Source organism: Rousettus aegyptiacus, unplaced genomic scaffold (assembly GCF_014176215.1).
Source record: "Rousettus aegyptiacus isolate mRouAeg1 unplaced genomic scaffold, mRouAeg1.p scaffold_m13_p_4, whole genome shotgun sequence".
NCBI classification, from domain to species: Eukaryota; Metazoa; Chordata; class Mammalia; order Chiroptera; family Pteropodidae; genus Rousettus; species Rousettus aegyptiacus.
The window spans coordinates 71,426,608-71,682,011 of record NW_023416307.1 but is presented as its reverse complement, the minus strand read 5'-3'; the positions used below and the strand labels follow the sequence as shown (position 1 = coordinate 71,682,011).

General features: G+C 36.9%; 4 protein-coding genes, 2 non-coding genes and 4 pseudogenes across 11 annotated transcripts; 4 read left to right on the top strand and 6 right to left on the bottom strand.

The window, feature by feature from the left end:
* The first annotated feature begins 17,899 nt into the window (after nucleotides 1-17,899).
* LOC107505665 (ferritin, heavy subunit) lies at nucleotides 17,900-21,393 on the top strand. The gene is made up of 4 exons (XM_016135934.2): nucleotides 17,900-18,017; nucleotides 18,694-18,837; nucleotides 19,782-19,907; nucleotides 21,115-21,393. Exons 1-4 carry the CDS (start codon nucleotides 17,916-17,918, stop codon nucleotides 21,265-21,267), a joined length of 525 nt encoding a protein of 174 aa, XP_015991420.1. The 5' UTR covers nucleotides 17,900-17,915; the 3' UTR covers nucleotides 21,268-21,393.
* A 21,631-nt stretch (nucleotides 21,394-43,024) lies between these two features.
* Nucleotides 43,025-110,266, bottom strand: LOC107505649 (translation initiation factor IF-2-like). Its single transcript, XM_036219661.1, is given in 7 exon segments — nucleotides 43,025-43,690; nucleotides 68,217-68,332; nucleotides 87,809-88,735; nucleotides 109,636-110,001; nucleotides 110,003-110,121; nucleotides 110,124-110,191; nucleotides 110,193-110,266. Coding segments are annotated over 7 exon segments (1,692 nt in total). The 3' UTR covers nucleotides 43,025-43,668.
* On the top strand, nucleotides 56,100-56,206 carry LOC118602314. Its single transcript, XR_004950662.1, has one exon. It is a non-coding gene; the product is annotated as a U6 spliceosomal RNA (small nuclear RNA).
* LOC118602342 lies at nucleotides 68,204-68,333 on the top strand. Its single transcript, XR_004950684.1, has one exon. It is a non-coding gene; the product is annotated as a small nucleolar RNA SNORA65 (small nucleolar RNA).
* On the top strand, nucleotides 87,686-154,631 carry ST3GAL6 (ST3 beta-galactoside alpha-2,3-sialyltransferase 6). 4 transcript variants are annotated; one of them, XM_036219936.1, is made up of 11 exons: nucleotides 87,686-87,902; nucleotides 108,899-109,059; nucleotides 124,537-124,636; nucleotides 126,844-126,921; nucleotides 130,021-130,124; nucleotides 131,808-131,871; nucleotides 144,713-144,808; nucleotides 147,718-147,904; nucleotides 148,013-148,150; nucleotides 151,302-151,454; nucleotides 152,783-154,631. In XM_036219936.1, the coding sequence occupies exons 3-11, from the start codon at nucleotides 124,548-124,550 to the stop codon at nucleotides 152,867-152,869; spliced, it is 996 nt and encodes a 331-aa protein (XP_036075829.1). In that variant the 5' UTR covers nucleotides 87,686-87,902; nucleotides 108,899-109,059; nucleotides 124,537-124,547; the 3' UTR covers nucleotides 152,870-154,631. The 4 variants fall into 4 exon arrangements, with proteins under 4 accessions (XP_036075829.1, XP_015991313.2, XP_036075830.1 ...); XM_016135827.2 differs by lacking the exon at nucleotides 87,686-87,902 and adding an exon at nucleotides 88,282-88,389; XM_036219937.1 differs by lacking the exons at nucleotides 87,686-87,902; nucleotides 126,844-126,921 and adding an exon at nucleotides 88,282-88,389.
* On the bottom strand, nucleotides 100,354-100,474 carry LOC118602194 (annotated as a pseudogene).
* On the bottom strand, nucleotides 154,423-231,175 carry DCBLD2 (discoidin, CUB and LCCL domain containing 2). Of its 3 annotated transcripts, none has more exons than XM_016135790.2 (16): nucleotides 230,597-231,175; nucleotides 216,684-216,911; nucleotides 194,089-194,226; nucleotides 182,623-182,695; nucleotides 180,352-180,424; nucleotides 179,916-180,049; nucleotides 178,194-178,234; nucleotides 177,150-177,365; nucleotides 176,257-176,381; nucleotides 171,693-171,843; nucleotides 170,585-170,671; nucleotides 170,318-170,443; nucleotides 167,330-167,423; nucleotides 164,212-164,261; nucleotides 158,930-159,067; nucleotides 154,423-158,211 (listed from the first exon to the last, which is right to left on the bottom strand). In XM_016135790.2, the coding sequence occupies exons 1-16, from the start codon at nucleotides 230,802-230,804 to the stop codon at nucleotides 157,742-157,744; spliced, it is 2,352 nt and encodes a 783-aa protein (XP_015991276.1). In that variant the 5' UTR covers nucleotides 230,805-231,175; the 3' UTR covers nucleotides 154,423-157,741. The 3 variants fall into 3 exon arrangements, with proteins under 3 accessions (XP_015991276.1, XP_015991284.1, XP_015991301.1); XM_016135798.2 differs by having other exon boundaries at nucleotides 182,623-182,674; XM_016135815.2 differs by lacking the exons at nucleotides 216,684-216,911; nucleotides 230,597-231,175 and adding an exon at nucleotides 209,182-209,200.
* Nucleotides 171,101-171,219, bottom strand: LOC118601796 (annotated as a pseudogene).
* Nucleotides 216,927-224,932, bottom strand: LOC107505585 (annotated as a pseudogene).
* Nucleotides 231,176-253,581: 22,406 nt separating the features above from the next.
* The window catches only part of LOC107505629, a 2,000-nt pseudogene continuing 177 nt past the window's right edge, over nucleotides 253,582-255,404 (bottom strand).

Here is a 255,404-nt window from a genome sequence, read left to right as displayed (position 1 = left end):
TTTATCCATCGATAACTGCATCTGGCAGCTCTTACACAGGAACACATGTTGGTTGAGTGGGCAGGCTTAACTCTTTAGCAGGTTGTATGAAATGTAAAAGCCTGGATTGAGAAGTGAATAAACTACTTTTGTAGGGAGCTTTTAGCCATAGCTTACTGGGAAGCTGATTTGGGAAAGAAAAGAAAAGAATTCTCTCTCTCGAAGGGTTGTTTGCTTCTTGTAGATGCTTGTGGTGGGGTTTGACTGGGCCTACTGGTGAAAAATGAACCTCAATAATGAAACCTCTCTGTCCCATTTTTCTTTAAGAACCCCCTTTGTTATTGCTCTGATTCTGCGAATACGCATAAGGTCAGTAAAAAATAAGCAGACATAGGCTATTTTGAATATTTTTTCAGTCAAATAGGCTAGTCTTGAGTCAATTTGTACTAGTTCAGGTTGCCTTCTCTTCCCATCCTTAGACTCTGTCTATGCAAAGGACCTCTCTCATTTCCTCCTCTAACTAGCAGCAGCCTCCCTACCCTCATTTTATAATGCTATACTTAGAAAAAGCCTTAACAGCCTGGATAATATGAGTTTAAATCACACTTCTGCGAGTTCAAATTGTTTTCAAAAAAGATGCTTGTATTTAAGCCTGATTTGTCAGTGCGAAATAAAAGACATCCCCTAGTCAAGCGATTTCAAGCATCAGAAAGTGAACAGGGACAAAATATAAGTTTATGATAAGTTGTAAAACATAAGGTAGGGATTCTCATCCTTTTCTGAACACAGTTTACTGCACTACTTTGTATTCAATGTGACCCAACTAGCCAAAAAGAATCTGACTAGCCTTATACAAACTCAGGAGGTATACGTATATTAACTATCATTTCAGAAACTTCACACACTTCTCAGAATCAATATGACCTTTCCACCTCCTCTCTTCCCCCAAACCCCGTTGAACATAACTGACTTTAGGCCTGCTAATAGTATATTAGTCTGTCCTTTTCTAGAGAGAATTAGAAGGGATTCTAACATTCCTCTGACAGTTTTACTACCTTCTAAATACACCCATAATTCTCACTAGCTTTACTAAATTGTACTATTTTCACCAATTCCCAAATTTGAAGAGCCATACTTAAGAAATGTATTGTCACAGTGACTCAGTTCTTTTACTTTTGGCTAAATAAAGAAACTCAGGCTAATTATGAACTAAGTATTGCCAAACAGGTATGTTTGCTTTGGCACACTAATTATATTTTTGTTCTAGAATTTGTATTTTAAACTTTTAGGTCTTTAGAGGCAAATATTTACATAGATTATTAAAATAGTTTGTTTTTAAAACTACGTAGATTAAATATCCAATTCAATTTAGTGTTGCTAACTTGGTTGTTCTTTAACCGAAGTAATTTTAAAATTAGTTTTTCATAGAGATGTAAGTACTACCTAAAAATTCTAGAAAACTTCTATGAAAGAGAGAGTCATAGTAACTGCCCCTTTAGTCCTTTACCTTCTCAGCCTTTAGCCTGTCAATAATTCTTCCCTGTAGTAATATGCATGTGATATCTGGAGTTGTCACAGCAACTACTTTGTGACCAAGATTATGAAAGTCCCATTAAAAACTTTGTGGAGCAGTTAGATAGAAGGAGTCCTTATGACATCCAGATGTACCAGCCTTTGGTTCTTGTTATATGGGAGAAAAACAAATTAAGGTACAGTTCATCAGGATTTATTTTACTTGCAATTTAAGTCCTTTGAACACTCTAATTATTCCTTCTTAGTTCAGATACTCACTGGAACAATGGCCAGGGGTAAGGGATGGAATCATGTTAGAACATGGAGATCTCCTACTATAATGAGTGTTGGGGAGAATGGATAGTACTGTGGGATGTCATTTCTAGAAAAAGGGTGAGCAAACAACATCTTAGAGGCCTACTATGGAGAGAAATTTTTAAAGATGATTCCAGAGTATTGAGCCTGTGAATCTGAGAATAACACAAATATGAAATTCAGAAAGAAGTATTAGCAAGTATAAGGGAGACGGAAGGTAATCAATTTGATCCAGACAGTTATTAAAAGAGTTGTTTTCACCAATTTAACCAAAGTTCTCCTGTTTTCCACTAACCTGGATAGAGGAGCTTCCTGGCCATGTACCCTTTCACTATGGAGTGCTCTCAACATCCATTCTAGGAGGCTTAAGAATGTCATGAGTCAACTGAAAAGGGTAGGGGGAGAGTCATTTGGGAAAATGTTGGGAATAAAGTTTTGGGATACATGCAGGTGTCCCTTCTGATAGGCAATCAAAGAACCATGGGCATCGGGCTAGTGTTGAGTAGTCCTCATCAGACAAAAATAAGACATTTAACACTGCTCCTGGGTACCTGCCTCCATGATGATTTCATGGTGCTTGCAACCAGTGGTATTTGCAAAAGAGATGCAAAGCTGCTCATGTCATGTCATGGAGAATTCATCTATCTGGTGGACTTTTTTGGAAAATATACATTTTAACCTTTTAACTAAAACATCTTTAAGAATTTTGAAGTCAAGAATTGTTTCCTTTGTTCTCCGTACCGACCTAGAGTGGCTTTTCCTCCCATAACGAACTGTTTAGCTAGGACCGAGACCTGCTTCTAAAAGTGAAGAGTTAGAATGAATGGAAAGGGAGAGAAAAACATATTTGAAATACTCTCTTACAGCAGACACATTGAACTTGAGATGCCTGGGGGCTGTATAAATTGAAATATGGGTATAGAGAGGGGTGAGGGCTGAAAGGGTAGATTTGTAAGATACTAACAGCTGGAATGATGAAAAGTTTACAGAAGAACTTTTGGAACAAAGAGATAAAAGGCTCAAAGTCAGAAGAAAGGGCACTGGAGACATTTAGAGGCAAGAGAAACAAGAAGTCTTTGGACTTTAGGTGCTATATCACAGGAGCATCGAAGAAGAGGGCACCAAGGAAGAGAGTGTGTGGTCAGTGGACAGAGAGCTGTACTCTCTGATAACAGAACCTAAGTGCTAACTACCAGACACTTATTAGGAAACCACTGGCTGCCTTTGAGAAAAGAGCTTCAGAAAACCGGATGAGGTAGCAGCTAAATTGAAAGAATATGTAGAACAATAGTAGCTCAGTGTGGGCGGTCATAAGGTAGATGTTTTTCGAGGTGGAAGACTTGAGCATGTTTTTGTTTGTTTGTTTGTTGTTGTTGTTTCTGAAAGGAGCAAGACAACAGGGAGAAACTAAAAAGGCAAGAGTATGCACCACCAGAAGACCCATAGGCAGACCCAAGGTTTGTTTCTTTACTCCTCTTCCCAAATTGAAATATTCAGTCTCCCTTTAGAGAGCACAAATATCAAGGTAATGGGAATGAGTATTGGGGCAAAGGATTAAATATGGTCCTAATGTGTGTATGTACCTTTAAGGAACTTGGCTTTCCTGCTCCAAATCTTTGTCCCCACCTTTACTCTCATCCTAACCAGCACCCAGGCCGCCTTAATGTTCTAGCCTCAATTGTAATCACAAGGTTATGAGAACTTTATGGAGTAACTAATCTTGGTGAAACTGAGTCCTAGATCTTTCTTTCTATAGACATTTATTTAGCATTTCCTATATACTGTGTTCAAAACAACCCCATAATAGATGGAACCACTATTATTACCCTCACATGATGGATCAGGAAACTAAAGCTTAGGTTTAGGTGTAGACCAAGTATAACCTTTGTCTCTAATATTCTTTCAACATTAGTCCACTGTTCTTCATCTGACCCAGAATCAATGAAACCAATATTTTCTAAACACTTACACCTTACTAGGAACTTCAGGGTACACAAAGGAGTTACCACCCTTCTCCCATCTTCCTAGAAATAGAGATTCCATTTGAGCTACCAGATAATCTCTTCAAATGAAATATACAGGCAGTCCCCATTTGTGTGGTACTTAGGGACCATAAAAATGACCACGTAAACTGAAGTAGGACAAATCAATCTTAATAATCGATGTGAAGAAATTATGATTGTTCTGTAAAAATTCTATCATTTCATTAACTAGCATTCTTGAAATACCTAGTACTTATTTTCTTGCCTATTTTCTATGAATAACTGGATGCTTAGAGAAACACATTAAAAATGTCCAAATATATGAAGTGGTTTGTGGCAGAGACAGCTAGTAATCAACTAAAAATCCATTTTCACTTTTTCCCTTTAATTATGGTACTCTAGGTTTTAGCATGGCATATTATCGTCTCACTAAAGACTACATTCCCGTCCTCTCTTGGCCAGCAGAATATGAGCAAAACTGCTGTATGCCACTTCTGAGTTTATCCTGAAACATAATGGGTGTGCTCTTTCCTGGACTTTTCTGCACTGGCCAAGATACAAATATAACAGCAGGAAGTGAAGCAGCCACTTTGAACCCAGAAATAAATCTGTGTTGCGGGTAGATATTAGAATGCTACTGTATGGACTACTATCTCTGGACAGTTATATCAGAGAAAATACACTTCAGTCTTGTTTTATCTGCTGCATTTTGTGGTCTTTTGGTTACAGATACTTTACTCTAACCTAAGAAATACATGGATGGGTTCTATTTGGGAATGAACAATAGCTTAACATAGTAATACAGGGATTTATACGCATCACACTAAATAATTAATGGCTTCTCCTCCATTGCAACTTAATTTAAAGAAGACAAGAGAAAAATAGAAGGCACAGAGTCTAATTTCCTTCTGAGGTAATAAATTGGACTGGACCTACTGAAGACAATTGGTGATGTAATGAAACCACCACAGATAGGACAAGTAAAGTCTGCCTCCTGCACAGAGGGATCTGATGTTTCCCATTTAGCAGTTACTGTACACTAGGATATGAGCCTCCATTCCTAACAATCGGACTTGTTGGGATGGAGACTTCTAATATCTAAATTGAATTTTCAGGCGTAAAGAAAGAGATAGTTACCTGGCAACATTTATATAATGATTTTTGTGACGGAAATACAGTTAAAGTAGTATTAATCATTTAAGTCAATGGCATGGAAATAATTCATCCCAATACAGCCCTTAAAAATTGTACAGCTTGAAATTTGACCCCTTTGGCAGGAACAGATGTAAAAGATCTGATTCATCACCAACAAATGTGCAACACTCACGTGTATACACCAGAGGGCACTCACTGTCTATTTTCTATTTTAACACAATTTGCAATAATGGTTTTCAAACCAGTGTGTAGAAGAATCACATTGGGATCTCGTTTAAAATGTATACCCTTAGACTGCAGGCGCTCATGAGACTAAATTTTTAATGAGAGGCAAATGGGAGCATGGGTAAGAGGATGGCTTGTGGAGACTGACTGACAGGGTTTGAAACCTGGCTTTGCCATTTGTGAACTTGGACTATTATTTAACCTCTCTGTTTCTCAGTTTCTTCATCCAACAAATTAAGTTAGAAATAGCAACTGCCTCTTATGGTTGTTGTAATGATTAAATGAGTTAACTTAGAACACACTAGTGCCAAGCAATAAATATTCACTCTTTCTTACAAGTATTATTTATAATAAAGACATTCATTGATTTTCTTGCAGAGTCTTAAGAAACACAGGACTATTTTTTAAAGAAAAAAGAAGGTACTCTCACAGGACTCTACCCAGCCAGGCTAAGATTTCAGGTCCTGACCCTCAGCTAGAGTGAGTGATAATGGAATGGAGGAACCAAAAATGCAGAGTGGAGAATAGAATATGCTGAGGTGGGTCTTTGTATGTTCTGCCAAAGAGCTTGTACTTTATTCAGTGGAACTCCATTGACACACTAAAGCAGAAGATGGCATGATCAAATTTACACTTGAGATAAGTCACTCTGTAAGAAGAGTGGGGAATGGAATATAAGCAGATGCATAGGGGAGCTTAGGTAGACACAGTGCCACTCTTTTTCCATCCTAAGGAACAGTCTCCAGAAAACATTAAAAGTATTCACCTTTGTGCCTCTGATAGTAACAATTTGAATCTTTAATCCTTCCTTCTTAGGAGTTCAAAAGAGTCAAATTTGTAATTTTTACACACCATATAGTATACAGTACCCAGCAGGCAACTTCCCTAAGTTTTAAGACAAGAAGTCCTGTAAGGAGGACTTTTGTGAGCGATGTAATCACCACAGACAAACTGGACTGCTCTTGACAGCACCAGAAGCTGAAAAGGGGGCACATTCTGCATCTCTTCTGGCAATCCATAGATGTTGGGGTAGATTTTCAGGAACCATGGCAACTTTGAGCGTCTGATCAAAGAGATATTGAAATAAACTTTAGTTCTGCTTTATTATATCCCCAGCCAGACTAGGAGGAGCTGTCACAGGATGGGGAGAGGAGAGAAAAAGAGGAGGAGGGCTAAGGTTATAATCCTCCTCCTTGGCTCTGCCTAGAATTTGCCAGCACTATTCTGCTACCATTAAATTAGCAGGGTCTTGTTACCAGAGGGTAAGTGGCGGGGGAAGAGGTGTAAGGTAGACACAGTAAAGGGGGTCAAATATAGGGGGCAGGTGAAGTGAGTAAAGGGAATCAAATACATGGTAGCTGAAGGAAACTGGACTTTGGGTGGTAAACACACAAGAGAATATACAGATGTAAAATTATAATGTACACTTGAAAATTATATAATTGTATTAACCAATGTTACCCCAATAAACTTAATTTTTGTAAAAAAAAAAAAAAAAAAATTAGCAGGATTAACAATGCCAGGGAGTTTTTTCTCTAGTACCCAAGGAGTGACTGTAGATGATTTCATGAAAAAAGGGTTTATCCCTGGAGGCCTCTTTACCAGAATCAGTTCATTTGGCCAAGCCTTTTATATCACCCACATGTCTAGGCTCTAAGTCTCTTAGAAATATATCCACTTCTAAGTCTCTGAACACATGCAAATGTAAACAGATAAAACGGCTCTTCCCTCTGTTAGAGTTGTTAAGATTGCAGACTCAAATTTGCTTTAGTATCAGATTTCTTTCAAGGAAATCCTGTGAAGAAGTTCAATGACTATGTGAACAGAGAGCAGAGCTGCTTCCACTGAAGGAGGTTTCCGGCTGAGCAATGTCTCTCCTATTTTTCAGACTTCTGATACCTTATCACATGAATTAATTCTATGAACCCCTAAGACCTAGAGGAACAAAGTCTGAAAGTGATGATTAAACCAATTCTTCCATTTTACAGAGGACAAAAATGAGTTCCAGAGAGTTAATAATTACTTGAGTAGAGTGTGAAAGCAATGGGGGTCACATAAAATTGAAAGGTTACTATTCAAAATAGAGTTTGGAAAGGATTTTCTTAGTGGTTTCTTTGGTGTTGGATCAATGAGTCAAGAAGAACAAGACAAATTACAATGCCTGAGGAGTGAGAAGGAGGTTTGACTTAAATCCAGAAGGGTTTCCAATGAAAATGGATGCAAACGCTGATGTTTCTGGCCTGGAATCCCTTCAAAATAGCAAGCTGCTTGTCTGTCTAGAGAAAATCAAAGCTAGCTTTTAATTATAGTCCTGCATCAAGGTGGACACCTTCAGCCCTACCAGCCATTAGTCATCATCATCCTTGGCATTATCAAACATCCATTAAAGGTCTTTACTAGTTAAACACAGAGGCACTTTTCCCTCCAGATACCATTTGTACAGATCAATAGTTTAGACAGACAATAACATGGCAATTTTCTGATCATTGATGGGACAAACATTACCCAGTTTCAACTTTTCTTACTTCCTTTTCTGTGTTCAAAATCAAACTCAAAACTTACCTGGTCCCAGAAATGTTTGTCCACCTGATTCAGTTCACTATTGTGCTTAGCAACTTCTATTCTTAACTGACCTTGCTGAAGATTTGCTACTCGCCTATAAAGTACAGCTAACAAGAAGGGTATTTCAGAGTTTTTGTATAACTAAAAGGAAATAAGATGTTAACTCAGTGCCTGATACATAGCAATTATTTGAAAACTATTAGTTTCTTCTCTGGCATGGATCTCTGATAGACCAAGGTCAAATACACAAAAATTTGAAAGAGGTTTAATTTCTTTTAGGTATCTTTTCATCATTTCTTTTAGAATTTCTGAGCTCTGTTATATTCTGTTTCTTCACTTCCTCTTTCCCTTTCTTTTTATTCTGGAATAACTCTGATCAGCTTCTTTAATGTGGAAGTTAATGAATAAACTTAAGAATAAAAGTGGAAAATAAATTGGATACACATTCAATATCACAGGTTATCTTTACTTAAAAAATTTTAAGAATTGCTTTCCCTTATACATTCACAGAAAAGGTGTTTGTTTTTCATGCCTTTTTCATCTCTAGATGGTTAAATAACTTTAATCTTTAGATGATAAATTCTGTAATACTGGCTAAGGGCAAGCATCTCTGCAGATAACCATCTTCTTACTATTATTATTGCTCCTGATGTCACTTTTTAATCTCGAATCTCTTATTTGAATTTAGGCTATAAAAATGAAGATAACAAAAATAAAGAAAAATAAAAATTTATTTTAAAATTTCATTATCAATCCTGATTTCTTAGAGTAAAGGGGGATGAAAGAAACCAAAGACCTGAAGAATGTTTGAAAATACTTCTCGTCTCCACCAGGTATGTTTAAGATTGTATTCCTATCATTGACAGTCAACATTTTAACCCTTGTCAGTGAACCTCACAAATTACAGAAACCCACCATCATAACCCTTCTCCCAACACCCGTGTCTAATCTCTGCCTGACTCTCTCTCTGAAAGGCATGTTGATATTGGCTATTAGTCTAGCAGTCACGTTTCCAGCCAATAAGTTATTAAACTAAAACCAAATACATGTTCCTCTAAGAAACAGACAGCTTTCACACTAAATACAGAACAGTCCAGGGGCTCTAACAGGTCAGGGATGCTGACCAAGAAATGTATTATCCAGGCTACAGATAATTATTAGTGGTGGTAGTGCTGGTGGTGATAATGCTGATGATGGGTGTGTATGTGTATGTATTTGAAAGGAATGTAGAAAAGTTCATGCAATGGTCTGTTCTTATTTTGAGAAAAATGATTACAGAATAATTTCATACAATAAAGACACTAAACTCTTCTGAGAGATCACACTTTTCTTTCTGTTGGAAGATGGCTAGATTGTTTTGTGGTTGGCAAAGAGAATATTAAAAAGTACTACTCAAACCTGTAACCTTTCTATCCCAAGAGCTGCAGAGCAGGTGAGCACATTGGAGGAGGAGGCACGAGTAGCCTGAGCAGGTGGTAGGGAGTCCCCGAGAGCAGAAAGGAGAACAGAGAGTTTGGAGAAAGATGGTAGAATAAGAGATCTCCCCAAATCTCTCCCCTTGAAACAACAATAAGCTGAACATCTAAAACACAATGAAAAAACATCCAAACTGCACACTAGTACATCTGAGCATGAGATCTTCACATAAGAGCTACCACTAGTAAGACTCCCGGGTGTCAGGCAGCTTACTGGGAGTAATAAAGAATCTGCCTCTCACAGCTGCCAGAGCTCCCTGTAGGAGGAGGGTGAGGGGAGATTGTGCAGCAAGTTCCCTAAATAGCTCTGCCTGGGAGGGCTGTGAGCTCCATGTGGCCAGCTGCAGGACCCAGTTATCAGAGCAGGAAGAAGAGAAGCAAGAAGGCAGAGAAACAATAGTTAATTTTTACCAGCCGCAGTTGCAAAACCAAGGCTACGTGGCAGCCTCCAACTCTCAACCCAGAAGGCCCCTCGCCCTATATCCTCTGAGACTGAATTCCATGAAGCATGGAATTCAGGAGAATCTGGGCAAACGCTTTTGAAACTGTCACTAAAAAAAAAAAAAAAGAAGAAAAAGAAAATACGAAAAGAAATGTCACTAATCCTGACAGGGACTGAGACTGAGAGCAGTGAGCGTGATTAGACATCTATAAGAAGTCAAAGTGTCACTATTTGCTAGTGACATGATTTTCCATATAGAAAACTCTAAAGACACCACAAGAACAATACTAGAAAGAATGAGCAAGTACAGTAAAGTTTCTGGATACAAAATCAACGTTCGAAACCCATAGCGTTCCTATACTCTAATAACGAAGTGTCAGGAAAAGAAGTGGAAAAAATAATTCCTTTTGCAATTGCAACTAAAATAAAATACCAAGGAATAAATTTAACGAAACATGTGAGGAACCTATATAATGAAAACTACAAGACCCCATTAAAAGAAATCAAAGAAGATACAAAGAAATGGAAAGATATTTCATGTTCTTGGATTGGAAGAATCAAAATGGTTAAAATGACCATATTACCTAAAGCATTATACAGATTTAATGCAATTCACATCAAAATCTCACTGAAAGTTTTTTAAAAAAATAAAACAAACAAACAAAATAATCAGATTTGATGGAAGCACAAAAGACTCCAAATTGCCAAAGCCATCCTGAGAAAAAAGAATGAGGCTAGAGGCATCACTCTGCCCAACTTCAAATTATATTACGAAGTGGCAATAATCAAAACAGCAAGGTATTGGCAGCAAAACAGGCATTGGACCAGTGGGACAGAATCAAGAGTCCAGAAGTAAATCCATATTTACATGGAAAAATAATTTTTGACAAAAAAGCCAAAAGCATACAGTGGAGAAAGGAAAGCCTTTTCAATAAATGGTGCTGGGAATACTGGAAAGTCACCTACAAAAGAATGAAACTAGACTGTTGTCTATCATCACACACCAAAATTAACTCGAAATGGATTAAGGACCTGAATATAAGACCTGAAACAACAAAATGCATAGAAGAAAACATGGGAACGAAACTCAAGGACCTTGGACTTAAAGAGGATTTTATGAATTTGACCTCAAAGGCAAGGGAAGTAAAAGCAAAAATAAATGAATGGGACTACATCACACTAAAAAGCTTCTGTTCAGCAAAAGAAATCGTCAACAAGGTAAAGAGACAATCATTGAATGGGAAGATATATTTGCAAGCAACGTCTCCAATAAGTATCTAATATCCAAAATACACAAAGAACTCATATGACTCAATAACAACAACAAAAAAAAACCCCAAACAATTCAATATAAAAATGGGCAGAGGAGCTGAACAGACACGTCTCCCAAGAAGACTGAAAAATGACAAACAAATATATGAAAAGGTGCTCAACATCGCTATTAGGGAAATGCAAATCAAAACCACAATGAGATACAATTTCACACTTGTTAGAATAGCTATAATCAACAGAACGAGTAATAACAAGTGCTAGAGAGGACCCTTGTACACTGCTGGTGGGACTGCAAATTGGTACAGCTACTATGGAAAACAGTATGGAGTTTCCTCAAAAATCTAAGAATTGACCTACCCTATGATCCAGCAATCCCTCTACTGGGTATTTACCTCAAAGTCTTGAAAACCCATATCCAAAAAGATTTTTGCACACTGATGTTCACAGCAGCATTATTCACAGTGGCCAAGACATGGAAGCAACCATGTCCTATGATAGATAATTGACTAAAGAAGTGGTGATACATATATACAATGGAATATTATTCAGCCATAAGAAGAGATGAAATACTGCCATTTGCGACAGCATGGGTGGACCTCGAGATAATCATGCAAAGAGAAATAAGCCAGACAGAAAAAGCTGAAAATCACATGATATCACATATGTGGGATATAAACCTAAAAGCAACAAATCAACAGAATCAACAGAGACTCATGGTCATGGACAATAGATTAGTGGTTACCAGAGTGTAGGGGGAAGGAGGTAGGTGGAAAGTAGATGGGGTAAAAGGAGTCAAATATGTGGTTTGTCATAGATGGCCTTTATTATGTTAAGTTACCTCCCTTCTATACTGATTTTGTTAAGTGTTTTGATCATAAATAGGTGTTGTATCTTGTCAAAGGCTTTTCGTGCATCCATTGATATGATCATATGATTCTTATTTTTTAATTTGTTTATGTGGTATATCGCACTAATTGATTTGTGTATGTCAAATCATCCCTGTGCCCCTGGGATGAAGCCCACTTGATTGTGGTGTATAATCTTTTTAATATGTTGCTGTATTCGGTTCGCTAGTATCTTATTGAGGATTTTAGCATCTGTGTTCATGAGAGATATTGGTCCGTAGTTTTCTTTTTTCGTGTTATCTTTACCAGGTTTTGGTATCAAGGTTATATAATGGTCCCTAGCCTGTTGCAAATAAAGTGTTTTTCTTTAGGTTTCCCCTCGGGAGACATTACAAGGCACTGAAGGTGTCACATAGTTTGGGAGCCATAAAACACTTGCTAAGACTGCTTGGAGCTACAAAGCAGCTGCTGAGACTGTGTTATCAATGGTTCAAGGAAGCAAATGGTTGAGTTAAACATTACTGACCCTGGAGGGGAGGTTTGCCTCCTAAAGAAATCCTTTTAAGATAATGGGATGTTTTACAACCCAGATAACAAAAATGTTATATGATCTTGTGTGAATGTTAGCATTTGAATGATATACTTTGTGCTTTGCTATTGTATCCAAAAACATATATAAAGGCTGAGCTAAATAAAGACGGGGCTGCAGCAGTGACTGTATGCCCTCCTGAAAGTTCTTTCCTGTCTTTTTCTTTTTTCTTAGGCTTCAACCCCCTCTTTCAGGTGCTGTTAGACTTTAGTCGGCTGGCTCCAGCAGTTTCCAGTAGGTACCGTCTAAGCTTCTTGGATCTCTGCTTATATAAAGTGTTAATAATGTTTTTTTCCCCCTTACAGTTCTTTAATCATGTGTGCTACCCTGTCTCAGTTCCTGTTAGTGTTAGTGACAGTTTCGGCAGCATTTGCTCAGATTCCCCTGGGGCTCTGCGGAGTTCTGTCTTGGAGGGTATGTGGGGAGGGGCCCTCTGGGTTGGGGATTGGAGGCTGCAGCTCAGCCTCAGTTTTGCAACTGAGACTGGAAAAAACTCAACTGCTGTTTCTCTGCTGTCCCTGTTTCTGTGCCTTCTGCACTGGTGATTGGACACTGCCACCAGCCACATGGAGCTCACAGTACTCTCAGGGAGGGCTGTTCAAGGAACTTGCCAATCCTTCTCCCTTCCCCCTCCTCCTACAGGCAGCTCCAGCAGCTGCAAGAGGCACCTTCTTTGTTTCTCCTAGTCCACCACCCAATACCCAGAGTTCTGACCTGTGGTAACGCTTATGCTCAGATCCCACACTCACATGTGCTGGTGTGCAGTTTGGATGTTTTTGTTGAGTTTTAGGTGTTCAGCTTATTGTTGTTTCAAGGGGAGAGATCTGGGAACGTCTCTCACGCCACCATGTTTAATCCCCAGAATCTGTTTATGGGTTTTAGATTTACTGAAGAGAAATATAGGATTTTATATTTGCCTTGATTATATTTCATCATATTAGCTTCAGACAATTTGATCTAATCTGTTGAGTTCTATTGGCCCTTTTCTGTCATTTTGCATGCTAACTATTCCTTCTAGATTTGTGACATTTGTATATTTGATTAAAGTATAAAATATTTTTATCCAAATTGTTGCCTCAAGAAAGATAAGAGGAAAAATAATATATGGTGAAGTATAATGCCTTGTACATGTCACCAGTACCTTGCGGTAAGTTGTTTCCAATCCTATTAATGGCCACCTTTGATTTTCACACTCCAATTGGCGTAACTCATAATCATCTAGTGCAAATTTCTGTATATTTCCACCAAGAATCAGAAATCTTTAGTTGTATTTTGATATTCCTCTGCAATATTCTTTAAATGGTACCAATACTCCTTCTAAAGTCATGTCCAGAAGTCATTATTTCAACCAAAGAATAAAGTTCACCTAGATCTGAACATGAACCCTGATTTAAATTATCTAGGTACCCCTTTATCCCTTACTACTCTACTTGGACTTCCCCAACACTTCCTACTTTCCTACTGCTCTATTTATATTTATCTATTAATATTTGAGATTTTATCTATTTACATATGTTTCTAATTGTTATACCACTTTAATTATTCTGCTTTCTCTCTGTGCTTGGCTAGCATTGTACTTTTCGTCCCATTAATGAGTCTCTCTCTTCCTACCTTGTTCTTTTTGGTCGAAAACCTCTCTCTCCTAACCCCCATCATATATTTCTCCCCTCAAAAACTCTTTTTGTTGGTGTTAGCTTTAAAAAAATATGTATATTCATAACCCCAAACACACATGAAAGTTTATATTTCCTGATAATTTATTTTACATTTTTATTCTCCTCACGTATTTGTCTTTCATCTTTTTTTGTGTTTGCCCTTTAAATGTTTGAACATTTACTCATTCTTTTATAGTGAATGGATATCTATTAACAACCTGCTATGCTAAATAATGTTCTATGCTAAATAATGGCAGTACCAAGTCATGACACAACAACTGCTTTCAAGGAGCTTATTAACTAGTGGAGAAGACAGACAGATAAGCAAGCATTTACAAAGGTTTGGAAAGAACTACAATAACCAAATAGCACAAACGTCGGGTTGTTGAACCCAGAGTATAAAAGTCAGAAAACATGTTCTGGAAGATATAATATCTGTACCAAGTCTGGAAGTAGAGGCTGCAGGAATATGTATGTAGGGATATGGATCTCTGTAGATGCCATTCCTCTTTTGCTCACCATATTAGCTGTTAAGGCCTACCATTTTGCTATTTTGATAAATTACTTCATTTACTCTTTCATCTGTGAAAATTTTTAAGGAACAACTTACTATCTGGTACTGTGTTAAATGCTTTCTTTCCTTTTAAAGATTAATGACATGGAATTCCCTCCTTTCTCCCTCCCCATGATTTTTGGAAACATTTTAAACTCTGCTCTTCCAAAGTGCAAAGTACTCATCTGGCTCTGCGCATTGTGTCTTCCTTGACAATCAACAACTTTAAACTTCGGTTCCTATTTTTTTTTTTCAAATTGTTTAGTCGATATAATTTGTTGAGTTTTCTATGCATAAAGCACTGTATTAAATGCTCCCGGAGATACAAAAGTGACTAAGATTTAGGCCTTTTCCTCATGAAGCTTATAAACTAATACGGGAAAATGTGAACAATAAAAAAATAAAAAATGCTCTACTAAAGATATTTGATTTTTAAGGATAAGAATTCCTTAGTTAAAATTAAATCCAGAGAGAGACCTTTGTTGTTTTCCATAATCATTGGAGAGATGAGAAGGTGAAATAACATTATAAGGACAGAAAGTTTGGATTAGATTTTAAAAAATTAAAAGGAGTTGTATAATTAAGGGGAAAGAAAGAAAGGAAAGGAAGGAAGGAAGGAGAAAGAAGAAAGAAAGAAAAGAAAGGAAAGAAAAAAAGAAGGAAAGAACAAAAGAAAGAAAAGAAAGAAAGAAAAGAAAGAAAGAGAGAAAGAAAGAAAGAAAGAAAGAAAGAAAGAAAGAAAGAAAGAAAGAAAGAGAAAGAAAGAAAAAGAAAGAAAAAGAAAGGAAGAAAGAAAAGAAAAGAAAGAAAGAGTTGTCTTTGTATTTCTAGCACCTTCCAGGGGAGAGTGAGCATGAACTAGTCTGAGCATATCGCATAATTCAAAAGTCGATTCATCAGATGATAGTAATATTATGAATCAAATTAGATTTAAATATGTATGATGAAACTACAGTGTTACCCACGGGCTCTCACTTTCTACATTATATAATTCTGTAATTTTGGAATATTTTATTATGATCAGACTTTACATTTGTAATTAGAAAAAAAACAATGTGTTCATAAATAGTATGTGGAGTTTCCACTTGCTACTTCTCCAGAAAGTATCTGTTAGGCATCTTTTTCAAAATGAGAAATATATATATGAGTATATATGTATACGAGAAATATATATGTGAGTTCCGTTGGCTCTTGGTCTGTCATTTTGTATTATAATTTTGCAGAAATTTTTAAATTTTGCAAAATATGGTAAATAGAAAAAAAAATCACCTATAAAGCTACCATACTAACATAACTGCTACTGACGTTGCTGGTGTGTTTCTGTCCTCTCTTTTTTTCTGTATTTTGGTAAGGTTGTTTTTAAGTGATTAGGTAGCAATTGATATTCTTTAATAATGTTTACCTCCCTCCCCCTCCCAAAAAAGAACATATTCTTCGTATGTATCCAGTTCTGTGTTTTGGCTCAGATGGAATTATAGAATCATGGAACGTTTATATAAAAAGATCTTATTTTTTCTTAAGATCATAAGATGATTTATCCAGAAATCTCCAAACTCTCATAATATGTCCTGGTAAGTAAAATCTTTATTTGTCAGATTTACTATTTTTAGATGGAGTCAGATTAACAGTAATAATCTAGAATTTGTTGGTACCTGTTCCCACCTGCTCACATAGGACTGCAATTTCCTAGAAAGCTCCCCCAAATTCTTTTGGGAGTTTAGGTAATATTTTATACACACTATGACCCAAACCAGTTAACTGTCTAGTCAACTACCATTTTTTTCTCTTCCCCTGCTCTAACCTTCAAAGGCTAGGCATTGCCGAGCTCTCTGGTGCTGCTGCTTCCCCTAGGCTGCAGCTGTGGAGACCCCGGTGACTTGCCAAAGCCTGCAGTGTGCGGAAAAGCAACATAGAATGCCTTGCTTCTCTCTCCTGTTAGAGGGTCCCCAGCAGTGTCATTTGTGTCCCAAGCCTTATGGAAGTTTTATTACAATAGATTTTTAGGACTGTACTTAAATCCTTAATACTCAAAATTTGGTCTCGGGACCAGCAACATATGGCAGAATTGTTAGAAATGCAGAATCTTAGGCCCCTGAATAGGAATCTGCATTTTAACAAGAGGCCCAGGTGATTTACATACAAATTACACTTCACGCACCTTCCTGGGAGGAAGGCATAAATTTAGTTAAGGACAAGGGCAGGGTTGGGTCAGGAAACAAAAGTGACAAATAATAGGACTTTTAAAAATGATCCTTTCCTTTTGGTGACCTTGTCTTTGTGACTGGGCCAAACTTGGAATTCTTGGCTTCTCCCCTTAGGATGAGCTTTCCTCCAGGAAACCATATCGCTCCTCACCGCCTCCTAGAGCTAGACTTCTGGTGACCTGCCACTTCCAGTTCAATTCAGCCAGACATGGGTTAGGCTCAAACTAAGCATCACCAGACTATGGGAAATCACACCGCTGCACATGTAAACTATATTTTTTATTTAGTAAATGTTGATTCTGCACCTATTATTTACAAACACTCCATTAGGAGCTGTGGGACTACCAAGATAAGTAAAACAATCTCTATGCTCAAAGGGGGGCAAATAAGGAAGGTGTGTGTTGAGGAAGGTACATACTTTTGGGAGACTGTTTGAGGAAGAAGCCAAAAAATTCCCCAACAGAGAAATCTTACTGCAGTTTGGAGAAACTGTTATTACGTCTTAATACTACAACCTATGTGTGCCTGTTCTCCAGGTGGAGCACCCTTCCATTTTTGTTTCTCTATATCCTTACCCACCTTCCAAGAATAATTTCAAATGACAATTTATCAATGAAACCTGCCTTAATCCCCTCAGCTAAATATACTTTGACATTTCAGAACTTTCATTGTATCCTGCCTGAAGATCAGTTACATGTTTTGTGGCCTTCTGGGGTGGGAAATTTGTTCCTAATAAGCAAAAAAAAAAAAAAAAAAAGTGTTTTAACAGGACCTAGCATCATGTGCCATAAACAGTTTTTGAAGAAAGAAGTAAGTTAAAGCTAATGCATCTACTTTGTTAATGCTTCCCTATTTAGGAAGTAACTCAGCTTTTTCAAATTATAGTCAGAGAAAACAGGAAGGAGAGTACTCAACGTTGGCTGGAATAGATAGGATTAACCTTTTTTTTCACCTTCTTCTCTGGTCAGATTGGTTCTTCCATGCAGGAACAATGTTCTCATTAGTAGTTTAATAGCTGTTAATCTCAGCTGGATGGAATTTCAAGTTTTCAGCTGGATAGAAGTGGGCTGGCTATTTGCCTACTGGTATTTAAGAAGTCCCTTAGCTTGCTGGGTAACACTTTTTATGCCTGGTTTTCCGTAAAGCTGAGATGGCATCCCAGGTCCGGGACCTCATCTCTGAAGAGTGTAGAGTTGCTATTAATCAAGTAGCATCTTATGAGCTTCATGTCAGTGATGCTTATTTATCCATGGTTAGTATGGATTCTTGGGTCGCAGTGAGGGAGGTTTCAGCTCTGATATGGGTGATGATATATCTTCTGTCTCCTTAGTAATGATGGTTATGGCCTTGTTTGTGGCTTGATACTAGATAAAACAACTTTTTAGTGGCCAGGATTTTGTTATTCTATGGCCTAATGATCCAGAGCTGTGATTGCAAACAATGAATGGGATACAATCAGGAGAATCAGTCTTTTCCAGTGAGTTCCCAATACTCTCTGGCATCAGACACTGGTGGTAGACTGAATACATAGTTTTTCACCTTCGTGCTATTTTAGAGTTAATATAGATGTGTGAGGATTGGTGAAATAGGTTAATTAATTTATGCCAGGTTTCTGCCAGGTGTCTACACAATGACTAGGTATAAGTGCTAGTATGTATGTTTCACAAATTTGAACCTTAAAGAGGCCATCACAGGCAAAAATTAGGCACCGGCATATTAGAATCTGGGTGGTTTCTCTTTGAGGTAGCCTGGATTTAGGAAGACAGTTGGGGCCTTGTGGAATTCAAAGGAGAAACCAAGGACCACAGACTGAACAAAGAAGGTCTTTTAGACAACCGCAGAGACAACAAAGTGAGTTTGTGTGAGATTTTCAGTCCTAAGAATCATGTCTCACCTCTAGTTTCTCCCCATTCTTATCCCTATCCCAGTCCTGTTATTACAACGAAGACACCGGAGCACCTCTTTTTGCTTCATTCTTCGAAGACCAAGCCGAGGTGAAGAGGGAACATGCAAAGCAGTTCCTAAGATATTTAAGAAAACGTGAGGGTAAAATCTGCCTTCCGGTGATTAAGGTGATTGTGTAACTTTGTCCTGATCTCTCTGGGGCCTTTGCTGAGTCTGGAGAATTAAATTATTAGTTGTTAACTTGTTAGATTGCTCATGTTCCTACATGGGATTATAGCAACACTGAGAGCAAGCATGTGTGTTCTTTGTAGCTTCTTCATGTCATTTTGAGTAAATTGTAACCACAAAATGTTTAGATTTTCTCAAGGAGCCACACATAGTGTGGTCTCTGGACTAGCAGCATCAGCATCACCTGGGAACTCAGAAATGCAAATCAATGGACCCCACCCAGACAAACTGAATCAGATTCTCTAAAGGTGGGGTCCAAAGAGCTATAGTTTAACAAGCTCTCCAGATGATCTTAATGCTCTGTATAGTTTGAGAAGCACTACTGTAATGACCTCTTCCTAGAGTGGTTAGCATACTGAATCAGATCTTTAAGTCAGATGCATGTTCAGATATTCAAGATGACTGTCTTTCCAATGCAGTGAAATTTTTTTCACTGGGACAGACACTTGAAAGAAATTATCTAAACCTTAGTTGAACATATTACATCTAGAAACATCCCTACATATCTGAGTTCTTTTAACTCCAGCTTTATAAAGAGAACTAGTAAATGTCTGGTGGTAACAGAATTAAATCACCATCATGAAACTGCAAAGCTAATGGAATAGTGCACATAACTGTGCTAGTGGCACTCATGCTTTGTAGCACATTAAAAATGGGAGCTTTTAAAAATCCTAATGCTGAGGTTGCACTCCATACCAATTAAGTCAGAATGTCTGCAGTTGAAACTCAGGCATTCAGTATTTAAGATGCTCTGTGGATTCCATTGTGCTACAAAGTTTGGAAACCTATTGGGCTATACCAAGTCATGATCCTACCCAGGAAATAGACTGTAACAAAGCTGTGCCTGAGGTAGGAAAGTAACTCTCCTGCTCCTCTCCAACAGAGGCCTGATCTAGATAACTGGGGAACTGGCATACAAGCTCTAGAGTCTGCTCTGGAGTTGGAGAACAAGTTAACCAAGCTCCTGCAAGACCTGAAGACCTTGGCTTCTGCAAACGGTGAAACTGATGTAAGTAATTTATTAGTTCTGACCGCAGAGTCATCTTTCACTTCTGGATTATGACTTGCTTCGGGGAAATGGGTCCAACAAGTGGATCATCTAACATGTGCTTGTTTTCCTCCAAGAAAAGAGTATGTTAGAAGTGGGAAAAGTAGGTGCCCTGGTAAGGAATACAATATACCTTTTGAGCCATGCTTCTCTTGTTCAGGCCCATTTCCATGTCTGGAAGTGTACTGTTGCTTTACTTTCCCCTCCAATAAAGCTATTCTTCTGCTGTGGTGTAAAAGGGGGAGAGGGGGAGAGGGGGAAACGCAAAATGGGAAAGACTTCCCAGGAATAATGTATTTTGGGTAATTAAACAAAATGTTTCTTGCTGGCTTGTAAATCTCCTAAACCAGAAGTTCTTAAATTTTAATGGGTACCAGAATCACGTGGAGGTCTTACTAAAACTACTGGACCTCACCCCTAGAGTTTCTGATTCAATTGGTTTCATGTGGTGTCTGAGAATTTGCACCTCTAAGTTTTTAGGTTATGGTCCTTGCTGGCTAGTGGCCACACTTCAAGCAAGAACCATTGTCTTAGAAAAAGTAATGTTAATGGCGACCTATTAACCTAAAGACTTCTGATATCTTCCTGTTTAATGGTGAACACTCTACCTTGTAGTAGGAACTTCTTTCTCACCAACCCCCGAGCATCTCAGGAAAAACAAAGCGAGGAAATGCCCTTGTACTAAAAGTCATTAACCCTAGATGCATACTGGACTCACTTAGGAGCTCTGAAGAGGTGCCAATACCTAAGCCTTACGCTAGACCACTTAAATTTAAATCTTTGGGAATGGGGTCTGGGCACTTACTTGAAACCTCCATGTGATTCAAAAAATGGGATGGAAAACCACTGTGGTAGTAGCTTAAATTAGTCTGTGCTTTTGATGAGATGCCTTAATACTCATACTCATTGAAAGTGGATATCTGTGTTCACCTGGAGATCTTGATTGTCTTAGCTCAGTGCTTGCTCTTTGAACTCCAGCTTTCAGATGAACTGCCTAGTCCTTAAAATGCGGATTCTGATTTAGTAGGTCTGGAGTGGAACTTAAGATTCTGCATTTCTAATGACCTCCCGGGACTATTGGTCCATGGGCTAGCACTTGAATAGCAAGATCTTAGATTGCCTCCTGTTGCAGACAAGGGTCACAGTGAGTCCTGTTTTATTTCTGCAGCTCTTACGCTTCATGGGAAAATACCTGGATAAACAGAAGAGGAACATAGGCTATCTGGAACAACAGCTTCAATACCATAAGAAATTAGAACAGCAGGCCCAGGAAGAAGATGTATTTAAAAAGCCTGCCACCAGGTCAGATAAAGAGACTTAACACCTGAAGGCAATATAGCAAGTCTTCCCATTGTAGCAGGTCCCAGAAGTCAGCTACATAAAAATCTTTATCTTCATTTGACAGAAGCCTGCTTTCCTCATCTAGTATCCTAATCCTCATTGTTATGCATACAAATAAATCTGTTTTTGCATTATAATGATGTGTAAAGACATTGTTATTGGAACACAAAGGGTTAATTTTATCAATGTGAGTTTGGTGAAAGCTTCCTGAGGGACAGTGGGTATATTAGACTTTAGGAAAAAAAAGAAAGAAAAGAAAGCCTTCCCTCAGTGTCCCAACAACACTCAGAGTCAGGATTTGGAAATTTCAACCAGTCCGAGTGGATATAGTAGAAATTCAGTAGTAAAACCTTAGATCTCACTAATGCTTTCTTCCCCTACAACTTATGTGCTACATATTTTAAGTTTACAAGATAGTAGGACTTTTCTTCTAGTTAACGTAAAGCTTAACTTGAAAACAAGGGCTTTTAGCCTAAAAAAAGTGACCTTCACCTGAAAGATGTATAGTGGACAGGCAGGTATAACCCAGCTGCCCTTCCATAGCCTGAGGTAGTCATGGGGAGAAGGAGGGCCCACAGGCAATTAAGTCACTGCGGATAAATGTATGGCTGCCCCTACCCCTCACTGTGGGTGAGCAAGCAACTACGGGGTTAATTGCTTTCAGAAGCAAGCATCAAGCACACAAGCTTGGGTGGCTACCACCTTCCACCTGGGAAGAAAGGGGGTTCTGTAGAGTTTTGTCCTGGGTCCAAAGCTCACTAGCTCCTTGGACTTGAGCAAGTTTTTTCCTCATTCATTGACCCAGTTTAGTCATCTGTAAAGTGGGGTTAACAGTAATTAGTTCATTAAGATAAGATTGAGGAAATATGTAAAGTACCTAAAACAACTACTGCTCAAATTATGTATTGTTTATATAATAGTGCCACCTCTTAAACTTGAGGAAAGCCAATACATAACAGAATTAACAATAAGAAAATAGATAACTGAAATTGAGAGAATTTTAAAACATTTAACCTTAGAAGTATCCTTTTTGAAATGAGAATAGTAGTCATAGATCTAATAAGTCATCTTGGAAAAAATTCAAGCTAACATATGGGTTGAATATTCAAATAGACACAGCTAATCAAACAAGTGATCTTGAGGTAAACTAAGAAATTCTCAGCCAAAAGAATAGAAAATGTTATTTTAAATGTTAAGACACGGATTTCCAATGAAAGATCTAATTAGAGCTCTAGGAGAAAAAAGAAATTGGGAGAAAAATCCATTGTAATAAAACTTTAGAGTCAAAGATGAAAAAGCTCACCATAAACATTACAAAGCATGAAAACTGCCATATTAATAACAGCTTTCTCAATATTAGATGCAAAGAGAAAATGAAAAACATCTTCAAAACACAACAGAAAAAACTAAGAGGGCAGAACAGGCCTATTCAGACATATACATATTAAGCTCACAGAAGCTTTTTAACCCAAAGAAGACCTTTGCCGTGAACAATATCATTATTTTAATAGCAAAAATATAAGGGCAGGGCTTCTACATGCAGGTCCAATGTAGCCTACCTGATGTTAACTAACCTCGTTACTTCAATAATTCTAGTGGGAAAGGGCATACCCCCAGGCAATAGTCAACCACATACTGGACTTCTTTACTTATCTCTTTACACCTTTTTTACAACTCACCCTTCTTGAGAATCACTGCCATGGTGAGCTTGTCACTGCTGGAGAATTACTAGTTCACAAAGCATTCTTGAATAAATTTCTACTTTCATAATTTTTACTAGTTTATATTTAATTTTATACTTATAAATGAATATGATAGACATTCACATTAAAATCAGGAGTAAGACAAGATTACTTTATCCTCAATACTACTTCATGCTTTTCTAGAAGTTCTCAAGCAGCGTTTCTCTGACTTGGCATTATTAACATTTTTGAGCTAGATGACTCTTTGCTGTAGGGAGCTGGCCGATGTGTTGTAAGAGCTCTAACAGATTCCCTGGGGACTTCCTACTAGGTAGTACCTCCTCCATTTGTGACAATCAAAACTATTTCTAGACATTGCCAAATGTCTCTTGAGAGGCAAAATCACCCTGCTTGAGAACCACTATTCTAGACAATACACTAGAAAAGCTAAAGGAAAAGATATATCTGTTTGAAAAAGCTTGTTGAATGTGATATGATTATAACTAGAACTAAAAAACTATCATAACTTACAAAAAAGTTTAATAATGTTGCTGGATACAAGATATCTACAAATGAAACTTTCCTATAAACACAAGCAACATTTTAAAAAAGATATTTATAATATCCACAAATATGTAAAAAATATCTAGGAATAATTCCAACAAAACTAGCTTGGAACCTATGTGCAATAAAACAAAAATGCTTCTTGAAAAAGATGAAAGTTTTAAATAATGTAAAAAGGAGAAAGACTAAATATGAAAATTATGACACCTCCCAAATCAATATGTAGAACTAAAACAATTTTAGTTATAATCCCAACAGGATTTTGAGGGCTTGGGCAATTTAGTACTAAAGAATAAGTTTCAATCATGAGGGAAAACATGGGAACTGAAGGGAACCAAAATTTTGCCACCCTGAAGCTGCATCTTGGGATGTTAACTTTAAGCTGTTTATTAAGAAACAACACTCAGAGAGAATCTTTGAGCCTCCCTCCCCCTTTTCTGGCCCAAGAGATTCAGACAGAGGAACCTGAAATTTAGGAAGGAAGCTCGAGCTTAATCGATTAGGAATTTTCACTAGATATCCCTAAGAAGGGCCTGGTTGGGACCCCTGTAGTAGAGGCCTCACAGCGTCCCTGGCTTCATTTTTCCTTGCCCTATAGCTTGACATTAGATTGTCCCCAGTGGCTTGACCCAGAGCTTGGAATGTCCTCTGCAGTAGAAAGTTGCCCTGAAACTCATGATTAATGCCCTTATGCTTACTGATCACAATCTTTATGGTCTAGCATTCTTTCCAGACTACTCCCATCTTTGTTCCTAGGTTGCTAACGCCACCTGAGGACCACGTTGCTGGAGGGAGGTCGCCATGAAGCTGGGCAGACTGCCCCGTAACCATCACGTAGCCCCTGAAATAATATCCAGATTTTCCCTTAAATACCCCAAGCCAGACTGAGAAAGAAAGGCAGTTTTTAAAGGTTTTAATCCATTGCCTTCTCAAATCATTGGTGCCCTGACAATAAACACTTATCCTAAATAGCCTGACTGCTGTGTTGGTCTATTGACTGAGTGTCACAGGCAGCATGAAGCCCGGGTTTGGTTGCCCTCCAGTTTCACCTGTAGTATCCCATTGTTTCTGAGATGCCTGGCAAGAATTTTCCTGCTATGTATGTTCTGCTCTTCCTCAGCTACCTGTAAATTGCCTATTCTTACTTCTAAAATCTAATACCTTTCCCCCACCTCTTCTCTTTTGCCCAAAATGTCTTATATACCCAATAGTGCCTCACTGTCTTCAAAACTTTCGTACTTATGTAAATTCCCATGATCATGTATTAAAATTTTGATTTTCTTTTGTTTATCTTTAATTTGATTATTAGGCCAGCTAGAAGAACTTAGAAGGTGGGAGGAAATGTATTAATTTTTTTAGCCCCACAGAACATACATAAAATTTAACACCATTAGTAATTGGGAAATACAAACCCAGACCACAATGGGATACCACTCACTACACATTTATTGGAATAGCTACAATTAAAATACTTGTCAATGCCATATGATGACACAGTGGTGAAACAACTAAACCTCTCACACATTGTTGGTGAGAATATAAAGTGGCCAATTCAAAAAAAAAGTACGATATTTTCTTATAAAACTAAGCCTATACCAACTTCGTGAATTTCGGGAGGACACAATTCAGCACATAACAGAATGGTTATATTGTTGACCAAAATTGGGTGGAGAAAAGAGGAGGAAGTTACTGATATAGGCATGAGAAGAGGCATGAGAACTAAACGTTAAACCAAGTTGTATTCAGAGCCTGCTTCCTGCTGCTAGACATGGAAGGCCAGACAAAGGAGAACCTACAGGAAGAGCCCTGCTGAGATGACGAACAACTTTCCCATGCTTATCACTCCGCATACCCATCCCCTCAAAGGAAAACAGTTTTAAATTGAATTCCTTGGACGGTCGGGTCTCTCTCATTCTCTGTCTCTGAAACAACACCTATGTCTGTGGAGCGTTATTCCTTCTCTAATAAACTTTCCTTTTCTTTCTTACTCTGGCGCGTGCTTGAATTCTTTCCTTCCTTCAGGCAAGGTCTCTTTCTCTTGGTGTGGGACTTGAGTCTCCACTTGGGAGGATTTGCCCCATGCTGCATCATTACAAACTAATTCACTTGACGCTCATTATAGGAATAAAAAGACATTGTCTGAAGAAAGAGTGTTTTGAGGGTGTTATATAAAAGTCTAATTATAAACTGAGTCATCAGAATAAAATTATGGTCATAATTTTTTAAATAGCCTCCATAGTGAAAGTTCATATAAATATAATGTTCATATTTACATTCTAGTTTGCAACCCTTATGTTAGCCCTTGTTTTAGTCCTAGTTCTGTTGTTAAATATATTCAGCAAATCAATATATTCATTCAAGTTCTGCTGAAGTTTTCCTTATTATCTTTGAGTTGATTGAATTTTTCTCTCTGGGAGATGCTTCAGTAAGATCTGATGTGGATGGTATTCTGAGTCCCTAAATATCCAGAAATTCTTACCTGTAGCTTTGACACTTGAAGGACAGCTTGAATGAATTTAAAATACTTGGCTCAAACTGATGCAGGATGGGGAGACCCCTCCCCGCTTACCCGAGTGGAGACTCAAGCCCTATGCTCACCAAGAGATGGTACTGGGCTCCACCCAGGAAAGAATTTAAGAGTGATCCAGAGTTAGAGACAAAGGAAAAGTTTGTTATAGAAGGAATAATGCTCCACAAACAGAGATGTGGTCTCCTCTCAGAGTCAGGGAATGAGACCCTGAGTGTTTGAGGAGTTGGGCTTTATATCAGTTTCTTAGTTTCTATGAAAATTATTGATAGTAGGGTGTGAAGACTGGACTGAATGGTTGAGTTTATTTTTAACTTGTGTAGAGTGCAGCTTAAAGTCTTTATTTTCCTATTTTCCTTTCATGGTGTACGTATGCAGTATTAAAGTTATGGGTAAATAGTCTTAAGTTATTTCAGCAGGAATCTTCCTGTTTTCTACAAGTTCCCCATGTCTAGTAGCAAGTAACAGGCTCTGAATACAGCCTGGCTTAATATTTAGTTAATTAATGTAATTTTCATGCCTCTTCCCTATATGAAAACTTTCTTTCCTTAAGTATCTGACAGATATCCTTCCATTTCTATTGACTCTAGCTTTGCCAACTTGGCTTTCTCTCCCTTAAAAATGATACGATGTTTTTGCCTAGAAGCCCAAAGTTTGCTGCTAGTGTTAGTAAGATACGTCTGGTGTAGGTAGGATATGTATCACTAGGATATATCTTGGTATTGATCATTCTAGGACAATTTTATCACATTTGGATGACTTTTAATATGTAATTCAAGTCTTATTTCAGAACACCTTTTTAATGCTTGCTTTACTCCATTCTTTAGATTTTCTCCAATTATAAAAATTCCAGTTATTCATATTTTGGATCATTTTGGTCTATCTTTTTTTTTATCTTTTACGTTCTTCCTCTTTTAAAAATATTTTTGCCTATTCCTCTTTCTTTTTCTTTACTTTTCCTGTGTGTACTTTCTATGTCCTGCTGTGCTTTCTATAGTGTCTACTTCTCTTTATGCTTCTTGTAACTTAGTCTTTATTTACCAAATAAATTTATTTACTATTTAATTTTTATTATAAAATAATCATCTGTTCCTTCTATTTCCTTCCTAAATTTTACTAGTCACCATTTCACAGCCTCCTATTGACTGACCACCACCTTCCCTTTGTTGGCCATGTCTTCCCTAAGTTTCCGTATTTATTTTTTTATTGTTTTCCTTGCTGGCTGCAATTACATCATCTTTTTATCCCCCTTTATTTATGCTGGAATGTTGTATTGCAGTTTTCCTCTCCTTTGGAGCGATATATATGTATGTGTGTGTATATATATATATATATATATATATATATAGAGAGAGAGAGAGAGAGAGAGAGAGAGCAAGAATTCTTAGTCTATAAGGAGGTTTTGTATATATTTTCAGTTCATTCTTACACTTTTGTTTTCCTAGAGTAGCTTTCTTTGGATGTTGTAATCAATTACTTTGCTGAGTTGGATTTTTCTTAATTAGAAAGAGGATCTTTAAAGCGAGTGAAGGAGTAGGTTTCCCAGTTTCTCAATTGCTATAAGAAATGCCATTTCTGGTACCAAACCACACTTAAATGTTAGATCTTAACTTGGTTCGCAAAAGTCCCTATCATCGATTTCAAACTTTTATGATATCTTTACCACCTCTGATAAAGAAGCCAGCTTCACCAAGGGATCCTGCTCCTAATTTTCACTTTCTAATTCCCCTCTCTTTTAGAAATGCTATTATCTTAAACCCGCCATCTCTGTGTGACTTCTCACAGGAACACATTCTAAACCTTCTGTCTCCCAACTCTCCATTTGCACCCGCCCTCTTTGAACACAGCAGTTCTCACTGATAAGGGGGCTCCATCATTTTGCAAGTAAATATTTATTGCTGATTTCTGATATCTGCTACTTCTAGGACTCTTCCACACATCCTGTTTTATCAGAAACACTTGCAGACCTGTTGTGACTTCCTGAACTAAAACTGCCTACTTCAGACATCAAAAACAGTTATCATCTGGGAGCACACAAAAGAAAAGATGAGAGGAGAGAGAATTCACTACTAATAGATATCATAAGGCACACGAACACTAAAATGTTCACTTCCTAAATGGAGTAATACCTCTTTAGCACAAAACCTATGTCCTTTGTCTGCTAAAGAGGGTTCAGAAAAAGAACTGGGATGGAGGAATGCCCTCCTAGAACCACATAAATGCAAAAAGACAGGCTTCATAAAGAATAATAAGGACAACCTAAATTGGAGGAATAAAGTTGATTTTGTGACTACGGAAAAGAGAGATACTGAGTTAGGTAAAATCAAAATCACTTAGCCCGGGTTGCTATCATTCTCCCCTTCTCACCTACAGGAAACTCTTGCAAATAGATGACCCCAAAATCCCCTACTCAAGCAGTAATGGGAAACACATAAAAAGAAGGAGGGTGGAGAAAGAGAAGAACTGCTATAACATTTATATAGATGCTATTGGAGAAAAAGAGGTGAAATAAAACACAATCTATTAACATATGAGAAATAATTAAAATGGAACAGTTGAAAACTGTGAATATTTTAATTTTAGCTATTCTAGTGGGTGTGTAATTTTAATTTGCATTTCCCTGATGACCGTGAAAAGCAAACGTTTAAAACTATTAGAAAAGAATATCAGAGAATAACTTCACTTTCTGTCTTAAGCATCTGCTGGAGCAGAACTGAGCTTGATCAAGGGGAATATCACAAATGCAATCTGTTAGAAGGGTAACTTACAGATGCTGAAGATCCTTCAATATGCAGCCTGTTACCATTTGAGATATGACTACTGAGGTCACTGCATGGAGGTTTGCTGGTGTTTGCAGGTATTATTGTTACCATTATCATTGTATTTACCTTAATCATGAAAAATACAAGAGCAATTATTTGGAATTTGCAAATAATGTCTCTGTGCTACTGTTTAATTCCTAGCAATGTGATATTACCAGCAGAAAACATTTGTGCCGGGGTAGTGGGGACACAACATTAGAAAGCTTCTGATCTGGACTTGGATTGATAATTCAGTTCAATAGACTGGGAAGGAAGAATAGAGCATTTTGGATTAGCCATTGGTGTAGGGTCAGATCGAGAACTGCCTTTTATGGCATGTTAATGTGCTTGGACTTACTTCTTCAGAGCATGGGGAAGCAATAAGGAGTTTGGACACAGACATGACTTAATAATATTTGGAGTTTGAAACAATCACCCTAGTAGCAGCACAGCAGCTGATGCCGGTGTTCTTATTCTAAAGCTGCCAACTGTGTATTTCATGTGGTGTTTTTGAGAACTGGAATTCCCTGTGTCAGATAAGGGAGATATAAATGTAGGATCAATAAGGTTAAGTAAAAATCCTATAGATATTTGTGAATATTAGACTGAGCTCATGGAATATTTATCTTTTTAAAGAAGTCCTAGCTGTTCATTGAAAAGACCTGGAAACAAGTAGTAAAAAGCAGCCCGCCCGCCCCCCACCCCGCCTAACACACATACCACCCTTATTTTGGTCTCTGAATACCATTTGTCACTAAAAGGAATAAGAGCTCCTCTGAGACATGGCTGATTATTGTTCTGACCTAGAAAACATATAAAATAATCCTGAAACAATGTTATCATATTAGAAAGCAAGACTATCCAAAAGAACTCAGAACCAACTTAAGGAGGCTTCTTTTGGGTCAGGATAGCCACTTTGATGAGAAAAATAACTGTAATGAATTAAAACATACCAAATATGCTTGCATTTATGAGTGAAATGTTAAATAATGACAATAAAACTTATTAATAATACATAATTATTAAATAATTATAATATGATAATTATAATAAATGATACTTTATAAAAACAGTGGTCACCTTTGAAGGATGACCAGTAGTAGGGAGCTAATTCATAACTCTGAAAACTGGTGAAAGAAAGAATCAAGGATTTAATCTGTCTTTCCTATATGAACTACCTTAGAATAATTAAATAATTAATAAGTTAGTTTCTACGAAAGAACAGTGAAATTTACTATTCTGTCAATCATTAAAAATAATTAGACAATGATCACCAGTGGCTGCCATTAACGAGATGAAAACCAATTAGGCATTTTGTGCCTCCTGACAAAACTACACACTACTACTTACGAATTTTGACGAGGGTAAAAAGGTTAACCTACATCATATCAAGCATAAAAGCAGTGTGGCCTTTGTTTGATCCTGAATAAAACAAATTAAAAAAATTTTTTTAAAGAATAAACATTAGGAGACAACCAGTGAAATCTGAACACTGATTGAATATTTGACAATATTAAGAAATCATTATCATTTTTTAGGTGTGATCATTATATTATGATTATGTATAAAATAATAATCATTACCTTTTAGAGATACAGACTAAAATATTTATAAATGAAATGATAAAATTAAAAGAGAAGGAAGAGAATGGGGTAAAAATGGAAAAAATATTGGTTATTGTTGAAACTTGGTGATGGGGTCTTTGGGAGTTTATTACATTCTTCTGTATACTTTTTAATAATAACTTTAAAAAAATTTTGCTTTTAAAGGGTGATTTTATTTTTCTAATATCTAGATCAGGACAGGGGAGTTTACTATAACCTCCAAATACCGAGACTGGCACCCTACATTTTTTTTACCAGATTTCCACCTTCCCCTCACAGCAGTCATTGTAATAGTCATCATGGTAGCATTCACCCCATCGTGCTTACAGAGAACTAGTCATTGGTCCTCTTCAAGTTGCTACAGTGATCGTGGGACCCAAAGATGTCTGGTTTCTTGTTTCCTTTAAGTAAAGCACAGGACAGATTACCACTGGGCCACAAGGCTATTTAAAGGTGTTGTTTTTTTTTTTTTTCTGCCCAGTTTTTCTAAAGGACAGATGAGTTTCTAAAGAAGGTCTGAAAAACAGCCAAAGTCAGATGCCACCGATGTCTCCAACTTCTATATCAAAATGAAACATCTGTATCAAGACGACTTTCTCTGTAGCCCACGCAGCTGCCATCATTATTTGGCTCTAACCAGCTTTATCTTGTGCCTAAATATCAGTGCATGACAGACTTAATGAAGATTTTGGGATAATGAGTGGGACTTACAGAAAAGCACAGAAAAGGAAACAATTTAAAATAGAATAATAACTATCTCACTGTCTCAAAGCTTCTCAGCCACACTATCATCTCTAGCAGTTCCTCTTCAGGGCCAATCAGGGTACTGTGAGTCCATGCCTCTCTGTTCCAGGATTTTCTCAATATCTCAGTATTTGAACATGCATCATTGACTTAGGAAGAAACTAAAAAGTGTTATTTCTTTAACATGCAAAGTACTAAACTCTTCTCTGTCTGAACCTGACCCAAAGGGCCAAAATCTGTTCATGTATTTTTCTAAACAGATGTGCAGCTGTTTCTATGATAGGAAGTCTGCTTTTCTCCTAACAAAATTAGACTGATGCTTATTTCCCAGTATAACAAGCATTTAAAATAACATTTTTTTCTTACATAATATTTCTGTTAAAATTGGAGTAGGTACTCTGACTTGCATTACACGTTGCTGTAATAATATAAAACCATGCCAGCTATGCATGTAGAAAGAGAACAGCTAGGTGCAAGCAAACATAACCGCGGTAAATAAATCCAAATATTAAGTAGCTTTTTACTATCTACTTTGTATTTTGTGTGTGTATGTGTTTTCTTTGAGTGTGCCTAAATAAAATTTTATTGGAATATAGCTGTATTTATTTACCTATTGTCTATGGCTGCTTTTACACTACGGCAACAGAGTACTCATGACTGAGACCATATGTGGCATTTTTATCACTTCACGCTGCTGCTACACACTACAAATCACAGTAACACATTTTTACTGAGCATTTCAAGTGCCATGCAGATCATCATACTGGAACATTTTATTATTTATTACCAGGCTGTACCCGTTAAATCAAAACAATCAAACAAAAAGCTGGACCTAGAATATTTTATTTTTAAGACACAATAGAGTGGTTTATTTTGTTATCAAATTAGATGGCAAATCATTATGTTTATTATACATGAACCTGTATCTGTGCTATAAGAATACAATATATGTTGACATTACCAGACCAAGAACTCATCATAATATTACCAAATCACAAAAAAAATTCAGAAAATTTACAAAAATTAAAAGCTATATCTCATCATAGTAAAATTTATTCACAAAAAAAAAAGAAAAGAAAAAAAGAAATGAAGGAAATGAGGCTGCAACCAAAGTACATGTTCAAGTGGCTCATTTGCTAGCTATGCAAGAAATTTAATGTTGATTGATTACAGCAGCTGAAAAAAATGTATCTAGAAAAAATAAACCTGTTTAAGACCATTAGCCTTTGGGTAAGAACAGCTGCTTAAAGTGCTGAGACCACTGGGAACAACATCCATAGACAATTTAAATTATTTAGTGAAAGTAAATTATTTTGAGTGGTTTTCCTTGGCTCTTAATAAATTGACAGGTTTCAGGATACTGTTCATTTGTTCCTGTTCATTCAAGGAGTCAATGTTTGAAGTGACTGGAGAATTGGCCTCTCTGAATAGGCTGCATGAAACAGGTGAGAATATATTTTGAAGAGTTGAGAAAACATTAATTTGATACATCTGAAGGGAAATCAGCTCTGCTATGTTACAACTTATGGAAGTAGAAACAGGTTTAGTTTGATGTACACTTATGAAAATGTATATCTGGAAAGGTATTTCTCTCTCCTTCATATCTAAAGGAGAGCTTTGCTGGATACATTATTCTTGGCTGGTAGTTCCTTTCATTTACTAGTTTGAATATTTGATTCCACTCCTTTCTGGCTTGTAAGATCTGCGCTGAAAAGTCCAATGATAATCTAATGGGTTTTTCTTTATATGTTGCCGTCTTCTTTTCCCTGGCTGCCCTGAGAATTCTGTCTTTGTCATTGATTTTTGATAATTATAATGCGACCTGTCTTGGTGAAGGCCTTTTGGGGTTGATATAATTGGGTATTTTATTGACTTCTAGAATTCCAAGCTCCAGCTCACTCCTTAGATTTGGAAATTGTCAACAATTATTGTCTGAAAATGCTTTCTAATCCCTGCTCCTTTTCTTCACCTTCGATAATGCCCATTATTCTTATGTTTCCTCTCCTACATTTACAGTGTGTGTGTGTTTTTTTTTATCTTCAGAAGGTCTATTCAGTTCTTTTTGAGGGTTTTAATCTCCTTGCTCTGCTCATCTAGTTGTTTTGTTCAATTCTTGAAATTGTTGATATGACTCATTTTGCAACTTATTGAGTTTTTTCAGAAGTACTATCCTGAATTCTCTGTCATTGAAGTCCCATATTTCTATGTCTGTAAGCTTATTTTCTGGAGATTTTTCTCTTTCTTTCTGAGATGTCCTGTCACCTTGGTTGTTCATGGTGTTTAATAGACTATTCCTCTGCCTGGACATTAATCGAAGTGTTTTCTGCCTTTTTCCCAGAAAGGTTTATTATATAAAGTTCTCTCTTTAGTCTGTTGCAAAGGAGGTGTTTTTCTTTTGGTTTTCAGTAGGTGGCTTCTAAGCCTCTTGGATTCCTGTGGTAGTTCTTATGCGCAGATCCCATGCTCAGAAGTGCTGATGTGCAGTTTGGGTGTTTTTTGTTGAGTTTTGGTTGTTCAGCTTATTGTTACTTCAAGGGGAGAGATTTGGGGATGTCTCTCACTTTGCCATGTTTCTGAAGTCACTCTCTACTTTGTGTTTTAAGATGCTTATTGACTTAAAACTGTCAATAAGGGGAAAAAATGATCTTCTGTCTTGTGTCTGCTTTTTACTCTTTGTTATGGTAAGTTGACCAACTGCAAAGCTAAAAGTATAAGCATACAGGGAAAAGCAACTTAAATATGCTACTTACTAATAAGCATGAAATGATGCTGGAAATGTGGCACATTTTAAAAGTCATTTTGATGTGATGAGGTAATAACAACAACAATCAACACTTCCTAAGTGCATATAAGGTACACTTCTAAGCACTTCGCATCAATGTACTTGTTTTACCTTTACTTATCCTAAATGCTTTCTACATTTAATTTAAGAAACAACTCTTTGATGAACATACTATTATTTGTTCCAACTACAGTGAGAAAATTGAGAGGTCAAGTAACACACACAAAGCAGTCTGGCTCCAGAATTCCCACTCTTAACCACTACACAATAGCTGCTTCTCAGTGGTAACAAATCTGTTATAAGGATCTCAGCAATTCGAATCCTGATTCTATCTGTGCATTTGTTTCCTTCTTTTCCTCTTTACAGTATCTCTACCTTGTTAGCTCATCATCGACTGAGTCCTCTCAACCTGATACATCCTTCACTTAAGTAACCAGCAAAAACTGACCGCTGGCTTTGGATCCCAATCCCGAAGTACTCTGACAAAGACTTCAATTAGTCTAAGAAGTCAGGGGACCCTTGCCCCTGGGGACAAATAGCTATGGCTATGGGAGGAAGGCAAGATCACACAATGTAGATGTGGCTGTAAGGGTTCATGCATAAAATGTAAGGGTTTTTGTATAAAATGGCATTTTCTTTATTTTGCATACTTTAATTTCAGAACAAAACAAAACAAAACAAAAAAACCCCACAACACACAACATTCTAACCCAATGTCAAATGTGGGAAGGGAAGGCTTGGATTGGCAGAAAACCCAAAACACATCTACTATTAGAATAGTATACATGTTCATTGCATTGATATTCTTTACGTATATAAGTCTGTTTGGAGTAAGGTTATAAGAATATTTGTAGGCAAACATACTCTTTGGACCTACTCTTCCAGAGCAAAACTTGGTTGTATTCTTTCGTGACCAAAAGAAGAATTCATATAGACTTAAGCTAGTGATCTGTACTACAACAAATAATTACAAACTGGGTGGTTCAAAACAACAGAAATTTATTATCTCACAGGTATATAGGCCAAAGGTCTAAAATCAAGGGGTTGGCAGGGTTGTTTCCTTCTGGAGGCTCTGAGAGAAAAAGAATTTTATGACTCTAGGTCAACCGTTACTGGAGGGTGGGGATCCTCTCCTGGCACGTTGTCCAGGTTCTTGATGTCTCGAACAAATAATTAAGCAAGACACAGAAAAGAAAAGAAAAGTTTTATTAGAAAGGAAAATACACTTCCAGATATTTCTCGAACAAATAATTAAGCAAGACACAGAAAAGAAAAGAAAAGTTTTATTAGAAAGGAAAATACACTTCCAGGTATTTCTCGAACAAATAATTAAGCAAGACACAGAAAAGAAAAGAAAAGTTTTATTAGAAAGGAAAATACACTTCCAGGTGTGGAAATGGGCCTGAGCAAGAGAAGCATGCCTCAAAAGGCCTGGTAACCAAGCCTTTGGGGTTTTTATTCCTGTTTGCTGTTGGTGGGTGGTTCCTTTTCTTAGAGGGGTGGGCTTCCTTGATTAATAACTCAGATTGACAGAACTCAGTGACTCATCATTTTGCTTTCTGAGCATGTTTGGTCCCAGAATTCAGTCTGTAATAATGATATTAATGAACTTATGGGCATATGCGCCATATTATAACAATGGTATAATGAGGCTCAGATGAGTCGAAGGTCATTGGGTCTTCAATGTGCAGGTGTGAGTGACTGGCTTAAACTAGTACCTGATTCTATGCCTACTTGTTGCTTTGTGAGAGTTAAAAAATGCCTTCTGGCTTGCTTAATTGTGGGTGGATTAGGGCAGACCCTTCTAGGATGGGATGATCTCGATGTGTTTGCAGGCAGACCCTAACCCTCCTAACTTTCCTGTCTAACTCTTTTCTAAGAGCCATGAACCCTCTCATTAGTATGGATGTTGAGGGATGGGAGGCCTTTTCTTCTATATCTGCTTCCTGCTGAGAATGGCCTTAGTCCTTGCCTACAGCGGTTTCATGGAACTCTTTCCCTTTCTGCCTCAGTCAGGGTGGGGTCTTGGGCTTCCAGCTGAAGTGTCACCTCTGTCCCTAGACAAGGAAAAGAAGATATAAACTCGTTATTTAAATCATATATCTATTAATTTCTATTATTGATTTGCCTATTAAATGAGTAAAGGAAAACAGGCTTGGTTAATATGTTTCTTAAAGAATAAAAAAGACCTTTGGCCTAAAGTTCCCTCCCCTCTCAGACTCTAAGGGCCCCACCTGGCTTGACACCATTTCGGCTAACGATGAGTCAATGACCCTTATCCATAGCCAGAGGATTTGAGTCACCAGTTTTGGCCAATTATCAGGATTTGTGGGAGAGGGCCTTTTTTCCAAAGACAGAAGGGAAGAAAACTTAACTGGATTTACTAAAAAGATTAACTCTGCAAGAGATGTCTCATTTCATTTCCTGCCAAAAGATTAAGAATTTTACAAGTGATGCAACGTAGCTTCTGGTGGTTACCAGCAGCTCTTGGCGTTTGTCCTTGGCTTGTTGAAGCGTCAATTCATCTTCACACTCTGGTCTCCCTCTGTTGCTCCTCTTCAAACTCATAGTTTTCATTGGATTTAAGGCCTACCTAATCAAGTATGATTTCATCTCAATTCTAAGCATTTCACAAATAAGAACTTATTTAATAGTAGTTATGAATTGGTATTGTTTTTCTTCTGGGTTTTTCTCCCATGTGTGAAAAGCTGACAGTTTTTCTCTCAGCAGCTGGTGCAACACTTTGTGTTGTCAATGTAAGAAACATCTAGACCCAGAGAGGATATTTACAAGAGTTTACTTGAGCCAAAGTGATAACATGCTGGAAAGCAAGATCTCAAATGCTCCAAAGAATGACAGTATTGCAATTCCTTTTATACTTTTGGGATTAAGGAGGAAATGAATGTAAGGAAGATTACATGAACATGGGAGATTATGAAATAGTTAATGAGATTTCGTGCTCCCTTGAGGGTAGTTACACCTCTGAGGGGTCTGAAAAAGAGTACCACTTTGGCATTTCAAAGGTATGTTAACTTAGATGCACAAGAACAATGGACAGGGCTTGCTTAAGGCAAAAACAAATCTTTTTATCGGCCTGGGGCATGACTACCCACCATGACCTGCCCAGTTGGGAATTTATGATGGGTTCACTCTGTGAGGTTACTTTTGATCAGATTTATTGCAGAACCGCTTTTTTTTTTTTTTTTTTTTTTTTGTCCACAGTGCCCTGCGCATAGTGACCTTAATAAAGCCTCAGCTGCAGCTAGCTGCCTGATGCTGACAGTTCGTGTCTTCTCTCTCTTAAAAGTAAAACATCACCTCCTGGAGAGAGCTAAATATGAGATTCAGGAAACTGACAGATAAGATTTAAGACTCCTTGTGCAAGTGTCTGTTTAGAAAATGAGCAACAAGAGTGCTCCCTATGTAAAGAAAGGAAGGGATAATAATAAAGACAGATAAGCAGCCATAGCAGAAAGCAGAACTTGCTGGGCCATGTCATGCAGTGTTCAGGGATATTCCCTGTGCTTCAGTGACAGGAAGGAGATATGCAAACCATGTGCCCTACCAGGTTTTTCTAGATTGTCGCCTTTTTCTCTTCTCCACTTAGACCCAGAGAGACAGAAAACTCTTCATCGAGAGTTGGGCTGCATATTTTTTAATATTTGTTTTTTGTTTTGTTCTAAAGAACCATGAGGATCTATAATAGACTGAGCTGAGAGCCAAATAAGAGACAAATAAGAATCCAGCAAATGAATTTTATTTCCTTTTAGTGGAGTGACCAGTATGAGAGTTTATGTAAGATTTGGAGCTACCAATTTAGAACTGAATTTTATCAGCCCCCAGGGTGATATTTCTTCGGTATGCTTATGTCTTCACAAAGTGTAGTTAAGTTGAAGTCTCTATCCTGTAGGTACTCCAAAAAATCTTATGGTGCTTTGTGGTCTTTTAGAAAGATTAACTGCTAACAGACAACAAAAGTAATTGTCACAGAACAGTAAAAGAATAAAAATGATACATGTGGTAGAATTAAAGTACTTACACATGTAAAGAATATTGGCCACAATAGGAAGAACTGAAAGCTGAACTAAATTATGATTCCTTTGTTGTGGTGTGATCAAATCTAAGACCCACGGAGCCAATTGAGATGAATTATGAGCCTTTATTAGCCTTTATTAGCCAGCCAGCGACTGACTCTCCACCACGCAGGGTCAGAGAATCAGACCTGAGCTTCTAGAGGAGACAGCTTATAAAGCCTAAAACCACATCAAACAAGCAAGCAGGTTTACAGAAGCAGAAGTTGGCCATTAGCATATCTTTGCACAAGACCTCTTCTAGAAGCACACCCTGGTTAACATTAAACAAACAGATTACAGAAGCGGAAGTTGACCATTTGAAAAATTTCCACCCTTTACACCTTCTGTTCCAAAAATGTGGAAGTGGAGAACTGCAATAGCACAATCCAGGCAGGACTACTAATGATCTATACCCTTCAAGAATAAAAGTTTGGGTCACTACCCTGCCAGGTAAAGAATCATGACCAGCTGAGGTGCTTGCTGAGGGCAAAGGGAATACAGAATGGGTAGTGGAAGAAGGTAGTTATAAATACCAGCTACAACCTCATGACCAGTCAGAAACAAAGACTATAATGGTCACGAGTATTTACTCATTAGTAAGCAATATTAATGAAGCATTTCCTCCTTATTATTTTATTATGAATACATTTGTGTTCATATATGTGTATATGCATATCTTAGTTTTCTTTCTTCTCTTATTCCCTTATCATATAACATAAGATGTATTGACTTTATATTATAGTCTATTTTTATTGATATGTAAAATAATATTAATTTTACATAATACTATTTAAGTTATAGGACATCAAGGAAAAGAGTAAACATCACACATATACTATACCTCCTCTTCTTGAGAAGGGATTAGTATATTTTTGGTTATGTGCTGGATAATTATATCATATTAGGTAAGATTATAATTATGTTATTATCTTTATTTTGAGATTAAGTATGATTTAAAGAGATGGATATGGGTGCCAAGTTAATAAGGGATGTATTTGTGATGGTTAATTTTATGTATCAACTCGACTGGGTCATGTAAAGCCCAGGTATTTAGCAAACCTTTTTCTGTGTGTGTGTGTGAGTGTGTTTCTGAATTAGATTAGCATTGAATTGGTGTACTCAGTAGAGCAGATTGCCTTCCCCAATGTGGGTTGGCATTGTCCAGTCCACTGAAGGTCCGAAAAACACAAAAGGCAGAGGAAGGGATAATTTTCCCCTCCTGCTTGACCAGATGAGCTGGATGTTGGTTTCCTCCTGCCCTCAGACGGATTTACACTGTTGGTCCCCTGAAATTAAGACCCCTAGACTTGGACTGGACTATACCACTGGCTCTCCAGGGTTTCCAGCTTGCAAATGGCAAATTATGGGATTTCTCAACCTCCGTAATCAAGTAAGCCAATTTCTCATAATAAATCTCTTTACATATATTGTTTCCCTAGAGAATCCTGACTGATACAAAGTATTCCTTTCTTCCTTTCTCTTACTTGCTGTTCCATATAAACACCTCATGTAATACCTGGTTATATAAATTGGCATAATTGTCGGGAGCCATTTTGAGGCACTGAAGAAGTCATGTAGCTGATAGCCATGAAGCAGCTGCTGAGACTGATTAAACAAAGGTTCTAGGAAGCAGGGTGTGGAGTTAAACGTTACTGACCCTGGAGGGGAGGTTTGCCTCCTAAAGAAATCCTTTTAAGATAGTGGAATGTTTTACAGCCCAGAAAAGAATGTTTCGTACTCTGAGGGAAGGATATATAGGAACTTATGTAAATGGCAGCATTCCTATGGTAATGTACATTGCGCTTTGCCATTGTACTCTGTACTTTGCTATTGTACTCTGTGCTTCGCTATCTTACTCTGCTATTGTATCCAAAAACTTATATAAAGGCTGTGCTAAATAAACTCGGGGCTGCAGCAATGACTATATGCCCTCCCGAAGCGCTTTCCTGTCTTCTTTTTTCTTAGGCTTCACCCCCCTCTTTCAGGTACTGATCGACTTTAGCCGGCTGGCTCCGGCACATAATGCATCAATTTGAGATTGAAATGAAGTTAGTCTAAACCTAAATTTTTACTTATCTTTTGAACTGAAACAGCAGCAACAACAAAAACCCCAAATAGCTAAATTTTTCAAATACTACCAAAGCAAGGGAAGTTACATCAAAATGAACACATGCATACCACACTGGCGGCATTTAAAATATATTTCATCTTTTTGGAAATAACTTTGGTATCGTATTTATAAAGTACTTTCAATTATTTTACTTGTCTTTAGAAGCCAAGTTAATTAACCAGACATTTACTATTGAGGCTTGGTTTTTGTTCCGAGGTCCTAAGATGTTATTAGTTGGTAGATAATTTATTTCACCATTTTATATAAATAGAGCAGTTTAGTTTTGAACATTATCAGATCTAAGCCTGATAGATATTTAGTAAATTTTACTTGTGAATTTTTCAACTTCTAATTTTACATAAATATGTGGTACCAAAGTTATTTTAAATTTCCAAAATGGTTTCAAGAAAAAGATAAATCTTAATGTACCTCTACAGTACTTAACTAAATTAGAAATACAACAGAAATAAAGTGCAAGATTTCAAGATTATATGTTTGTGGGGTTTTTTTCTTCTTCTTCATGAAGTGCCCTATCTGCCTACTCCTGACTGTATTCAGACCCTTGCCAGTGATCTGCAGTTCTGGCTGGGAATGGGAAAAAGAAGCAGAAATTGAGAGCTGGCCCTTCTAAAATTTCTTTGCCTCTCAGCAGCATATTTTCTTAAAAGGTACTTATATACTAGCTTCCTTCAAACATTTGAACTTGTTGTTAATGAAACCGTACCGAGCCTGGGTTGGGTGAAAGACGCCACAATAAGATAGAAAAGGACCACGTGGAACGAAAGTCCTGGTGAGAAGCTCAGCTCTGTCAGTGACTTCAGCAAGTCCTGCTACCTCTCTAGGATCAGAGATTTACCTATGAAATGAGGAGGGAATCTGGCTTATCAGTTCTGAACTCTCTTTCTGCTGTGCCACACATGGTAGATGATCATCTCATGAACAAAAAACACCCACTGAAAAAATTCCCAACATTTTCAGAGATATATAGCATAGAGCAAGTAGATTTATTTTTTTAAATGTTTCAAGATAATATGAGGGGCTATAATATAATACACAGAAGGCCAGATCATGGATCAGCTAATGAATTTTATTTCCCTTTAAAAGAGTAGTGTAATGATTAATATAGACCTGTTTGTTTTTACATGGCATTCCTAAATACATTTAAAAGCTTGTGAATAAAGAAAGTTACCACTTATTTCACAAGGAAAAATAGAACTAAATTCTTAAATTTTTATTTTTGAGATAAAATTTGATATTTTAAAGTCCTCTACTCCAAGGTAAATTAGACCGAATAAATTTATGCCTGTCTAAAAGGGTAATAGAGTGAACATCATGTATTTACTCTCTGGAGCAGTGTTTCCTGGAACAATCATTTGGAAAAAGTTGTGTGGTGATGTGAATCTGAGATTCGGAGCTGGAAACTGGGGTTTGGTCCCAATTCTGCTGCTCACTGTGTGACCTGATGCAAATTACCTGACTTCTGTAGTTTCAGCTTATGTAATCACTCTTAATCAGCTGTACTTCTAGGAAATATAGTGAATACAAGAGACCTGGTAACTTCCTAATCATAGATAAATGCAGTTGGTTGATAAATGCTATTAGGGCCTTTTCTTACTGGTTTGCATCTGGAGGACAGATGCTTATTCTTACTATAGGTAAAACCAGCCTTCATGTCCATCTGAGCTCTCTTCCTACTGACTGGAATCATAGGAATTTACTCAGAACTGAAATTTTAATTTCATTTCATTCTCATGAAATTAAGCACTTACTGTGTACTTTGAAATTTTCAATAAGACATTGTTTTAGCTTTCATTGCCACAATTTACTCTGTACTCTTAATTTAAACTCAGTGCCTAATGCAAAAGTCATATTAATTTCCCTTTCCCTTTTATCTTTCTCTTCCTCCTCCTCCTCCTTCTTGTTCTTCTAGCTAATTCTTGTTTAAATACATAAGATGACGATTACAGCCAAATAGCAAACATTGATGGGCATTTGTAGCAACATTCAATACAATTTGTTAGCTCATTTAGGAAATGGGATACTTTAAAAGTCTTCAGTACTGTCTTAATTGCTTGGAGAAGCTATAAACATCTTTATAACAAGGAAAGAGGGAACTGTACCACACACAGCCCCCCCCCCCGCCAAAAAAAAAAGTTAGGAAGAAAACTAATGAAAATAGTTCATTATTTTATTATTTTTAAATACTAGAAAAGTTATAAAAATGAGTTTAATTTTTGCTTAACTGAGTTAGATATTTATCTTTAAAATATTCACTTGCAGAAAACTGAAGGGGAGAAATAGGAATACTAGTCGAACTTTTCTAAAATTTTAGAGTACACCATATTAACCATGTCAAATCAAGGAAGAGGCTAGAAAAATCAGCAAGATATGTATGAACTCCAAGTTCGATAGCATTCAAATTGATGTACTCTTTCTAATAACATCTAACGAGAATGCTAAGAGTCATAGCTTTTGACCTAGTAATTCCACTATTGAGAATTTATCTTAATGAATACAAGCTGTGTGTACATACCTTTGTAAACTAGTGACATCTGTAACAGCAAAACCCTGGAAATAACTCAGTTGTGCAACAGCTACACAATGGCTGATTGAACGATAACAAATTATATGAAAGAATTTGTGCAACTATTAACAACAAAAATACCTGACTGGAAAAAAGGGAATTTGTCTTAAGTACAAATAACCATAAAGTAATTTTGGCTAGATGGTCAATGCATGCATATATGTAACTGCAGAAATTATGTATAAATATAAATAACTTCAATACAAACATATACTTTTATTTTTAACAGTTTAATGAGATATAATTTACATAACATAAGACACTTGTTGGAAATGTACAGTTCAGTGGTTTTAAGTATATTTATAGAGTACTTATTTGTTTTTGTAACTGCTAAAACTTTTCCTTCCCTCCCAACCCCCGCAAGATGAGACATACAATCGATAGATCTGATTGCCTGGAACAAGGAAAGAGAAGTCACATTTTAATTTAAGAACTATTGGAAAACCGTTGCTGCTACACCCATGCAATGAATGTAAATTCTGCCTAATATCCAAATAAATGTCCAGGAAATCCAGAAAGATTTTTTTTAAATCCAGAGGCAGGGGCAGGCGGACTGCAGCAGCTGCTTCTGTGTGGTGTTAGGGTCCCAAGTTGGGCTGGGCAGCTGGAGTGGCGATGCGACAGCCACCGTGTCCACTCAGTATCCACAAGCCCACGCGCCCCTCCCGCGACAAGGAGAACTTCGTGTTCCGGCCTCGAATCATCAAGAGGGAGGAGAACGAGGTCCGCATGGTGGTCTGGCAGGTGGAGGACAGTGACTTCCAAGGGGTGTGGTGCTGACTTAGGTGGTTCACTGGATTGACGACCAAAAGCGGCTGGTGCTCATAACCGACCGGGGGCTGCTCATCTGCAAACAGGACTTCATCAGCCTCCAGTGCTGGATCGCCTTAAATGAGGTGGACAGCATCTCCTACAGAGAATTCCAGTTTTCCCTGAAATCACACAACAAGCGAGAAGGTTTAGGGATTCACATTCAATGGGACACGCATAAACGAATGGAATCCCTGGTCTGCCCACAAGCTCTAGGCCAAGTTCATCCAGCACCTGATGGCCAGTACTAATGAGTAGACCGTCTCTATGTGCCAACTGGAAAGCTTCAAAGCACTACTAATACAAGCTGTCAAAAAAAAGCCCAAAAGAGAGTTCTTTGACAAGACAAGCCAACGGCGTGCTGGTCTTAGCGCAACCCCTCTTCATTAAGACCTACATGGGTTGATGTTCTTCATTAACCATGAGGCTAAATCGGGCTATTCCGCGACCAGAGGCAAGATAGGTTTCCAGATGCTGCACTTGGAGAACCTCTGGACAAAGACAGGTGGACGTGGGGACTCAGACAGCAGGGTTGGAGTTGTTTACCTTAAGAGGTCTGAGAGTGAATAGAATAGTCAAACGAATTATATACTTCAGTTAAATATGGACAGCTGGTAATATGAGCTACAGACAAAAAACAAAATAAATCTAGGTGTCTCTGTGCGGGCTGCTACTCCATTTTTGGAACTTACGTCTTTGTGTTTCTCCTAGAGTGTCTCCATCTGGCTTCTCGGTTCTTCCCACCCTGCCCCCTAGCATGTTAATAAACATTGTGTGATTCCACTAGGGCATTCCTGCCTGTGTGGGCTGGTACATCCCAGCTGTGTGGGTTGGTACTCCCACGGAAGTATGTCATACCCAGTGCCTATAATCGCAATTAAGTTTACAGTTGGTGTCCAATTTTATATCTGCGACTTTAAATCATTTTTTAAAAGCTAAATGCAAAAGAAGCCAGTGGACTGGTGAACTAAGCAGAAGACAGTCTACCTTCTCAGCTTCTGAATAAACAGTTGCTTTTGTGTAAGTAAGTGATCAAAGTCACACTTTTTCTAAAATTAACCTATATTAATACTTATGGCTTCTTTCTTAGGCCCAAAAAGGTCTGCAGAAAATCATTTTAGGACAATTCATTAATTCGAGAAAGTTATTGTAATAGTTCTTTGCACACAGTTTTGACAACTAAATTTGTATCATCATATTCATATTTAAAAAGGAAATTGCTTTGTTTGGTTTTAAAGAATACAAAAAAAAAAAGATTAAAAAAAATCCAAATCCATTGCTGACAGTAAGAACCTCTTTATTTCCCAGCTCATATAAGGTTTTAAATCTGTACCAGCTGGTCCTAAAAAGTTTAAATCCACCATATCTAATCCTAAAAAGTTTAAATCCACCATATCTTATTCTTAAGAATAAATGTGGAATAATGGTAAACACAAAGCATTTAAGTTTAGACTTGGATTTGAATTCCTGTTGTTCTGCTATTTATTAACTACTCTGAGGCTCACTTGCCCCAATTAGTTCACCTGTAAAGTGTGGCTGATGGCACGTACTTTCAAGGCGGTAACCGACATAATGAAAGTAAAGCACTTAGCATGGTAGCTGGAATGTTGGTGAGGTTCATTTACTGGTATAGTTACTGTAATTAATAATCCTATCATATTAGCATAGACCCAAATATGTACAAGCCTTGCTTCTCAGACCACACCAGCTCTGAGAAAACCAATTAAGGGCATGAGTTACTCCTAAGGAATTATTACAGTGCCCCACTCATTTTCTAGGACCATTTTTGCACTACCACTCAGATCTTGCGTGATTTCAGAACTGAGGGGAGTCCCACCACTTCCCCTTTCTGCATGTGCATGAATGCACATCCATGGACCTGTCCTGCAACTAAGGCCCCACCACTAATCTTCCTCCAGTGTTGAAGACCTGCCCTACCACAGTACCATCATGAGCACATGGTTCTGCTTTTCCTCAACCATACTTTCTGGGAAATTCCAAAGGATATTCTTGTTCCTTGGGGAAATACCCACCCACACTAGCCTATGACTATAGGATCAAGTTAAACTTCTACTGCCTTAGCAGGAGTCCCATGAACCTGCTTGGTGGTAATTCCCATACTCATATCCATACCCATACATACTTATTTTAAATATATCCCAAACATTTTTGAGATGTTCCCAGAGTGCTGCCCAAAGTATTTTGGTTATAAATCTCTCCTGACAGTATTCTTGTGTGTGTGTGTGTGTGTGTGTGTGTGTGTGTGTGTGTGTGTCTTAGATATGGACTAAAACACATTTTTCCTTTTCTTAAGAGGGATGGCAAGGTTTTGGATATTGAGAGCCTGAGCTTCACTTTTTCCAGGAAAGAAGTTAAAGGCTTTGTTTTCTAAACCCTAGAATGGAGTTTAGTAGTGAGTTATTGGAAAAGGTCAGGGTTTAAAGAGAGTGGAGTGGCCTGGACTTCAGGGAAGAAAGTGATGGAAAAGAGCTCCTAAGTGAGGAGGCTGCCCGGTTCTCACTCAGGGAATACCCACACAGTCATGCACCAGTCTGTCTGTTCCTGACTGTGTTACAGAACAGAATGAGTTTGTTCGGCCGGCGCGAACAGAGCCAAGCACTAAACACCCAAAATTGCAGTGGAGAAAAAGTTGGCTATTTCATAAAAAGCTATTGCTCAAAATCCAAAACTCCCTGATCCAAGGTTTGGGGGCCAGTTTTTAAAGGTATAGGGGGAACAGAACCACGGTTTAATTTATGCTCTTAGGTTTTAAATTCACCAGTAAAGAGTGAATCTGGGAAAACCCAGGCACCCTACCCTCACCCTCAATAAAGCAGAACCCCAGGTTCATGCTCTCCCTCTCTATTGGCAACTTTTTGTGTGGCAATGGGCATGCTGTGTACCCTCCACGACTTGTGAGTAATAAACCTTGTCTTTCCCAAGTTCCCTGATGGTTCTCGCTGAGGTGTGTCTTGCAGTCATTAAGTACCTTAAGGGCTGGTTCAGCCACAACATTGGCTTTAGGGTGAGCAATGTCTGTCGAGGCTTGCCACAAGTAGTACTGGCCCGGGTGAGTTTCTCCAGGATACTCAGCAATAGTGTCACTATTATCAGGCTAAGACAGACCCAAAACATTCAGATGTCTTTTTCCTCTAGTTTGTATTAATGTTTTCTCTTTGTCTTTGGTTTTTAAAAATTTTCTATAATACACCTATAAGTTATTTTCTCTATGTTTAAATAACATAGGGTTTATGGATTCCTGAATTTGTGGCCTCATGGTTTGAAGAATTTGATCATTTTGATCTTCATATTTTGCCTCTGCTTCAACTTTCTCTTTTTTTTTTTGGTAGGATTTCAAGTACATATGTATTAACTATTTTTACCATTTCTCAGATACCTCTCTTATGCTTCTTTTTATAAATCTGCTTCTATTAACTTTTTAATTTTAGTTATATTTTTTCAATTCTATGATTATCATTGGAAAAATTTTCCAATTATATGCTGAGATTTTTCTATTTTTTCATCTGATTTCTGGAACCTAAAGCCCATGTGTAATAATTTTAATGTTTGGATTTCCAGTGAGGGTATTTCTATCAGCCACTTTTATTTTTGTTTTTGGTCCTGTGGACTCATCTTCTGGCATGCCTAGTAATTTTTGATTGGCAGCTAGACAATATATATAATAAATTGTGGAGCTATGTTAAGACTCTAGATAATAGTATCTTCCAGAAAGAATTCATTTGTGTTTGACAGTTAGGTGAGAGAAAGGTTAATTTTAATTCGATCAGAGATTTAGTTGGTTCGATGACAGTCTTTGTTATTTTTGAGAACATGTCTCACCCTGCTCGAGTTATAAGTTAACACTGGAGTGTTTGCCTGGGCCTCTCCTTCCTGATTGGCACTGTAAGACTGCTGAGAACTCTACTCAGCTTCTCAGCCTCTTGGCTTCTACTTGCAAACAGACAAATGCCCAAAGGGAGAAAATAGAGCCAAATTCGGCTCATTTCTCTATATTTTCATCCTGTTTTAGCTTACATTCCCTAGAAAAGAAATTCTGAGGTAAAAGTTAAATGCTAACTACTTACTGTAGGTATAACCTGAGATAATAAAAGTAAAGGAAAAAGGAGGAGAGGGGGGCATAAAAGAAGGAGACACAAAAACAAGTTAGTGTATTACTGAAGATGACTACCGCTTCATGAAGAGACATAGCTCACTGTGTAGAAACGCCCTGTCTTGGAATAGTCTATTAGAGGAAGGAAGGGAGAGGAATTTATACAATGGTTCCCTCTTGAGTTAAATTTTATTGGTCAAAATTTACTTTGTAATACATTAATCTCTATATTTTTCCATATTTTGCAACTGGCCTCTTCAGACCCACTGGGTTAGCAACATCCTACACCCTGCAGCATGTTACTTCATCCACCTCCGGAACTGGCAGAAATCAGATCCTTGACATGTACGGTGGGGCCTGGTGCCATAGCTGCAGCAGCTCATACTACATCAGGTACAACTGAGTTCATGCTGGAGAATAGCACTCATCTTGGGGGAAGCTGAGGCAGCCCACCAAATTTATTGATGAAACAGTGGTGAGCTCATGTCCATGGTAAGTTTGAGGATTTGGGAGACCTATAGAACCTAGAAGATTTAAGGAGTTTTCTAAATTTGTCCACTATACCTTTTCAAGAATCTTGGTGGCCTTACTGTTCCCTAATGTCTTCAAACTGATGGTTTTATATATTGTCCAGCGTTTCTAATTCTCAAGGGAAAGTTTGATCTACAACAAACCATTCTACATTGTTGGGAAAGAAAAAAAAGCACCGCTATCTTTTAAAGTTTTTATTACAGTAATGTAAAATGTTAACCCCATGTACCACATAGCTAAAAACTATTTGACATTAGTTCACAGTAAAATTAGTGGGACACCAAGGTGTCAGGTTCTCACCTACAAATATAAATCACCCCTCACCATTCTACTAACATCACAGATAAGTTTACTTATTATTTTCAATGTCTAGTTCCCCTTGATTTCCTCAGATTAATCACTGACTTCATTACTGATTTAATGGAATTTTTCATCCTGAGTAAAGCACTTATCATGGGTAGGGCCATATAAGAAGGGCACAAAATTTCCAATTGCATCACACCCAAAAGAGAGTTTTTACAACTGGTTTGTTACATGTCTACTATGTGTTTAATCCTGATTGCTGCCAAAACTCAACTCAGACTGATTATTATCTCTCTATCCATTTCCCGCTATAAATCTACCTCTGGTCTCACCTACATTATAGAATCCAACTCTGCAACATACTCTAAAAATTTCAGAATCTTCTCACCTGTGTTCCAAAACATTACTTACCTGTGTGAACCTTGAAGTTTTTAGCCTCTTCCAAGTTAGGCCAAAGATATTAGTTCCTAATGAGATCACCTTAAAATTTTTACCATTTTATCTGCTCTGTGTTTTTATGTCATATGAAACAGGAAGTGTCAATATAAGGAGCTCTATTAGAAGCTCTAAATAAGGATATTCCCTTCTACTTGCTACCTTCTCAGAGCACCTGAGATAACTCTCTTAATAAAGATCACCCTTTGGAGAATATTAACAGATTAATGCTTAATAAGATAGTTCCTGGAAATTCCAAGATGTTTCTCTAGCTTCCTCCAAAATAACAATAAGTTTACCGCAGAGATTTTAAGATAGTCACCTTCCTCTTAATCTGTCTTTTGTCCCCCCTCCCCCCACAGGTCATCATCCTCACCATTGTAATTTAAATGTGTGGCCAGTGGGAAATGATGACCATTCCAAAGGGAAGAGGACCATTCTTCAGTAAAAGGAATACACATGGCTGTAGTTTCCTGCTAGAACCTAATCTACAGCCATCTCAACATCAAAAATATTTTATCGCAAAATTGTGTATTGGGTAAAATACATGTATATGCAGTATGATCTTAATTATATTATATGTATGTCTATAAAACATATATGCACATATGAAGGTATACTAAAATATTAACTGATTATATCATAATCATGGAATTATGAGTGCAAGCTAATTTCTATGCACTTATTTGTATTTACATAATTTTATTTAACGAGCATGTCATTTTTTTCCAAATAAAACTCAAAAAAAAAAAACTGTTTCATCAGGTTTTGTGCTTTACTAGGTACTTAAGTGAGTTAATAAGCATGAAAGGTATAGAACAGGACCTGGCACAGTCTGTTTTTTCAAAAAAAAAAGTTATTATATTTACTGCACAGAAAATTAAATTTATGTTTTTGTGAATTGCAAATTTAAAATAACTGTATTTAAAAGCTTGCATCTGAAAGAATATAAGGATCGGCAAAGTAACCAAGTTATCTACTGAGGATGCCTGCCTTCTTTTTTTTAAATAATGTGTAATTGAAACAGAGAAAAAGAAAACTCATGCTAACTATTAGTCAGAGGAATAAGAGAGATTTGAAATCTCTCTTGAGCTGTGAATGCTGCCCCTGGTTGGCTAAGGTTATAATCTGTACAGAAAAGAATGAAAAAAATATCTGGGGAAGAAAAGGATGAGCAAAGGAGGAGTAGAAGAGGGAAAATAAAGCAGAAATGTAAAGGAGAGAAAAAAGTTGGGAGGGGGACATAAAGATAAAGTGAAAGTGACAATTGGAAGAGTGGCAGCTCCAAGGACCAATTAATGTTACTTATATGTGTTGGGCATTTGGGTAAATGTTTTTACAATAATTGTCTTATTTAATTTTTAGAACCCTCTGAAATTGGTATTTTATTGTCCTTATTTAACAGACAAGAAAAATAAAGTTCTCAGAAATTAAGTTCCTAAGGTCACATGTTGCTTCTCTTTAATGAGATATGTCCTGGAAAGCCCAGTTCTTTGAGCCTCAGATTGGCCTGATTTGTTTTCTTGAGGGTATGATGTCAGATCTTTCTAAATCATATAATAAATAAACAGAATATCTGTCTCTTGTGCAATGTCCTCTATATACTCATTATCATTTATCATCCCAAGAAGTGAGCTGGTTCAATAAGACTCCGAATAACATAATAAAGAAATGCCGGGGTCCAAAATTAATGGCATGTCCACATTTGCCAAATTAAAAATTATATCATTAACTTCAGATATTATATTTGCAAATTTATTACGTGTAAAATTTTACTGAAGTATAAAAATAAAATCACAGAGCACTTTTTGAAAAGCATAAAATTCAATAAAATGTTCGGCCTCAAGATCTTACTATTGTTAGCATAAATACCCAACATCTGTGTTACCCCTCAGTTAATAATAAAAAATTTCCCAGAAAAAGCTAAACAGGAAAAGTGGCTGCTGTGAAGTTTTATACTTTCCTCAATGTTTGGTTAAAATAGTGCTGGGACCACTGGCCGTCAACGGTATGTGTTACAGTTCCTGCTCCAGCTATGCAACCTGATGAGCTCCAGCTTCTAACTTCTCTGGGTCTTAGTTTTCAGATCCAAAAAATGAGGATTTGGGCATTATGTTTGCAAATATCTTATGACTGTATAGCTTATAAAAAATGAGGTAGGAGGAGCTCTTGTGATAGGAATTAGCTCATTAAGAACTTTAAAATAAATGATATTTTAAGGTTTCCAATACTTTGCTAGAAAAAATTTCACGTGTTAATTATGATTGTTGACTTTTACTTGGTGCCATAAATGACAAGATACACATTAATGATAGGTGATTACACCAAGCAAAAGAAAACAAAATAGCCATCCATTAATGCTAAATTAGTGAATGTTATTCATCTTTATTTTGTTGTAATATTTTTGTGTAAGATATGCCACAGACAATAGTTTAGTCAAAGGTGAGATAATCAGAAGATAGTTACATGCATTTTACTGATTCTCATGGTAGCAATCACTGTGGTGACACATACTTAAAATATTTTTGGAAGGCCAGAAAGGTGTGGCGGAAGAGAGGAAATAATTCCTCAGTAGCTCTTGGAAACCATCCTTCAATTAAGGTCAAATCACAGCAATAACTTACTATGTTAAGATTCAATTCCTTACTATTTGAAATAGTTTTTCCCAATTTAAAGATTTGAAAATTTTCAAAAGTGGAAAACTTGAGGAAAAAATTCAATTAAAATTAACTTTATTTTTCAAATCAGTTAGTATGCATTCAACTTCCAGAAACAGAATACACTAATGAAAGTGGCTTAAAAAATAAGGGTTCATTCCTTTATGTCCAAGAAGTCTGGAGGAAATGTTTCCAGATTTGTTTGAGCAGTTCAACAATTTCATCAGGTGCCAGGACTCTCCATCACCATCCTTAGTGCATGGGCTCCATACCCTCACGCTTGCAAGATGGCTCCCCCTGTTCCTAGCACCACATGTATGTTTCTTCCCACATGTCACTTCTTGTTAGAAAACTCTTTCCCAGATTTCTTATTTTCTACTGGCCAGAACTGAATACCCTTCTTGTGTCCCAGCTGAAAGGCATCTTCCAAAGCAGCACCTGCCACTTCTAGCCTGTGTCATAGAAGCCAAGCCCTACCAACAAGGAAAAGGGGTTTTGCAACCAATACACTCACTTCTACATGTTGGTCTATGTACTTCCTAATATTTCTTTCTTACAAGGTTTTATCTTCATTTTTGAATCATACTGCATAGGTACTTTTGTGACTTGCCTTTATACTTAATATTTTGCCATAAGCATTTCTTCCATTGAAATAGTCTTTGAAATTTTTATTTTAAATGATGACATAATATTTCATGTAAGTCAGATGGGTACTAGATATACTGGGGTGATCACTTTTTAGGTTATGTAAATGTCTAATCACCATGTCATATACCTGAAACTAATATATTGCATAACTGTATTTGAAAAATAAAAAATTATTTAAAAACTATTCCATGCAAAAAAAAAAAAACCACATCAAGTATACTTGTAATAAGCAGCATTCTTTTCACTTACTGAGTATGAAACTATATGCCAAAGGCTTTAGACAAGTATCTCTTAACCTTAGAACAATGCTGCAAGCTATTATCATTCTGATTATACAAATGAAGAAACTGAAACTCAGAGATGTTAAAACTTACTTGATATTCCTGCTGGTAAATTGCAGAACAGGATATTTGAGCCCATGCCATTCTGATTCTCAAACCAGCAAACAAAATGATATTTATTCAACATTGTTGGGGAGGAAAAAGAAATTTGAATCCAAATGAATGGGCCAACTCATAAATATAAATGAGCTAAGTTTATTATTGAGCAAAACCAACCAACCAAAACAAAACAAAAACCTGAATTCATACAGGTAGTCAGCAAATGGCTGCACAGCTATAACAGACATTCAGCTCTATTTATATGGAACTGAAGCCATAATTCATAACCTTACTTTTATCAAACCTTTACCAGTTATTCATTTTGCGTCAGTAGTTACATTGAGCTTACACTGACATCTGTTTTTCATAACTCTTGATCATAATTCTTGTTGTAGGTGGTTGCGTTAATCCTCGTTCTTCACAATTCTTTATCAGTACTTCCTACAGTTGCCCCGACCATGTATATAGCATATACAATGAGTCATATTATTCAACATTCCTCAGTAAGTTTAGCAAAAATAAAAAGCTTTCAATTTAGCATATAGCAAAATAAATTCCAGTAGCCAATAGAACTTCTGTGAACCATATGTATGTGTGTATGTTTATGTGTAGTACTTTCTACGATAGTCTTGGTCCATAGCCTCAGCCTCAAATAAGTGACAGTCTTTTTGTTCTGAATACATTAAGAAGGCCATACACTATCTACAGGTGTCAGCAGTTAAATGCAATGCACGAATAAAAAGAAAAATTAAGAGAAGGAGGAAAGCAAAGAAAGAAGAAAGAAACGCATACACGGGGCAAGAGAAGGGAAAAGTGGGCAGTGCTGTAATTATTGTCAGTTCTGCTGTGACAGAATAAATTTTAGAGCAAACTAAAAAACAGCACAGGGCACATGTTTTCAGCCAGTCAATAAGACTAGCAAAGACTGAGCCCAATTCAACTGCTGCCATTGATTGCATCATGTAGTTTACCTTCTCTGAAGACACAGCCTCCTTCTGTCTTCCTTCTGGAAACTTGGGCCCTGGATTACAACAAACTCCTTGTTTCAGTTTCACTTTGGGCCTTCTCTAACTTATTTTCCTACCCTCTTCCAGGACCTGCTTTAGAGCTTTGCCAAATACCACCTCCTTTCCTCAGCAATTGCTTCCCCTCCCCGCCATGCCATTCCTCCCAATGATGTGGGTGGTTCCAAGAGAAAAGTGACATAAACAGGTTTCCTCTGGACTCCACACAGCCAGGCCAAATGGGAAACGATGATGGCAGTTTTCACCGTAAGGCCAGACATTTATTGAAAAGTGCTGACATCTGGGAAACCAGTCCCTTAGAGAGCAAGGGACACTCACAGAGCCTCCCAACCACCCTGGTCTGCCTTCTGCCCTAGTTATCAGGGTTACTCTAGGGTCGGTGAACCAGAAAGTTCTCCTCAATCTGTTTGGCCAGACTAAGATAATTGGTTAGATTAGGTTTTGTGGTGGTTCTTTGCCCCACCCTGATACAGACCTCTGGGAGGGAGAAGGAAATTAATAAATTTGCTTTAATTTGACCTTTGTGACTAACATAAAAGAAGTGTCATTTTTACCTTTTATTTATTCTAGATTACCAATATCCTCACTTGGCACCTTGTTAATAATCCAATGTTATAAGTTTGGGATCTATTTGAGATAGGAGAAAGATGATGAGTAAATAAAGATGTGAAAAAATAAATCTTACTGGAATACACACACACACACAAACACACACACACGCGCACACACACACACACACACACACACACACACTTTGCAATTTTGGATAAATACAGATCTGGCTCCCACATGTCCTAACAGAATGACTTAGGACAATTTAGTTAACTTCTTCCAGCATTTCTCAATTTCTTTATCACTGAAATGAGGGTGATGATATATACCTCAGAGGAATGTTAAGAATTATGAGAAAAAATGTTTATCAGGCATAAGTCATAGTTATTGAATAGAAATATCAATTCCCTTTCCTCTTTCTGTAATCCATCAACCCAAAAGAATATAGATTTTTAAAAAAGTGTTTGAATCAATTAACAAATACATTTAAATATGAAAACATTATCATGACCCTCAAAGAGTTTATCATTTAGTTGGGGATATAACTCTAAATCACAAGGAAAAATAAGAGAACAATACAAGTTCACAATTTAAGTAATCGATTATATAATGTGTGATTCTGGTTATTGAATTATAATTGTTAAAAAATAAATAAAAATGGACTAGAGGTTTCTGTCAGGTAGGCCTTCTCTTTTCTAGACTCTTCTAGTATTCTGCAGAGTAAGAAATAAGTCTGGGTTGACTTAATTACATAAAAATATTAATTTACATAAAAATATTAATTTATATTTTTCTACATAAAAATAGACTAATATACTTGATGACATTTTTAGGGATGTTCTAAACACAGGCCTACTAATCCTCTGAATAATAAACACTAGCCCAAACTTTCAAAAACAAACCAAAAAAAGAATCCTCTTAAGAGTTCATGTTAGAATTAACCTCTCCTTTCAACTTTCTTATAAATCCCTAAAATTTTGCTCCCACTTTATGCCTATCATGGTGATTATAAAAGTATACAGGCAAAACTACCCCAAATAATCATTCAGTAAAACAATCCATCAAAAATTTATGAAATAAGTAAGAATTTCCAAACTCTCTCTTACTTCCTCAGCAAAGAAACAGATTACCAAATACCAAGAAAAATAAAAACATGCAAATTCCCCTTTGGAACTCCTCCTGGGATCAAATCTCTATGGGGAAAAAATACAAAACTTTCATATTTATCTCTTACCTTTAAAGCAGTTAATAAAAAACTTTCAAATTTTTAAAGTATTTACATATGACTCATGAGTTATGTTCCTTCTTTACTAATACAAATCCAGGATGTTATGATGTTATTTACCATCTCTGTAGAAACTATTCTTCCAATAGTTTCACTAACCAATTATTTGGAATATACTAAGGAATTATCATGCTTTTCCTCCTAAGAATCAGGCAATGTAATAGGTTTGGCAGAAAGACAAAATGTATCAACTGAATAAAAACCAAATGAGTTCAGTCAAAATTAGAGGAGAATAAGAAAACATACATATACTCTGCCTACTGTGTGGCAAGCACTGCTCAAAACAGTTTATAATGAACTCATTTAATCCTCACAACAGTCCTATGGGATAGGTATAAATGTCCCCATTTTGTAGATAAGAAAAGTTGGGTAAGAGAGATGAAGTCACTTACCTATGGTCACAGAGCTAATAAAACAGGATCCAAACAAATTAAATGAGTGTTCCCAAACCAAAATTTCATGAGCACTAGTGAATTTTGAGCAAACGTTATAGAATCTTTAGCTAGTATAATTAAATAATAGAGTATTCTGTTAAGCCAGAAACTCCTTTAAATGTCAGTACATTGCTGTAAATCTCTCTTTAAAATAAATTAGTCTAGTGCTCATGCTCACTTAGACAGCACATCTACTAAAATTGGACTGATACAGAGAAGATTAGCATTGGCCCAGAGCAAGGGTGACATGCAAATTCGTGAAGCGTTCCATATTTTTGTCTATGTACTCAAGCAATAAAGCAATTGTTTAACTAGAACTTACTCTTCTTATAAATGTTATATGTATCTTCAAAATCACTGTTCAAGGACTAAAGATATAGAACACATTTGGCTAAATTCTTTACTGGGAATTTGGTTTCATAAATAAATCCTAACTATTAGCTTTATTTGTGATTGGCCTCTTTCTCCTCAAGCTTGAAGGAAACAACAACAAAAAATCAGATTAATCAAGATTTTCAAAGTGAATAATACATCTTGCATATAAATTCTCTCTCTCTCTCTCTCTCTCTCTCTCTCTCTCTCTCTCTCTCTCTCTCTCTCTCTCTCTCATCTACTTGCCCACCTACCTACCTGAGAGACTTAGAAGTAGGTCTACACTCTACCTAAGCCTGAACTGGAAATAAGGCAGACTTGACGAAACATTCAGACTTCTCTTTTCAAAGAGATGATAAACAGAAGTCCCTAGCCAGCAAATTGTGTATGAGTGATTTAATTAAAGTGATGTGGTTTCTCCCAGAATGTTATGGGTAGCCCTGGCAATGAGAAATTATCTAGAACACTGGTGCAAACACTCTCCAGAGGGGTCTACCAGACAACCCATTTGGATGCAAGTAGACAATACTAGGACATAATTCTCTTATGAGAATGAGTATATGTATGTGTATGTAATTTTAGTTTAAAATAAAATATAAAAAATAAAAATTCATGTTGACACTTGTCCCTGTGATTGTCTACCAATCATTTGTCACATATGGTATGAAAGAGGGCCTAAGAGGTGAGTGGAAAGTATACAATGTTGAGGGGTTGACAGTGGCACCCTTTCTCAATGGTTTGCTATATATTTCAGACCATACGTGCCTAGTGAATTTACATATTCTAGTTCTGATTTCAACTTAACTAACCCTCACAAAATGAATGGGTAACTAAAAACCAATTGAAGATGGCAACTAATTGAAGATGTTAATTATGCATGCACAAGTAATAAGAAAACTGCAGAACTGACATTCCTATTCCTAGTATAAGCTCTTGTCAGACACATTACAAACTATCAAGAATATTATTGAATTATCAATTTATGTGCATTATCATTATGATGTATGGTTAATATACAAAATAAAATAGACTACTATTTTTATATTTCATTTTCATTTCACTTTATTGATAGGTTGCATAAGTGTCCACAAATTGTATCTCTGTGTGCATATACTTTTACAATTTGACTTTGCAGTTATTCCCATGAAGAGGTAAAGCACATTCTTCTATCCCTTGAATCTGGACTTGACCATGTAGGCAAGGTTAATAGAAATAATTACACAGAGACTTGAAAGGTTATTGTACTTTGGGGCTTGCTCCTTTGCAGCCACTGCCATGTAAATAAGCCTGTTAACCGACTGGATGATATGTGGCCAGCTAACTGCCAGATATGTGATGAGGCCACTGATTCCTAGGTGACCAGGAAAATATAAGACCATCTGAGACCAACAGAAGAAACTTGCAGACAAGTTATTCAAAATGCCAACCCTCAGGATCAGAAGCTGTTAAATAAATGATTGTCCTTTTAAGCAACTAAGTTTTGGAGTGGTTGGTTACAGAGTAAAAACTAACTGATACAGAAATTAGTGCCTAGAAGTAGGGTGCTTTTGTAATAAAAACCTAAAACATGTGGCCTTGGGTCTCTGAATTGGGCAGAGAACCCAATTCAGAACTCAGTAACAAAACATTAAGAACCCAGTAGCAAAAACTTAAAAAGTATAAGCAAAATATTAGAGGTCACTGGGGGGAGGGGGGTGAAGAAATTGCTATTGCAGGCCAGAAAAATTGAAACATGTATCATGTGGCTGAAAACAATTGGCAAGTTGGTTGCCCACAGTAATTTGGATTAAAAATTTGTATATTTCTAATGAATTTATGGATCTTGCAAGATGATTTCCTGACAAAATATTGAAAGTGTGAATTGGTTTCATTTAGTTGCTTAAGAAGAAAGAAAAGAGCTGAAGAAAGAATTTAGAGGACATATACAGACAATAAAACTGCTGCTCATCACTAATACCTTTAGCCAGTAAAAATCTTTCAAGTGAAAGAAGACCGAGGTTAAATATCATATCAAGGTATGGCTATTAAAATTTTATTAAGGCATTTGAAAGAATTAAGATGTATCTAGTAAACTTTCTCAAAAGGAAGAAGGTCTAAGAACTTCAAAGATGTTATCCCACAACAGCCTGATCATTCTGTCTCAAAAGAATTGTGGGTGTAGACTCAAGTTATATCCACAAGAAAACTGAGGCAGGATAGTTAGCATAGGGACATTTCCTCTCCCCTCCAGGGTGCGGCTCTGGAATTTCTCCTTTGTCCTTTAATCAGTCCTCTCCCTGTTTTTGATTTCCAGTGTGAGACTCTCATGAGAAACAAGCCAAGACCAGGAAACAGGATGGGTGGCCTTGGGACATCCCCTCTCCCAGGATAAGGCTCTGGAGTCCTTTGTTCCTTTTCGGCTTATCATAATATCATTACATCATTGCCTGCATTGCAAGTACCACATCTCTGCCCCACCACCTCCAACCTCCACCCCCAACCACCCCTCAAGAAAACAAAAGCCCATAATCCAGCTCTGGGCGACTTGCTTTCTAAGTTTACAGTACTTTTCTCTTTTACTCAAAAAACAAACAAAAATCCCGGCTTTCCTACTTGCTGTTTGTAGTGTTTTTGAATTCTTTCTTGGGACATAAGAAAAACCTGTCACCAGGGCTCCAGGTCGGGATCCTTCTTTGATCTCCCGCCCCATCAAACTCTCTGGCATCAAAACCACAAAGTTTTAAAGAGTTGTGAAATCACCACATACTTGGATCAAGCAAATTGAGATTGCTCAAATTACAAAATCACCTCTGGAACCCTTACCTTTTACCTGTAGGAAGCAATCAGAGAAAACTATTTAGCTGTAAATATGGGTCCCTCCTGTGGAATGTGGAAAAGGTACAACCTCAGAAGATAGAGCCAAGAGCTCAGAAAGTGGAGCTAAGAGCCTTGGAGAACAATGGAGCAAGGAGATAAAACTAGACCTAATCAAGAAATAGATCCTACCCCCAGAATGAGGAGACGGGCCACAGATTTCCAAATGGATTTTAGAATTGTTACAGACCAGTATCTGCTATGTATTTCACATTCTTCCCCTTTCTGATGGCAGCATCTACTGTAATGATCCTGTCCCTGCCTCATCGTTGTGTTTTTTGGATGTATTGGGAGAAGATAATTAGTGTTTTTCAGTTCATAGGTCTCTAGAACAAGAGCCCAGCTGAGGAGCTTCAACTGATTTTTTTAAAAAAATCTTTCTAACAGCCTTTGTTTTCGAAAAATAACTGATCTGATTTAGATCACAAGATCCCACAGTCATAACCAGGTGAGATTTTGGGTGTCTTTCATGTGGAAGTGTGACTACAGGGGTGATGTAAAATCCCGAGTCGCCCCAGCGGCATGGGGGAGGAGGAGGATGGTGGCGTCTGTTGTCCTTCGGTTCTTTCCTGCCAGTGCAGCAAAGAATTACAGGTTGCCGAGATGAAAAAGTAAGATTTATTTAAAGTACATTTTAGAAGGAGTTGGCAGTACTTAGGAAGGCTGCAGCCCTGTGGAATTTGGGAGGTGAAGAGATAAGATAGAGCATGACCCAAGGGAGGAGGAGCAGGTTTTCAGTAAGGTCATTTTGATCAACACCTGGCTGCTAGATAACCTTTTGCCTACTGCACATGTGCTTACCCAGAATTCAGTCTGTTATAATTAGATTTATAAACACTTCCAGGCATAAACATGGTATTATAATGACAATATAATGAGCATTAAATCTGTGCAGGCATCTGTGGCCAGATTAAAGAAACTATAGATTATGACCCTCCTTTCCTTTGTTTCTGGGGATGCAGGAGGAACTCTCTAATTACCAATAGTATATTCTTTGGGCGTTCTCTAGGCTTGGCCCCTATTTCTTTGTTCCCCCTGTTGCTCATGTCTGACTAGCTACCTAACAGAAGGAATGGTAATTATTTTGTCCAAAGGATAGACTGTACTAGACTGCAAAAATGGCTATAATGCTTTGTAGTTCCTTCCACAAAGAGATGTCTATTTCTCCATCCATTGAATTTAGACTCGTCTTATGACTGATTTCGTTGCGAGATTCTCAAACGGAGAGACAGGACACCGAGGCAATAAGCAGAAAGCAGCTTTTTTTTATTGATGCCGGCACCGGCTCAGTGGATTCTTATCCAAAGCCTGAGCCCCGATTGTAACATGGCAGGCAGTTTTAAACCATCTTGTACTTCTGCATTCCCACACAGCTATAGATATTCCAGATAAGGAAGGAGAACATAAGGAGAACATTGGTTGACTGACAAACTATAAGGAAACCGACTTAATCGAAGAGGGTTTTTGGACTGCCACGCTAGCCGGAGAGTCTTGGGAAAAGGGGGTGCAGTCAGGAACTAACTTGTTCGAGCAGGAAATGGTCAGGTAGGGTCAAGTTGCCACAATTTCACTGTTAACATACAACAGAAGTGAAGTTGTACCAATTGCAAGCCTAATCTACCTTTGCCTTCTCTGATCACATCAACCATCACCATGTGAATATACATGGGCTACTTGCTGCATGATAAGAGGTGTGTGGCCCAGTAACACTTGTCATTAGAGCCGACAGCCAACTAACATAGAAGCAGTATTATTTTAAGCACGTAAAATGGAGGCAAGGAAAGTTGTCATGTAGCAGTAGATAAGTACTGTATCTCATCCTTTTTCCTTTTGTCTTCAATTCTCTCTCTCCATAAGTCAAATGTTCATATAGTGGTGGGTATGTTTTGGGCATCGTAGTCTGTTCCAGTAGTCTACTAATGTCTACACCAATTCAATGCTGTTACTCAATTTAACTTGATATATAATGGGGCAAGTTGCTGTCTATTATTTCTTCAGGAGAATTTTGGCTGTTCTTGACCTTTTGTTCAACTCTGTAAATTCTGAATGAGTTTATCAAATATAATAGGGAAAAAATGCCCTGTTGGGATTTTTTAATTGAAATTTTATTAAATCTATAGATACATTTGTAAGAATTGGCATATTTTTGATGCTGACTCCTCCTGTCCATAAATATTTCTCCATTTATTTAAGTGTTTTTCGGTCTTTTCTAATAACTTTTTATAATTTTCTACATAAGTATTTTTTACATTTTTAGACTTATTCATAAGTACGCTATATTTTATTGTTAATATAAATTAAATTTTTAAAAATTTCCCAACTGATTGCATCAAAGTACAAATGACTCTTATTAATTGTAATTACTTGTCTGTTCATATTTGAATATTTTCTATTTAGACAATAATCCAGAAAAAAACAGCTCTCTTCTCTCCCTCTTACATGTGATAGTGAATGCATCTAAAACAACAGCTGCAAACGCAAGAAGAAACAGAGAAAAGAGAAATAAAGCCAAAATGCCAGCTTTTTCCATTATGAGTTTGCAGATCTTCTGAAACAGACTGAGAGGAAAGGAGTAGCTACTTGGATAAGAATTTGTAGTTTTGATATTATATCTGCAGGGAATGGAGGAAAATTATTATTAGACCAGACCAAACTTATTTTCTAAGAGCAACAGTAGGATCTCTGGCACAACAGACCACTTGGTCTCTTAAATGATTCAATCAACAAAAACAATTTAAACTTTATTTTAAAAAGTATAAAATAAATTTAACGTTTCTCTGAGATAACAAGAAAACTGAGGTATTCATTAAAACCAACATCGAAGTAAAGTGAAAAACCTAAGATGTAAGCGAAAGCCAGCATTTGTCAGAGAGTATTTCCAGACCCCTGGTGGCTTGAGTTTCTGTTTTATGGGTACGTAGAGGGTGGTGCTACTAGACTCCCAACCTTGATGGTCCGGTTGCGGGATTCTCGAAGGGAGAGACGAGACACTGAGACCATAAGCAGGAAGCAGTGTTTATTGATGCCGGCACTGGCTCAGCAGATTCTTATCCAAAGGCTGAGCCCCGATTGTAACATGGAGGGCAGTTTTATACCATCATGTACTTCTGCATTCCCACACAGCTATAGATATTCCATATAAGGAAGGAGAACATAGGAGAACATTGATTGGCTGCCAAACTGTAAGAAAACTGGCTTAATCATTTAAGCGGGTTTTTGAACTGCCCTGTCAGCGACAGTCAGCCGAAGAGTCCTGGTAAAGTGTTGGGGTTGTAGTCAGGAACCAATTCGTTTGAGCAGGAAATGATCAGGCAAGTTTAGGCTGCCACAGTTTCTGAACTGTATCTTCTGTCACCAGAACTGGGCAGTCATTATCAAAGGGATAATATATTTCCAGAACATTTTCAAGATAAGACTGTAGAGTAAAATTATGGCTTTGGAGATGATAGAATAACTTCTAATAAATGTTAAGATGAAACACACAAACATACCCAACCTATTCAGGAGTTCAACAAACTCTTACTTATTGAATTAGATTTAATCAAATGAAAAGCATCATCTGCCTCTGGGAAAGGCAGAGCAGGTTTCCTTAATAATGACATTTATAGAAAAAGAAAGAGCTGAGTCACTATGAACCAAAAGCCCAAAAATGACTTCAGTCATTCTACAGAATTCAGAATCACAGAAATAGAAATAGATGCCCTTGTCTGCAATTGGCTCTTTCCTTGTCTTACAGATGCTTCAATCTTTTGCCCTAAGTGGAAGAAGTGATTTTTAAAAGGGAAGTAAATGATTCTGAATTTATGGCATTCAGAATATGAATCATAAAGGTTATTGGGAGGAACATTTTACATGTAGGAAGTGCAACAAACTACTTAAGTTCACAGAGAGAGGGTCCAGTACTCCTATTTTTTTTTCCTAAAGTGATCCTTCCTCCATACATGAGAAGTGTTTTCATCTTCTTTTAACTTAGTGGGCATTTGATATTATACTAGTGACCTCGTAGTTTAATATTTTCTTATAAGAGCTGTGATTTAGAACAATTCTGCTAAAAAATAATTTCTGGTAGGTAGTGTAGTGACTTCAAAACATTTGAAGGAAAAGCAAATATTGGCCAAAAGGGAACTAGGTTTATAGGACACAGTGTTGGGAAGAAAGGAGTTAAAAATTAGGGTGTAACCAGAGAATAGAACATTGGCTTTATCCAGTATTATGAAACAGCGAATTTGTATTCCCCTTTAATGCCCTTACCCTTTACTCCTTGTTAAGTAATCAAGAACTAATACTGAGCACTGACAGCCTTGTAGCCTCCCCTTAGCTGCTCTGAGCAGAACCTTATCTGGATATATCTTCTCTTTTCCATCCTTACATCTATCTCATCAACACTAAACTGTTGTGATTTTTTCATTCCCCTGCTTCTACTTCTAGCTATTTTTATTAGGAAGGTGCTCATAAACTAATACATGTGTGATATTACATGTAAATAATTCTGGGATTTTCCTTCCCTCACAGAAGTGAATGGTGACTCAGCTTTCTTAGTTTCTTTCCTGCAAAATGCATTCGTCCACCCATGGAATGCCTTCTCTGACACTGCCAAATCAATTCCCAGAATTTATGTTGAAAAGTAGCAATAAAGGTAGAACCTGAGAGGAGGGAGGAGAAAGAAAAGAGGTTATTTTCAAAATAGAGATAAGAGGATTTTGGAAATTTAGGGCAAGTCAAAGGTGCTGGAGCAATGTGGGTGTAATTGGGGAAAAGGGAAAAAAGGTGAAACAGTTGTGGCTGATGGTAGTTAAAGAATCAACTTTAATACATTTTTTTTAATGGAACGTAATTCCACTTTTATTAGTAATGGATATTTATTTGGTCTGGGCTTCTACAAATGAGAGTTTATATCCAGACTGGACCATATGGGTAAGAGGTTAAAAGGTTTACCCATTACTTTGAGGTGACCAACTCTGACCAGGATTTTCCCAATTTTAGCACCGAAATTTTCACATCCTGGGTACTTCTTCACTCAAACTGAGATGGTTGGTTACCCTCAATAATTTTTATTGACTAATAATGGCTTTATGTGTTATGTTTTCTGAGGGTATAATAAACTCTCATTTTTCCTGAGATTGGTTGCTGAGGATAAAGAGGAAAGAATAATGGCATTTACTGGAAGAGAAAACAAAGGGAAAAAAGGAGGAAGAAGAAGAGTAAAAGAAAGAATGAAATAAAGTATGTGTGTGTTTATGTGTTTATAAGGAGGAGTTCTTAACTTAAAGCAGTAGTTCGCAACCAGGTACAATTCTATTTGGCAAAGTCTGAAGATAGTTTGTCACAATTGACATTTACTGGCATCTACTAAGCATAGGGCAAAGATGCTACTAAAGATCCTACAATGTACAACAGCCAACCCCAACCATTTTGGTACCAGGGACCAGTGCTCCTCTGAGAATCTTATGCCTGATGATCTGACGTGGAGCTGAGGCGGTGATGCTAGCACTGGCAGGGGGTGGGGTAGGGGGCTGCTAATACAGATGAAGCTTCCCTTGCTGGCTCACCTGCTGCTCACATTCTGCTGTGAGGCCTGGTTCTTAACAGGCCATGGACTGGTACTGGTACTATACCCGGGGGATCCCTGATGTACAGGACAGTCTTCCACAGTACAGAATTATTCAGCCAAAAATGTCAATAGTGATGAGGTTGAGAAATTTTGATCCAAGGAATGCATCGTTAATAAAGGATGAGCACATATCAGAAAAGTGTAGGAGAGTTCGGGTTGCAGTCTTCTCATCTGTTCTTAAATCACATCACAGAGTGACATTGAAAACCTATTTTTTCCCTAAGTTGGGAAAATTGGACAGCCACATGCAAAAGAATAAAAATGGACTACCATATTATATCACACACAAAAACTAACTCAAAATGGATTAAAGACTTGAATGTAAGACCTGAAATCATAAAACTAGAAGAAAACGTAGATAGTAAACTCCTTGCTATAGGTCTTGACAATGATTTTTTGAATCTGACACCCAAAGTGAAAGCAACAAAAGAAAAAAACAAGCAAGTGGGACTGATGCAGGACAGGGCAAATTTCCCTGAGTGGAGGAGAGACCAAGCCCTGCACTGAGAGAAGAGGGTCCTTTGGCGGAGAGTATAGAAAGAATTCAACATACACGCCAAGGTAGAGTCAAAGTGAAAGTTTATTAGAAAAGGGATAACACTCCACAGAGTGTAGTCTCCTCTCAGAGTGAGAGAGCGAGAGGGACTAAGAGAATTGAGAACAGTGAGAGAGACAGAGTAAAGGGTACTGAGAGAAAGACAGTGAGAGGGATTCTCCACCCCCCCCAAACACACACACACACACACACACACACACACACACACACACACACACAGTGATCAGGGAATTCAGTTCGCATGTCATTCTTTAGTTCCTGTGAGTTACAGTTTCAAGACTTTGTTTATCCATTCCCTTTGATATGGACATACAGTGAGGAAGAGGAAGAGGAAGAGGAAGAGTATGTAGCCAGAAAGGCTTGCTAGCAGTTCTCAGCCTTTAATCCATAGGTTCCCCATGGTTTTAGCCATAGGGAATGAATGATTTTACTTGTGTAGGGCAGCCCCTTAAAGACTGTTGTTCCTGTTTCTCTTTCTGCAGGTGTGGGGAAATGGGTTGTTAGCAATCCCAGCAGAAATCTTTCTTTGTTCTGCAGGTGTCCTGGCCTGGGCCGCAGGGCTGATCAGCATATGTCAGTCTCTGAATGTAGCTTCATTGACATTTTAATTCTCTTGCCTCATCCCTGCATTAGGACTATTTATGGAATATTAGTTAAACCATAAAAATATTGACGTCTAGCCGTTTGCAACAACATGGAGTGTATTATGCTAAGTGAAATAAGTCAGAGAACAACAAATACAAGTGATTTCTCTTATATGTGAAACCTAAACAAAACAATACAAAACAGAACAGATTGGTGGTTGTAAGAGGTAGTTAGTAGGAGATGAGAAAAATGAGCAAATTGTTGGGCTTTTTTTTTTTTTTTTTAGTTAAAATAAATTGAATAAAAATTTAAAACAAAAGCAAAACCATTGCCCTGATGCATAGGAATCACAGATATTTGTTCTCTCAAGGGGGCTGGGAGGTGGCAAGCATTTAGAGATTTTAGACTTCTCTCCAAAAACAATTTCAGTGACCTCAGTGTATAGGCAATAATTTTTTGCTTCCTGATTTTTAAAACCAGGAAGTTTAGTGGTGCTTGTTACACATGGCTTTTAGTTACCTTTTACAAAGTATTCTTAAGCTAAAAAATATTATAAAATGTCCAAAAATAAATAAAGAAAAATTGCTTGTCATAGCAGCCTGTATTCTAAGCACAACACTAAGTATGGGGAAGCAAATCACTAAAGGAAAGTCTTCAAAGTCAAAGGCCTTTGCGGTACTCCAAGTTATATAAAGCAACAACTGGAATTCCCACACTTTAACGTGCCCATGAAAAATAGCTCTTGTAGCTTCTAGGACATTGAGCTTAATTCAAGAACTATTTGATAAACATTAATCTTTTTGCTGAAGTTCTAGAGCTTAACTTTTCTAAAGTCACTTTTAAAAAGTAGGCTATTCTAAAGAATATAAAAATTTTCCAGCTAGCCACTCTAACTGAAGTTAAGACTGATGTATTATTTATGATTTTACTATTTACCATATTAGAAAACAATTGGAAAATATTTACACATTTATTTATTAACTTACTTAAAACAACAACAAAAAATAAGCCTATTATATGTTACAATGTAAAGTTTTTTTAAAACTTTGGCTGACTCCAAAGCCCGTGAGCCTCTTAGTCTCGACCCTCACTGGCCCCGGAAGGCAGGGTACAGTGAATGAATGGCTCCTACTTACACGTCAACCTGCTGCCATCCCTCAAATCACAAGTACAAAATCTGAAACTCATTCCCCTTCTCACTCCAAAATTGGTAACTTAATTTGTAACTCTACCAGAACTATAGAAGGAAGATAGAGCTTAAAACAAATCCCTCAAAAGGCATTTCCAACATCTCATATATATTTGTAACTCATCGAAGACTAGAAAAACAGGTGGTTTATAGTACATCTACAAATGACACCGTCCCTGAAAACCATTTTCTGAAACAAGTCTTTAAGTGCCAATCCCAAAATGAGTGACTTTGTTTGGTTGCATGTTGGTTTTCGAATAGTTAATTTAGGATGGGATGAACAATTTTATACAGTCATGTTGCTTAATGATGGAGATACATTCTGAGAAATGCATGGTTAGGTGATTTCATCATTGTGTGAACATCATAGAGTGCACGTACCCAAACCTGCTACGAACCTAAGCTATGTGACATAGCCTAGGCTACAAGCCTGTTCATCACGTAGAACTATACAAAACAGCGTAAGAGTAAATCCAGCACAAGAGAAAAATAATACAATTAAGACACACAGTAAACACCAGATGTAAGAGACTGCTGACAGTGTAACAGACTGTGTGGACTGTAGAAGGGGCTTGAGTCAATTCATTATTTCCCAGTCCTGACCTCCCTCTGCCAAACTAACTTCCCTGTGCTAACCTAAAAATAAAAGAGCCTTTAAAAATGAGCGGGAAACAAGTTTATTTGAGATCAGTTAGAATAGTTATTTGAGAATCATTAATTCACGCTGAAGCCCAAATAATGTTCCGATTAGGAGACAAAGGCAATGGGTATTTATGAGAAAGAAGGCATTCCTATTGGTGCACATAACATAGTGATTCTAAAGAATGTCTTTAATTTTCAGTCCAGTAGTCGTCAGTCCGGTAGTCATGATAACTGCTTTTTTTGTTACCTTTGCAAAATGCATGCTTAGGCTCTTTGAGAAATAAAGTTGCTTAGGCCAGTACAAAGTTTATTTTACACTGTTTTTAACATTCTAAGATTTGAGGTGTAACATGCAAGGTAGTTCCTTTGGCATGGCAGCTCTGGCTCCATTTTAAAGTGGCTCCATTTATATTATTGTTTATAACTAGGTTCTCTGTTTTAAATGTTATTTAAGTTTTACTAGCCACCCACCACTGTACCTGACCAGTTCTTTGCTGGCTGGTGCAGTCCAGTAGTGAGCTAATTTTAAACCCCAGCTCACGAAACAGGGTTGTTCTTCATGTGGATGACTCTGTGCTGAGAGCATGGGAACACCCTGGAAAGAAAAAAAGAAAGAAAAACAAATAAAAAATTATTTAATTAAAAAAAGTTTGTTCTATTCTGGTTGCCATTCAGTGTTGTATAGAGTTCTCTCTTTTTTAAATAAGACTTCCTTTCAATTTGGCCAAGGACTAGATTTGAGGAAGGAAAGACATCAAACAATTTTCATTTAAAAGGAAGTGCAAAAACAAAAGAAAAACAAGGAAGAGGCAAAGCCAGCTGTTTCCTACAAACCCTTGACAATGTTGCAGCTGTTTACTGTCTTTTCACCCAGTGGAAACTGGCCTCTGCTCTTCCTTGACTGCTGCTTTTTTCCTTCTCTTCTCCCAACAGCTATAATCTTGCCACTGTCTTTTTCCCTACACGATAAGGTTCTGAGACACCTCGTCAGTTCTCATTCGTTCTCATCAAAGCTATATTTTCTTACAGTAGCCATAAAAAGATGACACTTTATAAATATTACCTCATTTAATTTAATCCTCATAGTTACCCAGTGAGGAAAACTGTGTTATTACCCACATTTGGTGAGGAAAGTGAGATTTAAGCCGTGTGTCCAAGTAGTCTTTCTGACTCCAAGGCCTATTCTCTAAACGGAGGATTCCAAAATATCTTCCCATTAGCAGAGTACTTATTAAACACACAGATTTCCAGGCAGCCAACTCAGAGATCTTGATTAAATGTGGAGTAGAGCCCAGCAATCTGTTTCTAACAGACACCTCTGATGAAGCCGGGCTTTAAATCTTCACAGTGCTATTCTACGTTTTTTTATACCACTTGACACAGTCTTTTCACAGTTCTCAGTTCTGAGTAGTCGCCCGTTCTTCTGGATTCTTAGAGCTTTCTATTCTCATGGATAGTGTGGCAGGAAACCCACCGTGTTGAAGTTAGCTGGGTTTATGACTATTTCCCTGACTAGCTGGGGAGCTACTTATGTCCAGGATCCTGTTTCTTTTCGACTTTTTCTTCCTGGCATTACCTAACAAAGGCTCGCTGCCCAATGCACGAAGGAGCCAAAACTATGACACTGGCTTTTGAGAAAAAGAAAGAGCCTTTATTATTTTTGGGTCAACCCATGAGGAGACAGGAGATGTTGCTCAAATCTGTCTCTCCAATTTCAAGTTTGGGGGGGCAGTTTTAAGGGGTTAGGGAGGAACGTGATGGTATATGGAAGTGTTGACTGGGCAGGTTTTGGTTGGAGAGTTTTGGAATTTAGACGTTTATGATAAAAAAAAAAATGGCAAGGGCCTTCAGCACCAGATTTTCCTGGACAACGAACCCTTCACTTCTAAAAGGGTTCTGTTATTCAAGTTCCAGCCATGCTTAAGTCCTTTTGTCCTTTAGAGAGGAGGGAGACTTTGGTTCTGCTGCAAATGAAAATCAAAGTTTTTTGTGCATGCTTCAGCTGCACGTCTTATAATTTCGGTCTGTTGTCTCTGAAAAACAACTTGGTATCTTGTTAGAAACAGGATAGGACTATTTTGAGCTGGTTCTGTGGTTACACTGCATTGTTCCTTTCACTCATCTTTACTTAGCCTGGTTCTCCTTATTATTTGGGTCCTAATTTGAAAGGTTCCTCATCCGAGAAACCTTTTCTGATGACCTAATTAAGAAGCCCACCACTCATTCACTGCCACGTCACCGTATTGCCTCATCTACCATGAAGTATAGAGCTTCACACAGAAGGTGCTCAATTAGAATTGGATTATTCAAAGGCAGATTAAGTACATTCTTAGGGCACCAAAAAGACAAGGGCAACAAACATTTTTAAAAGAAGTTGACATATGATTATATTTTTAAACCACATGAGAAGTCATGGGGAAAAAAAAATCAGGATCTTGCTCATCTCTCTTCCACTTATATTATGGCCTTGTATTATTTACATACAGAATTACGTATTGGGAATGGGGTCCATAACATTTTGGGGCTTTGGGTCTCCAAAGGTTTTAATCTGGCACTAGTATATGTTTATCTTCATTTTGTTCTTTACAACATCTTGAAAATAAATTGGCAAGTATTATTCCCCAGTCTATTTTTGATGATGTTTTAAGAAGAAGAAGAAGAAGAAGAAGAAGAAGAAGAAGAAGAAGAAGAAGAAGAAGAAGAAGAAGACGACGACGACGGAGGAGGAGGAGGAGGAGGAGGAGGAGGAGGCAATAGTATCAGATCCCCCAGGCTACAGGCCCATCCCACTTTGTTGCTGCTAATCCCTTCTGTTACCTGAGCTTCTGGCCTACCATTTACAGCTTGCAAGGTCTAATGATTCCCTACTTGGGTTCCATTAATTTGCTATAGCAGCTCACAGAACTCAGAGAAACATTTTGCTTACTATATTACTGATCTATTATAAAGGATATAATTCAGGGACAACGAGATAGAAGAGATGCTTAGGGCAATGTATGGGGACAGGGCTCAAAGTTACCATGCCTTCTCCCCAAATGTCCATGTGTTCACCAACCTGGAAGGTCTCCAAACCCCGTTCTTTTGGATGTTTAGGGAGGTTTCCTCAAGTAGGCATGATTGATTAAACCATTGGAAATAGGTCTGGGGGTGGGACTGAAAATTGCAACCTTCTAATCACAGGTTTGGTTCCTCCCAACAACCAACCTCAATCCAAAATCCAAAATCCACCTCATAACATAACAAAAGACACCTTTGTTGCTGTCATCACTTAGGAAATTCCAAAGATGTTAAGAACTCTGAGCCAGAAATGGAGACCAAGACCAAATATATATATTTTTTTATTATAAATCACATTACGCCAGTCAGCAAGGCCCCAAATGCCAGAGTATCATGAATATAAAATATGTTATATAGTTTAGTTCTGTAAACTCCATAAGGATGATTGAAACATTGCTGCAGACTTCTAGAAACCATCATCTTCTTACTGGAAGAAGGCCTGAGAGGAATGCGAACACTTAGTTTTTTTCCATTGTCTCAAAGTGTAATTAAAGTTTGACTTGACATTCTTCCCTAGACTTGGGGGTGACAGATCAAATTTTCTTGCTCTAACTTCTTTTTAAAGAAAGAATTTTTGTAAATATGTGTCTTTTACGGATACTGTCAACAAACGTTGGCAAAGATGTGGCTCAGAATGGAACTACTATTTTCAGATGTAAATGAAGACATAGGTCCTGTAAAATCTTTAAATTTGAGGAGACAAAAGTAAGTTACTGTTACAAGGAACTGTCCCTTTCTAGTACCTAAATAACTGGGCCAGCAAACTGTTTCAACTCATCCTGATTCAAAATGAGGATGAGATGGAGAAAACAAGAGGAAACAGACAAATGAGAAGTTTAAGGCAATTATAAGGGCACTGAGGATCTGCGGTACAAAAAGAATGTTTAGCAGAAATCAGAGGAACAGTTCTCTCTTCTACATTTGGGAAGAATGTTTGTTAAATCATCTTTTGCTGTAGCCTCCATTAATTTGTTGTTATTGTTACTGTTGTTTTCTATCTCTTCATTGAATTTTTACAGTAGCAAATGAATCAATTTGTCAATATACAGTGAGCTTAGTACAATATTTAGAAAATTTGATATCATAGCTTCTTAGAATTGTAGAAATTTTAGGAATTAGAAAATTAATCTTTTACCCGTGCAGGAATTAATTTTGAAACATAGTTATATAGTTAATACAGGCAACTTATTCCATTACTGGACACTTTGTGGTATTAATTGTGATGACTGGATAAGTACATAGCCCTTTAATGGTATGGTTTGATACAAAAAATAAAATTGAGTCTATAGCCATGCTACCCTGAACAAGCTTGATCCCATGTGATTGTGGAAGCTAAGCAGGGTCGGGCCTGCTTAGGACTTGGATGGGAGACCACCTAGGAAGACCAGGTGCTGTAGGTGTAAAAAATAAAAAAATAAAGGATCGTAAACTGACAAGATCCTTGCTATCTGTGAGGTTAGCCAAGGGTTGCTTTGCCTAAAAAATAAAACAAAATAAGTAAAAATAAAAATAAAATGAAATTGATGCTAAATAGAGAGAAAAAAGAAAAGTGTCTAACAGAATCTCCCAGATGAAAATCAGGTCAGTAGTTTTCATTCAAAATTAATTCTTAAAACCAGCATTTTGATCAGACCATAGAGAATTTATGGATATTTTCTGAAGAACTTGGATTTTCAAAATTATATGCTGCTAGTTGTATGTGAAGAATGCTTTTTGGGATATAAGAAGGAAAAATGTGGCTGACTTTAATATTGAGTGTATTTGAATATATTACATATTAATATAATGTACGGCATACTTTATGATGACTGCAAGGTTGGATAATTTAGCAGCTCATCCCGCTCATCGCAGATTCAGACACTTTCTGTCTTCTTGCTCTGCCTTCCTCAGATGTTGGCTTTGTCCTCAAATGTGTCCTCGAATTTCAAGATGAATGCCACATCTCCAGGCATCTCATCTTCAGATACCAGTGTTTCAAAGCTGGAAAAGGGAAAGAGGGGGCACTCGATTTCCTCATTTATCTTTTTTTGAAGAGATCTGGAAACCATTTCCCAAGACCTTCCTCTCCTATCTCATTGGCAAAAACTGTGTGGCGTGCCCATTCTTAACCGAAGCAGTGACAAAGGCAGTGGTCACCATGGTTGGCTCAAAGCAGTCTTTAGCTACACCTCTGGGGCTGAGGAAAAGACCAGCCTCTCTCAAAGTTTATGGTCCACTGGTTCCCCAAAATCCTTAGGTTTCTATTGACAAAGGTAAAGGGGAAAAATGAATGTGAAACAGATCAACCCATGAAGAAGGCAGTGTGTTTTGACAGGCAGTGGTGCACAGATAAAGGTTTATATTTCCTCAAAAGAATTTAACAAAATCCTTATTATTTACAAGTTCTTTCAAATGTTGAGATGAATGTCGTTTTTGTCATTTCAACTTGGGTTTGGATATTTTTCTGGGTAGAAATAAAAGAAGTCTAATAAGTGTGTGTGTGTGTGTGTGTGTGTGTGTGTGTGTGTGTGTGTGTGTCAAATACCCAAGCATAGTATTTAAATACAGCTCTCATGTGACTCCTAAGCCTTTTCATCTCCCAGAGAAATCCTCCCAGTCCCCTAAGCCATTTCCCATGGTTTCCAAGTCTTTTACTCTGTCTTCTCACTAGACATCCCTCATTCCTCCTCAACTAAGTACGAGAAACTCGATTTTTAAGACCTAGCTCTGAAAAGCCTTTCCAAACTCCCTATGGCCATTATGTATTGCATGCTCTGTTTGCAAACCCCCTCACTCTCCTCAATACCAACATTTATTGAATTTGATGTCCCAGTCAGTGTGCCAAAGCCTTTAACGAAAAGTCTCATTTAACCTTCACAAGAATGCTAGGGAGCAGTTATAATTTTATCTCAATTTCATAAGTGAGAAAATTGAGGCACAGCGAGATTAAGCAATTTGCTTAGGTCACACTGCATATAAACGGTAAGGCCAGGATTCAAAACCAGATGATTACTCTAGAATATATAGATGTCAAATTATAATGTACACCTGAAAATTATATAATTGTATTAGCGAATATCACCCCCAATAAACTTAATTTAAAAAAAAGACACCCCAAAACAAAAACAAAAACAGATAATTATGCCCCAGAGTCCTGGCTCATAAGCACTGCCCTCTACAGCCTCGTGTGCTCTTCTCTGCACCTTCAGAGTTCTCCCTGCCTTGTGCTTGGCACACAGTGAACACTTCACAGATATTTAAGTGAATTAATAATTTGTAACCATTCTCTTCTCTGTAACACTACTTATCAATTTTCTCCTAAAAAAAATGTGATGCCCAGTATTGAAAACACTCCTCCAACTGTTTTTTGATTGGAACAAAATAAATGGTATATGTGATTAGCTAGATCATGCGCCCCCCCCCCACAAAGATGTCTACATCCTAATCCCCAGAAACTGTGAATATGTTATTTTACATGACAAAAGAAACTTTGCTGATATGATGAAGTTAAAGATCTTGAAATGGGAAGATTATCCCGATTTTTCTGTGTGAGCCCAATGTAATCACAAAGTCCTTATAAGAGAGAGGAAGGAGGGTCAGTGTCAGAAAAGGACAAGTGATGAGGGAAGCAGGTGTCACAATCAGAGAGAGAGATTTGAAGATGCTATAATGCTGGTCTTGAAGGGAGGAAAGGACATGAGTCAAGGAATGCAAGTGGCCTCTATAAGCTGGAAAAGGGAAAGGAACTAGTTCTCCCTTGAAGCTTCCAGAAGGAACGCAGCTTTGCTGAGATCTCAATTTTGGACTTCTGACCTCCAGAATTGAAAGAAAATAAACTTGTGTTGCTGTAAGCTAATAAATTATAATTTTCTGTAACAAAGTAGAGCAGCAAGAGGAAAATAATACATCATAGTTACTTTTCTTGATGTGGCTATTAATAACGGAAACTATCAGTGTAGTCTTGTTGATATTAGGTACATTGAGTTTCCAGACTGCAGGTAGATTAATCTAAAAACATAGATTCTCTCCATTTTCATTTTGGTTTTCTTCTTTAAAGCCTCTTTGTTGGCGATTGTCTCTTCATGTTGTCCAGCCCTTTGGACTGTTACCACCATCCGACAGCCTGTTTGCTCTCATTGATGCTGCCTTAGAATTTTGTCTCCCAAGAGACACATTCATAAGAAATAATAAATTCCCTCACATCCTTGGGATTGCCTTCTCGTCATAAAGTCTAACACTATACTAACTGGGTATGAAAAGAATTTTTTTTAATCTCAATTTCTAAAACATCTATGGGAGAAAAAAAGAGTTATTTCAAGTCAGATTATGAAGAATCTCAACTTTAAAGTATTTTGAATATTGACAGTCAGTGGTAGAAGGAGGTTTCTGATTTCAAGTTAATAGATCATTGCATTTAGGATATGATTTATTATTTTATTTAGTTTTGACTACTTACTTAAAATTTTCATTTTATAAATAACCTATGCCTTGCTATTCCTTCAGTGAAACAGATTTTTTTTTGTTTGTTTTACAGTCCTTTAATAGTAATTTTAACTTTGGAAGTTGGTATATTTAACCATGCTTCTCACGAATTGGCAGCATCAGTAACTTCTGGGAGCCTGTTAGAGATAAAAATTCTCAGGCCATACCTACAGAATTAGAAACCCAAAAATCCCTGTTAGAGCTTGGAGCCTTGTTGGGTGATCTGGGTTGAAGTGCTAGACCCCTAAAGACCTTTTGAGAAAAGATTTACAAATCAGTGGCTCAGAAGCCTTGGGTAGAAATTTCCTGTTGGGAAATTCTGCATAAATACATGCTTTATTTTAGACAAAGATAACACTAGTCAAGAAGAATCCTTAAAAAAAATAATAAACAAGGAAGATTATTTTCTGCATAAAACGAATCATAAATGTCATCTTTACAGATGCTCCTAGGAAGGTGTTTTCTCTAGTTTCCACCACACTCTGCTTATGTCTAACAGTTATAATGCCTGATAAATAGTATTTGTCTACATGTCTGCTAGTCTGCAAGCATCATCAAGGCAGGAATGCTTTCTGATCACCTCTGCAGTCTCTGAACCTAGCCCAATGCATGACACACATTTAATTGCAGTATTTGTAGGCCGAATGCCTATTCCCCCCTATATCACTTCTCAAGACAGGAACTCCCATGTCTGGAATTCTCTGTGTCCCATGCCTCAGATGCCCCTTTGCTAAGCATGTAGTAGTGTGGATGAAAAGGGGCTCTATTGTAAATCTTACAAGTATAGTGACCAAAAGTAACATTACAGGGTGATGCTACCATATATTCCTAACTGGGCAGGTCATAGTGTATAGTCACACTCCAGGTATATAACTCTTTAGTAAAAGTTTTATTTTTGCCTTGAACAAGCCCTGCCCATTGTTTTTGTGCAACTAGGTTAATACACCTTTGAAATGCCTCTTTCTCAGACCCTTCAGAAGTGGAAGAATAACAGCCCTCAAAGAGGTCACATAATCTTATTAGCCATCCTATAATCCGATCCCCATCTTGCTTTTTCCCACCTTCATGTAATCTTCCTTATGTTCTCTCCTTAATTCCAAATGTATAAAAGAGACTGCAAAGCTGTCATTTTGGGAAGCATTTTTCTCAGTCTATTGAGATCTTGCTTCCAGGCCTGTCTTATGTCTGCACTGAATAAATTCTAATAAACATTTATACAAATTTTCTACAGGTTTGGGTGTTCTTACATCAACAGTAGGTTCTCAATAAACTTACAAATAAATGAATGAATGAAATCATGACATAAATATCAAATTCCGTTCCCATTGTTTCCATGATCAATTCACATACTATAAAGTTTTACTGAGAATAGGTAGACATAGGTTGATGTCGAAGGCATTTTTGTTGCACTAAGACTTTGATTGCAAGACTATCTGAGGTTAGAGCATTTAGATTGCACAAGCTCCTTCTGTAGAGATGAAGAAAAGCTAGCCCAGAAAAAGATATACATTTATTTCAGACATTAAACCTGAATTTTGACCAGAATTCATTTTATTATGTCTGAACTGTCAATGCAAGAAATATCGAAATCTGTAGGGAATTTTTATGAGTTTATTTGAGCCAAACTGATGATGTATGCCTGGGAGCAAGATCTCAAATGCTCTTGAGAATAACAGCTACAGCTTCTTTTATATATTTGAAATTAAGCAGGGCATATAAGGAAGATTACATGAGAGTGGCAGAAAGCAAAGTGGGTCTTGGATTACAAGATTCTGTGCTTTCTTAAGGGTGCTTACACCTTTGAAGGGTATCACTTCAGGCATTTCAAAGATGCATTAACCTAGATGGACAAAAACAAAAGAGCTTGCTTAAAAACCTTGCACTAAAGAAGTTATAGACCTGGGACATGACTTCACCCATGACAACCTGCCCAGTTAGGAATTTATGATTTTTTGCAGCACCCCTTTTTTTATCCACAGAACTGAAAAACACAGTTTTAAAATAATGACTAATCATATTACATACTTACATAATAAAATATTAAGAAATGCTGAGAGCTGTATGGTTCTAGAAACAATATGGTGATTTTATATTAAATCTGTCATCATAAATTTGCCATGCAATTTTTTTCTTTAAATACATTTCTGATGACATAAGTGACATCGCTCTCCAATCTTCTATATTCATGGGTGATTTCATGAAAGGATCTCAGCCTTGGTTTTCTAACTGGATATATAGAGAATCAAACCTACGGTAATTTTCTTTTTTGTTTAAAGTGGTTTTGGGAGATAGATTACTAAAAAGAGTCTTTCCTCACAAAAACAAGGTTGCTGAAATTTGTTTAACTATTAAGTAACTATAAACATCTTTATTGCTGTTTTTATCTGATTATTTAATATGTTAATAATTAAGATACAGCTAGGAGAAGGGTAAATTTCGATCTTATTTGCCTAGAAATCTTTCCTTCTTGGAACTCAGATTAGCATCTCCCAAGGTACAGTTGAGGAAAGTTTACTCAATTCCAAAAGCAAATTTTAATTGTTAACCAACATTTATAAAGAGAGAATCTAGGAAGGCCCACAAGATGCTGCAACAGACTGTTTTTACCTGTTAGGCAACTGCTGAATGAATTTTTTTAAGGACGGTAAAAAGAGCATAATTTCTACTAGAGAAAAAGTAGAAGTGGAAAATTTGAAGTTTAGTTTGAAAATTACAAAAAGATTAAAGACATAAATGAATCGTATTTTATCAAAATTCAGAAACCTTTTGAATTAAGTGATACTTGTTCTCTTCAGTTTTTTTCTTTGTATGTCAGAATCAACTGAGGGATTTCCTAGCAAAAGCTTTAGATCCCTCCCTTCCCCTCTGCTAGATGAATGTGTGTGCTGGGGCTTTGGACCTACCCAGGCCTAGGTTTAAATCTGGTTTCTTTCTCTTTTTTAATCTCTACATTATCTTGATAATATTGAACTCCCAGGTTTGTTACCGTTAAATGTGATAATGAATGCAAAGCCTTTCATTATCCTCATTGCTCAACAAATTTTACTTTATTTCTGCTTCATCTGACCTTCCATGTCAGTCCAGAGCTTTTATTCATTTGGGGCTGCTATACCCTGCCTTGTGTTATCATGAGGCAGAACAGGTAGTACAGGGACACTTCCTCCCCCTCTAGGATAGGGCACTGAAAATTTTCCTTTCTTCAGCTCTTCCCTTGTTTTAGCCCCAGTGAGGGTGATAAGCCAAAACTGGTCTTTTCCAGCCTAGACTCTGTCTTTGGCTAATTATAATATCATTTTCATCTCATCTGCATTGCAAATACTGTAGATCCCTCGTGCACCTGACACCATGACTGTTTCAGAAACACCATATGAGGAAGAAAAAGTGGGAACCAAGTTCCCCACCTACTGGGAGATAACAACCAGGCTATGCCAGCACCACGTTTTTCTGAGTTCTGCCTCTGTGAGAACAAAAAGTTCATAACTAGCCATGTTGGTGTGACTCTCACCGGATTCCCCCTCCACGAGTGAGCACTTTTGCTTTGATAACCCTTACGCTTTCCTGCTTGCTGCTTGTCTTGCCTTTACATTCTTTCTTGCAGAATAAAATAAGAATCTGGTTACTGGATCCCCAAGCTCTCCAGCTATTCGTCTTACCCTTGAATTCTTTCTCGTGGAATAAGACAGGAACCTTTCTGGCAACAAGAAGATTACTATTGATAAGAATTTGTCTTAAACTTCTTTATATTTCCCCATATACCCCCTACTATTAATATTTAGCCTTCCTCCATCTCAAGAAGGTACCCAAGCTTTGGTGTTCTGCTGGCTTATGACTTTTCTGTTACAAGGTAAAGCAGAAATTGACCATATCCCTAGAAGACAACTCAACTTATGTTGCTTTTGCTTTCAAAAGCCTAGACTGATGGAGACAGAGAAGGTGGAGTCCACTGCTGTCTTTTGGTTTGGTGGGGTGGGAGGTGGGGAGACAGAGTGTTCTCAGGAAAAAGGGAAAAGAAGTCTAAGTAAAGTTTGGGAGATTTATCCAAGAAGCCAAAGTAAAAGAGTGAGCTGTGGGTCCTTCGGGTATTATCACACAGATAGGCATGAGATGTCTAACGGGGTGACTCAGGAAATCTGGGCCTGGTGTGAGAGGAATAAACACTATGTGAGAGGGGAGCGCAGATGGAATGGAGACGAAGGACTCAACGAGATGATGTTTGAAGACTCTTTCAGGACACCATTATTTATTAGGACATAAGCTCCAGGAGAGCAAGGATTTTTGTCTGTTTTCCTCAACGGGCAAACAGTATTCCTAACAATTTGAACAGTGCCTGGCATGTAACAAGCACTTAATACATATGTGTTCAATGACTGAATGTGGAACGTGTTCGTGATATAAGGGATGGAAGTTCTGCTGAAATGGGAGCAAAAAAGGACAAGTTAAGGATGATTCTGAGATTTCAAAGTAGGAGAAGAACATTATCAGTAAAAAAAAAAAAAAAAAAAAAACGAGTAAGTTAAGACAAAAGGCTGATTATGGTGGAAGACTAAAAATCGAGTTTTGGATTTGTTGACTCTGCTTTTTGTAACGTACTCACACACAGTGGGTGCTGATAAATACGTGTTCAGGAAGCAGTTGGAGGTACAAGCCTGAGAATTAAGATTTCAACAATTTGGCCTTGTCAAAGACACCCACTCATAACTAAACGTGAAAGATGTCTCAGGAACACCGTCACATCTGCCCGAGGGGAGATCCCAGCTATGACACAGCCTTTTGTATTCTTAGAAGAATGGAAGGAAGGAGTGGTGGGATAGGGCCAGGATGATTACATGAGAGCAGATTCTTTTGACAACACCAAGAGGAAACTTGACATTTACCTCCAGCAGAAATGCTGATATTTTCCCATGGAAGCATCCACTTTGCAGGCTCTTGTTTCTGATACTTAGTATGTACGGCTGGGTTAAGGAAGGTCTGTTGCTAGGGGCTTTCACTAAAATTTATCAGAGGAAGGGTTTTTGGAGGGCAACATGTGGGAACTGGGAAAAAGTTGTGAAGTAGCAATTCTGTTATATGGACAGAGCTTTTTTTCTTCTTCTTTTTAAACCCTAGGCTTATTCAGCTAGTGTTTCAGAAATTCCCAATTATGCTGATTGCCAACCTATGTGGTAAGAGAGACTCAATCTTAAATTATCAGGATGGCTGTATCAGTTCTTAAAATGTGCTGAGCCAGGAGCCAAATCAGTCTCCATTCATAACGAGACATGGTATCTGTCTCTATTTAGCTTGTTGTGCCCTTGACTAGACCTGCAGTTCATAATTGCCCAGAGCCAGCCGGAGTAAATCTAATTCTGATTTCAGGTAAAGTCAGCCTATAAAAACACTGCTGAGTGATTCATAAACATATCAACAAAAGACATGACCTTATTTCACCTCCTAGTTGTACGTAATGTCTGAAGATGATCACTAGTTTACTATGTACAGTAAGGCAGCATCTTAAAATGCATTTGTTCAGTTCTGTGTATCTGAAAACAAAAGCATTATTCCTTGATAGTTACCTGCAATGACATCTTATATGAAAAATAAACGTACTGCTATGAAAAAAAAAAAAAAAGACCGAGAATTCAGAAAGTAGTCAGAGCTCGAAATAAAAGGCTCCCAAGTGTCTCTATGGAAGTGATGAGTGAATGTCTGAGAAATTTCAGATCTAGAATAACTGTGTGTGGGGGAGAGAGGAGGACTTAACTGCAAGGGATATGCACATTTTTTAAAGCAATGTACAAAACAATTCATGGATCATCTTGGAGTCAAGTAAATTTTAGGGGCAACTTCCAAATATTCGGTATTAGAGTTTTATTGTTTTCCATATTGTGAGTTAGAATTTTGTCTGAGAGATTTTAGGCAACAGGACTCTTGGCTCTAAAAGACCCAAGAAAATTCAATGGTAGTTAGCTTTTTAAATTATAGCCCATTCCAAAATTTTTATCAGTTACACAAAATTTTGTGAATCCTAAATCTAGGACCTATTTGACTCGGTTAAATTAATTTATAATGTGATAACCACAGAGGCATAAAATTCAATCCTGTCTACTCCCATATCTCTCTCCAAGCAAAAACAAAATTACACATGCTTCTTTCTAGTTCCTTAGGCAGGGATTCAGAAGATTCTCAATTTCATGGAATAATACTAAAATGACAATGAAGATGAAAATGATCGGTATTTACCACCTTTGAAGACTGCAGATGGATGGTCAACATATCACCATGCAGTTAATATACTTGTGATAATTAGCAGTCATGTGTAGAATTTGGAAAAGCTGCTGTCAGCATGGCATTCTGACTACAAAAATAAATTTTAAAAGCACACAAAAAGACACCTAAAAACAAAGATTATAGTAAAACAGATTACTAGTTTAAACCACTGGGAAGCAATTATCAATTTTAATCCATTTTATTTCTACTTCAGCTGTTCACAAGTGGTTTCTGTATTACTGATACTGGTTCTCTTGCATTCACAATGTTCTGTAGTATATTAAACTTTTCCTAGTGAGGAAGAGATATAAAGAATTGAAGTTTTGAATTGCATGCTCTTGGGAAGCTGCTTGACATGTTTCTCTGTGATGACCCTGGTGCCATTACAGTTACTGCTTCTGCTGCTATAATTACCTGAAAAAATGGGATCTATCCCTCAAAGTGAGTTCAGATGTGAAAGAGAGAGCTGAAAAGCGAGGAGAGATGATAACTAGGGGAAGGTTTCAGTAATCTATAGTCTATGAATCCTTGGAGAAAACATTCTGACTTGGGGCAGCTGGAATGGGAACGATGGGAACTGGAAGTGACTGCAGTCCCACTTCAGCTAACAGCTTGTTACCCACGCACAAAAGGCTAATTATGGCTTCCATGGATTCCTATTTAATTTATCATGATTGTGTTTTCTCGAAATGTCACATGGTAGCATATTAGTCATTAACTTTCTAACATCCTTCATCTCCTGAATAGAAAGGTACTGTGTTCTGGGTGTGAAAAACAGGGCTTTGGAGTTTAATCTGGGTTCTAATCCCAGTTTTGACACATAATAATAGTTCTGGACAAATTATGAAATTTCTCTGAGTCTTCTATTCTTCATCTGGAAAATGGGGATAATGAGATTTAGCTCACAGGGTTGCTGTATTTAATAAATAATATAATCTATATAAAATCAGTTAGCATATAGCAGTATAATAAATATGAGCTCACATTCAAGTGTATCTAGTGGCCTCCACTTAATCCTTTTTTCCTCTAGTCTCTTGTTGTCCTTTCGTTTTTCCTCAGGTGTGTTGGCAAAATGCTGGGAGAGGTTCCTAGGTATACACAGTCAGTGGTTCCCGTGGACCTTTGAGAACCAATTTTGTATCTCGGTGTCTCTTGGTTTGACAAGTCATTCTCTTAAATATTCTTTGATGATGTGAGAATGCCCTGTGAGTTTAGAAGTAGATGAGTTCCTTTAATTCTGAGGTCTAGGACAATAGAAACCCAAAACATTGTCTTTATCAAAGTTCTGATGAAAAGGGTGCACAATCACCCCTTATAACATAGCTTTGTTATTACTTCTCAGAAACACCATTGATATCCCATTTCCCAACAAGTAAAATTCAATTTCACATTTCTCTAAGCAACTACATGTGAACATTTCTAAAATGTGAAATGTTTTGAAAAAATGTCCCCTCCATTTACAAATAAATAGGTGCTTGTTGTGCAAACCAAACATTCAGAAATGTATAATTTAGAAAAGAAAGCCCTCCCATGAATGCATCCTCCCGAGGTGGCTAATGTTCACAGCTTGTTTTTATTCCTTCAGATACTTTCAGTGTGTGTGCCAACATAAGCTATATTATAACTATCATTATTATTTCTATTATTTTTTATATTTAACTATTACAGGAACCTACTAGGCAGTCTGTTTTGCAATGTACTATTTAAATTTAGTAGTATCTTGGACATTATTCAAAGATATTAGATATAGGACTTGCTCATAGTTTAATGACTGAACAGAATTCTATAGTATACGTGTATCCTGTAATTCCAACCCCTTTTACTGGATTACATTTAGATTATAAGCAATATCTAAATGGCAATTATTACACACAACATCGTAAAACTGTGCAAGGAAATCTGTAACAGAAGTTTCTATCAGTTGTATTTCTGCATCCAAATATATAAATATTTAAAGTTGTAATATTTTTTTTGCTAAAATATCCTCCAAAAGGGCTGCACCAGTTTGTACTCGACCGATAGCACAGGACAGTACTAGTATATACACGATGAGTTTTAATAATCATAATTTTTACCAATCAGTGCAAATTATACATAACAAAATTTGGTTAGTGAAATCAAGACTGCAAATCCACTAGCATGTAAGCTCCATGGAGGCAGGAATTATCTGTTTCCTTCGCTGCCATATACATGCTTAGAAGTGCCTGGGACATAGTAGGCATCCATATTTGTTTAATTAAGTAATATTTGTTTTATTTTTCTCTTTAGAGAGCTGCTTGTCCATGTAGTTCACCTATTTTTCTATTAAATTCTTTTCTTTATTCTCAAAGAGCTTTTGGTATAATAAAAAAATTAAACATTTGCCATGTGTTGCAAATCCTTTTTACATCTTGTCTTTTTACTTTGTTGTGTGTTTTGCCATTTAGAAACTCTACATTTTTATGAAGTTGAACATATTAACCTTTTTCCTCAAGCTTCTTTCATGCCTATTTTTTTCCCACTGCAAAATAAAAACAAGATTCACATAGGTTTTCTTCTTATTCTTTCAATGTGGCCATAAGGGTTTTATTTTGTTTTGTTTTCACCTGATATTTCTTTTTTTTATTATTACTAAAATTTATTGAGGTGAAATTGATTAATAAAATCAAATAAGTTTCGAGTGTACAATTCAAAAGTATGAAGTTATGGCTCTATTTGAAAGAACTAAACTGCCTTCTACTAAAGTAATAGTTTTTTTCACATTGTAGACAGTCATAGCTTGCTTGCTTTATTTATTTATTTGTTTGTTTGTTTATTAGAGTTATAGCTTTAAGTTGGGGTTTAGACTGCTTCAGCACTGTGGCTTATTCTTTTTGAGATGCTCTTCAACTAATCGCTTATAGGAGATAAAACCTCAAGACAGGTAGAAATGGGCTGGCAGGTTCTTCACCTAGAGTTGGAGAAAGGATTAAGAAAAAGGATTAGTTTGGGCAACCTCAGTCCTGAACCAGATATTGTTTAAAACTGAACAACTCAAGTCTTGAGAAATGTTAAGAAAACTTTTCATTTTTAACTTACACATTAGTGAGATTATTAAAAAAAAAAAAAAGTGGTATTTTGTCACTTCCTGGGCATTTCCAATCCTGGGGTACACCTTCTATGATCTGATGTGACTGTCTTGATGAGAGCACACGCCAGTGAGTAGGTCTCTTCGTGAAGTACAGTCCTACATCAATCATGCCAAGAAAGTCTGTACTTGGGACAAGATATAAGAATTTAAAGGGGGGGCCTGTTTTGGGGGTGAAGAAGAAATACTACTTTCTTTAACCTTACCCTAGATTATGAGTCTACAGGTGCTGAATGGCAGGCACCCCAGGGTAGTCTGGGGAACCTAGTTTTTGCCTGTCCCTGGGTATGCAGAGACCATATCTCATGAAACAATGCCATTTTAATTCAAAGAGATTGCGCCATAATTGAAAAAACAAACCTAGTAAACAGGGTCAGCACTATATGTACACTGCCTAAATATTATGAATTCAGGGGCCTTTAAAAGACCCTGCACGTTCCAAGAGCTCTCTCCTATTTCTAGACTCTTCCTTCATACCTTATTAGAATTAAAAAAAAAAAAAAGTAGAAGTACACAAAGGCTGAGTTAAATATATTTACATTGTAAAAATGATGCAGGACAGGGCAAATTTCCCTGGGTGGGGGAAGATTGTTGTAGCCACCAGCCCCTGAAAGATATACAGACCACCAGAAATCAGTGAGTTGTAGGAAACACATTCTTTATTCAGCCAGCTGGGTCTGCCAGGGGTCCGCAGACCCCAAATTAAGCAGCTCTGAAATATAGAGGTACAGGGTTTTTAAGCCCCAAATCCCATTCTTCATTCTGTCTGAACATAAAAGTCTATTTTTCGTCTATTTACTAACTGTCAACCCACAGGTCAGTTGTGCAGGTGAGGGTACAGAAGCAGAAAGCTTATTGTTAGAATGTTATGTTCCTATAGGTGACAGCCTATGTTCCCATGGGTGATAGCAAAACTGTAATTTTCCAGCCAGCACAAGATCAAGCCCTGCACAGAGAGAAGAAGAGGGTCCCTTGGTGGAGAGTGCATAGAATTCAATGCATATGTCGAAGGTAGAGTCAAAATGAAAGTTTATTTGAAACGGGTAACACTAGACAGAGTATGGTCTCTTCTTAGAGGCAGAGAGTGAGAGGGACTAAGAGAGTGGAGGAAAGTGAGAGAGACAGACTAAAGGGTACCAAGAGAGAGAAAGACAGTGAGAGGGACCCCTGAGTGTTCAGGAAATTCAGTTTGCATGTCATTCTTTAGTTCTTTTGAGTTACATTTCAAGACTTTGTTTACCCATTTCCTTTGATATGGATATACAGTGAGGAAGGGGAAGGGGAAGAGTATGTAGCCTGAAAAGCCTGATGCCAATTCCCAGTTTTTAATTTTTGGTTCCCCGTGATTTTAGCCATAGGGAATGAATGATTTTACTTCTGTAGGGCAGCCCCTTAAAGACTGTTGTTCCTGTGTCTCCTTCCACGGGTGTGGAGAAATGGGTTGTTAGCAATCCCAGCAGAAATCTTTGTTCTGAATGTGTCCTCGTGGACTGGCTGCAGAGTTGATCAGTATATTGCAGTCTCTGAATGTAGTTTGCTTTAACACTTTAATTCTCTTGCCTCTTCCCTATATTAAAAATATTTCCCCCAAATCAATTACCAAAAGCACTAGAGAGAGGGCTAAAAACCTATAAACCCATCACCCTACTTAATTCTTTATCGCCTTTCAAAGGAATTCAAAACTTTTACATAGTTGAAATAATGTGTCCATACAATAATATACCCTGCATTTTAAAAAAGTAAGGTTTCACAAGTCAAAAGCCCCTGCTCCAAATAGCTACATAGTAGCATTATATCCTGGAAAAAATTCTGATTTTAGTCTTAGGTACTTTCATTTGAATCACAGCTCCAATATAGGTGCTTAACTTCCTTATTCTGTTTCTTCATTTTAAAATGAGATTATTCTGGCTTGTGGGATGGATGGATGATTCATGGGAGGCAGCTGACTTACGCTGGGCAATCATCAGTCGTTAATATTCTTACTTTCTAAAATGATGGTTTTTGTGACAAGTACTGGGCCAAGAATTCTTTATCGCATCCTCTATTTCAATCCTCCTAACAACCCCAGACTATAATTGCATTATGACACTTTACATGACAAAAAGAAGTACACTGAGGTTAAGACACTTGCCCAGGGTCACACAGTAGGCTAGTGGATGAGGTTGAATTTGAACTAGATTAGGGTGAACAGTGGCTTTTGGGCCACTACTGAATATGAAGAAGCACAAACATCACATACAGTGGATGGCCTCTCTCAGCAGATCCCAGGAGAGCTAACGAAATGAGGTATTGCACTGGCTTAATTCTGAAGCCCACCAGCAAGAGAAGAATAATAAGGAACCCAGAAGGAACTAAGAGTGCAAAGTAACCTCAAGATAAATTGGTGCAGATGGGCAAATTCCTCAAACATTTTTCACTACCCTGAAGTCTGCAGAGCCACCTTTAAAATAACAAATTTGAATGTGTTACTTACAAGGAAATTTGAAGAAGAGGAAAGGAATAAGGATTTTCTGAATTCTCTCTCTCTTTCTCTCTTTAATTAGTAAAACTGGAAAAATAACAAGTGCTCCCTCTAAGGCTGTTGTTAAAATTAAAACAAATATCAGAAGGTCCGTCACAAAAGAGGGACTTTGTTTCAGTGCATGACACATAGTCCGATTTGAATTACACCCAAGTCTGTGGCTCTTCTCTCTGGATCATTTGATGGCATGTGATTATGATGCTCAATGCCCAAAGGCTGGAGCTTTTAATTGAATGTTGTTAGACAATGAATTATTTCACAAACACTGAACTTTAAAAAGTATTCAGATCTATCCAAGTGTGAGGACATTATTAACATATGTTTTCCTTAAGGAAGAGCTACTTTAAGAAGAAAAGGGGAGGGGGAGCGCGCGTCCCACTTCGTTCTCCCTAAAATAACATTTCCAAAAGATAAAAAGCACTAGCACATTCGTCTTTGAAGGGCAGAATCCAGGAATTCTGGAGCTCTCTGAACACCCCTCCCTTCCTCATAGAGACCAAACCGCCAAGTGTCACAAAAGTCCCCGGGAGCGCCAAGCAAATATATTTACTTCTGCCGCCCGCCAGCCCAGCGGGGAAGGGGAGTACCCGGGCCGCCCCCCACTTTCGCCTGGGCAGTTTTCCAAACAAACCAGGGCGGTATGGGAGTGTCTTCTTGGCTGTGGAACTTGATCCTCCTACCTTGTCCTGAAGCCACCCGCTGCTTTTCCCTGGCCCTGCCTTCATGCTGATTTTCCTGCGAGGGCGCGCGGCTGGCGTCCGCCCAGCCCGAAAGGTAGGGGATAGGCTGGGCTCCTGCCTCGCGGCTCCGGGGACCAGGGAGCCCCGCAGCCTCCCTCTCCGCATAGCACCTTCGTCTGCGAACCTGGGGGCGGCGGCAGCCACCATCTGGCGCCAGCAGCCGAGCAGGAGGCGCTCCCCCACGGCTCGGAGAAGCTCGGCGCAATCGCGGGGATCTGGACTCAGTGCGGCGGAAAGCGCCGGGCTGGAGGGCGCCGTGGACTGAGGGTGGCCGTGCACCCTTCCCGGCTCCCCGGCCAGGTCCGGGGCGGGGGAGCCCGAATCATACCCAAGCCGCCCCTGACCGGTGCCACCTTGCTCCGGTTTCCGCCGGCCGCGGGTGTCGGCTGCCGGATGCTGCAGGCGCCGCGGAAGGGACAGCAGCCGGCTTGGGGCGAGCGGCAGCGGCGGACCGAGCGCAGCTCGGCCGGGGCGGCGGAGCCCCGCACGCTTCTGCGGTCTTCGTCCCTGGGCCTCGGCGGGTAACTCTCCTTGGCTGGCTCGCGGCGGGTGTGCATTGAGGGATGAGGGAGGTCGAGGGTGCGGGGAGACCGAGTTCCCGACCCGGGTCAGGGCGGCCTGGGTCTGCGCTGCGGAGACCCTCGGTTTTGCAGCCTCTGAGACTGTGTCGGAGAGGGGGACACGCTGAATCGACTGCCCCTCTGCGCACTCTCCCAGCCCGGGAGCGTCGCGTGCGTTCTTCCCCGACGCGGGGTTTAGGAGGTGCGGTGCACCGGACAGGTGCCAGCCCGAGAGGGGCGAGGAGCCCGCGGGCAGGCGGAGGGGCGCTGGGAGCCGAGAGGACTTTGCTCTGGGACCCCACTTACTCTAGTCGCAGGGGAGCTTGGGCGCTCGACAGGACAGACCAACAGGGGTAACGGGCTCCTCGCTCACTATTGTTTGTCTGTAAAGGGATCTGGACGCGAGCAGGGGCGAGAGGTCTGCACGGTTCTCGTCTTTGACCGTAGAAACAATTTCCGAGAGACCTTTCTTCCCGCCGCAGTAGAACTAGATCTAACAAAGCAAGGCAGTTGGGGGAAAGGGCGGAGCTGAGAAAGTCACAGTTTGGCCTGCCGTTAGTTTTCAAGATAAAAGAGAAAAATACTTGTCATTTTGAGGCTGCTTCCTTCGGAACTCCCTGGAGGTTTCATTATTCTTGTGTACTGTTATTTTGGGTTAAAAGAAAATTTATAGAAAACGACTTAGGGAAAAAACAAACAAACAAACAAACCTAAAACGCCTCTTTTATGATCTTCAGTAGAAAGGGCGGGGAAAGAGGTTGGGGCTTGCTGTTCCAAGGTAATATTTAAAAACTGGGAGTGGGGATGAGAATCGTGAAGGCTAGCATATCAGAAATCACACAAGCCACAGATTCTTAACTCAAAGTCACATGTGCTTTAGGAAGGAAGTCCCCTGAGTGCTATGATTAAGTAGATAGTTAAGGAAACTCTGAAGCTGGGCCAGATGCTCCTCGTCCTCCTGGGCCCTAGAGCCCCAGGTCCGCACAGCTCTTCAGATCCCCTCTACTAAATTGGACTGGATATTTGACTTTCTGGTGTCAACATTTTCCTCCCTGAGCTGTAGAAATGAAACTATCATTTTATTTACATGGAGATGTTAAATATTTGGAAAGATCTGGTCAGGCTGCCAGGTTATTTTCCGTTCAAAAGCATGCCAAGTTGACATTTGTAAATTGTTTTTGAGATGCTGCCTTTTCCTGTTACCAAGAACTGCTTTTCATACCAAAACCTACAAAAGAGACACTCTTAGATCGATATCTCGTTGTTGTCTCTGAATAAGGCTAAGTACCTTGGAAACCCTTTACAGAGAATAGTTTATGAGGAGAGAACTTTTATAGAGATTCTATATTACCTGGATCTGGCTTCATACACTGTCAGTCTTTAAAGGAGGGGATGGATGAGGTCTTTTTTTTTTTGCCTGATGGGGCTTTCTTTGAACAGTATTTTTACCACACCTGCAAATGTCACAGTCCCAGATTGTACTGTGTCTCCTCATAATGGTGCAATAAAAAAAAATAAGACTGCTATTTTGGCTATGTTTCTCAGTAGATTTGTTGGAAATACTTAATTTGTTCTTATACCCAAATCAATGAAAATCTTTGAGGCCCAGAAGGGAATAGACAGTATTGGCAGAATAATGCCATTAAGAGACATATCACTAAAAAACATCAGTCTGTCTTTTGTGAAAACTGTAATTCTCTCGTTTTCTCATTCTAGGCTTAATGGTGGCCTTTTTCTTCTGGTGGAGATACTTGTGTATTCCATAAAATGTGGAATGTGATGGGAGGGAAGTGAAATAATGCTGTTTCTCATGTTTTTCTGATAAGCATCACCTGCTAACCATGCAGATTACCACTTGGCTTCTATGAAAATGTTGATTTCATCCAGTTTTTGGGGCCAGAGATCTGTTTAGCATGCATTCTAGGTGCTGCTTATCAAAGAGGTGAGGAAAGCATGAAACTCATGCAGCACCCACTGTGCCCCCCAGTGTGGTCATGAATATGCTATTGTATTAAATCTCCCAACAACACTATGAGACAGAAATGTTTAGCCCCATTTTACAGTTAAAAAACCTGAGACTGCCCTGGATTAAGTGACTTAGGATGGATCACATGAAGATCTGCTTCGTTTCTGCCTTAAACCATGCCAGGAAGCCTCCATGGCATACATTGCTCACAAATTCTTCCATTCTTTGTGTGTGTCTTTCTCCTTCACTGTGCACACACTCCAGTTGTATATCCTCTGATCTGGATACACTTTCTAAATTACCCCTTAGGCTGGCCTTGAATAGGTGGTCTGCATAACCCTTTCCTTCTGATAGCTTCAGACTTTTATCAATTAGGCATCTTCTATCTTCTCCACATTTTTGACATGACACTTAGGTGTGCTGTGTCCAGCCAAATTCAGGAGGTTATGTCATCACCAATGCATTGTGTTCCAAAAGTTCTTTTCATTCTGAATACAGTTTCGCTGAAGTTCCTACTCATTCTTCTTGCCTGGAAGAAGTCTTCCCAGGGCTACACTCCCATCCTCATAGACGAAATTAACCTCTCCTGTTTATCTAAACTACAGTGGATGACAGTACACATCACAATTTCCAAGAGAATCCTCATGGGTTAAAAAGAAAAACGTATTTGATTTGAAGTGGGCTTGATGTATGGAATAGAATGTATGCGCTCAATGTTACAGGGTTTCAGCAGGAATTTGTTTTTGTGGTTTCTTATCAGGGTTTCAGAAGTACAGTTCCCTCACCTTGGGAATCAGTAGTGTCTCAGACTTGATCAGGACCTTGGCTGCTATGCTGTTTGGTTAAGAAGGGGTGAGATTCTGGGGGTGAAGTTTTGAGGGTAAAAGAGAATAAAGAGCAGCAGGATCTCAGTCTCTTCCTGATGTCTGTATCTCTTTTTCTTGGAGCGCTTTTGGTCATCTGGTGTGGTGGGGTGGGGGGGCAGTGGGGAGCTTACTTTACTGCCACAACTTTCTGTATCTGGCCAGGGGCTTCTTTCTTCCAGGACCATTGGGAAAGAGGAAGGGGAGAACAGCCAATCTTTAAGAAATTTTCTGGTCATGAACACTGAAGCTGACTGAAAAGGTTCTCCTCTTCCACCAATCTCTCTCTCCTTTATACCTCAGACACAGTGTGCAAATGGCACCATTTTGTTCAGGAGCATGTAATGATGGTCTTTGAACAATGATTTACTTTTTTCTGGCAGAGAAGGGAAAGATCTGTAGGAGATGAGGAGAATAAGGCTTCCAGAGGAGGAGATGGCAAGGAAAGTAGAGACTGTATCAAGGGAAGCAAGGTCAGTCTTGCCTTCTACAGGTTATAGAAGCAGATCTGGAGTTGCTATGGCTGGCTGTGGGTCACAGTCGGGTGACAAGGGAACAGAGAACGGTTTTTCAGTGGATCATTGGTGACATTCTGTGTGGTCATCCATAATGTGAGACTTGAGATTCAACCAATATTTACTGAGTTATCATGTAATAGGAAATGTTCTAGATGCTGAGGGTGGGGATAGGGCATGCAGTGTTGAGCAAAACAAAGACCCTACTCTTACAGAGCTTATTTTTGTGTGTGTGTGGGAAATTGAGTCATTAAACAAGATAGAAATAAATGAAAAAACATCTTTTAGATAGAATGAGTGTTACAACAACAATACAGCTTGGTGTGTGGTAGAGAGAGGATGGTGGGAAGCTACTTTAGAGCAATCAGAAGGGTTCTCTGAGCAGAAATATTTGATCTGAGATGTGAATGGTGAGAAGGAGCCAGCCAAGTGAAGCGCAGAAGGAAGAGTATTCCAGGCAGAGGAAACAGCAACTGCAAAGGCTCCTGAGGCATGGATGAGTTTGGGGTGTTTGGAGAACTAGATGAAAACCGGTGCAAAAGAGGGAGAGAAGAGGAGATAAGTCAGTGAGGGAGGTGGGAGACAGCTTATGTGAAGCCTTCAAGTCAGAAAACAGTTTGAACTGTTTTTTAAAATTTAGTTTTTAAATTTTATTTTATTAATTTCAAGTATATAGTGCATTGGTTAGATATTTATTTAGTTTATAAAACAATCCCTCTAATTGCTCTTTCTCTCCTCTGGCTCTCCAGCTAGCCATTACATTCCTGCTAACTGCATTCCCTATGCTGTGCTCCCCATCTCTGTGACCATCTAGCAACTACTAATTTATACTACTTTGACCCTCAACTATGTTTTAATTGGAAGGGGATGCTATTGGAGGTTTTTAATTAGAGGCTAATTCAGTCTTCACTCAGTGAGCAATGGGCTTTCCTGACACACGCACGTGTGTGCGCGCGCGCACACACACACACACACACACACACACATTTTTCACTCTCAGTTGGTTTTTCTTCTCCCTGTTAGTTGGCTATTACTGATTTCCCCTTCTTTGTCCTAGGCCAGTGCCTGGGAAGATCCACACAGAGAAGCAGGGCTCAAAAGACTCTGCACAGTGTTTCTCCTATTCTTTGAAATAAATTCATATTCTTATGTAGTTTCTCATTTATTCATAAAACTCTCCAGCGCTAGCTCTGATTTCTCAACCTCTCTCCAGACTGAATATCTAGTTGTCTTTAAAAAGTCATTGGCTTAGCCGAATGACTTCTGAAACTAGATACTAAAAATTAATTGTTTAATCAAAAAAAAAATTACAGTTGATATCTTTTGGAAGACAATGATCGTTGCAAGAGATGATGATCTAAATACCTTGCCTTTTCCTGAACTCCTGCTCCCTCTCACCCAGACCCTCTATGAAGTCTGCTATGGAAGGTTTATTCTCTTGTAGAATACAATTTCAGTGGAAATGGATTCGTAATATTTTTCATGGGAGTATACTATGCCTGAGAACTTTCATTTCTATTGCTTTTTGAAGATGATCTTAGCAGTATTAGAGTAGCTCCTAAATTATGAAAGTTTATGTCCGAATTGATATCCTAGCAGCATCCATTTCCCAGAAATGAACAGAAGGTGCCAGCATGTTATCTTTAGATTCCAGGGTAGCTCAGCACCAGTATATTCTCTGGGGAAGCTTGGTACACTCCTTAGAGAACAAATTGTTTTTGTGATTCTTTAACCAGATGCTCATTTATTAATTTACATGCTTAATACCACTAACATACATAACGATTCACTTTCAGCTTTTATACCTTTCTGATTGATCTAGAGGCATAAAATCTGGAACACATTTCTATTTAAGAGGGCAGCAATGATGTTTTCTCTTCTTCACCCCTGTACCTCTTGTTATCTGGTGCAATGTCCAGAACATTATAGATCAAGAAAACACTGGCCAAATGACTCATTCAGTGTCCGTGGATTGACTCACAATCTTAATATATTAGCTCAGTTATAACATCTTTATAACTGCTATGATCATCTTTATAACTATTAGGATTATCAATTGGTCATCTCAAAAACTTTACCCATTGGAGAAAGCATATATTCCATCTCTGTAGATTTGTATATATTAATTAAAACCTTTCTGGTTTTGAAAATTTCTTTTTGAAAATATTATAGTGTACTTATGCTGATAAGTAAGGGACTAGAATGTAGATGTCATCAGATGGATACTCCAAAGTTTGGTTTCATATAAAGTAAACTTTTAGCACATTCATAATTCATAATTTATCAAAATTTGATTTGGGTTAGTCAGGCTTCATTTACATTACTGAGGAAATAAGTGTGACAAGAACGTGAATAACAAAATCATCTCCCTCTTTAATAGTACCACGAACATCTTTACATCCATAATTTTACGCACTTGAGTAGGCAGAGATTTGCTTTGCTGAAGTTCCAATGCTTATTATGGTATTTCTTAGGTTCTAATAGATATCATTTAACCTAGTTTGAAACACAAACAAATGTCTTGAGAGTAAAAAGCCCTCTTTATCAAGATTGCCAGAACTTTGTACAACTCAACGACAACAATAACAACAACAAAATAATCCAATTTAAAAATTGGCAGAAGACCTGGACAGATATTTCCCCCAGAGGAAATACAGATGACCAATAGGCATATGAAAAGATGCGCAAGGTGATTAATTTTAGGGAAATGCAAATTAAGACCACAATGAGAGATATCACTTCACACCTGTCAGAATGGCTATTAATAGATCAAAGAACAAGTGTTGGCAAGAGTGTGGAGAAAAAGGAACTCTCATACACTGTTGGTGGGATAGTAAATTGGTACAGCCACTCTTGAAAATTCTGAAAGTTTCCCAAAATATTAAAAATGGATCTACCTTTTGACATAGCAATTACACTTCTGGGTATTTAGCCAAAGAAAACCAAAACAATAATTCATAAAGGTCTGTGCACCCCTATGTTCATGGCAGCACAATTTACAATAGCCAAAATATGGAAGCAACCTAAATGCCCATCAACAGATGATTGGATAAAGAAGTTATGATATATACAATGGAAAAATATGAACTCTTACCATTTGCAACAACATAGATGGACATAGAGGTTATTATACTGAGTGAAATAAGTCAAAGAAAAATACCATAAAATTTCACTTATATGAGGAATCTAAAGAACAAAAAGAAGAAACTAATCAAAAGCACAAATATAGAGGACAATCTGGTGACAGACAGAGGGAAGGGGAGTTAAGGGGAGCTGGGAGAATGGGTTAAAGAAGTACAAATTAGTGGTTGATAGATGGTCACAGGGATGGGGAATACAGCATAGAGAATGCAGTTAATAGTAATGTAATGGTTAGGAGGAGAGCCAGGGGAGATAAAGAGCAATTAGGGGGATCGTTTTATAAACTGTATAAATGTCTAACCAATGTATTGTATACTTGAAACTAAAAAAAAAAAAAAAAAAAGGAAAGAAAAGAAAGAAAGAAACAGAAAAAAAGAAAAATATCAATAAGTTTGTCTTGAAAAAAAGATTGCCAGAGCTGGGAGGAAGGGGGAAGTGCCTGGCAGAGGGAACTGAGAGGCAGTCATGCAGGAGAGGGGCCCAATTGTCAGCCCTTGGTGAGACTCTTAGTGACAAAGTTTCTCACAAAGGATGATATCTTCAGAGGGCATCTTCTTCGTTAATAGAGATATTCTGTATTCATATTTTAAAAATTATAAATATTTAAAGTTTCTGCCTTTTAAGTTTGTCTTTTCCTGCCTTACAAAGACATGAAGAGTTCCCTCCCCTGCTCCACCACCCGATTTTAGTCCTCAGGTTGGTTATTTGCTCACTGTTTCTGACAGCTTGGTGGAGTTTTCCTCTTAGGAACTATTCTGTTGGAAATATTTAGGCCAGCACCATGAAGGTGCTGCTTCTATTAAAATAATAAAATAACATAATAAAGTATAAAATAAAAATGCTAATATAAAATATGATATAAATAAAATAAAATATAAAATAAAATGAAATAAAATGCTTTTATCCAAATCTGTGTGACCCTTTAGTATGCTTGAGTCCTTCATGCATTAAAGGATGGAGGAGGCAGAAATAAGGGAGTATGTACATTTTCTATGTTCAGCATAGAGCCAAAGAATAAAAAGAGATTGGAGATTTCCTTTTATATTCCCTGACTTCTTTTTAAGAGTAATATACAGTAAATATATAATAGATAATATAATATGTAATAATTAATAGAGACATTATAGAGTTATAAAATTGCACCTAAAAATTGGAAAATGGGTCATACAGTTACCTTTAGATGAGGGGAATGAAATAATAATCCTGGCATTCAACTAGGGTGTGAGTGCATTTTTAACTGCTTTTCAGCAACAGCAATTAATTCGATTTATAATTTTATTCCATTGCTAGACTCTGAAAATGGAAGGAACTCTTGCGAATGGTCTTTGTGAGAGAAAGGACACTGTTGTCAAAACGCTGTGGCTATTTGGAACCGATATTCCAAATATATGTCAAAGTAAATTAGCTGATCCCTCTTGTTTGATCCCAGCTGTGCTAGAAACAAATTAGAAGTAATTGGATTTTTTTCATAAGCAGGATGTTAGGAGATATGGGTACTTTTCTGATCATGAAGTTCCTATAAATGTTTTCCTGCCATTGAAGTTTTTGGAGGACAGATCCAGCCCACCTATAGCAAAAAAATCTTTTTTTGCGGATTAGGTGAGTAGGGCTTTTATGCTTTAACTGTGAAATATTATACTTGTATTCTTGTAAAAATTTTTTTACCTGAGCTCTCCACCTATGACCACCAATATTCTTGTCTCCATGCACTTTTTATAAAAACAGGCCTCAAGTGTGGTTTTAATTAGGGATTATTTTTTTTCCTGCTCAAAAATCTAGAGAATCCCACTGTTTTTTTGAGGTTTTCTGCCATTTCATGTCATTAACTTTCTTTTTACTCTTCCATCTGAAACTGTAGTTACTCCAAGTCATCCATTGTTTGATCTTGGGATGTTCTTTCCACTGCATACGCCTTCATTTAAGCCAGAGTATAACCCGTGTTTGTTTTTCAGCTTCATAGTTTATAACTGCATGACTCTGAACAAGTTGCCTAATTTTTGAGCATCATTTTTCTTTTTTGTACATTTGAAATGATGTCCACATTATAATTATTGTGATAATTAGAAAGTAAACATATAGTTTAGCCAGGCTTCTGTCAAATATCAAACATTTAATCAATGTTACTTGCCATTATGATCATTATAGTTCATTATTATAGCTATTATTTTAACTATATTCTTAAAATGTTAAAATTTAACACTCTGAAAAGTCTTTGTGTTTCACAATATCTGTCTCTAATTTTTTCTCCACTTTCCTCTCAGCGCCTGACTTCACTTTGTACTCGATCTACTCGTGTCGTTGTATTCAATTATTCTGCAGTGAACAGCAACAAATATTTGGACATGTATCATGTACCAGGTGCTGTGCTATTTATAACATGGAGCTCTGTGGGCACAGTGAGGGATGCAGTGTGTGTGTGTGTGTGTGTGTGTGTGTGTGCGCGCGCGCGCGCATGTGCGTGCATGTGTGTGTGTACATGTGCACATGGGCTTTTAGTGGAGCTGGGGATGAAATCTGTTTAACAGTACTAAGAGTTTTTAGAATAAACTAGAGTTAAGAAGAAAAAAAACTACTTTATTCAGATATCCATTTAAAAACAGAACATCCTTTAGTTTGAAGTTTTAAAATAGTTTTATAAATATGATTTATAATATGAGTTATAGTTATGCTTATTCTTGAAACAGCTTTATGTATGCTTTTTCTTAGACACTCTGTCCTCATCCAAATGCAAGGTGGGGGTAGAAAGGGAAGTTCTCTTTGAAGTGGAGAATCTTAACATGATTCTGATTTATGGCGGGGAGCAGGGAGGCTGGAAGGTGAGAGGGGAGGGAGGGAGAGCATCCTAGGCTCCTGGAATAGCAGGCACTGAGGCCTGAAACAGTGTGATTGAGAATTGTGAGAAGTTTGGTGATTTTAGAGCATCACATTCCAAGTCAGGCATTTTAGGAGATGATGCAGCAGACAGTGTAGATGTCCGCTAGATCAGATGCAGACTCAAACATACGGCCTATATATTCACATCTTTCTATAAGACTATGCGCCTTATGGATTGTTGGTCTATATAGACAATTTGTAATAGGCAGATTCTGCACATTGCTTCTGAAGTTGGACTTGGATTTACATATAGCATGGAATACATCTTCTTCCATTTTCTGTTTTCAAAAGAAAATGATCAAAACATTAGTAATGGTAACGTGTAATTGATGTTAGAGTTCTCGTTTTTTTTTAAAAAAACCTAAGTGTTTGAAACAGAGATAATATCATTTTGGACTTCTGAACCATGGGGTTTATATGAAATTTGAGAGTAGAGATATCCAAGGAGAACAGTCAGTAGGTTCACTACAAATTCATGGCTTCTTTCAGTGCTTTCCTAATACTTTTTATAGAATAGAAAGCCAATAGAATGGGAAGCTGTTCATCCAATCACAGCTTCATTTTCTGTAATTATGTGCTTGATAATTTATTTGTAAAATTTTGATAAATATATGATTTTTATTTTTTATTTTTGCATTGCAATTAAGTTTTGGCTTCCTTTCTCCCCTCTCATTTTTAAGGAATCCCTTAGTTTTTAATATACTGGTATATTCAGAGTATATACAATATCTGATGTTAAATGTCTGAATTATAATTCTAGAAAACCTTAGATGTTTTTACTCCTGAAATATGTGTTTTGCTAAGTTTGACTGCTGTCCAGTGTATTTTAACTCTGTCTTTTGGTGTCGATTTCTCTTGGTAGGAAATTAAGCAATTAGACACAAAACAACCTAACCACAAGAACTTAAAATTCCCAGAGAATTAGAAGTGAAAGAAAAAAAAAACACTGGAACTTACTTGAACTCTAATTAGCCTGAAAATGGAATGTGTGGGAGAGGTCTGCAGGGAGGCTGGGAAAACAGAGCAAAGCAAGAAGTGTCTGAGCACGTTTCAGCACTGTTGAGGGGAGAATGTGCCCTTAATATGGGTCTGTGCTTACCAAACAACTTTTTACTTATCACCCGTGGATTTGCCTGTAGAAGTTGCCAATCTGCCATTTTTATAGACTTTTTGGCACTTGTATTTTTCTCACTATAAGTGAATTACTTTGCCATTTCCAGTTACACACCAGCCTGAACCAGCGAGGGTGAGCAGCTAGCACTCGGGTTGTGGCCCCTCCTAGATAACGCCCCTCTCCGAGGGTCTACCTGGGTTGCAAAACCCTCTATTTCTTGGGCAGCTCAAGTTCTCTAATACTTTTTAAAGTAAAGTTTTTATGGAAGTATATCAGACATACAGAGGAGTACACACACTGTATGAGTATGGCCCATACATTTCCTTTCAGTGAATGTATCCGTGTAACCTGCCTCTAGGTTAAGAACTAGAACATTATCTGCCCTCCAGATGAGCACCGCATGCTCTACCTCCAGTCACAATTTCCTTCCTTAAATGTAACCACTCTTCAGATTTTCACCACCATAGGGTAATTTTTCTCTGTGTCTCTTTAACTTGAATTAGCCCCCTGGGTATTCTGAATGGCTCAAGAGCTTCTGAGTCCTGGCTGCGGGTGAAGATTGAGCAGCCCAAGAGTGTTATAGTTTGAATGTGTCCCCTCAAAAGGCATGTTGAAGTCCTAACGCCCAGTACCTCGGAACGTGACCTCGTTAGGAAATGAGATCATTGCAATGCAATTACTTAAGAGGAGGTCATACTGGAGTAGGGCGGGCCCCTAGTCCAGTATAACTGGTGTCCTTGTAAGAAACATCCATGTGAAGACAGACCCAGGGAGAACACCATGCGATGCCAGCGGATTGGAGCGATGCATCTACAAACCAAGAAACACCAAGGAGTGCCAGCAAAACACTAGAAGCTACAGAGAGGCCAGGAAGGGTTCTCAGGTTTCAGAGGGAGCATAGACTTCTAGCCTCCAGAGACAGTGTATTATATATGACAAGTGTATTGTAAAGCAATACATTCTATTGTTCTAAGCGACTCCATTTGTAGCACTTTGTCCTTCCGGCCTTAGAAAATGAATACTGAAGGTCTGTGGTGGGCCTGGTTCCCTGAACCCTCCTCTCTGCATCCCCCAGAGGGCATCTGACCCTTGGTTCTGGAATTGCCCTGGCTACAAGCTGCTCCTGTCTGGCCTGGGTCACAGAGTATCCTCCTTTGCTTGTGGTTGCTCCAGACAGAGGTTTCGTCACTATTCTGTGGCATTTTATTTCTTCACTCTACCCTTTATTAACATTTTGAGACCCATCCAGTTTCGTTTCCTGACATGCCCCTGAGTAAACCTTGCTAATCAGCCCTCTGTGTCTTCCCATCACTGCCGATCTGGCCCTTTGCTGAGGTGTCCTTACCCATCCTCTCAGGCCCAGAAGGGGTCACAACCTCCATTCAGTTTTCCCCAGTTCCTCTGGTCCAGAATCATCTTTAGTAGGAAAATAAATCCAACTTTTTATTTTTATGCCTACAGCACACCTAGTCTTCCAAGGCGGCCTCCCATCCCGGTACTAACTAGGCCCAACCCTGCTTAGCAGCCAAGATCACATGGGATCCAGCTTGTTCGGGCTGGCATTGCTGTAGGCAATTCAACTTATTTTTTAAATGGAATCCGTATTTTCAGGTAGTTTGGCATATTGTAAATAAACATTTAATTTTGCTGTACTTACACACATGTCAAAGGCCAGTTCTCGTTTGAGAAAATAAGAATGTCCTCAGATCAAAAAGCAGCCAAACAATTTGGCTGTAGTTACTAGTAAGGAACTATGCAGAGCATAGTAGGTGGTGGAGTACTTGCTTCAGAGGACTGGTTCTATGCTGCCCTTACGACTTACCTGTTTTTTATTCTGGACTGAGTTTCTGGTGTTACGGGAACCACAAGGATTGTACTGTTGTGAACTCCCCAGGGTTGGTCCACAGACTGGGGCCACTTTCTGTGCTCTTCTTTCATGCTATTCCTTTGGGACCTAGGGACTTGCTGGTGGCTTTTGTCCTAAACGCTCTTAGCACAGATTCTGTTCCTTAACCTCGTATGCCCATAGCACAGTGCGATTGCAGAGTGGATGTGGACTCCTAAATTGCCCCTTCCTTTCAGTTCAGAAGCCTTTTCTCATGAGTAACTATGAGGAAGTGTTCAGGACATTAAAAAAAAAAAATCGCAAACGTGGACAGTTGTCAAATATTAAGTAATTTTAGTTTTTGTCTCTGGTCTATTTGTGGTTCCTTTTCTCTTGCTAAGCCTCTTTCAACATCTCATTCCCGCTGCTTATATTATATATTAATATTTATATTTTTCCTTTTGAGGGAGTAATGCAAAAAAGGTGCATGTTTTAGTTAATCATGTATTTTGTATAATATACATTATATAATTGATAAATAATAAAGAGTACACTTTGAACCTGTAGTTAAGAGGCTGTGTTTGGCACGTTTAATTATCTGTTTAAATGTGTGGCTATATGGACTTTCCTTTAGTACATGTGTGCTCGCTTAGCGCAGACAGCCCTTGCCCCTGAGATCTTGTGCCATGTGACAGATGGATAATAAATACCTGTTGGATGGATGGATGGACAGATGGATAAATGCATGACAGTGCTGCTCCATTTGTTGGCCAGTTATTTCAATGAAATATTGGTAGGGTAAATTTCAGTTGAGTTCACGGATCCCTGAAGCCTGGGAAGGTTTCCCTAAGCCCAGGAGCATTTCTTGGGCTGAAAGTCAGGGATCTAGGAGAAGTGATATCTCCTTGGCTTGCTTATGGAGTGTACAAAAATATTTTACCCGTTGTTTTTGAAACTGGGGCTGGATACGCTGACTCCATTGTGACCTCCAGTGTGCTGGAGTTACTTCTTTCTTCTGAAGCCCAATTATTATTATTATTTTTTAAATTTACCTTCCTGGGGATAGTATATACTTCTTTGGCAATATCCTAGGAGAAGAGACTTTGCTCTCCCTCCAAAGAGAAATGCCCTCTTTAAATTTCCTTTTGCATTTTCTAGACTAGCTTATTTTATAGTGTGAAGAATGCAGCCTTAGTAAACAGTTATCCATATTTTAAAACATCTGCCTTTTGAGGTTTTCTCAGATTCTTTTTTATAGAAAATAATGTTAAAGGTAATAGGAATTTCATAGATGGGTCTTCACATATTTGTAGATTCAACTCTAGTTTATACTTGGTAATAAACCTTTTTATGATATTCTTGAGTTAAAATTTTCCATTAATGAAAATAAAACATTGTTTATAGTCACAATGTTTTTAGGTATAACCATTTCAAAATCAAATGGTTGCATTTTATTGATTTGTTGAATTGTACATTTTATCAAACATTGACTCTGGCACATAGTAGGCACTTTCTAAACTCTTGTTTCTAAAGAAAAATTTGGTTATCTTTTCCTGGGGTTGCACCTTAGATTATTTTCTGGCCAGAACACGAAACGAAGCATTCCAGAGAAACCTTTGGTTTGTTTATCTTATTGCTCAAACACTGTTTTTTGTTTGTTTGTTTGTTTTGTTTTGTTTTGTTGCCCAGTTAGTGTGGTTATCAGGAAGAGAAAGTGGTTGTAAGATTATTTTCTTCAACTACTTTCACTTCAATATGTTTTGTTTACAACGGGATTATTATAGATTTACCTTATCTAGAAATTTTTCTTATTTAAAATACTATTAACTTTACCTTTTCAGAGATAAATAGTATTTTAAATATCTACGTATTCTTATGTGACTTGAATTATTAAAGGTTTGTTTTAGAAAAAAAGAAACCCTGTATTTAAAATGAAATTTCTATTAACCAATGTCACCCCAATAAATTTAATTAAAAAAATGAAATTTCTAAAAACAATGAAATATTATTCAGCCACAAGAAAAGCTGAAATACTGCCATTTGTGGCAATGTGAAAGGATTTTGAGATTATCCTGCTAAGAGAAAAAAGTTGGACAGAAAAAGTTGAGAAACATACGATTTCACTCATATGTGGGATATAAAACTAAAAGTAACAAACATGACAAACAGAGACTCATGGACACAGTGTATTCGTGGTCACCAGAGAGAAGGGGATTGGGGGACGGTAGATAAAGGTTAGGGGGTGGTCAAATATTTGGTGGCAGAAGGAAATTTAACTTTGGGTGGTGAACACACAATGTAACACACATTTAACTTATTGTTGAATTGTATGCTTGAAAACTATTTGATTTTATTAACCATGTTACCTCAATTTTAATAAAATTAAAAAATATGAAATTTCTATTTGAATGTATTTCTAGCAATTTATAAGATTTAGTGGAGTTGAAACTGGTTTTTCTAGATGAGAAAAAATTTGGTTCCAAAATGACAATTAGGAAAGCAATTTTCCTGAAAACAACCTAAACATCTACTAGTAGGGAATAGGTAATTTTGTGCTATATTCGAAAAATGAACTAGATCTTTACGCATTAATGTGGTTGGATCTCAAAACCAAAAGTATAGAGTGAAAGACACAAATTTTAGAATATTACACAGTTATTATTTAAACGTTAAACAACACTGAAAACAATATTGTATACCATATAATATGTATGGATGTGTGTGGGTGTTTGTATAAAAAATAAGTGGACTGGCTATCTATCAATTCATGATAGTAGTTGCCTCTGGGAAAAGAAACAAGGTAAGAAGGCGAACAAAAATGTACATTTAAAAAAATATCCTTGAGAAGATAAGGTTATTTTGGGTTGGAGTTCAGGGGCGGGCATTTGTTATATTAACATTTGGACTTTTGTCAACATTTTTGTAATAAAAAGTCCATGTAATATTTCCTAAGGGAATAAGTTTCAACTAGGAAACTTACATTTATCAAGACTCTGAGAATGAGACTGAAGCTGTTCTAATGCATCTGTAATTTCACGATATCATTCTGTAAAAACTGGAAGTTGGAGGAATAAGTCTTGAGCATGAGGAAAGCCCCAAGTTGACATGGCTCCTGGGAAGCCATATATTAGATCAAGAATAAAGACCCGGTGGCAGACTGCCTCCGCTGAACCCTACCTTAACACCTTCTAGCTTTGAGAACTTGGACAAGTCAACTTCTCTAAGCCTCAGTTTCCTTATTCAGAGACTGAGAGTAACATTGCCTGTCTCAGTACTGTCAGGAGGATTATGAGTCCATGCATGTAGTAGGCATGCAACAAAGAATAGCTATTATTATTTTTGTGATCACTCCTACAATCGGCAGCCTCAATTCTTTTAGTGTACTATCTTCATTCTCACCTCAGAAGCTTTGCAAATGCTATTTCCTCTGCCTGGAATGTTTTCATTTTCACCCTAATTTCATCTGGTTAATTCTTTCTAAAAGAAGTTATTTTAGAATTCTCTCAAATTCTTCAGGGAAACTCCCTGTCCTTCCTCACCTGGGTCAGTTTCTAGTAGAACCACAAGTGTAATTTAAAAGTTACCCATGAACTACTAGCGAATTTCTGCCTCTCTCCTGGGTTGTTAACTTTTTCTTCACTACTATATCTTTGGCACCCAGAACGATCTCTGGCGTAAAGTAGGCACTGAGAAATTATTTATTGACTAATTCAACAAAGTTCCCCCAGAAGGCGAAAACTTTCAGAGTTAATTTTTTCAGGAAATAAATTTGACTCGATATGCTTTGACAAAAGGATTAACCCACTACTACACTAGGAAGTAAATCTAGGATTGTATAACTTCATAAAAAAAAATATGTCTCATGTATTGGTTTATTTGCAGTAATAATTTTTTAAACATTTAATTAATTATTTTATGGTGACATTGGTTAATGAAATCCAATAAGTTTCAGCTGTACACTTTAACAATAAGGCATATATATGTTTACACTGTGTGTTCACCTCCCATAGTTAGATTTCTTTCTGTCACTACATATTTGACCCCCTTTACCCTATCTACCTCCCCCTTCCCAATAATAAATTTTAAGATACCCCAAAGGATGATTTGCATCATATTTGTAATTTGGTTTTAGAGGATCATCTGATGGATAGTAATATAAGTTTATCACATGTTTTCGCTTGCTGTGGAAAACAAGAAGATTTCCAGCACTCTGATCTTAAGCTTTGATTCATTTATCTGATTGTTTAACCTCAAGTTAACTCACTTTTTTCTTTCAACGACAGCAAAATAGGAATTAACAAACAGATGATAGTGCCAAAGGAGCAGAATAAGCTAGGCTCAATCAGAATAAACTGATGTAATAAGTAGTTTGAAAAAAGGGCTTTTGTAAGTCAGATGGAATGTTACTTATAACTTCCCCCCTCATAACTTTTAAGTGAACTAAAACAGTAAACTCATTGGAAGGGGGACTTTCAGAGTTGGAGGAAAGGCAGAAGACTGATTTCCCCTTAGTTGTGGGTTTAGTTACTCTGGGAGATAAACCTAACGATACTGTAAAATTTGAGAAAGGGTCTGTGTATTCAGATATTAACATATTTCTTCAGGAAAGACATCACATAGGATTTTGAACTGAGACAAGCCCAAATTTATTAGATAAGTATGGGAGCAAAGCAAAATATGAGCAAGCAAGAAACGAGGACTTTCAAAGTATTGACGGAATTTTTATGATCCAGATGGGTGGTAGGAAAGTGAAATTCCATGGCTTAGGGAAATAATGGAAAGCTCTACATTGAAAAAGAAGCCTACAAATTTTAGCCTTGTGAGATTTCGTTCCTCCCCACCTTTGTAGACACACATTTTTTAACACAAATCACTGGGAAACATTACTTTGTAGGCATACTTTCTCTCTGTTAACTGTAGAATATTGAAATTATAATCGCATTTTTGAATGCATATATTCATTCATTCATTGATTCATTAGAACACATTTAGTTTGATGTTAATTATTTGCCAACCTTGGAGTAAAAGCATTTTTTTTTTTTAAAGAAGAATAAAGAACCAAATTTATTCCATATGTATATGCAGGTGTTCATTTTTTTTTAAAGGAAGTGAAACATCTCTTTCTGAGAATTGTGAAAAATTAGTTATTCCTCAGAAATATGATCTGGGGGGTACTGCAAGATACTAAGATACAAACTTTTTTGGAAATGTGACTGTATAGACTCACAAAACCCTGCTAATAACCACTCAACCTATTTATTAATCATCTGCCCCAAATCATGGGTGGAGAGGACTTTCGAAGTCAGGTGGTTAGAAGACTCTGCACTTTGGGAAACAATTGGTTTAATTAACATTCTAATTGTTGTAATCAAGCTACATCCTTGACACTCAAGACCTGCAGTCTTGACCCACAGCATTGGTATCACCTGGGAGCATGCTAGAAATGGAAATTCTCAGGCCCAATCCAGGCCTACTGAATCAGAATCGACATTTTAACAAGATGCTCAGGAGATGCCAATGGACATTAAAGTTTATTAAGCACTGCTGTTTAAATTCCTCTCAAGTTGTTTTTAGAAAAAAAATCTTTACAAACAAGTGACTCATTATCCAACAATGCAACACATAGTATCTTTAGGCAGCTTAATTATTGGCAAGTTCTGTGCTGAGCTCAAACCCAACTTTTTGTATATTGCATTCACTGGTTGTTGCTTACCCACCTGGTAGTCTTCAGAATCTGGCTTAATGCCCCTTCTTTATGAAGGCCATCCAAACATGAGAGTGGGCTGTCTTGTTTCTTCCCTTGAATTTAGCTTCTTAAGGTATAACTACATCCCCATTTCGCCCAGCTGTATCTTTTATGACATTGAGGTTTCTTTACCCATCTATTCAGACTACATAATCTTAAAGGGCTCTTCCAGTTTCAAAATTGTGATTGTGCCTTTACTCCAGCTGATTATTAGTAGGTAGAAGATGAAAGAAACCCAGGAGCTGTACTTTCTTCCCATCTATCTATCTATCTATCTATCTATCTATCTATCTATCATCTACCTATCAATCATCTATCATTTATGGTGACATTGGTTAATGAAATTTAATGTTTTTGCTGTATACTTTAACAGGAAGGCATATATATGTTTACACTGTGTTCATCTCCCATAGTTAGATTTCTTTCTGTCACCGCATATTTGACCCCCTTTACCCTATCTTCCTCTCCCCTCACCCCTTCCCCTCTGGTAACCACTAGTCTATAGTCCATGTCCATGAGTCTCTGTTTGTCCTGTTGATGTGTTGCTTTCAGGTTTATAGCCCACATATAAGTGAAATCATGTGATTTTCAACTTTTTCTGTCTGGCTTATTTCACTTAGCATGATTATCTCAAGATCCATCCATGTCGCAAAGGGCAGTATTTCATCTCTTCTTATGGCTGAATGATATTCCATTGTATATATGTACCACCTCTTCTTGAGCCAATCATCTATTGTAGGACACTTTGGTTGCTTCCATGTCCTGGCCACTGTGAATAATGCTGCTGTGAACATCGATGTGCAAATTATCTTTTCGGATATGGTTTTTCAAGTCTTTGGGTTAAATACCCAGTAGAAGTATTGCTGGATCATATGGTAGATCAATTCTTAGTTTTTTGAGGAAACTCCATATTGTTTTCCATAGTGGCTGAACCAATTTACAGTCCTACCAGCAGTGTATGAAGGTTCCTATTTCTCCACATCCTCTCCAGCATTTGATATTACTTGTCCTGTTGATTATAGTCATTCTAACAGGTGTGAGATGGTATCTCATTGTGGTTTTGATTTGCATTTCCCTGATAGCTAGTGACGTTGAGCATCTTTTCATATATTTGTTGGCCATTTGTATATCCTCTAAGGAGAAGAGCTGTGCTTTCTATACATTTAGAGAAAATGATGCTGAGGCACAAATTTATCATTATCCATGATTTCCTAAGGTTCTTAATTCTGTCTTATGGTGGGACTTGTGTTATAATAATAGCCACTAAAGAGCACTGTGGTCTGCCTTCTAATTTCTAACTGGGTCTTAGCACTGCAAAAATGAAATGCATGTAGAAGTATATGAAAATAATCATTTTCTGTTTCTCTATAAATTTTAAGACTTAAGATTTTAATATTAAGATTTAGATTTCAGATTTAGATTAAGATTTTTAAATGTTTATAAAAAATTTCCTGTAATTCAGAACTCAGCACATCAACTGATTTCATTTTTCTGTAATGGCTTTTAGTAATGTGTTGCTCACACATACATCGAACACATAGAAATAATTGTAGTGTACTCAGCTTTTAAAATCTTTTTTTTTTTTACTTGGTCGAATCTAACTTTTTTTATGTTACTATGATTTTCGTAATAAAGCATAATTATTTTCTTACTTTCCATTACACACATGGCTTCTAAAATAAAATACTGTCATATTTTTGTGAGTTTTGTCTTTTGGTAATTGTTTCCTAAGAGTTTTTAAAAAATAACATTTTCTACTAATACAAGAAATACAGAGCATGCAGTTTTTTGTTTTGTTTTGTTTTGTTTTGTTTTCAATTAGGGTTAGTCTTGTGTAAGAAAAGCTGTAGCAGGAGCATTTTGAGTTTTTTTCCCAAAAAATTTTATGAGAAAGTGGCCACAGCACATTCTTAAACTAGTTGCCCTTACTAATTTTCCCTTCGCTTCCTCTCCCCTCACTTTCTTGTAGATATTTTTATAATCCTTGCCCTTCTCCTCATTCTCTGCTCTCCCTTCCATCCCTTCCTCTTCGGAAGATTTTCAGAGCAACAGTTTCTCCTCTCACCTCCACATTTAACAATAAAGCTGTGTGTATGTGGAGAGAAGTAAAAAGTAAGACAGATGGTTCTTTCATCACCAGGTTGCCTTGGATTAATTGAGCTGAATATTATTATTTTCAAAGAGACTGAGCTGAATCCTGTGGCTAAATAGTCATGAACTATAGTAATGTAATATATGCTACTGGTTTTGCTGTGGGTTTTTTGTTTTGTTTTTAGTAATTTCATCATCTTACAAAGCATTTTGGGGAGGGCCAGGAGTGACTTTATTAAAATAGTATTTTCATTAAAATGTTTTTAAATGGATTAAATTTTTCTCGGGTAGCTGAGCCATTCTTATAAGCATGCTATCTTTGTGTATTATTTCAGCACTTGCAAGTAAAGAAGCAAGGCAGCCTTCGTCTTGGATAATTCTAGTGGAGAGGCTCTGACAATTTAGCACGAAGCCTCTCAAGCATCCAGCACCTTCACAGCATCCTTCACCTTTAAGAACAGAGGGCCACTGGGAAACAGATTCCTTAAAAGTGCAGGTAAGTAAAGGCCACACTGCCATTGTCTCAGACTTCTTAGATGGAAGTTTGAACATTTAAAATGTCCTTATACAATGATACAATGTTTCCATCTTTAGCAGGTGACATTAATTTGTATATAGCTGCCTGTTAATTTATTTCTTACTACTTTGACCTGTGGCCAGAGGATCTCTGAGACTCAATGTAACCGATGACTCTTCAACATACCTCAAAATTGAGCTATTAAAGTTTTAAATATTTTTATTATCAGTCTGGATGGGCCTTTCTTGGGACTTTTTAAAACCGATATGGAAGTGAAAGAGTAAGAAAACTCGTAAATTAACTAGAACATTACATGCACCCCAACACTTTTCGACACTGCTGTTATTAACAAGTTTTTTGTGTAACTTTGGGCAAAGTGTTGTCCTCTCTGGGGCTTGTTTTCTCAGTAGAATGAACTCTATCTAGTTCCCTCTCCGCGCCCCGCCCCCCAAGAGCTGTTATTTTATTAATGATAGAAACAGTACAAATTTCAAACCAAGCTGCAGTTACTATTTTGAAACACCAAAAAAGTGTCCTTGTTTTTAGACGGTTAACTGATAATTCCGTAATAGCATTCACAATATCATCACTGTTGTTCTTCAGGGCTTGGACTACCTTTGCTCTTAACACATATGCTCGTGACATGGCTGGTTCTATGTCCTTATCTTCCACACCTGTTTTATCGACCTCTTCCTCTTCGCTCTCCTCTTGTATAATTGGAATCTGTGTGTTTTATTGAATGTTTGCAATAGCTTCACCTTGAACTTTGAGTTTCTCAGCAGCTGCTAGCTGTACTTGCTGAGATAAATCCTGGATCTTGGCTTCCCCCAAAACTATGTAGGTATCTGAAGCTGGCCTCTTGTAGACATCTGGTTTTGTGATAACAAAAAGGCTAGTCTTACATTTCCAGATAGTGACTCTTAGTAACCTTTATAACCTGTTGAAGACCCAGTTTGAACGTAGCCTTCCATGCCTTCTTTTCACTCCAGCTCTGTTTTGCTTTACTGACTGGTAGTTCATTGATTTCAGCTGCTGCTGCCCCTGGGCTTGCTGTGTGGTTGCCTGTGTGGAATCTTGTTCCTCAAGCTCCAGTACTGATTCATTACTATCCAGACCCCGTCTCAGCTTGGAGTTGTGGCAACTCCTGCTCTGTGGCAGGGATGGTTTCTGTGGCTTCATTAGGCATTTTTGTGCAAAGAACACGGAACCAGGGTGGCGGCAGAAAGAGAGCGAATGAGAGAGCCCCCTGTCTTTAAATGCTATAATAAATAATAATTTCATTAAAGTACCTTAATATAATTTTCAGACATATTCTTCTTAGTATTCCTGGAACCCCATGTACAAATTTAAGATAGCAATTTATGAACTTGTTCTGAGAAAGTTCTGGAGTTTAATGTCTACCAGGACGTAGCTCCATGTTTTACATTTTACAGTCTTTCTGAGTTGTTGAGATTTGTCAGGAATTATTCTACTAGCAGGTTTGCTTCGTTACTGCTTTGTTTGGAAATTGTTTTGTTAAGGATACTTACTGATTGAGAACTTTAGGCTTTGGTGGTACTGGCAACTATGGACATTTGCAATGCTTTTGGGATTTAGTTTTGGGAATCTCTTGAGCAATTTGTCATTCAAATTGAGATCATTCTTGAGTGGTTTCAAAGCCCTTCCCCACTAGGAATGCAGAACTGCTGAGACCAAGAACCTAGGCTGGAGGTAGGGCTGGATCTTTTGGTTTCTTACTGGCAGAAACATCTTCATTTAATGGAATCTGGGTTATAATCTTCTTGGTGATTTGTAGAACTGCCTTTCCTGTCCATCTTTACATCTCCTGGCATCAAGAACATGGAAATATTTTGAGCATAATAGTGACGAGCATGGATTCTGGTGTGTGCTTGCGTCCAAATTTCAGCTCTGTCACTCACTTGGGTGTCCTTGGGTACGTTATAGCTTCTCTGGGCTTTAGTGCCTTCATCTGTATGATGGAGATGTTAAAGGGTGGTTTTGAGCATTAAAAGGATGTACATCTAAAGCATTTAAAATAGTTCTGTCACATAAATGTTTAGAAAATTTAAACTCTTTATTGCCGTCTGTTGCAGTGATTGTTCTTCTGCCATCATTCTCTAGTCTAGGGCTGACAAGTGCTCAACTCTTCGTTCTTGTTAGACATTGCTGAATGACCCTGTTATTTGATTCTGAGCCTAGAACACAATATTTGAATTCTTTTCAACATTATAATGAATCTAGATCAGAGTGTAAGATGAAACCTATTTGCTAATTCAGATTATTTGTAGAGTTCTTGATTTTATTTCTTGTTTTCAGACATGCCAATTACAAATCTGGGTTATTTGTTTTTGTTAAGACCCAGAGCAGTTTTTTTTTCTTTTCTTTTTTTTTTTTTTTAAGAAAAGTGTAAAAAGATGTTGGCTTCTATAGCTAGAATAGGGGCCTAATTCTATGCTGAGTTTTGCTAATGAATTACTACTGTCTTGAATGCCTTTTATTTTATATTCAGAAGCAGGCGAATAAGGCTTCCTTCCTATCACAGATACTTTGAAATGTTGAAATGAATGTGCAGAAGTAATAGTCAGCATAGTAATGGAAGCTTAAATTTTTTGAAGCTATACACAGGATGCCATGAGTTCTTTAGGATCTTTACCAGGATGTTATGAAATTGAATTTCAGTGAGGGCTTGGTGTATGGCCAGCTAATACTTCATTAGTTTTAAAAGAAGAATTAAGACAAGATTAGGAGGGTCCTTACCACGTGCCAAACATTTACCTAAATGCTTTGTATCTACTACTTATTAATAGCTCTGTTAGGTAGCACCATTATTCCCATTTTACAGCTGAGGTAACTGAGGTATAAAGAAGTTAAGCAACTTCCTAACTTCAGAGATAGAGCTGAGACTCAAATCCAGAAGGACTGGTAGTCAACCAGGCAAAGTTAACACATAATTATGCTACTATCTACAAATAATAAATGGAATTTAGAAGATGAGAAGATGCAGAGATCAAATTATAGAAGCCTTAAATGCCAGGCTGAGTAGTTTTATATTTATTTGGCAGACATTGGGAAGCCACTGAAGGTTTTCCTGTGTGGTGGGTGACAGAATGAAAAGTAGGCTTTGAGGATTTTATGCTAGGCGCAGCATGTGGGTTGGTTTAAATAGAAGAAAGATTAGAGATTATTGCTAGTAGCTGAGAAGTAATGAGAATGTGGGTTTAGGAAACAGGATTAAGATAAGAGAACACCTATATTAAGGTGTGATGAGGACAAGAAGGTCTAGAGCACAGGCAGAAAAGATAGTGAGACGCAGGCCAGTGCAGTGCCACCCAAAGGAAGGTAGTTCAGGAATTGAAAACCACAGAGATCAGAGAGAGGACTGGAACAAAACGAAGACGAGTTAGCGGGTTATTATTGCACTCCCACAATAAGACTGGAATTGTTCTGGAGGAGAATCCACATGAGGATGTTTTTTTGTGCTACTGATGCTGCTACTTATAAGTGAGGTAAACTTTGGCAACTTTTAAAATTCTAAATCTTGGCTGTTTCTTTTGTAGTATGGTGACATAAGACCTTACTCTGTTTAAATGACCTGAACTCTAGTGATCTTTCCAGCTCTAAGATCTGTAATACTTGGAGCCAAATTGTAAACAGCAATAATGGGAAATGTTGGTGATAAAGTTTGGTGGATGATTCAGCTGGCACTTTTAGGTGAATCAGAAGGTGATGCAGAATGAAGTGTGTGTCCTGTAGGTGTAACCTGAGAGGAGTCCTCTCAACAATACCAGTCGTATCATAGTGATGCTGGTAGTAAATGGAAGGATAAGACTAAAAACAATATAGGAATAAAAATATCTAGGGAATTTACAAAGAAACTGCAAACATACCCTAGAATGGTGAGGGGAAGTTTTCTCAAAGCCACTTATTTTCAAAGTGGGTCTGACTAGCTTCATCAGAGAAAATCCTGCTGATAGGAAAATTTAAAAGGTCAAGCCCAAAAGACTTTTAAAAGAGATAGCCTGGAATTTAGAATGAGCTTCCAGTTCCTTTCAAAAACTGTTTTTTGTGAAGCCCAAATCCTCTCAATGGCACACAATTCCTTTTTTCCTCTGACCTCCAATGGTGCTTCTCAAACACACATATCACAGTTAAAATGCAGATTTGATTCAGTGGTTCAATGGGTGGGGCTGAGATTCTGCATCTCTGTCAAGTTACAGATGATGCCAATATTGCTGGTTAATGGACCACGCTTCAAAAAGCAGGAGTCTAAAATATTTAGCTTTTCTTCTCACAACAGATAATCATACTCATTTTGAAACAGTGTAATTTAGCTCCCTCACCAGTCTGTGAACTCCGTTCCCAAGATCCTGAAGTAGATGAGTACATGTGCATAATGAGTGCTAGATATTAATATATTAATCAGTTCTTACCTCTGCCAGTGGTTTGTGTTATTCAATGGTGTTAATAATTTGAATTGTTTTAAGTAGTTTTTCCTTTTAACTGAAAGATTGAAGCAAATTTGTTTTTCAGGAATAGGTGGTAGAACGCAATATAAAATTTTCATATAAATTTAAACATATAGTTACTGTATGATCCATGAGGACATAAGCCCACCCAAAGATTTGTACTTGAGTGGTCAATGTAGCTTTATTTATAATAACCAAAGACCGAAAAGAAACTAAATGTCTATTAGCCAGTGAATTGATAAACAAAAATAAGGAATAGCTTTGCAATAGAATATTACTTAGTAATAAAAATTAATTCCTGCTACAAGCAACAACATGAACATTTTTTTCAAAAGCATTATACCAATTGAAATAAGCCAGAAAAAAAGATACATACTGCATGACTCCATTTATGTGAACTTTTAGAAAAAGCAAAACTACAGTGATAAACAGATCAAGAGACAGGAACTGGGGAAAGCGAGCTGACTGCAAAGAGGAACATGGGGACTTTGGGGCTGATAGAAATGTTTAGTATGATTTCAGTGGTTGTTACATGACCATATTCATTTCTCAAAACTCATCAAATTATACATGTAAAAGTGGCAAATTTTATTATATAAAAATGTTTATCTTAGTAAAGTTAACTACATAATACTTTTTGAAGGATGTCTTATCCGTGGGATATTAATATAAGAAAATAGAAAAAAACGCTCACTTTGGGAGAAGAAATGGATCTTTGGGAGAAAATCTGAATAAACAGTAGAAACATAAGAAGTTCCTTTAAAAGCTTCTTTGTGTATTTTCAATGTAGTTGAGTCTAAAGGGAGAAATTTTGAAAACAGGAACTTCAATTCACTTATGTTTAGTACCCAGTATAGTATGCTATTAGCTGAATGAAATAATCTGTCCTGCTGTGCTATTAAAAAATAAAATTCTGCTGAAAAGTCATTTTTCTCCTTTTTGTATTCTTTGCACTGAGCACATCCAATTTTTAGGGGAGGATTCCATCATCTACTTTGGCAGCGAAGCTTTAGCTTTTAATTAGGTGAAAATATCTGTCTAAATAGACCGAGGACAAAATCTGGCAAAAGCACTGTCTTTCTAAAAGGACTGAAAGAGAAGAGTATGTGTGTATGTGTGTAGGAACTAACTGCTTATCATTGTATTAGCAGAAGAATCGGGGGAAGAGGAGAGAAAGAAAGTTAACATATGTGTCCTTCTACCTAGCAGGAAGAAAAAAATGATGTATTTAGAAATTAGCCAGAATGTGTACAGTTGGTCCAGTTGGTTGAAATTATATAAATTGATTTTTGGGGGCGGAAGAGACATAAATCAAATTCTAATTTTGTATTAATTTACTCAGTCATGTCAGATTTTCCCCCTTAATTTGTATCAAACAGCTGTAGCTCAACTCTTCAGATTTAAATGTAGCCTTTTTAGGTGTAATATTGTGTGTTATTTCATTTTGCATATGCTATTTTATTTAATTATGGCCTATTAAGCATTTTTAGGTCCTTTTAGCAAAATCCCATTAACTAGACTACTGATTACTTAAGATTCATCTCTTTAATTGTGAAATGAATGGTTTTCATATAATGTTTCTAAATGTGTTTTAATAAATGCATACTTTTAATGTATATCATTCCCTTGCTTTACTTAAAAAAGCTATTAAGTGAATATATTGAGTTCATAATGTTACAGTTTAAAAATACAATGATTATAGTTTCCTGTAATGTACAATTAAAAAAGAGACACATCTGGGTTCGAATTCTGGCCACTGCTCTTGGAATCAAGCATCTCCCTCCTTCATGGGGATGATAATATCCCTGCTTTCATCATCATGTGTGCAAAGGGCTTAGTGCAGTGCTGGGCACTTAGTAAAGTACTTAATAACTGTGCTATATTATACTACAGGATCATCAACACCAAAGGGTGGAGGTCTTTGGTATGTAAATGAGGTTATAGACACATTTGGATCATCCAATTCATGTTAAGAACCACACTTAAAAGAGGGGTAGTAAATGAGTTAAAGAGAACTGGGGACTTTATTTATATTTGTCACGGTGGGGTCCTTTGCATCTCCCTTAAGGTTTGAGCTATATGGAGATGGCTAGTTCTAGAAGGCTTAAGAGACCCATGGAGCTGGACTAAAAAAATCTAGACGTTAATACATAGCTAGAGCTAGCGCTAACGTTCACATGGGCATGTGACCAGTCATAAACTGAGCAATAAATACAAAGAGGAAAGAAGGCAGAGTATATGATCTTTGAGCCAAGTTCATACAGTCTTGGGTGTGGGTCAGTGTGAGCTGAGGACTGGTGGAGACTGAGTAGAGTAGGCCTCTTTGAGGGCTGAGTGGACACAGGCTGTCAGCAGGGCCACCTGGTAAGGTTGTGGTGATAAGCTGTGAACAGGTGAACCTGGCTAAGGGGTGAGTTGTGGCTGAAATCTTGCCCATGCCAAGATATGTGCCCACAGGGCTGTGTGGTGTCAGAGGAGGTCCTTTTCTAATATGCACAAAGATGCAGGCTATTGGGCATTGCTGCTGAGCAGCAGCAACCCGAGTATGAGGTGACAAAGCAGAAGAGCAGGATCCCCGTCACTGAGGAAGCGGAGAGCATAAGGAGACAGAGTGGATGAGAAAAGGCAGGATCCTTCGTTACTAAAGAATTAGTAGTTCGGCTGCAGAGCTCCTGGGGTGGCGGACAGAAAAGAATGCAGATATTAGAAAACTGGATATGATTCTGGGAGCTGGCAACAGGAACCCAGGTTGGCAGATGAGATGTCCAGGGTCAGCATACATTTAGGTTATATTTTATTTTACAAGCAGTGTATCCTCAGGGCTCAGAGGGCATGATGAACCAGAACCTCTGTTGATTCCTTGTATAGTAAGTTGAGAATCACTGCTCTCAAATCAGAACCAGAGAAAAAAATGGATACTGAATCAGACCAACTGTTGAGCTGGCTATCAATGGCTGCAGGCCAAGACAGCCCAGGCTGGAGTGGGGCGAAAATGGCTTATGGAGCGCAGCCGGGGAAACTGGGGGCAGACAGGCCAGGCAGACTGTTTCCGTGCGAGAACGTGGAGGGTGTTTCTTCCTTGTTGTGTGATGTTGATTGAGAATACCTATAGGGTTTTTGTACCTGGTGAGGAGAATAAAATTTCCAGAATTATTGCTATACATACTTTTTTTCTAGCAGTCTGTTGGAAAAACAAGCTCCTTTAGTTTTGAGGAAGAATTAGTAGAGTCTAAAAACAAAAAATGACTGTTTTCGACCATCATTCCATAGGTTATTATTTTATTTTTACAAGCAGTGCTATCATGGTTGCTCAGGGGCTCAGGAGTGTGCATTGAATGAACCGAGAATCCTCTAGTTTGATTCCTATGTATAGTAAAGTTTGAGAATCACTGCTCTAGGACACTCAACAGAACCATGGAGAAAAAAATAATGGATTTACTGAAATTCTGAGGAATGAAGTTGGGAGGAATAATAGGGTTTTATTTCAGCATAGTTCGTGACTATAACCTTTCTCTCCTTTCACTAATCCCCAGAATCAATACTACTTAAGGAGCTGGCGGGATAGACAAACCTTCTATAAGGTTTAGTCTAATATCAAAAGGCTGGGTCTGAGTACATTTGTAGAAGCTCACAGGAGAGAGGCAGTGGGCTCTAGAGTTCTGGTTCTGATACTTATCAGCTCAGGAAAATTACTGCTTTTCTCAGAAATTCACTTTCCTCATCTATAAGATAGGAATTGTAAGTTTGCCACTCCCCTCACAGTATGGTTATGAGGATTACATGAAATAACACACCAAAGGCATTTATCACAGGCCTTGGCATGGGCCAAGCACTCATATATCTTAATGATTCTAATCAGCCATTATTCATTGGGCATTTGCCATGTGCTAGGCATTTTGGATAAAAAGTTAATTCAAAGCATCTAGTTATGGGATCTGTAACTATATTCAACAACTACTTAGCATTTTCTATGTGACAGGTATTGTTAGAAGTGCTGGAAATAAAATAATAGACAAGACATATAGTTCTTTCATGGAGCTTTCAGTCTAGTAGGATGACCACTGTAATATTTGTTATGGTCTCTGTATTTCTTTTCTTTTTCCCTCCATAGTTCTCTTGAGTCTCCTAGAACATAGGTTATTAAACTTTAGTATGCATAAGAATCAGATTGGAGGGTGCTTGTTTCAGTGCATTTTCCTGAGCCCCAGAGATTCAGATCAAGTAGGGGCTCAGGAAAGTGCATGTTAACAAGCGCCCAGCTGGTGCTGACCCTTGGGCCTGCCAAATCACTTTGTAGACTGCTGCCTTACAGCCACCTCCCTTTCACCAATATCTGGATTTGCCCTTTTAAAATTCCAGCTTCCAGCAAAGCACTGTCAGGAAGTTATAGATTAGAATTCTCTAATTAGAATTCTCTTTTGACTTCCTCTCAGGCCTTTTTTTTTTTTTTTTTGAGAGACAGGATGATACCAGGAATAGAATAGAATCCTCAGAAAGGAGTGGTCAGACCCTAAGTCTATTTCTGTCTCTCAAACTGCATGACCTGGGACAACTCACTTCAGAAACTTTCAGTTCCCTCACTCATCATAACAAGTGCACACTCACTTGTTTTGCTCTTTAAATCAAGTGTTGGACATACACGTGTTTTATGAACTTTTAAGCTCTACACAAATAAAATATGCTTTTATTTTTAAGGAGAAGGAAAAACTTTTGACAAGATTGAGCTCATTTTGGCATATGTAGATTATTTGTATATTGGGTTACAGGTCATAATTTAAGAAGAAATAAACATTTGATCTCTGCCAAATCTCACTCCTACTCTCCTTTAATGTCCTTTACTTACACTATTTAGATGGATAATTCCTTTTATGATATAAACTTTGTAACAAATGTCTTAAGGAACTTGGTCTTAGGAGCAGCCACACCCACTAGGTAGGCATCTGTCATGTTTAATGTCAAGATCTGGAAAACTTGTTTGTTTTGGTAAATGAAGCTATGTTGCAGGTCCTTAACATTTTTTTTTTTTTAAAGCAGGCATTCTATATTAAATTCTAACTGATTTTCCTTAGAGTGCTTTTGTTCAAAGTAAAATGGTCATACCACTTATAAAATTATAATTAGAGATTTTGTTTATTTGTGGAAGCTTTTTCCAGTGAGCAAACAGATGAACTATACACATTTTTCACAAGGATATCCTGGCTGGTCTCAATCTACTCTGTAACTTGAACACGGACCCTTTGAAGTGCCTGACATACTAGAGAGTGGCTAAGCTTTCTAAAATTTTCTAAGGTAGTGTATGCAGTGGCTCTTCAAGAGTAGGTTCGTTTTACTTTTTGAAGGAAAAAAGAATGTTCTCTCACACTACTTTGTTTTCAGCTAAACCACATATTAGTGAATGAAAAACAACAGAATCTTGGTTACCAATACTTCTGTGCTTTGTGAAATGATACATAAATTTTCCAAAGGGTGTATTTTGGGGAAAAGATAAGTAAATTGAATTGTAAATAATGAGTTTTTTCCCCCTCCAGGTCATATGCTGCCTTATCTTAGATGTAAATATCTTTTTTAAAAATTGCTGATACCAATGCCATCTTTGTTGGGTGTTTGCATAAATGATGTTATTATGAGTGGAGTCTTCAGTATTTAATTTGAGTATTTAAGTAGGCTGATTGGTGAATGTTTTGGCCCATGGGAAAATACCTTCTAGACAGTATTAAATGCATCCTGTATTCATGTTTGGATGTATCTATATGGCAAAAAGACAAACAAACCATAAAACAAACCATTTTGCTGAGGTCAGTTCAGTCAAAGGTGTGAGACAAACCAAGTCCTCATTAGCTCTCTGTCAGTACTGATAGACCCTCTATCTTGTCATCTTGAAGCATGGCTCATGGCCTCTGGCAAAAGTGTTTAATATTAACACCTCTATGATAAATTACCTTTTAGAGCCAAGCTGGAGTCCAGTTCCTTGACCCTTCTCAATTCACCTAGCACAAGAGGAGGAAGGGAAACTAACATTTGTTGAACATGTTGTAAGGGCCAGGCTCTGGACTACCTATCTTGTCTGTCTGAATCTTCAGTTAGCCACTTCAGTGGTACGTCTAACATCCCAAACACCTCACTGTCTTGAACTTTTACTCTGATAATCCCAAACCTTAATTCTCTCCTTAATTCACTTGGATTTTAACAATTAATTGTCAAGAAACATAGAACCATATGATTTTTTTTTTAGCTCACTAAATATGCAATTTATTTCTTTTCACCAGGATGAATTTAAGGTGATTTTAAAAATAACCGCTAATACATGAAGATAGCGTACATTACAATGAGCAAGGAAGATGGAACAAAGTGGAAAGAGGAGGCAGAGGCCTGAGGGGATGGAAGCAGTAGATACACATGTCCCTTACATGCTTTGCTCCCTTTGCCATCAGAGGATGCTGGGCTTTCTGCCAAAGCAACAACCCAATCACATTTTAGTGTCAGGCCAATAACAGTACAACACAGGCTGCATTAAAGATAGGCCATGTCTAAGTTTGGCTTTCCATGTGTTTTACTATGGAGCAAAAGACAACGACTGACTTTGTTAGTATATGCAGACCCAGGGGAGAGCCCCAAGACTGAAATCTTACTCCTGTACGCAGAGGGCAGAATAAACAAGCAAACAAAGAAACAGGTTGCTATGCCCGTCTAGTAACTAATAGAGTATATTAAGGAACACTTGCATATGAGGCATGTCTTAGGTGACTGAAAGACAAACTGGATGCCAGTGTAATAGCAGAAATCTAGGATTAGAAAGACAAATACTTTGTTTAATAGGGACTTGAATTGGGAGGTCACCTATGAGAATTATATTGCCTGCTTTTCATATGTTAATGTGGCCACAGTCTTTGGAGCTGGCCAGGCTGTGTAAACATACATGCTGCCCAGTGGAGGTGGTGCTTACGGATGTGAGGCAATGGATATGGGTGGGAATATGCCAGACCAGGGCTCTTATCTTCCCCCCTCCGTCAACAGTGTGTGTCCGGTCTGTGCCTAGTGCATTTCCACAGGTCCTGGTTGCATTGGGGCAACAAGATTCCCCAGAGACTGAGCAGTTCTCTTCCACCTGAAGCCGTGAAGTAATTGACTTATCCCAACAGGACAGCCCATTGCAGAAATGGTTCCCATTCTAGGGACAATTGGGCTTGGTGCCCTCTTTCTCATAGCTTGTCAGTCCATGGCAAGTATGGGGACTGTTGCTGTGTCCTTTGCTTTCTCACACCTTTACTGTACAGGGTACCTCAGTCTGGGTTCCCAGCCTGACATATGAAGCAATAAGCCCCACAATTAGTCATTTAAATGTGTTAACGCTTGGGAAAGCACCTTTGTCCACAGTCCAAAGTGGGTTTTCCGGTTAACAATTTTATGTCTTGTTTAAGGACACCATTTTTCTGTTCCACCAAGTCCGCTGCCTGTGGGTTATATGGAAGATGGAGCCTCCATTCAACTACTGACTAGGTCACTGCGTTTTTAAAAGCAGCCCGGCTTCCTTAGCTATGCATCATCTTATTTGGGCAGTACTGTGCCTACTCTTTCAGTGTACCCCAACTGCAGCATCAACTGACAGGTCAGTTGCTAAAGTGTATATTTTTGCTAAGGTATCTGCTTCCTGGTTACCTGGAGGATATATGCCGTTTGGATAGGGACATGGAAGATAAGATGAGCCTCGTGCTCTTGTAAGCAAGCCCAAATATCTTTCCACGTCTCTTGTCCCTATAAATGTTTGTTCATAATTATTTACTCCTTTGTTTCCATTGTCCAAGCCATAAAGTCATTCCCTTTAAAATGGTCCAACTGTCAGTACACAGGATCAGCAGTCAAGGTTCATGCATGAATACCAACCACACAGCTGTTAATTCAGCCGGTGATTACTGTAATTTGTTCCGATTTCTATCCAGATAGATCAATGGAGGTTGGATGGCAACTGCTGTCCAGGTAGATGGATTATCTTGGCTAGAGCCATCACTATACCAGGTTCCAGCTGGAAAGCCCCCTATTCCTTCTTTGCAGGTTGCAGGGGCTGACACAGGGTTAAGGAAGAGCAGGAGCATTTGGAGTGTCTGTATATTCAACAGGGCTTAATAAATGCTGCATCTCTAAAGATAGAAGACTATTTGACAGAGCACTCCTCTGTCCTAAGTAGGCATGCTATTGAGTCATTGAAGGAGTCTAAGCCATGGCTGAGGCAGGTGGGGGAACACGTAAGTCCACCCCTTGATAGGAAGAGAAGCTCTTACTGTAATTGGCTGTTCTTTAGTTAGAGGCTCCACCTGCAGGAGCACTGTATTCATTGTCAATAATTGCTCTTCTATTGGGGTTTGTCTGATATCTGCCCCCTTCTGTAATTGAAACCAAAATCCAAGGAGCACTCTTTCCTTTTGCTATTTTTGCCAGAATGCTCAGCCAGTCTTGATGCTAACAGAGTTGTAGACATTCTTTTTCTAGTTTTAGTTCTTCCTCTAATTTTCTAACCGTGGCTTCTTCTTCTAACTGGGTGTGTCGGTGTCCTGCCAAACTGCCCATGAGAGAGACAAGCCTATATCTTTGGCCACAAATTTTTATGTCTTGACACAGTGTAGTTCCTCAAACAAGTGCATGAGACCAGTTGTCATTTTTGGGGCATCCCTGTGCTCAGAACAGTCTAGATGTATCTGGTATATAGGCCACACCTCTGCACATGGATGTAGATGTCCAGCCTGATCTTTCTCCCACAAATGCTTTTTTCCCAAAGCTCATTTCATTGGTCCCTGGGCTGGCTTGCCAATTGTTAGTACACACAGACCCAGGAAAAAGCCCTGACACTGAAAATCTACCTCCATAAGCAGAAAGACCAAAGAAAGAGAAGGCTAAAGAAAGACCAGAGAAACAAGTGGTTGGCAACTCCAGTCTGGCAATTAGTGAAGATTAGTAAAAGAAACTTACATAAGAGGCATGTCGTGGGCGGCTGCAAGACAAAATAGATACCCGTGCCTGCCTGGCAAATGCCAAAGAATTACACAGGGTAAAAAGGGGTGGAGAGGACAGTCACGGGCACTAGTATGTGAATGCTACCAGGTTTGGGGAATTATATGCTTGACTAGGTCAGGACAACAGCTTGTAGTGGGAGGGAGGGGGAGGGGGTGCTGATTTATGTCAGAATGAACATTGATTAGGGTCAGCAATCTAAGGGGGATTCGCAGTAAATGATCTCCCCCTTCTGGCCTGGGTCTGACTTGTGGGTCTGACAGCAGTCACATCACGAAACAATCTTTTCCCTAAACTTTAGGTTTAGAAGTCAAACCGCAATAAAATACATACACAAAAATACTCGGCACATATTTTTGTGTTATATGTTGTGCCAGATGCCTGTCATCTTCCACTAGTAGTCCAAAGAGGTAGGTTGTGTGCTTTCACTGGTTAACATGTGAGGACACTCAGGTTGGAAGAGGTAAACTGATTTACCTAAGGTCCCCCAGGCCAGGAATTAGGTAGAGATGGGCCATGATTCCTGTCTTCTGATTTACAACCAGTTTGACTCTTCATAGGGATTATGTATACTAAATTAGAAGTATGTGTAAACTAATTTACGCTTGTTTAATTTATATGCTTTCTCCTGACATAGGCTTCACTTTTAATTAATTTTATAATAGTGGCATGTGGGGGCAGTGGCTATCTTAATAGCAGTGAGAAGCAACAGCTAACAATAAGGGCGGCAAGATCAGCAATTTTGACCCGATAATAACCACAGGTGAACAAACAGCCCTACCTTCTCATCAACTCCAGAAGGTCTCAACTCTCATGGAGCACAGCATGACAATGACATTTGTTAAGATGACCTTCATTATCAAGGAAAGTTCAATTATATTTAGTATATTCTACTTATAAAGGCAAAAGATTTTAAGATTTCCATTTATAATTATGTTACCAGTAAAAGGGAGACAGCATTACATTATTTTGAAATGTATCTAACCGGTCTGACTGAAGTTAACAGATCTGGGTAGGAGTGAGAGTTGTGGTGCACGCAATTGTCTAGACAAACCAGAACTTGGTAAGAGATGTAAAGAAACAGTATACATATTTAAAATCACATGCATTGAAATAAAAGGTCTATTATGGAACCATACATATACATACAGACACACATACAGATAGATATTAAATTTGTCTTTTGCTTTTAATTACATGTGAAAATGAGAACTTTCTCATTTCTGTCCTTGAAGTAAATAAACATGTTTTAGTTTTTTTAAAAAAATATGTATTCTCTAAAAGGTTTTCTTTTTCTCTTTGCATTGATATTCTAAGATTGTGTCAAGTTTTTTGTCTGCAAATGTGCAATGAACTATACTGTCATTTAATATAAAAGTAAGCAAGTATTAGCTGAATTTATCTGTGCTATGATATTGAAAAATCAAATAGGCACCATCTAAAAGGGTATTAAAATTGAGGGGTTGGAAAATATTTTTAATAGATTTTTTTCTTAGTTTTTTAAAATTAGAAAAACTTGTAAAAATTATAATTTGTACCACTTAAAAGTCATTTTGGTCACTGAAGAAATTAAATGTTTATTTACATCTTATATAGCATATATTTGCTTTCTATTAAGGGAGAAAATAGATATTGAAAAAAGTTTTGGATATGGAGTAGATGTGTAAAATTTGATTCTGAATGAAATTTTTTCTTATCTAACATGAGAAAATAGTAGGGAAGCCACTAGCTTTGAAACTATGGAACTGTTTTACGGTCTACACATACATTATGTTGTGTTGATTAAAGATAAGAGGATGAAGAGAGGAAAAAAATTCTCTTTCTGCCCATTTAGTTGGCATTTCCAAAATAATAGGCCTATACCTTTTTTATTCTACTTTCCCCCTTCTATGTGTTTATTCACTAACACTCAAATTTAAGCCATTGGAGTAAATCCATCTGTACAACACTCTTGCCTTTTCTTTGTATTTCATTCCTTTTGTTTCAGGTGGGCCAGCCATGAGAGGGTTCCTTGTGGCCATAATCCTGAGTGCTGTCTTCCTGTATTATGTGCTGCATTGTATATTATGGGGAACAAATGCCTACTGGTAAGTTTTCATTTTTGCTACTTAAAAATAACTTTTACACAGACACATAAATTATTAGAGGGACCTATTGCAAACCCTTGCATCATTTTGAACCTTTTTTCACTTTCCCTTATAAACTTTTACCATTCTACTATCCTGTAAACTTTATCTCTAACAGTTTAAAATTGATAAGCAACACCTTTTATTTACTTTCTAATGAAGCAGTAGTGTTGCCCATCTTTGAGATATAACATTCTTTATATAATATTTCATCTCTTTGAGCTGATAAAATACTTGGACTCTATGGTACTTGACTTCTAGAGCCTAAAATGCTTGGTTAAGAGATTGTTGATAAAATGTAGACACTACATATGGTTTTCTTTATTTAAAACTATTTGCTTTTTATCCTTTTCCCCTTTGTCAATCCTTTGTCTAGAAATTTAGTTTTGATGACCTTTAAATCCTAAGTGTGTGGTAGTGTATGGTTATGTCAAAATAAATCACATGACAACTTCCCATCTTGGACAAAGTTTAGTATTCTTTGCCAGTGTTTCAATAATAGATCCTAGATCGTGTTTCCAGCCTGTGCTCACTACATGAAAAAAACAGCTACTTCTGCATTTAATGTCATTACTGGCTGACTACAAAATAATTGAAATGCTCTTCATAAAAGGAAGTTAAACAAATAGTCACTGGAAAAAACCCAATGTCAAGTGGGCGGGTTTAGCTGTAAGTTTTAGGCTTTGGATTTAAATATCACGCTAAAGAACTTAGAAGTCCGATTATACACTACATGAAAATTATACCACAGGAATCTCCCTCCATTTCTGCCACATCCTGTCCCTGTCCCACACTTAGTAATAGAAGACAAGAACAGAAGAAAAAGCAAGAAGCTTACTAGATTGCTACTTCCCTACAAATTTTATTGTTTGTGACAGGGATAATGATAAAGAAGTCAATGAAAAGGGTCTGAATTGAGCAGTCTTTTATCATCAGGGGTTGAGGGATGTTCATGTCACTCCTAAGCTAACACTTTACTCCAGTTACAGAAAGTACCCTGGGCAATTACCTCAGATGGGTATTTGTGCTGTGAACTTGCTTCCTTAAGAGCTATTTAAGAGAGGTAATTGTCTTTTTTTTTTTTAAAGCCACCCGAAGTTTGACTTTACAGCCCAAAATAGTTTGGTTTCTATTTCTTAATAACCTTAGACGTCAAATAGTATACTTCATTTTGTCCTCTGAATATAATTAAGTTTTTGTGACCCGATGTGCCGGTCCACCATATTTATGTATCTTCTTTACATGTAAATCAGGGAATTCTTGCCATTTGTGGTATTCACAAAAGATGTTTCTCTGCATAAGGGTGTTGCTAGCCTTATGGTTTAGAAACCTAGCAGTTCTAACTATGAAGATTTGGTATCCTTCCAAAATTGAAAATTGAGTCTATTCATGAAGAGTTTAGACTGTTTCTTCCAGTTTGAATCATATGAATTATAGAAGAAAAATGATTAGTTTTCTTTTTAGATTAATTCTTCAGATAATTGATGATCATTAATATGTTCTTATATTAAGCTGTTTTCCTCTTTCCTGGCTAAGTCTGGATCCTACCACCCTATCCACTTCATCTATTTTTGTTTTCTGTCTTGTTTCACAATATCCTTTTAAATTGTGGAGATGACTGCTCAAGGAGACACACAGGGCCTAACCTGGGCCAGGAACAGAGGAGAGTTAGATATGACTCTAAGTAGTGTGATTCGTGGAGTCACCAGATCACAAGGCAGGGTCTGTGGAACCTGCTCAGGTCAGTGTTTCTGTGTTGTCTGCTGCTAGTAGGTATCCCAGATGTGACATGAAGGTCCTACTTGTGCACTTTGTATGAGCTGGGTTTCTCAGGCTTTTGGGAACTTGTAAAAAGCAAGCCAGATTGTGGCTTCCATAGTGTAGTAATTCAAGTGCTTCTTGAAGGGTCCTCGGACTGTTCTTTGAATTACTTGTGGGCTGCTAATCTCAGCCTTTTCCACTTCTCTTGCCTTGCATCCATGAATTCGCAAACAGAAGCAGGACCTGGTGAACGTACTGTCGTCATACCTTGGCCTCTTGTGAGGATTTGTATTTCCTGTCTGAGAGGCCTCTCAGTGGTGGCACCAACTGCATTCCCAGGGCATTTGCTTCCATTTGGGCTGGCTGCCCAGTCCTGCTTTCTGACTGACACTATTTTTGTCTCATAGGGTGCCACCTGTGGAAATGAAACGGAGAAATAAGATCCAGCCTTGTTTATCAAAGCCAGCTTTTGCCTCTCTCCTGAGGTAAAAATATAAAAGAAATTGTGGCATACAAAATGTTTGCAATCACTGTTTATTTTTTTTTCATATAAGTCTTAGCAATATAAAGTGGACTCCCTATATTTCAGTAAGAGCTTGAGTATCTTCTCTTTTTGTGCTTGTAGTCATATGTTTTAAGAAACGACAGTGAAGGACTCAATCAGATCAGTGTTCTTTTCGCACAGGTGAGATTAGAGAGGTCTATTTGTGTTCAGTCATAAAAAGTGAACTGTTTTTTTTTTTAGGATTTTCCACCCCCTTGTGTTCCCATGTTGTTTTCCCATTCTTTTTATTTTGTAGTTTTTCCCTTGCCTACAGGTTAAGCTTTACAGTTAGAAAATTTTCCTGAATTTTAATGAACTACATATTCATCTACACAGAATGTAAATAGCAATTTTTCATTATAGTTGTTAGGACTTGTTAGGGAATTTACTCTTCCATCCACAAATATTTTTCTCCTCTGTCACCCGAGCTTTGTCAGATTGCTGGACAAAAATGATTCTCTATAAATAGAAATAAGTGGCGATCTGGTCTGGGTGTGTTTAATTGCGTAAGATAAGTATAAGTTTTTTGGCATTATATCCATTAAGGATCAAAAATTTACATGTTCTTATTTTCTTCTATTATATTACTGCACCTTTCCATTACTAGTTCCTTGCCTTTTGGGGGCTACAGATTTCCTTAAAAGCAACCAACTTTCCCGTAAAATGTAGATACATAAAATATTTCTGCATATGTTTATAGGTGTGTCATGGCAGTTTATAACCTGTCCATGGGGATGTGTCCAATTAGGGCCACTAAAAAACTAGAAGAGTGATTTTATACTTTTTCAACCATGGCCCATAGTAAGAAATATGTTTTACTTTGTAACTTAATATACATGCATATTTATAATAAGAAAAGAAAGCATTTTTATCATTTATACTTAAGACGGTCTGTGTTCTGTTCTATTTACTTCTTAAAAATATACTGATTGTAACTCACAAAATTGATTTCATAAACTAACTATGGGTTGCAGACTGCAGGTTTAAAATGCTGCTCTAGAATCAAGGTACTCTTCAACTTCAGTGAAAAAAAAGATATTTCCTTTTGAGAAAACCCAAAAGGGTTAAAATATTTATATGGAAATTGCTTATTAGCAGGTGTAGAAGTCTACAGTTTAAATGACAAGTAGATTTACATTTATCATGTGAATAGTATTCTCTGAGGGCAGCGCTATCTCTTTTGCCAGTCATGATCAGAAAAGCCCTCCTAGGAAACCTGGAGGTGTTACCTGCAGTGCTGTGAGTGCATCTTTCCCTAGGTGTGGATTTCAGCTCTGTCAGATCTGGGTTATTCGCCCCAGATAATACTGTATAGTTATTTCACTTCTCATAGCTTCAGTTTCTTTGTCTGAAAGGTAAGTAAGTAATAGACTTTACTTACCTTTCCAGGCTTTTATAGATGTAACAGCAGCAGAAACGTAATATAATATAATACATGGTAATAAAATACAAAGTAATATAATACAATGTAATGTGTAATTATTACAGATTGAGGCTGGTATTTATTGAGTTCCTACTGTGTGAGACATGGTTTGAAACCATTATCTCATTTAGAAATAAAATGTTAAGTCATCTAATCCAAGGTCTAGCTGGCAATAGACATTAATGATCACCCCACCAACTCCAAAGAACAGAGTCCTTTATTGCCTTGTCCTCAGGGTACAAAGTCATCTGTGGTTCCCTTTCCCAGGGAAGACTGGAAAGATCTCGAGCCTCTTCTCAATCTTAAGTCAGGTGACCTGATGCTTCCTCTCCCAGAGCAGATCCTGAACTTGGGCATCAACGCTGTTATACAAATGACCTTTCAAGAGTGGCTGGACCCCTGAGGCTGCTATCGCTATAACAACTGAATATGGGAAACATATTACAGCAGGAAGGGCTGGTGTCTCACCTGTTTTCTTAGTCTGAATACCTGGGAGTTTTTAGCTCAGCGCCAAAGATCTTAAGCTCCTGTGACTTGCCCAAGTTTAGTGGCTCCTGGGTAGCACTCCTACTCCACTGCTGTTTGTATCCATTCTGTTATGTAGCCTGTGAAACCTCAGGGCATTCTGATCTCCACCTGTAGGTTTTAGACTAGGAAAAGGGCAAAACTGATAAGGCCAGAAAGATATGGCCCTGTATGGGGGTTGGGGTAAGGATCAGCTTGATTTGCTCTGTAGTGCCCAGTCCTGGTAGGTAAAAATAATATTTTAATATGAGCTTTACCTGTTTCTTCGCTTTAATTAAAACAATTTTTAAAAAACTTTTAAACTTTTCTGTTTCATAATGGTTGCAAAAGAAATAATTTGGAGTTGAAATTCATTTAATCACTTATTAAACATGTGTGGCCTGCGTACTCAGTGCCGCTGAAAGTGAGAAGAAAGAGGCGCACCCTATTCTCATCAAGCTTCCTCTCTTGTCTGAGGGAATTCCCGAGGTGGGGAGTATTTTCAGGACAGAGCAGGCAATAACAAGGCAAATATGTCTGTGGTTCTTGTTCTTGAGTAAATAAATTTTAATGTAATGATATCAGGAGTTTAGTTCTAGCTACGTCAAATTTTAATGTATTTTTATTATAATAGCTGACAACTTAATACGTATGGTATCTTTTCATTTGGGAGTAACTTAGCACCAATACTTTCATTTTCTCCTATTACTTTCTTTGTTTCTTGCTGTATATGGCTAACATTTTATCACTTGGTGTTGGTTTGTTTTTAAATTTTGTTCTCCCAACCCCTGTCCTCAAAGCTGTTACATAATTTTGATTCCGCAACCTAGAAAGTGTTTCCATTCTGTTTGTGTAGTTCTGTTGCATATCTCATTCTATAAAATATTTAAATACTGTTTAAGATTATTTTAAAGACTTTAGTAAAAATAGGTATATACTCATATAGTCAATATAACAATATGAATGATATGCTATAGTTATTTTCAGTTGTGACTATTTATTTATACATACATACATATCCACATTAAATCTAGTTAGACATCAGTTGTGACTTTAAAAGCCTGCAAGTATTGTAAGCATTTGAGAAAATCATTCTTTATCTTTTTCTTCCAGGTTTTATCAGTTTCACCCTTTCCTTTGTGCAGCTGATTTTAAAAAGATTGCTTCCTTGTATGGTAGCAATAAGTTTGATTTGCCTTATGGGATAAGAACATCAGGTCAGTAATATTATTCTTGCCTTGTCCTATTAAATATGAGTGGTGTTTGATATGAACCATATTTTTATATACTTTTAAGGCCTTTGAATCTTTCTGCTTTACAGTGATTCCTAAAGAATATAATTTTGGGATGGGTTGAAGAATTGATTTTAATATATAAGTTCTTTTGAGGCAGTGGAGAATAAAAGAATTAAAAAGGTAGGTTTTTGTTAGACACTGCTTTTTTACTTTTGTTTTGCCACTATATTATTAATAATATAGTGCTTCACCTTATTCCAATTTAGAATTAGCATGATAAACCCTCTGGGTTAACTTCCTTTCGATCTCCCATTTCACCTCTTTGCCTGAGTTTTATTTGATTTCATCAGCAAGCTCTAGTCCGTTTGATGCAGGATTGGGCAAATTCCCCCGAGTTGGGGCAGATCAAGCCCTGCACCAAGAGAAGAAGAGAGTCCTTTGGCAGAGAGTGTAGAAAGAATTCAACACACACGCCGAAGTTAGAGTCAAGGGGAAAGTTTATTAAAAAATGGGTAACACTCCACAGAGTGTGGTCTCCTCTCAGAGGCAGAGAGTGAGAGGGCCTAAAAGAGACTAGGACCGTGAGAGAGACAGAGTAAAGGGTACTGAGAGAAAGACAGTGAGAGCAACTGAGAAAGACTGAGAGGGACTGATAGACATTGAGAGGGACCCCCTCTCAAACATTTTTTAGTTCCTGCGAGTTATGGTTTGAAGACGTTGTTTACCCATTTCCTTTGATCTGGACATGCAGCGAGGAAGGGGAAGGTGAAGAGTATGTAGCTGAGTATGTAGCATGAAAGGCCTGCTGGCAGTTCCCAGACTTAAATCCATAGGTTCCCCATGGTTTTAGCCATAGGAAAGAATGATTTTATTTGTATAGGGCAGCCACTTAAAGACTCTGTTTTTCCTGTTTCCCCTTCAGAGGTGTGGGAAATGGGTTGTCAGCAATCCTAGCGGAATCTTCCTTTGTTCTGCAGGCATCCTCCCGGCCTGGCTGCAGGGCTGATCAGCATATTGCAGTTTCTGAAAGTAGCTTGAGTTAATATTTTAATTCTCTTGCCTTCTCCCTACATTACCTTGACCAATTTTTAAAACTTAATCAGTGGACATTTTATTTTTCTAAATTTAGAGAGAATTATTTCGTCTACTAATGAAGAAATACTTTTTCCTCTGCTCTATAACTGATTGGCCTTACATAGGTTTATGTTCTCGATTTTTGAGAGACTCTGAAAGCCCGGGTGGCAACAAGCCTACAGTTTCCTAAGTTAGATTTTGCATATTTAATAACCGTGTGTGTATGTGTGTGTGTTTTAAAAATATATTGCAGAGAATTTGATAATGAAGTAAGGTTAAACTTGCTGAATATTGGTTACTGATGTCAGTTTCAGAATCATCTGATAGTGCTAATTCTGGGGTTACTTGTTTATGATTGTTTTCAAATCAAGCCTCTTATTTTTCTGGGGTTTTTAGGACGTGTCATTTTGAGTGTGCCTGTTAAGTAGCGCTGACTAATGGCAGTGATATCATGAATTGTCACCACAGGAGAAATCAGATGTGGCCATACCAGTTGGAAACGGGTTTGGGGAAGGGTGGGGGTAAGGTGGCTTACTATCTACCTAAGAAGCCATGGTTCCTTTTATTCACAATACTCCATTTGTTTTACAGTGGAATATTTTCGACTTGCTCTTTCAAAACTGCAGAGCTGCGACCTCTTTGATGAGTTTGATAAGTGAGTTTATTTCCTTGCTTGTGTTTAACTTTTAGTTTTGGCTACAGTGGTTCAAAATATGCACCCCTTTGTGAAATGTAGTCACTGAGGAAAATTCCATAGCATCTGTGTATAACTAAAACATCTAGTAGTTATTTCTATGACACTTGAAATAAACAAACTACAAAATTAATTTACAAGCTGCATAATTGGTTGACTCAAAAGTTTGCAGAGTATGTTATGAGTAATGCTATTGCAAAGTCAGGACATTTTTAACCCACATTCATCTTTTCCTTGTTCCTGAAGAATTAATTAACACTCCCTGTTAATCAGCTCACAGCTTCCCTCCGTGGGCTGTTTCCCATGCCTTCCCATACCTCTCCTAAACTGCTCAGAAGAATCTCGCATTTCACTTGAATGTTGGATTTCAGAAGCACCTCTCTTCCTCTTACTCAGTTATATTTGAGGGAAGCAAATAGTTGCTCGGATATATTTTTTCTGACTACAAAAGGTAGTTTAGCTTTTAGAAAATTTAGTGTCCAGTTAACCCCCTAGGAATTGAATTGCCACAGATCGATTTTGTAGCAAGTAGACTTATTTTACAGAGATAGATTTATTTCACAATGTTTTAAGTTACCCTTCAGAATTCAGCCAGTGGCCCAGTTGGATGAAATGGGTAGTTTGTAGGTGTCAGACCTACATTAAAGAGGAAATGCAGAATCTTCTATCTTGCTCAAGAGAACAGAGGTTCTTTTTGATGGGTAAAGAAATGGGCTAGTGGACAGAGGTGTGGAAATAAAGATAGTGTTTATAGAACAGAGAGGGAAGAACAGTGCTAGATTTTGTCTGAGTTCATCTCACTTTTTTTCTTTTGGGGGCCCAGATTATTGAAGTGTGAATGATGTAATATATGTTGAGTCATTTCAGTTTATACTTGTTATAGTTTAAAACTATGCCATCAAGCTAATCTCCATTGCAATTTTTGATCACATGTCGACAGCAACCATGTAGACTATTGTTTTATGCAGACCTTTGGCATCTGCTTTATATTAAGTCTTTCTAGTTTTTATAATCACCTTGCAAAGTGTGGTCAACGATCTCCATTTTTTAAATGGAGAAAAAGAGGCTGGGCAAACATACTTACTTTGTTACAGCTGATAAGTGCCAGAGCCAGGATGTGAACCTAGATAGATTTATCAATGTGCCTGGATTTCTGACTTGAGTGATAATGGATATATTTTAAATACCTGCAGCCAGTATCTGCAAATATTTGAAAAGATCCTTAGCCCTATAAATGTGAGCTACTAACAGATTTCCTTCCCCTTAGTGTTTTTATTTTCATTTTGACATTCAATCTTGTTTTACATTAGTTTAAGGTGTACAACATAGCGTTTAGACATTTATGTAATTTATGAAGTGATTCCCCCGATGAGTCTAGTACCCACCTGGCACCATACATAGTTATTACAATATTATTGACTATATTCCTTATACTGTACTCCCCATCCTGGTGACTATTTTGTAACTACTAATTTGTACTTTTTGAGGGTAGGGTATGTGATTGAAAGTTTTGCTTTTGATTGTTTTTTATCTTATAACTAAATTATACTTTGTTCAGTTGCTTTCGGAACCTCTTCTGACACAGGTGTTCACCATCTGTGTGCGTGCCTGGGCCAGGCTGTTTCCTCCCCTTGCTGACTTGGTCTTGCTGTTCCTTGCCCCTCCCCCTTTGTCATGGAAAGTAACCCCCTCACCCCCCACTATCAACCCATGTCATTTACTTAGCATCTCCTGTATTTATAGCAAGTAGACTTATTGGGACACTCCTGTATTGGGAGGGAGGTGGGTGTGGGTGGTGAAGGAGAGATTGAAAATCATGGTGATTGTACAATAGTCCTTTAGTCTAAAGTTGCTAAGAGACAGAGGTAGAGTTAATTTAGATCAAGAGACTCGTCAGGTGTAGAGTGAATGGAAAACATCCTTGTGAGATCCCCACAGAGTGAGCATGGTTATGCACTCAGGTAGTCAATGTGGCTGAACTGCTTGTTAGACATGTGCAAACCTGTTTCCTAGAGACATCAGAAAGAGTATTTTGAAAGTAGATGGTGTTGACGTAGAAATGTCCAAACCTGCAGAGAATTTTTATGAGTTTACTTGAACCAAACTGACGACATACCAGGGAGCAAGATCACAAATACTCCAGAGAATGGCAGTTTTGCAGCTTTTATGTTTGGATTTTATATGTTAGAATTAAGGGAGGTTACATAGGAAGGTGCAAAAAATCCACTAGTGATAGATTAAGGAGGCGAGAGAAAACAAATTTGGGAGATCTCTAGGCTTGGATAAAAGGCAACATGGAGAAACACATACTTCTTTTACATTGGTGGGTACAGGATCATTAATAATTAACATTTACAGCACAGAGAGATGGTATGAGAAGAATAAGATAACTCTGAGGGGTTTTGTGGTCTTGTGCTCTGGTGTCAGTGGTAACTTCCAGGGGCAGAAAAAGAAAATTATTATGACATTTTAAAGGTATGTTATCCTAGATGCATAAGAAAAATGGACAGAGCTTACTTAAGGTAAAGACTGACCTTTGCTAAGGAAGTTATAGCCCTAGGATGTGACTACCATCTATGACCTGTCCAGTTAGGAATGTATGATCAGACCATCCTTTGTAGTTACTTTTGGCCACTGAGCTTGACAGGCCTGCCATGTGGTCCCTCTGAGCTTGTTAGGTTTATTGCATAACCCCTATTTCATTCACAGTAAGAACATACTTGTGACATTACTATCTTATCTTTGCATATTAACTTTTGGGAGGGGTTCACATACCATAAATTTTACCTATATTTTAAATGTCATTCTTCCTTTGTCTGGAACCCAGTGTGCAACACAAAGAACAATACATTTTAAATATACCACAGAAAGGCAGGTGTACTAAACTTCCTATTGCTGCCCCTGAGGCAACTAAGATTGTCTTCCAAGTGACCTTATAGCTCTCATTTCTCCTCTTGGCCTGGGAAAATGCTCTGGAAGAAGCAGATCTGAGAACAGTCCTTTCTCAAGCAGAGGATTTGGACTGTCCTTAGTGGGAGAGTCCTCCCTGATCCCCAACTCTGGGTTCTGAAGCTGGCCCCAAGTAGGAGGAGGAAGCCTTTGGCATAGGCTTGCTCGCTCCTTGTTGTGGGGTCTGTAGGTCACAGAGGAGGGCCTGAGGTAGAGAGAGGTGAGATCCGCCCTTTCACGTTCCTTTTTCCTTTGGCTGCTCTCTCCAGCAATACTTTATTCTCCCTCTATCCTCTTTTGTCCCTTCCAGAAAGCTTTAGACATTTTTTGTTTTTATCATTATTTCAAATCTGAATCCTTTGATTCCACCAGATGTAATCCTAGTTTTGTTCAATTATCTTATTCAACATGCGTGATGCCCTAAATTGGTTAGATTTTACAATGAATAGCAAAATTCCAAATATTAGTTGCAATTATAAGATAGAAATTTTCTTCTTTCTCACAGTTGTCATGTAAATGAAATCTTCAGGTAAGCATTCCAGGGCCAGCCCAGCAGCTATGAGCACATGGGGCCGACATACCTCTCTATTGTGACTCTGCTATTCTTATAAACACGGCTTCCTCTTTGTGGTCCACTGTGATGGCTGGACTTCCACCAGTCACCTCTCCATTCTGGTCTGCAGGAAGGAGGAAGGGGGAAGGGTATGGCTCATCCGTTAAGATTTGCCTCCTTCTCTCAAGACAGATCCTAGAAATCACATATAGTACTTCATTACATTCAGTGATGTGCTGGAGCTGGTTGGTACCAACTCATGAAAGCTTTAGCTCTTCCCAAGTCTGTGTTCAGTGCCATCAGGATGGAAGTTTGAAATTACCCATGGTGGGATGATTTATACCATGGAAATTGGCATACATTACAAACCAGGGCTTCTCCCATCATCCTCCTCCCTCCTAAAGAGAACTGGTTGTTAAACATTTGCTAGCCATCAGTAATTATATCCTGTTGACTAGGAATATAATCACAAGGTAACACCTAGATCAAAGGTGAATTGGAAAATGTAGTCTTTTATTCTACGGGGCTGTGTTCTCACCTTAAAAAAAAAAAAAAAAAAAAAAAAGGAGTCCTAGTTTAATGGACCGAGTAAACATGATTATTGAGGGGCAACTAACAGTTGTCATCAGTATTCTCCACCGTTTTCCTAAGTCTCCACCTGTTTCTGTGCCTGGTAAAGGTCAGGATTCTAAAGTGAGTTACTATGTAACTCTGTAACAAGGAAGCTCAGTGCTTGAAGCAGCCAACTGTGGTTTCTCTGAGAATTGATATCCTGTGCAAGCTGTGAAAACATTTTGGTGCTGTAAATCATTTTGGAGTGGTATCTCTTAGGGAGGTCTTATTTATGCCATATTTGTAAGGTAATGGTAGTAAAGTAACTCTGAGGTAGAGAGAACTTTTTTCTAACATTAATACTATGAAAAATTGGGGCCGGAAATGAAGAGGGAAGGGAACAGGAGCATATGTGTTTAGCCATAACACTCAGTATGAAAGAGCCCTGGAGTTGTAACAAATCCGTCCTTGTTCTTTGCTCTACCTCCCCCCCCCCCCCAAAAAAAACCCTCAAAACCCACATTGGTTCTTTGGTTACCGAGTAATAATTATAATAATTCACCTCCCTCCTTATAATCACATGTGTTAGAAAAACATTCATATTATAGAAAATTGCCTTTCTCCTGAATTTTGTCACAGGAGTTTTCTCAGTTCTCTGTGAAAAGGTGATACCATACATCAGGACACATGCTTACCTATTTTATTTTATTATTTTATATATCTTTTGGGTATGTGTTTTTAACAGAAGGTATAATCTTGGGCTTTTTCCTTTATGTTCTTTCTGCATTTCTCTCTAGAGCGCTGGCCCCATGGGTTGGGGTAGGGTAAATGTTGAATTGTTCCCTAAAGAATCCTGATTACCTAAGCTGTGTTGTGTGGACTGAAGGTCAGACCCAGAAGCAGATTAGTGAAGTCATAGAGGTGGTCAGAGGCAGGAGGGATGGGAATTATCTAGTCCCACCCTTCATTTTAAAGATAAGAAAATGGAGGTCCAGAGATTACTAGAAGTCAGAGTTAGGAGGTCTCTGAGCTTCTACCATTTTCCAGTTTCTCTCTTCGCATTTTACCAAGCAGAGAAAAGACAAGAAAGATCGCACAATTGAACATCTTAAATAGCATCATCTGAAGATGTAAGGGCTAGAGAATTCTGGAATTGTGAATTCTTTTGGTTATATTTTTTAAAATTCCAGAGCTATAAATTTCCCCCCATTTTCGAATATAGCTTATGCTTTTATCCTTACCCTCAAACCTGTTTACCAGATGATCTTTAGTACTTTTGTAGAGTTAAACTAAAACATCTCCAGGGTACATGTGTAAGTTCATTGAAAACAGATATATGTTAAATAGGTTCTTTTTTTCCTCTTAAAGATACATGATCATGATAGACTCTTCTTGGAACACATACTACAGAAGAACACTTTTTCTTTCCTCAATTCTCACTTACCCCGAAGCTCATGCATGGTAAATGTGCTATTTGGCCTTCTCTCTGATTCTATCTCTGAACCAGTTGATCCTAAGTATGGCGAAGAGAAAAAGTCTCAAAGAAATGTTGACAACCATTTTTTTTTTTAATTGAGGTGAAATTCACATAACATAAAACAAACCATTTTAAAGTGAACAACAGTTCAGTGGCATTTAGCATATTCACAATGCTGTGCTAGCCGCCACCTCTAACTCTTCCAAACGACAACATTTTAAAGCCAGTTTTCTGCTTGTGTTTTTCTTTTTGTGTTCCACCTTTTATGGAAATGCTCAGACCAGGACTTTGGCAGCAGAGGGGTGCTAACAAGGCTGTTAGAAAAGGAGTTCTTGCAAGACAAGTGGTCTTTTTCTGGTAGTGGGGAGAGTGAGGAGGTGGATGGTCATGGGCCATCTAATTAGAGGGATTGGCGCTTGTGAAAAAAGCACTAACTGCTCTAACACCTTGGGCAAGCTTTTGAGTTTCTGAACCTTGGTTTTATGTAAAAGAGGGGAGTGGAACTCTATGCGCATATTAAACCAACATAAATTTTAATAGTTAAGAGTTAAGACCATGTAACCAGTGTACAATCATTAAGTCATCGTGACCAGGGAAACAGGGTGAAGGGTACACAGGACTTTTCAGAACTATTTTACAACTTCCTGCGAGTGTCAAATTATTTCAAAAGAGGAAGCTTAAATTGAAAACATATGTCCACACAGGACTTATACATGAATATTCATAGCAGCATTATTCATAATCTCCCCAAAGTAGGAACGACCCGAATGTTCAGTGGCTGCTGAATAGATAAATTAACCGTATATCCACACAACAGAATATTAATCAGTCATAAGAAGGAATGAAGTGCTGATTCATGCTACACTATGGATAAAGCTTGAAAACATTAGCATTATGATGATAAATGAAAGGAGCCAGTTGCAAAAGACCACATATGATATCACTTCACTTATATGAAATAGCCAGAATAGACAGATAGAAATCAAAAGTAGATAAGTGGTTGCCAGAGACGGGGCTGAGGGGGAGATGGAGAGTGCCTGGTGTGGGTGTCTCTGTGGGGTGATGAAATGTTCCGAATTCGATAGTGGTAATTGTTGCACAGCTTTGTGAATGTGCTACAACCCACTGAATTTTCTTATTTATCATGGTGAATTTTATGGCCTGTAAATTATATTTCAATTTTTAAAAAGGCTTTAGAAAAACGGGGGTGGTGGAGGTGACCTCTAGTTTCCTTTCTAGATTCTGCAGTACTTTGTTCAGAGGGCACCATGAGGCCATGCCTGGAGTGACACATCTCTAGTTCTTTTGTCATTTTATCTCTATGTTACCGCTGTGGATTTCTCAGGACTTGGGTTCCTCTCTTGGTTCTCCAGCACAGCTCACACGGAGTGGCCATGCTTCACAAACTTCACTAACAACTGGGGATACTTTAAGGGGACTGCATCACAGAAAAGCAGTTCTTAAAATGTGCTCATGTTGCAAGGCCCTGACCCCTCTCGCCCGTCCGTGTAGCTTCTTAGCACGAGCTTGCACCCTGGGCCTGGGGCTTGCTGCTTCTCCTGAGTGGGAGCACATCCTCCTACAGCCAGAGGAGCAGAAACCCTGAATCACAAAACATGAGCTGTCACTTAAAAGGCATGAACTAGTTCCTCATCCTAACCGCCAACATCACATTCTGGAAGCATGCCAAATTCTGTGAAGAATGCCGCAGTCCTTGTCTAGCTGGTTGTAGAGTGACTAGACACAAACATCGTACCTAACGGAAGCATCTGTGTTAAGTCATATGCCTGCTCAGTGGATGGGGACTTGTGAAAGCTGCCCAGTTGCTCAATCAGGCAGAACCCATTATGTTGGCATCAGCTGAGCTGGGTCAGATTATTAACCAGCCAGCATGGGAGCATAGCCTTAGACAACTTAAAAAGAAGAAGGCTTAGACATTAGTAGTGTATTTATTTAAAAGAACCTGAGCCCCGTTAGGGACATCAGTGTCTGCATCGCTACTCAGGACACCCTGCTGGTTTGCAGGGTTTCTTTACACAGCAGCATTTCCAGCCAGGATGAGAACTCGAGGGCATGGGTGGGGGAGGAAGTTGCGATTCCACAAAGTGAGTCATATGTGGTATAGAGGCAAGAGCAGCCACTACCTGTTTTGTAGCAACCACTGCAGTTGTTACGAAGAGCTACAGAAACTGTGACACACATGCTGGTGGAAGTGGCCTTGTGCAACACGGCATAACAACATTCAAGACCTCAGTGACTGCCTTACTTCATAAAACGGCAAGCTGAGGTCCGAGGTTAGGTCACTAGGCCAGAGTCCAGAGGTTCTGAATGGGGGGGCCAGAATTAGTCATCAGGTCTCTACCCTCAGTCCATTGCACAGTATTTTAGGATCTTTGGGCTACAAATAACAATCTTCCTGATTAAAAGTGATTTAAACAGAGCAGACCTTTATTTTCTGTACTTAATAGTTATGCGGTTTCCTAGTCTGCAGGTTTACGGTTCTAGATTGCAGGGGGACTATGTTTGGCTACACACACTGGACTGTACAACTCCAAGCAGTAGCAATTCATACATGTAGTTACCTGAATGGTACACCCTTTAGTTGGACTGTATACAACCTGCACATCTGCATGGAGTAGCTCTGGTTATGAGAGTGAATTAGTGGCTTTGTGACATCAGGGCAGCTTCTCCGTGGCCTGCTTTCTTTGCCTTTCCCTATTAGTTGCAAGACAATTATAGCTGCTCTTTATGTCGTTCATTACATGTCCACATTTAAGCAGAAAGGAAGGGGAGCATAAACAGAAAGTGTTCTGCTCAAACTGTTCTCTTACTAGGAGGAAAATCTTTTTCAGAGCATCTAATGAACTTCTCTAATATCTTACTGCCCTGGGGATGGGTCATGTGGTCGCCTCTAGACCAACCATTGGCAGAGAGATGTAGTCGCCATTGTTAGGCTTATGAAAGTAGAGCTCTGCTAGCAAGTCACAAGGGGTGACGGGTGTTGGGAATATACCTGGTGGGATATGCCATAGATTTTACACTTAAGATGGAGTGATTTATTTTAATACATATAATACTGCTAAAGGGAAAAATGAATGTCAGAAACAATTCAGAAAAGAAGACAGATGGTTAATTTGAAATGGGTGATTCAAGTTTACTTTCTCTGCATTGATGGTGTTGATGTTTTCCTCAGCATAAGGCAGTGACTCTTCTGGATTTGCCTGACTTGAGAAACATGCCTTTTCCCTGGGGGAAGTGTACACTCTTATCATTATGGCTTCAGCAGCTTTCCACATTTCCTATTAACGGGTTCAGGCACTCTGGAATGGTTTTGTTTTCTGGGTGAGTGGTTTGGAGCATGTGTATTTCCCTGCCTGTTTCTAGGGTGGGGGAAAGAAGAACAGATACTGCTTCTCTAGACACTAAGTAGGAAAATGACCACCACACTTAGTATAACAACCAAGACAATTTCTAAAATGCGAAGCCTGTGAATCAGGGAATTTTAGGTTAGAGCAGAGGTCGCAACCCTTGGGCTGCAGACCCGATACTGGTCCATGGCCTGTTAGGAACTGGGCCTCACAGCAGGAGGTGAGCGGCAGGTGATCCAGCAAGAGAAGCTTCTGTATTTACAGCCACTCCCCACTAGCATCACCTCCTCAGCTCCACCTCAGATCATCAGGCCTTAGATTCTCATAGGAGCACCGGTCCTTGGTGCCAAAAAGGTTGGGGACCGCTGGATTAGAGGATATAGAAATATAAATGATACTATTTTTTCCCCTAGGGCTTCACAGTTTACTGCAGCTATTTGTGCATGAAAGTTAAATATGGTGAAGTTATACAGTCACTCAAAGGAAACTGGAAGTTACACCTAACCTAAGGAAACAGGGAAAGCCGGGAGCCTAGACCAGGTGAATTAAACCAAGGAGACAATGAATCACTCCTTCGTTAATGTGAGGGTAGCTGCAGTGCAGAGGGAGGTAGTGATTATGAGGTGTGTGTCAGACCCTATATTGGTGCCGTTACGTCTTCGGTCCCAGAGTCATGGAGGCACTGTGAACACAAGTCACGAATGAGGGGCCAAAGAGTAGTCCCAGGGATACTCTCCAAACTTTCTAGTGTTAAATGTGATCCTCAGGGAAACATGTGGGCCTGCATATCCCTTACCAGGAGGAATAGTTTAATTTCATTGACAAGATTTCCTTTCAGAGGCATTGGCAAACTTTTTATGTGGCAAAGGAAGGGTCTTCCCTTTTCCCACCTGCTCCCTACAAAGCTGAGAGGGAAGAAAATAGAAAGTGAAATTTCTAAAAATGTGGTGACTGTTGAACTGTAAAGCATGTTTAGACTTGGACTTCTTTTGAATGAAGTAGCATCTATAAGATTTCTTTCGATTTTCCCCAAGTCCTTGAACCTGTTGGGACTGTAAGCAGGAAAAGCCTGGGGAAGCTGGGTGCAAGGAACGACCCTATCTCTGTAGCTAATCCTTGGGGCTTGCCCACTTTTTCTTAGCTGGAAGGCCTGGTAGGGCCTGGGAAAGGAGGTCCAGAACCTTGAGTCTGAGTGAAGAGCAGACATGGGACATATTAGTGTGACAGATGGTAGCTTCTCTTATCATGATGTTCTTTTGGCCACACGTGATCATGGGCTTGGTGAACAGCTGTAATCCAGCTGGATACAGATAACACTGAGGGAGACTTCTGTAACACTAGTGTTCAGCCTGTCAGTTCATTGCCGAGCAGTGATTATGTAACTGGCTGTGTCTGGAACTGGACTTGAGTTAACCTCTTACTAGTGGCTGCTTCCAAGATTAAGTCTGTGGGTTAGGAGTCCTTCATTGAGATTCCAGGATAAGAGTCTGTGCTCCCGACCCTGCCCTTGCATGTTTGCTTGTGTTGAAATCAGGCAGCCTGGGGTCAGGCCGGATGGATGCTGTAGCCCTGGGGAACCTGAGCTCAGGGCAAGCTGCCTTCATAAGGGAGTGGGTTAGTTTAGTTGCCATAATTATAGATATTCCTCCTTCACTCCTATGCAGATTACCTCATAGGGACAGGACTATTATTTATTTCAAGCTGCTTCCTCCCAGCTTGCTTAGCATTGCACTGGGGGGATGGAGCCAGCTTCAACTTCAATCCCTAATCTGCATTAAGATGATGCTAAAGTTATGGAAGAAAAGGTCAGGCTGGTTGTGTGGGAATTACCCCCTGCTACAGAACCTTCATAAGATGGATCTGGTGAGGATGATGCAATATTCCTGGAGAAGACGTGGTTTTGAATATTTACCAAGGTTATCTTCTTCTCATACCTACCACCTATCTATAGAGGAGAGCACCTTTGATGAAGTTTTCTTCTTGGAATTTAGGATTAATGTCAAGCTTGCACAGAAAAGCATCTGGAGGTGTTACTTTCATACTTAGAGAGAAAGAGATTAGAAAACATAAACATCTGTAGAGCACATGGTGACCTGTCATGATAAGAGGTTTTGGACAATGTCCTCACCCCACCTCTTCCCCACAGTCCGTGCCACCTGTGACACTCTGGATCTTGCTTTTGTAACAAAGTAGACACTGATTTACTTTTTTTTAATTTAAATTTTTATTATTTATTTGCTTTTTAAAAATTATATTTATTGGGGTAACATTGGTTAATACAATTATATAATTTTAAGATGTACATTATAATTTAACATCTGTATATTCATATGTGCTTTTACCACCTAAAGTCCAGTTTCCTTCAGCTGCCATATATTTGACCCCTTTTACCCCATCTACCTCCCCCTACCTTCCCTCTGGTAACCATTAGTCCACTGTTCATGTCTATGAGTCTCTGTTTGTCCTGTCCCTTTGTTACTTTTAGGTTTATATCCCACATATAAATGATATCATGTGGTTTTCAACTTTTTCAGTCTTGCTTATTTCGCTTACCGTGATTATCTCGAGATCCATCCATGTTGTCGCAAATGTCAGTATTTCATCTCTTCTAATGGCTGAGTAATATGAGTAGACACTGAATTAAACATGACTCTTTAGTTTGAGGAGCTAAGAGTCCTGTACTAAAACATGTAAAATTGTTCTTAAGAAGTGTAAAGTGTTAAAAACTTGTCAAATAAATAGATGGGCTAAACATATTCTAAGTAAAAAAGGTAAACTTAACGCATGTAGAAATGTGTACATTGTCTTTTCTTAACCTGACAAGGCCAATGTGCGGCTCTTTTCAGTGGTTCTGGTACTTCGTGTTCTGTTTAAATATGCTACAGCATGTGCACCATTTTGCTACTCATTAATTTCCTAAGAGCCTTACAGCCTAGAGGTTATCTGGTCTGCTGATTTCCTGGTTCTTAGAGAAACATTTTTTTTTCCTACTTCCACGTCATGAGGGCCCGGGAAGGGCAGTCTCTGTGACTCTCTCTAGTTTTATTCCCTAGAGGAAAAGAACAATCTGTTCTGTCATTTCTCCAGGCCTGTCCAGGTAGTGGTGAGAACCTGGAGACAGACAAGCAAGGCCGTAGTTGCTGAAAGCTGACGGTACACAATCTGTGATCCTAGGCTGATCCCAACCGGCAACAGGAAGTTCCACTTCGTGTCCTACTTTAAAGCTCTTTGCCAGGAACACAAAGTGAATTCTTAGTTTGTATTGGTTAAGCTCCAAGGACCAGTACATGTTGGGGAATTGAAGTGAGCATGGTAAGGTACAAGGAAGCTGTACTTTTACCACCTGATTCCAAATTGTCTATCTCCACACTTAAACAAGGTACAGCAGTAACCCAGAGCTAGAATTTCGGGGGAATGGGTAATGCTGGTAAAAAATGTACACACAGGTAACACAAAACACAGTTGTATCGATACTAACATGCAGAATCCTTTGTTGAGGAGTGTTTTTGTAGTCCAAAGACAGACCCAAATTGTATTCAGAGTTCTGTTTGGAGTATGTATGACTTTGAAATATTACCTAATGGTTTTCCGAAACTCTTTCTTTATGTATAAAATGAGACTATCGGGCTTACTTATCTAAGTGGATGATTATGAGAATTAAATGAGGGAAGATGTATGGACTGATAGAATTAATAGTTGCTAACAATGATATGCTTCCTCTGGAATGCTATTTCTCAAACCTTGCGTTTTTCTAATATATCTCTAGACCTATAAGTCACAATTCATTCTTTTTTCTTCTTATGCAAAAAGTAGAATTTGGCTTAAAAGTGTGAATGAGTTCTTAGAATCACCTCATTTTGTAATAGATGGCTCAATCTCTCACCTGTTTTTTTTACCCAACAGTGTGGCATGTAAAAGGTGTGTCGTGGTTGGTAATGGAGGAATTTTGAAGAACAAAACATTAGGAGAAAAAATTGACTCCTATGATGTAATAATAAGGTAAATTTCTCATTTGCTAAACTGGCATTGTTTTAAAAGAATGTGGTTTCCTACTTTAGTACAACTGTATTTATAAGGAAGATGAGTCACTTTGATATTTTTAAGTACATTACACAACCTTGTCTCTCCATTGTTGGCTATAGTAAGCCTAGATTTCAGGGCATTCATTTAGCAAATATTTATTAGGTCCCTTTGATATGCCAGGCACAGTTCTAGCCACAGGGGATATAGCAGTAAATAAGAATGATGTTCATGTTTCCTGTGGAACTTACATTCTAATGAGGGGAAGAAAACAATGATTATATAAACAGGGAAATAGAATAATAAATGCTATACAATTAAACAATATATGCTAGAGAATGATTGCATGGCTAATTTAGGATGGATGACCACTCCGAAGACACATCTGAGCTGGACTCAGTGACCATACAATGCTAGCCATGTGAAGATTTAGGGAAGAACAGTGGAGGCAGAGAGAAGGTTTTCTGCAGGTCCTCAGGAAGATATGATCATGGATTTGAGAGCAGCTTTAAAAAACCAGTGAGGTAGAAGGGCAGGAGAGGGGAGAGGGGTGTGATCAGAAGCTGAGGAGGTGGGCAGGGAACTGCCTGCGTGAACTGGGATTAGACTTTCTAAGCGAGGATTAGAGCTTGAATTTTATTTTAAGTACAACAGAAAACTTTTGGAGATTTTTAATCAAGAGAGTAATTTGATCTGGTTATCTTCAAAATATTCTGGCTGTGGCATAGACAATGGAATGTGAAGGACAGAGGTGAAAATGAAGAGGCCAATTAGGTTGCTGTATCCAGGTAGATGACGGTGGCTTGAAACAGGGTTATTATGGCAGAGGAGGTAGGTGGATAGATTGAGCCATGTATTAGAGATATCATTATCAGAATTTGTTGACATATTAGATGTGAGCAGAGATGGGAATAAAGGAGCCAAGGATACCTCCTAGGTTTTCAGTTTAAGAGACTGGCTAGATAATGGTACCATTTATTGAGTTGGGGGAAACTAGGGTAGAACAGGTTTAGAGGAGAATCTAGATTTCTGTGTGAACGTGTTAGATGCTTGTTAGATTTGCAGTGGATAAGTCAGTAGGCAGTTGGATAAACAGGTTAAGATCTTAATGGCAACAGCCTATAAGCCACATTTAAAGCATGGACTAGGTGAGATTTCCCAGGGAGAAACTGAGAGAGAAAACAGGGACCAGGACTAAGGCTTAGAGTAGTCAACACTTAAGAGGTTGTCCAAAGAAAAGGGAGTACAAGAGATGCAGAAATTCACCAGTGAAATAGGAAGAGTCAGAATGTGATCACAGAAGCCACGGAGAGCAGTGTTTTAAGACAGAGGGAGGAATCAGCCATGGCCAATGCTACTGAGAGGTCATACAAGATAAGAGTTCACCATTGAATTGACAACCTCAAGTTCATTGACACTTGTCAAAAGCAGAGTTAGAACCGCATGATGTGCAGAGAAGCCCAGCTGGAGTTGGTTGAGGAGAGAATGACAGGTGAGAAAGTGGAGAAACCAGTTTATATAGCTCTTGAGGAATTTTGCTGGGGAGTTGGGAAAAGAGATGGTAACCAGAGATGGTTATGCTTTGTTTGCTTTTGTAAGGATAGGAGATTCTAGAGCTGATGGAAATGAATTGCTGTGGTAAAGAAAGAGGGGACTGGGGTCCAGAGCACAGATGTTGATCATCTGTAATGGAAAGGAAAACTGGGATTGTAGGTGGTTGTAGGTGTTGAGTCCCATAAGATAGAACAGTGGGAAAATTAGGACATTTCTGTTTTCTCATTGAAAGGTCAACATAAGATCATCACCTGGGGTAAGTTTGTGTGTGTTGGGATGGCTAGAATAATCTTTTGAAGAGTGGGAATGCTTCACTGGGCAATGCATTAGGATGAACTGGCAGTACATGAGGGTTTTGCCAGGTTACAAATTTACACGCGTTTCTGCACAGAGGTCATTTTATTTTCTGTTTATTGTCCATGTTTACGAAGCTGTTAAAATTTACCCACAAAACGATTTTGAGACACAAATTTCTTTACTTATAGCTGCCTAAAATCTGATCACCTAGAACTACAGCAAGCTCTTGTTGGAAAAAGCCATGGACACAACATTATGAGTCATTTCAAGTGTTATTAAGACTGTCTTATATTACACAGAGTCAGTGGCAAAGGGTAAACCAGTATTTATTCTCCCAGAGGACACTGTTTTGGAAACAAAGCATTCCTTTTAATAGCATGCTTTCACAGTGTGTGCATAAATAGAGCATGTCTAAGTTTGAGCATACACAAATCCAACAATAGATCCTTTGTGGTTCTTCAGTTCACTCTAGCAATAGACATTCATTTGGTTGTGGTTGGGTACATCCCAGAAATTTTACATTGTTAATTTATTTCAGAGTGTAACAATTTTGATGGGTCTTCACCTTAAATGTGACTCTTGCCAGTCAGTCACTTAGACACATGTCCATATGCTACATGACTATGAAACCCTGGGCAAGTGACTTTCTCTCTCTGGACCTTAGGGGCTTACCTGTAAATCCAAGGGGTTTTGGTGAGATGTCAGCCATGTTCTCTTTTAACTCTAGTATTCTGTGGTTCTTAAGTTCCCATTTGTTTTATTTAGCCTTCAGTTTTTGTGAAGGTAAGAGTAAATGACTAGTGACCCCACAATTAATTTTCAAATATAACCAGAAGTTTCTGCCTTTGATCAAACAGCTGTTTCACAAAAGGGAATTATTTCCTTGGTCGTTATGTGTGAATGATCAATTGCTTCATGTCTTTAGAGCACTGGATGTTTAGAACACTGATGACGTTTATTCAACTTTGAAACCTTTGAGTATTGTGATGGGAATGGCTCACTAGGTCTACATATTTTGTGTGTTTTACTATCCACAGAATGAATAATGGTCCTGTTTTAGGACACGAAGAGGAAGTTGGGAGAAGGACAACCTTCCGACTTTTTTATCCAGAATCTGTTTTTTCAGATTCCAAACACAATGATCCAAATACTACAGTGATTCTCATTGCTTTTAAGCCACACGATTTAAAGTGGCTGTGGGAACTGTTGACAGGCGGCAAAATAGTAAGTTGGCAAAATTGATCTGCCTTTTAATTACCTTCAGGGTTTTTTTTTTTTTCTTTTTGAAAAAAGACAACCACAATGGTTTATATTCTATATTCTTTATTTCAGAACACTAATGGTTTTTGGAAGAAACCAGCCTTAAACCTGATCTATAAACCATATCAAATCAGAATATTAGATCCTTTCATTATCAGAACAGCAGCTTATGAACTGCTTAATTTCCCAAAAGTGTTCCCCAAAAATCAGGTACGTATTTTTCTTTGTACGCTTTCAAACTAAAGATCTGACTGGAAGAGGATAGAGGAACATTGACAGTCTTGGAAAGAGAGAGCCACGACTCAGGAGGTGGCTTCTGAGGGCCTTGTCTGAGTTAGTAAAATTAGATATCTGGATATTATCTTTGTTTTTCAGGTTGCAAAGAGCCTTAAGTGGAGGCTTTTTCCTACCCTTGTGAGGCCCTTCTGGGGTCTCCTTCTGCATCCCAAAATGGCTCAACCTCATCTCCAGTGTGCTGTAGTAGGGGTGGAGGTGGGGGTTTAGAGGGTTGAGGGAAGGCTGTATTCAGAGTGGCAAGACTGGTTTCAGGACAAGTGCAGCTTTAAAAGAATGGTCTGAAGCAATCTGTGATAGCAATATCACAGGAAAACCAGAAGAAAGGTGGGAAGTAGTCCAGAAATATTTCTGTGGTCACAGAGAAGACACTGACACTGAATTCTCAGAAAATGGTAGTTACAGCAATACTGACAGTTCTTGATGTCCTAAATTCTTTGGTTAAAAGGAATCTTATTGACTTTGACTTCTATAGCCCTGTTTGTTTACATTCCCTAGAAAACAATAATGTCTAGATCTGTACAGTGGCAGAGATGTTTTTCATTTGAAGCTTGAGTACCCGTATAGCATGATATCTCAGCTGAAATGAAAGTTTTTTCTCCTCTTTTTGTAAACATGGAAAATCCCTAGAAAGACAAATCGTGTATCTTTAGTATGATAAAAAAAATTTTGAAAGTATTACATACTGAAAATCAACTTATGAAAGAATATTAAAAAGATATCCTTCTCTTCCTTCAGTAGCTCACATTACCTCACAAGTTTTTTGCCTTCATATCCTTCTAGACTATTTTTTATGCATTTACAAACACATACACTTTTCGTTTGTTCAGTACATGCGATGATACCATAGGTATCATTGCCTTCTATTTAGAGACATCTAGGTTTCTATCCAGCTTTTTCCTCTTTAACATAGAAATGCACGTGCTTATAGAGATTTTCTGCAGGATAGATGTCTGAAAATGGAATTCCCAAGTCAAAGAACATAAGCCTTTTAAAATTTAAACCCAATTTCTTAGTAATCTTCAGAGGAAAAGAGAGCTTCTGAATGTTTTGTATCTTTTCAGCTCTAAGTAGGTGAGATCAGATTTCCCCCTTGCCTTTTGTTTTAGGTAGTGTCTTTAACTCCAAAAGCACAGGAAGACCCTGATCTTACTTAGAGGTGGTACAAGAATTAGTTGTAACTAAAGTTCTAGTAGACCATCATGTCCCAGAAGCCAAATGAGGACACAGCTGTATTTCAGAGAGGTCACCCATGTCAGATGCCATCCAGAGGTTAAGCACAAATAAACAACCCTGGTTCTGGAAACATGGAGTATGTTGGTGATATGGACAAGAATAAGAAAGGAAGAAAGCCTGTTTGGATTAAAGAGAATATGGTACATAAGCAAGTGGAGGCAAGTGTTCAATGAAGTTTTGCTAGAAAAGGGAGCAGAGAAATGGTTGGAAGAGAACATAGGATCAAGGAAAGTTTTTTTTTTTTTTTTAAAGTTAGATATGTATGCTGAAGAGAAATATTGATGGAGGGGAGAAAGTAGATCATTGTGGATGATAAAGGAATTGAGAAAACAGATGGGATAAATATAGTGTACTAGTGGAGAGGTTGGCTGTAGGAAGAAACAGGGACATCTCATACGTGAAAGAAGAGCACTGAAAATATGGGTAAAGATGAAGGTAGATTTGGAGTTGGGAAGATGAAGTAGTTCTTGTTTCTTGTGTGACTGCTTCTATTTTCTTAGACGAATAAGAGTTAAATTGTTAAAGCAGGGAGGAGGCTAGGACTGTTGGAGGACGGACTGTTGGAGGGTAGGAATGGAAACTTAATAGGGGAATGTAATTAGATTGCTGCATCTACTAAATGCCCACTTGAGACTTTGGGCATAAATGTAGTGTGTGACCATGCAAGTATGTTGTTTTTTCTCTTGCTCTGTTCTGCTGCTTGGGTGTGGGCTTAACAAGGATTGACATTCTGTCAGGTGATAGATATGGAAGAAAATTGAAGGTCTCCATAAGGGAGTGACTAGAATGAAGTCTTCTGAGGTGTGATGAAAGGGAGTACAGGACGTGAAGTTGTATAGGAGAGGGGAAAAGTGATGGCATCAGTGAGGCTGGATGGCTCCTAGGTTTTTAACCCAACCATTAACTTTCTTCTTTAGTAGATGGCAGAGGCTTGTGGTGGGGTCACAGTAGTCTTGGGGTAAAGGAAAACGTGTACACAAAAGCTTGTTTGGCTTCCAGACAAGCTTGTCTTCTGCTGTCTACTTGATTTTATTTTTTTTCTTTTCCTCAAATTATGTAATTTCCATGGGATTTGTAAGAAACATTTAATTGAAAGGAGATCTTGAATTGTTAAAAGTCTAAGATATATATATATTTTTGTTTGACTTTAAAAGTCATCCTATTCAGAATGAAAACTGAATGCCAAGACCCTCATCAAATATCTATTATAGCATTTTTGAACTATATGTATGTGTGAAGGGGGTATGTGATTTAAAAAAAAAATTGATGATACAGTTGAGATTGTGATGTTACTATGTATACATCCAGAATCTTTGTTTTCTAGTCAAGTCCTTACCAGTAAAATTTATCACTGGTTAGTTGGTTAGTCTTTCCCTAGAGCTAGTAAAGTTATCAGGAGTATAAAATGGGAGTTATTTTAGGGCTAATTTACCTTTTACCATGATTCTATACATTAGCTAATTAAGCTGTTCTTACATTTCGTACATGGCTTCAAAATTCTCAGGCTTTGCTTTTTCTACAGGGCAGCAGCATCCTTTTCCTTGAGCCTCACAGTGTTGTTTCATTTGATAGTTGTCCTCTGGGCTAAAACTGAGGTCATTTTATTTAAAAGACTTCCTAAGATTGCAATCATCACACTTTATATTCTTTTCAGAGTTAGGGTATTAACTAGGCCTCGAGCCTTAGGGCAGGAAGTTTTAATATTTCTCTCCTGATTAAATGCTCAAAAGTCCCTAATATTATAACATTTTATAATATTAGGCCACCCAAATATGCTTTGGAAACAAGTATCTCATGTGGATTTAAAAAAATATTTTATTTCCTCCCCTAGAAACCTAAACACCCAACAACGGGAATTATTGCCATCACCTTGGCATTTCATATATGTCATGAAGTTCACCTTGCGGGTTTTAAATACAACTTTTCTGACCTCAAGAGTCCTTTGCACTACTATGGGAATGCCACCATGTCTTCGATGAGTAAGGTAATATATGTACATGTATACTTTGGGATATTTGCAGTTTGATATTCTCTCTTTTCACCTGTCATTTTATTGAGGAAAGAGCTTTTGAGAGGTTGAGGGCTTGATTGGGGTTATAGAGCTACCGAGTGCTGAAATGAGGACTCGAGTCCAGAAGTCTTTTTACTATAGCAGCAATTCTCAAACTTGTGGGCTTCAGACCCTTTGGAGAATCTGTTATTGTCGAGTGTCATCAAACTCAAACAGAGACCAAGCTTTATCTTAGGTACTGTATCATATTTACATTATTTAAATATACGTATAGAAAAAATATACATAATTTACTGTTTATTACAAAATTCACCTAAAAGCATTGCCATGCTCACAGTAATTATTTTCGTGTATTTCTTTTTCAGTTAAGTAGACAAGAAGCTCTATAACATTTTAACCCTATGAAAGTACCTTCATGGTCAGAAGGGTTGTAAACCTTTAAACTAACTAGATCATGCTTCTCTTGAATTAGGGATTGACGTTAGATTAGATCCTTAAGATTTTAATTTTAATCGAATGAGTTTTCTATTTTTCTAATTCTAACGTAGATTAGTGGCACATAAGTGATAGGATTAAAATGTTATCTGTACATTTTTAATACTGAAATATGAAGGATTTGCTATAAAGTGTATCAGCATCTCCCATGAAGTCAGTATCCTTAAGTCATCATCCCCAAATGCTATGTAAACTGAAGAAGTGTTTTAGCTTAGACCTTAATCCTGTTTTTTGGTGTCTTCCCCCACAATGTAAGACACACAGTAGAGTAGCTCAAGTTAGATGCCTGGGACAGACTTCAGGCTCATTTCTCCACAGTCCTCATCTTTTCTGTAGTACATTTGGTATTTCTCAAGTCATCTAAAGAACAAAACATAAAAACACCTTCCTGAGGAAAATTAGGATACCCATCCACAGAACAGGAATTTTTGAAAACACATCTTAAACTGAAGCATGCTTTATAGTCATGATCTCCGGGCTGATTTCTTCAGGAGCTTCAGGTGTTGCTTTTAGTTCGACCCATTTGGATTTACAATCTTGGTCTCTAGATTTCCTCTGTGATTAAAGTAAAGCAGGGGATGATGTGAAGGGGGCCTCTTAAGTGATCGTTTAAGTGCAAAGAATGGGCTTTAGGGAAAACTCTGACACAAGAATGAGTAAAGACAAAGAAATTAGGTAATGAAAGTTAAGTCCATGCCACTTGCTACTTGGGTTTTATTCGAGCTTTTTAGATACAGCATATTCTGTTGCTGCTGCTAATATTTTGTGACTGGGATAATATGGTGATTTTTTTTCTTCTTTTTTAGAATGCATATCACAATGTGACTGCAGAGCAGCTCTTTTTGAAGGACATTATAGAAAAAAACTTTGTAATCAACTTGACTCAAGATTAATTCAACAGAGATTTTTATTTTTATATTGTTATATTTAATTTATGAAAACAAAGATTTATTTAGTTAAGATTATCAGGGAAAAAGTAGTTTTAATTGCATTGTTTTTAAAATAAGCTTATTTCCTGAGGTGTTTTTAAACATCTTTTTAGTTATTTCATCTTGGCTTTTGAAGAGATGTGATTTCATGAATAAAGGGATTTAAATTCACTGCCACAAACGAGTATATGATGACACTTTGCAAAGTGTATTTGGCTAATATAAATTGTTGGGGAATTGGCATGTGGGTGTGCCTCGATGTGGCAAAATGGAAGTACTTCAGGCCTCTATCTGGATGACTTTTTGTTGTTTGAGGAAACTGATTTCAATTAAAACTGCAGCGTGGATGATTATGGACATCTAAGATCATACTGTTTTAATTAGCCTTTTTCCTCTTCTGCAATTAAGTAAACCATGATTATGATGAGTAATTAGGTAGAATGAAGATAGTATTATTTTAGTTGAAGGAAATAGGCTAAAGAAATGATGAAAATTGTTTTGAAGAAATAAAAGTTTATAAAAAGCTGCGTTAGGCAAGCTCAAGGAGAAAATTCTTAAAAAAAGTTGTTTTGTCTGGTTTAATTTATGAAACTTAAAAGTGTACTATTTGCAGTAAATTAGGAAAAAGACAGACAAGTAGACCCTATGAAGAGTCAAGCTATTTTTGGATTTAAATGGCATTTTCATGAAAAATCTCATCTTCAAATGGAAAGCTTACCTGGCTACCTAGGGTACACCAGAGAGGAATCCTACAGGATGCAAATAAGCCAGTCCCACAAATGTGGTGAGCTAGTATCCCTTCCCATTTTGCTATGTATAACTAAAGGCTCTGGTGAGGTGGGGCGAGGCTAAGGGATAAAGGAGAATGGAAGAGAACATAAATTATAATGATGGAATTAAAAGCTGTCAGAAGAGGTAGGAGTTGAAAGGATATTTTCTGAACAATAATTATCACTGGAAGACAATGATGGTGTTACGACAGCCAACCTGCTGCTCTGGTGAATGAAGGGTGAATAAGTATTAGAGCAGAAACAGGAATAAATGAAGTACTTAGAGAAAACTGGTAGTTGATTTAAACGAGATCTATACATTAAATATGGTCTATGTTCTGTTAATAGCATGCATTTGCACAATACCACATACCAGCTTCATTTGGTTCTTCTAATAACTGAGGTGGAAAAGGCAGATGTTAGACTGGAGGGCACGTGTCCAGCGTGCCTTTCCCTCCTACCACATAGCCCTAGGCTGGCGGCGCCTTGACCGTTGAAGTTCAGTTTGATACAAAGTAATTCCGGCTTCAAAAAAGGCTGCTGCTGACTACGGAAAAAGTCAAAGTCAAAAACCAATGGTGGCATTTTCAAATGTTACTGTGAGTACTATAATAATGGCTATAAAATTTCAGACTGATGTTAAAATTGAGGAATCTGGCATTTTATGTAGTATAAGACGAGGCTACAAACCTTGAGGTTTTAGTTAAGCCAAAAAAAATCTAAGACACATATATACAATTTATTAAAAACAAATGAACACAGTTAAATCTATTTATACAATCTAAATTCTAGCAACATATACAAATACTGAGTGACTACAGTACATGCCGAGGTAAGAAAAGTACATTCTGAGAGAATATCACTGACACTCAAGCCGTTTTTATTTCCAATATGCATTTCAATACATGTTTTGTTTCCACCTTTCCCAGTGCCAAAAAAAAAAAAAAAAAAAAAAAGAGAGAGAGATGAAGAAGAAACTAGTCACAAGTTGGATTAAGTGAGAATTGGTGCCACAGTTCACCTAAAAAGTATTTTAATAACCATCCAATTCTTATTTAGATTTTGCAGTTTAGGGACTTCAAGTTCAGAACCAAAAGGCAGAGCTAATTAGTACTTTTGTTTTTTTTTTCAGGTAGAGCCTAATTTCTCTTAGGAAAGTTTTAAAAAGAATAACCTAATTTCTAATTGTATCATCTGACATAGTCCTCTTGTTCTCCAGGTGCCAAGGCAAGTAAATTAAAGCTTTATCAATTTCCATAGAATTATAGCCACATTCAAACTTTCTGAGCTCATTTTCTGTCCCCTTCATGGGGGGGGGGGGCAAGTGTATACATAACGTCATAATTAATTCTCTATTCGAACCATGTCATCAGCAAATAAACCCATTATTCAATGCAAAGTGCAAATAGTGAAACATGAACTTAAATAACTGGACTAGACCCTGCATATACAATAGGATCTATTTAGATTTATAACTTTTAATAAAATATAAATCAGCATTCACAATATCTTATCTTTAACTTGTGCTGGTTCCTAATATCAAGTAACAGCAGTCAGCGTAATTTTGTGAAACGTGTAATAATGGCCACACTTGTTGTACTACTGTCTGATTCTACTTTTATAATTGTATTAACAGGAAGAAAATTTAATCCAATAAACCACAGTGATTTAAGTCCTTTACATGTTTCAAGCAAAGAATAAAAAAAGGAAATTTTGTAAAAAAATGGTTAATTTCACATTTTCAGTTGTTACTTGATTGTCTCCAAAGCTATGTATATATAAATGAAGTAAAAAAACAACAAAAAACAAATCCAAAACTCTAATATGAAAACATATGAACTAAAAGGAAAAGTATAAAACCAGAATAACCTTTTTATCAGGCTCAGCTCTTCATTTGGAAAGTAAAATATATAAAAGTAGTAAAAACTAGATATTTGTAAAAATCATGGTAGTTCAAGGACAGCACAGTGGCAGTATAAATCAAGTCTTAAAACATGCAACACTTAAGAAAACATTTGCTTCTCAAAAAAAAAAAAAAAGTTCCATGGGAAAAATAGGTGCACAGAATTGTACAAAAATAGCAAGCTCATTGGGAAAATGAAATAGTTACCGAAAACATTTCTCTTAAAGCTTCAAACAGGCGAATGATTCAAGGAAAAGTATATTCTCTGTGTACTAAGGATGAATACAAAAATAAAGCAATTGGTTTACTCTCTTCCCACCTGAAAGGGGATGACTGTATTATTACATGTGCTTTACACATTCATATGTTTTAATAAAAAAGTTCAACATCTGTGCTTTTTGTTTCGAAAACTCTGAAACAAAATATGTACTGGTGTTTCACTGAATAAAATTATGCCTCGAAGTGTGTCTGGAAAATGGAAAGCAAATGAAAATAAAACTAACAAAATCACAGAACTAGAGGGCAGGGAAGCTTTAGAAATGAACAGTTCTATTTTGAAGCAATGTTTTAGATTACTGGTATACTCAGAAGCAGTAAAATGAAGACTGTTTATCTTTAGTCAAATTTACCAAATTCTGGCAACATCATAAACATCATAATCTGGTGGCCCAGGTCAACAGAAATGACTAAAACATAATGGAAAAAGTACATTTCAAAATTAAGTATACAAATGAAGGTTTATAGGAGAAGGGGTGTCAAATTTTGATCATATGGTCCGTTTCTCAGTCATGTTGCTAGTCTAAAGACTTTTAAGCATGGGTTTTACATATACATTAATAAATTGCAGATGATTTTTATTTCACCCATCTAAAACTAGTTCTAGGCAAGTGATGACAAAAAAGTTGCCCAGAGGTATCAAAAAACTAGACATGAACATTAATGTGCTAGGATGCTATAACATCTCTTCTCTAAGTATGAGATAAGGAACTATTCACACCTCTCACCACACAGATAAGGGCACAATCACACAGAGCTGAAGAATACATGCTGGAGTTACATTTCTTATAACAGTTTATGGTGGAAAATGAATTAAAAAGTATTTTTTTAATTTGACTAAAAATAAAGAATACCTTAAAGATCTGAAGAAAAATGTCTCTAACACTAAAGAGGGCACATTTTTAAAGGTAATTTATGACTTCTGAGGAATGATTCTTGCCTTCACTGTGATAAATATAAGTGGCTCACGTTTTTGGTGTCCACCTAGAATCCTTTGGCTCTCCTAGGAAAAATCCCATTGCAAATAAAGTAGGAGAGGAGGGGGAAGATATCTTTTATAGCTCTTTTAAATTGTAAAGTTCCTATTGCCACAGAGAAGTAAACTTAAAGACAGGATCTGAATTCATGAGGTTGATAAAACAAGCTATCACCCACTGAAAAAACTCAAAACATTTTATAAACACAAGAATGAGGCTAGCCACCAACGGCCCGAGGCAGAACAAGCAGGCGTGAGACCAGGTCCAGTACCATGAGTGTTAAAGCACTTAAGAGTGTCAAAAAGTAAAAACTCAATCACCCTGTTTATGTCAGAGTTTCCCACCTATAGCTCTTCCTAAGGAAAAATGGACAGTGTATGACTGTCCAAATGTGCATGACTGCAATCAAAACAATGATTATATCACTTTTTTTTATAAAAAAAAATCCAGAAAGCAATATAGGAATAGAAGAGGAGGGAGTCATGACAGTACCCACCTTTCACAAAGAGAGCAGAATTTCAAGCCATTAGACATTTCAAGAACAGTACCATGCGTTATTGCCAGGCTTATAGAGCCATCTCTTGAGTTCGTCAATGTACCTGCAGCATTGGTAATAAATACTTTCAGTGATTTTCCATTTCTTTGAAGTGCATAGTAGGGAACTTTTTCTGTATTAAAAATAGTGTTTTACAGTAGTAATGAACAGGATGTTTGAAATTTAACAGGCAAGCAGTAACTGCCCCAATAACACTTTTAAAGCAAGATGGCAAGATTAGTAGTTTTTTGTACCTCGGTCATCACGTTTCACCAACCACATCCGTGACAGATATGTGACACATTCTATAAATCACTAACAGAAAAAAAGAGCCATGTGCTTTAAAACGATGCTTTGTGAAAAGCAGCATCACCTTCAAAGGATTTCTTTAAAAACATCACAGTCGCCATCCCTCCCTGCTCCTGATACCTCCTGTGTGCTCTGTGGCACCTGGTACACCAGTTCATCTGGGGCATTTGGACCTGGCTTCCCACCTTTTGGGGTATCATACTGGGCTTGGGCAGAGGAGCAGCTGTCAGTCCTGGACAGGAGAGTATTGTACGTTCCTACTAAAGGGGGAGGCTGGTTCCCTGCAGTTTTGAAAGTGGACGTTGAGGGTAGACCAACTGAAGCTGTGGGGTGCCCTGATATATCCATGACGATTGGGGTTGCATACTCAGGCCCAGTAATTGGGAGTGGTTCAGCATAGGCATGATAGACTTCTTGTACCGGGGAGTTGTAAGGATCTAGGTCAGCATAGCCTGTTTCTTGTCCTTCTTCTGGTTTAAAGGTAGACCTCTGGTGAAGTGTGCCAACAATTCCTCCCACAAGAGGCTGTGCATACTCTGTGAATATTACAAAAGACGAATGGAATAGTTACCTCGTAAATACAGAGATCATATTTAGGTTGGCAACTGCAGGTTTACACCAAAAACAAACTTTCTTTTTATGGCACTTCTGTCACTATTAACACAAGACCTATGGACTTCTCTGTAACAACCAACTTCAAACATTAAAATTAAAGATGTCATCTTGTATTCACAGTAATAAATTAAGATTCCAGAAAGCTTCATCCATGTAATTTTGCATAAAGAATGTATATGTTCTTCAAATTTATAGACAGTATTTCACTGGAAAAGAAATTTCCCATTACTAGAATATTAGTTTTAGCATATAACTTCAGAGATATTTTTCTTTTCAAATATGAGAAAATGTTTAAAATAAATATGTACTAGGTTAACAGAATACTGTAAGGCTTGTTATGTCTTTTCTGCTCTTCATTTAACACCCTCATTATCCCCAATAAAACCAAATAAAACTCGTAAACAGACAAAAATGTCCAGAGTTTTTAGAAATGAGAATGTCTGAATTTTACGGACAGAACATCTGAGTCACAGAAGTGACTCTTTCAAGGTCATCTTTTTGAAACATGGATTCTATCTTTGGAAAATAGCTTACCTCTCTCACACATGAAAAAAATAAGATACTATAAATCCCAAGGGATTTCACAGCAAACAGCAATTTCTCCCTCTATCTTGTGACTGAAGGCTGCTATGCAGTTACCTGCAGAGTCAGTTTGTAGCACTGTGGTAACTTCTCTTGGACTCAAGTGATTAACTTCACTATTGCTATAGCGAACTGGAGTTTCCTCGTGTTCCACTGATTTGGCAGGGAGAAACTGCTTCATTCCTTTCCACCAACCTTCATTGTGATTGTAAACAAAGGAGACCATTAAATAAAAATCTGTCTGAAATGATAACTGTACATTAAGAGACATCCTCTTGCATTTAAGCCACTTACAGAACAAATATCTCTAAAAACTAGCCTTTATGTTCAAGCTTCTTTTCTTTGGTAAAATACACAAAATGTAAAATTTATCATCTTAACCATTTTTAAGTGTACAGTTCAGTGGTATTATATACATTCACTCAGTTGTGCAACCATCAGCACTATCCATTTCTGTAGCTCTTTTCATCCTGTACGACTGAAACTCTACATCTGTTAAACAGTAACTCCCTAGTCTCCACCTCCCCCCAGCTCCTGACAACCACCACTCTTTCTGTCTTGATGATTTTGATTACTCTAAGTACCTTATATGAGTGGAATCATACAGTGTTCATCTTTTTGTGACTAGCTTATTCTGCATAGTGCAGAATTTCCTTTTTAAGGCTAAATAATATTCCACTGTGTGCATATACCATGTTACATATCCATTTATCAGTCCATGACACTTGGGTTGCTTCCACACTCTAACTGCTGTGAATAATGCTGCTATGAACATGGGTGTACAAAAATATCTTTTCGAGACCCTTTTAATTATTTTGGGTATATACCCAGAAGTGGAATTGCTGGATCATATGGTAATTCTATTTTTAATTTTTTGAGGAACTGCCATATTGTTTTCTACACAGCTGTAACATTTTACAATCCTACTAATTGTGTACAAGTGCTCTAATTTCTCAACATCATCACTAACACTTTTTTATTTTTTTGATAGATGTCATCCTAATAGGTGTGAGTTGGTAATCTCATTGTAGTTTTGGTTTTCATTTCCTTAAAGATTAGTGATATTAAGCATCTTTTCAAGTGCTTATTGGCCATTTGTATATACTTTTTGTAAAAATGCCTATTCAAGTCCTTTGCCCATTTTTGAATCATGTTATTTGTTTTTGTGTCTTGAGTTTTAGAAGTTCCTTATGTATTCCTCAACAGACATGATTTGTGAATATTTTCTCCCATATTGTGGGTTGCCTTTTAACTCTGGAGAGTGTCTTGATATACAAAATTTAAAAAGACTCGACTGTAGAAAAAATGGCATTGATGATAGAGGCTCTGTTCATCCCTCTGGCGACCAAATCGGAGTTGTGGTGGAAATAAGGAGCAGCAGCAAAGAAAAATTGCCTGGGATCTAGATGAACAAGCTATACAACTAGGGAGAAATCCAAGAAAGCACACTGCAAAGGCAGAAGGTAGGATGGGGCGAGGATGTGGGTCTGCCCTGTCCCAAGCGGTTAAGACAGAGGCTGTGGCAGTGGCAGAAACCTCTTAAAAGGGCTGTGCCTGCAAGTGGATTTTCACGGTGATGGACCAGCTCGTTCCGAGCACCAGTGCCCAATTGGCTGCATGCAGGGAGCACGAGGGACTTAACTGGGAGAGACTGTCCGAGTGAGGGCTGAGGTGAGACTCTCTTGGTACAGAAGTGCTGATGATACCCATTGTTCCCTATTGAGATCTCCCCACTCCCACTGTGCAGACACCAAGCCACCACAGACGTGACATCATCAAACTGGATAACGGAGGTTGCTCTGCCCAGAGGATTTCCTGAAACCCTGCCTCCCCCAAACCAGGCCCCACCCAAGCCACATCCAGGAATATCCTCAAAGAGTCAGATACGCCTTGCTGAGCGAGCCTAGACTCACACTGGAGGCAGCTGGCCTCGGTTTCTAGTGTGGCCTTTTGAGGCAACTATAAGCACATTATCTGTGGATTGCTTGCTGAATCTTGACAGGTGGCCCCGGAGGGGTAAAGGCTTGGGCTGAATAGAACAGAAATCCAGAAATAATGGAGTCAAGTAATCTAACAGACACAGAGTTCAAAACACTAGTTATAAAATGCTCAATGAACTTTTGGGAAAAGAGGAGAACTCTAACAAAGAGATAAAAATGGAGATTATAAGAGGGAACCAGTCTGAAATGGAGAACACATTATCTGAGATGAGAAGTCTATTAAGTGAAATAAACAAAGGAATAAATAAAGTGAATAAAGAAAAGGATCACATGCCCTATCTAGAAGACAAGAAAGCCAATCAAGACACTCAAACAAAATGGCATGAAAAAGGAGGCCAAGACTATAAAGATAATGTAAGGAGGATATGGGACACTATTAAGGCTTCAAATATTCATCTGATCAGTGTAGGTAAAGAAAATCAAGATGCTGAACAGCTTTTTGAAGAAATAATGATGGAAAACTTCCCTAACCTGGTGAAAGAAATGGACATAAAACCCCAGGAGGCTCAGAGGATTCCAAAAATCAGAGATCGATCCAAAGAGGCCCACACTAAGACACATCATAATTAAAATGCCAAAGGTTAAATACAAAGAAAAAATTCTAAAAGCAGCGAGAGAAAAACAAATAATTATATATAAGGGAACATCCATATGACTGGCAGCTAATTTCTCAAGGGATACTATGCAGGACAGAAGGGCTTGGCAAAAAAATATTCAAAGTGATGAAGACCCAGGATCTACAACCAAGGATACTTTATACAGCAAAGCTATCATTTAGAGTTGAAGGACAGATAAAGAGCTTCCCAGACTAAAAGAATTTATCACCACCAAACCAGAATTACAGGTAATGTTGCAGGGAATTCTTTAAGGAATAAAGAATGCTAACAACTATATTCCTATCAATAAGTACCTAAATGGAAAAGAATTAAGTGCTCCAACCAAGGGATGAAGTGGCTAAAAGGATAAGAAAACAAGACCCTCACATATGAAAAGGAAGAGAGTGGAAAGATATTGATTGCTGTGATGAACCTAGAAGGTATTTAAATCAGCCAGAGAAAGATAAACACTATGTGACTTCACTTATATGCAGAAGTTAAGGAACAAAAAGAACAAACTAATCAAAACCAGACTTACAAATATAGTGGACAATTTGGTGATGGACAGACGGAAAGGGGTTTACAGGCCTGGGAGAATGAAGGGTTGAAGTACAAATTAGTAGCTGATGAATATACACGGGGATGGGAAGCATGGCAGAAGGAATTGAAGTTAGCACTGATACATTGGCTAGGTGGAGGGTCAAGGGAGGAAGGAGCCGTTTTACGAACTACATAGATGTCTAACCAATGTACTGTATACTTGAAACTAATCAAAAAAATAAAATTAAAAAAAAAAACTCATGAAATCCAATTCGTCTATTTTTCCTTTTCTTATCTGGGCATTTGGTGCCATATAAAAGAAATCCTTGCCAAATCCAATGTCATGAAGCTTTTGTCCTATGTTTTGTTCTAAGAGTTATTGTTTTAGGTCGTAGATTTTAGCCCTTCGCCCATTTTGAGTTCAGTTTTTGTAATACAGTATTGTGTGAGGGTCCAAATTTACTTTTTTGCATGTGAATATCTAGTTGAATAGCTTTCTATCACAATTTGCTGAAAAGACTGTCTTTTCTCCAATGAATGATCTTGGCACCCTTGTCAAAAATCATTTGTTCGTATTTGTGAGGGTTTATTTCTGGGATCTCTTTTCTATTACATTGGTTTGTATGTCCATCTTTATGTCAATAGCACATTGTTTCGATTATTGTAGCTTTGTCGTAAAGTTTTGAAATCAGGAAGTGTGAGTCTTCCAATTTTGTTGTTTTTTAAGATTATTTTGGCTTTTCACTGTCTCTTAAAATTCCATATGAATTTTAGGATAGCTTTTTTTCTATTTCTACAAAAAAATATCCATGAGAGTTTGATAGCGATTCCTACCAAATCTGTAGACTGCTTTGTATAGCACTGACATGTTGACAAATGAAGTTTTCCAATCCCTGAACATATGATATATTTCCATTTATGTCTTTTAAAATTTCTTTTAGCAATGTTTTGTAGTTTTCATTGTATAAGTCTTTAACCTCCTTGGTTAATTTCTAAGTATTTTACTCTTTGCTACCATTGTAAATGGAGTTGATTTTGTAACCTCCTTTTCAGATTGGTGATTGTTCCTGAATAGAAATGCTGATATTTGTGTGTTGACTTGGTATCCTGCTACTTGATGAATTCATTTATTAATTCTACTTTTTTTTTTTTTGCAGAATCCATAAGGTTTAGTTCTTCGCATGTTTGGTAGATTTACTAGCAAAGCCATCAGGTCCAGGATTTTTCTCTGTTGATTACTAACTCAATCTGTTTTTGAAGAACCACCTTTTGCTTTCATTGATTTACTCTATTGTTTTCCCATTCTCTATTTTGTTTATCTCTGCTCTCATCTTTATTATTTCCTCTCCCATAGTAGCTTTGGGTTTAGTTTGTTTTTCTTTTTCTAGTTCCTTAAGTTGTTCAAAATTATTTGTAGCTTTGATAGAATATTCAGTGCAAAGCAGAACATAGTAGAAATTTCTATTGAAAGCATATACAGAAGCAGATCACTATTATTATAGTGTAGCCAGATACAGTTTATCTGTTGTCTGGGTAGTTTTTAATAAGTTTTTCTCAAAAAATATTTTCCAAGATCCACCCTTTGGTGGGGGGAGGGGAAGTAGCAGCATGTGAGTAGCTTCCTATCACTGCTCTTTTCTATCCTGGTCACAGTGGTGAATTCTTTTGGCTCCTAACAGTCGTTCCAGCAGTGAGACTGGGAAGTGGGAGACCCATAAGGAGGCCTCAGGTGTCACCTGCAGCAATTTGACACCTGCCACACAAAGCAGGAATTTAGAAGATGACGACTCATCATGGCAGAGATAGTAGACGTCACAGAGTCCTAAGCTACTGGGCTCTAACTTGGTAAATGCTAAAAGCAGAGTGACAAACCCACACAGCTACCAGGACCACAATCCTTGCTTCTAATACAGTATTCACACAGGCCTCAAAGAAAGCTGGTTTCCTCAAGAGAAATAGAATAGACACACAGGAGTAATCAAACAAGTTTTCCAGAAAAAAAGAATTACTTACTATTTCATTACTTATTGACTAGAACAGATTTTACAAAAGAGTAAAGCTGATCAGAACAGAGGAGAAATGCTGTTTTCCTAACAGTGCTGGGCATTTAAGTGGGCCTGAAAACAACTTTCCTCTTTTACAACTGCCACATAGAGGGGAGGGACTTCCTACTGATGGAAAGAGATGCAAAGTCATGAGTTACCTGCCCGGTCCCAGTAAGGTAAGTCATAGGTGCCTTCAGTTTTTTTCTTTCTGGAAAAATACAGAAAAAAAACTTAGCAAATAAGAGTGAATTCACTAATAAGATAGCTCTGATAACTGCAGGATAAACAGTAAAGTTAATAATTAGTCAAGAGTATACATTTGACTTGCTGATCAACCTGGAGGAGTCCTCTTTTTGACTTTGTTGAGACTCATAAATTTTGGACTCTCAAGAAATATTAAACTGTCTCCTCAGTTATCTTGCTACTGAACTATTTCAAAAGAAAGAATGGAATAAAAAAAGGCTCAGTCTGCAGGTAAAAAGACTGAATCAAATCAAAGACCCATTCTTGACAAGTGGGTTTCTATGGGGAAATCATGTTAGGTCTGATTTGATTTCAAATACAAATTCCGCAAATCAAGCAATTCACCATGATCATAGAACAACGGCAACACAAATCCCCACATTTTCTTCTGCACTGCTTATTTTTTCCAACTTCCTGATTTTCTCCCACAGTCCTTTAACCCAGAGAAGTTTCAAGTTTCACACACCCTAAATTGCACAGACTGAATCCCCACAAACACCTTAGGATAAGTCCACTCTGCTAATGATAGTGACAAATGATGGGGGAAGGAAAACAGGATTCTCCAGGCGTGGGAGGTGAGAACCACGTGTACGACAAAGAAAAATCTCCCCAGTCCACCCTTCAGAATTCTGACATATCCTCCCCCAGAGAAATTTCCCTTCTCTCCATTAAGAATTACTATCTACCAAGAGACTATGTTTGTATTATTGGTGTTAAAAAACTTCTTATTCTATACTACATACAGTCTGGCTGTATTTAAAGCATAATATTTCATTACTTCATAGAAAAATATAAAGTAAAAATTGTGGAAGAGATGTTAAGTGCTGAAACTGTTAATAAAAAACTGGAATGTAAAAGAAATAATAAAACGTTGGTTTAATAATTAAGTACTTTTCTCCTTGAAAATCCTCTAACCATAAGAGTTCGAAATAAAAGGAAATTAATATTTTCTAAATGGAAGCTAGATGCCCTATGTGCCTAGGATAATTAATTGAATGGTATGATTTTTAACCAAGGGTTGTACTAGAAAAGATTTCCTATAATTTCAAGCGACAAAGCTTCGATTATTCACTATATGCAGAGGCTTATTAGTACAGTGCTTGGCACGGGTTAAGGATTCAATAAGTAGCAGATTTTTTATTATTATTATTATTATTATTATTATTATTATTATTATTCTCCTCCTCACTGTTTTCCACAGCTCTTTAATGACATCTTCTCCTTTTACTCCTCGTCATGAAGCCAGGCATTAACGATTTCAACTACCACGCTTAGAAGGAACTTTAATTTTGCAGCTCAGGCCTTTTGTTCTGAACAGACATGTATTTTAGCTGCCTCTTGGGAGTCTGAATGTCACAGGGTTCCTTACGCACCATCAACAAATTGAAGTCAAAGTTGCTTCCTGCTTCCCTCTCAACAACTTTACTCTCCAGTCCTGACCCCCATGCCCTGTGCTTTAACCATAGTGGATTAGACTGTACTGACTGACTATGCATTCAGAGGCAGTGGTTAGGGGCATGGGGTCTGCAGCCAGCTCCAAAACGCCACTTTGCTGTGTACCGGCTAGGAGATCTCAAGTAAGTTATTTATGTTGTCTCACTTGAGATTTAGAACAGTACATTCTTCATAGGTTGAGGATTAAATTAGTTAAAACATGTAAAAGCATTTAGAGTAACACCTAAAATCAGCATTTAATTTTCTGTAAAAATTAGCTGTTGCTGTTCTCATCTTTACTATTGTTGCTATCCAGTTCTCTAGAAGCATCCTGCACTTTCTTCCCTGAACTTTCCTAAAGCTCTTTCCCCCTCCTCCTTTCCTTACTGCCCTCATGTTAACTTGTTAGGCCTCTACTCAGACAGCCTCCCCAACACCAAGACTCTCTGGAATCCACTAGGATCCATGCTGATACCATGGCTGACAGTTTTCTGCACTGTATCCTCTCCCATTCTCTCTGGGATTCACCAGCACACCAATACTTGGCACAGGGTAGGAGTTCAAATATTTGTTGAATGGATGAACGAACAAAGTCATTCTCAAACCTATTCCTCCTGCTGTTTCCTCAACTCAAGGCACCTCTACTGGTCTAACTGCACAAGCCAGAAACTTCAGATCATCCTAGATCCCTCCTACTTCCTAGACATGAGAGCTAGTCATACATCCTATTGATGCCACTGGGACATCTTTCTCCATCTATTTCTCTCCCTTTCTTAGAATTGCTGTGCCATGTTCCTACACAGCCTTAGTAGTTTCCTAATTCATCTTGCTGCCTCTTCTACTCTCTCTTCTCTTCAATCCACCCTTCAAAACTTCTGCCACTACCTTTCTCCAATCATCTGATAATGCCTCCTGTGTGCTTAACACTCTTTCATGATTTCCCCATCTACAGAATAAAATCCGAATTTCTTTCTCCCTGATCCTGGCCTAGACTGCACTTCTGCAGTTAATTCTCAGTGCTCTCCAATGCCAAACCCACATCAGATGACTCCCTATTCTGCCAACATCTCACATCTCTGTGCCTTCCTTCGCTCAAGCAATTTCCTCAGTCTGGGCCATTCTCTACCTTTCACCACCTAGCCAAATCCCACTCCTTCCTTTTTAAAACATGGCAATCTTGAGGATTATTTTTCCCTGAAAAAAAGATTTCAGATAACTCTCATGGTTTTTGCATTTATGCTTCATAAATAACTCATCAAATTCTATTATAGTTCCTTATTTTGTCAGTGCTAAACATCTTGGAGATATGAACTGTGTTTCATCCTTTCAGCATGTATTACCCAACGCCTATTATGTTCTTATTAATGTGTATGTGCCAGTGTGCATTGCAGAATTGGATACAATGAAGGTAACTGATAGCATAACAACATACTCATCTATTATGGAAATAAAGGAAAAACATATTTTTATTTTAATGACATATCTTAAACTCTTCCTCTCAAAAAAATGAACTACAGGTCATCTTCTATATTTAGTTTCTATTTTACATATGGAAACATTCCTCCTAGGACCAATCAGGTGAACTAGTTACGTACTAACCTGTTTCTCCAATGCCAAGCACACACTGATACGAGAATGAGAGTGGTGAGGACCATGACCAGTACAGGGATGAGGACTGCGGCCAAGGCTACATCTGAAATATACCAAAGGCAGAAATTATGGAGGGAAGGAATGAAGATTAACCATATCAGCATTCAAAGGTTTTGATCTCAAAAAATACCAAACATTATTTATGAAAGGAGACTGGGCATGAGTTGGTAACTGCAGAAGCTTTCATGGGTATGTGGAAGTTTGTCACACTATTTGCTCCAACTGTATGTCACATTTAAAATTTTCCACAGTAACTTTTTAAATCACCAAGACAATGACTGAAAGACAAATGATAAATTGAGAAAACATGTTTTCTGCATATGTGATAAAGGGTTACTATAATTAATATATTGCAGGATACACTAGTCAAAAACAAATGATAGAAAAATTAGTAAGATGAATGAACAATACTTTAAAAAAAACAAGTGAGCAGACAACATGTTAGCCTCACTAGTAATTAGAGAAACAGAATTAGAACAGGATGCTTAAAAAAAATAAGATGCTCTTTCTGGCTTATGATATTGGTAAATATTTAAAAGAACTAATTGTTAAAGAGGATATTAGGCAACAGGTATTTTTACGGGAAAATACATTAATACTTTCTGTATCATTTTGGGGCAGTAGGTAGAAACACCGGTTACTTGGAAATTCCACATCTAGAATGTATTCTTAGGAAAAAAGATGACATTTGAAGATGTATCTTTGAAGAGGATCTGCTTCTGTACCTGCAGAAGAGTGAAAAACTGGAAATAATCCAAATGCCCAACAATGAAAGGGATTAAGTACATATGGTATCTTCCTTACAGTAAAATATTACTCAGCAAATGGAAATGTCCTGTGCTGTCGCAACAAGACAGCACAAGATTTATAGGAGGGTAACAAAGGAGTGTTAGGTATTGAAAGCCATTGTGTGTATCAACATGGCAGAAACTGGTACAATGCTGGAGCCTGCAGGGAGTAGGAGGTCATTTGATCCCCTTATTTCATTCTGCAAATAAAGAATCCTGGGTCCAGATATGGAAAATGCTCTAAGGGCATTTGGGACTTTAGTTTCTTCCTTCATCTGTCAACCTGCTCCTAGCCATAAGGATAATAGCAGCAACTGCTGAATCTACTGGGGTTTAAGTGCCACACACCGTGTTAGGTCTGACCTGCAGCATATGACTCATTCATTACAACTGTATTCAAAAGAGAGAAAGAGGCTGACAATACAGGGGTGAAGTGATTGACTGTGGGCGGTACAAGGAACTCCCTTTTTTTTATTGCAGTGGACAGAGGGTACAGGTGAGATTCCATGAAAAGGGAGTTTCCTTCTAATGGCTTCTACTTTCTTTGTGAAGTTGAAGAGATAACTGGGAGTAAGTGAAGATCTCCGGGTCGAGGATTTGAAAAATACACTGAGGCCACTATTGAGAACAGACAGAAGAGCCAACCAGAGAAACAAGCCACTGGCTGGTGCTGAGGCCCTGCTGAGGGAGGAACTGGAAGTTACAGTGACACAAATCTGACCAAGACATACTTTTCTCAGCATCACTTCAGACCAGACATAAAATGGAGAAAGGGGCAGTGCATAAAACAGAAGTCATGACTCAGGCTAGAAAGCACTAAGAATTCAGAAAAGTAAATGTGCTTTTTTTACCTCTAAAATATGTGAAATCAGAGAGAACAATCGAGTTCAGATGGATGCGGTTTGATTGCAGGGGTTTTAAAACATCTGCTTAGGTTTGAAAAATAATAAAAAGTCAATATATCACTGTCCCAGAGAAAAGAAGACAAGAGTTCTTCAATTAAAAAGACCTGTACAGTCTTTGTTATTCTTTTTTAAGGTTATAGGTTCTGGAAGGAAATGCTTTAAGGACATTTTTAGTTTTGAGATTTTAAGATTCTATGATCAGGTTTTAAGACGAGTGATACTTTTAAATGACTATTCTTCCATCTAGGCACACTACTGGGATTCTGCCCAAACACATGCATTCTGCAAAGTGGTAAGCAGTTCTCTATCAACACTAAGATATCTTGGCTCTGAGAACTCTTGCTTCTCTCTAGATTTTCCTGCATCACAAGAAAGGAACTAGTCTGTTTGGAAATACTTTAGAAGATAGGAAAAAAACTGACACGTGGAAAGTTGAAGGAAGTTATCTGAATCCTGGCAAATATTCAGAAAATGAGAACGATTAAAGTTCCATGTGTCATAAGTTACTGTGAATGAATTGTTTTCTCTGTGCTGTCTTGAAAACGAGTGTGCTGTATTCATTTGCCAACACTGAAACTAATTCCTCTTAGACACTGATGCTTTTTTACCTGCATTAAAAAAAATTTCCCTAACTAAAAAATCAAGGAACTATTATGTTTTGTATATGTTAATACCTTATTTATCACTAGTAACAAAATTTGAAAGTAAATTCTACTAATGCACTTATACTCTGAAAACTTAACAATCATAAACACTTTTAAAGAGACTAAAGCTTTTTTTTTTTATGACTATGTTAATTCAGAGAACTTTTTAAAAAGTATTTTTACTAAAACTTTTTTTTTCCTTTTCCCCACCACGTTCGCTATTCAGTGAATTAATATATCATCAAGAAAAAAAGGTTTGTTTCTTGCTATGGTTTTAGTTATTTCTAAAAATATTTCTAGGCATGAAACTCCACATGTATAACTGTACAGAAACAAAAGTCGCAAGAGGAGGCCTAGAATACATCAGCCATTTCTAAATATTTAAAGAATTCTACCTGGCACCAGAGAACAGAACTTAATACAATGAAGTCAGTTTGTTTCCTAAGAAAGAAAATTAGATTTTCTGCTATACTTAGAAAAATATAAGTTAAAGGAAAAGAAACTGAGGATTTAACAACTACACATGTTCCTGAAAACTTAAGTTGAAAACAAAATAAAACACTACCACATAACAGGTTGTGAATGTTTGAGTTTGCCTACCTTTGGTTACACTTGGAGTTACAGTTGTGTTTTTGATATCAGGAGTGGCAGTTGTATGTTCTGTATGTGCAGGAAATTCATTGCTACTGCGAGGTTGTAGTGGTTGAGTAAATTTTGGGGCACGACCTTGAAAACAGTTTAAAAAACTCTTTATTCTTTCATGTACATGATTAAAATAAAGTTACTTTAGAATACTTTTAACATATTTATGGAAAATTACACCACAAATCTAGGGAAAATCAATTCTCACATTTAAAGGAGGCATACCTTTGGCTATTTTTGGAGGGGCCGTAGTGTTTTTGAGGTCATTGCTGTTCCGAGGTGGTGGAGGTTGAGTAAGTTTGGGAGGACGACCTTGAAAACGGTTTAGAAAAGTTTATACATTTTGCATATAAAAACCAGTTAAAAATAGTAATTTTAAATATCTTTAACATTTCCTAGAATATTTAATTCTGCGCAGTAATTTTAAATCTCAGAGAGAAATATAGAGAAATATATTTATCTGCAGTAGAATATACTCTGCATTAAATGCACAAATATACTAAGATTTCTCAGTTTTTAAATAATTACATTGAAAGAAATCTTAGGAAGGGGAGTAATGGGGAGGCAGATATATTGAACTCTAAAGTTATAAAAGTGTCATCAAAATTTGATATACTACTCATCAATCCATTAAAAAAATATATATATATTTTTAGGCGAGGCAACCCTTAGTTGACCTCACAGATTGCAAGGACCTTGTCAGCTTACAATAACCCCCCACTTTTTCTTTTTAAATTTTTTATGCTATAGCACCTGGTCTTCCTAGGTGGTCTCCCATCCAAGTATTAACCAGGCCCGACCCTGCTTAGCTTCCAAGATTAGACAGGATTGGGCTTGTTCAGGGTAGCATGGCTGTAGAGTATATAATATATATTTATAGAAGCCCCGCTATGTGTCAGACATGGTGGTAGTTTTTAGAGATACAATAATAAAGTATTAAAATATACAATATTGAAGAAGTTATTTCCATTTTCATGTTAATCAAAGCCAAAGTCACTTAGACCGAAGTTACTATTATAATCATCAGTGCTCATGTGATACAGATATTATATTACACGAGATCTGATTAAAAATTACTAAGATTGAGACTAGATTTGGAAAGTGATCTCATTACATCATCTCATGAAGCTCTCTCTCCTACTTGTAATTTCGGGGACTATTTTGATATCTAACTTTTTAATAAACTATTTTCTTTTTAAAAATCCTTTAAGAAGACACTGTAATTAGAGGTTAAAGATTCATGTTATTATTAATTACTTTCTCTGAGAACAGCACCTTGCATTTTTAATTAATCCAGTGAAAATAACATGTCTTACACAAACTATTGCTTTACCTTTAGGAATAAACTGACATCCAAGCAGTTCCACTTTCATTGCAATTTTGTGCTGCCATTGGGTAGGATTCACTCTAATAAAACGTGCAATAATTGGTGGCAAAAAGTTATTACGCACATCCTGGTGATAATCTTTGTTTCCTTGAAATATCTTTAAAAAACAACAAAAAATTGGTACTTTACATCAACAGAGGCCAGGGCTAAACTGCTCTACTGAAACATGTTTTTGTTTTTTTTTTGCTCTGGGCCTTAAATGAGATCTGCAAAGTATGACAATAAGAATTAATTTTTAAGAAAATAAATCACAATTTGGAAAACTATTAAGACGCTGCACATTCTTCATTAAGAAATTTATAAAAGGAAAATATAGAATATATAAGTGATTTTGAGATGATATAAACACAACAACGATAACTTGGCAATTTGGGAAGAAAGTTTCAATTGCAATGAGACAATACATTGTATGAATAAATTAGCAACTCCCGTCCCATGGAATTACCAACTATTTAAATATATTAATTTTATTTCACAGTAAAGCATAATTGAACATGAGATCTTACAGGAAATGCTTTACTGTGTACTTTTCATAATTTTTTCTCAGTAAATAGACTGAAAGTGAACATGTACTAAAACATAACAGATATATATCACCACCTACTGGATAAACTATATAAGTACAGTTCCCACATTCTGTTTTGTTTTCTTGTTGCTTTTCAAACCATAAATGTGACACTGTTCCCTGCTTAATTTAATGATAACAACTAAATAGCAACAAATGCATTGTATGAATAATATACTTACGTAAAAATATGACTTCAAGTGACTACCTCATTCAACTATTTCAAGGAAATATGATAGTACCTTAAACTGAAACAGCTCTCAATTATTTACAGAACATTTTCATATAATTAATTCAGATGCTCTTCATGATAAACCCTACAAAATATGCAGAACTCAGAAAACTGCAACTTACAGAATATAAGTGGGTTGCATAGCCAAAGAGAGCACTGATTTAAATCTGTGTCTTCTGACCTATGCATAGGGCTCCACTAAATAAAAAAAAAAGCCCTCTCTCCTGGTTCTCTCAGGGCAAACCACCTAGGTAGTTTCTATAATAAATGAACACCTACCTAAAATCAAAGTGGTTTATTTTTTATCAGTTAAGATGATAAAAAGCAAGTAAATGTTTACTTTCTCCATCAATTCATTTCTAAATTATTTCAAGTGACTATCTCAACTACTATAGCTATTTTCTTCCTGGCTGATTCATATGCAATACTACAAACTTCCAAGACATGTTAATATCCTTCATTGTCTAAGAGGTTTATTTGGAGTTATAGTAGTTTCCACACTAGTAAGCTTCCATTATTTCCTCGGATATTATGCTGAAATAAAGTAAAAGCAATTATTTAGTCTACTATATTAGAGGAATAGGAATAATAATAAAAAACCATTTTAGGACACAAAAACTATCCCTGAGATCTTACTCCATCCTGCTACTTTATTTTTATAAAAACTTAAAGGAGGAAACTTTTATAAAACTAAACAAAAAAGATTCGCTGTATTTAACCTATGTAAATTTATTATGAATCCTTAGGTATATGGAAGTTTGCAAGGTGTCATGACAGTAAATTGGAAATCAAAGTTTCCACTCCCAGGGAACTTAAATTTTATTGGATGTTACCAAACACAAACATGGCATACTATTAAAAGTAGTAGATTATGAAAACAAGTTGTATATACATTCTCATTTTCTGAAAAAAAAAAAAAAAAAACCCAAAAGCTGTCTCTATCTGTTATTTGTATGCTCATGAACACTTAAAGAAAGTGTGAAAATGAACACATCAATTATACTTGAGTTGGGGGTATATGAGGAAGCAGACGGACAAAATTAAGTGAGGTAAAAGATTGTTATTTCATATCATTCAATGCAAGGACTTCTACTTCTATCTATGATAGACTAACAGGGTCTGGATTTACTCTTCTGCCTTAAATATTTGAAAAATCAGATAAAATATATGAAACAACGGTTTTCCAGACACTGGACAGCATAGGGCAATAATCCCTGAAAAAAGGGAAACAAATGAGGTGAGCCTTTCTATTGTCCCAATATTGCCTGGAGAGAGTCTGGTAATCACACTGAATTGAGGAGATAGAGCTCAGAGATAGGCCAAGGCAGCAAGAATTTGTAGGGTATAGAAGTGAAGAGAACTACAGCAAGACATCTAGGGTCTGTAGGGAGTTTTCCCTTAAATCTTCACCTGAATGTAAAGAAACTATCAATAGATGGAGAAAAGAGCCAGGAGAATAATTCTCAGCGCTACACAGAGCTGAGAACAGCTCACATCGCCAACAGCTAGAATGGAGAAACTTTATAACACATGGGATGTTGGGTTGAGGACTTAGAACAATTTTGTCTCCGTAGTGAGGAAAAATTAGAACAAAAGGCTGCTCAGGTCCTGCCTAAGAAAGCTAAAATGCAAGCCCTGAAAAGATAATGATTTCTAAGTAACATATGTTCCAGAATGAGGCTCAAAAACGTTTAAAAGAATAATAATAAAAAATGAAATCCAGCAAAAAACAATGTCTGGTAGTCAACAAAAAATTACCAGATATGTAAAATATGACTCATATCAATCAATATAAAATAATGCAGCTATGATACATTAGTATATAGAATTAATAGATAAGGGCATTAAAAGAGTTACTATATACTCCGTATGATACAGAAGTAAAGAAAAGTACGAGCATGTTAAGAAGAAACATGGAAGAAATTTACAAGTCTAAAACTGAAGACCTAGAGGAGAAAAATACAATACTGGAAATAAAAATACACTGGGTAGGATTAATATAGCAGATTAGACAATGCAGAAGATTAGTGAACTTGAAGACGAAACAACAGAAAATTTCCAAACAAGAACACAAAGGAAGATTAAAAAAAAAATGAACAGAGCATCAGTGAACCATGAGACATCTTCAAGAGTCATAATATTCATGTAATTAGAACTGAGGTGATGTATTTGAAGAAAAAAATGGCTTACAATTTTCCAAATTTGATGCAAACTGTAACCCACAGATCCAAGAAGCTCAAGATAGCCCAAGCAGAAGAAACATGAAGACAACTACACAAAGCATATTATAATCAAATTGCTTAAAACAAATGATAAAAAGAAAATCTTAAAAGTAGCCAAGGGGGAAAAAAAAGACATTACATACTGAGGAATAACAATAAGAATGATAGAATTCTCACTGAAAACAATGCAAACCAGAAAACAATGTACCAGCAAGCATATTTAAAGTATTGAAATATAGAATTTTCAACCTAGAATTCTGAACCCAGTGAAATTGTATTTCAAATTAAACAAACAAGTCTTTTTAAGAAAATAATTCGATGTTAGATGTTTTTATAATATATACATGGATAATTCTCATAATTTCAAAAAATTAACTATAGTCCATAAATATAATAAATATTATATAAATACATATGAATGTGCTAAATGTAAAAAGTTAGTCAAGTCTGGGGGCATTAAGGAGAAGATAGATATGGAAACAATACTGTTATTTGCTTCAATGGGTAGAGGCTCACCAAGATGAAGTTCATGTGATACCAAGTAGAAGAGAGGAAAGAAGACCTTGAATAACAGCAGAAGAGTTTAGATCCATATGAAAGATTATAAGGAGCCCCTGCAGTTTTTTGAACAGAGAGATGAGAAAAGTAGCAATTGAAGATATATTAGCAAATCTTTTACATGATAGAGAACTGACAGTATCATATAGCTGAAACAAAACTCATGGGGAAGTTTCATTAAAAATATGTGCCCATAACTTCGATTCTAAATGAAAGGAATCTACCTTCATTGGAGATGGGGACTCTCTTAGTTACAAGATCCTTGGGGTGGATCAAGGGCCAAGAGCCCAGGTGAAAGTGATAAACATATAGATGAGTGTCACCTTTGCCTTCTCTCAACCCCTTACTATTTGATCTGGCAAATTTCAGCACTGTCATGTTTTGGTAGCTAAAACAACAATTTCATAATGACCACGGAAGTTAACGAAATTCTTTAGGTAGAAAAATATAGAAGTTTTCTAAGTTGGTGAGGTGATCCTAAAATCATCTTTGAAGTCCATAACATCCTACAATTTAATGCACTTTTGCGTTTAGCCCTTTCCTACAGCATAGAAATTGAAATAAATAAGGCTCTCCATCATTCTGTGGATTGATAAGAAAAGCTTTTTTAAAGACAATAAACTGTAAGTTCCTTTGTAGAATTTCTTAATATAGCACCTAAAAAATTGAGTTAAAAATATAATGAAAAAAATCACTTAAAAATGTAGTGAGAAAAAGAAAATCATCAAAAGGGACCTAGAATTACTGGGAATTTCCTAACCACGGTTAGAAGGTTAAGGCCAATAACTAAAACTACATAAAATAACCAGAAGAGGGCAGAATTAGACCTAATGATACTAACTTTTATATCATACAGGAGAGCTTCTGTGACTTTTGGCAAAGGCCCATTTAAAAAACTTTTTTTTTAAAAAAATACCTTGTTAATCTTTTTACCTTATCCTGCTCCACACCAGGCTCTCTATACACGGTCCATCTCTGCCCATCATCACTGTATAGAATTCTGTAGGCTGACACATAGTAATTATGTTCCACCAAGGTGGAGCCAGTGGTTATAATGCCTAGGGAACGGAGAGGTGCTTTCATTAGTGCAGTCTGATCCTTAAAGTCTGTTCACCATTCGAACATAAGCAACTAAGATGCACTGCTCAAATCTTTTTGCATATGACACATTACTATATCTAAGAGTGAAAGGTTTCATTATAATGACTAAATCCTTGGCTTCGTTCTCTTGTAGAGACAAGAATTATTCCCAGAAATAAAGAAAGGACCACTGTATTTTATTTTAGCAGCTTGTGTTCATATCATTGTAAAATATATTTCGTCTACCGAGTAAGAATGACTTCCTGGGAAACAGATTGAAGATAATTATGGGTATTATTTTCAGTGCCAAAGCAAAATAAATCCTTAACAAAACCAATCCCAACCAATCGTTCTGATTATATGCCAAGTTGATCTAAATAGTTAAATTTATATTCAGCACATGTGGAATATTATTTATAGCACTTAATGTAGATGCCTTGAACATCAATTTATGTTCTTAATGACTATAAGGGATGGTTATTTCAGACGTTTCAAGATCACTTTACTGAAACACTACCTTAAAAGAATCTTACTATAATGAGATAGAAAAAAACTAATAAGAATCAACTCCTCTTCTGTCATGTTTTTATAAAACCATCTTCAGTAATATTAACACCAGACAGTAAAACTTAAAACCACATAATTAAATTTACAGTGACTTAATTTTCTATAAAAACCTTAGATGTCACCAGGTTTCCAAATAAAATCAATATTACAAATTGCTCTGGAAAATCATGTCTCTTAACCTGTTATCTTCTTCTCCTTGTTCAAATCTATTTGTAACCACTGATATTCATCAGTGGCAAAAGCAGCCCAAGGAGGTCCCAGTTTCTTCAGCCTGGCCTTCTCAGGTTTCCAGCTGTTTTCTTGCCCTGTGTGGTCTGTCCACTCCAGCACAGATGATGCTGTTATTTGAGGATCGGCAATCACGCCAGATTCCATCCCCAGTGTTCCATAACAACCTAAAACGAAACAGAAAGAAACTTGGTTTCTAGATATAAATTTAAAATCTACATAAACTTGCTCAGCGCAAACTTTCTAATGTACCTTTAATTAACATACCCTATGCTATTAATACACTGTAATAGAGAAATTTCAAAACCGGGCACATATTTCTTGGATCTATGTCTTTGTGTCTTATCAGGGAATATACATATTTATTCACAAGAAATAACAACTAGTTTAATGGAGGTACATTACCCTATCCCTAGACACACTCCCTGGTCAGAGCGTGACTCATGCCCTTACCTCCTTCAGGTGTTTGCTTAGATATCCCATTCTCCATGAGGCCTGCCCTAACTCTACCAGTCTTTCCTTCATTGCCTATCCATCCTTGCTTTATTTTTCTATATCTTTTATATTACTATAAACAATACATTATAAATAATTGACTTATTCACTGTATATTGTCAATTTCTCATTGCCAGAAAGTAAGCTCCAGGAAAGCAGAATTTTGTTTATTCTGCTCACCTTTGTTTTCCTAGCACCAGAATAGTACTTGACAAGTAAAAGAAGGCACTCAATAAATATTTTCGGTCAAATGAATTACTTCTTTAGACAAGTTCTAAAAACCACCTTTCTAAGAAGCTTTCCTAGCTTACATGATTTCCCTATTAATAACCTTCAGTTTATTTCACTAATTATATTAAATACCCATCTTACTTCATAGTGTTATTGTGACAAGTAAATGAGAAAGTACAAAAAAAGCCACCGGCACAATTCCTAACAGTGTTCAAAAATTTTAAACTACTATACAAAATATAAGTTAATAAAGTCCATGAAAGGCTTACCACTTGTTTTAAATGTAAAAAGACTTGTAGATAAGTGTCCCCTGAAAAAGAAAGGAATTTTTGGTGACCCATAATACATGACTTCCCCATATTTGTCTTAAACGTTTTTTTGTTTTTATTTTACTGTATAAAGAACTAAGAACATCCTCTGGCTACGTATTAGACAACTGATACTGTTCCTTATAAAAAATGTCTCATTTCTAAGCAGAACTTCTGAAATTAGCATAAATGACTTTCTCTACAAGTATCTAGTTCCTTGTTTCATACATGATTATGCAAAGATATCCACATAATCTTTCCTATATACTTTTTTTTTCCCCACGAAATAAATTGACTCCTAAAACTTTTCAGTAGCAATTACTTCTAGTGAAGGTACACTGAAAGGTGTAATGCTCAGACAAGGAGGGTCCAATTCCCTGGGGTAAACAGAAGAAAAGCTGGCTGCTACTAAGAGAGATTGCATTTGTTACAGGACATCAACATATCTATGAAGAACATGTTTCAGTGTTACAACTCAGCACTGCATTTGGATTTCAAAGTAATAGGACAGACGAGTGCCCTGGGAGAATGGAAGGGTGGGACAAGAGACTAGGTCACCATTCGGCAGGTCAAAAGCCTCTAAGGAACTTGGAGGGATAAAACCATTAGTGTAAGCTCATGCCTTCAGCAGGACATTCAAAGCATTACAAGTGGATGCAACCTGTCCTTATTTTTTTAAAGTATGAAAGAAAAAATTCAAGGGGAAAAAAAATCTTTCTAAATATAGAACAAGGGAAATGAATGAAAGAATTTGCATAAAAGCATCTAGAAGAAACCAAAAGAAGAAAAAGTAGTTGACTCTATACCAGTGATGGGTAAATGACAGCCCATGTATGGCCTATTTTGTATGGCCAGTGAGCCAAAATGGTTTTTATATAGTTAAAGAACTGTAAATAAAATGAAAAAGGTTAAGTGACAGAGACATATGGCCCATAAATGCCTAAAATATTTGCTAGCGGGTCCTTTACAAAAAAAGTTTGCTGACTCCTGCTTTCAAGTACCCTGGGCATGGATCATACTCCATTCTTCTGAATGAAAACTGACCTAAGACCTCTAAAGTCGGTTTTAATTAGGCTTCGTACTGTCTGCAGGCCTGTACATATCTAAGAGGCAAGATTATAAAAAACAGGAGTACTGCATTTCTTTCTATTTAATGTTTCGACTTCTGCTTTTGATGCCTAGTCTAAATTTTGTAAAACAATAGAATATCACAGATACCACGAAAATACATTCTGAAAATATTCCTTGGGATGAGAGGAGATTCATAATAATACTACCTTTGATTTATATTGAAATTTAAGTTACATTTAAAGTACTTCAATTATCTTCAATTCATCCTGGGTCACAGGGATTATAAGGAACAGAGTAGTTATGCCTTCAGATCTTTAAGAGAAGTAGAGATTTGACAACAAACCTCTAGACTCTTACTCCAGGTATTTTCAACACTTAAAAAATAGGAAACAAAAAATCATGCTTTCAAATGACTACCTTTTGATGAAGAACAAGCCAAGGTATATGACCTTGACTACTCTTCAATACATTCAGGCATTGAGCACACACAAATGTGAGTGCTTACTGCACAAATCGTATTTCATTAACACCATTAACTGAAATATTACTGAAGTGTGAGTCCCTATTTCATCCCTGTCCAGCATGCTTATTATAAATTGCATATATACTTACACTACAGATGTGACGTTGTTAGCCAAAGAACTTTCATAGTACGGGATACCTTTACTAATTACAACACTGATTTGGCCACCTAAAGTGTTTGACACAACTCCTGCATGCACACCAGCCATGCACAATGGTGAGGACTTGAGGAAGGGAAAAAGAAAAGATTAATTTTATTTTCTTTTGGTAATTCATAAATAAGACACTTACATGTCTTCAGTAAATTAATTGATCTGGGCAGTACAATCAATCAACATGGAATAGATTATAGATGCCATAACACAGAAAAAATTTTTAGAAGAAAAAGAATAAAACATAACATATTACTAAAAAGGAATAACTCCTAGGGGAAAAAATCAAAATAAAGATAGGCACACAGTTACTCATTCTAAAGTTTATAAGAAATAAAGTCCTATCACAAATTTAACGTAAGTCTATATCTTACATCTCTATATCCATGAGGGATTGTTCCAGATATCTCAGCAAAAGGAAGCAGACAACCAGCTGGGCAGTACTTACTGTGAAATAAAAACAAGTTAAAGGGCATTTAGCACTATACTTTTTGGGGAAGAAAACAAAAACCCATCACATATCCATTTTTCAGTTCAATGTAAATACCATAATCTCACCAACCCTAGAGAACCAGCACTCCTAAAAAGCTCCTTCAGACTTTCTTCTATCCATCCACACATCTTCACCCACGTATATATAAAAATTGTCTCATATCCTACATACTGCTTTATTTTACTTCATAATGAATACAAACATATTTCTACTATAGGATCTGTTTATATCTAATAGCTACATGATATTCTATTTTGTGGATAAACCATAATTTATTTTACCAACTTTTTGGTATTCATTCATTTATTCATTCACTCATTCACTCACTGACCTACCCACCCACTCAACACATTGATGTGAATGTCTATTATGTTGTCTCTTAAGTGCTGGGCGGTGCTACATATTAGATTTACAGAAGTTAGCCAAACAAATATGGCCCCGTCTTCAATGAGTTTACTATACAGTGGTGGGGGAAGACATTAAACTGATACGCAAATAATTAATTTGATTATGGTCTACTAGGAACAAAAGGGACTCTATGAGGTAACTGGGAGGAATCTAACTTTAATAAAAGTAATACATACATTCAGTAAACTTATTACATGCTGGGCAGCATTCTAAATGCTTCAGGTAATCCACATAAGAATGTGATGTGGTAGGTGCTATTATTATATCATCCTCATTTTACAGATGAGGAAACTGAGGAACTGTGTGCCTATGTCACACAGCTGAGTGGCAGATGCGCTCCAGAGCCTGTGCTCACATGCAGGGCTCTGTACTGCCTCGGTCAGAGAATGGGGTTGAGGAGCGAAGCTTCAGCAGAGACTAACGACTATCATAGGAGCAAGTGGAGGAAAATTCACCCCAGTTGGAAAGAACAGTACGCCCATGAAGCAGGAAGGCCTCTGTGTGTCTGGAACTGAGGACAACCTGTGCAGGTAATGTGCAGTGAACAAAGGTAAGGTGAGTTTGAGAGAAGGTTGAAGAGGTGGGCAGGGGCCAGATCATGCAGAGGCCTTGCGGGCTATGGTGAGGAAACTGGACTAAATTTCCTAGTAAAAATACAAAGTTAGTAAAGGATTTTGACAGTATATATACATAATCTGATTCATAGTTAAAAGAATACTGTGGCTCCTGGGACAGTGTTAGGCAGATAGTGCAGTATTCCAGGCGAGAGATGATGGCAGCTTGCACATGGGCGGTGACAATGAAGCTACAGTAAAGGGCACAAGACAGCAGACCCTCTGCAGGGCTGTGTGCTATATAGTGATGCCAGGGTTACCTCTGCTGCCCAGGATCTCATCCTCCACGAGTGCTGAAGAGTGCACCCATCTCATATAGAGAGAATCATTCCTGAAGACAAAATGAAGGTTCTTTGGGGAGAGGTGGCAAGTTATGGGGAGGTGAGTGACATGGTCTGAGAAGATGAGAATGATTTTGCCAAGTAAAGAGGAACCAAGTGATTCCAGGTGAAATTTATGAGAGCTCAGAGCACAATAAATAATGCAGAGCCATTTCAATATCTGTATAGATGAGACTGGATAAATGGCCCTAGGAGCTGGGACAGGATCTGAAAACCAGGCTAAGGAATCTAGATAACTTTTTGTCTTAATTGGGAGTTCATGAAGATTTTTAAGCAGGGGAATGATGAGAAACGTATTTTAAACAATAACCTGGTAGCAATGTGAACAGCAGAATAAAGCCAGTAAAGGTTAGAAATGGGAAATTGATTATAAGTTCATTCTAGACTAGGCAAGAGACAAGGGCATAAAGCAGGAAAGTAGTAGTAGAAATGCTATTTGGGTAAGAATACTAAAGAATTCCATGATAGCCTAAATCATTTTCTTTTTTTAAAAAAGATAAATAGCTCTTGTATCATTATTAGCAGTTTTGCCAGATTTGAAGAGTAACTAATTCTACTTTTAAAGAAGATGAAAAATTACATTTTCATTGTGGAGAAGATCCAAATGCTACAATTAAAGCAAAATTTAAACATGACAACTCAACAGCTTTAAATAAACTCTGACGTTTTGATGTCTTAGAATAATAACTATGTGTCACAACATGTAAGTTAATCTTAAGTGTATAAAGAATGAGAATGAAGTATATGAAGAGTAACTTTAAGAAAAAAAGACACTAAATATGGCCATACCTGAACTCAGGTTCCAAAAAACTGGACGTAGTGTCTAAACAAGTAATTAAGTCTAGAAAAACAAAAATACAACCTGGATTCAATAATACATAGGTTTACTATTGCTGAAACACTATGTTCAAATCCCAAACCATATTGTTCTAAATTTCAAAATCTTAAAAGCTGTCAAGGTAGTTCTAATAACTTCCTACAAATTTCTGTTAACCACGATTCTCTTCCTGATTTTTAAGTACCTTGATTTCTGGGCTATGTCTCCCCAAGTGCTATTTACTTACCATATCATCTCACGGAGTTACATATCATATATATAAGATGCACAGAGAAGTATAATTTATAGCCTTAAATGCCTTCTATAAAATATAGCTTCCCAAACAAAGAAAAAAATATATTTTAGTTATTATGACTAAAAGTGATCCTCCGCTGGTTATACACCAGGAGAACAACGAAAATGAAAATGAGAAGTGAGTTCATTCTCTGGTTCTAATTAACTGCAACTCAAAATCTCGTCCATGGCAGGACCAGCAGCATCAGCATCTTCTGGGAACTTATTAGAAATTCCAATTCTTGAACACCAGCCAGACTTGCAGAATCTCTGGGAGTGGGGACCCAAAATTTGTTTTAACAAGTCATCCAGGTAATCCTTAAACACTCTAAAGTTGGAGAATCACTACTTCAATATGACAAAATTTAAAATGTTTAATGTTTTCTATCTAGAAATTAAACAGAAGAGCGAAGCTGTCTAAGACCTAGTTCATGGGCTCTATAAAAGGTGGCTTTTGGTTCAAACATTTTAATGGCTTTCTTCTGCTCTTAGAACAGAGGGCAAATCCTCAAAATGGCCTACAAGGTCTTGCTTGAAGTGCTTGGTTCCGCCATAGTCTCGTCTCATACACATCTTGGCTTCCTGTCACATTAGTCTTTCAGTTCCTCTGGCACATGCTCTTCTCATAGTCTGGATGGTTTTTCCACTACCCCTTAGGCAAGCTGACTCCTCTCTAAAGTCTCAGTTTAACTGTTGCTTCCTTACAGAAGCTGCCCCTGACCTTCACATCAAACACCTTCAGCACATAGGAAGCACCTAAATTAGTTTTGTTTGTTTTAATGAATGGATGACTATCACATGTTCTCATAGTACCATGCGTTATGTCAGAACAATATGTTTATGCATTACAGAGGTATAAGCAACATCATTAGATAATGCCTGGTCTACAGAGACAGGCCATTTGTCCTCACCTTTTTGTTACCAGCGACAATCACAGTGCATGGCATAACAGGAGGCTTTCCATCACCATTTACTGACTACATAGATGAGTAAGTATCTGATTATTGGTATGTTTGGCTAATTAAATCCAATTATGTACTAAGCTGGAGGGAGAAAAACCTGGAAGAAGGCCATAAGGCAATCACAAAAGTAAGCGATTTCACATATAATGCTTGGGTGAACAACTGTGCTGAGGGTGACCAATACACTGATGGAGATAACACCTCACATGAGTCCTAGTGCACTGATGATACATGAATATCTGTTGATAAAGGCCACCACAGCAAGCACAGGATAACTGATTATTCTATTTTTCAATTCTGAAGAAACTATATGCTTATTATTCAACTGAAATGTGTCTTGTAAAATCTAGAGCACAATAACTTATACCAAGAGGAAAGTGGGATTTTAAGAGTGATTATATGGATTAATATCTATATACCACAGACATCTGAATAACAATTAGGTTAAATCTGTATTCTAGGAGTTTAAGAGGATACATGCCTGGAGAGAGGTTTACTACTACTAGGTTTACTGACCGAGAAAAGCAGAAAAACTGAATTATATATACTCTAGTTATTCCTGGCAATCTTTATATTGCATCAATAAGAATTAATTTTCCACTTTCCTGTTCTACCAAAAGAGTTTCCAATTTCTAAGATTAGGAATTGAACTTCTAGGATTAATAGCCTGGGATAAAAAGGTACCTGTGTGGTCCAACATGGTATTTAAGCCACAAGAAGACAGCCAGCTGGCCCCATTACATTCAGGCCATACGCCAGAATGCTTGTTGACTAGAGATATACTTGATCAGAACAGGGCTTTATTCTAAGTCCATGCAGTGCTGAAACTGCAGATTATGCCACGCAAATGTATGCAACTCACTTGACCTTGCTCTCAGATTCCACAGGGGCAAAGACAAGCTCCCTAGGAGGAAAAGAGGAATTCAAAATGGACAGCCACAAGGAGAGCCAAGATGACTAAAGACAGAGAAATAAGTCATGATTACAGACTTTGACCTTCACAACTCTAAAAAAGCAAACATCAATTAAGCAGAGAATTTTAGAAACCTTAAAATGTATCTTTCTTGAAATCTTTTCCCAAGTAAATAGTCTTCCAGAAAACCACTATTACCACAAGGCTCCCAGCTAATAAGAACAGAATCTAAGCAAGATAAATATAGCTCAAAAGAAACCATTTGCCTCAGAGACTTCTGACAGCAATGTATAAGAAGTCATCCCAATGAATGGAATAGATCTGAGAGTCCAGAGATAAATCCCCAAATTTATAGTCAATTGATTTTGACAAGGTTGTAAAGACAATTCGATGGGGTTAAGAATAGTCTTTTTAACAAATGGTGCTGGGACAAATGGCTATCTACATGAAAAAGAATAAAACTGAATCCCTATTTCATATCATATACAAAAATCATTCAAAGTGGATCTAAATTTAAGACCTAAAACTATAAAACTCAGAAAAAAATAGATGTAAATCTTAATTTTGGATTAAGCAATGGTTTCTTAAATATGACACCAAAAATAAAAGCAACCACATAAAAATATATAAATTGAATTTCATCAAAATTAAAAACTTCGGTGCTTCAAAGGTCCTATTATGAAAGAGAAAGATAACCCACAGAATGGGAGAAAATATTTGCAAATCATTTATCTGATTAGGATCTAGTATCCAGAATACACTAAGAATTAATACAACTTGACGTTAAAAAGACAAATAACACAATTTAAAAATGAGCTAAGGATCTGAACAGACATTTCTCCAGAGAAGACATATAAATGGCTAATAAGCACATAAAAAGAAGCCCAGTATCATTAGCTATCAGAGAAATACAAATTAAAATCACAATGAGATACCACTTTACACCCACTAGGATGACTACAATCAAAAAGGCAGATAATAATAAGTATTGGCAAGGATGTGGAGAAACTGGGAATCTAAGATGATGTAGCTGCTTTGGAAAATGGTCTGGCAGTTCTTTAAATGGGTAAATGTGGCATTACCATATGACCCAGCAATTACTACCAGGTATATATCCAAGAGAACAGGAAATATATGTCCACACAAAATTTGTACATAAATGTTTATCAACTGATGAATAAATAAACAAAATGTGAAAAAAAAAAATCGATACAATGGAATATTACTTGCCCATAAAACAGAATGAAGTACTCATGCATGCTACAACATGAACTTTGAAAACTTGCTAAGTGAAAGAAACAAGTCACAAAAGACCACATACTATATGATTTTTATAAAATGTCCAGAATAGGTAAATCTATAGAAAAAAAAATATATTAGTGGTTACCTAGGACTGGAGTAGGGGTAAAGGGGTAGGGAACAGGGAGTGATTGCTACTAACTATGGGGTTACTTTTGGGATGATGAAAATGTTCTAAAATTGACAGTGGTGGTAACTGCATAACTCAATATATTCAAAATCAATAAACTGTATATATTAAGTAGATGAATTGTATGGTGTGTGAATTATATTTCAATAAAGCTATTACAAAAAGTGGATAACAAGCATTAGTAAAATAAAGGAAACAAGCATTAGTAAAATAAAGGAAAGTAGTTAGGAAGAGTTAAAATGTTGCAATTTTAAGTAGAGTGGTCAGGGTAAGTATGCCTTACTGAAAAGGTGGCATTTGAAGAAAACTCTGAGGGAGTGAGGTATGAGTTATGTAGACAGCAGAATAGGCAGGGAGTCAGGCTCTGAGGAGGAAGGTTACTCAGCATGTTTGAGGCCAGAGTGAATACGGAAAAGAGAAGATATGAAGTCAAACAGGTAATGAGAAGCGGCATCTTAAAGGGTCCTGAAGGTAAGGACATTGGGCATAGTGAGATGAGATCTGTATTTTAATAAGATCATAATGACCACTGGATTGAGAGAAGACTGAAGGAGAGAAAGGACAGTAACAAAGGTCAGCAAGGAATCTTTTGCCATAATTGAGACAAGAGTTGATGGTAACTTGGACTAGAGTGGTGGTAGTGGAGGTGTTAGGTGTTCAGAGGGAGTCGATTCTGAAAGATGTGTGTGTGTGTGCGCGCGCACGCGTGCCTATATATTAGGAGAAGAGGGTGATGAGCATGAAGTTTGAGAGAAAGAGGAGTCAAAGATAATTCTAAGGTTTCTGGAATGAGTAACTTAAAAAAGATTAACTTATTATATATAAACTGCTTAAGGCAATGATTATAACAGATACCAATAAAACTCTAATTTGTCAACTCAATTATCATGCTGGATCCACTGTGACAGGTCCTACAACATCAGAAAATTGGTGATATGTTAAAAGTGCAGGGAAGTAAATAATTTCCTCCATTCTTAACTAAGAGCCTCTGTATGGGAGGCTATTTTGGTAATATTAATGCAACATCTGTAATACATACAAAATGTTTATAACACGTTATTGAAACATACAACGGGTTTCATTTGGGTGCTCTAGAGGAGAGTGGCAGAGGCAGCTGGCAGAATGCCCTCAGGGGTTCTGCTCAAGCAGACTAGCACTCTATTCTCTTTTCCTTGCACAGCCAAGCCCAAAGCAGAATAAGCATCTACAGTGTAGATTCTACACTAGTTTTAGCAGTAGAAACTAACCCCAAAGTGAGTGTAATCGTAATCCCTGTAAAAAGAGCTCCTATCCTTCCGTTATGTGTTCCCTAATATCTGCTTTCCTAAACCCTAGAAGGCTTTCTAGAGGAGGCAGGCCTCAGAAAGGTGGAGTTTTGTAGGCAGCATAATGTGATTGTGAGGAAGAGCATGAGAAAATACAAAAACAAAAGCAGGCCAATAATCAACAGGATGAAAGAGTCCAGGGTTTTCTTAATAAAGACACTGACATCAGATTTTTTAAGACAGCTCCAAACTTAATCAGCAATATTACTATCAGCCATAATTGATGTCCTATACACACGGCTTAAAAAAAAAAGTTACGATTATAAAATTTTTTCTAACACGCAATAACTGTGAAGGCTGGGAACTTTGTAATTGTATGATGAAATATTTAAACATGGCATCTAATGTTAACCCATACATAATACCATGAAAATACAATAAATAGTTTATAAACTCACAAATCAATGAAAAATATCAGAATATTGGCTACTTAGAAATTTTTTTGACAGCATCGACTATTTCTGAGGTTGGAGGATTGTGAAATAGGGTTAGATTTTCCTCCATTTAATACTCTTAGTTTTGTCTGCTTGATTGAATTGAAAAAAAGACTCTCAGTAATGTTAGCACTTATCACTTACAATAGTATAACACCAACTATATTAGCTGTAGGGTATACTTTTTGCCCAACTGAAGTCATTTACTTCTTCTAAAGAAAAGGATGGCTGAGTGCCATATTTATTCTAAGAAAACATAAAGTACTACAACTAAGTTACTGTATTTATTTCCCAGAAAGGAGAAAGCAAAAAAGATGCAAGATGACGTATACCTACAAATTCTTCTCCTCTGCTTGCTTTAAAATTTTTTAAATAAACAATTTCCCAGAGTCTGAAGGAACATGAAGCCTTGCTTTCCTAATTCACACTTTGTCAGCAACCTTGCACTGTACTGTGTAGACAGCTGCTTTGTTCAAGTGCTGGAAGATGCGGGGACAAGGCTCACCTTGATGCTGTTCTCCTGTCAATGTAATTGTGTGACCTTGTGATTAATTCCTTGTTTCCATGATAAGAACCTGGCATTGATTTGTAGCATCTGCAATTTTATGAAGGGAAATTTACATATATAATAGAATTTATTGATTCACTCAACACCTACCAAATGCCAGATACTATATAAAGTATTTTACATCTTATCTCCTTTTACATACTGAGTGTAAGACTAAACCTTATGTTTCTCTCAGAATTATTACAATACCATCTATGGGTGCAGAGTCCATAGTAGGAGCTCAGGAAAAATTTCTCACCTGGAAATACTCAATGCTTTCTTATGGATGATGTAGGCATGGCTCAGTTGCCTAAGGCAAGAAACAATGTAGCCAGGCTGTAAGCTACATATGGATAAATCAAACTTTTACACCTAAATTCCTATACACTAAAAAATGAACATAAGCCATATTAAAAGATCACACAATTCTTTTGCGACCTACATAGTATCTAAGACACTAAAACATTAATAAGAGCAGCAGTGAATAAATATATCCATTGGATAGCACAAGACAGCACAAACACATATCTAGTCCCTTCAGAGCATTCCTAATGTACTAAAGAAATGAAACACACACAAAAAACTAAAATCATTAAGGTGCCCTTCAGCTTATCTGTCAGTTTGGAATAAACTCTATCCCAATAAGTTTAATTGCCTTTTTGGGTTAAAACCATCTTAACAGATTCTGTTTATCAATACTCTCTCTCTGCAAAATTGGTAATACTTCTCTCATCAGCACCTTTGTTTTACAAACTGACACAAAAATACAGATATTTTTCTACACGTGTACTGTTATGCACACAAACACCAACATATTAATTTGTGTAAATATGGACAATTCTAAAAATTTAAACTTTTAAACTTATCTAGATAAGTTTAAAAGTTTTAAAAATGTTTGTCAGATTCAACAGTAACAAAAATTAGGAATACAATAGAAAAACTAAAAATAGAAACCTAGCTAAGTGTAGTACTCAAAACAGAAAGGAGTCTATAAAATTACCGTACAATTAAGGTAGCAAACAATCTAAGGAATTTTCAAAACCAAAAACATTCCATGAAGAAAAAAATACCAGTTTTGAAATCTGGACTCTATTAGAAAGGAGTTCTCTATTTTGTCCTAGGTTTTATTTAGAAGTTGATATAATCTGATATAAGATGGAAGAAATGGAAAATATTTGCAAAAAAAAAATGTGGTTAAAGAATGTGGCAATCAGAAAATTGTTATATTATTGGTGTTAAGTCTAAAAATAATCTAGCATATAGTAACAATAATACTGTCAAATGAAAATATTTCCTAGGCCCAGCTGTTCACAAGTCTCAAGCACACTGTCATCAGATTCTAAAGGGTCAGCAGGCAATGAATGAACAAGTGTTTTATGAGTTCCAATTAGGAAGTACACTAATATCTAAATTGGATTATTTTATTTCACATGAAATTTTAAACCATTAATGATTTTTCCTCATAAAAATAAAAGGCAAACTGACTAGGGGTAGGATGTAGGGGGAAAAATAAAAATAAATAAATAAAATGTTAAAAAAAATAGTTGAGCAAAAAAGAAAAAAGATAAAAGGAAAAAAAAAGGCAAACTGTAGACTGACCACTACAAAATCCTGGATTGGTGAAATCTAAAGTAATAAGGTTTAAAAATTACCTTTTAAGCTGTGATTTCATGTTCCACATAAGGAATATCAAATTATTGCTTTTCAATCACGCACACACACACCATCCAATTTATGGCAAAAACAGAAGCTGCCTTAAGGACTTGAAACTTTCAAAGAAAATGCAGCTATGTCTTCTGGGTTCACTATTCTAAAACTAAAATAACTTAAAATATCATGGCCCAGAATCATCTTAGAAATGTTAAGCTTTTCCTGGAAACTAGCCAATGGTGAACAGATTTAAAACTAGGAATTTAGATCACTCACCTATAAAATTTTGCTTTTCAGGTCCAGTTGTAAATGCTGTTTTAAAGTCTATATTTCAGAATGAAAACGTCAGTAGCATTTATCAGCATACTAGATTAAAAGATTCAAGTTACTGAGAGTGGCAGGTTCTGCCTTTCTCAGTAAGACCGGCAGAAATGCAGGAGTTTCCCTCTACAGAACTTCTAAATAGTGGTTGCTAATATGACATCCTATCTCGAAGGTCCATATACATCTTCAATTTTCAGATGAAAATTTCAATTTCAGAAAGTCTAGTTAGAATTTGAAGGAATTATACCAACTGTGACTAGAAGTATCAGTCCTCCCATAATTACTAAGTGTTGACTCGTAGTTATATCTGTCTTTGCCTGCTATCCCATGGGGAAATGGGAAAACTTAACCTTTCACTGGAAGGTACAATCTTTCAAAATAAGGTTTACGGATGAAAATTAAAAAGGTAACTAGTAATGGAAAAGACTGGAAATTACTGCTTAAAGATCATTAAAAGTAAAAAAAAAAAAAAAAAAAGAATAAAACCATGAAGATAAAAACTAGACACAAAAGTGAAGAGGACACAACCTAGATACAACCTAGGCATTACAGCAGTCCAGAGCTTCATCCAAGGTGGTTACTTTTTGTCCAAAGCTGCCTACTACAACTTAAACTCGGGCAGGATGAATCCTAATTCTTTGTAATGTTTTCTTGTTGAAGATATGTCACATTCTAAAGTCTTTTAAAACTGGCCTAAATCTAGAATTACACATATAACAAACCTGTTAATAATCCAGTTTCCACTAACAGCCTCTTAACTGACCTCCCTACGTTTATTCTTATCTCTCTTCAAACCCATTCCTCATAGGGCAGGGAAGATAAAAACAAACAAAAAGATAAATCTAGTCAAGCTCAAACCCTTACATTTCCTACAAAGCCTTGAACAATGTGACCTACTCACCATGCATTCATACCACCCCAGCTGTGCTGGCTTCTTTTCTGGTTCCTCCTTCCCACCGTGAAACCTTTGCATCTTCTATCTTCTCTATTCTCCCCTACAATGTTCTTACTTTCTTGTCTGTCTGGAATCACCAATTAATCCTTCAGTTCGTAACTTAAAAGTGACTTCTTTGGGAGAGCTTTGCTCTTTATCAATCTTCCACTCCTCCTTTTGCTTGAATGTTTCCTTCACTTTACTTATCGTAACTTCGATTAGGTAACCATGGGTTTGATATCTTTTTTCCAACCCTGTACTGTAAGACCTATGAAGGTGTGATTGTGTCTGTATTATTAACTGCTATTTTCTCAATGCCAAGCATATAGCAGGCATTAAAGGGAATATAATTTTGCAAAGGGCTTTACACAAAGTAATGAAAATTAGTCTATCTCACAAAATCAGGATTCTACCACAATATATCCTATAACTTTAACAAGTCTTTATGAGAGTTTAAAAAAATGAAGACGCTGTTGAAACATTTTTCACAACCGTCCTAAATACTCTAAACCTTCAACTTAGGTTGTTGAGCTTGGGGCATGTAGTGATGTTCTTTGAAAATATTCACAAAATTCAGTGTGTCGGCTAAGTTTCCTAGATGGAAACAAACTGAGGCTCTCTACCAAAGCCAATCACCTTTCAAATGAATGCATCATTAAAAGAAACTGAATAAAAGGCCACCCAAGAAGTAATAAGAAATTCAACCAGTGTTCTCTTGAATTTAGCCAATTCACTCAAATTAAACAAATGCTTGATGGATGGGACAAGAATGTGCAAAAACAAACAAACAAACAAACAAACAAAAAACTCCACCTCAGGAGAGATCTTCCCAAGTTGGTTATGAGTTTTGAGTTTTAAAAGTTTTACTATACAGAACTTCCAAATTATGATAGATACTTAAACTTTGGAAACTAAGATTCATCTACAATAATGTCACAGCCATTTGGAATTTGGCATAGAGATATATGTCTACAACATACTGATTCTGTTATCTGAAATCACTGTCAATTCTTAAGAAGCTTTAAGGCAGGACATCAGGTTTCTGTGGCTCAAAAAGATCCATAATTTAAATATCCAGTGTAAGAACCTTTTTCTTAATATTTTTCAGAAACTTTCATGTCAAGTAACAAAAAGGGGAAAATATAAAACAAAACAAATAATTTAACTTATATTAAGACAAGAAACTTATAAGAAGCAAATTCAATGTTTATTTTCTATTCTCTCACCTATCAACCCAAGACTTGCAGGAAGTAAAATTGAAAGGATGAAAAACTATCATCATCTCACTCTTTTTCACAATACTATTTTGATAGTAAGAGTGGGGGAAAATGAGTACCTGTGTGTACAGTGGTGAAAGAGGGGAACTAATATTTGTTTTGAGCTATTAGATTATGTGCCCACAGACACAATACGTGTATTATTAGATTTAGTCCTCCCAACTCACTCATTTACAGATGAGGCTCGCAGAGGTGAAATGACTGGCCAGAGGTCACCCAGTTTTAATTCCAGGGCTATCTAGTGCCCCTTCTACAACATTACGCTGCCTCAGTTTTCCTGGTTCTATCAAAAATATTAATTGTTCATCAGCATAATATTTCAACCAGTTATTTTCTATTATTCCATCTAAATGAATTTTCTTTCACACTCTGAGTGATTAGACATCATACCTTGCTCCATAGCTTAGAAACTAAGGGAAAGCAGACTCTTCCTCACAAAGAACAGCTCTCTCCTCTCACATTCTAAAGGAAACTTTTAATGATACATATAGTATTTATCTCAAACCTATCACAGCTGAGAAGGAAGCCTGTTCTGTCCTTGGTATTTCCTATTGCCCACACCGAGGAGGTTCTTGACAATTTTCTCATTTATACAATTAAAAAAACCCCATAATTTTTTATTTTAAATGGTCAACTTAGATAAATCATTGTTCAATATCAAAATAATTTAAATGAATGTTTTGATATATCCTTGCAATACTTCTTAAGCATTCTCACCATAGCACCTCTAAGAGCAGAAGGGAACAAATACATGCCAAGTAGCTAAAACACTTAGAGAGATTTCATTCAAATTTTGCATTTTATCTTGGAGATTCAGAAAAAGTTTTCATTCTACTCCACTTCATAGCCTTGTAGTTCCGCCCCCCTTTACAGATTCTAAACATTAACAATGTAAAAATATCACATGCTTATTTTGTAGTATCTCAGATAGCACTCAAGGTACTTGGTGGTTTGAGACGCCGTTCTTTAAGAATGGTAATATGGTCTCTAACACAGTATCATAAAATGGTAAAATGTGGATAATAAAGTTTTAACCTGATAATACATTTCAATAATTGACAGACTTTTAAAAAGTTATTATTGTGTCCAATATTACAAAAGTGAAACTATCAGTATTTCCTCTATTAAGGAAAGGAAAGTATATGAACTTTACATAAAACTTAATACATTTTTAATTTCTGGATTTCTAAAACTGATCTAATTTTATTTGTCAAATTTATATATGTTATTAACTGTTCAGTCTTTCTACTCTGTTCCAAACTTAGATAATAGGTACTCAAAGAAACATTCCATTTTTTTGTTTTTAGAAACCATAAAATGTGGGAGCATTGGTATAAAGTGATAATTACCTTGTTTCTCTATAACCGAGTATGAGGCCAAAAATCCTCGTCCAGAAACATGGATTCCACTCATGAACAGCACAGTAATTTCATTGCTTTTTGATTCAATTGAATGGTTCATTTGCAACTCGAGACCACAGTATTTGCCTAGGAATGAAAGAAAAGCAGTTATTTGTTGTGACTCTCATGCAGTCAATCATATTTACTATGCAGATAACAGAATCAGAATAATATACCAAACTGGGTATTAAATAGTATAGAATGATAACTAAGATGTTTACTGATTAAAAACCACATTACTCTAGAGGGAGAAAAAAAGCAAAGTAATAACTGTTCAAATGATTCAAGAGAAAAAGCAGTACGAGCATCACCAACCTTATAAAGATTCACTTGCCTGTGAAATATATGTAGTCTTTAAAATATTAAAGTATTTCATACAGGCAGGCGGCTTGCAAATAAATTGAGTCAATCAGTAATATTCTTAACATGCTCCCCACAGGGTGCCTCTAGATCCCTGGCCTCAGTGCACCCCTCAAATTTTTTAGAACCCTCTTGATTTTTATTCCAAGGGTTATTAGCTTTCTGATCAGTCCCTATTGGTGATCATTTATAGTGAAATTAAAAAAAAAACTCTAGTCTATAACTTCTTAATTTATCTAGTATTTAATAAATAAATAACAAACATCACACACTCGTCTTAGGTGCTATGGGTGTTCAATATAACGTATATATTTTGCTCATCCTTTCTTTAGAAATACCTACTGTGTAAAAAAGTTTTCTATTTTTAAACATGGACTGCAATTTGATATAGCTAACAATATTTTAAACATTCAAGCAAAATAACATTATCAAAGAACCCTACAATAGTTATTATCTGAGTATATAAAAAAAGATGATTTTATTTTCAGACTTATTTTTTAATATCGAGTAACTCAGAAATAGCCTGGTAAATATGATAAATATTAAATACTGTATTACTTTTGAACATTATTTAAAAGTAATGACCTAATATAAAAAACAGTAATATTTCATGTTATTCCAAATATTATCTGAAATAATATGGAAAACTACATAATTTGCTAGCAAAGCCAAGTATGTGCAGAGCCAGTGGCCACCACATTTAAATCTTAAGGACCAAATGGGAATAAGTAAAGGTAAGAGAAATTATATCAACTAGAATTTTTATATAAGCCAGTTAACTCTAGTAAAAGAGAAGTTTCATTTGGATTCATGGGCACAAGCTGTTCTTTGCCATTTAACAACCTACGTACGTGTGATTTTATTACAAGGCTGATTAAAGTGCTCTGTACAAATACTAACTTTTCAGACGCTTTTAGTACAAACAAAATAAAATCATATTTAAAAAATACCTACCATGCCATATAAAGATGTCTTTACAAAAAATATATTATTGACATGAAACAATGTTGAAAAAATCTTTAACCCTCTTAATATGGACAGAAGCATAAAAGTATTTTCTATTAGCAGGACAATTTCATCTCTTTTGTTTGTTTATTTGGGTTATCTTGTTCTTTAAAATGTGAATAAAATAAATCTGTGTTAGAAATAGAATATTTTTTTAAACTACTCTTGTTCAGTGAAACTCAAAAGGCAGGGCTAAAGAATGGATAATCTCAATTAAAAAAAAAAAAGGAAAAAAAGTGCAATAACTGATCTTGTAGGTCCTTAAGTGATCTTGAAATATACCAGGTAAACACCTCCCTCCACCTGCCATTCCCAGCAAAGATGACTGTTCCTCTCCTCATTTGGATCTCCTCTGATCATAAGTTTTACCCATTATACAAGTAATGCAAGCACTTGGCAAAATACTCTGGGAAAGGAAGGAGAAAAATCATCCCTAATCAGGGCAATATACTAGTTAATTTTTTAATTCCATTTTCCTAGGTTGGCTACTCAAAGGTACTCTTAAATCGACATAAAGCTTTTAATTACCAACAATTAAAGGTTCTGCTAATGGCGCTCAAAGTCAGCCAAAATCTCTAGTTTCTTATAAATAAATAAGAGGAATTTCAAAAAATAGTATATGAATACACATAGGAAATTACACATGTAAAAGTTCAGTATTTAAGTACCATAACATCCATGAAACACTGGTTTCTAGTCTAAAGGAATCCATGCTCCAGGCAAATAAAAACATTTAAAAAGCATTAGCTCTTAGGAAACTAGAAAAAGAAATGCAAATTAAATTCAAAGTAAGTAGAAGAAAACCAATAATAATTAGAGCACTAATCAATAAAGTTGAAAACAGGAACTCAATAGAGAAAATTAATGAAACCAAAAGCTGGTTCTTTGAAAAGGAAATCAATAAGCCTAAAATCAGAAAAAAAAGAGGACATAAATCACTAATATCAGAAATGAAAGTGGGGACACATCACTACAGATTCCATGAACATTCAAAGGATAATAATGGTATATCATAAACAACTCTGTCCACAAATTTGATAACCTAGACAAAATAGACAGCTTCCTTGAAAAACACAATTTGCCAAAACTCAAACGAATAGACAATCTGAATAGGCCTGTATCTATTTAAGAAACTGATTCAATAATCAATAATACTTCAAAAGAAAAAGCACCAGGCACAGATGAGTTCATTGGTAAATTCTACCATTTAAGGAAGAAATTACACCAATTCTCTACAATCTCTTTCAGAGGTTATAAGCACAGGGAATACTTCCTAACTCACTCTATGAGATCAGCATTACCCTAAAACCAAAATCGAAGACATTACAAAAAGAGAAAATGACAGACCAATGTTTCTCATGCAAACAGATGCAAAAACCCTTAATGAAATATTAGCAAACTGAATCCGACTATGTATATAAACTATATGCCACAATCAATTGGGATTCATCCTATGCATGTAAGGTTGGTTCAATATTTGAAATTCTATTAATGTAATCCATCACATCGACAGGTTATAAAGAAAAATCATATCATCAAATCAATAGATGTAGGAAAAGCATTTGATAAACCAACATCTAATCATAATAAAAACTCTCAGTTAACTGGGAATAAAGGGGAACTTCCTCAACTTGACAAAGGGTACTTACAAATAAAAAAAAAAAAAACAACCTACGGCTAATATCATACTTAACTGTGATAAATTCAAAGCTTTCCCAATAAAATCAGAAACAGGGCAAGAAAGTCCACTCTCATCATTCTTTTCAACATCATACTGGAGATACTAGCTAACATAGTAAGACAAGAAGCAAAAAAAAAAGGTCAGCAGGTTGAGAAGAAAGAAACAAAACTGTCTTTGTTCAGATGACATGATTACCTATGTAGAAAAATCCAAAAGATGGATTTTTAATAAAATAAATGATTATAGCAAGGTTTAAGAGTATAAGGTTAATATACAAAAGCCAATTGCTTTCTTTCTTATGAACAATGAACAAGTGAAATTTGAAAACTAAAACACAGTATAATTTACGTTAGCTTTCCCAAAATAAAATACTTAGGTATAAATCTAGCAAAATATATGTAAAATATATATGAGGAAAACTACAAAATTCTGAAGAACAAAATCAATAGACTAAGTCAATAGAAAGATATTTCATGTTCATGAATAGGAGGACTAGATATTGTCACGATGTCAGTTCTTCCCAACTTAATTTATATATTCATGTAATCCAAATCAAATCCCCAGAAAGTTATTTTGTGGACACTGACGAACTTAAAAGTTTATAGAGACACTGAAGACTCAGAATAGCCAACACAATACTGAAGAACAGAGTTGGATGACTGACACTACCTACCTTCAAGATTTACTATAAAGCTACAGTAACTAAGACAGTGTGGTATTGGTAAAAGGACTGACAAGTAGATCAATTGAAACAGAAGAGACCAGAAATAGATCCACATAACTCATCTTTTACAGGGGAGAAAAAGCGATACGGCAGAGCAGAATCTTTTCAACAAATAGTATTGGAACACCTGGACATCCACATGCAAAAAAATTAATCTAAACCCAGACCTTACACCCTTCACAAAAACTGACTCAAAACAAATCAGATTTAAAGGTAAAATGAAAAACTATAAAACTTCTAGAAGATAAGATAGGAAAAAATCTAGGTGACCTTGGATATGAGTATGACTTTTTAGATACAACACTAAAGGCATGATCCATGAAAGAAAGAATTGATAAGTTGGACTTAATTAAAATTAAAAATTTCTGCTCTGCAAAAGACAGTGCCAAGAGAATAAGACAAGCCGCAACTAGGAAAAAATATTTGCAAAATGCACATCCCATAAAGCACTTTTATCCAAACTAAACAATGAACTCTTAAAACTCAACAAGAAAACAATCTGATTTAAAAATTGGCCAAAGACCTAATGGACACATCACCAAAGACATACGGATGACAAGCATATGAAAAAATACATATATGTCATCAGTGAAATGCAAATTAAAACAAAGATATATTACGATATACCACCCCAAATCTAGAACACTGACAGACGAATGGCAAAAAGGTAGAGCAACAAGAACTCTCATTCATTGCTGGTGGGAAAGCAAAATGATACAGCCACTTTGAAAAACAGTTTGGGGATTTCTTATAAAACTAAACAGTTTTACCATACAATCCAGCAATCACACTCCTGGGTATTTACTCGAAGGAGCTGAAAACTTATGTCCACATAAAAATCTGCACACAAATGTTTATAGCAGCTTTACCTTAACTGCCAAAACTTGGAAGCAACCAAGATGTTGTTTAGTAGGTGAATGGATAAACTGTGGTATATCCAGACAATGGAGCATATTATTCAGTACTAAAAAGAAATGTAATCAAGCCATGGAAAGATAAGAAGAAACTTTAAATGCATACTGAGTAAAAGAAGGCAATTTGAAAAGGCTATATATTGTTTGGTTCCTGCAAAAACAAAACTATGGAGATAGTAAAAACATCAGTGGTTGCCAGAGGTTGGTGGAGAGGGATGAAAAAACGGAGCACAACAGACATTTAGGGCAGTGAAAATAGTCTGTATGATACCACAATGATGAATACATGCCATATATTTGCTCAAATCCATGGACTGTGCAACACCCTTCCCCACCCCAAACAAAAATAAAAACAAAACCAAAAACTAGCCACGAAGGAAATGCAAAGCAAACCCATAACGAGATTCCACTTTACACCCACTAGGATGGCTAGAATCAAAAAGACAGAAAACAAGTGTTGGCTAGCAAGTATGCTGAAAAGCTGGAACCTTCCTACACTGCTGGTGGGATTATAAAATGGTGCAACTGCTTTGGAGAATACTCTGGCAGTTCTTCAAAAGGTTAAACAGAGTTATCATATGACCCAGTAATTCTACTCCTAGGCATATATCCAAGAGAAATGCAAACATATGTTCACACAAAGTTGTACATGATAGCTCACAGCATTATTCATAATAGCTAAAACAAACAACCTAACCAGCATTCTTGGGTTCCTAGGATAAACTGGCATGGAGAGGTGGTAATAAATCTGAAAGAAACAACAATGCGATATTTTGGAAACAAAAAGAATTATGAACTATCACTCCAGGTGGCCTCTAGGAACTAAAAGCAGTCCCTGGCCAACACGTAGCAGGAAAATGGGGACCCCAGCTTTACGACTGCAAGGATATACAAATTCTGCCAACAATCAGTAAGCTTGGAAGGGAACCCTCAACCCCAGCTGGTTATCTTGATTTCAGCCAGGCAAGACCTTGAGCAGAGACTCCAGTCATGACATGCCCAGACTTCTGATCTACAGAAGCTGAGATAATAAATTGTGTTGTTTTAAGCTGTTATGATTGTGGTAATGTTATGAAATAACAGAAAACTAATACAACCAGGAATTTACTTTGGTGTAGTAAGAATACACTGCTCTTGGATGATCAAATTTGAGAGTATAGTGCACAAGTTGGAATCTATGGCTCAGGGCCTGAATTAGCAGACAGATGTATTTTACTTGGCCTCTTGACCAGTAGTTTTGGTCCATGCACTATTTCAAAATGAATTAGAAGCCAGGACTTTAAAAATCTGGAAACTTCTTATCAATTTTGAATTTTTGACTTCTTTTGGTGGGGGGTGGGGGGCGGGCAGAGGGGGAAGAAGGAGACTTGGGACATTTCCAAATGTTCGTGCCCAAGTAATGTAAGGAGAAAGTCATACTCCAGTTTGCCACAGCCCCTGCCACATTCTAATGCTCCTAATCCTGAAGCTAATTATCGTTCATCTATGGCAATGCTGTTATTATACCTAGTCCATGTCACTTAATTATTTTACCTGTCTAGCCCCTGTTGGCAGTGAGTTTGTATCCACTTGCATAGAGTTTAGAGATCTTAAGGTTATCATGCCTCTTCTGATGTCTATATCAATCATGCTTTTAGTAGATGATGAAAAGCAGCATATTAAACTCTGGAAGATATTAAATGGAAATATTCTGTGTTCAAAAGAAAGATCCATCTGATTTTGGACAGACTACCAAGTAGAGTTTATTAAATTTTGTCATTAAAATTATGAAACCTGGTTTATGTTTTCAACTAAAGGGAAGATTTATTTCACTTTTTGAAAGGTGTGCCATGAAACAATGATTATCTCAGGAACTTGCATGATAGAAAGAAATGATGGAGGGTGGGGAAGTATCTGCTAGAGCAAAAGCACATCAACTTCGTCCACCACCAAGAAATGAAAATGTAGTTTTAAGTGCTTAGAGAGCATCACTTTTAATTTACAAACTGATTTAGGGAGTTTTTTAATGCATATGTACAGAAGCACCTCTAATCTCAAAAACAAAATGTGGAATTCTCATAGGAATTTACTTAACAATTTCCTTACTGTTATAAGTTTAGATTGCTTCCAGTTTTTCTGCAGAGTGAATATTGCAAAAAACACCATCCTAACACAATTTCTTCAGTATTCTGAAGTATTTCCTTAGTAGTGATTCTTAGCATACTTCCAGACTACTAAACAAGTATACCAATACATACTATATATATAAAAGTATCAATTTTACCACACCTGCCCATACCAAAACTATTAAAATTTTATATTTTTTACTGATCCAGGGAGAGAGCATACTTAGTTTTAAAAAACTGCATGTCTTTGATTATAAACATAGTTGCCTCCTCCAATTCCTCTTCCAGAATGGCAGCTTGGACAAAAGAGCACATAGATTTTTATCATTATCCATGATGGTGATCAAAGGATCTTTATAAAAAATTTTGCAATATTCATGTATATCAAAATATCCATGAAGTAACAGTAATCTTCCCTGTCAAAATTTTCCAAGTGGGCTTTCCTTCTTTCCTGTGAGATTTCTACTTTAACTGAGGGTTTTAAGACTTATCTTTTGGAAAACCATCCAACTTCTAGATAGAATTCTAGAATTCTATTTCTATTTCTCAATAAAAACTCTTGAAAAGTTGGTGACTCAAGGCCCTGGCTCTTATTAAGTTGACAACTTCTTTCAGGATAGCTGGCAGTGTTTCTCATGCCAAGTATAGTAACGCAAAAACAATGAGTCATAAGAATTTGTAGACGTCAGCAAAATCAGATGTGTTGCCAAGCATCACAGGTGAGACATATATAGCATAACAAGAAATTATCCTTCAAAGTTTTTCTGAGAAATAAACTTTTCAACACTTAGGAGATATTAAAGGCTTTTAATACTTTCTTTAAGGGCTTGTGAATAGAAATTCTTGGATGGGGTGAGCATCGCATGATAGATTAAGTTTCATCTAGGTGAATGTTGATGAGAAATAAGACAGTCGTCGATTCCTCACTGACTTGCCTCATAACATTAGAGGAAACATTTTGAAGTGATGGCATCATTTACAAAGATGAAGTTTCAATATTTCTTCTCTGTTTCAGGCTACAAACCAGCTTGCCCATTCCAGGGCACAAAGATTCACTAAGGTCTTTCGAATTGTATATGGCTTCTGTACTTTGCAATGTAACAGACAACTTCATATGATGCTTCTCCATTAGGGACAAATCCAGGGTAAGTTTAAGTTCTCATTATGCCTTCTCATGAAAAACAGTCACAGTAATCATTGTATTTTCATGACCAACAGATATAAAATGCCTTTAGCCTTCCTGACTTCATGTTTCCATTGGCTAGAACTTTGTCTTACATAAAACTGTTTGATTTATCATGCAAGATACCTAAAATGATTAAGATTAGACATTTCTTTAATTCCTGATGGGAAACTACTCTAAATGCTAAACATTAACAATGATGATCATATTGTGAAACCCCCAACTTCTTTAACTGACATAAAATAATTAATTTTCACAAAGAAAACTAAAAAAAAAAAAAAGAAAGAAAGAAAGAAAAAAAAACACTGGGAGAAACTAAAGAACAAAAAATATTTTGTTTTTATTAGGTTCATAGATCCCTGTATGAAGATATGACGAATATATACAATAGAATATTACTTATCCACAAAAAAAGAATGAAATCTTACCACTTGCAATAATATGGATAGACCTAGAAGGTATTATGCTAAGTGAAATAAGTCAAAGAAAAATATGATTTCACTTATATGTGGAATCTAAAAAATACAATAAATAAACAAAACAGAAACAGACTCATAGATATAGAAAACTGATGGTTGCCAGGGGAGAGGGATTGAGGGACTGGGCAAAAAAAGGTGAAGGAATTAAGAAGTAAATTGGCAGTTACAAAATAGTCACAGGGATGTAAAGTAAAGCACAGGCAATGTAGTCGATAATATTGTAATAACTGTGTATGGTTCCAAGTGGATACTAGACTTATCGATAAGGAGAATCGCTTTGTAAGTTATATAAATGTCTAACCACTATGTTGTACACCTGAAATTCATATAGTATTGAATATCAATTGTAATTGAAAAATAAATTTTAAAAAATCTTCATTTTCTCAATTGCAGTTTCCCATACCCTGGCTTCAATTTAAAGCCTACCGCTTTTATCCAACACTTTGCCTTCTGTTCCTTACAAATATGAGCACATTTATCTAATCTAGTTTAAAAATGAAGACATAAAGCATGGCATGTGAATTAAACAAAGAAAATATAAAGAAAACAAAAATGTAAAAAGGATCAGCGAGAATGTAGTTGAAATTAATGTGGTTGAAATGGTAAAGAAGATCCAATTTTCTAATCATTAATGTGTCTAAAAAAGATGTGCAAGATAATGGAAAGGCAATAATATTAAAACCATATTCCAAAAAACTTCCTAGAAATAAAAGATCTGAATCTATATTGAAAGAGCTCATTAGATACCAATGGAAACTAACCCACAATAATCAACTTCCACATGTATCCTTGTAAATCACTAAAATTTACAGGGAAATAAAGAATTATCACAGACTCTATAAAAGACCAAATATCTTTAGGGGCAAGAGAATTCAACTGGTATCAGACTCCTCAAATAAATAAATAAATAAATAAATAAATAAATAGCACGGTAATAGTGGAAGAGTATTTTTTAAAAAGCTCAAAAAAAAAATGTGAATCAAGGACTTATATATAAATTCAAGCTGTCTCTCAAGTCTCAAGGTCATAAAAAATAAAAATTGGCAATTTTAAATTACAAATTCTTCATTCATAAGCCCTTTTTAAGGAATCGATCTATTCAAAGCTGAACTTAATCCACTCAAGTATGACTGGCAGAATTTGTGCAAAGACTGACGGTGAGCATTTGTTATGTTTCATTGTAGATTTAGAAAAGTTAGAGATGGGTTGGAGAATAAGATGTTATGATATTTATATTCTGACAGGTAAAAATGGGGAAAGAAGAGAGAGAAAAAAAATAGAACAGTTTGCTGAATGTTATATGAACAAAAGGCTGGAGTTATAGGCAATTGGTAGAAGTTAAAGGACACCATTAAAAATTAACAAAACAAATAGCAAAAGATTGCAACAACAGGAACTACAGACATTTAAAAAGGTATAAATTGAAAGATAACACTTAGAACAAAGCTAAAGCTTAAAAAGTAGGTGAAAACAATGTTAAATAAATACGGCAAATATAACATATATGATTATAAAAATAGAAATGAAAAAAATTTCAGTTTTATAAATAAATGCAAATGAAATGAACTCAGCTTTTTTTTTAAAAAAAGATTTAATATCTTTTTTAATAAAATAAGACCCCAAACTATGCTATAAACGAGAAACACACCCAAAACAAAATGATTCAGAAAAGCTAAAAATAAAGGGCAATGACAGGTACATGAGGCAAATGAAAACAATAAGAAATAAGAAAGATATCTGTAGGAGTGGTGGTGGTGGTGGTGTGTGTGTGTGTGTGTGTGTGTATGTGTGATCTTGATGTCAAAGGAGAATTCGAATTAAAAAGTACCAAACTTATCAAAGGAGGAATTTTCTAATGCTAGAAGTCACAATTTACATTGGAGATATTAAAATGAATATCTATACAATAACACTGCAACCCCCTTTAGAAAAGCAAAATCCCAAAGAGATGCAGAAATTAAACAAACAAACATAATAATGAAATCAAGTGAATAAAAATACAGGTATGGAAAACCTAAAAATTATAATCCATAAGACAGATCTTTTGGATGCATATCAAACTTTACATCGCAATATTTGAGAATAAACATTCTCACACATACATGGGCCATTCACAAAAATGATTATATATTAGGTTATAAAGAGAATATCAGCAAATTCCATAAAGGTGAAATTTTCCTCAACAAATAAAGGTCCAAGACCAGACAGCTTCACAGGTAAATTCTACCAAACATTCATTCAAAGAATACATATTCTTCTTAAACTACTGTAAAAACTGAAGTGGAAGGAATGCTTCCAAACTTGTTCTATGGTGCAAGCATTACCCTGATACCAAACCAGACAAAGATGTTACAATATCCTTGATGAAAACTGAAGCAAAAATTCTCCACAAAACATTAGCAAAATAAATTCAACAATACATTGAAAGGATTATACACCATGACCAAGTGGGATGCATCCCAGGAATGCAAGGATGGTTCAACATCTGTAAATCAACTAATGGGATATGGTTAAAAACCATATAATCATCTCAATAGATGCAAAAAAGGCATTTGACAAAACACAAAACCCTTTTATGATTAAAAAACCCTCAAAGTGGGTATAAAAGAAACATATCTAAACATAATAAAGGGTACATATGAGAAACCCACAGCTAATATCATAGTCAATGGAGAAAAGCTGAAAGCCTTTCCTCTAAGATCCGGAACAAGACAAAGATCCCCCCCATATCACTTCCATTCAACATAATATTGGAAGTCCTAGCCACAGCACTCAGACAAGAAAAAGAAATAAAAGGCATCCAAAGCAGAAAGGAAGAAGTAAAACGATCATTATGTGCAAAAGACAAGATGCTATATATAGAAAGACCTAAAGACTCCCTCAAAATAACTATTAAGAATACTAAATGAATTCAGTAAAATTGCAGCCTAATCAACATGCAGAAATCTGTGGATTTTCTATATGCCAATAACAAATAATCAGAGGAGAAATTAAGAAAATGAAATAATCCCATTTACAATTACATCAAAAAGCACAAAATACCTAGAAACGAATTTAACTGAAGAGGTGAAAAGACCTGTATTCTGAAAATTGATGCTTAAGGAAGAAACTGAAGAAGACACAAATAAATGGAAGGATATTATCTTGTTCATGGACTGGAGAGATTAATATTGTTAAAATGTCCTTACTACCTAAAATAATATAAAGGTTTGATACAATCTCCATTAAAATATCAACAGCATTCTTCTCAGGATTAGAACTAATTCTAAAATTTATATATATGAAAGACACTGAATAGCCAAAGAAATCTTGAGAAAAATCAAAGTGGAAGGTATCATGCTCCCTGATATCAAAGCACACTATAAAGTAACAATAATCAAAATTATATAGTATTGGCATAAAAAGGTATACAGATCAATGGAATAGAAAGCCCAGAAATAAACCCCCATTTTATGATCAATTAATCTTTTTACACAATGGTGTAAAAACAGTCTCTTCAGTAAGTGGTGTTGGAACAACTAAACAGATATCATGCAAAAAAAAAATTAATTGGACCATTTTTTTATATCATATGCAAAAATTAACTCAAAATAGATTAAAGTCTTAAATGTAAGACCTGAAACCATAAAACTCCTAGAAGAAAATGTAAGACAGTAAACTCTTTGACGTTACTCTTAGCAATCTCTTTTTGGATATGTCTCCTCAAGAAAAGGCAACACAAGAAAAAATAAGCAAAGGAGATTATGCCAAACTTAAAAGTTTTTGCTCAGTGAAAGAAACCAACAAAATGAAAAGACAACCTATTGAACGGGAGAAGATATTCACCAATCATATATCTGATAACAGGTTAATATCCAAAATATTTAAGGAACTCTTACAACTTAACACAGAAAACAAACAATCCAATTAAAAAATGGGAAGATCTAAAGACATTTCTCCAAAGAGGACATACAGATGTCCAAGAGATGAATGAAAAGACATTTAAAATCATTGATCACCAGGGAAATAAAAATTATAACCATGATGAGATATCACCTCATACACGTCAGAATGCCTATCATCAATAATTTGACAAGTGCTGGTGAGGATGTGGAGAAAAGGGAATACTCATGCTGTTGGTGAGACTGTAAATTAGTGCAGTCACTAAGGAAAACAGTATGGATATTTTTCAAAAAATTTAAAACAGAGTAGCAGTAAGATCCAGCAATTCCACTTCTGGGTATTTATATGGAAAAAAACAAAAACGCTAATTCAAAAAGTCATATACATCCTTTTGTTCACTGTACCATTACTAGTAATAGCCAAGATATGGAAGCAACGTAGATGTTCATCAGTGGATGAATGGATAAAGAAGATGAAGTGTGTACACACACAATGGGGTGATATTCAGCAATAAAAAAGAATGAAATCTTACCATCTGCTATGTTAAAAGAGACATAGAGGGTATTATGGTTAAGTGACATCAGTCAGAAAGAGAAAGACAAATACCGTACGATTTCACTCTAAAATAAAACAAAACAGAAACAGACTCATAGATATGGAGAACAAGTTGATGGTTACCACAGAGGAGCGGATACGAGGATGAGAAAAATAACAAAAAAATCCCAAAACTGTGTTCTGAGAAGACATTAGCCTTTTCATGACATTGTTAAAAATGCATTTCCTCTGGTCCTAGGGGAGCCTAAGGGGACACCAGACAGACCTTGGGTGATATAGTCAAGAACTGATGAGTGGATTAAAGATTGTAGTAGTTTATAAACGCAGATAATACATATCAAATAATGTTCTATTGCCATAGTTGTGGTTGTAATTCTAATATTTAATAAAATAAAATAAAATCTAAGATTAATTTACGTTTTACCTTTTTTTCCTAAAATATTTAGTGGTTGGTCTCTTGAGAAGCTGCAAAGGAAAGTGTTACTGCTAACATTTAGATCTCACAGTGTAGAGCTGGTCAATAAAGGCTTAAAGTCTAATGTCCTGCAATTTAATACAGTTTACTCTGTAAAGGATTAAACATTTAACAGGCTATTAAATATCTATGCTTATTTTCTGAGTCAGAAAAGGCATTTTGCTGTGAATTGATGGGGTGTTTTCATTTTAAAGATAGTACTTAACAAAAGGAAACTGCTGCATCAACGAATTTTGTAATATGAGTAACTTTGCCATTGATCCAGACTTTAGTAGCAGGAACTTGTCAATAGCAATTATTCATCTTATGAGTATGTGATCTGAAGTCTTCAATTATCTTTTAAAATCTGAACACTGACTTGAAAAAAATGACTGACCCAGAGTTGATTGTTTAAAGTTAAAAACAAATGCACTCAATATCTAGAAGGTCAATAGTCTCTATAATTCAATAAAGTCAATTTTAAGTATATAATTTACAACTGTTACAAATACAGTTAAAAAAAGAGAAATATTACAATGTTTTCTGACAATATAATAAAACTAAAACTTATTAATAACAAAACTAAAAATTGTTAGCAATAACTTTCAATTAGAAATAAATCTATTTATTTACCCAATTAATAAATAATATTGGGGAAAAAGGGAAATGCAAAAACCATGATAAAACTATAAATCGGTCTGTGGTACATCAATCTTAAAGATGTGATTAAAGTAAACCCCATAGTTTCAGATACTTTTATCAATAAAAATGAATGTAAATGAATTAAATTCCTAAATTCATTTCTAACTCATGAGTTCAATTTTAGAAACTGCATTTGCCTGATAAATTACCCATTTCGCCAAGGTTTTCAAATTTATTTGCAGTGATGTCTGCAAAATAGAATCTTATGATTTAATGTCTATCTACAAGCCAGGAAGAGAATACTCATCAGGAACTAACTCTGGCACCTTGATCTGAAACTTATACCCTCTAGAACTGTGAAAAAATAAATTCTTGTTGTTTAAGCCAGGGGTCCCCAACTCCTGGGCTATGGACTGGTACTGGTCCGTGGCCTGTTAGGAACTAGGCCGCACAGCAGGTAAGAGGTGGGCTGGCAAGTGAAGCTTCATCTGTATTGGCAGCTGCTCCCCAGCACTAACATTACCACCTCAGCTCCACCTCAGATCATCAGGTATTAGATTCTCATAGGCGCACCAGTCCCTGGGGACAAAATGGTTGGTGACCGCTGGTAAGCTATCCAATCTATGGTATTTTGTTATGGCAGCCTAAGCTAAGACACTTTCTTAACATTTCCACCAAAATCAAGAACAAGGAAAGGGTGCCACTCTATCCACTGCTGTTGAGCACAGTACTCACTAGTGGTATTAGCCGATGTAATGAGATAAGAGAAATCAATCACAGGTGTTAAGAATTAGAAAAGAAGAGATAAAACTACCTCTATTTGCAGATGTAACTGTGCACCTGGAAATCTCTAGAAGTGAATAATAAAACTAATTTAAACAAAAATAATTCAGTAAAGCAGCAGGATATAAAATCAACTCACAGAAATTAATAGTCCTCATATAATCAGTAACTAGAGGACATATGACAAAACAAAACAAAAACACTATCACTTACTATAGCGACAAGGAAGATAAGATATTTTGGAATAATTTTAACAAAAAATGTGGAAAACTTACCTTAGAAAAAGTTTTAAAACATTCCTGAAAGACAATGAAAACAGATTTGAACAGATGGAAAAAGCAGCCACTGTTCTTGAACAGGATGACTCAACATCATTAAGATAATTTGTAAACAATATAATCCCAATGAAAATGCCAACCAGCTTTTTTTATGAAGTTGAGTAGGTTTAGGTTTATACTAAACTTATATGGATAAATAGGCAAGAATAGACAGTAAAACACTAAAAAGGAACATCCATGAAGAATGCCTTGCCCAATCAGACCACTACAAAACCTCTATAATTAAAATTGTGAGGTTCTGCTACATGGATAGATTTGTAGAATACAACAGAAAGTCTAGAAATAGATCCAAGTACATACAGAACTTGAGTATATGATAAAAGTAGTATCTCAAACCATTGGGGTAAAGATCGGCTTTACATGCATGATGCTAGGACAAGTGACTAGTCCTTTAGAAAAGATACAATTAGATCTACACTTTACATCATACAAAAGAATACCTCCAAACGGACCAGGGACCTAAATATACTACATAAATGTACTAAAAGAAAATACAGGTAAATTTATTTTTAGGATGTAGGAAAAAGCTTTCCAATTTCCATTTGTTACTCAGAATCCAGATACAATAAAAGACTAATAAATTTACTACATTTAAAAAAGTTTGCATGGCAAAAAAATCCACTATAAAAACCTCCATAAAGTCAAAACACTAGGAGGCAAACTAGAAGAAATTGTTTGCAGCACAGATCACATAGAGGATAATATTCCTAAAAGACAATAAGATAATTCTTAATACATGAGATAAAGACCAAAAAAACTTGACAGAAAAATGGGCAAATGACATGAACAAAAAGAAAAAAAAAAGAACCTTTAACATATTAAACAAAAAAGTTCAACCTCACTCATAGTAAGAGAAATACAGCAATACTGGGATAACATTTCCTACCTATTACTTGGCAAAACATGGCAACATACCATGCTGGCAAGGCTGTGAGAAAGAGGCATTTTAATGCATTGTTGGTAGAAATGCAAACTGGCACAACCCTTTTATAGGGGAATTTGGCGGTATCTAACAAAGCTATATATAATTTACCTTCTGAACCAGTAACTACTTCAGGAATTTACTCTGAAGATACGCCTACAAGAATACAAAAACACACATGTATAAAGTTATTTACCACAGATTCATTTGTAATGGTAAAATATTGGACGCAATCCACATACCCATACATAAAAGAATGGTTAAATAAACTGTAGTACATCTCCTCTATGGAGTTCTATGTAGTAGTGAAAAGAATGAGGGCGATCTGATGTGGAATGATTTCCAATAGATACATTGTTGGAGGGGAAAAGGAAGGAAGGAGAAGAGTATAAATAGTTAAGATTTTGTATAAGAAGGGAAAATAAGAAAATATATTTATATTTGTACAAAAAGAAATGTAGAAAAGAAAAAAAATACAGACTAATGCAATTGGTTAGCTACAGGGAGTTAGAGAAGTGAGAAGGAGAGATAAAATGGAGTGTAGTGAGGAGGTACGTGACTATCTTTCTTGAATAGTTTTAAACTTTGAGAAAGATGTTAATGTTTCACAGAGTCAACAAAAGAAAAAGAAAACGAACAGAGAAAAATAACCTAAAATGAAATATGAACAGAAGTAAATGAACCAAACCTTATTACAAATGGATAACATAACTACATTGGAGGGCAGGAGGTGGTGGGGGAAAACTAGCCTAGGCAAGTTTGAACATGACATTTAAACTATGTATCCTGAGGTTAAGACTAAACAAATATGAATTCTAGGTGGCAAGCTTCTTTGATTTCAAAGCATAGCTTAGCAATTCTGAAACTATTTTCTGCACATTATAGCACTCGATGATAAATAAAAAGTAACAATTCTGTAGATAACAGGATCTAGTTATCTCAATGTCAGAGTGATTTCCAATATGAAAAGGGAAGGGAGAGAATGAACCCTGCAATGTTGGATTAGAATTAAAGTTATCAGTATTAACTCATGCCTTCTAATAAATAGTAAATATAAAAAAGACATGTGTGTACATGTATAAATAAGTATATATGTACATATACCTGTTTACTAAATCCATCTGCTGAAAGAACATGGCAGCCCACTGTTCTAAACTTAAAGATCAGATATTGATTCCTAATAACGTTTTCCACTTAAAAAGAACCAGGGTGCCTTGAAGAAATGACTGATTTCAGGGCTGGGGCAGGGCAAGTACAAGATAAATCGAGAACATCCTGTGCCAGACCAGAATGCAGTACTCAAACAATGATGAGGACATCATAAAAGAACACAGAAGCTAGCTTGAAGAGGCTCCCACTGGAAATTTGAGACAATCTTAGCATCAAAATAATTAATGGTTAGTAAAGGATTAAATACCATGGACTAACATAAGAATCTATGAGTCCACACTGATGTAATGGGAGAGAGGAAAAAGCTCACCCTTTCAGTAGGAAAAACTAATAAAAATAAAAGGAATGATGAAATTAGGAAATCGCCACTTGACAATTATCATAACTAACTCAAACAAGAATTATTAATGGATACTAAAACTAGTGAGTGCAAGTTTGATGAGTAACATGGTATTTACATCATTTCAAAGAGTCTTCCCACAAGATATGTATTGACTATGAAGGGACAACATTGCTACAGTGCAGAAATCTGGGAGATATCACCTCAGCCAGGAGATCAACATTAATGTCACCAGTAATGGGACAAATCAACATTGTGTGCCTACTGATACCATGCACTGAGCACATCACTTCTGGGGCTTTCCAGCCAAAAGTTTGTAACCTGAATCTAATCATGAGGAAACATCAGACAAATCACAAATTTCCAACAAAATGACTGGTCCATGCACGTCAAAAATGTCAATATCATGAACTACAAGGACACTAAGAAACTGTCTTCTCCTTCCATCTCCAAAGTAATGGAGACTAGTAAGATGTGGCAACTGAATGCAAAACATAATGAGAATTTATTTTCCTATAAAGGGCATTATTTGGACAATGGGAGAAATCAGAGTAAGGTCTGTAGGTTAGTACTACATTAATACTAATTTTCTCTATTTTTAAAACTATTCTGTGGTTAAGTAAAAGGAATGTCCTAAATTTCTAGAGAATAAACACTTTTAGTATATAAGGGTATGTAACATGTCTGAAACTTACTGTCAAACAGTTTAGAAAAAAAGTGTGTATGGTGTGTGGAAGGCAGATAAATATGGAGAAAATGGTAACATTTGGAAAATATGGATGAAAGGATATGCATATTATTTATCCCATTCTTGCAATTTTTCTATTACGTCTGAAATTATGCCAAAATAAGTATCTAAAAGAAAAAAGTTAATGTATACTAAAAAGTTGCTAGTTTCAAAAGTCATACAGTAACAGAGTAAGGAGCAATAGCTGGTATCTCCTACTCTCTGAGGCTTTAGCCTAGTGGTTGAAATTGTGGACTCTGCTATTAGCCTCAGTTCAAGTCCCACCTTTCCCTACATGACTTTGGGCAAGTTGCTTCTCTGATCTTCTGTTTATCTGTTTTATGGAAATAATGTATAGGATTCTTGCAGAATAACATTGTCAAAAGCTTGTACCAAGAGACACCAATTCCAGAGACAGACTATGTAGGTTTGAATCCCACTTAGCAACTACTAGCTCTATGACCTTGTACAAATGATTTAACCTCTCTGTGCCTCAATTTTCCCATCAGTAAATGAGGATGATGAAAGTATCTATTTCTAAATAAGTTAACTGATATAAGTGATTTAAACAGTACCTGACACATACCCAGCAAGTACTGTATGCATGGTTATTTTCATTATTAGCCAAAGCCCCTACAGAGTAAGAATTCAAAAAATCTTAGCAATCACTATCATTGTTAAGCATGTAATATCATCACTACAGATTTTTAAAAAGGTTTGGTGGTAAAGAGAAAGAAAATTGATTTTTTCCCTAGAATAGGCAGAAAACCTAACTAAACATGTTACATAGATAGGATAAACAATACAGAAAGAAAAACTGAAAATGTGAGACAGAGAATCATTTATGAAATATGGACCTCGGTTTTCCTTTTTGTAAATGTCATCTAAGGATTTAAGAGCATAATTTTAAAAGTTACTTTAAATGAAACTGTTAGAGTATATATATAGATACATATATAAATCTTTAAATATAAAAAATCTGAACACAGAGGCACACAAACTTTTATATTTCTTCTATAAAATGCGGTTTCCTTTAGTACTTACTAGGCTTTAAAATATTTAGCTTTTTTTTTCAGTGATCCACCTACAATCTTCCTTCGTCCCCCAAAAGTTGATTTAAAATGAAATTTTAGGCAAAATACATAAATATATAAAGTAAGAAAAGGTTATAAACAAGCGAAGCCTTTTCTTTTTAATATTTTTAAATTTCACCTTTTGACTAATTATCAACAATATCCATAGAAGAAATAATGCTAATAGATGTCTAATGGACCAATATGAAAAGCTGTCTAAATATTAAGAAAAAACATGTTGCACAGCAGTTCGGAAAAATATATTTGTATATGTATAGAAAAAGTTAAGATTAAAGGTGAATACATTTTTTTACTTCAATTTCCATCTTTACAGAGCAACTACTATGTCTCAGACACCCAAAATTAAAGAAAAATCAAAAAGGAAAAGTAAAATTGAAGGCACTATGGAATATTCTCATTTCAATCTGCCTAAAAAAGGGACAGAATTCAGATCTAGAGAGCCAATCTTAACTAATTAAACATGTCCTGTCTGTCAGTGAAATGAGTACCACTACACTGAATTAATTTCACAAAGATTAGAATATAGTTACATAAAAACACATTAAATTCATGTATTTAAATAATTTTTACACATTATTACCCTAAGAGAACAGAAAATAACTGTTCAACTACCACGTAAACTATAAGGGCCTTATCAGTTAAAACATGTTCTAATGAATTTGATTTAAAAAAATGATTCCTTGAGAAACTGTTTTTTTTCTTTTCTTCTCTTGAAAATTCCATACCATTTTCAAGGAAAAAAGTCCCTAGTAAAATAAACAGTTATAGACAAAAAAAACAAAAAAACAAAAAAAACCAAAAACAAAAAAAAAAACACAAAAAACCTAAGCTTAATACCAAAATAGTAACTATTTTTATAGAGAAATGCAGCTCACTTGACCTTGCCTCATTTTGGAAGGGGCACTGAGAAAGATGTCATAGAAAAGAAGATTTGTTACCATTATTACCAGAATCTTGATGCCCGAAATGTGTTTGTTTCTATCCTGTAATTTCTCTGAAAATCTACCTTAACCAGAACATTAAACAACCATTCCTGAATGATCTTCATTTCTCTGTGATGTCAAGAGAGTTACCTTTCCAGCTCTAACCACAGACTGATACCCAAATGGAGTACCATGGGTATATGGTAGATGACAATGGGGGAGCCAAGCTAAAATCCAAGAGGAACCAGTCTTCTTGACTTTTCTGCTGCTTTCCACTCACCAAGGTGAAGAGAGAATAAAGAAAAACAAAAACAATGGAAATAAGGAAAAGCTGAGGTTTATTGTATACCTAACATACTCCCAGTACTGCAAAGTATTATTTCGTTTAATCTTCCTACAGTATGATGGTGACTTTGAAGTCTGGGCAGGGCCAATGACTTGGAGAAAGGACTCTTGGCAAGTAAGCCCTGGAGCTATGATGAGAACCCAGTGAGCAATTTAAAACCTGTGCTCAAATTTTTCCTATGTCACTCAACCTCTCTGGCAACAGACTATGTCTAAAAAATTAGATATTAAAAAGATTATAACATTACCCTAGGAAAAAAGTCACTCTCAGCTAGCACTGACTGTCAATTCCTCTCAAAATTTCTCTATCTTAAAATGTCTTCTTGCATTTAGTTAGCTTGAATCGAGATCCAAACAAGGTCCACACTTTAATTTTGGAAGATGTATCTTTTAATATACGACAGTTTTCTTTACTTCCTCCCTTCTTTTTTAAAAACGTCATTTATAAACAGGCATACCTTGGAGATATTGCAGGTTCGGTTCCACCACCACAATAAAGCGAGTATCACACCAAAGTCAGTTGTAATCTTTTTGCTGGTGGAGAGTCTTGCCTTTATTTTGTAAAAGATGCAACATTTGTGAAGCATGATAAAACGAGGTATGCCTGTATAGTCTATGGTAGATATAAAGTGCTTCTCTAGCTCCTTTATTTCCTGTAAACTGCTAGGGGCTTGGTCAGATCGTGGTTCACTTTTCATCATTGTTGCTGTGAGACTTTTTAGGTGGTACTGTTTACTCCTACTGCATCACCTCAGGAGACATTTAATATAAACTTGTCTTCTATTGGTGTTATAGTGTTTTCTAGATCCTTAGGTAATGTGAGTTCCTAAAAGCTTATCCAAGACCATATATTGACAGCAATGTGGATGTAATCAAGCTACCAGGTTAATCAAGAGTTGACTGAGAGACACCAGAGGTTATCAGTCAGCAGCCAAGGAAGCAGGCTAGGAATTTTTCCTCCTGTAGATAAGGAGCCAAAAAATAGAGATGACGGATTTGACTAGAGATGGAGAAGAGGCGAGAGGGTGAATATTATACTCGAAGAACAAGATACTGGGTTCCAATTACAGTCCTAAAAGACATTTTACACACTGTACCAATAAATGTTTCAATAAATGCACAAAGAATTCAAGAATTCTTTATGATATTAGTTCACCAAAACAACCTTACAAATTTTTCTACCTTTCTTGATTAAAAGTACTGATCTTTAAGCCAAAGGTTCTCAACTTGACTACAAGGTAGTTTATACTGGGAAGCATTTGGAATACTGAGGTGTGGGTCCCAACTGGTCTAAAATTGGGACCAGGTAAATAGCATTATTTAGAAGTCTTTCCAGGTAACTTTAATACACAGTCATAATTGAAAACCACTGCTCTTAGCTAAGAACAACAATAGCAGCTAATATTTACAAAGCATGTATTACATGTCAGGTATTGTTCTAAGCACTTTACATGTAAAGTTCATTTCCTATTTTAAAGTGAGCAAACAGAGAGGTCAGGTAACTTGCCCAAGGTCACATAATAAGCTAACAGCAGAGTTAGAATTTAATACCAGGAAGTCTGGATCCAAAACCCATACCCTTAATCACCATGATATACTGTCTCTAAGCACGAATTATATGTTTTCTTCAACTGCAAATGATCAAAGAAAAACAAACAAAAAAATGATATAACTTCCTTCTTCTTAGAAGTAGTAGAGTGGCATTTTGTTGCAAGGTACCAAATGCAGGCTTATTAGAAAAGTAAATAGGCAAGAATCTTCTCTTCCTAAAAGAAGATTCAAATCTTAGATTTTTACGTTTTCAATAATTTTCCATCCTGTACAACGCAGTTATACAATGTTAAGTATCAGAAATTGCTTTAGTTTTAAAACTCGGGGCAGTGATGTATTTATGTACTTTTACAAGAAAATTTCCTACCTATTTCAGTTCTGCTAACTCCAATTCCATTGTAAATTCTCAAGTAGTTAAAATGACATGAATCAGAATCTTCAATGTCAAAGTCACCAAATTTGATGCGCAATCTCTCTCCCATCTTTACACGGATCTCCCATTCGCAAACAGTGCTGTTGGGATAGGTCTGTGGGTAGTTTATGGATGTAAGGGTTCCACTTTCAGGGCCTAGTACGGTGTGTCCACATCCATCACCTTTAAAAAAAAAGTTAAAAAGAACAATAAATTATTCTTACATCTATAACTTACAGTATATATAAATTAGGATTTTTTTTGGTGAAGATTTTAAAATATGTATGATTCTAGATATTTTATATCACCAATATTCTTCCTTACACAAGATAAAACAGATGAGTTCTTAGTACATCTATGCACAGGAGCCAAGTGAAACCAAGTTAGGTCAAAACAATGAATAATTACCTTTACAATTTGTGAGTTCAAAGAACCTTCCGATGTGAATTAGAATAAAAGTAAACATAACTTGGCAATAAATACATATAATTCCAATGTTTAAGAGTAGCAATTCATAGTAACTGCTTTAAAGTAAATGTAAACTAAAAAACAAAAGTATGTGATAACCTTCATCCATTTATTTACAAATATCATGAACCTCTTCAAAATCTGAGAAACTGAATGATTTCTAAAAACAATTAATATAAAGACTATACAATTATTAACCACATTACACACTTCAATGCACTCCTTTCTGACGGCATTAAAGCAATATTTAGTAAAGTTTAGTTTTCTATTCTACTGAAATTTGACTATTTGGTAATCACTCTCCAAAAGCCTGATTTTTCCCTATAGAATGAGAAAAAAGTAACAGTTTAATGGCTTATTAAGATCAGGAAAAATAACCTTCAAATCCTGCCACCAGCATTATTTGCTTCAGAAATGTCTTCAGCAACTGGATATGGAAACTCAGGTAACTTAACATATTGTTTGCAAAAATAAAACATTTGCACCCTTCCCTTTATTATAAAATGTTATTTTACTTAGCAGGAGGCATGTTATCTTGACAAAGAAGTTTCAGCTGCTGCTTCAACTGTACCATTTAGCATTCCTTAATGATAGATTTCAAATAAATCTCTTTCTAATAAAGAGATGAATTCAACATTTTAAAATGATAGTGTTTTCTCCTTCAAAAGAGCTATTTATAATCACTTTTTGGAACAGTTCAGTACTTACACAAAAAATCTATATTGAAAATGACACTGCTGGGTTTTAACCTTATGATGGATATAGATGTCTGTAATAGAATTTTCTATTATCTTGATTTATTATCTTTAAGAACAATGTAGTGCTGATATCGTACTTGAACAGATGAAAGCTTTAAAGGTCTATAAATAAGAACTTAATGTAGTATTTAGCAAGTAGTAGTGGAAGAATAAATGTTACTAATGCCATGAATAAGGAAACTGTACATTAATCTATGAAAAAATTTCAAACTAGTCTCAAAACTAACTTTAATAAAGGAACAACACTGTACCTAGATTCTGATAATACTCCATATCCTTTGTTGATAAAGAAATGAAATTTTATTCTCAAATCTATACTTAGTATTGTTACATAATCTATTTTTAAAGGTTAGTACTAGAAATCTGGCTTCCTAAACAGATATGTCATATAAAGCTTAGGTTTTAAGCAACATTAAACTACCTATCTTCTACACCTGCTTTTATCCCCCATACAAGAATAAGCACAGCTCAATAACATAATATATACACATGCTGTAAAAAAATGTAAATTCTTGTGTTATATACCCATTGATCTTTTGCAAATATAAAACTTAGAATGGAATAAAACTCAGAGGCAAAAAAATAACCACGTTTCCCCTGAAACTACCAGGAAAATACCTTGAATATCTCTGGTGTATACCATCTAAATTGAAAACATAGGGATATAAAAACCTCCACTGTGAAAATAAGTGAATTCTAATTAAATAACTTTCGAACCATCATTAAGTTTTCTTTAGAGAAAAAAACAACTATTCTGCGACAGTTTCTAACATTATGACACTAGCCTGAAATGTTCTCTTGCTATTGAAAAGATAAAAACCTGCTTTCTGGAAGTGTTTCAATCTTTTAAAAGCAGCCACTGAATAAAGGAAATAACTCAAAGTATAAATGTATTTCCTTTAGTAAATAGAAACTAAGGCAGATTTTTAAGTGACTGATGTGTTGATAGATTTCAAGAAGCCTAATAACAGCTGAATTCATTACTCAGTAATGGCAGATTGTTGTGTTTAATGCATTCCTCTACTATTTAACATTGTGATTTTAAAATGCACTTTACAGAAGGAGTGCAAGTAGAGTGTTAGGAGTAATTTTTAGATGTCTTTATGTTCCTGTTTATGTTAGAGTGTCAATATATATGCAAAATATCCCTTACCCTTTCCTCCATAAAGCATAATTTCTACAAAAGTTAATGCAATAATTCTACCTGACGAAAAACAAGACTTTTGTGTGCAAGATGATGAAAAACACAATTAAAATGGAGCTGTCTTTTTCCAGCATCTTGTGTAGGGGGAGGGCACGAACAGTCCACAAGTAATGTGCCAAGAATGTTCTAAAATATGTGATGGAGTTCAGAGCTTCCTCCTCTTGAAAACAAGATGATAGCACCAGAAACCAAAGTTAAAATAAAGTCTCAAATCTACTGCAATGAACAAGTTCCAATGTTTCATCTTTCAAAGACTATCTGATAAGTTTAACTTGACTAGATAAATTGCTTAGTTGGTCTGGCCAAACGCCTACTGCTGTGAAGTATATATTTAAAATACTCCAGTTTGAAAAGGGAAGTTGGGCTTATACATAATAACTAGGCCAGCAGTTTTCAAATGTTTTCCTGATATTCCAAAGAAGTACATTTTACACTGCAACCCTATACACTCTTGCACCCATATTCCTAATTCACTAAAGGGTCCCCCTCTGCAGTCTCAAAAACATTGTACTAGGGATCCAAAGGACATAATGTTGAATTCTCAAATCAAAGAAAGACCCTCTCCTCACTTTTACCCCCAAATTAGAAAATGTGCTCCTAGTTCATTTTTATAGTTCTTAAAAGTAAAGCCTACTCTACAACAAAACACTTAAAATATAACAAAATATTTTAAAGTAAAACTAAAATCTGGAAAATACTCTTTATCAACAAAGCACCTAATACCTTTGGAGCAATGGTTCTATCTGGGGTAGGGGGAAGGTCCCCACAGAAGTGATTTTACCTCCCATTTGAGAATGTCTGGAGACGTTTTTGGCTGTTACACTGGAGGGGATGGGTGCTACTGGCATCTAGTGAGTAGAGGCCAGGAATGTTGCTAAAATATCTTACAATGCACAGGACAGCTCCCCCCCCCCAAAAAAAAAAAAAGACCGATCCATCCTAAATGTCAACAGTGCTGAAGCTGAGACGCACAAAGGGCAGGCAATTTCAGATAGATCTGGGTTAGCTCTTGGCTGGGGTTCATCTGGCTCAAAGGGTGACTGTTTTGCTCGTTGTGGGTACAACCCAGGGAATAGTTGACCCTCAAAGGTGAGCAGTTATACTAAAGAGTTTTATGTTCCCACTTCCCAATTGTTTTTCTTTTCAACATCCTGTTCTGCTGCTTCCTTGTCAAGGAGCCTGGCATTGGCACAGGCCATGCAAAGATGGGCAGATGCCTTGAAGTTTTCTTCCTCTGTGATAACCATGGCTTTCTCCTTCTTGTACACATTCTGTATGGGCATGACTGGTCCTGTTCAGCTGGGTAGCCAATTTGAGTTCTTCAGCAGAGCTGTCTCCCTTCTTGGGGACCGAGGGCTTCCTGGGGAAGAGGATGAGCTTGGAGCGGTATGCAGTGCTGCTTCAGGCGCTGCATGTTAGCCTGCAGGGTCTCGGTGCTTGTTCCACTTTCTTGGACCCACTGAGATCCCAATGGTCTGGGCCACCTTCTTGTGGATGCCGGCCACCCTTAATGCCTCTAAGCTGAAGCCCGTGCCGGCTCACACTTTGGTTTGGTACCTCTCTGTGGGGCATCTCTCTATGAGCTGGATGGGTCCGGGTATGGGGCGATGCGGAGCACTCTGGCTTGCTGGGCCTTGCGTCTGCGGATCTTCCATGCTGGCTGCTTAAACCAATGGCCACACACCACTGCCAGCCCTTGTAGAAATGGGGCTTCAGGATCATGTCACTTTGGCTGGGTGCCATGCCTGCTCCCAACGTACATCCTCTGAAGAAGAGCCACCAGAAAGGCCCACTTCCCAATTTTTAAAACAAGTAAAAATGCTTTATTTTTCAAGTTAAAGGAAAAAAATCCTTTTTATTAGTTTACAGTCTTCAAATAATTTGGGTTTTTCTTTTTTTGAGGTCCAGAGCTCTTAATGTTAGGGGGGAAAGGGTACAAATATGGTCAGGAGTAATGGTATCCAATTTTTCTTAGATATATATATTGGAAACAATGATCTGTGGCCAGCCTATACTACCTACTATTCTATTCAATTTCATAAGGCAGAATTGACAAAAAGAGCACAACTATGACTAGAAATATAACTTTCAAAATGGGTATCACAGAAGCAATCCATAAATTCTCATCAACAATGCCAACATCACCAACTCTTTCTCTAACTCCATCATCACCATCAGTCAGCTTCTCCTTCTGCTCCTCCCCTAGACTATAACTGACCATAAAGAGTAGAAGCCTGATAAACATGCGTTCACTTCCTCTGAAGAGTGTAAGGTCAGATGTGTTAAGCTAGATACAAATTTTGTCATTGTTCCAGGAAAATAACTGAATTTTTTTTTTTACTACTTGTCCTTAGAGAAAACAGAAAGAACATTAAACATATTTAAGTAACAATGAATTAACACAACAAAGAACACATGCTTATCTTAGGCTGCTGTAAATTTCAAATCAAGTGGGTTTTTTATTTTTTGGATAAAACCTGTGATACTGATTTCAAATGACCCTCCAGCTATCCCTTGTATTTTGGTCACATTACTACTAAATAATATAAATTATCTTAATTGTTAAATTATATTAATATGAACACTAAGCAACTTTAAAAAATACTTTCTTTAACAACAGCAAACAAATGCAGGAAGTTTGCAGAAATATGCCAATACTGTAAAACAATATAACTTTCATTACAGTTATTATAAACTATGAAAGGTTTATACTTTTTCAGTGTACTTTCAAGGGTTATTACTGAACTGGTGAGTCCAACTATATTTCCTCTAATTATGACTTCTGTCATATCTTATAAAACATGTGTGATATCCTATAATCAACTAAAAAAAGGCATTTAGAAAGCAGAAAAGTGTTCAAAAGAATAACCTGTAAGTCTTAACCAATAATCCTAGTTCATTTGGATACAATATCTTAAATGTATTATTTAGCACTGAATTTTTAAACCAGAAGCACTATATCAGTCCTATTTCTGTAAAATTTTAAAAGTTGCTTCACTACAAATCTTAGATAGTTCAAGGTACTACTTTAATTACACTCATTTAAAAAAAAATACTGCATAAGAAGAATATTCATTGAGAGCCTAAAAGAGGGTCACTGGATATTTTTTAGGAAAAAAAAGAAAATAGCTCCCAGTTTCATTCTTTTTTAAGCCCAAGTTTATCTCTGCATGTGTAATAATTTATAAAATTGAATTACATTAAGGAACGTGAGATGTGTAAGTCCTCTTCAACCCTCACTAAGCACATATTTTACTTAGAACATAAGGTTAAGCAAATGGGCTCTAGTGTCATACAATGAATTTAAAGGTTCTACCTACCACTCACTGTGACCTTGAGAAGGTATGACTGCTAAACCTCAGTTTTTAAAAATGGGGATACTAACAACTCATACTATATAGGCTAAGAATTAAATGAGATACTGTATGAAAAGACCTAACATGGAGGGCCTAACCCACAATAATGTGCTCAATAAATGTCTGAGGGTACTATTATGGTCATAAAAGTCCAGAAAGGCTTTTGCCTATATGTAGATCTTGTACATCGGCCACGATCTAACTAAAGAAAAAGAAAAATGACCTGTTAGTTTAGAAAATTTATAGCCACTTTAAAGTTTCAAGTGTGTCTTGTGAAAAGTATAAATCCATGTGAAACCAATTCTTACTAATCTGCCCAGTGACCTCTACTTCACTTCACTTCCTCTCAAGACTATAACCTGGACTTTGTTTTCGCCATTACTGGAGACTGTTTCCACCTCTGAAATCTCAACAGTTTTAACGTCTTACTCTCCTGCTGGTCAGTCTCCTGAATTTTCAGCTCTTATACTCATGGCATACTTTCTGTGAACTTGACTTCTTTCTTTTCTCCTCATCTACTAATTTTTGTCCTGGCCTAATTTCTTTCATTACCCAGCTTGGACTTCATGCCCAATAGGTCAACTCCACTTCCTCTGGTACCTTCATTTCCTAGTAACTGTGTTGTCCTTGGGTATCTGCCTGGCAAACCCTTCACCCTGGGTCAAATGATCTCTCATTGCCAAAAAACTGAGTATTACTGGGGGGAAAAAAAAAATCACAAAACCCAGGGGATATGTGTCATTAGAGAAGCAGTCCCCAACCTTTTGACACCACGGACCAGAGCTCCTATAAGTATCTAATGCCTGATGATCTGAGGTGGAGCTGAGACAGTGATGCTAGCATGGTGGAGCAGCTGCAAATACAGAAGAAGTTTCACTTGCCTCTCACTCTCCCTGCTGTGTGGCCCAGTTCCTAACAGGCCACAGATAGGTACTGGTCCATTGCCCAGGGGTTTGGGACCCCTGCATTAGAGTATGCTATTTATCTTTCTTTCTTTTTTTTTTTTTTTAACCTAAGTTCCAGATAACGTTTTTTTGACATACTTATAAGAAACTATGGAAATGGGGGGCCTGGGAACCTTTATTTTAATTAGCCCTTAGGTGTTTCTAGAAGCAAAGATGAGGCAGGAGGCAAAGTTACACTGTGCAGGGACGAGAAGCAGAGAGTTCTGCTCTATGAAGTGGGATAATCACAACGCGGCTGCTTTTGAGATTTGATCAGTAGTCCTCATTTGTGAGCTCTAATCACAATGGTCACATGACTTTCTCCAGTAATCTTGAGCTATCCAGAACCAGACAAAGGAGACAGTGGGGACTGGTATGTGAGCCCAAGTGTGGGATCTGCTGAAGTCCAGGGTGAGAGCATCATTGAGATGATGGACTTGGGTGCCTGGGCTGAGTAAGAGACAAATGAACCTGGAGATGGACTAATGGACTAAGTGAAGGTGGAGGAACTTAAAGCTGATGCCAGGCCTGGTATCTCAGGTACACACTACATAGCCTGCCTCTCAACAGAAAGTCCTTCATGATAATGTTACCACTGACCTTTCCAGCCTTGTTTCTCATTATTTTCCTATGACACCAGACCACTGAAGCTACCTGAGCATTCTCCAGGAATCTCAGCTGGTGATTTAAAAAAGGAGGCAGGTAATTACTAGAACCAAAACTTGGGGGGGTTTATCATGGTAGAGGTGGCCATTCAAATGAAACTTTGAAAGAGAGAGCAAAGGAGTGCATCCAACTTGCTGACATTGATTTAGGCTGTCACTGTCTTTAGACAATCTGACAGGTGGGCATAGTAGTGTTTTCTAAGAAGTAGCCATGGCTATGTTCAGAGTTCCAGATGAAGGAGGACTCCTCTCCTCAAGGCGGGTGGGCAGTAAAGAAGTCCAACTTCTGGGAAGAGGGCGGCTGGGAAACACTGGGCGTAGTGGTAGGCTCTGAGCAAGTAGGTTCCAGAAAGGGCCCTATCACCGTGGGACTGAGAAGCCCAGGCTCTTGAACTACCCACCAACTGTGGGTGGTGGCATGAAGGACGTGCAGGTGCCCCATGACTAATACCAAAGAGTGTGCTTGGGGCCAGAGAGTCACTTAATTCAGATTTTTTGAATGACAGACATGATGCTAAAGCTTAGAAATAAGGAAATAAATAAAACTCTCTGCCAGTAACAAATATTTAAAAGACGGTATGATTAATAAATGAACAGAAATAATGGAAAGTACTATCTGGAGATGAATGTAGGGTGATCGTTAGAAAACTCTTCACAGAGGGGATGAAACCCAAGAGGAGTTTTGAAGGATGATTAGGAATTTAGCAAGCAGACATTCCAAGTTGAGAAATGGCATATGTAAAAAGACCAATACAGAGAATGAGCCAAAAAAGCATAAAATGATACTTTAAAAGAATAAAAAGTTACTGTTGAATTGTATACCTGAAACTTACTGGATTTCATTAACTAATGCCACCAAAATAAAAATAAAAAATAAAACAGGGAAAAAAATAAATCATTGAATAAATAATTTTTTTAATTAAAAGAATAAAAAGTAGCTCAGTCTTACAAGTGAACTATTAAGCATGAGGGGCACTGAGATGAGAATAAGTCAGAGAGGAAGGGAGGGACCAGACTGTGAAAAAATTACATATACTATGCGAAGGAGTTTGGATTGTATCTCATAGGTGAAAAGGGGCTGCTAGCCACATTGCAGTAGTAATTTAGCTCCAAGAGGGCAGTACCTCAGTGTAGTGGGCCAGGACCAGAGGCTTACTACTCATTCCAATAAAGTAGGCTTTTATACTCATGCTTTCTCGACTCTTTGCTGTTCTGATTTTGTGAGATCTTTACTCTTCAAATGTCTGCCATCACGGTGGACTAGAAATCTAACAATCCATTAAAGCTTACCCATTTAAAGCCACTTTATCAGCAAGGCTTCTCTTATTTCCCTAGGTGTTGCAAGCTCTCCTTACCTTATAAACCTGCAGTACTTTGCAATCTTCCTTGGTTATGTTTACATATATTCCAACTTGGAGATTATTTCCCAAACTAAACTACAGGTTCTCTGAAAACAATGACAATGTTTTACTCTTCTCTGAATATTCCTAGACTGTAATGGCATATGTGTACACTCCTGGGAGCTCATAACTGATACTCCTTCATGCTGATAGTTCTTAATGAGAATGATAAAGAATACCGGCATCCTCTCCTTGATCTCAAGCAATTTCATTTTGACTGCAAACTTGCATGCATTCTACTCAACAAAAGCCTTGCAGGGAACTCGTGAGTCCACTCTCCTTAGAAAGCAGCTGAGGGAGCCTGCACCTTGAGGTCTTCCCCACAATTAAAGTAGCTAATTAAAGTTTTTCTTCAAACTACATACCCTTCAGAGCGCAGACTGATCTAGTAGGTGATGTTTTAGCAGGCTTTTAAGACTACCTCATTATCCCATCTGCTTCACAGACACAGGCACTAATTAAGTACTACTTTATTTGACTATCTACACATATTTTCTGTCCTTATGGACTATATCAATTTAATACACATAATCTGGAAAATCAGCAGGATGTATGTTTCTAAGCTAGTATTTTGAAGCGAAATACAGCAGGTCCTCGAATAATGTCTTTCATTCAATATCATTTTGTTATAACATCGATGAGATTCTGTAAGAACTTAACACTTATTTATATGAAGTAGCCTGTAGTAAACTGGGTTTCATTATACGTTGTGGAACCTATCAGCGACTTTGAGGACTTACTGTACTTTCTCATAGATCTATTGTGAATGAAAAATTTAATCCAATGGAATAAAGAAAATAAATGTAATGTCAGTTCTGAACAATATGGTAATTACTTCATAAATAATGAACGACTTATAGGAAATTTTTACATTTAAAATTTTCATCTTGTATTTTAAATGTATATGTATGTGTTAGCCTGTAAATTAATTTAAAACAGTATGTCTATAGAACATAACACAAGAACATTAAAATTACAACCATGGAAGATTATGTAGGTGTGTGAATATGGAATAAGTGGGGACATAAAAACTATAAGTTGATAGATTAGGGGATACAACTGTGGCTAATCATCATTTAAGATTTTGTTCGACTACTGATCATTGTTATCTGTACAATATTAAAAAAAAAAGTGCTAAGGCCATAGGTTGTCTCACTTCATACTTCAATAATCACATTCGGCAAATATCGCTAGCTCTATAAAGCCTCTCTTAATCCTAATTTTATGTTATCATTCTACATCCTTCCAACTAATTAGGAAGTGGAAACAGAAACTATTTGCATGCATTCAATTAATGCCCAATGTTACCACCTAAATTTTCACATTCCCAGTTCATTTTATTAAGCATATTCCTAAATTTAAAATCTACCTTTACATGCATCTAGCCTATTCCTATCACAGTGTAATCTCATTACTTCTTTCTAAAAATTTAATTCATTTGTCATTTTAATTCCAGTATGGTACTTTCACTTATATGAATTTCATTATTTTAAGTTTATTTTTTTTTTTTTAATGTTCATCTTCTAAAATGAAGCTTGGATGTTTAACAAATATAATTAACTATTTCCAAAGGGAAATGTTTCCTCTTTGCTTATAACATTATGAAACTACCTAAAAATCATTAACTTGAATTTTACAGTTAATTTTTTCTTTGTTTTTTTAAAAATATGGATTTTAATTCAATCATTAACATGTACAAAACATGTGCTATAACTTCCGCTGTGCAAAATTAATCAGAACTATAGCAGAAAAAGGATGCTTTGATTTTTGCCACTAAACTAAATGAGTCCTGATGTTTTATCACACCCAGACAGACAACAGAAAATTCTAAATTATCCTGTTAATACTAGAATTACACATGTTCTCTGCAAAGAGAGATGTACTTTTCAATTGACAATTCACAAATACTGTTCAAAAAATGTCCCTGCATCACTAGCAAATAAAGGCAAATAAAGGAATAATTTTTTTCTACAAATATTAGTTCCAAATATTGTGAAACTTAATTCTTTTACAAAAGTACCTGATTTGTTTCACAGGTTCATTAAATTAACAAAAGATCCTCATTTTCATATTAATAGTCATAAACAAGTTAATCTTAAAGAATTTTAAAATTCACTCCACATTCAAATTTATTCTAACCCTGAAGGTAGACAAGGCCTCTGTGATACAAATGAGGAAGCTGAGCTTCTGAGATGAGGTGGCACAAATTCCTACAATCATAACGTAAACTGGAGATAAAATTCATTTATAGGAGATCCTAAACTTCCTATTAAGCACATTTATTACAGTAGCTAAAATGCAATCAGCATAAGTTTCATCAATTTAAGTGTTTTAGAAAGACATACATTTTACAGCAAAGAGTTTTCAATAAAAAGATTTTGAAGATGAACTTAATATCAAATTTACAACTAAAAAATACAAATATAAGCCATATCTAAAACGCATGATAGTAAAATAGATGTGAATAAACAAAATCTATTTATACGTTAATGATATGAAATTGGTTAAAATACATCTCTGCTGTGGAAGGCTGACAAGTTTTCAGACTAATGATAAATTTTATTCTGAGCCAAATAAAAAATCACTTTTTCAGCAGAAAACATGCTGAGGAATAGTTATGTAAGGCGTTAACTGTATAATGAGGGTAATAACTCCTACTATTTCAAAATGATGTCTGAAAGAGTAAAAAATCTGAAGTACCGTTCTACCTCAACATATATGCATTTCTACCTTGGCTGTCTGAGAAAAAAAGAAATCTACCACAAAATATTTTTGCACAGCTTATTTTTTACTCGGACTATATGCAAACTGCAGTAAATAAGAAATTACTCACAACTCTACCAGCAAAAAACAGCTGGTATCATTTTATTATTTCCTTCCAATCTTTTTCCGAATACTTAAAAAAAAACTACAGTTTTTAACTTAAAATTACAACATGTAGATATTCTCATTATTAAAAATTCTATAGCTGTTATAAAGCACTCCTTCTCATTTTGAAATGACACTTCTTTTCAGGTTATGCAAGGGAACACTAGTGGACCCTGATGCACATCTGTTAGATGAGGAAGACTGGTTAAAAGCAATTCTACTACAGACCACATCAGGGTTCTTCGGGTAAGAAAATACAATTTTCAAAAACAAGAAGAGTTCAAATCCACACAATTTCTGAGTTTTCAAGTGATATATATCTAATTGGTCCTTATTTTATTATACAATTTAGTAAGCTCAAGATTAATAACAATAATCAGTTACAGCTATACTATGCTTTCCCCTTTGCAAAACTCCTGTGTACTATCATTTCATTTTCATTAAGTTATGGAACAGGTATGTATTCTTATATCACCAATATAGAAAAACTGAGGCATGAAGAAATTAGACGACTTAACATTTCCCCAATCAACTTAGAACTAGAAAATGGGTCTTTTAAATTACCAACATCATTTCTATTTGTGTTAATCTACACTGGTGTTTATATGACACCGTGAAAGACAAACATATTTGTTAAAATGCTCTGGTAAAATGGAAACTAAATCTTTAAAAAAAAGGTAATGTTAAAGATCAGGCTTGAGAAAGTCTACAAACAAGGCAATCATCTCATTTGGCAGGGGTTGACATATAACTGATTCTATCCTGTTCAAATTTTTTTTTTAAACATGATATAAACACTTTCAGATCTAGAAATAAGCAAAAGAGTAGTCTGCTTATATAGAATAAGTTATATTCCTTTCTGTATCAAGGTACTTTATATTTTTGTCTCAGTTTCCCATGTTTAAAATGGGATAATAGCTATCTCAAATGGTTGTGGTGAGGATTGAGTTAATACGTAGTAAACCACTTGGTACTGTGCCTGCCACAAAGGAAACTCCAACAAGTGTTAGCTGTATATAAGCCTTTTTTTTTTTTTTTCCTACAGGCTCTAAAACTTCAATGGAGGGAAGAATTTCGCTCTATCAAGTGCTGATGTTCAAAAATTTATTTAAGATTTAACAACCTGAATACTAAGCATCTACATTGTGTAGAAATGTGCCTAGATCTAAGTCAGTTTACAACTACGTTTTTTCCTTAGAGATTTCCATATGCCTGTCAAAGTTTCAGCGTCTCCATAATGACAGATTTATCTCCATGAGTCCATATGTAACTTAAAACCACATGAGAGCAACATTAAGATGGACTTAAACTGGAGATCAATTTAAAAAAAAAATCTTCTCAGCAGTTAGTAATGATCCAATCTTTCTTTATCCTTCTCACTGCAATAAAATAGGGAATACAACGGAAAATGTGTTCAATAACTGATGCCAAAATGATTCCAAAATTGCGGTTCGCTGCCTGAAAACTGTACTAAAAGGGTGGGAAAAAACCAGCTCTATATTCTCTTTCCAGCATGGTGATTATTCAATAAACAGTTTTTCTCACTTCTGGAATAGGTTTTTCAAGGACTGTAGATTGAAAAAAAGTTTTGTCCCTTTCTGAAAAGGCCTTACCCTTTTAACGTGGAACGCTCCCTTTAGGCAATATAGTACGTTGCATTAGGTCAGACACTGGGTCTAGGCAATCTAGACCACCATATTAATAGGAAGGGAATTTTGAAGGACACGTTCTGAAACCGAGTCAAAGATAACCGGAATCAATTTCATTCGCTTTTGAACCTGAGCACTTTCACAAGAGAGTAATTACAGGCACTAGCCTTTAATAGGTTTAAACTGCTGTTTAATTACTTTGCCTTTCTATTCTGTCCATCAACCCATCCACTTAGCTTAACTTTAGGGGTCACGTCTCCAAAAGTTTTTTTCACCCCAAGAAGAATGCAATACCAAAAAGGAGGCCTTAATAGAAGGGTCTCACTTCTCTCTTAGGAAAATGAATAGCCTTGTCCAAAAGTAAAGCCGCGCCAACTTGAGGACAACAAACTGATCCCACCTTTCCCACACAACCTCGTGAGTGCCGTGCCAGGTCCGCCCACGCACGGAAGCGCAGAGCATCTCCCGCAAGCGTCTGCGATTTGGCCAATGGCCGGGGGACCTGGCGCCCCGGTGGCTCTCCCCGCGACCCCGCCGCCCGTGGGGCTCCACTCACCTTGCTGGGCTCCGGCGTCCTCGAGCAGCAGGAGGATAAATAAGAGCAGGAGGAACAGAGGCATAGGGGAGGAGGAGGAGTCGGAGCGGGGAGGGAGGAGGCAGGAGTGCGAGTGGGGGAGCGCGGCCCAGGCGGGGGCGGCGGCCGCGGCCCGGACTCGGGAACCGTGCGGGCTGCGCCCGGTTCTCACCACCCCGCGACTCGCCATCGCGGCGGCAGGCAGTCCGCCTGCATAGTGCGGGCGCCCCGGGAGTCCCGCAGGCCCTGGGGCCGCAGCACCGGGCAAGGAGGCGGCGGATGCGGCGGGAGAGCGAAAAGCAGCGCGTGCCTCTCCTCGCGCCGGGACCCCCTCCGCCCCTCACTCCGCTTTCGCCTCCTCCTCCTTCGTTCCTTCCCTCCGCTCCCCGCCCAAGACCCCAGGCAGGAGTGCAGGGGAGGGGAGGGAAGGAATCAGGGTGCTCGAGGCGCGAGGTTTGCCTGCGGTGGAGCTGGGGAGCGCGCCCCCCGCACCGCGCTCTGCAACCCGGCCCTCGCTTGCCGCGCTCGCCCGCCGCTCCGGCTAGCTGGCAGGCAGGTCGGCCGCCCGCTCCCTCGCGCTCCCTCTTGCGCGCTCGGCCACGCCTCCTCGGCCGACTCGGCCAATCCGAGCTTGGCTCCTGTCCGTCTCCCCCCGCGCCACCCAATCAACATGCTCTCTCCTCGGTCGACCCGTTAGCTCTCCGGCTCACTCCTCTAGCTCCACCACCTCTCATCTCTCTCCTCCAATCTCCTGAGGCCTTGGGAAGCGTCCCACCCGCCTTCTCCAATCCGGGTCCCGCCCCCAAGCTCGGCCCCTGGCGGCCCCCACCCGGCCGTGCGTTTGTTATTGTTGGGACCTCAGCCCAAGCTGATCCCACTGAGGCGGGTGCTTGCTCTGGTCAATGACTTCCGGGACTTCCCCCATCCGGCTCTCCTTGCTCCTCAAGCCTTGCTGGCTTATTGCTCCTCCCCCGCCGCGCATCAGGCCACTGGAAGGGGTGGGAAACCTGGATCGTGGATGCTTTTGCTGAGAGCCAAGTCTGAAGGACTTTTTTCTTTCTGTCTTTTAATAGAGCAGAGTTTATTATTGTTGTCATCATCATTATTATTAAAAGTACAGCCAATTGTTGCAGCAACTCTAATTTACAATAACAGATCAGTGCACAATTTAAAAATATATGTCGTTCCTGTTTCCAATGACTTTTACTCTATTTACTAAATTGGGAGGGGGTATATATAACAAGATCCACGGCCCAAAAGTAATTTAAATCTAACAACATCTTAACATTCAGTCAGCCATTCTAACAAGAGTTGCTGAGCACCTGCTATTTAACCTGCAAACGCTATGATATGAGTTGTGGGAGTTGTAGGCATAATACAGAAATCTTCCAGGATCTAGTGTTAGGACAGAGATGGAAATACATCATGAAAGTCAGAATAAAATAAGTGGTAATTAAAGTCACAAGCAATTTGATGGCGACTGTAAGGGGATGATGGAGTGACAGAAAAAAAATCTGATCTTTGGGAAAAGGAAATCCACAGGACTAGCAGGTGATGGGTTTTAGAGAGGAAAAAGGTGCCCTCCTGGATGTCTTTTACATAGGCCCCTAAAAGGGGGAGAGTGCTATTAACAAATACAGGAAACTGGAAAGGAGGAGCAGGTTGTGTGGGAAAGTGAGTTAATTTTGGATATAGTGTGTTTGAGATGTCCCCTCAGTTAATATGTGAAGCTATATAACAGACAGGGTAGACATTTTGGTCTAATGCTTAGGTTAAGGAGTACTCTGAAGTTCTGTGTGGAAGGCATGAATACATGCAACATTCAAAATCATGGAAAGGTCTAATTTCCTCCAATCAAAATCTGAGAATTAGAAAGGACTTTGGAAGTAATTTTTAACTCCCTTGCAGATCCGTCATGCATTAAACCTTTCTACCAAATTTATTTGATAAGCATTTATTGGATGCCCATTAAATCCTACTATGCTTTCGGCCTAATGTAGGCAGTGGGCATACAAAGTTTAAACAGAAGAGTCTATCTTCTATGGGGTAGGCAACTATGTAAATAAATCCATTGCTATCAGCAATCTATAAACTGGTGCGACAGTATCACAATAGAAAGATTTTAAGAAACCCATTATGGCAATTATAAAACTCCAGCTGTCTGAATAAGAGGACAAAGTAAGGAAGATGCTCTCAGTCAAGAGGCAAAGTAGGCTGGATAGCCCGTGAATGGTGCTGATGGAGCTGCATGTGGTTAATTATTGCTGACTTAATGGGAGGAACTAAAGACTAGTCTGGAAAGATCAATAAGGGCAAGATCTAAGACAGGTTAAGGAGCCAGGAATTTATTTTGTAACATTGAAAAACAACTAAAGGGTTCTAAGAAAAAGTGACATTATCAGATTATTTTAGAAAACTCAACCATACAAGAAGGTGAGGATTGGACTGGAGTAGGAGTGAGACCGGAAGCCAGAAGAGCTGGTCTGGTGACTGGTCTAGTGATTTGCATAGTTAAAAAAGTGACAGTGAGTCTGATCTACAGTAGCAATGGGCTTAGAGAGGGAAGACTGACTGGAAGAATATTTATGTGTGTAGTGACTGATTAGATGTGGAGAGTAAGGAGGAACTGAGGAAGATACTCAGGTTACTAGGTAGAAAGCAGTACCTTTCACACAGTAAGGGACTAGGGAAAGAGGAACTTGTTTGGTTGGAAGAGAAAGTAGAAGACAAGATTATGAATTCAATATTGGGCATATCAAACATGATGTGCTAATGTGGCAGCAGTGAGTCATGTACTGACTTCTCGTAATAGTCTCTTCGAGACAATCTATCTTGTTTATTGGACATCTCCTTTCATAGGGCATTCAGTGATAACCTTGGGATCAAAGGTGATGACAGATCGAGGTATTATTTCAAACTTCAAGGCATTCTATTGACTACATAGAACTGCACCAGAGGCAGATAATTTACCTGTGAACAAGCAGAACTATGGAACTCTTCCTGGAACAGACAAAACCTGGGCTATAGCCCTCTCTAATTCTTGTAAATACAGTCTAAAATGATCTAAATTACATATGCCTAAAGCAAGAGATAGGAACCCTTACATTTTTTCATCCCTGTTTTACTCACTGTCTCGTATTTTAAGGGGTTATTCAAAGTAAGGAATAGAGATGTGAAGAGGTTCTGAATGTCACTAGCAGGAAAGGAATGAGAGAGGAAGGGGCAAATTGGAATTATTTTTAAAGAGGGGAAATCAAAAGATCTTGGCGATGGAAAACATTTGACAATTTCTACAGTCTTATGCTTCAGCTTTCTGGGTTTTGCTTTGGAAATACAAAGTATGAACTCTGGCTAAAGAACCTTTGTGGAGACCCTTTAACTGGATGCACAAGGGAATAAAGAGTTTGGCACAGATGTGGGAAAGGGTTGATGCTGTTTCCGCCCCCTATTCTGATCATTGTCACTCTATTGAATTGCAAAAAAAAAAAGACAGAAGACTGCTCTGAGATCGTTGAACTCTTTGTGGGACCTTACACCAAAGGAACATAACAGGTATCCATTTCTAGGACAATGCCCAGGAAGAATGGAATTCCAATTGATGTAATCTTTCTTACTCCCAATTTGCTGCTCTAGCCAACTTTGTCATCTTTTTTGCCGCTGGGACTTAGTACATGTGGGGATTGACCTCTGCTGAGGCAGTGGGAGCAATTCTTGTCCAGGACTATTTTACTCACGTGAGCCAGATGGCTGAGCTGAATCAGAACTAGGGATTTTAATCAGGATCCAAAGTAGATAGGCCTGGAGATGGCCATTGTCATGGCAGCCGGAGGCCCCCAGAAGTTAAAGTGTCTCCACAAGGGAAGCGCAGGTCCTAGCTCCTTCCTAAAGGTATGGGCTTTACAGCTTACCTTGGGGACAAGACTGATACAAAAGACACAAACTGAGCAGTGTCTTCACCGCACATAAGTTCATTGACGTGATAGGACTTGTAGCAGCCATGGTCACCTCCATTCATTGATTGATAAAATGAAATAATACTTTGGATAAAGTCTCTGGGGAAGATGAGGACTCCAAAAAAGAAACACAGGATAGTTATATATAAAATGCCAGCAAATTAAAATATGTATCATTTCAATGTATTTGTTCGTTTATTCCATGTTAAACATAAATATAGATTCTCAACCTAAATCTTAATTTACCAGACTTTTCTCTCCCTTCCCTCTTCTTTCTCTTCCTTTTTCTCATTTCTTTCTGTCTTTAATTCATTAAAGAGTAGAGGAATAGAGAAAATGGAATTGACCTGTAGAGAAAAGGAGAAATATGAAAAGAATGGTTACATCTTACTTCTGCTTCCAAATGAATCCCCAGCTCAGCTACTGCTAAGGAAATAAGAATGGAGGGAAAGAACCTAGGAGCCGGTGCCTTTGCTTCATAGGGAAACATCTGGGTTTTAATGGAATGATATGGTAAGAATCATTGGCACCATCATCGCTATTAAATGTCTGTTAAGCATCAATAAAACAGAGGAGGCTCATTTAATATGGCATTTATACTGAAAACCTTGGGATGATGATATGTAATGAATCACTAGTGGGCTTTATCAGTGGGTGTATATTTTTGGCAGGCTAACAGAAGGAGGGGACAAACGAGAATTTTTATTTCTGTGATCTTCCAGTGGGGTGGGAGAGAAAGAAGAATGTGGCAGTTCTGGGGAAATTTTCAAACTTCAAAGCCCAGGGCCCTAAGATCTGATTACTTTTATCACAGGAGCATTTTCTTTGTCCTGTTGACTATTTGGATAAGTGTTTACAGCCAAGTTTGTTGCTAAATGTCTGAATTCTGCCAAGGAGATTTTCTTCCTTTCTGTGAACAGAAGTGCTTTGGATACATTTTTCTCTTTATCTTGTAAGCTTCTTTCAGTTAGTCATTTCAGTCAAATCCAGCTCTCAGGTATATTACTTATATTTTCTTAATATCTAAGCATTTGTTACAACAAATTAAAAAAAAATCTTGTAGAAGATACTTCCTTTCTACTGGTGGATAATGACATTACATATATTTTCTTGGCATATTTCAGCAACACGACTGACTGATCATTTTCCATTTGCCTCTTCCTCCAAACATCTTTCTTTTTCTCTTCCTATCTCTTCCCCCTGCCATGATTTTTTTTGTTTTTGTTTGTTTGTTTTGTTTTGTTTTTTAGGAACATAAGAAATTTAATTAATTCACTCTCTTTTGGGTCAGCACAAAAAGGCTTCAGCTTGATATTTTATTTCCGATGGTATTCGCAAAGGATTTTAGTAAAAACATGAAAAGTGCCCTCCATCAACATCATGCCTAGAAATTAGAGAATTAATTATACACGAAGGGCTGACAGAAAACTAAAAAATGAATGGTGATTATACCAGAGTATCTGAAATAATATGATTTAGGTGTTCAGTGGCTGTGTGCCTCTCCTAATACGTCTGCATTCTTTCCTGTGGGACCCATGCTGGCAACAGAGTCGAGAATTAAATATACAGCGTTGAAATGCTGTTTGGCTTCTGAGAAATCGAGTTATTTCATGAGATCATGGAAACAGCTCTAAACCAGATTCTTGCAACCAACTTCCACTTGAAAGTGCTGTATAACCTCCAGCGAGGCTCCTAACCTCTCTAGGCCTGTTTCTTTGTCCACAAGAGAAGATGGTTGGATCTTATTATAGGTTTTAGGTTTGACATTTCTTCGATTCTCATTATCTGCTGCTCCCTTTCATCTCATAGCCAAATTCTAAGTCCTTAATTATTAAATCACTATCTAATGTTGGAGAGAGAGGAAACAAAAGCCGATAATTACAGAATTCCTCTCTGGGAGAGCATTATCTGTGCTGAACAGAGTGCCTGAAGAGTGTCCTTCACGCCCCCTAAGCCCAGCCCAGCAATGCCTTTATGAACTAGAACTAGATGAAGAGCCCCAGTTCTGTCCTGCAAATGAAGCAAACAGGGTCTTGGACCCAGAGGGTAACCTTATCAGAAAGGAGATGGGGGAGGGCAGAGGATATAAAGCTGGCCATAAATGTGTCTGGAAACTGAAGCTGAGGAAAGGTGAGAGATAGTGAAAATTCCTCAGTGGTTAGAATGCAAAGATGCTTTGATAGAGATAGCTAATAAATAAATCCTAGTTAAAAAGAGCAATTGGAAGATTCGATATTATAAGTATAACAATTTTTCTCAAATTGATATTTTGACTCAATGCAATCCCAATAAAATTTTTGACTTTCCTTTTTTGTGTGTGTTAACAGACTAGTTATTTCTAAATTTTATATGGAAAGGAAAGAGCAATAATATACAGGACAATTTGGAAGGAAAACAATAAATATGAAGAATAATAAATGAATAAATGAACAAAAGAATAAATGAATAAATAAGTAATTTCTAATTATTTGCAGTATGTGCTAGATTGTAACTTCCCTTCCACCTCCCTCCCAAACTCTCCATTAGTTTGCTGTAGCCGTAGCCTTGATCAGGTGAAACTTTGGGAAAGAGGAGGCATATGAGTTGAGGGAGGGACAATCAGGTTGATGTCCATCTTCTTGATTCTACATAGAATGCCAGAGTCCTCAGGAAGTGAAATTAAAGTGAAGATCAGAAATTCAGGGAAAGCAGGAGACTCCTAGAATCAGAGGTCCTGAGATATGTAAACTTGCTACTCCCCATCCCCTTGACAAAAAACTAGGCTTCCATCCCCAGGTTTGGAATCATCTAGGTACTGCAATCTGTTACACTAGAATGAGCAAACAATAATACAATGGTACTACTTTTTCTAAGAATCAAGAAAATAGAAATAGAATTTGAGATTTCATATGTGTGTGTGTGTGTGTGTGTGTGTGTGTGCAGATCACTTATTTCAATGATTCTTTTTGAATCCTTTCATTAAATGTTAATTTAGAGCCTTCAATTTTAATATGTCAATAAAATAGGAACTAATATTTTAAATAATAGCAATCCTATGAAAATTCAGTGTTTAAAAGGAACACTTAAGGTTTTTAAAACAAAAAAGAATATAATTTTCTTCATATCGTATTCACAGACTAATATGAGCCTGCCTTTTAACACCATAAGATATAAATGAGATGCAGAATATATTATGCATTTTCGTTTAAACAGATCTTTTAATTTTTGGCATTCTATTAAGCATGGTTTTCAAAAAGACAGATTGTGGACTAAAAGGAAATAATGTATTGTTCAGATTAATCTGACTTTCCATGAGCTTCTTCATTAATAATCAGGTTTTAATGTCAATATAAATAATACTTACGTTCGACCGACATACACTATCATTTTGTTCACAGTTAACATACTGCACAAAAGTGAAAATGTGAGAGATTTTTCTGAAGAATTGATTGCAGACCATGATAACTCCTGGGAGAACAACATAGGAGAATATAATTTCCCTGGCCTAGCTATCTTTTTTTAATCTTGAAGGATGGTGCATGCCTAGTGCTCATAGAATTTTAAATAAATAGGGCTATTTTCTCACTACATATCTGGTATTATTTACTGGTGATCCCTTTAAATCAAAGCTTAGTTCTCATTTGTAGATCTGAAGATATGTACATTTATTTTTGGTGACTATAATCTGTATATTTTATACTACTGACTTAATTAAAATGGAAGGTGAGAGCAGACCTTGATAAAAAGCATAAATTATTGAGTCAAAAAAATTGTGAATTTCCTATTTATTTAGGACTCATTTGGAAGACATACAGATATTAACAGCCCCATCTAATGACAAAATTTAACTATTTGTTTAGCTGTTTGATCTGAAACAGCAAAAATGGTTTTTATCCCTCCCTAAATCAAAGACTGGACATAGGTAATTCAGGATTCACTTTAGTCTTTATGTCATTTTCTATTACTCTCATATTGATAAATAACTAATATGAAGAAATACCTCATTATCACAACATAAATATAACTACTCACTCTACATACTGATAGTCACATTTGCATACAATTAATTGAATAACCTACAAAATGATATCTTCCCCAGAGATCCAGGCTGAATCAGCCCTTAGATTTTGTTTTAATAATAACTATAACAGTGTGTATAGTAAATTAAAATTACAAGTGAACAAACTCATGTAGCCATTCATGCATGTTTATGACAGCCATCCATTTAGAAGAATTATAGTTAGTTATACATGGCCCAGAATGAAATTTTTAACACCATCTGTGCCCTAATAGAAAACAAAATGAAACAAATAAGCCATGTTTGGTGATATGTTAAACTACTATACTCAAATCCCATCTGTAATCATATTCTCACTTCTGAAATTTATTTCCCAACCTTTATGTCTATAAATTCTGCATGTAGAGGATTTAAGTTTTTCTTGATCTATCAAGAATTTCTCCTGGTTCTGGAATCATTTTCATAATTGTGGGTCTCATTCTATTCTATCATATGAAATAACACCTACTTTTATTTTCCCAACCCAAATGAATACAAGTGGTAGCTAACATTCATGAAAGGTAGAGTGGATAGTCTCTAAATAGTTTTCTTTAAGGATTTTCTTCATGGATGTGACATAGCTAATAAATAAGAAAGACATATTTAGGAGAAGACAATATGAATTGTCACTTTTTTCTCCTTGGGGAGAAAAAAATGCAAAGCAGCTCAGAAATCTATATCTTACCCAATGAATGCTCATTTTTCCCCATCAGAGTTCCAAATTGATTTTAAATCAAGCTGCATAAAAATTATGACACATAATTTTATGGACTATGGAATAAAATGAGCTACTCTATTAAGATGATAAGTACCAACAGAATTGCCTGGTGGGGCTTTACAAGTTCTGAGAGCCCCTTATGAAAACCTGTGGCCTCCTTTCAGTAGTGGAGAGAAAAATACTGAGAATTGTTGAGTTAGAAGATTTAATTCTGATGACAAGGCTGTGTGAGTTTATTAGCATCTTTAGCTTTTTCAGATTTATAATTAAAAATCATTATGTATCTGTTTCTACCAAGGTTATACCCATCCTAAACTGTATATCTTCTAAATTCCTTCTCTTTTGCTGTAAAGTCGAAATGAAATACTTTGATCTATTAATGGAATGTAATTGACCCAGTGCCCTCTCTGTCACAATGTTGATTCATAGCCACAAGGAGCAATGGGCAGCAAGCCAGGCTGCAGATAGCATCTAAACCCTGGCAACAGGTCAAATGTGATGCTTTCTTAATGGGTTCCTCTGTCTTCAGCAAGCAGATCGCCTGTCACAGTGGGTACAGCTTTCTCATTGTAGGAATTAATTGTACACAATTTCTCATTACCAGGATTCCTCAGAAGGCTGTTTGTGACCAGCATGAGGTACTCTTCTGTAGCAACTAAAGAATCATGGACTATAATAGTGGGTCACTTCCCATGCTCAGGGAACCCAGCCAGAAGAGAAAGGGCAGAAGATTCATGTTTAGTGAGCACCTACCTCTGCGAGACATTTACACGTCATATTATTGATGTCTCATGGAATCTCAGTGATGTAAGTGTATTATTCACACATGGGCACACTGGTTCAGTGATTAGGACTCAGCTGGTTTGAGACTCCAGGCCTGTCTAATGTGAGAGCTTGTGTTTTTTCCACTTGACCATGTTGTCTCAATGTTATTCTAGGAATTTTGCTTTTATCACTCAGTGACCTGGATTCTTTCCAAAGACTGCTACCAGCAGGCAACAAGTACCTAATAAAATTGCATTATTTTTTTGTCATAAAATTTTTATTTGGTACAAATGGCTATTCTGCAAACTCTACCAGTAAACACCCATTTTATTGCTTGCATTTTCTGAAATTTCATCAAAAAAATTCAAACCTTGAATATTTTGAATAGGTATACAGGCCCAGGTCTTAGAATTGTGTAGGATTGAAATTTAGTATACAGAGAATGTATTGGCATTCTCATCTTTGCCTAATTTAGTTCCACAAAGGCTTGAAGATCTGGGAGATTAATTTCCAGTTAAAAATATGTAGATTGACCACAAATCCTCATTCTCTCCCTCCTCCCCCCAAAAATGATGTTAAAATGACATTAGAAGAATTAAAGAGGATGTGTATCAATAATGACAAGGGCTAGAGTTTTATAAATTAAAGAAATGTCAGGCAGAGGTCTAGAATTTAAGAATCAGAGCTGAAAATGGAGTTAGGGGGTGTGAATAAGTGAAATAAGTGAAAGTCTACATATTGAACTATAGGACTCTAGTGCCTTTTTACCATTAGCTTTCACTATTTCAAAGACCAGGTAACAATGTGTAGCTAAAAAATAAATGGAATGTTCTGAAACTCCACTAAGATTCTAGAACATTCTGTCATGCCATCATTATGCATGCTGTGGGTCACAGTATGCCAGGCTCCGAGAGTGGATTCTTTCATCCCATGTAACTGGAGTCCCAAAGCCCTGTTTACATTTTAACCACCACTTACTAGGTGGACAAGAGCTTGTTTTGACTTGCTACTAAGCTAACCTGAGAAATGGCAAGCTAGTTTCTACTGAGCCAATTGGCAACATAAAATTGTGAAATTTTCTGAGGAAAATACAAGAATTTTGTAACAAAATTAACTGAGTCCTGATGGTATTTCTTCTCAACCACTGGTAGATCTTAGAATAATCCTTTACTAACCATATCACCAAAAGGGACAATTTCTCTGTCCAAAGTCATGCTGTGTCCCTACTTCGCCCCACCTCCTCTCTTCCACGCTTTCAGCACGGTTTGCTGCATCCTCTGCATGAAGTCCACTTACACTTCTCCACATTGTGAGTGAATGGCATGGTACAAACTATAAAGAGTACTAGAAATCATAAATAATATTGTTGGATTCTCTTAGCATATGTATAAATGTTTAGAGAATCCCTTCCAGGAAATTGATTTAAAAAAATCTTATTGTGAAGTGATTCATAGACCATTCCTTTAAGATCATGAGGATCTTAAGATCCAAGCTTATATTAACTGTGAATGTCATCCTACATACATGCTTACATCCTAAGTTACTAAATTATCTGTTAGTAGAGAGCATGGACTATTTTACAATTTTAGTGTCTCTTGACAGTACGTAGCACCATGGTTGGTTTACAATAAAGATGCGATGAATAAACAATATATGGATGAAAGATTTGTGAATCTTTAGGACTCAGAAAAATTATCTTATTGTTTAGATGTCAGATATCATCTTTTTATTTCCAGGTTTTGCCACTAGCTTATGTCATAAGACCACATCACAAGATAAAAAAAATAAATAAATAAACCTCTGTCTAGTTAAGTCTACATACTTAGGTTTCTGTTATTTGGAGCCAAATACAATCCTAACTGATGTGTATTTATAAAGGAGGTAAGTACCACAATCCTACTGAAACAAAATATAAGGCATATTCATGCTGAACATAGTCTAAGAGGACTTTGTATTGAAAAGACTTTGTTATAAATTGTATAACGGTCTCTTTCATGAATGCTGAATCTATTCATGAAAGAGACTGTTATAACTGTAGTTACAGTGAGACTGTTATTTCCTATTCCCTAATCTGATTAAATAAATATTAAGTAATTTTTAACATGTCAGACATATTGTTCTTTTTTTATTATTACTAGTTTCAAGTATACAGTATATTGGTTAGACATTTATATAATTCATAAATGATCACCCTGATTGCTCTTTCTCTCCTCTGGCTCTCTGCTGCACCATTACATTAATGCTAACTGCATTCCCTATGCCTTGCTCCCCATTCCCATGATGATCTATCAACAACTAATTTGTTCTTAATACTATCGTAAAATATAAACGTTAATTAGGAATGGCTTTCTAATAAGCTCAAGAAGCTTGTTAGAGATGGCTGGATAAGCACAGAAATATATACGATACAAAGTGAAGTCCCCTGCATATCAGGAAATAGGTGTAGATGTAATAGATGGAGACATTGCATTTTGTTGGAGGAACCTAGAAAGCTTCAGAGAAAAGGCCTTAAAGAATAGACAGGATTTCGATAGGTTGAAAGGTTAGGACATTACCAAAGAAGAGAAAGTTATAAACAAAGCCATGAAAATGGGAATATGCAAGGTATGACCTTTAGAGTTATTAGCTACCATGTAAACTATTTTATTTTTTTCAGGTCCTGACAACTGTCAAAATAACATTTAGATCATTGAGATCCCTTATTTACATTTTAATTCAGTCACCTCTGACCCTCTTGTCAGAGAAAAATTTTATTTCTACATTTAGTTTGAGCAACAAAAGTAGGGACTCGACGATATTGCAATTCGAGCGTATTAACGTAAACGAATTCCTCATTTGTAACCACTGTTTGTGAGAGAGTTTGGAATATACTAGAACATCTTCATTTTCCACAATGATTTGAAAGATGCCTATCTTAACAAATCGGGATTATAATAAATGCAATCTCCTTGACTATTCTTGCCCACTGTGTAATGTGCGATGCTCTTCAACCGTACTCCTTGTCAAACCAAAGAATATTTACCAAGGAAGTAACAGAGCCTGTGAACAAATAAGAGTCTGTACTTTGTGAATTGTTCCACAATATGGGAGAATCCCTAATGAATCTTTGTTTGCCACTTTATCTTCCTATTTTTTAAATGCAGGCTATGATGTACTTTGTTCCTTGATGGTGAGATGAAGAGATTACCCTTCTTCAAGGCTGACAACTAATTAATATAATGGAGTTGTTTGCACATAACCTGAACAAATCATCCAAATGATTGAGCAGACTGTAAGTGTTTCAGAAAAGAAATTGAATTAATAAAATGTGTGCATATCAAAAATTAGGTTCATGTGTGGGCACAGAGAAGCTGGAATAATTCTACTTTGAGACTGCCACATGTAGATTGTGCACTGTTCTACCCTAGAGAATGGCATTCACATAATGGTTCACGAAATAGCACCCTTGTAGCTAGGCAGTGAACAACCTCCCATGCTTACAAGGCAGCCCAGGTCACTCTTTGGGTTATGTTTTGCTTATTGTGGCTGAAAGGGTCTCCCTTGCCAAATTTCTCTGTGTATTCTCCCTTTCCTCCAGTCCTAACGTTTCTTGGAGCTTGGCCGTGGGATCTAGCGGTAGTTCTGTTATCCTGGGCAATCTTTGGCCATGTCCTTGACTCCCTTGATTATCTTAAAAATTGGCATTCACAGACCCATGGTCTTTGTTGGATGATTAATGGGGATGTTTTCTCTGCGTTACCACTTTTTTCTCCTTCTGGATATCATGGTCTTCCCCTACCTATAACTCTTTGCTTCAAAGGGAATCATATTTTGTCTTTGTGTCCTTTTATTAGGGTGGCTGTATTATATATTGTTCAATCAGGGACACTTTAAGGTGTATTATATGGTCATACTAATACAAGGGCACAAAGACCTAACATGATTCTTTAAGAAGGAGCTATTGATAATGACACCAAAGTAACAAGTATAAGCTGGGACTCTCCTGGGAACCCTGGAGTGTCTGATCACCTACCCTTCTCTTTCATCAAGCTAATATATAGCAGGTTAAGACTTTTAAAAATAGGAGCTATAATTTGAAATATTTCCATTCAATAAGTAAGTAGCCATTGTCTAATGTCCCTGAATGCATCCTCAGCATCATGATACCGACTATAGGACTCCACAGACCTCCCTATTCTACAGCATCTAAACTGGTAACCCTGGAGGCCTCTGGGGGCTCTGTTTGGGTAGAGGTCTGTGCCATATCAGTTGCTAAATACTTTTGATATTATCCCAGTCCTTCCCCTATTCATAACAAAGTCCCTTTTCCCCTTACTTACTTTGTCATTCTATCAGAGTCCCAATGCCCCAAGTGAAAATATGTAAGCTTCCGTTTTTTTTTCTATTTCATCCCTACATACATGTGTGTCATATTCAATTTCATAGATATTATTTATGTGAATTGTAAATAGCAAGATATTTTTCTGCTTTGGAGAAAGTATTTGATTTTGTTATTAACATCACAGAACTGCAGTGTGATTATGATTACTTTAAGCAAGCAGCTTTGAAGAGAGAGCCCTGTCTCTCTTCATAATCACAGGATTGTAGAAAGATTGTTTCTGTCTGTGAATCTACTCCCATGACTGGAATATAGAGAGGAGGACTGGTCTACATGAATATGAATAGAAAAACTAAAGGAGAATTTCAAAGAGAATTTCATGACTAAAAAAGAGGGTAAAAAGCTATTATGTCTTTTGCTTAAAAGTCATATATCAAATAGTTTAGGTTATCAAATCACATTAAGACCTTTCCAGAAGCAGTAAAGAAAAAGATTAAAATTTTGTGGTTGATAGAAACAAAAATTGCTTCTTAAAAGACTATCAAATACTAAACTGGCATGAAATTCCTCCCACCTATACAGTAATTATGAACTCAGGGGTGAGCTCTGAATCAAGTGCTGATATTTTCATGACTTCACATAAATGTGAGATCTGAAATATATAAAATGCCAAGAGGCATTTAACAAGGAAAATCTTTGAAAAGTTGGTGTCTTTTTTGTCATATCCAGAACTGAGACTGAGAAAGTCATAAGGGGAACATAGCAAGTCTAGGGATGTGGTGGGCTATGGAAAGAGCAGATGAACTAGAGTTGACTGAAATCTGTATTCAAATCCCAACTCTTCCTCTTGCTAACTAATCTCTCTGTACAGTAACTTCTTCATTTTAGAACATGGCAAATAATATTTTCCCTCTGAAATTTGTTGTCAAAATTAAAAAAATTAATGTAGACAAAATAACTACCAGCGTACCAGTCCACGTAAATGCTTAACAAATTTGTACTGTAAATACTGGGATATTTTTATGCAGAGCGTAAGAATTAAGAAAATAATTTTTAAGAAAGAGCCTAAGGCTAAGAGAAAAGAAGAGTCAATGTGACCTGACAAATGGATGTGTGTGTGTGTGCGTGTGCGTGTGCGTGTGCGCATGCACATGCATGGTTGGGGGTCGGTGCTGTGGGTGCAGAGCCAGGAGAAAAGCAGAAAGTGAAGGCAGGAGAAAGAATGAAGCTGGTTACCCCTGGAGGAGTTGATTTCATATATCAGGTTAAGACCAAAGAGTGTCTTGGCATCTACATGATGTCCTTGTTTCTCTGGAGATCAAAAGGAGCCTTGTGGCAATTTCTGTTTTTAGAGTGAGGAGATAAACATCATACTGTTAAAATGACTGCAACCCATGGGTCAGTGTTGAGATGAGAAGTTTGTAACCTTGAAGTTCATAGGTTCCATTGCTTCCTTCAGAATGAACAAGAGCGGTCCTGGTAGTTAAGTCCCTAACATTCATGCCACGGCTCTCTCATTGTGTGGCAGCAATATAGTTTTGGAAATTAATATCTGTTCTAGGGAAGTATGCTTGATTTAAACATAATCTTATGCCCTTTTACAATAATTAGTTTAAAATTAGAGTAGAAAAATATACTTGGTGTACTCATCACTCGACTTTTTACCCCCTAACTCTTGAGAGAGAAAATTTGTTCTTCCTCTAAACACATCTTTAAGGAAGCATGTTGCCCTACCTGGAAACCAGTCTACAATCATAAGAAGATAAATCTGACGCTGTTGTTGGAAGAGTAGAGAGATAGAAAGAGCTGGAGTCTTCATGATATTGCCGAGCCATTGGTTCAACAATGTCCTGAAGCCTGGCCCACATCTGGACTTCCACTCCCGTAATGAATAAATGTTGTTATTTAAATGAGCTTGAATACAGTTTTTTGTTACTTTTAACCAATCATATCCAAACAGATATAGTGACTCCCAAAATCTGAGAGTCAGTGGTTTATACTACATTAAAAGGTAAGAAATTAGGAGCAATACTTAAATGAACTGTTTAATGTTTTAACACCATTTCAATATAACTGGATAACATGATGTATTTGTGTACCTTATCTACAGTGGTTAAATAATTTGTGCCTTTTACTCCAATACAATTGTAGAGGTGCCCTTGAACACTTTTATAATGATAAGAGGATAAAAGAGCACTATCATATAAAAAGAGGTGGTGGTGGGAAACTTAGGGAGTGGGTATACAGGGTCTTTAATATTATGCAGTGTTCTCATTTTATAAAATCGCAATAGTTAAGAAAAACTCAGGTATACAAGAAATGTGATTGGGAGGGTGTGTAATACAACTGTTTTACCGAGAAAGAATAGATTGCTTTTAGGTTGTGGTCTATAGTCCTCCTTGCCAGCCTTTTGCTTCAGAGGTAGCTCCTCTGCTTCATTTCTTGGCATGGTAGCATCATTTCACCGGCAATTGAATGGCCTAGGCATCAAACCAGCATGTGATCCACCCCTGCCTTTGCAATCTGCAAAGATACAGAAAAGTCCTAATCCAAACTTTAGTGGTGGACTATCCACCCTGCCTCTTTCCAACACGCATCCTTTATCTAAACTGTAGAATTCTGAATAGGCATATCTTCTTGCTTTCTCTCTAGAGTCCTCTCATCAAAACCCTACATTTTGCTTAGAGTGCACGAACTTTCAAATGCTCTCCATACTGGTTTAGGTCATGCGAGACTTGGGAGACTGAGGATGGACATCTATGGTCTCCTCAAAGTTGGATCTGCTGTGCTGCTCTCTCTATAACCCTCCCCATGACTTTGTGAAGCTGCTTTTCCCAACATTCCAGACAGAAATCTAGGCAAACATTCACACTGCTCTTGGAACTCAAACTTAAAGTGAAATCTGAGGGAAATTCTGTGAGTCTGTCTTTGCTAATATCCTCTTTGCATTTTTATCAATGAGTTGTATTAATGAATAGAAATCATGGTTCTAATCTACAGATGTCCCAATACTGAGAGAAACAGCTGAACATAAAATAATAGCTACAAACATTTATCCAGGGCTTACTATATCTATGTTTCTGTGCTCTTTACATATATTAGCTCATTTAATTCTTATTTCATAGATGGGGAACTTAGTGCATGGGTATATCAAGTAACTTGCCAAGGACCACACAGCAAGTTAAGCAAGTTAAGATTTGAACCCAAGTAGACTGGCTCTTATGTACATGTTTTGATGACCTCAGTGTGGTGTAATAGTTAAGTCAATAGAATGGATTCTTTAGTTGTAATAAAACAAGGGACAGAAAACAACAGGCGGGGGAGGACTGGCTTTATAATACTTTATATGAACAAGGAAAAGGGTTTTTAGTTAGTCATAATCTAGATGTGAACAGGGACAAGCTGCTTCGAAAAAGGTTAACACAACCCCAGACTTCCAATAAAGAAGAATATGATTCAGCAGAGAGGAGGTAAATGTTCCACTGAATTCTAAGTAATTTGATCAATAGATTGTGCTGGAATATTTCATCTAAGTCTAGTGTCAGAGTTCATATGCAACATTATCAGACTCAAGATGTCCAGGATGTTAGCCAAAACGATGTTCAGTCTAGTGACCAATTCTTATGAAATGGGACAGAAGCTTTTCAAAAAGGGCAATGCAATAGCAGTTTCTAGATATTCCCAGGAAGAGGTTTGGCCTGTGAGGTTACCAGGTTAACATCTCAGCTCAAGACCAAGAAGAACCATCTAAATGGTTAAAGTCCTCTACAATAGTCAGGGCTGCCTCAAGTGTGGTGATCTCCCAGGCAATAAAAGTTTCAGGAGGTTTCGATGACCATTTGTTGAACATCTCATTTGTCGGGAAAGAATGCTAATTGGAATACCATGCCAACAAAGCTGTTTTAGGAATCTGGCTTTTCCAAGGTAGTTTTTAGCCAAAATACAGTTTTCCACACAATTGTTAACTAGAAAGAAAACATCAAATTAGTATAGGCTTCTCAAAACTTATATTAGCTCATAATGATGGGCAACATTACCATGAAATTTGAAAGAATAATACTTAAAATGAAACTTCTAAACTGCTCGTCATTTGTTTGCAAAAATGTTAAAAGTTCAATTTCAAATGGATATTTTCCAGCCACTTTAGTGTATTTAAGTGCTCTGTCTTTGGGAAGATGCTGCAATAAATAAAAGGGTGAAAATTAAGTGGCTGAACACCCTGTCAGGATGCCTTGTACAAGGAGTGCCCATGTGATGAGTGAGGAAAGGAGAAAAGGTTAACGTAATTAAAGAAGGGTAACTCCAAAGAACATGTCTTGTGAGTCATCTACGTTCACATTTCTTTGAACTTTGTCTATCCTAAGAGAGATGAAATAATTACATGGACATAACGAGTTACCCTTTTAGTACAATGCATCCCACATTCTTCCATCCATTCATCATCATCAGTGGTATTTGTGTTCAATGCAGTCATGCAGAGCTAGTCGCCAACAATTATTAAAAAGAAAACCAAAAGGTTATGCATTTGGGAGACAATGCAAAACCAGTTTTCACAACATATACAATGAACACATCAATCCATTAAAGGCAAAAATCACTAAGGAACTCCTCAAAGATACTCTCACATCAGGGACTATCTCCAGAGACCTAAGAAGTAAACGAAGTGATTATCTGTCACTCACAATTTTGCTTCTCTGAAACAGAATCCACAATGGCTGTGACATTGCTATATAGCATCTTTTCCCTTTCCATTTTACCTACATTCTTACTTATTGATTGTGAAAGCCTTTTTCTCTGGACTTTCCTCATTACTTGCTTTTTTTCTTCAAAAACAAACAATAAAAATACTCTAGGATTTTATTTTACCAGAGATATGTCATGTAGCAAGCATCCTGTCTGGCAGTGTTGGTACTATTTTGGTACTATTCCTGCAAACTTCTTAGTAAAAGAAAGGGAATATTTAAAATATTTTTTTCTCTCATCCCTTTCTCTTTCCTTTCCTCTTCTCTCTTTTCTTTCTCTCCCTTCCTCTTTCACCTCTTCCTTTCTGTCCTCCCTCCTTCTTCTCCTTTCTCTTCCACTTCTGGAATTTACGTTTCCCTTCAGAATAAAATTTTCTTCAATCTTAATCCATCTTTTCATGTTACTAATAAAATAGCTCTTATATAATGCTTGCCATATGTTCTAAGGACATATATTGACTCATTTAATTTTTTCAACAACTCTAGGATGTATACAATATCATTATACCTTTTCATAGAAAGAAAACGGAGGCAAGGAGAGGTTATGTGTTTTGCCAGTGGTCACATGGCTGATGAGGTTTAAGTACAGACACTGTGGTTCCAGAGTCTATGCTTGAACCAGAGACATATTCCCCTCCTCTAACTCTAGGGTTTTCCAAAGCAGTGACTTTCTTAAAGACTAAAGAAGAAGGAACTAAAATATATTGGACCCCTAACTGTGCCAGGCACTCAACATATGTTATCTGCTTAGATCTCTGCGACAACACTACAAGTTATGCATTATTATCTATAATTTACAGACAGGTTAAAAAAAAACTTGCTTAATGATATACTGTAAGCCACAGAAAACTGATTTCTATCTAGCTAATTCAATATATGAACTTAATAATCTGTAACTGGAAATAAAGTAAGTAGCCTTTACTCGAGGTTTCACTTTTTGTATTATTTTCTTGCCCATTCTGATACTGTGACCTGAACACTACAGAGAATTTGAACTAGGCAGTCAAGGCTTCTTCTTTCTCTTTTGACTTACTCTCAAAATTTTATTCTCTTTTCTGAAAGACTTAGGAGACCTATATGATCTGGTCCTGAGTCATACTGCTGACTCTGACCTGCATCACATATATTTTTTTCTTTCTTTGACACCCTAAATCCTAAAATGGGATATTTGGAATCAATGATTAAAGGAGAAATATACAGATCACATTGTAAGAATTATCAGGTTAAACTGTATGAAACTAATGTTTTTGTAGGTTAAATAAGTCATGTACTGAAATTTAATATGGGTCAATGTCATATGTTTTATAATCTCCATTTTTATTTTCATAATTTATATGAAAATTATTATAGAAGACTAAATTTTAAAGAAAATATAATCGTATTACCAAGAAATAATTGTCAGTGTGTTTTATATAATTTTATTTTTTTATATAAATCATTATAAGGACAGACCAAGCCACTATGGCAGCTAGTTTCTGCCAGATAAATCTCAAAAGAAATTAAAAAAATACATTGAGTTCCATGAAAATGAAAATATAGCGGATGATAATTTGTAGGATGCAAGTATAAAGCAGGGCTGAGAGGAAATTTATAGCACTAAATATTTATCTTAGGAGGAGAGAAGAAAAGTTTCAAATCAAAATCTAACCTCCCATCTTAAGAAAGTAGAAAAAGAATATAAAGATAACCCCAAAGGAAGTGGATGGAAATAATAAAGATAAGAGCAGGAATCAATGAACTTAAAAACAGAAAAATAATAGAGAAAGTCAGTGAAACAAACAACTGGTTCTTTGAAAAGATTAATAAAATTGGTAAACCTCTAATAAAATGAAAAACGTTTTTTAAAAAAGATAGAAAAGACAATTACCCTAAAACAGGACATAGCACTAAAGACCTCAAAGACATGAAAGGATAATGAGAAATTACTACAAACAACTCTACACACATAAATTGAATTCATAATTTAAACTCCTTTCTCCACTCAAAAAAAGAAAGAAAGAAAGAAAGAAAGAAAGAAAGAAAGAAAGAAAGAAAGAAAGAAAGAAAGAAAGAAAGAAAGAAACCTCCAGGTCCAGATGTTTTCACTGGTGAATTCTTCTAAACATATAAAGAATGATTGCCAATTCTGCACAATCTTTTCCAGAAAATAGAAGAGAGAACACTTTCCAACTCATTTTATATGGTCAGTAACTAACCTGATACCAAAATCTAGCAAAGACATTACAAGATTAAAAAGCAAACAAACTACTGTCCAACAGCCTCATGAACATATATACAAAAATACTTAATAAGGTGTTAGCAAATCCAGTGATATTCAAGAGGATAATATGAAATAACCAAGTGGGATTAATTACAAGAATACAATGTTGATTCAATTTTTAAAATCAATTAATGTAATCCATTATATTCATAGACTAAAGGAAAATCACATGATCATGTCAGTTGATGCAGAATAAGCATTTGATAAATTCAACATTAATTTGTTATAAAAACTCTTCAAACTCAGAATGGAAGGGAACTTCCTTACCTGATAAAAGTCCTCTATAAAAATGTCACGGCTAACTTAATATTTAATGGTGAAAGAATGAATGCTTTCAAAAAGAAGCTAAGAATGTTTACTCTCAACTCTTCTATTCAATGTTGTACTGAAAGTTTTTGTCAGTACAGTAAGACTAGTAAAATAAATTAAAAGCACATAGATGGAAATGAAGAAATAAAAATCACTTCCTCCCAGTGTGTGGACTCGGCACTGTCATAGCTGTGTGACATCATCTAACTGGATAATTGAGGTCACTCTGCCCAGAGGATTCCCTGAAACCCCAACTCCCCCAACTCACGGTCCCACCCAAACCACATCCGGGTGTGTACTCAGCGAGTCAGGCGCTCCTTGCTGAGCAGAGCCAAGGCTCACATTAGTGGCAGCTGGCCTAGGTTTCTGGTGTGGTTTCTGGAGGCAAGTATAAGGATAGCATCTATCGATTACTTGCTGAATCTCAACAGGTGGCCCTAGAGGGGCACAGGCTGGAGTTAAACCCCAGCCTGCAGCTGAACCCCTCCCGGGACTGTCCCACTGGACACCTACTTCACAAATCCACATTAATAAGACCTGGAGACTTAGGAGCTTTGCTTAGTACATAGAAACAGATAAAGAAAGGCAGCCAAAATGAGAAGACAAAGAAGCAGAAACCATATGAGAGAACAGAACAGAAATCCAGGAATAATGGAGCCAAATGATCTAACAGATGCAGAGTTCAAAACACTGGTTACGAAGGTGCTCATTGAACTCAGGGGAAGTATAGATGAATTCAATGAGAACTTTAACAAAGAGATAGAAAACATAAAAACGGAAATAGAAATTATAAAAGGGAACCAGTTAGAAATGAAGAACACATTATTTGAGATGAAGAGTATATTCAATGGAATAAACAGAGTGGATAAAGAAGAGGATCACATGACCTACATAGAGGATGGGGAAGCCAAGGACACTCAATTAGAATGGCAAGAAAAAAGAAACCAAGACTATAATAGTAATTTAAGGAGCCTATGGGACACTATTACATGTAAAAATATTTGTGTCATAGGGGTGCCTGAAGGAAAACAAAATGTTGAAGAGCTATTTAAAGAAATAATTGTGGAAAACTTCCCTAACTTGGTGAAGGAAATAGACATACAACCCCAGGAAGCTCAGAGAGTCCCAAAAAAGAGGAACCCAAAGAGGCCCACACCAACACACGTCATAATTAAAATGCCGAAGGTTAAATATAAAGAGAGAATCTTAAAAGCAACAAAAGAAAGCAATTAGTTACCTATAAAGGAGCACCCATAAGTCTGGCAGCTGATTTCTTAAGAGAAACTATACAGAACAAAAGGGCTTGACACAAAATATTCTGAGCGATGAAAACCCAGGATCTACAACCAAGAATATTTATTCAGCAAAACTATTGCTTAGGGTTGAAGGACAGATAAAGAGCTTCCCAGACAAAAATAAGCTAAAGGAATTTATCAACACTAAGCCAGTATTACAGGAAATGTTGGAGGGACTATTTTAAAAAGAAAAAATATGTATCAAAAACAGGAATAAAGAATGGTAATAACTACATTCCTATTAAGTACCATGAATGGAAAAGAATAGATAAGAATACAAGACACCTACATATGCTGTCACAGAAAGGTTGTCACATAATTGGGTATTTCTGTACTTTGTACACAATTATTCTTACTCTTTACATGAAAGTTGCTTCTTGACTCCTCATCAGATTATGACAAACACCAAAATCCTGGTTTTAACAGAACAGTAGTAAAAGTACCTCAGTGGTTTAAGTTGAGAACAATACTTTGGTACATGGCTCTTGCACTTACTTATTAGGAATGTATAAATGTCTTTTTATTCAAAAATACAAAATAAAGTATCTGTAGGCATGGACAATGACAGCTGTAAACCATTATATGTTGTCAACTCAAACCAGTAACCGATGGTTATGGTAATTTTTTCGATATCAGCAGCCTTTTCTTCAGTTATTTCCTTCAACTGACTTCTCTGAAGTTGTAGGTGAGGAGCACTGCCTTGAGCTTCCTCTCACAGTTCTCACTAATAGAGAATAGTGCTTCACTGATTAGTAAAGGAATTAGAACGTGCCACCCCACATACCACCTCCCATTCCACTCCTTCTAAGGTCTTTCTCTTCTTTAGGAATTTCTGTGACTACAGCTTCTGCTGAAGTTAATGGAGAGGCCACTGTAGCAGCATCTAATAAAGCAGTTATTATAACCTTAGTTGGATTAACGATACCTTTATCTACCATGTTCACAAAATCTCCAAGCATAACACCATAACTAACTTCTGAGGAACTTTGCATAATTTTTGCAATTATTAACCATCCTTCAACACCTGCATTCTTAGCAATGGCCATTGCAGGAATTTTTATTTTTTTAAAAAATAATTTCCATGCCAATTTTTTGATCTTCATTTGCTGGAATGAATGAATCCAAGGCTGGAATGCGCTGAAACGGGGCATAAAACCTCCCAGAATGATGCCTTTTTAAGCAGGAGCTGGTGTAGCACTGGGGACTTTTGTTACTCTGTCTCTCTTTTCCTTTCTTTTCATCCACTTCAACATCATTCATCCCACCAACTTTCAGCACAGCTACTCCATCTGAGAGTTTTGTCAGACATTCACTTAGTTTTTCCTTTTCGTATTCATTAGTTGTGATATCTAACTGCTCAATGATTTCTTGATTACATTTTTCAGTTTAAGCCTTGTTACCTTTTCCTTTCAAGAGCATGTCATCATCTTTGGTCACATTGACTTCTCCAACTTTTCATAAGTCATGATGCTGAATACCTTCAAGATTTTGAGTGATTCCATCTTCTCCAAGAGCTGTACCACTAATAGCAATAGCTAAATCCTCTTAAGCATCACTATTAAATCTAACATCTTTAAGCTTGTTCTTATTATTGTCCTTAAATCTTAGAGCTTTGACTGCTACAACCTGAAGACCAACTTTTAGCCTACTCAAAATGAGTGTATTTAGAGTTTCTCCATCAACATCTTCAATAATATGACAAAGGGCTTACTGTGAGACCTGGCAATTTGAAGAACAGGTACAATGGAATGGATATTCAAAATTTTCTTTTCACTCAGTAGAACATAGGTATCTTGGAATTCACATTTCTGACCTTTCAATGTATTAATAAAATATGGAGAACTGAAACCTTGATCAAACTTCATGCCTTCAATAATTTCTAATTCATCATTCAGTGTTTTTCCATATTTTAATGTGATGACTCCCTTTCTTCTAATCTTTTCCATTGCATCAGGAATGATGTTGCCAATTTCTTTGTCTCCATTTGCAGAAATTGCAGCAACCTTAACAATTTCTTCAGTGGTTTAGACTGCTTCTTAAGTTCAGCATCAACAGCTAATATCAAATCACTCCTGATTTACACTGAATTAGTACATTTGCTAATTTTCTCAAAGCCTTCCTTGGTAAACGAGGGTGTCAGTACAATAGCAGTTGAAGTGCCATCCCCAACCTCTTCATGTGTATTATTGACATATTGAACAAGTTTAGCATCAATATTTTATATTTATCTTTTAAGTCAATAGACTTTGCAACAGTCACACCTTCTTTTGTTACTTTGGGACTTCCCCAACTCTGTTCAAAAATCACTGTTCTTTCCTTTGGCCTCACAGTAATGGCTACAGCATTGGATGAAAGGTCTACCTACACCTTGAACCATTAAGCCTTGGTATCTGC

Bases quoted from the DNA above. Each gene is read 5' to 3' on its own strand.
- LOC107505665 (XM_016135934.2), top strand. From the start codon at position 17,916: ATGGCATCCCAGGTCCGGGACCTCATCTCTGAAGAGTGTAGAGTTGCT. The intron at 18,018-18,693 runs GTTAGTATGGAT...TCCCTATCCCAG, and splicing joins GTGATGCTTATTTATCCATG to TCCTGTTATTACAACGAAGA. The intron at 18,838-19,781 runs GTGATTGTGTAA...CCTCTCCAACAG, and splicing joins TCTGCCTTCCGGTGATTAAG to AGGCCTGATCTAGATAACTG.
- ST3GAL6 (XM_036219936.1), top strand. From the start codon at position 124,548: ATGAGAGGGTTCCTTGTGGCCATAATCCTGAGTGCTGTCTTCCTGTAT. The intron at 131,872-144,712 runs GTGAGTTTATTT...TTTACCCAACAG, and splicing joins CTCTTTGATGAGTTTGATAA to TGTGGCATGTAAAAGGTGTG. The intron at 147,905-148,012 runs GTAAGTTGGCAA...TCTTTATTTCAG, and splicing joins TGTTGACAGGCGGCAAAATA to AACACTAATGGTTTTTGGAA.
- DCBLD2 (XM_016135790.2), bottom strand. From the start codon at position 230,804: ATGGCGAGTCGCGGGGTGGTGAGAACCGGGCGCAGCCCGCACGGTTCC. The intron at 180,050-180,351 runs GTAAGATATAGA...CCCTTCCTCAAG, and splicing joins TCCCTCATGGATATAGAGAT to TCCTCACCATTGTGCATGGC. The intron at 170,672-171,692 runs GTAAAGCAATAG...ACCGTTTTCAAG, and splicing joins ATGTCAGTTTATTCCTAAAG to GTCGTCCTCCCAAACTTACT.